This window comes from Silurus aristotelis (genome assembly GCF_946808225.1).
Source record: "Silurus aristotelis genome assembly, chromosome: 10".
NCBI lineage: Eukaryota > Metazoa > Chordata > Actinopteri > Siluriformes > Siluridae > Silurus > Silurus aristotelis.
The window spans coordinates 27,042,082-27,292,866 of record NC_139583.1 but is presented as its reverse complement, the minus strand read 5'-3'; the positions used below and the strand labels follow the sequence as shown (position 1 = coordinate 27,292,866).

At 35.7% G+C, this 250,785-nt stretch overlaps 10 protein-coding genes across 43 annotated transcripts; 8 read left to right on the top strand and 2 right to left on the bottom strand.

The window, feature by feature from the left end:
• Window positions 1–7,478: 7,478 nt before the first annotated feature.
• Window positions 7,479–9,628, top strand: LOC310732237 (guanylyl cyclase-activating protein 2-like; the record flags this gene model as incomplete). Its single annotated transcript, XM_083552546.1, has 4 exons — window positions 7,479–7,682; window positions 8,770–8,919; window positions 9,049–9,148; window positions 9,501–9,628. 4 exons carry the CDS (start codon window positions 7,479–7,481, stop codon window positions 9,626–9,628), a joined length of 582 nt encoding a protein of 193 aa, XP_083408672.1.
• Window positions 9,629–18,466: 8,838 nt separating this feature from the next.
• Window positions 18,467–106,833, top strand: LOC310732374 (ryanodine receptor 1-like). 24 transcript variants are annotated; one of them, XM_083552771.1, is made up of 109 exons: window positions 18,473–18,795; window positions 36,480–36,599; window positions 37,044–37,142; window positions 37,706–37,726; window positions 40,813–40,887; window positions 42,481–42,559; window positions 43,151–43,263; window positions 43,397–43,496; window positions 44,472–44,568; window positions 44,687–44,761; window positions 45,092–45,248; window positions 45,425–45,589; window positions 45,750–45,871; window positions 46,239–46,425; window positions 46,674–46,809; window positions 47,611–47,706; window positions 47,791–47,909; window positions 48,114–48,247; window positions 49,088–49,329; window positions 49,456–49,648; window positions 49,751–49,967; window positions 50,088–50,192; window positions 50,280–50,383; window positions 50,530–50,613; window positions 51,180–51,339; window positions 51,566–51,713; window positions 52,110–52,315; window positions 53,496–53,670; window positions 53,924–54,132; window positions 54,367–54,719; window positions 55,221–55,350; window positions 55,626–55,786; window positions 56,456–56,618; window positions 56,864–56,950; window positions 57,119–57,345; window positions 58,192–58,636; window positions 58,718–59,278; window positions 59,464–59,664; window positions 59,788–59,899; window positions 60,044–60,187; window positions 60,553–60,826; window positions 60,931–61,048; window positions 61,143–61,275; window positions 61,521–61,615; window positions 61,703–61,838; window positions 62,036–62,219; window positions 62,318–62,429; window positions 62,541–62,661; window positions 62,793–62,962; window positions 63,730–63,950; window positions 64,410–64,500; window positions 64,592–64,732; window positions 64,821–64,981; window positions 66,105–66,183; window positions 66,277–66,366; window positions 66,448–66,585; window positions 66,668–66,745; window positions 66,853–66,928; window positions 68,116–68,239; window positions 68,351–68,466; window positions 68,622–68,689; window positions 68,788–68,909; window positions 69,256–69,305; window positions 70,176–70,236; window positions 70,760–70,886; window positions 71,007–71,115; window positions 71,218–71,299; window positions 71,379–71,509; window positions 72,302–72,622; window positions 72,892–73,132; window positions 73,977–74,064; window positions 74,160–74,252; window positions 75,445–75,459; window positions 80,819–80,989; window positions 82,168–82,227; window positions 82,394–82,528; window positions 83,213–83,325; window positions 83,418–83,514; window positions 83,592–83,698; window positions 83,792–83,843; window positions 84,566–84,658; window positions 87,468–87,567; window positions 87,657–87,736; window positions 87,997–88,073; window positions 88,426–88,499; window positions 88,761–88,778; window positions 91,724–91,804; window positions 91,884–91,972; window positions 92,827–92,955; window positions 93,041–93,145; window positions 94,350–94,379; window positions 95,073–95,102; window positions 95,660–95,741; window positions 96,298–97,601; window positions 97,694–97,776; window positions 97,900–98,068; window positions 98,164–98,250; window positions 98,365–98,616; window positions 100,172–100,302; window positions 100,524–100,566; window positions 100,663–100,796; window positions 100,882–100,942; window positions 101,021–101,167; window positions 101,806–101,940; window positions 102,020–102,176; window positions 103,765–103,829; window positions 103,929–104,029; window positions 105,070–105,121; window positions 105,204–106,833. In XM_083552771.1, exons 1-109 carry the CDS (start codon window positions 18,748–18,750, stop codon window positions 105,297–105,299), a joined length of 15,276 nt encoding a protein of 5,091 aa, XP_083408897.1. In that variant the 5' UTR covers window positions 18,473–18,747; the 3' UTR covers window positions 105,300–106,833. The 24 variants fall into 24 exon arrangements, with proteins under 24 accessions (XP_083408901.1, XP_083408894.1, XP_083408909.1 ...); XM_083552767.1 differs by having other exon boundaries at window positions 18,472–18,795; window positions 98,164–98,616; XM_083552772.1 differs by lacking the exon at window positions 95,073–95,102.
• A 2,067-nt stretch (window positions 106,834–108,900) lies between these two features.
• LOC310731782 (galectin-4-like) lies at window positions 108,901–115,558 on the top strand. 4 transcript variants are annotated; one of them, XM_083551638.1, is made up of 15 exons: window positions 108,901–109,078; window positions 109,174–109,262; window positions 109,666–109,870; window positions 109,991–110,104; window positions 110,196–110,213; window positions 112,067–112,102; window positions 112,221–112,247; window positions 112,935–112,961; window positions 113,074–113,109; window positions 113,391–113,417; window positions 113,562–113,597; window positions 114,042–114,071; window positions 114,472–114,560; window positions 115,025–115,190; window positions 115,293–115,558. In XM_083551638.1, exons 1-15 carry the CDS (start codon window positions 109,034–109,036, stop codon window positions 115,437–115,439), a joined length of 1,092 nt encoding a protein of 363 aa, XP_083407764.1. In that variant the 5' UTR covers window positions 108,901–109,033; the 3' UTR covers window positions 115,440–115,558. The 4 variants fall into 4 exon arrangements, with proteins under 4 accessions (XP_083407764.1, XP_083407762.1, XP_083407763.1 ...); XM_083551636.1 differs by having other exon boundaries at window positions 113,071–113,109; XM_083551637.1 differs by having other exon boundaries at window positions 112,218–112,247.
• A 1,801-nt stretch (window positions 115,559–117,359) lies between these two features.
• On the top strand, window positions 117,360–139,844 carry LOC310732706 (uncharacterized protein). Of its 6 annotated transcripts, none has more exons than XM_083553320.1 (61): window positions 117,360–117,668; window positions 119,330–119,384; window positions 119,583–119,674; window positions 119,797–119,995; window positions 120,068–120,181; window positions 120,302–120,409; window positions 122,519–122,607; window positions 122,700–122,889; window positions 123,101–123,214; window positions 123,309–123,422; window positions 123,515–123,603; window positions 123,867–124,065; window positions 124,152–124,265; window positions 124,368–124,481; window positions 124,558–124,646; window positions 124,757–124,955; window positions 125,038–125,151; window positions 125,719–125,832; window positions 126,027–126,115; window positions 126,254–126,290; window positions 126,403–126,516; window positions 126,702–126,790; window positions 126,915–127,113; window positions 127,202–127,315; window positions 127,419–127,520; window positions 127,726–127,814; window positions 127,963–127,999; window positions 128,113–128,226; window positions 128,411–128,499; window positions 128,711–128,909; window positions 128,991–129,104; window positions 129,205–129,306; window positions 129,507–129,595; window positions 129,736–129,772; window positions 129,884–129,997; window positions 130,141–130,229; window positions 130,441–130,639; window positions 130,721–130,834; window positions 130,927–131,040; window positions 131,235–131,323; window positions 131,463–131,499; window positions 131,611–131,724; window positions 131,868–131,956; window positions 132,168–132,366; window positions 132,448–132,561; window positions 132,662–132,763; window positions 132,910–132,998; window positions 133,139–133,175; window positions 133,287–133,400; window positions 133,544–133,632; window positions 133,844–134,042; window positions 134,125–134,238; window positions 136,152–136,241; window positions 137,282–137,370; window positions 137,463–137,646; window positions 137,781–137,894; window positions 138,014–138,127; window positions 138,296–138,384; window positions 138,545–138,743; window positions 139,194–139,307; window positions 139,443–139,844. In XM_083553320.1, the coding sequence occupies exons 1-61, from the start codon at window positions 117,631–117,633 to the stop codon at window positions 139,551–139,553; spliced, it is 6,879 nt and encodes a 2,292-aa protein (XP_083409446.1). In that variant the 5' UTR covers window positions 117,360–117,630; the 3' UTR covers window positions 139,554–139,844. The 6 variants fall into 6 exon arrangements, with proteins under 6 accessions (XP_083409446.1, XP_083409445.1, XP_083409447.1 ...); XM_083553319.1 differs by having other exon boundaries at window positions 119,327–119,384; XM_083553321.1 differs by lacking the exons at window positions 133,287–133,400; window positions 133,544–133,632; window positions 133,844–134,042; window positions 134,125–134,238 and adding exons at window positions 134,917–135,030; window positions 135,217–135,305; window positions 135,520–135,712; window positions 135,801–135,914 and having other exon boundaries at window positions 117,361–117,668; window positions 119,327–119,384.
• A 5,991-nt stretch (window positions 139,845–145,835) lies between these two features.
• Window positions 145,836–159,061, top strand: LOC310731736 (uncharacterized protein). The gene is made up of 46 exons (XM_083551564.1): window positions 145,836–145,928; window positions 146,125–146,238; window positions 146,423–146,511; window positions 146,686–146,887; window positions 146,976–147,089; window positions 147,200–147,313; window positions 147,455–147,543; window positions 148,231–148,429; window positions 148,507–148,620; window positions 148,715–148,831; window positions 149,021–149,109; window positions 149,273–149,474; window positions 149,555–149,668; window positions 149,760–149,840; window positions 149,996–150,084; window positions 150,287–150,485; window positions 150,566–150,679; window positions 150,753–150,866; window positions 151,417–151,505; window positions 151,678–151,876; window positions 151,959–152,072; window positions 152,190–152,297; window positions 152,402–152,490; window positions 152,589–152,787; window positions 152,868–152,981; window positions 153,072–153,185; window positions 153,288–153,376; window positions 153,460–153,658; window positions 153,765–153,878; window positions 154,006–154,113; window positions 154,251–154,339; window positions 154,484–154,682; window positions 154,773–154,886; window positions 154,984–155,058; window positions 155,199–155,287; window positions 155,784–155,982; window positions 156,118–156,231; window positions 156,336–156,425; window positions 156,543–156,631; window positions 156,914–157,112; window positions 157,188–157,301; window positions 157,395–157,517; window positions 157,690–157,778; window positions 157,873–158,071; window positions 158,152–158,265; window positions 158,366–159,061. Exons 1-46 carry the CDS (start codon window positions 145,917–145,919, stop codon window positions 158,393–158,395), a joined length of 5,628 nt encoding a protein of 1,875 aa, XP_083407690.1. The 5' UTR covers window positions 145,836–145,916; the 3' UTR covers window positions 158,396–159,061.
• A 9,429-nt stretch (window positions 159,062–168,490) lies between these two features.
• On the top strand, window positions 168,491–179,359 carry LOC310731767 (uncharacterized protein; the record flags this gene model as incomplete). The annotated part of the gene is made up of 40 exons (XM_083551614.1): window positions 168,491–168,771; window positions 169,152–169,232; window positions 169,385–169,473; window positions 169,610–169,808; window positions 169,884–169,994; window positions 170,563–170,631; window positions 170,767–170,855; window positions 170,986–171,184; window positions 171,266–171,376; window positions 171,480–171,584; window positions 171,718–171,806; window positions 171,927–172,125; window positions 172,209–172,322; window positions 172,423–172,536; window positions 172,718–172,806; window positions 172,961–173,159; window positions 173,241–173,354; window positions 173,475–173,582; window positions 173,732–173,820; window positions 173,974–174,172; window positions 174,261–174,374; window positions 174,485–174,598; window positions 174,780–174,868; window positions 175,023–175,221; window positions 175,303–175,416; window positions 175,537–175,644; window positions 175,794–175,882; window positions 176,036–176,234; window positions 176,323–176,436; window positions 176,547–176,660; window positions 176,842–176,930; window positions 177,085–177,283; window positions 177,365–177,478; window positions 177,599–177,706; window positions 177,856–177,944; window positions 178,098–178,296; window positions 178,385–178,498; window positions 178,609–178,722; window positions 178,903–178,991; window positions 179,146–179,359. Exons 1-40 carry the CDS (start codon window positions 168,571–168,573, stop codon window positions 179,357–179,359), a joined length of 5,151 nt encoding a protein of 1,716 aa, XP_083407740.1. The 5' UTR covers window positions 168,491–168,570.
• Window positions 179,360–179,422: 63 nt separating this feature from the next.
• LOC310731766 (uncharacterized protein) lies at window positions 179,423–183,482 on the top strand (the record flags this gene model as incomplete). The annotated part of the gene is made up of 16 exons (XM_083551613.1): window positions 179,423–179,539; window positions 179,660–179,767; window positions 179,917–180,005; window positions 180,159–180,357; window positions 180,446–180,559; window positions 180,670–180,783; window positions 180,965–181,053; window positions 181,208–181,406; window positions 181,488–181,601; window positions 181,722–181,829; window positions 181,979–182,067; window positions 182,221–182,419; window positions 182,508–182,621; window positions 182,732–182,845; window positions 183,026–183,114; window positions 183,269–183,482. The coding sequence occupies exons 2-16, from the start codon at window positions 179,708–179,710 to the stop codon at window positions 183,480–183,482; spliced, it is 1,905 nt and encodes a 634-aa protein (XP_083407739.1). The 5' UTR covers window positions 179,423–179,539; window positions 179,660–179,707.
• A 63-nt stretch (window positions 183,483–183,545) lies between these two features.
• Window positions 183,546–198,897, top strand: LOC310732700 (uncharacterized protein). The gene is made up of 58 exons (XM_083553311.1): window positions 183,546–183,662; window positions 183,783–183,890; window positions 184,040–184,128; window positions 184,282–184,480; window positions 184,569–184,682; window positions 184,793–184,906; window positions 185,088–185,176; window positions 185,331–185,529; window positions 185,611–185,724; window positions 185,845–185,952; window positions 186,102–186,190; window positions 186,344–186,542; window positions 186,631–186,744; window positions 186,855–186,968; window positions 187,150–187,238; window positions 187,393–187,591; window positions 187,673–187,786; window positions 187,907–188,014; window positions 188,164–188,252; window positions 188,406–188,604; window positions 188,693–188,806; window positions 188,917–189,030; window positions 189,212–189,300; window positions 189,455–189,653; window positions 189,735–189,848; window positions 189,969–190,076; window positions 190,226–190,314; window positions 190,468–190,666; window positions 190,755–190,868; window positions 190,979–191,092; window positions 191,274–191,362; window positions 191,517–191,715; window positions 191,797–191,910; window positions 192,027–192,134; window positions 192,250–192,338; window positions 192,528–192,726; window positions 192,814–192,927; window positions 193,051–193,164; window positions 193,346–193,434; window positions 194,296–194,494; window positions 194,579–194,692; window positions 194,814–194,927; window positions 195,033–195,121; window positions 195,311–195,509; window positions 195,594–195,707; window positions 195,821–195,934; window positions 196,054–196,142; window positions 196,327–196,525; window positions 196,610–196,723; window positions 196,843–196,953; window positions 197,091–197,179; window positions 197,396–197,594; window positions 197,673–197,786; window positions 197,884–197,991; window positions 198,075–198,163; window positions 198,273–198,462; window positions 198,551–198,664; window positions 198,745–198,897. Exons 2-58 carry the CDS (start codon window positions 183,831–183,833, stop codon window positions 198,760–198,762), a joined length of 7,146 nt encoding a protein of 2,381 aa, XP_083409437.1. The 5' UTR covers window positions 183,546–183,662; window positions 183,783–183,830; the 3' UTR covers window positions 198,763–198,897.
• A 2,711-nt stretch (window positions 198,898–201,608) lies between these two features.
• Window positions 201,609–206,547, bottom strand: cox5ab (cytochrome c oxidase subunit 5Ab). 3 transcript variants are annotated; one of them, XM_083553343.1, is made up of 5 exons: window positions 206,377–206,547; window positions 203,111–203,227; window positions 202,542–202,663; window positions 202,185–202,302; window positions 201,609–201,739 (listed from the first exon to the last, which is right to left on the bottom strand). In XM_083553343.1, exons 1-4 carry the CDS (start codon window positions 206,447–206,449, stop codon window positions 202,189–202,191), a joined length of 426 nt encoding a protein of 141 aa, XP_083409469.1. In that variant the 5' UTR covers window positions 206,450–206,547; the 3' UTR covers window positions 201,609–201,739; window positions 202,185–202,188. The 3 variants fall into 3 exon arrangements, with proteins under 3 accessions (XP_083409469.1, XP_083409470.1, XP_083409471.1); XM_083553344.1 differs by having other exon boundaries at window positions 202,164–202,302; window positions 206,377–206,538; XM_083553345.1 differs by having other exon boundaries at window positions 203,111–204,185; window positions 204,846–206,515.
• A 23,457-nt stretch (window positions 206,548–230,004) lies between these two features.
• On the bottom strand, window positions 230,005–231,992 carry rpp25b (ribonuclease P/MRP subunit p25, b). Its single transcript, XM_083553310.1, has 2 exons — window positions 231,568–231,992; window positions 230,005–231,282 (listed from the first exon to the last, which is right to left on the bottom strand). The coding sequence occupies exon 2, from the start codon at window positions 231,227–231,229 to the stop codon at window positions 230,540–230,542; it is 690 nt and encodes a 229-aa protein (XP_083409436.1). The 5' UTR covers window positions 231,230–231,282; window positions 231,568–231,992; the 3' UTR covers window positions 230,005–230,539.
• Window positions 231,993–250,785: the final 18,793 nt, after the last annotated feature.

Below are 250,785 nucleotides of genomic sequence, written 5' to 3'. Positions count from 1 at the left end.
TTTCGGCTTCTCCCATTAGGGGTCGCCACAGTGGATCATCCGTCTCCATACCCCCTGTCCTCTACATCTGCCTCTTTTACACCAACTACCTGCATGTCTTCCCTCACCACATCTATAAACCTCCTCCTTGTTTTTCCTCTTTTCCTCCTTCCTGGTGGCTCCATCCTCAGCATTCTTCTACTAGTATACCTCATGTCTCCTGTGCACATGTCCAAACCATCTAACCATCTCACCTCCCTCACCTTGTCTCCAAAATATCCTACATGTGCTGTCCCTCTAATAAACATTTCTAATCCTGTCCATCGTCGCCACTCCCAATATATATATATATATCAGCTGTTTTGCCAAATATTGCATTGCTAGGAGGAAACAGCATGTAATTAGGAGTGAAGGGCAAAAAGGAAGGCGATGAAGGCGAATCCTGCAGCTCAACTCAACTCTAAGAGGATCCAAAATTGTTTGTCAAAGCAAAAATAACATTTTGTCTGTTGACATTTCATATTTGTTATGTTTCCAATGCTCTTCAAGCAGATGAGCTATACATTCTGATAAATTTTTTTGTGTGTGTGTAAAAATGCTGTGAAGTGAAAATCACCATGGGTTAAAAAAGAAGCATGATGTCACATTTTACGCATCTTGTTATTAGAAATGCAATCCTCTCGTAGTGTTACTTTATATTTTTATGCAGAATGTAATAAAAACACACCACACATCAGCCCACCCCCAACACATTTGTATATCTAGCTCGTCAGGTGTGTATATATGCTGCATATACACACACACATATCTCCTTAAATGTTTTGCTTAGCCATACACCTACACTCTTATAACCACACATAAAAGATGTTCCACTAGGTGGAGTCAATTGATTTTGGTGAGCAATTAAATGGAAGTAAAGCATATCTTTCCCTGTGGCCTCCAAAAGCTATTACGCCGGGCAATGTGAAAAGCTAATCTAATAGACTACAATGTTAAACATCTAACAAATGCTAATTATCCATTTAAATGCAAGACATTGATGTTTCAAAGACAAACAGAGCAAATAATGTGCCAATCAATAATCAATTTATCAATGTTTTGTGACACATAATAAATAACCAGGCAGCAAACAGTTCGAAACTTAGCCTAATGTCTCTGTAGAATTCATATATCTACCTTCTTCTTATGTCCATGTGGGGTTTCATCTGGGGTTGCTGGTATCCAATTTATCAAAGCCAAACCATGCCAGTAGATGGTTTGGCTTTAATAAATTGGCTCTAACCAATAATAAGTTAATTTGTGTTAAACATAATTCATGTTAAATAGCTTTAATTAAATATGTCCCTGCATGTGATATTTGCTGAAGCGTTCTTTTTGAGAGAAGAACAGCACCATGGCTTTTTCTGGAATGTCTAAGAAGTTGGAGATGTGCAGAATGATCTCTACTTCTCCTACTCTGATCATTTCTTTTTGTGTGCATGTACTCATGTCCTCCTCCTCCTCACTATTCTGAAGACTGGTTTATCTACACTATGTCCAAAGTTTAACTTTCTGGCAGAGGCAAACATGTTTTTAACACCCAATACAAACGACAAAGCTTTGAAACAGCACGTAGCTCCCAATTAACAGTTGATTAAATATAGTTCGAGCAAATCTGTGCTTTTTGGCGATTCGGTCAACATCCTCTCTTTCTGCCGTTCACATTTTTTTGTTCCAGGCTTGTGTCTAATACTGTATTTTCAATATCTTTTATATTGTTTTCTCACCTCAGAATTTTTTTCTTTCCAGTTTTGCATGTTGTCGTTCGAACTGTTCTAACACTTGTGCCCTCACCACCAACACAAAATCGCTACTGGCAGCTCATGCTACTTTGGACAAATGCCAGAGAAAAAAGTGCAAGAAAAACTCATTACAGTTTTGTAAGCACTGCAAGAAGTGCGTTTACAGAAGGGACAGTGTGTGTGTGTGTGTGTGTGTGTGTGTGTGTGTGTGTGTGTGTGTGTGTGTGTGTGTGTGTGTGTGTGTGTGTGTGTATACAGAAAGGTCTGTAGATTTGACTTCACCTGCAGCTGTATTTTTTTTTTTTTTTTTTTTTTTACGGTGTAAATGCTTATATAACAGATTTATACATGGACTCGCTTGTATCCAGTTTGATAAATAATTAATATTAGATCCTTGAGAATAGTTTATTTCTTTCAATACATTATATGAACTTCATTGTATATTATATAGTTTACTATTAATATGATAAACAACTGATTTTTTATTTATCTTTAAAATACAATTAAAAAAGCGACAATAATTGGCACTTAAATCAGTGTTGTCATGAATAACATAGTAACCTTATTATATTAAAAAGAACCTATCACTGTATTTAATATAGACTTTATAATAAGCATACTGGATACATTGCTTCTCAACCCACCATTCTGTTGCCATGTTATCTTCAAAAATGTGCATAACAACCCAAAACGGATTCTTTTTTAATACCAAATAGTGAATTAAGAGCCTGAATACACCAAATTATATACTGAAATTCTCTTCCTGGTCTCTATCCAGAGCTCCAGAGAAAACTGCTATGGGTGTGATTAAAATTATTAAGCAATAAAGGCACATCTCAATGGTTTTCTCTGCCTGTGTATACTGTATATCAGATTGTCTCTCTGACTTCCGGTTCCATCTTCTCGCACTTTCTCCTAATGAAGCAGATGCACATTCACACTCCATCTAAAGAGTCTCCGTTTCCTTTTTAGCACTCATGTAGTGAAGACAGGTAAGAGGTCATGTAGGATGCCTTCGCATTATAGAGAACTGGACACTGCACCGAGTTTAATATAGATAACAGTGTGAGGGCCATCTGTCTTAAAGATAATATGGACAGAGCTGGAGTTAATAAGGCTGGACCAGATGAATCTCGCTTTGTCTTTCTCTCTCTCTCTCTCTCTCTCTCTCTCTCTCTCTCTCTCTCTCTCTCTCTCTCTCTCTCTCTCTCTCTCTCTCTCTCTCTCTCTCTCTCTCTCTCTCTCTGTTTCTCTAGAGAACAGTCATCCATCTGGCCATCGCTGTCTGATTTAGCCAGTGCTTGCTATACACACCATTATGTGTATACACAAAGAACAAGGTCTAAAGGGGGAAGATATTTAGCAGTGACTCTGCTTATCTCGGTGCAAAGCCAAATATATGATGCATTACAGATTCATATGAAGCAGCAACTGATGCAATGCGATCCGATTCCCCTATGACGATGCAGTGCAATCCGATTTCCATGATGCTATGCAATTCAATGTATTACAGATAGCTGCTTTTATTTCTTTAGTTTAAACAGACAGCAAATCATCAATTTACTTGAACTGCTTTTTTCATGGTCCTATCACAAACAGGCCTTTGTAGTGCAAAAAAAAAAAAAAGAAATGTAAAAAAAAAAAAAAAAAGTTTTCTTTCCTATCTCCAAAAGGATACAGCTCTACCTCTGCCATGTTAATCTGCATTCTATGTGACTCTCAAGACACGCCTCTGTCTCCGTTGTGTTGTGATACGTCATATTCACGTAGCAACGGTGGGGCTGAGAGAACGTGCTCGAGTTTCACGAGGAGAAATCAGTCTACATATAAAATATTGGTTAGAAATTATTGGTTACTTTCTTAATAATTAAAGTACAGCGCATTTACTTATAATTATATATAAACGATCAGTTATTACCGATGCAAATATGTTTAAAACTATGCATCATGATACAAACGGCAACTTATATCCAACTTTCGCTATATAACAATGGCAGATGAAACCTTTTGTCAATTAGCAGCGTCCCTCTCCATTACCGAGTCTCTTTGAGTGGAATCATGATGAAATCCATTGCCAGAGGAACACACTCTCCAGAAAGCACATTCCCTGAGATTTCTGAAGCTTTTCATCAGCTTCATTTCCTCTTTTGACCTTCAGTGAGGTCTAGTGAATGTTCTGGAGAGTGGATCCACATGTAAGCATTGCTCCAGGGTGTCAAACATGTCAGCAGGTGAAAAAGAGCATTCAGATCTTCAAAGCCGAGAACGTTTATTTCTCTAACCTTGTGCAGAGTCGATTTTTGACACGTGCATTAATTAAACATGGGCGAGGGAACGCTTCCTTTCAAAAAAGTGTCACGATGATTGATACGCATGGTGACAACCCTGATTATTTTTAGTTTCATGAACATCTCTCGAAGGCGCATCAAGTTCCTCATCGTATCAACACTTACTGTACAGTTAATGCCATTTCGAAAGTTATTCATGTCTATTGTAATGATTTGGTTTTAATAATAATATCAATAGGACATCATTTTCCTTAACACCTTTTCCATTTTTATTTCTGAATTTCTGTGAAGACGCTTCGTGCCATTTTCCATTTCCATTTTAATACACTTTACAGAGGAAACAACTATCCTTCACTTCACATCTCATATGTGTATACATTATGTACGAGACACCTGACATTTCCATCCATACGTGATTCTTCCCTGAACTGTTTCCATAATTTTGGAAGTACACAATTAAACATGATGTCTTAGGATGCAGTAGCATTACATTTTCTCTTCACTTGAAATACGAGACCCAAACCTGTTTCAACTTGAAAATGCCCCTGTGCACAAAGCCAACTCCATGAAGACGTGCTTTACATGGGTTGGAGTGGAAGATCTCAACCCTATTGATCCCCTGTGGGATGAATTGGAACACACCCCAGGACACCTCACCTCACTTACATCAGTACCTGATTTTACTAACACCCTTGTGGCTGTCTGCTTAAAATCTCTTCAAAATCTAGTGGAACATCTTCCTAGAAGACTGGAGGTTATTATAACAGCAAATGGGCACTAAATATAAGAACGCAGTTGAACCCAACATCACTTCGCATCCACAGTTCACATTTTAACAGTTTACCAGAAATACACATTTTAAAGAGACTAACGAATTGAAGTTTATCTTTCGCTTCAACTTGAAATAGACGGTAAACATCCGTTGCATCGCCAATATATTTAATAACATAGTTGCATTAGTCGGGCTGAATAAAAAAGTAAAGAAGTACTTTTAATAAAGAACAATGATTCACAGAGAGGTTTTTGCAGTCTATGCTGAAGTAGATTTCTCTTTTCACATAGAGGTGAATATGTAAAACCACACAGACCACGTGAGTCGCAAAAATGCCTGGTGTGCTTTTATTAATTACGTTTTTTTTTTTTTTTTTTTTTTTTTTTGCAATAACCTATTTGTTGCATTATTTGCTACAATTAACATATACAAATGACACTATTATGTTATTGATTCATTTGAATAGATATTAGAAATGGTGGGTCTGTCAAGGTTAGGAATATGGCCCATATTTTCTCACACACACTTACATACTGCTGTACCTGTCCTAGATTTGGTATGATGGTCACATCGGGTGGGAGTTGTTGTGCCTAATGATGTGCGGTTGCACTATTGAGATGTGCTTATTGATGCATTTATATAGACTTTTGACCTCATTATTTAATTAAGTGCTCAATATGAAACAAAGAGTATATATATATATATATATATATTACATACATACATACAACATTACAACTAGTTTGTTTGCTAATAGAGATGTTAGTGTTTTTTTGTTTTTGTTTTTTTTCTCCCTCAGACGCTCTTGTGCGTGTATTAACGTCTAATTTGTTTTGCTTTGAACGAGTGTTGTAAGACAGCGCCCTCTCTTGGTGACGATTTACACCACGTGATAAGCAGATTTGACTCGGTTTTTGCATAGAAGTGCTAGCTCATTGGTTAAGTCTCTGGGTTACTGATTAGAGAGTTGGGGATTCAAGACCCAGAATAGCCGAGTTTGGGCCCTTAAGTAAGGCCCTTAACCCTCTGAGCTCCAGGGGTGCGGTAATGTACATGTGACAAGCAAAAAAAAAGCTCCAGAACAAATTTGATATCAGGAGCTTTAAATATATATCAGTCACTAAGATCCTCAATAATTTATCTAAGCAATAACTTTACCAAGTGTCTCTGAAACACTATAAAAGCACTAACAAAGAAATATTACCAATTTAACAATTTACTCTCAAGATTCAAGTGGTTAAGATCTTCTTCTGTTTGGAAGGTCATAAGTTTAAATCCAAGCACCACCAAACCACAGTTGGGCCATCAAGCAAAATGTTTAACCCTTAATTGCTCAGGTGTGTAAATAAGATAATTGTATTTTTCCCTGCATTTTTGTAAATGTATATTTGACCCCTTAGTTTTTTTTTTCACTTGGCTATTAAGCCCCCTGTAAATCCTCTTAGTCATTACATGGCAGATTTCTCTGTTCACTCTAAGCAGCTAGCCAGAAATACGCCAACAATCTGTCTAAGTGAAACAGCATAATCTATAGCTTTTAATCCAGTGATGTGTTCTATCAGAAATGCGTTTGCACGAATCTAACTTTACATAAATGCTGCAATCTATGTAAGACTATTAAAACTCTCATGCACACAGTGTAGAGTAAATCTCATTCGATTTTCAAGAAATTTCAACAGGTCCTTTTGGCCAAAAAATTATGTGTGCAGTTCTGTATTATTTATTTAGAACTAAAAGCTGAACCTTTTTTAAGCCGTACCTTGAATGTTTTACAGCTCGATGTTACGTAATTCTTAAAAAAATAGAGAGAGAGGCTTATAAAGGTGTTTTATATTTGACACGTGTACCTTATAGCATAGTAAAATTCTTTCCTCGTGTATTCCAACAATGTAAGGAAGCTAGGGTCAGAGCACAGTGATACAGCGCCCCTAGTGGACAGAGGATTAAGGGCATTGCTCAAGGGCTTTAAGAGTGGTAGCTTGATGATACTGTGGCCAAGATTTCCCAATGTCTCAAATGCTTCACACAATTAAATCTTATAAAGAGAGGATTCAATTTGATTGTGGTTTAACAAAGACAAATATATAATAGCTGAGGTATTTTCTGTTAGGAGTTGTTTATTTTATATTTATAAAAAAGAAGATTTAAAATCTTCACGACTGTGGACTTTGCATAATAGAGCTAAGCAAAGGTTTGGTGAAGGATTTGACTCGTTTTTATGATTCACTCACTTCTATAAAGGTGGTACAGTAATCCTTGGTAACTCCTCATTGTATAAGGGGAAAAATAGTAAAGTATTTCAGCTTCAGGCATATTTACACTATGCTGTTGTTGATTATTTTCATGTAACAGTACACACCCAAAGTGTTTTACAGTATGTTTTAAATGAGTTGTGCAGGTGAACTGAGTTTGGAGAACTTTCTTTTAATTTAAAACATAAAATAAAAAGACTAAAAACATGCAGAAAGCAATAAAGAAATGCTGAACACTGCTGTCCATGCTGTGTGGTTTTCACTTCCACAGACCACGTCCAGTGGGTCTCCTCCTCTCCTTTCAGTCTCACCGTCTCAGAGCTAATCTTCATTACATTTTCTAAGTGATCGGCGTGAGCAGGTTTTCAGGATGGGATTTTACAGCTGCACACTCTAAAGATTCAACATGGGACAAACTCACCACAATGAGAAAACCGAGCAAGTAGAGATCGACGTCATCACACTTCAGAACATGTACAAAAAGTTTGTGATTGAGTGCCCGAGCGGCCTTTTGTTTTTGCATGAATTTAAGAAGTTTTTTGGAGTAGGACCCTCGGGGGAAGCGTCGGATTACGCCGAGAGCATGTTTCGAGCCTTTGACAAAAACGGGGTGAGGAGCAGCACTTTCTGATCTTCTTAAAGACATTTATATGTTTAGTGCATCATAAACTAGGGTGCTTTTGTGACCCAGTATTCCTACTCAATAACACAGACCGGGGAAACTAAAATATGATGTGTAATATATAAAATTGAAATTTTATATTACGTATAAAATAAAAGTTAGGTTTATAAAATGAATAGATATTATAAAACTAGGATGTGCTTTTAGAAATGCTTTGCTAAGATGTTTTACATGCCCACAAGCTTTCTATTGTGGCAGTGGTTTCAGTGCAAAAACTATTAAAACCCCTGTTGTTAAGTTCATTATAATATTTTACTATAGTACATTAAAAGTTTATAAAATTTTTGGTACGTTCTTTTTCTGTTTCTTCCTTTTCCTAAAGTAAAACATGCACAATTAGTGGTTTTAACATACTCTATTATCCAGGAAGGTGAATGTGTTGTGCATTTATCTAACTTTTAATAGTGCTTAAGATTCTATTTTCTGAGCTTATAGACTCTGTAGAAGTTTTTAGAGGTTTTTCTACTTCTTCTGAAGATACATGTCAAAATTGTAAACCATCCACCTTTGATAGCATTAAGACAGCATGAAGGAGAAGTAGAGTTGGGTAATATTAATTCTGTAAGTATCAGGGACAAATCCTACCTACGGATGAACTTGCATTCATTTACGGCGGAATGGATCATAGTGCATCTGTGAGACATCTGCTAAAATTGTGAAAATCCATGTATAAAAAGTAGCAAATGCTTTTGCTTTAATTGCATTATTTAGTATCATATTAATATCAAGTGATGAGTTGAAGCAGATTTTTTAGATTTTTGAATAGTAACAAACTCATAAAGTGTGAATGAATGAATTTGATGTACTGATTGAGAATAAAGTGATTTTTACAGAGATGTATATGATAAATATAATATAACATAATATAATATAATATCTAAATTAATTGATTTAATTTTAATTTATCATATTTAAAATACAAATATTATTATTATTATTTATAATTATTATTTAAATGATTATAATTTAAATATAATGGAAAGCATGAAAGCCATGTTTGCTCTCTATGTTTCAGGACAACACAATAGATTTCTTGGAGTTCGTAGCTGCTCTGAACTTGGTGTTCAGAGGGGATTTAGAACACAAGCTGAGATGGTCATTCAAAGTGTATGACAAGGATGGCAATGGCTTCATAGACAAAGCTGAACTTAAAGCCATTGTTGAAGTAAGTCATTTCTATTTTATTCACTTATTTCTATTTATAGAGAAAATCACAGCTAATAGTTATTCATGTTTTATTAGTTGAACATTGCAGACTTTTTGCAGATACAAACTAATAACTGTCTCACTACAGATTATATTTCACATCAGGAAAGTAGGAAGGAAAGATCCAGAGGTGTCCCCTGAGGAAATCTGTGAAAGAATCTTTAAAGTGATAGATGTAGATGGAGATGGTGAGTAAATCTACGTTGACTTGTATGACAATTATTGAGATCTTGCTGCATTAAAATAATAGGAAAATGGATGATTTAACGGTATGTCATAATTACCATGAATATCTCAAATCCCAAGATATTATTTCTATACTTTGAAGGGACACCTGACAGACATCGACTTTTTTTAGCCATATGGTTCTTCCCGAAACAGTTACCACGAATTTAGAGTCCAAACTTTTTGACAATCCACCACTAACTTTACTCTTTGACTTCTCTTTTTCAATTTATTGAGTATTTCAAACAATCTCTCTCTCTCTCTCTCTCTCTCTCTCTCTCTCTCTCTCTCTCTCTCTCTCTCTCTCTCTCTCAGGTCAGATAACACTGGAGGAGTTCTTAGCAGGAGCTCAGAAAGATCCATGGATTCTCAACCTGTTGCGTTTAGACATGAATCCCTATAGCTGGGTGGTGGAACAGAGAAGGAAAAGTGCTCATTTCTGAGATGAAACTCTCAACAGGAAATCCTGAATATTCCAGATTCATTGTGCTAGAATACATTTTCTCCTACATTAATATGTATAATACATTATTTTTATATATTGCCTTAATGAAGCACTTACTATATATTCAGTATGTGTTAAGTATAGCTTTAATGCCTAAATAAAAACAATAAAACACAGAGTAAATCTGATCATCTTACTTGTCACATGGACATTACAGCACAGTGATATTGTTTATTTGCATATACCAGCGATGGGAAGCTGGAGTCAGACATGACAAAGCACCACTGGAGCACAGAGGGTTAAGGGCCTTACTCAAGGGCCAAACAGCCCATAGCCTATAGAAATGTCTAGTACATTTTTTTTTACATTTGTCACAAATTCTTACTTCATTTCCGTGAAGTGTTTCCAATGCTCTAGCGCCACCATTGAGTCAAAATTAAATAACCATCCCTGGAGCATCTTCGTGGCTAGAGACAAGTTCAGCGATCTTGATCTTCTGCTATCTTGAATTTTGTTGAAAACTGTTTTTTTTGCTACTTCTCTATCAGATTTTGTTTATCACCAAATGTTGCATCCACACAATAGCCTTTAAAAGTTATGAGATACATTTTAATACTTCTAACAGTTCATGCATAATGCGACCAATGAGTCTTTGCCAAAATAGGAGCAATCACAACCACAGGTCATTTATGAGATTTATGTGTCTGAGTGGTTGTCAAAATTCTCAAAAGGATGTCACTGTAACACCAACCACCAAAACAGCGTTTTAGTAGAAAATAAAGACATGACTGTGCCAAATGATAGCAAAGGAGAAGACATTTTTTTAATGCATATTTACCCAAGTACCTGAACCAGTGAATTTGTGTCCTGAAGTCAGTGTTGCTTCCCTGAATGTACCACTTTGACCTCTAATACCCGTAGGACCCATTTAAAACTATGAATTCTACACTCTCAAGGCAATAAAGTCGTTAATGCAACGATAGCACCAAGAGTGAGTAAACCATGACCTCATTCTGAACTCTATGAATATATTTGGTTATTAATATTATTATTATTATTAGTAGTAGTAGTAGTAGTAGTAGTAGTAGTAGTAGTATTTTATCTCAACATACACATTTATGTGCTGCTCAATTATATTCAAATTATACACCATAAAGCTTGAACTTTTGTGACCCACTTCCCAATATCTATCTTTTGAGCATATCTTCATCATCATCATCATCATCATCATCATCAACATCATCAACATCATACTACCAGTCAGCACATCTGACCCTGTGTGTAAAGCACTTTGCAGGATTTGTCATAAATATGAGATCCACAGATAATCCTCTTTGTGTTAGCCCAGGAGCTAAGGGTGATGGGTCTCCAGGAGTGATGACAATTCCAGTTCATATGAATCGAATCACCCAAACGAGTTGACTCTTAGAGCATCCTTCTATTTTCATTTGTAAATTACAGTAGTACAGATTACTAGGGTTATTTTTAATAAAGTATGGTCATGAGATGTTAAGAGGTAATTTCTTCTTTTTCAAGGATGCAAAGCATTAAATTCTAAGGGTTATTTTTAACAGTGCAAAAGAGAAGTACACCATAAAAAGATGAGCTCAAGATACAAATCAGTAAAGAGTCTGTACAACAATCAACTAAAAACCTTGATTATTGATATGACAAAATAAAATTTTACTTCAATATCAGAATAAAAAAACATCCTGAAGCTCCAGGCATGAAGACGTGGATGCATCATGTAATATCTGTACATATTAGCATGTGTCACATGACCTCTCCTTTTCTATATACATGCTAAAAGCATAGAAATATAGAATATAGAAAACTCAAAATATTGACTGATTATTCCTCAGTGTTAAACATGTAACGTGATTTTTGAGGAATAAAAATTCATCTTGGAAGGAAGCAAAAGCCATCGTTGGTGCCAACGCATTCCATATGGGTGGATATTAAACAATATGAAAATGATTTTAGTGCCTGTATCCTGTTGTTTAGCTCCATGATTCACGCCAACATATTATCAAAATCACCACAGGCTTTATTATCACCAAATCACCACAGGCTCGTATTGACTCTTTGAACGAATCAGCTCATAGAATCGACTCACTCACGACCGACACGTCACTACTCAGCAAGCTGAAATGGCAAGTTGGCAAAAGTGTTTGCAGGAGCAGGATTACAAGACCCCTGGTGGAGTGGGATTCAGGGTAAGATGAGCTGGTTATGTAACAGATTTGTGTGACTAATAATGTCTTTTTGAATAAGGGATAATGAAAAGGCTGTTGTTTTCAACCTGATTGCCCCTGGACAGTGAGTGTAAGAAGCTGGTGTCAGATCTCTCTTAATAAACTCGGCAGGGTTTTAAATTCTAGACAAATCATTTCAACAGATGGAAGTCGAGAAATTTGGCTATGACCTTTTGCACACTTCAAAGCTTTTGAATGAGAGTGTACTTCTGTGTTACATTCATTGAAAAGTAAAAAAAAAAAAACAATATGTGTGTGTAATAGAATAAGACAAGAATATGTTATAAGACAAGAATAAGACAAGAATATGTCCCTTACGAGGGAAATATCAAGGTCCGTGACGTCGGAGTGACGTGGGGCCGCCTTCCCGTGGGCTCACCACCTGCAGGAGGGACCGTAAGGGACGGTGCTGTGAGGATTGGGCAGCAGTCGAAGGCGGGGGCCTGCTTAGACTGCTGCCCCCGCGACCCGAATTACAGATAAGCGGGAGAAAATGAATGAATGAATGAATGTTTTAGGTCTGAATGATTTTCCGCCAATTCCCTGGTTTCCTCCTACTTCCCTAACGCAAACTGATAGATATATTGTCTGCTAAACTGCTCTAAGGAGTGAATATGTGTGTGAAAGTGTGTGTGTATAAATCAGGAAAAGTAGAATAATTGTTATTAGTTTGATTTCTGATCTAGAAACAACTTAGTCTCATTCCACTTGTTTTTTTTCCAGTCTTTTTAATGCAGATCAGAAATAGTTCATTTACATTTACAGCAATCGGCAGAAGCCCTTATCCAGAGATACTTACATTTATTTCGTTTATACTGAGCTTTATTGACAGATATAATGCACATATAGACCTCTGTGATGTGTATGAGTCTATTGACTTACATATCAGAAGTTTATGAATGAAGACTCTGGTGAAGGCCTTACTTCTTGTTGAGCATCTATTATGCAAGGAAAGATAAAAATAAGAAATCACATAATCTGGTTAAATTGATTTTAAAATTACTTAAAAATAATTAGTATTATTATTATGAGAGAATATCAACATATGTATTGCGTTCATATTTCACGTCATGTGAAATAAATTCCAGAAGATGGCAGCGCATGCAGAACTACAAATATAGAAAAACATTTTCGAAACATCCACTTCGCATAATGTTCTTGATTAGAAAACAGATAACAATGTAGAAGATCCGAGGCCTGAATAACACACACAATACCATAAGTTTGAAGTTCAAGGTAAACTTTTCGTCTAAAAGAAGTGGTTTTTTTTTAACAATGATAGAGCTAATAGCACCAGTGTCTGATACAAAAAGAATTGATGTACAAGAAATGTGTGAGTACCCAAGTGGAGACCTACACGTTCATGAATTCAGTTTGAAGTTCAGGATTATGAGGTAATGAAGTTCAGGACTCATCTCATGGAGAATCTGCCTACATCGCGGTTTTGCTTGATCGCTTGATATTAATACTAAAATATTATGACAGCACAGGTAAATACGATATAAATCACAGAGTAAGACATTTAATCTGATGTCATGTGAGGTCATGCTTGTCAGACATGATTAATTATGGATTATTATGTCACAGCACCGTTAAATTCTTCTTCCTGATTAGTCCAAAAGTTAGAGCGCCAATTTAAAATAAGCAGCAGTAGAAGATTTTGAGATAAAACAAAAAGTTAACTTAAAAATTTGTTGACATAAAAAAGCAGGAAAGAGAAAATAAATGCTGGTCCCAAAAAAATAAAATAGAATAATTTCCATTGTTAGACTTTGCTATACCCTATGCTTAGACCATAAATTCCTGACAAGCTGGAATATGTGAATCCATCATCTAGCACTGCTTGACTGGTCACACTGTCTCTGTTCTGGCCCCAAGGTTCTGATTATCTTCAAATGATGGGTGAAAACCTCGTACTGAAACACTAGTGCTTATTTTTCTCTGTGTGCTTTATTAATGTATGTGTTATAAAATATATAAATTGAATAAAAATATTGTGCTACAATATACAATTCCACTTAACAGGGTAACTGACGGTATCCTAAATCTGTAACCTAGTGACCCAGTGTTAATGTATTTGTTGATACAGACTTTTGTAGGTTGCTCTGGATGAGGGGGTCTGCTAAATACAATAATGCTGAATTGAACATTGAACGTTGTGGTTGAGAAATCTTTGGGTTCTGCTCCTTTTAGCTAAAACCAAGAATCTCAGGTTATCATGTGCATCCAACCTGGGAAATGACCAGGTGATTTTTTTTTTTCAACAGTGTTGATTGGCAGCCATATTGCTAACAGGCTACCTGAACTTTCCAATGACTGTATATGACAGTAAATTAAAAAGAAATGCCCCTGTGGCTCCCAATATGCCTAATGCCTGTCCGTGTCTGTATACTACTCCTGAAATGATTTCTAATACTTGAGCCACTCACATTAGTGGGATTTTGGGCAAAGGAGCTTAAAGGCTAAGAGAATTAACACTGTGAGTTAGTAGTCGAAAGCGATTAATTTGTGTGAGATTCATCCCCAAATGCTAGTAAAGCATAGTAAAGTCAGGTACTGATGAAGGTGAACTGAGGGTGCAGTCAACATTCCAAATGAATACCAAAGTTGTATAATAGGGTTTTTGAGCTCAATAGCAGGAGATCTTTCACTCCAACTCATATAAAGCATATCTTCATATGGGCTTTATGCACAGGGGCATTGTCATGCTGGAACAGTTTTTGGGTCGTCTAGTTGAAGTGAGGGGAAAGTTTAATGCTGAGGCTTCCAAGTTTCATCAGAAGTCACATATAAACTGCCCATTCGACTCATTATCATTCAAAAGAGGTGAATTCGGATGAAAGCCACTCTAGAGCAGCTCATTTAATTCAGGACTACTGGTAACGCTTTACTTCCTGACAACTGACATTTCTTTCCAGCAGAGGGCAGTCTTGTGTTCTGCTAACTGTATATTCTGACAGATTTGTGTGAATGTTATAACACCTGACATGCTGTCAATAACAGGAAGTGTAACTGTTATGTAGCCTTATAATCAGTATGCTGAATTTAGTTATTAACCAATTTCACATGTCCAGAGCTCTAAAATTTTCATATGCACGTTGGGCCTTTATTTTCAATCAGCATCAAATTCTAAACCAGATTTTACATTTTTAAGTGGCTGAACTACTGACAGCTCTTTTTGCTCATTAAGTGTAAAAAACTGATTATCACAAAAGAAAGAGTGGCATTTTTTTAGTAGAATTATTTGGATTCACTTATGTAAATATTCCTATACTGATGGGCTACAGGACAGTGAAGGACATGAAATCTTTTTTAAAGATCTGATAAGATCAGTCAGTGCAAAGTAGATTTAAAAGGATTGGTCCCAAATAAGGATACAAATGTAATTTGCCATCGTTACATATTTATATGAAGCATTTTTCTTTTTTTAAATAATAAAAAAGATGCAAATTGTCAAAATTTTGGGTCCAGTCAGTATTTTGCTGGTTGTGTTGTCTATTGTCCACCAGATGTCGCCATTATTCACTAATTTTGTTCTTCTCTGGCTTGTTAACTATCATCTTCTGTATTCAGTTCCCCTGTGTATATTTAAGTATTCGTTTCTTTGCTTGGGTTTGATGTTGATTGAAAGCCCATTGTGTGTTGTTTTTCTGTGTCTTCAGCCTTGTCTGAAGCCAATCCAACTTTTGAGCCAGAGCCAACTTTTGACCATCTTTGTCATTCTCTGTCTTTGGTTCCTCTTCTCTCTGTGGTTTAACATGAGAAGGTCTGATTCTCCCGTCAGCCTTTGATTTAAATCCCTGCCCAGACACCCATATTTTTTATACATTTGTGTATAACAAATGATTCTATAAATCATTGAATCAGTCTTAGAGCTATGTGCTTCTCAAAGGCATTTTTTCCTCCCTCTTCTCTACTTTATAAAAGATTGTCAAACAAAACCAATGACAAGCATCTAACAGCCGAGCTGTTTTAATAAATACTCAAATAAAAGTATACATGTGCTGTTTTTACATCATTGCATATTTAAGGTTCTGGCACTGAGGAGTTGGTGTTTAATTTCTAATGAACTCAGATGTTGAGTTAATTTATGAGTTGCCCAGAAGCTCCTCGTATCACAACTCCAACTGACTGTATAAGACTAAAAAGGACATTAGTATGAGTGGATGGTTTTCCCTTAATTATGGGTTCTTCCTTATACGATCTAAAAAAAAATTCTGTCACAGTCGCCCCAGGCTTGCTCGTCAGGGATAAATACACATTTTAAATATAAGTAATCTTTGTTTTATAATTCTTGCATTCTGTAAAGCGGGTTTGAGACAATGTCCATTGTGAAAAGCACTATAGAAATAAACTTGACTTGAATTGAGCTGAATTGAGTTCTGGTGGCTCGTGCTGGAGCAACACTTTACTAAAATACCTTCCATTGTTTTTTCCACATTGATTATCCATTTATTTATTTATCTAAATATATTTGAATTCAAAACACTGCCCTCTTGTGACCATTTCTAGTCTTAACTCATGTAGAAAATTTCTGAAACTGAGTGTAAGAAATTCATTTCCCAGAATTCCTTTGAGTCTATCAGAGGTCTGATGTCATCATCGAGCATGCTCTCTTAAGCCAGTGTCTGAGCTGCCAAAAGAAGCTTTTGACAAGACCATAGGTGTTTCAGCTGCTCTTCAACCAGAACCAGTGATGGCTATGAGCGAGGATACGTAGATGGGGATTGTGCAGGTGGGCTGCATACAGACACTATTGTCTCTCTCTGTGTGTGTGTGTGTGTGTGTGTGTGTGTGTGTGTGTGTGTGCGTGCGTGCGTGCGTGTGTGTGTGTGTGTGTGTGTGTGTGTGTGTGTGTGCATGTTTTACTTACAGTGCATTTCTGTATACATATTATTTGTATGGAATGATAAATGCACAATTGGATGTATTGCTGAAATATGTTTATGGTCTCTCTTGCACAAACACACACACACACACACACACACACACACACACACACACACACACACACACACACACACACACACACACACACACACACATGATTTCATTCTCCAGATCAAGCCCTTGTTTGTCATAGTTTTTGCACAAATCCTCCTACACATTCTTTCAAACATGTGAATTGAGCACTTGGCCTAACGCCCAGCTGTTTTCTTCTCAGATTTCTGTGACGATCTCCTGATCTATTATTCCAAAAATAGTAAAGAGGGCACTGTAACACTCCGTTTGCAAAATGAGTAAGACACAACCAATGGATGGTCACTAAAAGAAGCCTGATTGGATATTTTGATCATCGTTCGAGATATTTTTAATGACTGGAATTCAGAATAGACTAAAAATAAGACTTGAAAATAAGAACGAAAACTGGTGCTGATATAAAAAATACAGCTTTAATCAGGTTAACTTGAGTTCTGCAAACAATCAAAATGAACATTGTGCTCTATGTGGTGTTAATTCATGGTACATAATCTTGAAGACTTGATTTTGCTTTATCTAATGAGTTATGCACTAGAATATTTCCAATTATGTACAATTAGGTATTTGTTAAATAAAATGAATTTATAACAAATAATAAAGAAATTAGTTTTGTGATTTCCCTTTCAACAGCGAAATAATGTAAATGTAATTATTATTATATTATTATAAATTTTACATACACAAATACATATGCCAGTATTTGAAATTTTTCTAAATCATCTTTACAGGTCATAGCAACAGTGCAGGGTGAAAAAAAAAAAAAAAAGTTGATTTGTATCTTTAATATCCTAAATATTCATTTCCTCTTCCTGAATTTGAGTTTTCTGATTGGTCAGAATAGTTTCTTCTGTTTTGATGTTATCATTGCTATAAGTAACATTGGGAGGTGGTAGCTCAGTGGTCAAGAAATTGGACTAGCACTATAAAGCGTTCACTGTTGGGCCCTTGAGCAAGGCCCCTTATCCTCAACTGCTCACTTATAAGTCGCTCTAGATAAGGGCATCTTTCAAATACGTGAATGTAATTATCTATAGTAACATGTCATTCACAGGGACTTTCTGCACATGTTGCACATAATCTTAATAAAACACAATAAAATAAATCTAAAAATGCTTTTCAGTGAGCAAAATTGTTGAATAAAATTCAACATTATTAGAATATTATTAGAAGGAGTCTCCAGTGTCAGTGCTTTGTCACAGTCAGTGTGTTTTCCACCAGTGGAAAGTCTTCAGGACAGGAGAGTTTGGACTTCCTGTCTCATGGACAAAGGATTGAATATAAAAAAAAAAATAAATAGTGAAACATCCTGTCAGTCAGATGTAAGTGCAAAATTCATTCAGCGCAAGAATCGAGGGACATCCTGATGTCTGGGTATTCGCTAGTACCAGAATCTTCTCTTATATTAATATTCAATACAACTCCACTGTAAGCACGGTTTGGGCCATAAGTCTATTATTTAATTTATGGCTCTTCTGATTATTAAAAAGAAATTACACACACACACACACACACACACGTGCCTTTTATAGGCCACTAGATCCTGAGGGAGGACCAGGTTTAGAGAAGGGGGTGGCTCACTTGTGCAAATATGGACAGGCTTCGAGCGAGAAAGAGAGCGAGCCTGAGAGAGACTGGAGGAGTTCACAAATCGACTGTCACTCTCTCCCACGCCACCGTGAGAGCCACAGGACACATGGTGTCCGCCAACACACCTCCACACAGTGCTGAGAGAGAGTGTGTGTGAGAGAGCTTGGAGAGAAAGGTAGACAACGAGATTCTGTAAAGAGAGAACGAGGAAGAGAGAAATAGAAATATATCCAAAACCACAACGGAAGAATTTTGTGATTTCTCTTGAGGAGCTGCTTCTAACGCTGGGAGTAGGATGGCCGAAGGAGAGGGAGGGGATGAGGAGATCCAGTTCCTACGAACGGTAAGTGTGCCTTAAATCTTCTGTCTGGTGTGTGTGTGTGTGTGCGCGTGCACGCATAAGTAAATGCTGGCTTCTTCCTTTAATAGTATTTGCATTTCAGCTATTTGTTAGTATTCTCTTTTCTATACTATTTCACACGGGGTCATCTGAGAAGATGTGTGTGTGTGTGTGTGTGTGTGTGTGTGTGTGTGTGTGTGTGTGTGTGTGTGTGTGTGTGTGTGTGTGTGTGTGTGTGTCCTTAATTGTGAAAGTTTGTGCTCCTCTAGTTGTGTTCCTTGAGCTCGTGCTGGTTCTGACACCTTGCTCCTGGCTGATATTTATAAGTGCCAGTCTCCCAATGCCCCAGTTTAGCCTGAAACCCAACTTTTCCATTTTCAAGACATCACTTTATAATGTATTTATTTTTTTGATTTGGGCATTTTGATGGAATCGTGTCTTCACTGTGCCTCGTCGAATCAGACTCGTTCTCTAGCAGCATCTTAAAAATGGTTTCCAGCCTCATGCCACACTTCGGCCATTCGTTCCAGAATCGTCTGTTCCATTTCAGTGCTTGTGAGGAAAGGCTGGTACATCTGTTAGCATCATTATCTATTTTTACCCGAGGAGAGGAAAGAGGAGACTTTCGGATTGAGGGTAGAAGATGGAGCAAGCAATGTGAAAGTGGGTGGAGAGGGGAGGGGGATGTGGAGGTAGAAGGGGGTTAGCTGGTCTATACCGCCTCATCTGTCAGCACTTGGAATACACTTGAGGAGGTCAACAATAACAAGACACTCAAAGACCTACACTATTTCAATCAGCTCAAATATGGATACTGAGACGCATCTGAGGACCTGGTAGTAAGTTTCAAAAGAAGCTCATGAGATTAAAGGCTTGAAGCTGTCATTATTTAGACTTATACGAGATCTTGGGAAACCTTTGAGTTTTGTGGTTCGTATGTGATTTTCTAAAATCTTATGCACACACTGAGCATGCACTTTATTGCAATTTCATAACCTTGATCAAAATGTGGATAAGACAAAAATAAAGCATCTTGAATAGAACATCAAGGAAGCAAGAGCTATCTTTCGAATAATTAAAATAACTTTTTTATTATTCAAGAATAAATATAGAAAGTGAACAAGCAGTATGTTTTTCCAGAATAAAAAAATGTTCATATTAAATATTTATATTTAACATTTTATTTTATAATATATTAAAGGGAGAAGTCAAACCAAAGCACCAAAAAGTGTTTTCAATATTAAAATACATATTAATACATACATTTCAATCCAATGTAAAATTACTATTAAAAATAAATGCAAAGCAAAAAGAAATATAAAGACGAGGCAGTGAGAAATATTTTATTCTAATTTGATGTTATTTAATTTTCTATTCTAACATTTTTTTATTTGTTATACTTTTTATAACAGGTCTACACACAGAATGAGACAAACTTTCTTCATTCAACAATAAAATTAAATAAATAAAATGAAAGCAAAAATTTAAATGTTTTGCACATTTAAATAATATGAAATAATAAAACAATAAAGCGATACATATTAAAGCATTAAACTTTAATACATAAATGCATAAATAAATTAATAAATAAATAAATAATGAAGGCTTAAAGACAAGAAATATTATTCAAGATGTGCTCGCCGACAACTCCAAAAACTAAAAGTAAGAGATATAAAACAAAACAAAATAAAAAATATTACAAGTAATTTCTGAAAATTAGATACATTTTGCAGAAAGATGAAATATTATGGTCCAGAAAAAATTCTAAGTATAAAATAAGTAAAGAAATACAGTACATAGCTAAAACATATCAAATTCAAGCATCCTGTGTGTGTGTGTGTGTGTGTGTGTGTGTGTGTGTGTGTGTGTGTGTGTGTGTAACTGCAGCAAAATCTTCATAATATCAGACTGTATGTTGTGGGTTAGTCTGCTCTGTGAAAGATGGCATTTGGATTTTGTAAGGCATCTGTTAGAATAACGATTTACACAAATGTGTGTCTGGATTTGTTGAGACAAAGATCAACCCCCAACAATATTCAAAGCCAATTTTATAAATGCCAGTGTTAGATGAAAAAGCCACTCCGAATTCGGAACAAAGCCATTTTTCTGATAAACCGGTGAACAGTAAGGTGGCGCTAATAATAGCTGAAGTGTCTTTTGTTTGAGTAGTTCACTGCAGACCTGAACACCAGCAACTCCTCTTTAATGCACCTTAGTGTGTCCATGCTATAAGAGATATTACATTATATAAACAAAAGTATTTGGACACCCGACTGACACAAACTTTTACCAAAGATTTTGGAGGCACACAAATGTATTTGATGCCTTTACCATTAAATTTACCCTCCACTTGATTTAGGAGACCCAAGCCTGTTCCAGCATGACACAAAGCCAGCTCCAGGAAGATATGCTTCAGTGGGGATTGAGTTGGAGCTCTTGAGTGGTCTGCTTAAGATCTGACCCCAACGCTGTTGAACAAATTTGGGATGAATGTAAAATTCTTGCTGCACCCCAGGTCTCCTCACCTCACCTCACCTCACCTTCATCAGTAAATCTCCAAAGTACACTCCAACATCTGGCAGAACACCTTCTCAGAAGATTACAAGAGCAAATTGGAACTAAATGTTGATGTCCAGAAAGCTGGTACGAATCTTATGGTTAAGTGTCAACAAACCTTTATACATATACTGTAGTATCGGATTCTTCTAGATTTTTTTAGGTCACTTTTGAATAGGTAGTGTAATGAATTAGGAAGATCGTATTACATTTTTAAGAGCTGTATGAATTAATTAGGGCTGTGATCTACGTCATACATGCCTGGATTTGTGATTTATAACAAGCAGATGTGTGTGAGTGAAAAGTGTTCGCTCTATGGTGGGAATTTGGGTGAAGTGAAAAATGTAAACAAGAGGTGCCAATGAAGAGCCAGAAATGAAGCCTGATTGAGGGCCGTGAGCTGAAAGTAAATGATACCAAACTGTATAATGTTATTCTTCCCTTCATGTATGATATGATGCAGCTTAAGATTGTTCAGAAATAAAGCCATTTTTTTCTAATTTCCTTTCTTCTTTTGATATAGTTTTTCTACCTCTGGCATATTATGCTAAAATACCTGCAGAACAAAAACAGCAGTATGCCATTGATAAATATTGTTGTATTGGAACTCTACAGAGGATCTCAATCATCTCCTATGTTTGTTCTTTGTAAAATAGACTGCCCTGTTTTAAAGATACTAGTTCAATTTCTTACGGTTTTCACGATTATCATTGATTCCGTAACTGGTGAACTGTTCCTGATTTCTAGGTCATGATGCTGTGATTTTCACCCCAATATAAATGTTGGAGAGCATTCAGGGGGTGTCCAGGCTCTGGGTTATAACCGACACTTCTTTTTATAGTTTTGCCACTATAAGCGCCTGACTCTTAGGGGGAGGAGGGTAAGAAAGTGCGTGTCCTACTTCTTCATTGCTTGAATCTTTCGGGAGGATTCTTTGTCTGTGTGTGTGTGTGATTTATGAAAGTTTGCCTATGTTTCTAAGCTACTGAATTACACTATATGGACAAAGTATTTGGGCACCTGATTTTCCAGCCATATTTGATTCTCCTGCAAAGTGTTACAACAAAGGCACACAATTTTATAGGACGTCTTTGGATGTGGCATAATTTTTTTCCTCCTTGTTAGGAGACCTAAAATTCCTAGAAAGGCAATGCCCCTGTGTACACAGTTAGAGTGAAAGGTCTTGAGTGGGATAAATTGAAACATCGAATACATCCCAGGACTCTTCGACCTACATCTGATTTTACTATTGTAGCTGATTGAGCACAAATCTCTGCAAAGTTAGCTCTATAAAGATTTGGTTTACATGGGTTGGAGTGGGAAATATAAAAAAATATTGAACACTCTTTGGTAGGAACCTATCTTTGGAACACTGACTGCACCCCAGGCGTCCTCACCAGACAGATCAGTGCTTGAAGTTATTAAAGGCCTTTGGTTGAATGAGCACAAATTTCCAGAGTGAAGGTTATTGTAATTGCAAAACAGGGACTTAAATGTGGAATGAGATGGTCAAAATACCAATGCCGCATACCAATCTCATGCTCAAGTGTCTATTTTGAGGAAAAAATGGAATGAAAAAGCAGTTCAGAGGTGAAAAGTCAAAGTTAAAATCTTAAAACTAAAACTTAGGGTGCTTTATTTTGTCTTGCAAACATGTTTTTAGCTCTTCAGCTTTATTTTACCTCAGTATTGTTCAGTGTGCATGTTTACACCTTTAAAAATGTTGTAAACTGAGATTTGTTGGACATAAAGATATGTAGAAAAAATATTGCATGATGCACCATATTTGCAGAGGGATAGCTAGCAGGGATAGCTAGCAGGGATAGCTAGCAGGCATTTATTTAAATGTTTGGTAGTTACATTGTGGTTAACATAACATCAGTACAGCACGGTCAATGATAACTAATATTGATTATATAATTTTCCTTTTAAAAATGTTCATTATAACTAATCTTTGTAATTGAATCACCCCTAAGATCAAACTATTTCCATAGTTAGTTTCAACCAATCAATTCTATTTGTTTGAAAGCTAATAAGCTAACAATTAGGATTGACCAATCAGGTTCTTCCATTTTTTCTATATCAAAGCTTTTAGCTTTAATGATGCAACGAAATAAGTTTGCTAGCGCTCAGAGACCAGAAGCAATAAGAAAATGAAATGGTCTTTTGCTCCTAGACATTCGATCCTGCCTCAAATGATTAAGTAACAAATTCTACCGACCCTCACCACTCCTCCTGCTGTGTGGCATGGCATCCACAGAAAAATATGAACAGTTTTTAGTGCACCCTGAAATTTGTTCCTGCCTACACAAATGGTTTCCAGTTAAAAATAAACGTGTGTTTTGAATGAATTTTCTTTAAGTGGCGATATAAAGCTAGTTATTTCTGGGTGTTAGGATCTGGTTTTGCTGAGCATACACATGATCAGGGTATAGTGAGGTGCTGAAAGAGAGAGAGAGGGAAATAGAGAGAAGGGAAGTACAAGCACCTGTTTCACTTGTGTTCATCCAGTCTGTCACGATCCGCTTTACCACAATAAACAGGTGCTCTCAGCTGCTGCTTTTAAAACGGGGACCTCCAACCTGCAGACATTAGTGTATAATTGAAACATGTATGTGTATGATGTACGACGTGACGGTCTGCTGCAGCCGATTACCGATCGTCTAATGCGACCTCGGAGCAAACATTCAAATATTCACCCTAGATATGTGGCTGGATACGTCAAGAAAACAATTAAAGCCACATTATTCCTTCCCATCTCATCGTTTACAAAGGCCTAGATTTCATAAAAGTGTCCACTTTGTAGGATTTATGATTTCATCCTTCTTTTCACAGAGTATTACTGCATTTTCAGAAATGATGCACTGTGTGTAGCATCAGATTATTCATTTCTGAGTCTTGGTCTCATCCCTTTTTTTTTTTTTTTACTGCAGACTTGCATTTTGCACTGATGAGGTTCTGCTGTCATATCCGCTTACATTTCTGAGAAATAGCTCTGTAGAGAGTATATTCACCTTCATTTGAAGATAAATTTGAAATCCTCTCTGGTAGGGTTTTTATTTTTTCTTCCAAAAAGGATATTAGCACACAAAACAGAACTCATTAATCAATCTGCTTAGTGACTGCATTAATTATTAAGTGTTTACAGAGAAGTTGGCATCTGGATATTGAAATTCAACTTTCCTGCCAGGGCATGGTCGAAGCAGAAAATTTAATATGATGGAATATCAAATATCAAAATCCATATCAAATTGCAAAGGTTTGTTTGATTTATATAATAATTACTGCTACTACTACTACTCCTGGTACTTACTGCTGTTACTACTGACAATACCATTGCTACTGTTATATTGGTACTCCTCCTACTATGGACACAACTGCTAATAATTCTATGACTTTAAAGGCCCTGGCATGGAGAAGCTGATGCTGGATCTATGATGATCACAAATTGTTCTGTATTGTTGAAAGATTTATGACCAAACTCTTGATGTCACCCATATGAGGATGGGTTCCCCTTTGAGTCTGGTTCCTCTCAAGGTTTCTTCCTCATATCATCTAAGGGAGTTTTTCCTTGCCACTGTCGCCACGGCTTGCTCATCAGGGACAAACGCACACCATTCACCTTCACTGTTGTTTTCTGTAAAGCTGCTTTGAGACAATGTCTGTTGTGAAAAGCGCTATACAAATAAACTTGACTTGACTTGACTAATAATGCTACTCCAACTCCAGATACTACAACTGATACTCCTACTATTACTTCTACTATTACAGATACTTCTACTTGTACTATTGATGCTGCTTACTGATATTCCTACTGCTACTATTGATAATACTATTTCTACTACTGTACTGATTCTTCTACTATTATACTAATACTGCTACTATTATACTAATACTGCTACTACTATTGATACTACTTCTACTGCTGGTTCTACTCCAGATTTTACTTCTGAACTTCTGATACTACCCCTGCTACTATACTGGTACTACTGATACTACTTCTACTAGCGATACATCTGTTCTTACTGATATTACTACTTATAATACAATTACAGGCACTCCTACTGATACTACTTCTACTAATACTGATACTACTACCACCACCGTTACTGCTTTTCCTAACACAGAAGTACTACTGCTACTACTTCTACCACTAATAATAATAATTAGTCCAAGGTGCATTATAAGGAAAAAATAATAGCATTTTTAGAAAATGTAAAATAAGTACATGATTTCCGAAGTTCTAATGAAACTTACAGCTTTAACAAGTAAAAATGTTGTGAAGTACCAATGGAAAAACATCAGCTAATACAAGCTAACAGCAGCTTCATTCCTAGTTTCAAAACCTGTAAAAACTTCTCATGTCTATACATATCAGCCACAAAATTCTAATAGCTTGTAGTCACCACAATTCAAACGGCTTTGATAAATATAAAGTGAACGGAGCAGCAGATAGTTTACAGTGATGGGTATTAGGTTTTATTCTCACTGTCACATCTGTTCATGTAGATCAACTCCTGGTGGACATTCGATGCTAAAAGTCACCTTATGACTTTACAAGTATATGATTGGGGAGAAATGTAGTGAGGTTTGGAAATCGACTGAGAAAAAAATCATAAAAAATGTTTGTAATTTATTACAAACATTTTTTATAAACATTCTTAAGTAAATGCTGCATAGATTTTACAAACGTATTGAGAAAGTTACATTTTAATAAAAGGGTTGTGTTCTTTTGGCATATTCCAAAAAAAATTATATTTGCTAGAGTCACATAATATTGTATTTCTTGGTATGTTCATATAAATTTTTTTTTGTGAATGAAAATATTTTTTTTTATTGAATTAGTGTTTATATCTACTAATGTTTTAATAGTATAATAACCAAATAAGTATGAATGTACTTATGTTTTTATTTAAGATATATTCTAGGGCTGCAGCTATCGATTATTTTACTAACCGAATATTCTACCGATTATCCCAACGATTAATCGAATAATCGGATAGGAAATTATTTTCTTTATTAAAGAGCAATACTAAATATACAATAGAAAATAACATAGTTTTTTTCAAATTAACAAGTTATTTGTTTCCTATTTAGAAAAATGAAAATTTTTATAGCTGTTTTCTGTGTTTACCTGCCCAGAGCTTTCCAGAGTTTAGCAGGTGGTGGGTCACTAATGATGGTCTGTGGGGAAACACAGTGCTCCGTTTGTATTTAAATAGACTAAACGAAGCATCAACCAAATGATTTGCCTTTATACATTTTTGTATTCAAATTACTCGAGTTACTCCAGGAATTGTCTCAGCTTTAATGTATTTCATTTAAAATTGGGCAAAATATTCATGTTTTCAAGTGGACTAGATATTAGTACATTAGGACAAACAAATAGTACAAATCGAACAAATACTGAAACAAACCATAATAGAAACAACTTTTGAGTTAAGAAGTTTTTTATAACCACATAATTTATTTACAATTTTAAATGTTTTAATGTTTTAGTTAAAATTTGGCTGCTAGTTTGTTTATATTGAAATATAAAACTACAATAAATACGTTCCTATGCACCAAGAAATGGGCTCACGAAATGCATGTAAGTTTAAGAGAAAAATTCACTCAAAACTTAATTTAAATTGAGTTTAAATCAAAATATTCATAAGGATATTTGGAGCACTAAACAAATACAGATATACAGAGTGTCATTGCATTACAACACTTACAAATACACATGGTTTTTGATATATATCATTCCATTTCTTTACACACATCAACATATATAAAAACATATATTTAAAAAAAAATTGATAGATAGATAGATAGATAGATAGATAGATAGATAGATAGATAGATAGATAGATAGATAGATAGATAGATAGATAGATAGATATGATGTATAGATATGATGTATAGGTATGTAAAGTTTACGTGTGCTATGCATCTGGGCTCTGTGCTCAATGTTGTGTAAAGTCAGTGGTTAGTAAGTGTGTACTTCTCGTGATTAGGAGTTTGAGCTGGTGTGAGCATGCCTTCTAACTATCTGCCAGTCAGCAGTGTAGGGGAATGCGAGAGTGACAGGTGCAGTCACCGAAATAGAGTTAAGGAGTGAGAGAGAGGAAGAGAGGGAGAGGAAGGAAAGAAGGAGGAGGTGGTGGCGATGTGAAGAAATGAGTTCAAAGTGAGAAATTTGGCAAACAATCGTGATTATTGTCGTCTGGAAGTGTGATGGAAGCCAGATTCATGTTTCATCAAGAAATGGAGTAAAGCAACACAACAAAAAGCTCTTTCATGTCAGATGGTGATTGAGAGCTCAAGCCATAAGACCAGAGTCAATTTTCTTCATTCCACTTTGCTCAGCACATACAGCAGAGTCTAAGCTAGCTATTACTGTGGGCCTTCTCTTCTATTTTCTTTTCACTCACAGACACATTCCAGATTATATCTGTATATGTAACTCTGGCTCATTATGGCAGTGTCTCATTGAAGCCTGCAGTTTGTTCCTGCTTTCGTTGTAATTTGCACTAATTTGATAATGACTTTAATGGAGGGTTAGGTAGGTAGACTAGATACAAGCACCGATGTGAGAACCTTCACCTTGGGTTCAACCATTGCTATTCAATGCTTTTGATCAGACAACTACAGCAAATATTCTTATTATAAATTAAACTACAATTCTCCTGTATTGTTTTACAATAACAATTTTATCTACTTATGATGCCACCATGGTTTTATAATTACACCTTAGAGTAGTTATATTTATACCACTGTTGAATACTTTATTCTGATCAGACTCGATATGTTAATTAATTTTCAAGAACATCACAAGGTAATATTAACTGTAATACATAATTTATGTTACAATAGTATCAGCTCTCCAGCATCGGTGCTTTGTGACAGTCAGAGGTAAAGCCAAAGGTTTTTAGGACAGATGGAGTTCCAGTTTCTTCCCCAAACTGTTCCTTTAAATTTAAAGGCACACAATTATATAGGATGTCTTCAGATATGGTAGCATTAAATTATCCCTTCAGTTGAATTAGAAGACCCAAACCTGTTCCAGCATGACAAACCCGCTGTGCACAAACCCAGTAAAGGTCTTAAGTGGCCTGCCATAAAGCTCTGACCCCAAACCTACTGAACACCTTTGGGATAAATTGGAATTCTGACTGCACCCCAGGCCTTCTCATCCTATTGTACATCAGTACTCTACCTATCTATACTATCACTACTTTTTTGATCGTTACCATATTGTAGATTTAAATGGAGAGCTATCCGGGTTAATGCAAGTAACTTATGGTGTGCCACAAGGTTCATTTCTAGGACCCCTGCTTTTCACAATATACATGCTTCCTTTGAGAAATATTATTAGAAGGCTTGGGATTAGCGTCCACTGTTATGCTGATGATACCCAGCTGATAATACCCAGACAAACTTTCTATTATTCAATTCTGATAAGACAGAGATTTTGCTAATTGGCCCAAAAACCAGTACACAGAAGCTCCTGCATTTCAACCTGCATTTAGAATGATGTTCTGTACTACTAGTTCAACAGTTAAAGACCTGGGAGTTATTTTAGACAGCAACTTGTCTTTTAAAAATCATATCGACCATATTACAAAAACAGCCTTCTTCCACCTTAGAAATATTGGTAAGCAACATGTTGTCTATATCTGATGCAGAGAAGCTTGTCCATGCGTTCATGACCTCCAGACTGGATTATGCATTTTAATGCATTTTTAGGTGGTTGTCCTGCATCATTAATAAACAAGCTACAGTTGGTCCAGAATGCAGCAGTCAGAGTTCTCACAAGGTCCAGAAATTATGACCATATATCCCCAATCTTATCATCCCTATACTGGCTACCTGTTAAGTTTCGAATCTACTACAAACTACTGCTACTTGCTTACAAAGCTCTAGATAGTTTAGCTCCCATGTATCTTTCCAGTCTTCTAATATGCTACAATCCGTCAAGCTCCTCGAGATCTCAAAACTCTGGACTTCTAGTAGTTTCTAGAATAGCAAAGTCCACTAAAGGTGGTAGATCATTCTCACATTTGGCTTCTAAACTTTGAAACAGTCTTCCTGACAAGATTAATAACTTATCTTTTTAGCGAGCCCTAAACACAACACATCACATATCATAACCTTGTGCTCAAGTACATCTAAACAAATGCACATTATCAACTTGTGCTGCTAATATCATGAACATCAGCTACGCTAATTCCTCTCCACCGCTTCTCTCTCTTTACCATCCCGAGGCATCCTGAGGTTGCTCCAGCCCCAGTCACGTCCCACCTTATGAAGATTGTGGACCTTCAAAGAAGTAGATGCCGACCCCGCAAACATCCCGAACCATCTAGAGACGTATCAGAGCCATTTGGATTTCACCTCATGTGGAGTTTGGACATTGGACCTCTTTGAGTGTTTAAAGGCTCTGGCATGAAGAAGCTGATGTTGGAGCTATGATGATCTTAAATGTTGAGCTATTTTATGAGTTGCTCAGTAGCTCCTGGTTCCATAATCTCAAATTACTGTATAAGACTTTAGAAAGAACATTACTCATAATCACACATTCCAGTGCTTATGTTAGTTCCCACTCTCCAGTGTTCTGTATTGTTTAAAGATCTATAATGACACTCTTGATGTCACCCAAATGACAATGGGTTCCCCTTTTGAGTCTGGTTCCTCTCAAGGTTTCTTCCTCATAACATCTAAGGCAGTGTTTCCTTGCCACAGTCACCATGGCTGCTCATCAGGCATAAATACACATAGTTTACCTTAACTGTTAAATTCTGTAAAGCTGCTTTGAGACAATGTCAATGCCTTTACCCATCTAGTATACTATGTGTTAGAATATCCCAAACAGAATACAGTAGTTAATTTGATTGAATACCATGGTTTGCCATTTCCTTGCTGTCTAATTATTCATGTCAGTGTGAGCATTTGGAATTTTGTTGTGCTCCAGAGGCAATAAACCTTCCTGACCTCATAAATACCACATAGACTGTTACTCTACTGCTCATCCATCCATATAGGAAGTATTATTTTGTTTAGGACACATGTCACAGGAAGTCCTGATTGCCTGTGGGCAGAGTGGTTGATCGAGTTGGAGGGATAGAAAAGCATTTTTGAAAAGTCATCCCTTCTAACTCACCCCTCATCCTGTATTGGTTCTTTCTGTCTTCCCACATACTGTGTAATGTCCTCTGCTCATCCACTAAACTCATCTATCATTCCAACAACCTTGGCAGGGTTGTAGTCAAGTTAGTGGGTGTGTAAGCTGGACATCTGGTAAAAGGGGGAATCCTTAAATTGTCTCTTAGTACAGACTGTAAGTCACTCCTGTTGGTCTGTCCATATAAGAGAGCCTTCAAAAGTATCTAGGAGACTGTGTAAAGCGGGTTGTATAGTCTTTTCCACAAAGGGCCGGTGTGGGTGCAGGTTAGATTCCATCCTATCAACCACCACACCTGATAGTCATTGAAATTCCTTGGTGTAAAGCATTGGTAAAGGATTATGTGGTAAAAGTGTATTTATTTATTTTTTTTGTTATTGTAGTATCATTATATATCATTATATCCTGATTGTGCAATATTATTATAGTTGTTTTATCATGCGATGAGAATGCATTTCCCTTTTGAGTCTGGTTCCTCTCAAGGTTTTTTCTCATGCTATCTCAGGAAGTTTTTCCTTGCCACAGTCTCCACCAGCTCGCTCGTTAGGGATAAGCCTTAAATTGTAAGGAACAAACTTATAGACACTTAAATTATACATTCTTTTATTCAACTTGTTTGGACTTTAGACTTTTAAAGCTGCTTTGAGACAATGTCCATTGTAAAAAGTGCTGTACAAATAAAAATGTTTTCAATAGTATTTAAATTATTAGTCTTACTGGGTCATTTAGCTTTCTGTTTGTACTTGTTAAAAGATTAGTCTGAATTGCTCAAATAAACAAACAGCCAACAAACAAATAATAGCTGACCTCTTTATTCTTGTCTTTTCAAAACATGATACTGTAGCTGGCTTTTGTTAGGTACCTTTGATGCCACCCACCTGTAGCTGACCCGGGGAGGTCTCTTCCTACAGTAGCCTTGTGGGCACATGCACCCACTGAGATCACAGCACCTTGGGTGACTCCTGTTGAGTCACACTGCAGAGTTCAGACTTTGTTGACACTCAGGTGAACCACTGTGGGTCGAATATCAAGACCACACGCTCTTAACCTGTGAAAGTCACTCACTATAAATAATGAGTGGGTGCAAATGAATTCGAAAGAACAACTATTTGTAGCTGTTCTTAGAAATGGTATTGAAAGGTGTACAGGCATTTTAACATGATTTATTTAAATGAGCTTCATCACCTTTATGAATATTGAACATATTATAATTTCATATATTACTTTTCTATAATGTCCAGAAATGTTTAGTTTCTCTCTTAATGCATCATTTTGGCATCAATTATGTTGCATTCATTTAGATACAACTTGAACCACACTTTCTTTCTACATGAAAAAAACAAAAATCATTCCTATGTAATTCTTTATAGCAACAAATACATTTTGCTTTGTTAATTAACAAACGATTTAAAGTCCTGTATTCACATCAATTATGCAATAAAATTCAAAACAAACCTATAAAATCTGTGCTTGTTTGTGTTTTCATTTGGGATATTTTTCTCTGCTTTCCTTAGATTTTGTGTTTTAAACCTTGTAAAAATGCTGTAAAGCCTTGCATTGACAAATTGCCTGGTTGTTTGTGGAAAATAATGTAAAGCATTGTTGATCCCTTAAATCCCCCCATGGCTCTGGGTTCACTAGTATGGCTAGAGGTTAAGCCTGGGAGATTGGGTGTTCAGGACTGCAGCTTTGCACATGGATGTATCAGCGGTGAAGCTTGCTTTGGTCAGCAGAAGTAACCTTTGACAAACTGTTTTTAGATGTCCAGAATTGTTTTATTATATGTCCAGAATACTTCTAATACTTTTTGCACATTGATACTTATATATATTTTGTATATGTTTTATTTGTCCAGTAGGTGTCCACTTAAATAGAGTTTCCATGTGTTTCAACATAAGAATATTAGTGGATTTATTTCAGTTTGCTCAGAATACTCTCAACATCTCTTTGAACACCAGCCAAAACAGTCATTTCAGTCAAATCAGTCAAAATGTCAAGTAAATGTACTTATAATGATTATGTAATGTTGCTGAAATAAAAAAGATTAACATTACTAGCATTGCCTACAAACAAAATAAAATAAAAAAAAACAATTAAACATATAAAATGATCAACAAATAAAAAATCCCAACTCGCATGAAGAGTGTTCATTGATGAAATTTTGGTAACTGTGCTCATTGTTAGTCACAGTTGAAGGCAACCAATCAAAACTGATTTTGGAAAAATTTGAGTTGACTGACATGCCAGTTTAGCCCAATTACTGCTGACAGGAAGTAAAAAAATATTTGTGAAGATTTTTTTACTTAAGAAATAGTCAAGAAGCAGCTCATGAGGGTGGAAAAATGTTTTATTAGAATAGATTTTTCCTTGTGCACCAGAGCTTATATTGCTTGCAAAGCAGACTTGTTGTGAGGGTTTTACACAAGCACATGAGTTCACCCCTTTCCATACACATATTTTCTTGCAGTTTATTGCAAGCTCCAATAACGTACATGTATTTTTCACAAACATTTTCCGACAATAAAAAACCCCAAAATAACGGGCGGGTGCCCAACCTACACTTTGCTACCTGTATTGCCACAAAAAAGAAAAAGAAAACAAAAACGTTTTGAAGTATTAAAATGTACATTTGAGACATTTTGGTTATTTCTGTGTAATCAACCTTTATGTGCCACTTTACAGAAGCTATTTCAAAAACAATTGTGATTTGAGACTTTATTTGTTGACCGGCATTTTAGAGCTAAGAGCTAAGCCATAGAAAAAAAGCTAGCTACGCCTCAGTACAATTTTCTCCTCAGAGAAAATAACCGATGGCTAGGAAAAGACTTGTCATTAGAGTTACTTTTCACCTGCCAGACTTGTCTCGCATCCTGTACTTATTTCTACCTAAATAAAAAACTACACAATCTAATATATAGTTTGTTACTCAAAGCTTGGTTAACTCTAGAATAGCTGCTAGTAGCTATGAGCTATCCTGCTGAAGTAAATTAACTTTAGCATTGTAGGGATGGCACAAATGTACCATCATTTATTTTATTAGTTTTTTATTAGTGACAATGGATGTTGTATATTTTGTTGAAAATATAAAGAGACATAATAGTGAAGCTGAGGTAACTGGGTTTCTTCAGGGTCCTCTGGTTTCTTCCCACTTCCCTTAAACATATTAATAGGAGAATTGACCAGAATAAATTGCCCTTAGGTGTGAATTTGTGTATGTTTATCTAATCTTTGCTTTTTAAAATATTTTTTTTTAACTCATTTATATCTTCTGATATAACCAGAGCAGTGAGTAAGTAGATTTTCTGTGCTGATTGTTTTTAATTAAATATTCTTATTATTAGCTAGCTTCCTGATGAAAGTTCTAGCTGCTGCTGAGTTCCTTGATTTAATTGTCATTCATGCTTGTTAATTAAGATGGCAAGTAAAAGATGCTCTATTCTCAGAATCTATTAATTTTTCCTCAGAAAATATCTGTGATGCAGAGGTCATGGGATTTGGAAACCTTCTATAGTTACAGCATCAGGATGCAGCAAAAACCTTCTATTGATTTTATTTAACTGGTAGCTACAGTATAATGAAAAACTCATTGCCTGAACCCAAAAGCTTTTTTGGGGAACATAGACTACTAGTTTGCCCACTGCTGTAATGAAAATGTACAGAAAGATATATGTTCATTACCGCATGTGTATGAGAGTAGAAACACAAGTAACTTTAAGTAGATAAAAAGTATTTTTCACTGTTTTCTTGTAACTTATATGTAATATATTTGACATTTTTCAATTTTCTTAAAAAACAATATCCTTCTCCATGTGTGGGTCCATTGTATTGCTAGTGTGTGTATCTTAGTCATATCATTCTTCATCAGTGGCTGAGCTGCTATATGATAGGTTCAAACTGCTGAAAAGTGTGAGTCACCAGAGCAGCTGGCTCGTCTTAGAAATTTAGAGCACTGCTTCATCTCCATATCAGGGCCAGGACTCACTCTCTCTCTCTCTCTCTCTCTCTCTCTCTCTCTGTGTGTGTGTGTTAATATACAGAAATAATTCAATTTATATATATATATATATATATATATATATATATATATATATATATATATATATATATATATATATATATATATATATATATACAAAAATAATGACATTTGTGTGTGTATATGTATGTGTATGTATATGTATGTATGTATGTATATATGTATATGTATATATATATATACTGTGTATGTATAGCTCTGAGGTGTATTTACAGACTGTAATTGAAGTACTCTGGACTACTTAGAACTCTCTGGTACAGCTAATTGGAATGCTTCAGAAATTAACTGCGTGTGTGTGTGTGTGTGTGTGTGTGTGTGTGTGTGTGTGTGTGTGTGTGTGTGTGTGTGTGTGTGTGTGTGCGTGGTTGAGGCTGTAGATAAGAATAAAGGGCACCCTGTCCCCATTTTCCTGTGTGGAATAGTTCAGGAGACAGATCTGGGCTGTCAGAAAATAAATGTTGGACCACCTCCAAAGGAAGAAAGCATTATAAGATTTGACAAACTTTATAGAATAGACCTGAGGAAGGCTTCAATATGTGTATCATGTTTAAGGATGTCACTGAAAATTTTAAATGGTGTTGTCTTCAAGAATCAAACAAGCCATTTTATAGAGAGTGGCAAAAACCAAGACAAAAACTCCCCAGTATCTAACAGAGAAATTCAGATTTGGATGATGATCTGATAAAATAATGGAAATAGGCTCGGAGCGTGTAGCAAGAATACATGATGATATCTCTTAAGGTGAAAGGTTTAAATTTGTGATACTGCCTTTGCCTCAAATCTTTCTTTGTTGCATTGCTTCTTCCCTTTTCCATGCTGCCATTTACAGATAAAGTTGTGTATGTTTTTGCTTAGAAAACAGAAGTTTTTAGAAAATGTTTTTATAAGAATAGTTTTTTTCTTTTTGATTTTTTTTTTTTTCAAAGCAACAAATCAGATTGAATGTACGGGTTGCACATTTAGGTTTTCCAATATACGGCAGACAGACAGACAGACAGACAGACAGACAGACAGACAGACAGACAGACAGACAGACAGACAGACAGACAGACAGATAGATAGATAGATAGATAGATAGATAGATAGATAGATAGATAGATAGATAGATAGATAGATAGAAAGAGAGATGAGGATATTCTATTTTTTCAGGCTGTGCATTATAACAAGTGAGGTTCTTTCATTTCAGTGATGTTGAGAAGCTGTGGTCCAGCGCCCCTGGAGCACCAAGGGTTAAGGGCCTTGTTTAAGGACCCAAGAGTGGCAAATTGGCGATACTAGGGCTTTAACCCCTGACCTTTGATTTGATAACGAAGTGTACACGCATGCTTATTATATGTATCAGTATTCACATATTTTAATGGCCATTCCTGACCTTGTTAATAAGTGATAAAGAAGCTAAATAAATATATATATAAATGATAGGTCTGATTAAATGTTAAATCTGTTAAATGTTAAATCTAACTGAATTATTTATCTGCCTTCAGCAACCCCCACCAACCCCCACCACCAGCATAGCTATAAACAATTCTATCATCAATCAAAGATAGTTAGGACACACAATAGGTGTTGGTCTCATAAGCCTAGATGGGAATGAAGCTATGTAGAGGAAACGAGTTAATTTGTATCAAGAGGGATATAAAAGGCTTACATAATGAGTGACAGGGGAACAGCTGAGAATGCCCTGTTTCAGGTTGTCCCCAAGAGTGATTATTGGAGTATTTACACCCTTCTAGACAGGCCTGTGTGTGTTTGTCTTTGTCCACAGTATGTGTATGTGAGTGTATTAATGCCCCACATGAGGAGAATTCATTTACCACAAGCCCATTGTCACTTGTGATATCTGGCCTTATTTTGTCCTATGTGACTTATTTATAATAATTTTTTTTCTACGACTGTCCATTTTTTCTCATTTGTGTTGTCTGATCTCAGGATGACACGGTGGTGCTCCAGTGTACAGCGACCGTCCTGAAGGAGCAGATCAAGCTGTGCCTGTCTTGTGAGGGCTTCGGGAACAGATTGTGCTTCCTTGAAACAACATCCAATGCCCAGGTAGCTTCTGGCTGAAGACTATTGAGTTATTACATAGATACTAAAGTATTTAAAGAAAATCTTTTGAAAGACACTAAGCATTTGCCCTTTTGTCTGGAGGTCCCAAGTTTGAATCCTGAAAATGCCACAGCTGTCTATGGTTTGGAGTCCAGGACAGCATACTTGTCTAGCTCTGGGGGTGTGAGGGATGGGCTTAATGTCTCCTCTGTCAGTCAGAGCAATGGTAGCCAAATTACAAAGCTACATCTGATTGAAACTCTAACCCAATTTCAGCAAGCATGGGACAGAATAAAACAATGGTCATCAACACGGCATTTCTAACCGATTTATTTCTAAATAAATCGGTTAAAAATGATTCTTTCCACACATAATGTTCCACAGCCTGACCAAATGCTCCTGCTAATGTGCATTTTTCATGTATATTTTTTCAATCCCCCTGTCCAGAATGTGCCTCCTGACTTGGCTATCTGCGCCTTCATTCTTGAGCAGTCGCTTTCGGTGCGAGCGCTGCAGGAGATGCTGGCCAACACCATGGAGATGGAGGTGAGAGCCAGAGAAAACAGGAAACAGGAGAATAATAGAGTGAAAGGTGGAGAGGATGAAAGGAGATGGTAGCTGAAGTTCTAGGTGATTTTTGTTAACATATCTGTGAGCTTCTAATAACATGGAGGTAAGATCCTGTAAAATGTGTAGGCTTGGATTGCTGTCATTGGGTGAATATGGTCATGTGATGAGCTCAGCTTAATCGTGCTGCAAAATGCTCAATAACCAATAGAACAGATTGTGAACTATATAAAGTTATAAAAAAAATATGTAAAAAAAAAAATATTTTAAAGCTACGCTTTACTAATAATCTAATCAGCTGGGTTTTTTTTATTTGTTTTTCTTTGATTATTGATTTATTTGTGTGAAATTTTGAGTTTAGTTTTTAATTAGAGTTGGTCTAAAGGCTGTGCTAGGTTAATGTGGAGGCGATGTAAGGCACATTCATGTCTTTGCCTTTTGGACAAACGATCTGTAGATCCTTCGTTAGCATAACTTAACTTCATCTGCCTTTTTTTTTCCCTTTTCCCCTGACACATCGTCCCTTTCTCTGCCATCCGTAGGCAGTCGATTTGGACCAGTGGGTATGTCCTTGCACATGTCTCTTGTTTATGTCTACCCCAATCTGATATAAGCACCTCTCCTCCACTCCTTCCTGTCCTTTTTTCCCAGTGTGTCTCGTTTAGATGAAATGAAATGGTGCTACAGTTACACCCCCCCCCCCCCAATTTCCCAGGACTTCTCTACTCCCTCAGCTTCGATCACACCACGTTTCTCACGTAGAGTCGGAATCTCATTTGGTTTCCAAATGACATTTCCAGCAAGAGTTAGTACCCGAGTAAAACTTAGAGAGACAGAGAGATAGATAGATAGATAGATAGATAGATAGATAGATAGATAGATAGATAGATAGATAGATAGATAGATAGATAGATAGAGAGAGAGAGAGAGAGAGAGAGAGAGAGAGAGAGAGAGAGAGAGAGAGAGAGAGAGAGACATACAGAAACTCAAATCCTGGTAGATAAGGCTAGAAAACATACTGTTTTTTTTTAACCTAAGTCACCTTCCCATCTGCCCATCACACATTAAGCGCTTACCATGGCTGTATTCTTTACGAGCTCTTCAAGAATTCAAAGAAAACCCTGAGTTTTCTTCCACAATTTGTTAACACTATCATCTCCCAAAGAATCCCAGGGTCTTCTTTGGATTTGTGCCTGCCACACCGCCATTTCATGCAGCATCTTCATCCTTTTACTAACCACCACTCCATCTTTTTTTTTTCCTCCCACTTATAACAAGCCATGTCATTGCTAATAAACGACTAAAAAAAACCCTTATCATCATGCTTAAGCTCAAACAACGCATGATATTTCTGTTTTTATTTCTTTCTCTTTTTTCCTTCACCTCTCGACAGTTCCATTGTTTCCTCATGACTTTGAGAAACCCTTCAGATTAACTCCATTTGCTGCTCACTAATCTCCAGTGGGTCATGAAAAGTTCATGAAAAAAAAAACATTAAGGCTGAAATATGTGCAGTAGTATAGCGTTATCTCATTCAGGGGTGGGCAGATTATAATTTCATTAGCTTTGAAACCTCACTGATCAGGTGATTAAAAATTATAATGCAAAACAAAAAGCTAGGTTAGGTAGGTAACAGTGGTGGACAGAAACAAAGTAAATTTAATTAATAAAAGCTTTTTAACGTATCTGTACTTTACTGAAGTATTTCTATTTGGGGAGACTTTCACTTTAACTTTACTGCATTCCACAGTCAAATATTGTACTTTTTCCCTACTACATTTAGCAAAATTTGGCATTGCTTTTTATAAGAGGATAAAAACGTAACTGGTCAATCGCACAGCAAGCCACCAATCAGGGTGGAGCACATGCTGATTTGAATTTGTTTTGATTTTGGCTCGGTGTATCTACTGATCACCAACATACAGTTCAGCATCAGTTCAACAGCACAAAGAACATTTTGGGCGGAATAAATAATAAAGGATGGAAGAAACTGACTTGCCACAACACCCGTGACCTTATTTGAGCAATTCTTTTGAAGTAGCTGAAAAGAAGGTTTGGGGCTCATAATAATTGTAAAAGAAATCAATCAGTGTTTGACTCATTTATATCATTCTATTAAAAGACTGGTGTGCTTAGATTAGATTATTCTTTTCACTTTAGACTCAGTTTTTGAAAAGAGTCTTGTCACAAAGATTATAATAGGAACATTATAGCCATAATAAATCATAGTACGTTTGATACTTAAGTGCATCTGAAGGCAAAAAATGTTGTACTTTAACTCAAGTGAAATCTTTAAGGGACACTTTAACTGAAATAATATTTATCCGGTGTATCTATGCTTTATATGAAGTACATGGTTTTTGTACTCTGCCCACCACTGGTAGGTAAGTAAACAATTACAATAATATTGTTCTTTCTGTTGCTTTATGAATAAAGAAATAGCCCAGGCATGAAGTCTGCTTGTTCTTGAGAACCAGATTATTAATTTGCCCACCCCAATCATTTACAACGTTTATACAGATACACATACAGAAGCCCTTGTTTCTATGGAATAAAAAAGTCAAAACCAGTAGTAATATCTGGGTATTAATCTGAGAAGTAGATAGAAAGAAAGAAAGAAAGAAAGAAAGAAAGAAAGAAAGAAAGAAAGAAAGAAAGAAAGAAAGAAAGAAAGAAAGAAAGGAAGAAAGGAAAGAATGAAAGCACATCTCTTTTAAAATGAGCAAGGCTTTTTCTGCTCTTAGAAACAAGCAATAATCCAAAATGGTAATGAGAATAGCCTGACATGAGAAAGTCCATGCAGGAGGGAGGGGTGGTGTCATTAAGGATTGAGGTGCTGAGAGAAAATCTGCTCGCTGTCACTGTCAACAGGAAGACAGATGGCGGTGTAACACACTGACCCACACAGGTGGATGAAGGTGTGCTTAACTCCAGAGACCTGCCGTGTGCATTCTCTCTCTCACCCGAGTCATGCTACTGACACCGATGACGATGTTTCATGGTGATAGTGCAGGTGATGATAATCACTAATAACAATAATCGTCTTTTGCCTTTCTCATTCCTAAACCTTACGGTAAACTGACCACATACCGTAACTTATGACCTCATAGAAGCCTTTTGTGAACCCTTTCGGTTTGGTGTGACCTTTGTTTGACCTCTGTTTGTACTCATGTGTGGACTTCCTGTGGTACCGTAACTCACTTCCTCCAAGTTTGATGGGAGGTGAAGAGATGCCTATTCCCCCTCGGTGTGGCTTCTCTTCCTTCTTTTCTTCCCATGAGCATCTATATGTGGTTTACTGTACATTCTTCTCTCATTTGTCCTGCTACTCATCTCTGTTTTATGTTTGAAGAATGAAGACGACATCCATTTTAAAAAGGAGGTTGCGGTGGCATATACACTCCTCATTCACTCATAACGAACACACACACACACACACACACACACACACACACACACATACATACATACATACATACATACATACATACATACATACATACATACACAGATACATGTTCACAGATATTTATAATTACCCACTCACAAAAAGCCATGCTTACACACTCCTTTCCCAAGAATGAAGAATAATGAATGTGTATCTGGGTTAAATAATTTTATCTTTTCTCCTCCGGCTCTCTGTTTCCAGTCCTCTCAGGGAGGAGGCCATCGAACACTGCTGTATGGCCATGCTATCTTGTTGAGACACAGCCACTCTGGCATGGTGAGCCACAAAACATTCGTTCAGCTGTTCCGCATTTTTTAAAGTATAGCTGCACCTCAGATCGACCAGCCATAATATTAAAACCACTGGCAGGTGAAGTGAATAATATTGATTATTAGTCTCAGAAGGTCTGTGATATATTACAGCAAGTAAACTGTCAGTTCTTAAAGATGTGTTGGCAGGTGAAACGATCTGAAGGATTTTGACAACGACTAAATCATTATGGCTAGACTACTGGGTCTCCAAAACAGAAAGCATTTCTGGTATACAGTGATTAGTACCAAAACATTCTGAGGAAGGATGACCTTATTGATGGGCTTATTGATGTACACAGGGAGCTAGCCCTCTTGTCCAATCTACAAAAGTTGTCCATGCTGATCCATATCCACCATCAAAATTCCTATAATAGGGATTGCAGCATTTTGGACACTGGACCAGTAGAAGAAGGTGGGTCTGGTCTGACTAATCATGTTTTCTTTCACATCATGAAGATGGCTGAGTGTGTGTTGCTTACCTGGGGAAGAGCTGGCATGAGGATGCACTCTGGGAAGATGGAAAATTGGCGTATTATGTGCGATGCTCTTGGAAACGAGTTTCATGTGTAATAATTCCTGGCATTCCTGTGGATGTTATTGACTTATGCTTCCTATGAAAACATTGTTCCAGACCAAGAAGCCCTTCATGATAATAGTATTCCCTAATAGTAGTTTTGTATTGTTCAGGAACGGATTGATGTACATGGGACAAAGGTATTGATTTGGCCTCCAAATTCTCTAGATCTCAATCTGATCAAGTATCTATAAGATGTGTTGGAAAAACTGTCTTATGCCAGGCTCATATTGTGCTATAGTCCTTTGCAATTTTTGCTCTTCAGACTGTAGGATCTCAGTTATCATAATGTCAGACTGTCAAAAACTGATGCAGACAAGAAAAATTCTTGGCTGAAGTTTTACGTCATTAATCAGTGACACGTTCAGACCCGCATTCTCTCGCTAATTGTATCTAGCAGCAATAAAAAAAAAACTGTGGTGTTAATTTGGGTCATGACATGCCTTGATAATAAAAACGTCATATAAACAATCCTTTTCTCATCATAACTCAGTAAGTTTCTCTTCTTGCTGTGCTGTCCACCTGATTCATTTCAATATTTTCCCTGAGGTGGTTTAACGTTGTCGCGCAAACTGTGTCGTCAGGTTCAGCGCTGCTATTGGTTCTTGGTTTTGACAGCCGTCATAGGAGAAGTCGCACTGTAGGAAAGAGTCTGAAATCTTCTGACACTGCCAGAATTTCATTAGAGAGAAAACATTAGTGCAACAGTCATTAATCTGCTGTCGGTGAACATGTCAAACCAGCGATCAAAAGCTATAGATGCTGTAAAGGGTCAGAGCTCCTTGGCACCTAATATACTATAAATATAATACTAGGCAGTTGGTTTTAATATTATGGCTGATCAGTGTGTTTTTATGATTAAAAAAAAAATTGCTTTGAGAAATAGTTTGTTTACACTGTCAAACTATATACAGTATATTCTAATCACGACATATGAAAAATAATTATTATTTATATATTAATTCATTCTAACTTGAATCGTAGTACCTCAGTTGCCTGACCACATCACGGTCGCTCACGGACAAGCTGGCCTTTGATGTGGGCTTGCAGGAGGACTCTACAGGTACACACAAAACGTTCACCCCCTTTTACATGGATGAAGCACAGTTTTTGATGGTCATATTTCTTATTTAGAGAAACTAAAGTTGCATTAGTATGATTTTGCAAGAGTCCATATTAACTTTTTTTTTTATGAGTGGCTACAATGGAAGACATAATGAATGAGAACCACAGAAGCATGATCGGGTAAAGAAATAATATAAAACTAATAAAGGGAAATGCATATATTCGGTCATATACTGTATTTAACTGTTAACTTAAACTGTATAAACTGTAACCCTGTAAGAATCCCTATACATTGTATTTGTATAGTGAGAATGGTTGTAAGCAAAATGCATACAAAATAATATACAACAGGGGTTTCCCCATGCATGCATAATACAAATTGTACTTATTGACTAGTTTATGTTACACAGAATAAAAATTTCCCATATATTACAACCCTCACTGATTCCAAAAAATGTCTTACATACTTTTTATGTATTTTTTAATATACAATTTAATGTAAACTTTGGCTACGTACTATACAAGTCGTAAGAAAGGCATTAAAATGTGTGGTATGTGATGTTTTTCCTTAAAATGTGGTGCATTGTAGGTGAAGCATGCTGGTGGACCATCCATCCTGCATCCAAGCAAAGGTCAGAAGGTGAGAAGGTCAGAGTGGGAGATGACCTGATCCTGGTTAGTGTGTCATCTGAAAGATACCTGGTAGGACTTTTTACCTTTTCTTGTATTGGATATTCACCCATGTCACAGTTCTGCATGTGCATATCAATTCTGCATGCCTCAGTTTGTCATTGACTCCTGTCCTTGAGCTCCTGTGATTTTTGTGTCCTTGCAGCATCTGTCCTACGCCAGTGGGGACTTAATGGTAGACGCCTCATTCATGCAAACCCTGTGGAACATGAATCCTGTGTGCTCAGGCTGTGAGCTTGCAGAGGGTGAGCTTCAGTGGAATAATTGGAAATCTACTTTTTCGCATCTCCTGACCCTCTGTTTAGGTTTTTATCTTTTGAAAGGGACACAATAAGATAAATGTTGAAGGTCAATTTAGATATAGGTTAGCTTTGTTAACCAAAACAATGAGTCAGTAGTACCCAATAAGAGTCAATAGTTTGCAATAGTACCAAATAAGGGTCAACAGTAACCAATAAGGGTTATTAGTTCCCAATAGTACCCTATAAGTGTCAGTAGTATAAACATAGGCATCAATAGTTCCCAACAGCACCCAACAATAGTCAATAGTTCCAAATTGTAAACAATAAGAGTCAACGGTTCCTAGTTGTACCCAGTGAAAGTCAATATTCAGCAATAGTCCCCAATAAGGGTTAGTAGTTTCTAGTAGAACCCTATAAGTGTCAATAGTTCCCAATAATACCCAGTAAGAGTCAAAAGTACCCAATAAGATGCAATCAATTATAGTGATTGAAGGGCAAAACCTCATACTGTAAAATAAAACAACAAAAGGAGAAAAATTATTGCTTCATTGTTTTTTTGCAAGGTCTGGAGATCTACCAGCTCCAGATGGAGCTGCTGATAGACTGTGATCATTTAGCTCTTTAGATTTCCTATAAAAAGAAAGGTATATACAAGCCAAGAAAGCCCAACACATTTTACATTTATATCATTTTTATGGATATAATGCATTAATCAGACACTTATAGTGAAAGTATGGCAGGAAATAAATCTGACATGAGGACATGTCAGGACATGACTATGATTGCCTGATTCATCCATGCCATCTGTATGATCAGTATAATTGTCAAATTTATACTGAAAAGCCAATATAGGAGAATACAGGAGAAGCTTTCACTATATGTATGGTACGTAATGCTCGATAAAAAGTACACTCCCCAAATTTGTAACGAATTTATTTTTTAAATATATTTGCAATACTGTATGCATTTAAACTATAGGTTTTTTGACTGGGGGCCATGTTCTCCGCTTGTTCCATGGCCATATGGACGAGTGTCTGGCCATACCCCCACCCGACCAAGGAGAAGATCAGCGCAAGTAAGCGAGGAAACACAAAGACAAAGCTGTGGCATAAAACTTGTCATGTGTTCTGCCCTCTCACTTTTCTCTTCTCACTTTTCTCTTCTCACTCTCGACTCGTTTTCTGCTTTCTCAGGATTGCACAGTACGAGTCAGGAGCAGTCTGTAGTCAAGCACGCTCTTTGTGGAGACTTGAGCCTCTGAGAATCAGGCAAGAAGAACGTTTATTACATGATCAGATATGGAGATGTGATCACTGAGCTTATAGAACGGTAGATAAAGATCCAAGGCTGTGTCAAGTATTAATTTTAATAAAAAAAAAAAAATAAATAAAATATTCGTTTATTGAGATTTTTTTTATGAGTTGTACTAGAAGTACATGGGAAATTCCACACAATAAGGTGCAGAGATGGGACTTTATGATTTGCAAAATGTGTAAAACGTGCCATAATTACTTCTACATTCAACAGATTTCAACGGTGTTTGAGTAGATTTTTACCTTGATGTAATTCCTATGGTTTCAAAACAATTTTCTTTATAGCTGGAGTGGTGGTCATATGAAGTGGGGTCAGCCATTCCGTATACGCCACATCACCACTGGACGCTATCTGTGCCTAGATGATGAAAAAGGTCTGATGGTTCTGGACCCAGAGAAGGCCAATACCAAGCAGTCAGCTTTCTGCTTTCGTGCCTCCAAGGTCTCCATTTGTTTGAAATTCTTGATAAACAAACAAAGCAGATTTCATCAATACTTTTTTACTTAATTAAATAGTTTTACGTTACATAGTATAAAATCATTTAATATTAATCAGCAGAATTATTTTTTAATTCACATCCTTTCACTCTACTGTGTTTCATTGTTGTCTGTGAGCAGGAGAAGGTGGAGGTGGTGAAAAAGCGTGATGTTGAGGGCATGGGGGTTCCCGAGATCAAGTATGGCGAGTCAATGTGCTTTGTACAGCATGTTTCTACAGGTCTGTGGCTCACCTACGCTGCCCTCGATGCCAAAGCAGCTCGTCTGGGTACCATGAAAAGAAGGGTAAGATACTGAAGAGAACCCAAGGCCACATGACCTGCCTTCTATGAATACCGATTGCATAACTGACAAATATATATATCTGTCTACTGTGAATCCGAATAAAAATCTTATTTCGGCTGGAAAAAAATAATTTCTATTCCTTTCTCTCTTTTCTTTTCAGGTTACTCTACATCAAGAAGGCCATATGGATGATACTTTGGTGATGTCACGTTCTCAGACGGAAGAGTCTCAGGCAGCTCGCATGATCTACAACACCTCAGGCCTTTTTAAACTGTTCATTAAGTATGAACTACACTACATCTTACTGCCTTTTAATAACTGAGATGTATAGATATGTATGTAAGATACAGTACTTACAATATATAAAGATGCAGTAGGACAGTAGAAGACATTATTGTGAACTGCAGGCAAATAATTAATATTATCAGTACAATGCTACGAGTAAATAATCTATATAGAAAATAATGGGATCTGGAAGAATGTAAAGTGAATTGTTAAACATTACTGATGTTCTTTTTATGGGAGTGTCAGAAGGATTAAAGCTATAAAGCTAATCTGTTCCTTTTGTTATTAGCGTGAGTTTCATTGCATTGTGGAAGCAAGAATATAAGAAATGATCAGGCTCAATTCGCTGTACGTTTATGTGTAGGGGGCTGGACTCTCTAAGTGGAAAGAATAGGGCTGCAGGTCCGGTCTCGCTCCCTCTGGATGGGGTGATTCTCTCCCTTCAGGATCTTATCCACTACTTTCAGCCACCTGAGGAAGAACTGGAGCACGAGGAGAAACAGACAAAACTGCGCTCACTGCGCAACCGTCAGAACCTCTTCCAAGAAGAGGTAGGTCATAAAGGACATCTGGGAGATTACCAGAGTGTCGGTGCAAATTTAGAGCAGTGTATTAAAATATGTGTGTGTTCATGTGTCAGTCATTATTCTATAAAGAGACAATTTAATAAGGTGATATTTAAATATTTTTTTTGATTTATATTTAGATCACCTGAGACATAGAAATACCTTGGTCTCAGTCGAACCAGTTGATGATTCAGTCAACTGCATGTTTCTGATTATTACTGATTGTGCTATAGGGAATGATTACCATCGTACTGGAGTGTGTCGACAGGCTTAATGTGTACAACACTGCCGCTCACTTCTCTGAGTTCGCCGGGGAAGAGGCAGCTGAGTCCTGGAAGGAAATAGTCAACCTGCTCTACGAACTGCTGGGTGAGACCCTGGATTCTGTTACTATAAATAGCTTGCCTAAGTTTGAAATTAGCGATCATTTAAATTCCACCCTCCCACCGGGTTACATTTTACAGTAAGAGAGCGGCCTCTAGAGGCAAATCACTGACACCATGTGTTGTTTGTTGAAGTGTCTTTTTTTATTATTATTATTATTAATTTAGAAGGTGTTTTAATTTACTTAGTGTGTTACTTTTTTTTCAGTTTGAATGTCTCTTAGTTTTTAATATATTTAAACTTTTTATTTTTATTAAATTTACCACATTTCCATGATTTCATACCTATTTTGTATTTTTGTATTTTTGTATTTTTTTTTGCACAAAGTTCAGTACAGACGCTCCCCACTTTACAGACTTTAACGAATACAAAGTCGGAAAAAATTCAAAACGGAGGAGAGCTGCCGCTAGTTAGTCGTCGACCGTAACGAGTCTACATGATGTGCACTGGACTAGGGCAAATTCATTTTTTATAAGTGCATTTTTCAAAATCAATTTTTATTATTTTTTTAATTACCTAATCCAAAATATTCTATACAGTATTTTGATTTGTTTTAGTATATTGACTGTTGGCAGGTTGCTGAAGTATAAGAGAAATATAACTCTTCAGGACATTGCATTGCTATTGCCAATTATTGTTCTGTACCATCAGGCAACAAATGCACCATTATTCTTTACCTAATGTATATTTCTTGTTCTATAATTTCCCTGACATAATACAGCATACCTAATATACTGCAATTAATACGTACCGCACATGTATAACGTATTTCTTTCTGTTATGCAGCTTCGCTTATCAGAGGAAACCGTGCTAACTGTGCTTTGTTCTGCGATAATCTGGACTGGTTGGTTAGTAAACTGGATCGTCTGGAGGCCTCGTCAGGTGCACAGCCCTCGCACATATCATATAGAAATGACCTGATATGGTCCGGTGCTTCATTTACATGTTTCTACTTCTTTCCTGCAGGAATTCTGGAGGTGTTGTACTGCATTTTGATTGAAAGCCCTGAAGTCCTGAACATCATCCAGGAGAACCACATCAAGTCTATTATCTCTCTTTTGGACAAGCACGGACGCAATCACAAGGTCTGCTAGTCAGGATTAGCTCAGTCATGCATACTGTCATTGCTAATAATGGGTCTGAGCTGACATGATTTATTTTGTACGGGAATATCTAAAAGATGTGAGTACATGTGAGGAAGAGGTACTGGGTTTTGTAGTTAGGTTGTTGCTAAGAGACACTTAGCAAACACTTAGCAAAGGGCTAAAGTCATCATTTTGTGTCAATAGGTATTGGACGTGCTCCGCTCCCTGTGTGTGTGCAACGGTGTGGCTGTGAGGTCCAACCAGAATCTCATCACAGAAAATCTGCTACCACGCCGTGAGCTTCTGCTCCAGACCAACATCGTAAATTATGTTACTAGGTAAAATGGCACCTTTTTGCAAATTGTTGGAGCTAAGCAGTACCAAAATTTTTCACAATTCTGACTTTATCTTTTACATTTCTTCTTGCAATTCCAACCTTTTCTCCTCACAATTCGGACTTTTTTAGGCAATTGGACAGTGTCACTCTACTTGTTGTGTCAGGGAGCTTCGAACATTGAAAACGAAAAAGACTGATTTGTAAAACAATGAATAAAATTATAAATGACCTATTTTTTTTTTTACAAACCATGAGATCTTCATGTAATTGGAAGAATCGAAAAAGTTAGAATTGCGAGAAATGAAGTCGGAATTGCAAAATGTCATGAAGTCGGAATTGTGAGAAATAAAGTAAGAATTTGCATGAAATAAAGGCGGAATTGCGAGATAGAAAAGCAGGATTGTGAGAACAAAGGTGGAATTGCGAAAAAAAAGTAATTTGGAAATTAGGGGGAAAAAAACTTTTATTTGGAGAAACTGGGCTTCCATATGATACAGCTTGTCAATTTAACTGGTTTTCTTGTTAACAGTGCTCTTCAGACTGTTTAATTGTTGTTATCCCATTATTTAATAAACAAAATTAATCTATTATTGTTCATTCATTCATTAATTACAGTTTTGTCTTTTATGCAGACTGCATTTAGCTAGTGCCAGACTTGGTTTGTATAACAAGCTGCAATAGCAATAAGTTGAACATTCATTTTAGACATGTTGTGACTGCATTTTGTGTAATGTTTTGTGTTTTCTGTCTGATGATAAAACATTTAAAGAATTCACTTTTTTTTGGTACATAATCTGTTTTTAAAATAATTTTTATTTTTTTTTTTTACTTTGTTCCACAGTGTAAGACCCAATATATTTCTCGGAACATGTGAGGGCTCAACACAGTATAAGAAATGGTACTTCGAGGTTATTGTGGACTATGTGGAGCCGTTTGTGACTGCTCAGGCTAGTCATTTACGTGTCGGCTGGGCGCTAACAGAAGGATATAGCCCCTACCCTGGAGGAGGAGAAGGCTGGGGAGGTAATGGTGTTGGCGATGACCTCTACTCCTATGGATTTGATGGATGTTACCTGTGGTCAGGTGAGTGTATAAGCTAGAAATAGTGAGTTTGGTTGTCTGAGGTTTTTCTGTAATTTCTTTAGATTATTCCTCACAGTTTGACTTGACAACTAGTTTCATGTGAAATTTCTAATTTGTCATTCATAGGTCATGTGGCTCGTCAGGTGGCATCACCCAGTCAGCACAGCCTGGCAGCTGATGACGTTGTAAGCTGCTGTCTGGATTTGAGCGTGCCCAGTATCTCTTTTCGCATCAACGGGCATCCTGTTCAGGGCATGTTCGAGAATTTTAATTTGGATGGCCTTTTCTTTCCTGTTATCAGCTTATCAGCTGGGGTCAAGTGAGAAATTTCTTCTAACAATTTGGTTAATTGTTTGACTTTGTTTCAATTGTGACAGATTTTCACTCTTAAACTGGGGCATGTTTTCCTGAACTTTCCTAGAGCTCGATTTCTATTGGGCGGACGTCACGGTGACTTTAAATTCTTCCCTCCACCTGGCTATGCTCCGTGCTACGAGGCTCTCCTGCCCAGAGAGAGGATGCGTATCGAGCCCATCAAAGAGTACAAGCATGACTTTAGTGAAGTCAGAAACCTCCTGGGCCCCACAAAGTCTCTCAAACACACCTCATTCACACCATGTCCTGTGGACACCGCTCAGGTGCCCAACCTACACTTTCCATTTGTGTGCTAAATGTTAATTATTCTTTCAATTGTGTTTTTGTAAAGCAATTTTAGGCAAAAAAAAAAACATTCTGCATGTTCATTTTTTTTTTCATAGATTGTGCTGCCACCTCACTTGGAACGCATCAGAGAAAAACTTGCTGAAAACATCCATGCGTTGTGGGCTGTCACTCGCATCGAGCAGGGTTGGACCTACGGTCCAGTAAGTGTCTTTCTTTTATACCTTGCCACAAATATTCACTAATACTGTATATGTTGAGTTTAAAACATCATCTCCTCTCTTCATCAGTTCCGTGATGATAATAAGAAACTGCACCCGTGCCTGGTTGACTTCCAGAACCTTCCAGAACCTGAGAGAAACTACAACTTGCAGATGTCTGGAGAAACTTTAAAGTAAATAATAATTGAATTTTACTCACATAATATATATTATTAAAATTCTCTTTTAAAGTTGTTTCCTGGCTAGAAACCTGTGTTTGTACTCAGTTTAAGTTACTTTTATACATTACATAAAACTTTTTGCTTTTGAAATTCTTCAGGACGCTCCTGGCTCTGGGCTGCCATGTGGGTATGGGAGATGAGAAAGCAGAAGAAAATCTGAAGAAGATCAAGCTGCCTAAGACGTATGCTGACAAATCCAACAAGAGCCTGATAACCACATACTGAACAAGATTTGAGATATCTTTAGGTCTTAGACTGAGGTTTTTACCACTGCGTTTTTAAACTGACCCCTCATTTAACATAGAAAAGTGGCAAACGTAGTGTTAAAATTGGAAGTAAAAGTGGTAGGTCAATGGTTTATTCTCTGGGCTACTGAGGTGCTGATCAGGGGTTTAAGCCCCAGTATTGCCAAGCTGCCACTCTTGTGCTCCTGAGCAAGGCCCTTAACACTAATTTCACTGCTCTGTAATTTGAGTTTAAAGTTAAAAAGCCTCTTTCTTGAAAAAAAAAATTCTATCCAGTAGTTACTTTACGTTGAGAGGAAGGTGTGTTTTTAGGTTAGATGTTTAATTATTTCCATATTTATTTTTAGCTGTTTGGTGTAATTCTGCAATACAAAATGATTTTCCCAAACCATCAAACATACAAATGATTTCCTTCACAACAGCTACATATCATGTTTATTTACACTAATGATTGTTTAACAGGAAGCATATTATTTTCTTTCCTGCCTCTTTCTATATCTCAGGTATGTGATGAGCAGTGGGTACAAGCCAGCTCCTCTAGATCTCAGTCATGTGAAACTGACTCCCAACCAGAACCAGCTGGTGGAGAAGCTGGCAGAGAACGGGCACAATGTGTGGGCACGAGACCGTGTGAGGCAGGGTTGGACTTACAGCATTGTGCAGGTATTATTAAGGGTTTTAGTGTTGGCAAGAACGATATGAGATATGAGCTTCTACTTACCAACATGCATCTACCTTCATGGCGCTTACTGCAATCTTTTTTCAAGATACCAAACTCAGATGAGATGATGAGAATGGTTAATAGAGATGATAAATTATTAATAACTGGATTTTGCTAAATTAAACTGAAGTGTTAAGCAGTTACATGTTTTTGTCTTTTTGTCTTTAGGATATTTTGAATAAACGTAACCCTCGTCTGGTACCGTACGTCTTACTGGATGAGAGAACCAAGAAAACCAACAGAGACAGTGTGAACAATGCTGTACGCACCCTTATTGGCTATGGATACAACATTGAGCCACCAGACCAAGAGAGCAGTAAGCGCTGATTATCTTACACATCAAAATCCATCCGTGAAAAGTTTTTTTTTAGACATCGCTTTTTACCATATTCACGTTTATTATTGTATTTGTCCATTACACGTCTCCAATTCCAATATAGTAACAATCTTGTAGTATATTATGGATCTACATTAATTAACAGTTTAAAAAGTGTTATTTTTAAAATTAATGTATGATATAAAATACAAATTCTATCTTATACCCTGTAAATATATATAAAATCTTTTAAACACAAATGAAAACAGCTCAAATATATATATTTTTTTAATATTGTACTTCTAAATAAGAACTGACTGTTGTTGCATTAAAAGTCAATACTTTTTTATTAAAACACACGCTGGAATATCAACTCGATGTTTCCAATTCTTCCAGGTGGTCACTCGTTGGAAGGTGGGCGAGGCGTTAAGGTGCGAATCTTCAGGGCAGAGAAGCAGTATGCGGTGACCTCAGGGAAATGGTACTTTGAGTTCGAGGCAGTGACGACTGGAGAAATGCGAGTGGGTTGGGCTCGGCCGAATGTGCGTGCTGGCACTGATCTCGGAGCTGATGAACTGGCTTATGTTTTCAACGGAAACAGGGTATGTGATGGTTTATTTCATCGTCGTTGCTCTATGGGGTTTCATGCCTTATTTAATGCCTTCATGACTGTTTCCTGAGAAATGCTATAGACACATGGAGTAGATGTTTACAGAAAGATAACAGGTATATTAATAGCTGTATGTTGAGTTATTTTCAGAAGACAGTTAATCTGTACTGCTATACAAGCTGCACATTGCTTTCTCTAAAATATATCCAAGATTAATTTCCATAGTATTTTTCATTTAGAAGAAGACTTTATTTTTATGAATATTTGTGATCATCAACATTTGAACAGTTTACATTTTAAAACAATTTTAAATAAAATGCATGTTTGGTTAAATAATATTTAAAATAACATTTAATAAAAATGGAATAAATCAAAATAATACAATACATGTTTTTCTATTATATTGATTAAATTGAGCAATCAATTAAATTGGCGCAAATTAAATTGATGAAATAAAATTCATTAAATGAAAATAAATTAATAAAATGAAATGAAATAGTTTTGTTAGTTATTTGTTAGTACCCATTTGGGTAATGCAGATGTGTATGTTTAACATTTAAATATTTAAATATTATATTTTTTAAAGATATGCTCTACTGTAGTGTGCTACTTATTTCAGCACACTTTAACAAATGACCTAATTCCTTCCATCCTTCATTTATTTCCTCGATATGCAAAATTGTCGGGATTTTCTCCTCGTATGAGACATTCTTAAAGCTGGACATAAAATGCTAAAAGGAATGTATAACCCTAGCATTGTTATGTATGTTTTGAACTTTAAAATAAGAAAATAATAATTTAACAAAAAATGCTTAAAATGCGAGGCGAGACTAAACACACTTGTGATCCACACTCAGATTTTAACTGAACTAAAAGTCCTGCACCGAACAATTTCAGTACGAATACGTGTACTGTTACACCCCTATTTTATAAATAGGGATATATTCCTTGTAGGATTTTTTTTTTAAAGATATGGCATATAAAATACAGTTTTACATACTTGGTGCATAAGTTGCACTTTACATAGGAAATGTAACTAATCCCACTTTTCTGTTTAGTTTAAACTGTGAACCTATGTGAACCTACGCTAAACCAAATTGTGATTTTGGATATTTCAGAGGTATCTTGGTGTTTATTTATTGAACATTTGGATGCTGTGCTTTCATTTCCAGGCTCAGCGTTGGCACATTGGAAACGAGCCTTTCGGGCGCCAGTGGCAGTCGGGAGATGTGGTGGGCTGCATGATTGACTTGGTGGAGATGAACATCATGTTTACTCTGAACGGGGAGATGCTGATCAGTGACTCTGGCTCTGAGATGGCCTTTAAAGACATAGAGATTGGAGATGGTGAGCTGCATAACCTATGCCAGATAACTGGGAATGTAAATCTTTTGCAGGATTGGATGCAGTAAACAATGATACCATGATGGTGTTTAGCATTATGTAGCTTTGATGTTGTGGCCCTTTGATTATTTTAATCACTTGGCAATGAATGCCCCATTTAAATCCACAAAACAACTATAGTGTTTATTTTTATATGCAATCTTTTTCTTTTGTCGAATCTCATATTTCCTTAAATGTCTTGTTCCTTGTCTGCTAGGTTTTATCCCTGTGTGTGCACTGGGCCTGTCTCAGGTGGGGCGTATCAACCTGGGCCAGAATGTTAGCAGCCTGCGATATTTCGCCATTTGTGGACTGCAGGAAGGATTCGAGCCCTTCGCCATCAACATGAAGAGGGACATCACCATGTGGTTCAGCAAAAGTCTACCCCAGTTCATCCCAGTGCCTACTAGCCACAATCACATTGAGGTCTTTACTTCATTTGTAATAGAATGTTATAAATATCAAATGGAATAGGAATGCCCAAAATATATGTGCAAATATGATCATTTCTTTGACAAATTTTTTGCTAAATGTCTAAATAGTTTAATGCAAAAATTCCTGGGCCATATTTGATTAGCCTTTTGCAATATTTTGTCGATTGCACCTTCTATTACACTATTTCAGAAGGGATTTTTTGACAGAATTTTTGTGACTGCACAGGTGTCTCGTGTGGATGGCACAGTTGACAGCGCCCCCTGTCTGAAACTCACCCACAAGACCTTTGGTTCCCAGAATGCCAACACAGACATGCTGTTCCTGAGGCTCAGCATGCCTATCGAGTTCCACGAGACTTTCAAAGTGCAGGCAGGCACCACACCTCTCACTCGAACCCTTACCATTCCAGAGGACGAAGTGTTGGAGGTGGATCCGGACTCTGATTATGAAGTTCTGAAGAAATCAGCCAACAAGAAGGAGCAGGAAGAGAAAGATAAAGAGCCGTCTATGCCCAGAGACACTCCAGGTGTAAAGGAGAATGACAAGGACACTGCATCTGAAAAAGGCAAAAAGAAAGGGTGAGGATAGCAGTGCTGAAGGCTTTTGTTATACAGCAACTCTATTAATTATTTGTAGTACCTGGAGTTATTTGTCACCTGGGTTGCTTTTTTTTCCAGGCATTTTCAGTTCCATTGGCATTATTTTGTCTTTAGACAGTTTTCAGTTTTATGAATGAAAGATACCACTGCTGTGATTTCTTTTGCATTCTGTCCATTTTTATCAATTATTCTACATGTTTTTTCATCACTCTTAATAGTTTTGTTGGCTCTATAAATTATTAATTCTCATTTGTCAACCTGATTGTGAGCTGATCTTATTGTCATAGACTCCCTTTAGTAAATCTTGAAAAATGGCAGCACCATAAAATAAAAAAAAGAATGAAATGTGATTGGTAATTAGATAAAAATTATTGTGTAAAGCCTTTTCTTCAAATCTAACTGTGCAGGTTTATCAAAAGTGCTTTGTTGAGCATTGTTTTGTTCATTTCGGATTGTGTTTCCTTTATTTCCTCATTTTAGGTTCCTGTTCAAAGCTAAGAAAGCAGCCATGATCACTCCTCCCCCTCCTCCACCTGTTATGCCACGCTTGATGGAGGATGTGGTGCCGGATGAACGGGATGACCCTGAGATCATTCTTAGTACCACCACTGTAAGCCATTTAAATACTTTGAATGCTATGAAAATATAAGTTTTGGGAATAATTTTGTACAATGTACAGGGAAATTAAAAACCAGTTAATAGAGTTCTTACACTATGAAACATGTATGAAAAGGTTTTGTTTGTTTCCATAGGTAATGTTGATATTACTATAGTATTTGACAGATATAATACATTTATATCAGACATTTTACGATTAAAATGTGACACTTTTATAACAAAAAATCTGTCGTTCTCCCTCTTTTGTCTCTCTTTCTTTGCTTCTAGTATTATTACTCAGTGCGAATCTTTGCTGGTCAAGAGCCTGGTGGTGTTTGGGTTGGCTGGGTCACCCCAGACTACCACCAGTACGATCCTAGCTTTGACCTCTTTAAAGTTCGCACTGTCACAGTGACTGTAGGAGATGACAAAGGCAACATTCATGACAGGTGAGGACTGACAGCATGGGTTTTGTGCCTCTAATAGGGAATTTTGGTATTAAAATTAGATCCAAATTAGGCAGATTAGGTGCTAAACAATAAAGATTAGGCAGATAAGGTTCTTCAAATAAGGTCCCCTGGTGGTCTAGTGGTTAAGATGCAGCGCTCCCACCGCTGCGACCCGGGTTCGATTCCCGGTCAGGGAACCATCCCCAGCCACTCTTAGTGCTGGTCCCAAGCCCGGATAAATTGGGGAGGGTTGCGTTAGGAAGGGCATCCAGCGTAAAACATGTGCCAAATCAAACGTGCGGAGGATCCGCTGTGGCGACCCCTAACGGGAGAAGATAAGAAGAAAAGATAAGGTTCTTCAAATCTCAATAAAGAGTTGCCAATCTAGAGTAAAGTAAAGAAATAGAGTTTTTTCCAATCATGATTCGAAGAGCAATAAGTCCATTGAGTGATTTTAATTGTAAAAAATAGTCATTTTGCAATAAATAGGGACTTATACCAGTACTGCAAATATCTTATTGATACAATCTTTCACAAAATGTGTGTGACAAACCTCATAAAGTTCAATGTTCAACTCAATAAATGACGTATTTATTTTTTATTCAAAACCTATGTTTAATAAGTATTGTGTATTTTTGCTGTTCTTGTCTATCTGTATTATTGTATCAGCATAAAAAGGAGCAACTGTTACATGGTTTGGGGAGGCGACTTAATCAGTGGCTCTCAGCAGCGCTTCAGCCAGGAGGATCTGGTGGTTGGATGTCTGGTTGACTTGGCTACTGGTCTTATGACTTTTATGGCCAATGGGAAGGAAATTAATACCTTTTACCAGGTGAGATCGGATTATAGCTGTTTTGGAGCCTGATAATGTAATGATTTAAGGATCTAATTGTGTAAGGGTTTAAGAGTGAGCTCTTAGTTTGGATTTTCCTGGGCTTTGCTAATATTACTGGAAAATATATATTTTTTTTCATTCAATAATTGTAAAACTTTATAAAAAAAATGGCCCATTTTACATAGAACAAGTGTTTGTTGATATTTTGTGTGCACACTGTAATTCATGCTTCTTTCTCTCAGGTGGAACCCAACACCAAGCTTTTCCCTGCTGTGTTCGTTCAGCCCTTCAGCCAGAACATGCTGCAGTTTGAGTTGGGAAAGCTAAAGGTTCGACTTTTTCCTCATTCCTTCCTCTTCAGTGAACAGATTAAACACATAATCATTACACAATTCAGTTTCCATGGCTCGGTTTTGAAAGATGTTTATTGAGTATCTGAACATTTTATGTTTCTTGTCTCTGTATAAACTTTTTCGAAATCTTCCTATCGTATTTAGAACATCATGCCTCTCTCAGCGGCGATGTTTCGTAGCGAACGGATGAACCCTGTGCCTCAGTGTCCTCCTCGCCTAGATGTCGAGATGCTCACACCGGTTATTTGGAGTCGAGTCCCAAATAACTTCTTGAAACCTGAATGGGGGAAAGTGAGTGAGAGACACGGCTGGATGGTAGAGTGCACTGAGCCGCTCACCATGATGGCACTGCACATCCCTGAGGAGAACAGGTCTGAGAAAGAGACATATATACGCCTGCCCATGATATTTGTGATCTGAACATATTTCTTAGTTGTCCAAATTGAATATTATGTAAAAATGTAAAGTGTGGCCAAATATTTTCTTCTTTATTACACAGATTAGTCTGTGAAGTGAACAGTGAAGGGTTGTAATGCATAGCTTTCTGCTAACTAGCTAAGTAGGTAGTTAAATACAGTTAAGAGAACAAAACTGTTATGTCCATTTGCTAAAAGACACAAATCAGTGCAAAGTTACACATAATATGGAAAGTTACACAAAATGCAACTAAATTTAACTAGTCAGACACAAAATATTATATTAGTTATTTCAGATTCTATCCTGATTGGGGCCTGGTATGTTGTTAGACTTTTCTATTGACTAAAGTCAGGGTAAGCTTATGTATATAATTACAAATTTCCTATGAATTGATATAGTTGATCTATGAATATTACAGGATGGTCAGGGTTAGTCAGAAACAGCTACTCAGAAACATCAAATTAGAGCTTTTTTTGTTCATTTAAAATAAAAACAAATTTTACCTCATTAGTAAAGGGGTAGCTCAGTGTTAAGATATTGGACTTTTGATCGTGAGTTTAAATCCCAGCATCAATAAATTGCCACTGCTGGGCGCTTGAGCAAGGCCCTTAACCCTCAAATACTCAATTGTATGAATAAGATCATTGTAATAAGATCATTGTTAAGATAAGGAAAAAGGCATCTTCCAAATATCATAAATATTGATGTCATTCATTACAATTTGTGACCAGTGTCTTTCTATTTGTGGAATTGTCCTACCTGTATTTGAAATAGTCTGTATGTTCTCCTTTATTTTTCAGATGTATTGACATCCTGGAGTTGTCAGAGCACCATGACCTGCTGAAATTCCACCACCACACTCTGATGCTGTATTGCGCTGTGTGCGCTCTGGGCAACAATCGCGTAGCCCATGCTCTCTGCAGCCACGTGGACGAGTCGCAGCTTTTCTACGCCATTGAGAACACGTACCTGCCTGGACCTCTGCGTATTGGCTACTACGACCTGCTCATCAGCATCCATTTAGAGTCGGCCAAGCGCAATCGTCTGGGCACCAATCGCGAGTTTATTGTGCCCATGTCGAAGGAGACGCTCAGTATCACTCTGTATCCAGATGCCGAAAAGGCTCATGATCTGCCTGGGGTGGGTCTGACGACCTGTCTCAGGCCCAAACTTCACTTCTCACCTGTTAGCTTTGTAGGCACCGATCCAGACGTCTACACTCTTAGCCCTATCTTTCCTCTGCAGGTACGTCTATGTGCATTAGGTTTAACACCATTGTAATGTTTGTATATAAATTGCTCATATTTGGAATATTATTCTCTATAGGAACTGAAGACTAAGTCTTTGAGCATGCTAACTGAGGCTGTAATGGATGGCAGTCAGGCTGTGCGTGATCCAGTAGGTGGCAGCGTCGAGTTCCACTTTGTGCCCATCCTCAAACTCATCAGCACTCTCCTCATCATGGGCATCTTCAACGACGAGGATGTCAAACACATCCTTAAAATGATCGACCCCAATGTTTTTGGGCCTCCCAAAAAGAAAGAGGAAGGAGAAGAGGAAGCGGAGGAAGAGACGTCTAAAGAGGAAGGAGAGGGAGCCAAAGAGAAAAAGGAGGCAGCCGAAGGAGAGGCCGAGCTCTTGGATGAAGGTGTAGGAGAAGAGGAAGAAGATGAAGAGCTCAAAGCTCTTCAGAAGGAGGAAGGGGAGGAGGGAGAGGAGACTAAGAAGGCAAAAGAAGTGCAGCAGGAAGGGCAAAAAGTGGATGGAGAAAAAGCAGAAGAGGAGAAGGAAGCAGAGGAAGGAGGAGAAGAAGAACATGTGGAAGAGGAGGAGGCACCAGAGGAGGGATTGCTGCAGATGAAGCTTCCGGAGTCAGTCAAACTGCAGGTGAGCTCTACAACTACTACTACTACCATTAGTACTACTATATTAATAAATCATTACTTCATTTGCAGTTAATGTATTTTCCTCAGGAACATCACATTCTCTTAGCATTAATTTTTTTGCCGTGCGTTTCCCTCTCTTTCTCGGTCTTTATCTTTCACGCTTTCTCTTTCCCTTTTTCTTCCCAGATGTGCACCCTGCTTCAGTATTTCTGCGACTGTGAGCTACGCCACCGTGTAGAAGCCATAGTTGCCTTCGCTGATACTTTTGTTTACTTCATCCAGACCAACCAACGAGAACGCTACAATCAGCTCATGAGAGCTTTCACCATGACCGCTGCCGAAACGGCGCGAAAGACCCGAGAGTTTCGGTCTCCTCCACAAGAGCAGGTACACACTCAGCATGAACATCACACTGCACCTGGTCTTCTTCATTATCAGGTACAACACATACTCACTCCCAATGTGTCTCTAGGTATAGTTTGTGCCTGATGTTTGTGTTTTATTTTTCAGGTCGTCATGTTGACTAACTTTAAGCACTGCCCTGAGGATGATGAGTGTCCAGTGCCTGAGGAAGTGCGTGAGACTCTCCAGAAATTCCACAGTGACATCCTTAATCACTGTGGTGAGTTTTTTTTATTTAACAACATATTGTTCTTCTCTAAATTTTTTTAATTTTTTTTAATTGTGAAACAGAAATCAATAATTTTGCTTCTTCAATATATTCTTAAAAAGCATTATTTTGGAAGTAAATACTCTTCGATTTCAGGTATCCACCTGGAGGAAGAGGAGGAGGAGGAAGAAGTGGACATTTCACTTAAAGGAAGACTGCTCAAGTTGGTGGAACGAGTGAAGAAATTGCGTAAGCAGCAAGAAGAAGAAGAGCCCGAACCTGAAGAAGAACCCAAACCGAGTAAGTAACAAATGGTTTGTGCTGATCTAATTAACCTTTTGTAAATTAAATGGATATATTTTTTTATTTTATATAAAAATGTCAATTGCAATATTTTATATATAAAATTATTTTATTATTTTTAAATGCAAGCATTTAAACTCTTCGAAAGTCGAAAATGTAATTAAATTTTATTAAATTGTATTTAATTTTAATAAATTATATTACATTTTATTAAATTTTATTAAATTGAATTAAATTTTGTTTAATTTTGTTTTGTTTTATTCTTAAATTATTATTTATTCTTTGACATGGTCATTAGGTGCTCCAACAGGGAAAATATTTCTTAATTATTTTTTTGCATTACATATTTATCTCCCTCTCAGGCACTTTGCAGGAGCTGACCTCTCACACAATGATCCACTGGGCTCAGGAGTCCTTCATTCAAAACCCAGAGCTAGTACGAATGATGTTTAGCTTGCTGCACCGACAGTATGACTCTCTTGGCGAGTTGTTTCGAGCTCTACCCAAAGCCTATGCCATCAACGCCGTGTCCGTGCAGGACACCATGGACCTGCTCGAGTGCCTGGGCCAGATCCGCTCACTTCTGATCGTTCAGATGGGTCCTGAAGAGGAGACACTTATGATTCAGAGCATTGGGTTAGTACTGCTACATAACATACAGTGAAATTCATGACCAATGCAAAAATCTCTCACTTCACAACGGAAGTAGTTCATGTCCGTGCTTGTATTTTGTTTTGCAGGAACATCATGAACAATAAGGTGTTCTACCAACATCCCAACTTAATGAGGGCTCTTGGCATGCACGAGACCGTTATGGAGGTCATGGTCAATGTGCTCGGAGGTGGAGGAGACTCAAAGGTGTCCTAAAGGCACAATTATGGAATTTGGCTTAATGTATTTGTTTTGTGAATAGAATAGATTTTTGACTGATGTATGACTCTTTCCAAAAAAGGAGATTCGATTTCCCCAGATGGTGACGAGCTGCTGCCGCTTCCTTTGTTATTTCTGCCGTATCAGTCGTCAGAACCAACGATCCATGTTCGACCACCTTTCATACCTGCTTCAGAACAGTGGCTTTGGCCTTGGTAAAAATATGAAAAATATATTTATTGTGTGTGTGTGTGTGTGTGTATGTGTGTGTATGTGTGTGTATGTGTGTGTATGTGTGTGTATGTGTGTGTATGTGTGTGTATGTGTGTATGTGTGTATGTGTGTATGTGTGTATATGTGTATATGTGTATATATATATATATATATATATATATATATATATATATATATATATATATATATATGTGTACAATATGTCTAAACGTTGCTTTTTGTTTAGGAATGCGTGGATCTACACCCCTGGATGTGGCTGCAGCTTCATGTATCGACAACAACGAGCTGGCTTTAGCACTGCAAGAGCAAGATCTGGAGATGGCAAGATATTTTTGCATGCGTTAAGGGAATCAAACAATCAATCAATCAATCAATAAAAAGGCTCAAGGTTTGAATCTCCTCCAATAGGTGGTGACATATTTGGCTGGGTGTGGCCTGCAGATGTGCCCAATGCTACTCTCTAAAGGCTACCCGGACATTGGGTGGAACCCCTGTGGCGGAGAGCGCTATCTGGACTTTTTACGCTTTGCTGTGTTTGTTAATGGTCCGTTGTTTAATTTTAGTGAATAAAATTCCAGATTCTGTAGCATTAAAATAATAGCATTTATTGTCAAATTTATTTAGCAAATTCCAAATAGCCATTAGGTCTACTACTTATACTTGAATGCTTTCTTCTGATTGGTCTGAAGGTGTTGATTAAATCTCATATGCCTGAGGATAACATTATGCCTTCCTTTGCAGGTGAGAGTGTTGAAGAAAACGCTAATGTGGTTGTGCGTCTGCTTATCCGTCGTCCCGAGTGCTTCGGTCCTGCCCTGAGAGGAGAGGGTGGAGCTGGGCTGCTGGCTGCAATGGAGGACGCCATTAAGATCTCCGAAGATCCAGCCAGAGATGGACCAACCCCGAAGAAAGACAGGCGCTTCATGTATTTGTTATTTATTCGCTTGTTTGTTTTTATTATTTAATACCGTTTATATAAAAAAAACTGCAATTTAAAATGAATCAATAATCTGATTGTTTTAGGTTTAGTGGAGAGGAGCAGCCTGAGGAGAATAGGGTGCATCTTGGGAATGCCATCATGTCATTCTACTCGGCACTGATTGACTTGCTGGGTCGCTGTGCCCCTGAGATGCATGTAAGTCGATTATAATGTGTAGGTTTTGCTGAATTTTGTGGACATTTGGTAATTTTTTTTAAGTCATTTTAAGGACAGAATTGTAAATATTGTTTTGGTCTCTGTCTACAGTTGATCCAAGCTGGCAAGGGTGAGGCACTTAGAATCAGAGCTATCTTGAGGTCTTTGGTTCCTATTGAAGACTTGGTGGGAGTCATCAGTCTTCCTGTGCAGATCCCAACCTATGGAAAAGGCATGTTATCAGTATGCAATATACAATTTTAAAAAAAATTACCGTTCACAAACTTACGATTTCTTTCCTTATGTTTTTTTTTTATATTTTTGAACTCATTGTACCTTTTGCAATCTTTATCCTTTTCATAGATGGTCAGATTGTTGAACCCAAGATGTCTGCAAGTTTTGTACCAGATCACAAGGCCTCCATGGTGCTGTTCCTTGACAGAGTGTATGGCATTGATAACCAGGACTTTCTGTTGCATGTACTAGAAGTTGGCTTCCTACCAGACATGAGGGCCGCAGCCTCTCTGGACACGGTGAGTCGAGTGACAGAGGGACACAAGTACATGAATAGCAATTACTGTCCCGGTTATAGTAATATAATGTATCTAAGTTATGGAGTTGTATCAAAAACAGTTCCACAGAATGTATGTTTTGTCTAGACCAGTGTTTCCTGATCCTGTACCACCATGCTGCACATTTTGTTTTGTTTTTTTCTGATTCATCTTATCAGCTGTTTGCCAAAAAACACTAATATCGAGGACCAAAACTGTGACTAATACAAATAAAGTCAATAGGTTTCTAACATTAAAATACAATTTGGTAAAAAGACACGATCATACAGTATCATATATTATTTTTGCACCAAATATATGGGAAAAAAAACATGTAATACTACCATAGAAAATTATTATTTTTTGAGCCTGGAGAAATTGTAATTTCCAAAACACTGTTCCTATATATAAGCCGCAATGAAATACGTGATGTTATTTTAAGGAACAAGTAATTGTGGTTCTGTTTCTAGGCATAGACAAACTCGCTTCCAACCAGATGTGGGGGCAAAATTATTTCGCAAAGATAATTAAATGTGTTTAATCTTTTTTTTAATGGGAGGTTGAGAATGATTTGTACATTGTGGTAGGAGAATGGAGGAATGGGGGGTGGCAATAGAAATATTGCCTAGGGTGCCAGTAAGGCTAGAAATGTCGCTGAGTACTTGAAATACTCATTCTTCAGCAGTGATTGTTTGGCTTATTTAATAAAAATCTTTTTTTTGTGTTTTTGTGGTCTGTTTATTCTTTAGGTGGCATTCAGTACCACAGAGATGGCGCTGGCACTCAACCGTTATCTATGTTCAGCCGTACTGCCACTTCTGACTAAGTGTGCTCCACTGTTTGCGGGTACGGACCATCGTGCCATCATGATCGACTCCATGCTGCACACCATCTACCGACTGTCTCGTGGCCGAGCACTCACCAAGGCACAGCGTGATGTCATCGAGGAATGCCTCATGTCCTTGGTCAAGTGAGTTAAGCTTCTGTTCTCAACATTACTCAGCATTTCACACAATCACCATTTTTAAGTGGAAGGCCATCAGGGTCAGAATCTATATTAGAATCTGGCTGTGGCTACAGTGAAACATTGTGAGACATTAGTTTTCTTGCTTTAGTAATGACATTCATTCTCTCTGTCTGAGATTCCTGTATGTGATGCAGCGCTCTGTTATACTTCGTTTCTCTATAATATTGATGTTTCTATAGCCGTGGCATCATAATTATGGTATTAAGAGGTGAATTGATTTAGGTAGGACACAATTGAAGGCCTAGGTTTAAAATGCATAGCCCACCACTGATATTTACTGTGTCTCAGCAAACAGTGGTCATGAAAATGTCAGGTATAACATTCAATACACTCAGAAAGGTTAAACCTTTCACACACGATTGCTGTACAGGCTTTTTTTCACTTGGGTGGCTTTGTTTTCAGGTATCTGCACCCATCAATGCTGCAGCATTTGTTGCGGAGACTGGTATTCGATGTGCCAATTCTCAACGAATATGCTAAGATGCCTCTGAAAGTATGGGCTCTCGTTTTATTGCTCATTCTTACACATTGGCACTTGTTTACTCTAATGATTATATATGAGGTGACTATTTTTCTTATTTCAGCTGCTGACTAATCACTATGAGCGATGCTGGAAGTACTACTGCCTACCAAATGGCTGGGCTAATTTTGGCACCACATCAGAGGAGGAGCTGCATCTCTCACGGAAACTTTTCTGGGGAATTTTTGAGTCTCTGGCACACAAGGTAAGACACGTAAGCATAAAAGTTTATAAAAGGTAATACACTGTGAGTTGCACAACTGCTAAGACAAGCATATTGATTGTTTGGACAGAAATTCGATGCAGAGTTGTTCAAGATCGCCATGCCATGCATCTGTGCCATTGCCGGTGCCATTCCTCCCGACTATGTAGATGCCAGTTATTCTGCCACAGAGAAAAAGGCTACAGTTGATGCTGAGGGCAACTTCGATCCCAGACCTGTAGAGACTACTAAGTGAGTATTTACATGAAAACAAACAGTAAAAAATGTTCTGAAATAAAAAATTTAAAAAAGGTGAAACTCTTCGTATGTTTCTTATGGGTGCAGATTTCTCCCCAGTCCAAAGACATGTTGTAGGCTGATTGGCATTTGCATATTGCCTGTGGTGTTTGAGTGTGTGTGCACCCTGTGAGGGGATGGTATCTTCTGTACAGTGTGCTCTGAGTTTCCTGAGATAGGCTCCAGGCTGCCCTGCAACCCTTTGAAGGATAACCCGTATAAAAGATGAATGTTGGCAATTAGAGGTTGACCGATTCATCGGAATGGCTGATTAAAAGAGATCGATAGTTGATTGATGTTAGGTTTATGGATGTGGTGATGGAAGACATGCAGGTAGTTGGGTTGAAAGAGGCAGATGTAGAGGACAGGTGGGTATGGAGACCGATGATCCACTGTGGTGAACCCTAATGGAAGACGCCGAAAGAAGAAGATAGTTGATTGCTGGTACTATTGGCAAAAATCCATACCAATAGTTTTTCCTGGTTGCGCTACACAGTATGAGAGCGGCTTCTAAAGCTGAATCACTTATACCATGTGCTGTTTATTTGAAATTTCTTTTTAGTTTATTTTCGATGTAACTGTTTATATTTAACCAGAGTGTTACTTTTGTTTCAGTTTGAATGCATGGCTTTTATTTTTCTTCATTGTTAATAAATATAATTATTATTAATTATATTAAATATTCATATAAAATAATAATTTTTATTTAATTAAGCACATTTTCACGATTCAGTACTGTTTTTTTTTTTTTGTAGTAAAGCTTAGTACTATTTTAAATGTAGTGTAATTTTTTTGGCCGATTATTCGGCAAGTAGCTAGCTATGAGTATCTGTAAAATCCACTTTTACCTCTATTGGCAATACAAAATCACATAAAACTTTCCACAATCTTAATACATTCTACAAATATAGGTGTTTAGCACACTGTTTTTATTGCTGGTCTCTGCAATACTTATTGTATGTTTATTATTAGTAAGTTTTGAAAAAATACGCTTTTCCCTCCCTTACATTCTTACCCCTAGAAAATATCAAATCATTTCATCTGCTGAAGTATATTTTGCCTGCTTGCTATTTTACAGCACCATCATACCAGAGAAACTAGATGCTTTCATTAACAAATTTGCAGAGAATACTCACGATAGGTGGGCCTTTGAAAAGGTTAGTAACCACAAATTTTACTTTAACTGATTTTAAAATACCTAATTATAAAAATTTATTGTATTACATATATAAACTGTTTTCTGTGTTTAGATCCAAAATAACTGGACCTATGGAGAGACGCTGGACGAGATTGCGAAAACCCATCCAATGCTCAGGCCTTATAAAACCTTTTCTGAAAAGGTCTGAAGTAATTCAGCTTGTGTATTATTTTCATACATATTTATCATCAAAAGAACATTTGATAAATTCTTTGATCATCAGGATAAGGAGATCTACCGCTGGCCCATCAAAGAATCTATTAAAGCCATGCTGGCCTGGGAGTGGACTTTAGAGAAAGCTCGAGATGAGGGTGAAAAGATTGAGAAGGCTGCCACTAGGAAGATTTCTCAAACTGCTCAGGTAACCTTCTAAAATAAAAACACACAAAAACAAAACAGTGATATATAAAGCCTAAATTTGGGTGTATTTGTGCATTTCACAGGCAACTTATGATCCTAGTCAGGGATACTCACCTCAACCTGTTGATTTGAGCACCATGGCTCTGTCCAGAGAGCTGCAGGTATGTGATGGGATCAAGAGATATTATTTATAGACAAACAGAGAGACAGACATTGTCTTTGGCTTGCAATTGCACAAAGAACTTTCTCTGTTTGGTTCCATCTCTAGTCTATGGCAGAGCAATTGGCTGAAAATTACCACAATACCTGGGGTAGAAAGAAGAAGATGGAGCTTCAGGCCAAAGGTGAGGTCTAGAAGAAACAATCATAGAATCATAACTAATCTCATGTAGAAGCACAGATAGTCCCTGAATTACGATGGTTTGACTTTTCGATGGTTCAGCTTTCATTTTTATATCTTACGATGACGATAGCGACGCGTCAAATTAGTAAAAATTGTTTTCATTTTGTGTGGGGGGGTAAACATATCGATATGATACGATGGGAAGCTGTCAGGATGTACGATCTCCCGCCTTGTATGATGGCTTCCTCTTACCAGCGACAGAATTCAGTTGTCTCGATGTTTCAGCACATAATTTTCTGTGTTTTTGGTGGATGCAATTTTAGCTCTTGACTTCTTTTTATCTGTGTCACCGGACACTAAAACAGAGAGTGCGTCTTACCACTGATTTCGTCATTGTGAACTGGAGCTTGTTCATTTGCTCGCTGCCACATACATATATACTGTACATTTTATACATTATGGTATGGTACATTTCCCTGTTTTGCTAAATTATGTACTGTAATAGATTATTAACAAATGACAGTGTACTATACCATACTAATCACCATTCTTTAGAACTCCTGGGTAGTTCATGTCTCAGCTAACGATATTTTCAAATCACAATAGGACCATCAAAACACATTTCCATCGTAAATCAGGGACTACCTGTATTCTTCAGATTTTCTACTTTCCAATTCTTACAAACATGCTGTATACTGTCAAGTCTATTCTAAAAAAAAGTATTTGTATTTCTATTGCTCCAAAATTTGTACTAGGAAATAAAGTATAACTTCAAACAAACTTTTGGTGCAAAATTGTGTTTCTTAGTTAGAATACAGTGTGACAAATATATTAAAAAGTTATTTCTTACTGTTCTGATCTTTACTGATCTGACATATACACTCTATCCCTATTTAATACTCATACTCTCTATATTGTTTTACATTGTATTGTTTTGCATAGTCTGTTTTGTCTTGTCTTGTCTGTTTTGTCTTCTGTAGTCCAAGCTAAATGTATAGTGTTACTAACAGCTGGAACCAAATTTCTTGTGGGTGATAACACACTTAGCTAATAAACCTGATTCTGATTCTGATTCTTTGTGATAACTGATTCACTGGTCCCAGTATTTAACATTTTGCCAAAAAAGATAATTGCAAATTATTTAAGAATAATATTCAAAATACTAATCTTAACTTTGTGTTCTTATAGGTGGTGGTACTCATCCTCTGCTTGTTCCGTATGACACTCTGACGGCCAAAGAGAAAGCCCGTGACAGGGAAAAAGCCCAAGATTTACTTAAATTCCTCCAGTTTGAAGGATATGCTGTTACTAGGTACAACAAAACAGTCAGTGTTGTGCGAGATAACGGGCATTTTTTTAACAATGTAATATGCGTTTAATTTAAGATGTGTTGCCTTATTTAATCTGTGTACCTTTTGTTCAGAGGCTTAAAGGATATGGAGCAGGAAATCTCCTCTATTGAGAAACGTTTTGCTTATGGCTTCCTTCAGAAGCTGCTGAAGTGGATGGAGATCTCTCAAGAGTTCATTGCACATCTGGGTTAGTCTCTGGTAACACTCGATTGTGATCACATACTAAACTTTGTTTAATATCTGTTGTGATATGTGTGTGTGTGTGTGTGTGTGTGTGTGTGTGTGTGTGTGTGTGTGTGTGTGTGTGTGTGTGTGTGTGTGTGTGTGTGTGTGCGAATCCAGAGGCTGTTGTGAGTAGCGGAAGAGTCGAGAAGTCCCCCCATGAGCAGGAGATCAAATTCTTTGCCAAGGTAACAAAGATTTTTAGTCTTATTCATATGAAAACACACTCAATCTTGATTGTGTCATTTTTAAAGATGTATTTCTTGTCATCTTTTTTCACTTTTAGATCCTGCTGCCTCTGATAAACCAGTACTTTAAAAACCACTGCCTCTACTTCCTGTCCACTCCTGCGAAGGTTCTGGGAAGTGGTGGTCATGCCTCCAACAAGGAAAAAGAGATGATCGCCAGGTAACCTTCAACTGACAAGATCCTAAAAACCAAAGTGCATAAAACCGCACAGTATAACGCATATTTCGGATTATAATGATCTCTAATGACTATGAATGTACTATAAAAACTATTACATGACAAAGATGCATCCGCTCCTTGGATTCTCTTTCCTGCCTCTGGTACTCCATGTCCCAATGGCCTCTCTTTTTTCTGTCTCCTCATTGTTTTACTGGACCATGTTAATTTCTTCCCCTTTGTTTTCATGCTCGAAAACTTCATCCTCTTTCTTCTCCTCCTCCTTTTTTTCTTTCATCTCTCCTTCCTTTTCCCTCTCCCTCTTTGTTTCTCTTTCTCCATGCCTTAGTATCTTCTGTAAGTTGGCTGCTCTAGTGAGGCACAGAGTTTCCCTCTTTGGTAAGAAAACCTGCGTAAGGGTTTGATGCCACCAGCCATCTCTCTTATCCTAATTCATACTAGCTTCCGTTTTTGCTTTTTCCTCCTCACCTGTTTCCGTTTCTCTCCTTTAAAAAACACCTCCTATCTCACACCCTCTCATTGTTGCTGTGGCCTTGCTGTGATTTGCTATGCTTTGCTTAACTCTTTGCAGCACAACGCTGAGTTGAAGATTAAGTGATGATAACATCACATTTTTATAACTAAAAAAATATATAATTATATATAATCTTACACAATGAACAACATACAGTCAGCTCCAGTTTTCTTTGCCGTATTCAGCATGTGCTTTTTCATTGCAACCATTGTGACTGTAGTCATTTGTTGAGTAGTTACTTTACACCAAAGTTTTATTCCACAATTATTTAATAGTAATAGTTAATAACACCCTTATCCCTGATTCTGATTTAGTACTAGTCAGAAACTGTACTTAATTATTCATACTCATACTCACAAAAAAGCGACGAGTAGTAAAAAAATTATATTAGTCAGTTCCAGGCATTTTCTGATCATTTGACTGTCTAAGTAAGGTACTTGTTTTAATAATAATTATAATATAATCATCATCATCATAATTTGTAATTATTCAGCATTTTTCGTACACCAAAGCTTAGTGACCTGGCATGAATCTACACATTGTACTGCCAGCTGTTTCCTACTAATCAACAATTTACTTTTGACACACTAATAGCTCCACTAATCCTTATTTGTAATGAGCAGTAGGAATAATGGTTCTATGAAATAATAACTCTGGATAAAATCTTCAATGTATAAGACCTAATAATAGACCCTGTATATTTGACTTCTCTTTATCGCATGTAATGTTTACAGGAACTGACGCTTCAGCTGTAGTAAACTGCTTACACATCCTCTCACGTTCACTGGATGCCAGGTAAAGTTGAGATTAGTTTTACCATTATTATTTCTGTCATTCACTGTTAATGGTTAAGTTAATTCATTAACTTAACCATGGACGTCCCATTGACCCATATTTTTCTATTTAAAATAAAACAAAACTGACTGTGTTTATGTAGATTGACAATTTAATACATCTCCACATTTGCTTATTTATGGCATCTTGTTATCCATTCAGCCAATCAAGAAGCAGAACAATACATACAGTCTTTCAGATACAGGTCAAGAGCTTCAGTTAATGGTTTCATCAAGCTTTAGAATGGGGAAAATGTGATCTCTGTGACTAATTATCTGCTAATCTTTGGGGATTTTTACAAAAGCAGGATATACAATTTTAACAGATTGGTCCAAAATAAAATAAATAAAAACCACAGAGCACAAGAAGTTCTCAAAACATTTCCATGCAAAACTAAAGAAAAAAAACATTTTCTGATGTGTAGAAAATTGTCAAACATCGAAATACAAACAAGAAGCTTTGAACTCATTTCCTCTCTCTGCAGAACGGTGATGAAATCTGGACCAGAGATTGTCAAAGCAGGACTTCGTTCATTTTTTGAGAGCGCTGCTGATGACATTGAGAAGATGGTTGAGAATCTTAAACTGGGCAAGGTGTCCACCAAAAATCAGGTCAGATACAGGAAGAGGATTCTTCTCTAATAAAAATTACTGTATGGAAATAAAAAGAATTGACATAATACATATCACAGATGATCTGTCTCACTAGCATATTCTTCTGCCATTCCAAAGGTTAAAGGTGTGTCCCAAAATATTAACTACACCACCGTTGCTTTACTGCCAGTACTGACGTCACTTTTCGACCACATCGCCCAGCACCAATTTGGTGATGATGTCATCTGTAAGTGTTCCCACATATACGTTCCAGGAATGTGTATTCTTAGTAATTAGCTGTATTAAAGGACATACTAACCTATTGTCTTTTTTCTTTCTTTCTTCTCAGTGGATGACTTGCAGATTTCTTGCTATCGTCTTATGTGCAGTATCTATTCAGTGGGTACAGTTAAGACCCCTCATGCTGAAAAGTGAGTAACATCAAGCATGAGGAGATGTTGGAAATGTGTGTGTGATACTGTATTAAGTATTGATGTGTGCGTTTTCTAGGCTAAGGCCCGCTCTTGGCGAGTGTTTGGCTCATTTGGCTGCTGCCATGCCAGTGGCATATCTGGAGCCCCAGCTCAATGAGTTCAACGCATACTCTGTCTACACGACGAAAACACCAAGAGAGAGAGCCAGTGAGTAGCTGTCTTCCTGTCTAATATCAATCAGCAAAACGTGTGCTTAGACTATTCTTTTTTTATTCTAAATAGGATTTTTTTGTTCTGTTGTATTGCGATTAGAATATGAATTTATGAGATTTGCCAATCATTGCTTATGATATATATATATATATATATATATATATATATATATATATATATATATATATATATATATATATATATATATATATATATATATATATATATATTCAATCTGTTATGGACAATCACAGTCAATCAGATCACTCAATACAGTATAGAATCAACATGGTATCTACCCACCAATATGTACATTCACCTGAATAATTTAGATGCATAGAAGAGTTGAAATTATTCTACAATAATATTAATTTTCCATCTCACTACACAAAAAATAACGGAGCATTGAGAGCAAACATTTTTTGTCAGCTTTTAAATAAAGACTCTAAAATCATTTTCACAAACATTTGATTATCTAATTAATTTTTTATTTTTTTTTATTGACCTGCAAATAATTAAAACAGTCAAATCATTTGAAAAATAAATGTGAAGGACCAACATGCTTGAGTTCCATGCAATTTAAAACGATGAACATTTATGAAAAAAAGCTGCAAAAACTAACCCTGTCTCTGATTCCTTGTTGTTCAATTAATGATCTGTGCAATTTTTTTAATTCATCCAAAATCCAGATGCAATAATACATAAATTGTTACATTTATTAATAAATTGTTTACATGGTGAACAGACAATCTTTACATTGAGATTTCTTGTATTCTTGTATTTTAGTTTTAGGTCTCCCGAACGAGGTGCAGGAGTTGTGCTTGGACATCCCACAGCTGGATGTGCTCATGAAAGAGATTAACGACCTGGCAGAGTCTGGAGCTCGTTACACGGAGATGCCGCATGTGATTGAGATCACACTGCCCATGCTATGTAACTACCTCCCACGTTGGTGGGAAAGAGGGCTTGAAAACTTCCCTGAGCAGGAGGGTCAAATCTGTACTGATGTCACTTCTGAGCACCTCAACCAGCTTCTGGGCAGCATCATGAAGATTGTGGTCAACAACCTGGGCATCGACGAGGCCTCCTGGATGAAAAGATTGGCTGGTTAGTATGGAATAGAGAGTTAATTATGGTTGGCTTGGAAATATTTGCATCACATAACCGTTAATATAACTGTCTTCTAAATTCCAGTGGCTCATGGGAGAGTTCTGGTATTAGAGTCTGGAGTTATACTTCATCTTCTGTCCTATTTTTGGCCTAAGGGGCCATATCAGATTATATATGATGTGTTCTCATGTACTAAAGCCAGTTACAGCACTATATTAACATGTTGTTGATGTCTATAAGCACATACGTTTTCTTTTTCTTCTCAGTATTTGCCCAGCCCATTGTTAGCAGGGCCAAGCCAGAGATGCTAAAGTCTCACTTCATCCCCACAATGGAAAAGCTGAAGAAGCGCTCAGGGAAGGTAGTTGCTGAGGAGGAGCAGTTGCGTATGGAGGGAAAGACAGAGGTGGACAGTGAGGAAGGAACGATCCGAGATGAGTTCGCTGTCCTCTGCAGGGATCTGTATGCCCTCTATCCACTGCTCATCCGCTATGTGGACAACAACAGGTACTGATCGAGGAGCCTGCTTACACTAAAAAAGTCGATGGCAACATGGCCTGATAAATTTTCTATTTATGGAAATATTCTCAAAAAGCCTGTATAAGAAAGGACATCTAAGGATTGGATTCCTTTTGTTTCCTTTGTATTTTGTTAAATAGACAATGATGTGCATTGACACATTTGTATTTGTGTTTTTTAAGTATTTTATGGAACCATGACCCTGTTGTTTGGGGAAGGTGGTAGCTCAGTGGTTAAGGCTTTTGGTTACTGATTGGAAGGTCGGTGGTTCAAGCCCTGGTATTGGCAAGCTGCCACCCAATGCGCTTAAAGCTCAGTGCTCCAGGGGCGCTGTATCCTGGGAGACTTTGGGCTCTGACCCCAATTTCCTAACATTGCTGCCATATGTGAAGGAAGAATTTCACTGTGCTTTAAAGTACATATGACAAGTATAAAACTTCTTTCTTTCTTTTCTTTAGATAAGATTTTCTTACTAACACCCTAGTACAGGTGTCATATTGTTTTCAATTGTATTTCTATAGCGCTTTTCACAATGGACATTGTCTCAATATTGTGGTAGGTGTAGCTCAGTAGTTAAGGCATTGGACTTTTGATCCATGATTGGACTTGTGGCTGGCCGCCACAACAACCTGAGACTTCTGGGCCCCTGAACAAGGCCCTTAACCCCATAGCTGCTCAGTTGCATGAATGAGATAAATGGAAGTTGCTCTAAATAAGGGCATCTGCCAAATTCTGTAATATTTACATATACATATTATACTGTAAATACAGGCAAGAAAACAGAGCACTGTATCAGCGAGTGACACAAACTTCTTATTGTGTGTATTTGAAGGGCGAGGTGGCTAACCTGCCCTGATCCTGATGCTGAAGACCTGTTCAGGATGGTTGGAGAAGTTTTCATCTTCTGGTCGAAATCTCATGTATGTCTTCATTCAGGCACATTTTTAAACTTACTTTAGTGTTACAAATATTCATCTGTCAAACTACTGTCCCGTTGTTTGTTTGTGCTTTGCAGAACTTCAAGCGTGAGGAGCAGAACTTCGTAGTGATGAACGAGATTAATAACATGTCTTTCCTCACCGCTGACAGCAAGAGTAAGATGAGCAAGGTGAGGTTTCATCTGAACATAATTAATTGCGTAACAATCCTTTACTTAATAGGACTAGACATGATGACAAAACTGTACTAAAATGCTGCATGTCACAGAAAAATTTAATATTTATGATATTTATTTTCTCATTTTGCTATTTTTTATTAAATTTTTGTAGATAAAAACAACAAAAAAAAAATTAACCATGCGGTTGCCTTGCATATATATTCACCCCTTTCTAAATATTGAAGTGTGGGTTAGGAGAGTCAATAAAGCAAACATTTTTACACATGAAATAATTAGACGTCGATTCATGGGGGTTTGTCGATTATTCGGCACCGATAGTTAATTGCTGGAACTGTCGGAAATCTATACAGCTATTTTTTGCATGTATTGCTATAGTGGCCCAGAAGTTCTGCTGTCATTATGAGAGCGGCCTTTAGAGACGAATCACTGAAGCCACCTGCTGTTTGTTTTTATACTTAAAACTGCGTGCTGCCCGGAGAGCGCACAGTGCACAGAAAGCATTATATTATATGTATTTATATCTTAGTGTTTGTACATAATATTCGCCTAATGCTGTGAAATTCATCCAAAAATGTATGTACTTCTGGTAAAATCTGTGATTAGAGAAAAAATAGTTGGATGGGTCAAAATTTATACAATTAAAATAAAAAATGTTCATAGAGCACCATTATATATTTTTATTCAAAATAATAAAATAATAGTGTACAAATATGAATCTGCATAGAGGAGGCCATCTAGGAAAAATCAGCAGATGAGGTAAAGTGTTCATTAGTCAAAAGATCAAAAGGGTAACAGGGGGTGCATATTCATGCAAGGACATATTTGCTAAATTTGCCATTTTGTTAGCAACATGAAATATTATCTAGTCTATGTATTGTGAATTACTTGTGACAATACGGTTTTTCTTTCCCTATATTACCTCTAATACAGTTCTTTTTGTCTCTGAAATTAAGCTAACCCACTATTCTATGTAAAAGTTACCTAAAAAGCAGCTTAACCAAAAGGGTTTGTTTTTTTTGTCATCATCTGTTTGCTTTATTTTGATTATTATTCAGCAGTGGTGTTTATTTTTGTCTGGAGTTGCCCCTTTGTTTTGTCTTTGAATACACACGGAGCCGGGATATTAACAGTGAATTCTGTGTGTGTGTGCGTTCTGTCCTGGTGTGGATGCCGGGTTCTCTAGGCTGGGGATGGAGAGGTCAGAATACACTTCTGCACGACAACAAGCTGTGCTGTTTCGCATGGCACCACATGGCCGAGGCTTTCTATCAAACTTGCACACACACACTAGCACGTCAGAAAACAAAACACCCATTCGCACGTACATACACACGCACACACACACACACACACACACACTCAAAAAAAATTTAATAGGTATTTCTGTTTGGCGAATCAGTTATCATTCTGTCTAAATTACAGTAATATAAATATTTTAGTGATTTTTAAAGTTGTTCGTTGCCAGTGTGTGTGTGTGAGCAGGCATTTGAAAACAGCATTTGATGAAAGTTCTCAGCTCTAGTTTACAGGTTCAGGATCATGGCACTCATGTCCAGCTGCTTGATAGCGGCTGGGTTTGAGTCCCATTGCCCTGCCAGTTGATGAGTTTGATGGGTTTGCCACCTGCTGGATCTTGTTTGCTGCAGATCGTTGCAGTTTACCTCTTTTCTCATTAAAAAAAAATTTTTTTTTTGCATTTTCTTTTTTTTTTTTTTTTTTTTTTTCTTACCGCCAACCTTGGCGGTAAAGCTTTTCTCCAGGGTTCTCTGTTAACCATCTGATGTTTTTTAGATATTCCTTATACAAATACCTCATTGCCCATCATTTCATCTGATCATAGATAAAAAAAATAAATAAAAATAAAAATAGATATACATTTTGCATATGGTGAGTGTGGCATCATGGAAAATGGGGGTATTTTGTGGAGGTGATGGGCATGACCTTATAATTTTGTCCCATTTTTTCATTTGATACTGACTCCTTATTCATTCTAATTCTCATGGAGCACTTTACTTTTTAATTAAATACAATAAACTAATAAAAGATATTTGTTATATTTTAGATTGTAGATTTAATTAACACTTACCTGGATTATGTACCATAAGAATTACACAACCTAATCAATATATCATGTGCTATACACCGTCATGACATGCTTGTGGGTTCATAAATATCTGGACACCAATACAGTGTTATTGGAGTTTTTTACTGTAAGGTATAGGAGCTGAAATTGAATAATGAAAATGATAATGTAGGAATTACAGCATTTTATTTCCCAAAAAAAGAAATTCCTTTCACAGTTGACCAGATTAGGAAGAACAATTAGTATTAGAGTAACAGGAGTAATACAGCGGGTTTCTTAAAGGTTTAAGCCATTGATAAGCTACTTTATCAGCTCAGGTTCGGCCAAAGATTTCCAGATGTACTGGACAGCCTTCACAGTGCAGATGGAAATTTTTGTATAAACTAAATTGGCAAATGAATGAAGTTGATCACCTGATCTAGAATTCAAATACAATTTTAAAACATTTTATTTGGTAAAATCAGCATCTAGTAATGTCTCCTTTTTTTTTTTTTTTTTTTTATTTACTTGAGACCGTCTTTTATTTGTACTTATAGGAGGTGTACGACTCACCTGATATTGATATAAATAGCTTTAAATTAAATCTCTGCCATTGAGCTTATATTGCTTATTTAACTCCTAAAGTAAATGTAGCTAACTTTGTCAGTGCCCTGACTGCATGTCCTGTTGTATAGCAATTAATGATATAAATAATACACAAGTTAAATTAATATAATAAGATACAATATGTGTTAATAAGCATTGACCACATTTTAATTACAAATATACATTTAATGTGTGTGAATCTACCGTGCCAATCAAAAGTGTGGACATTCCTTCGCTTTCAGTAGGTTTTCCTTTATTTTGATTATTTGAACATTGTACATTAATAGTGAAGACATCCAAACTATAAAAGAACATTATGCAATTGTTAAGTAAACAAAAATGTGTTAAATAACCCAGAATATTTTCATATTTTGCACATTCTTGGCATTTTCCTGTCAGTCTTATGAGCTAGTCACCTGGTACGGTTTTCCATAATTTTCAAAGTGTTCCTTGAGATGTTGGGTGTCTGTTGGCTGCTTTTCCTACAATCTGCAGTCCAAATCAACACAAACCATCTTAACTGGATTTAGATCGGGTGACGGTGGAAGCCAGGTTACTTGATGCAGCTCTCAATCACACTCGTTCTTGAACGAATAGCTCTTACATAACCTAGAGGTGTGTTTAGGGTCATTGTCCTGTTCGAAAACAAACAATGGTCCCTCTAAGTGGAATCCAGATGGCATGGCATGTCACTGTAAAATGCTGCGATAGCCATGCTGGTTATTTTATTACACATTTTAAGAACAGGGTCTTCAGCAAAGCAACGACTGACCTTCACTTCTTAAACTAAGGATAAACTGTCTTTTTCCTTTCCATATCTGAGTGTATCTTGCCATAATATGGATTTGTACAGTATTTGCAGTAGCATTAATAAGGATATTGACTCTCTACTCAAACTTCACAAGACAACAGATGGCTTAAAGCACTTTATGAGGGCAAGAAATGACACAAACAAACTCTTGACAAGGGACACCTGGGAACTGAAAACCAATCTGATGAGAGAAGGCCATGACTTTCCAAGCTGTCTTGGAGCTACATGGAGCTACTGGAAATGGAGCTACTTAAAACAATCTAAAATATAAAACACATTGTTGTGTCAAACGGGTAGTTTAACAAATCTTTGTGTAGAACATAATTCCATATGTCTTCTTTCATAGTTCGGATGTCTTCAATATTAATGTATAACGTTATAAAAAAAAAAAAGAAAGAAAGAAAGAACACTGAAAGAGAAGGTGTGTCCACACTTTTTTTGCTGGTACCATCTATAGCTATCGTGTATATATGTATCATGCTTGTCCATCAGACACAAATCTGATCATGACCATAATATAAAAATATGTTGTAAAGATTATAATGGTAATATAGTAAAAGAAAATTAATAAATAAAATGACAGCATGTGCCATTTTCCATGAAGCGTTTTACAGTTACTTACTACACAGTGCTAAAGTGTTCCCTCGATGTAGGTGATGTAGATGAGGATGTCACCCAATTCACTCACACAGTTTTCATTAAATGTTTCTGGGCTTGTACATTTAAAAATCACACATCATTTATGGAGCATCACATTGTGATCTCCGATGCCTTAATTAACACACATAAACACATGCACACACTCACATGGCAGCAAAGAAATAAATGGGGCCATGCACTGCAACGATGGATGCATGTGTGTTTGTGTGGAGGTGAGTGATTGGGTTTGGGGTGAGACCGAAGGTTCCTATAACCTGCTGCTTGTTTTTTTTTTTGAGTGTGCTGTGCCAAAGGATGAACAACTAACTCCAGTATTAACTTGTAAATGTAAAGGTCTAATTTTTTAACATTTGTCTGAAAAGCGTGGTGTTATGCAATAGAATAGTTCAGTAACACCAATTGTTTCCCCACATCCCAAATCACCTCCATTCCACTTGCATAATAAGCTATAATATGTTTCAAAAAAAGAAGGAAGCCACATCTTACTGAAATATAAAAATGGGCGATGCAGAAATAGTTTAACAATTCAGTTATATATATATATATATATATATATATATATATATATATATATATATATATATATATATATATATATATATATTAAGGCATTATGTTCAATTACATACAGTGAGGAAAATAAGTATTTGAACACCCTGCTATTTTGCAAGTTCTCCCACTTAGAAATCAAGGAGGGGTCTGAAATTGTCATCGTAGGTTCATGTCCACTGTGAGAGACATAATCTAAAAAAAAAAATCCAGAAAACACTATGTATGATTTTTTAACTATTTATTTGTATGATACAGCTGCAAATAAGTATTTGAACACCTGAGAAAGTCAATGTTAATATTTGGTACAGTAGACTTTGTTTGCAATTACAGAGGTCAAACGTTTCCTGTAGTTTTTCACCAGGTTTGCACACACTGCAGGAGGGATTTTGGCCCACTCCTCCACACAGATCTTCTCTAGATCAGTCAGGTTTCTGGCCTGTCGCTGAGAAACACAGACTTTGAGCTCCCTCAAAGATTCTCTATTGGGTTTAGGTCTGGAGACTGGCTAGGCCATGCCAGAACCTTGATATGCTTCTTACAGAGCCACTCCTTGGTTATCCTGGCTGTGTGCTTCGGGTCATTGTCATGTTGGAAGACCCAGCCTCGACCCATCTTTAATGCTCTAACTGAGGGAAGGAGGTTGTTCCCCAAAATCTCGAAATACATGGCCCCGGTCATCCTCTCCTTAATACAGTGCAGTCGCCCTGTCCCATTTGCAGAAAAACACCCCCAAAGCATGATGCTACCACCCCCATGCTTCACAGTAAGGATGGTGTTCTTGGGTTGGTACTCATCATTCTTCTTCCTCCAAACACGTTTAGTGGAATTATGACCCAAAAGTTTTATTTTGGTCTCATCTGACCACATGACTTTCTCCCATGACTCCTCTGGATCATCCAAATGGTCATTGGCAAACTTAAGATGTGCCTGGACATGTGTTGGTTTAAGCAGGGGAACTTTCCGTGCCATGCATGATTTCAAACCATGATGTCTTAGTGTATTACCAACAGTAACCTTGGAAACGGTGGTCCCAGCTCTTTTCAGGTCATTGACCAGCTCCTCCTGTGTAGTTCTGGGCTGATTTCTCACCTTCCTTAGGATCATTGAGACCCCACGAGGTGAGATCTTGCATGGAGCCCCAGTCCGAGGGAGATTGACAGTCATGTTTAGCTTCTTCCATTTTCTAATGATTGCTCCAACAGTGGACCTTTTTTCACCAAGCTGCTTGGCAATTTCCCTGTAGCCCTTTCCAGCCTTGTGGAGGTGTACAATTTTGTCTCTAGTGTCTTTGGACAGTTCTTTGGTCTTGGCCATGTTAGTAATTGGATTTTTACTGATTGTATGGGGTGGACAGGTGTCTTTATGCAGCTAACGACCTCAAACAGGTGCCTCTAATTTAGGATAATAAATGTAGTGGAGGTGGACATTTTAAAGGCAGACTAACAGGTCTTTGAGGGTCAGAATTCTAGCTGATAGACAGGTGTTCAAATACTTATTTGCAGCTGTATCATACAAATAAATAGTTTAAAAATCATATATTGTGATTTCTGGATTTTTTTTTTTTAGATTATGTCTCTCACAGTGGACATGCACCTACGATGACAATTTCAGACCCCTCCATGATTTCTAAGTGCGAGAACTTGCAAAATAGCAGGGTGTTCAAATACTTATTTTCCTCACTGTACATACGTGCAATTAAATAAAAATAAAAATATTGCTGATGCACTAAAACGTTTTAGATTTTTTTTTTTTTTGGAATTGATAACACTTTCTTTGCACACCAATACCAGGTTACAAGAATAGAGTCTGAAATAGGAATCCTCAAGAATGCCATAGTTGCCGTCTAACTACATAAGATCTTTACAGGGTGGTGGCGCTGATGCGGAACGTACAAAGAAGAAGCGACGTGGGGATCGCTACTCGGTGCAGACCTCGTTGATTGTAGCTGCTCTGAAGAAACTCCTGCCCATTGGTCTGAATATGTGTTCTCCTGCAGATCAGGAGCTCATCAACTTGGCAAAGATCCGCTATTCTTTGGTAAACAAGGAGTAACTGCAACCAGTATATAAGGAGTAAAACGGGAATGGTATTGCTGGAAAACCTTACAGAAAACTTTAGCATATCAACAATTGTTATGCAGCCGTAAGACCTTCAATCTGTTTTTAATTAATTTCAGATCAAGGTATTGCAAATATTGTCTAGCACAGTGGGCCCAAATCTTTTATTTACCACAGACCAGTTTCATGCAAATTATTCCATGCATAACTGCACACAATAAGGTGCATATTATTTGTGTACGTATTATATGATTTGATTACTAATTATTTCACACATAATTATATATATATATATATATATATATATATATATATATATATATATATATATATATATATATATATATATATATGTGTGTGTATATATATATATATATATATATATATATATATATATATATATATATATATATATATATATATACATATATACACATATATACACATATATACACATATATATATATATACATATATATATATATATATATATATATATATATATATATATATATATATATATATATATATATATATATATCAATAATTAGTGGAGCTTTAATTCAATTCAAGTAGTTGTTATTTGTAGACTGTGTTTAAAACTGGACATTGTCTCAAAGCTTTACAGAGATTAAGCAGTTATAAAGTTGTATAAAATAATTTATACGTTTGCTTCTCATAATTTTAAGTTTATTCCTAATGAGGCTCGATTGTGGCAATGAAATACTCCTAGAGATGGCATGAGGAAAAAACCTTAAGAGGAACCAGACTCAAAAGGGAACCCATCCTTATCTGAGTGTCCATTCATAGCAGTTTCATTATAGTTGAGGAGTACTCTTCATTTTATGGATGCATAGACAAAAAAACTGAAACAAGTGCGGGAAATTAGCAAAAAAACCTCTGCAGCCGGGTTATTGTTGACTGGTCTTGCAAGTCCATGTAAATAGGCACAGAAAATTTAATATAAAACTTAGATTAAAACTAGTGCCAGAGTTTCTGAATCAACAATTATGGTAAAAAATTCAACAGTACTGTCGGTTAATAATTACTATTCCTTTTATTTATAAAGATCTGAGGTCACCTTATAATTCAGATCAAATAAAGCCTGATGAAAACCTGAAGGGCAGATACAAGTCTTCATTTTTCTACTCATTACAGAAAGACACAGATGAGGAAGTGAGGGAGTTCCTGAACAATAACCTTCATCTGCAGGGCAAGGTGAGGGTAGAGTGTGTGTGCGTGTGTGTGCGTGTGTGTGCGTGTGTGCGTGTGTGCGCGTGTGTGCGTGTGTGTGTGTGTGTGTGTGTGTGTGCGCGTGTGTGTGTGTGCGTGTGTGTGTGTGCGTGTGTGTGGTGTATCTCATTCTCTGTGTGGTCGTGTGTAGGTGGAGGACCCCTCCATGCGCTGGCAGATGGCTCTGTATAAGGAAACCTCAGGCAAGGCGGAGGATGCTGAAAATCCAGAGAAAGTTGTGAAGAGGGTACAGGAAGTCTCTGCTGTGCTTTACAACATTGAAGTGGTAAGCAGTAAACACAAACAAACTGACAGATTCAACGCAACCAACACGTGCACAAATATTCCCACAAACAGCTTATAATTTTCACTGAAATGTGACACTATTTGGAAAGATGTTTGTGGACAGCAGACTCTGATACAAACACTATGTGCTTTTTCAACATCCCGTTCCACATTTAGTGCCCGTGTGCTATTATAATAAACTCCACTCTTCTGGGAAGATTGTGGACATTTGTGTTTATTCAGACATTCAGGTGTTAGTAAAGTACTGATGTAGATGAGGTGAGGAGGACTGAGGTCCAGTCAGTGCTCCAAATCCAGTGCCCCAATACCATATAGGCTCGATATTTTTCTTGAATGTCCATACATGCATACTTGAGTGTTTGAGTGCAATAATTCACATGCAATAGAGTAATTAAATTTAAGTGCATCAGAAAGTAGCGTTCAAAAAAGCCAATTACCTTAGAATATAATATAATAAAAGGGTAATACAGACACAATAAAATGCAATGTTTCATTAAAATTAATAATAATATTCACAAAAATCAATTGAGATATTTGATGTACAGTTCTATAGCTAAATGATGAGGCTTATTACTGATACAGCAATAAAGTACCCGTTAATTGTTGTGATGCGCCCACTGGGGTGTGTATATATTTAGGATTGTATTGTGTTTTCCTTCATCAGATTGAACATCCATATAAATCCAAGAAGATGGTTTGGCACAAGCTGTTGTCTAAGCAGCGCCGCCGGGCTGTGGTGGCATGCTTCAGAATGACTCCGCTGTATAACATCCCAAGGTTTTCATCATAAAATTCCTCCTATTTGCTATTTTAACAGTAAGGCATTACAGTAATATTTAACACTCACTCTATTACTCATGTCTTTCAAGGCACCGGGCGTCCAACATGTTCCTAGACGGTTACAAACGCAACTGGTTGGACAATGAGGGCTACTCATTTGAGGATAAGATGATCGATGATTTATCTGTGAGTCTTAATGTGCATTTTAATCAGTATTTGATTATACAATGTTGACTGCAGTCAACGTTTTTCTTTTGTTGCAGAAAACATTAGAGGCAGAGGAGGAGGAAGAAGAAGAGACAGAGGCCAAGCCAGATCCTCTGCATCAGCTGATTCTTCATTTTAGCCGCACAGCTCTCACTGAAAAAACGTAAAGCATTTATTTGATTATCAGGCAGTTTGTTACTGCTGTAACCAATGTAGATAGATTTGTCACTTGTACCTGACTTTCTCTGACTTACAGAAAACTTGATGTAGATCACCTGTACATGGCGTATGCTGACATTATGGCAAAGGTATGTGTGGTATTTTATCCCCTCGTGTTCTAGTAACTATTAAATATAAAAATACAAATGATAAAAACAGCATCAAGTTTTGGTTGAGGTGAACTGTAGTTTCACTTATATTCTTATAATCACTTTTAATCTATCTATCTATCTATCTATCTATCTATCTATCTATCTATCTATCTATCTATCTATCTATCTATCTATCTATCTATCTATCTATCTGTCTGTCTGTCTGTCTGTCTGTCTGTCTGTCTGTCTGTCTGTCTGTCTGTCTGTCTGTCTGTCTGTCTGTCTGTTTCTGTCTGTCAGTCTGTCCCTCTCTGTCTGTCTGTCTGTCTGTCTGTCTGTCTGTCTGTCTGTCTGTCTGTCTGTCTGTCTGTCTGTCTGTCTATTTCTGTCTGTCAGTCTGTCCCTCTCTGTCTGTCTGTCTGTCTGTCTGTCTGTCTGTCTGTCTGTCTGTCTGTCTGTCTGTCTGTCTATTTCTGTCTGTCAGTCTGCCCCTCTCTATCTATCTATCTATCTATCTATCTATCTATCTATCTATCTATCTATCTATCTATCTATCTATCTATCTATCTATCTATCTATCTATCTATCTATCTATCTATCTATCTATCTATCTATCCATACATACATACCTTTTTACTCACATACTTAATTACTGTACGTAATTATGAACAAAAGGCATTTCCTGGTTGTGTAATCACTGCACAGTTTTCTCCTCACAGAGCTGCCACATTGGTGAGGAGGCGAAAGGGGGAGAGGAGGAGGAGGAGGAGGGGGGCGAGGAACCATCGTTTGAGGTGCGGCAGAATGAGATGGTATGGGGGGTCCAAGGGGGTCTCGCGCCACCGGAGAAAGCCGTCAAACCACGCATTGAGTGAACACAGCGAGAAAACAACACTGCACCTAAAACCCCTCCTAAAAACACTTCCTTTTTCTCTTTTATTCTTTATTCCCTTGCACTTACTCTCTTTATGCTGTAAACTGACTTGTGCACACTTTGCTGGAATGTTCTCTTTTGAGTTTTTTTGTTTCATGGTTTCCGTGTCACACGTCTGCTGTGTCTGACCAGAGCGAGTGCAGAACACAGACCACATCATGTGATATAGTGATGAGCTTGTGTTCAGCTTTGCTTTTAGGACACTAATGCACATACATATACAGTATGTATATATATGTATATAAACATATTTCAGGACTCTGTAATATTGTTCCAAAAAAACGTGTACCTCTTCTGATCATTTACAGACTCCTGCATTTTTGTCCTCTAAAATCATGTAGTATTAGATGCTAGAAACTGGACGTGTGTATGTGCTATAGTTTGGTGTGTGAGTATGTGTATCTCTGTGTGAGACACAGACCACACTCTCATACACACAAGCTGCAACTCACAAAACATTCCATAACTTTCCCCTAATACAGTAGTATGAAGTCTTATCCCACCTCTCCAGACTCAGCTTTCTGTGTGTGTGTGTGTCTATGTGGCTGCCTTCATCTTTCCTTAGTTTCCTTGTAACACCTTTACTTACCTACTAAGCAAAACAACAAAAAAATGCTTAAAGCCTGATTTAAATCCAGGAAATCAGGCACCTTGATTGATAGATTCTGTATTTTAGTAGTGAGGAATTAACACCCAGTGATTCAATCTTCCAATTCTGGTAACATTTGATTGATTTGTCTGGATTGCAACCAGGTTTTTGTGACCAAATCTTGCTCATGCTGCATGCTGCAAATCATTCTGCATCTTTATTGATTTGTAATCACTTTGATTTCTACTGTATTTTCCGGACTATAAGCTGCTACTTTTTTCCCACGCTTTGAACCCCGCGGCTAAAACAATTAAGCGGCTAATTTATGGATTTTCCCTGGGTTTTTCCCGGTTTCACAAACTTCAAGACAAAAAACTGAGCCCCATAACATTAGACCGATGAAATTGCCGAACGGGTTCAGGTGAACCAATGAAACTCTTTATATTAAATCAGATGCGCTCCCACTGAATCGGGCCGCACCACATCATAAATATGGATGATGTTCCTCTGACGTTTGACCTGCCGCTCACTCGGACTGTCTACAGGAAATGCGAATCATTCGTCACCCTGAAAACAACCGGGCATGAAAACACACTTCACCTGTGTTCTGAGCTGCACGGCATCGGGAGAAAAGATTCACCGATGGTGATTTTTAAACGCACGACGATGCCAAAACTCTCGAGAGAAATAGTTGTGAAAGGAAGGAGGAAGAACGTGAACAATGACTTTCTTGGTAGGCTACTGTTTAGATACAAGCCGTGTAACAGACACTGTCTTTCATTAAAGCCTGTGTAAAGTTCATTAGTTTCAGTGTAGACACCTGCGGCTTATAGACAGGTGCGGCGTATTTATGTTCAAAGTAAAAATCTTTGTAAAATTCAGTGGGTGCGTCTTATATGTGGGTGCGTTTAATAGTCCGGAAATTACGGTAATTCGATTCTCCAATCTCCCTCTCTGTACTCACTGAGAACTGCAGTAAAAGCCTGCACAGTCAGTCAGACACCCTGTATCATCACACATATCCTCTCTCTTCTTTTTTGTTGTTTTTTTTACACAAACACTCAGGTGCTCACACTGCATATGGAGTAAATGCAGGCCGCCTCATTTTATTAGACCAATATCAGATTAAAATCCACTAGGATTACTATGGGATGGGGTGGGCTGGTGGGGCTTTATTAGAAGGGGTTTATTTCCCAGCAGCTTTTATTTTACAGGTAAGGCATGTTAGGCGAGACCAGGGCTGTTTGCTGTAGTCAAACGTTTGTGCATCATCAAACGGCATCAGATTTCGGGTGCTCGAATAACATTGTTCACTAACACCACTCGGTTTTATGGTGGTGGTGTGTGTGTGTGTGTGTGTGTGTGTGTGTGTGTGTGTGTGTGTGTGTGTGTGTGCGTATGTGTATTTGTTGATTTTTGTAGATAGGACCCAAAAAAACAAAAAAAATTAAACATTTATTTTACCTTTTTTTTTTTTTTTTAAGTTAAATGCACTTCTGGATAGGCTGGAGATTAATTCTGGGCCTTAAGGAGTGCAAAAAACAAAGTGCCTTTTTTAAATGTGATTTATTAATTTCTTATTAGAATTTCATTACACACTGGAGACTTATACAGTTTGTAGCTATGGACCATGAGTACAAGAAATATCTGATTATGCAAATATTTATTTTTTATAACGATAAGAACAAGCATGGTACATAAGCACTATTCATGCAATACATTACGATGCAATTTACTTCAATTACAAAGTGTTTCAGCAAGCAAAAGGTGAATCATCAAACGCACAAGGGAAGTGTAGTAGAAAATGTAGAAATTGTAATTTAATTAATAGAATAGAATAATTAAATAATCGAGTAATTATTTAAAACAAGTACTAAAATTGCATATTTCATGTCAGAGTTACAATGAAAAAAAAAAAGTTATTTAAACAAAATCAGACGAGACAAATATTATCTGTAGCTATATCACGCAGGTTTGCCCCCAGACTGTGAATGAAATGAGTTGTGTGTGTATTTGTGTGTTGGTGTGTGGGTGTAAATGGGGTTTTGTAGATATGAATCAAGGCACCTACCTCACTTTGCTATTCTCTGATGAACAGGAGAAGGAGATGGAGAAGCAGAGGCTCCTGTACCAGCAGTCTCGACTCCATGATCGTGGAGCAGCTGAAATGGTACTGCAGATGATAAGCGCCTGCAAAGGTACGCAAATGCAAACACGAATAATGGAGTACCAAATGGTATGCGATTGCTTAGATGTAAAAGGTTTAAAAGATCATTTTTGGTACCAGGTGAGCCTGGAGCCATGGTGTCTTCCACGCTTAAGCTGGGTATCTCCATCCTTAACGGAGGCAACTGTGATGTTCAGCAGGTCAGTTTCATTTATTAAGGGAAATCGTAAACATGCTCTTTTCACGCGCTAACACAGATGATGTGACAGTTGGGTCTTTTCTTTGTTTTTTTTATTTGCTAAACTGATGTTTGAAAGTGTGCAAAGGCAAAAAAAAAAATTATTCTTAGATATCATCAAAAATAAAACATTAAATTTATGATGAAATGTAAAATCCTAATCCTGGTTACTGAAGCACAAAACAGATTTTTCACATTATTGTTTGTACTCTTGTGTCACAGAGAATGCTGGATTACCTGAAGGATAAGAAGGATGTTGGTTTCTTCCTGAGCTTGCAGGCTCTGATGCAGACCTGCAGGTCAGTGACTTCTCCTCTGAACCTTCTTTGACCCTTATTTCTGCTTCGTAGCAGTCATCAATGTATCTTCTGCCAACATTAAAGTGTTTTTCTGATTTTGAACATATTATTATTGTTGTTGTTGTTGTTTTAAATCATTTGTCCATGACAGGTACACAACCATTATATAATTCTATTTGTGTCATTGAAAATGATATTCATTATGTTTAAATATATTTATTTATTGCATATTTATTATTCTAAAATAATAATGAATAAATAGCCATAAACAATCGTTAATAATGTAAATAGCCTGTTTAATTTCCACACAAGGCTGTTACATGATTTGGATAAATGATTGTGTGTTTTGCAGCGTTCTGGACTTGAATGCATTTGAGAGGCAAAATAAAGCAGAAGGACTTGGAATGGTTTCAGAGGAGGGCACAAGTGAGTCGTATTAAAGCAAAGAAAAGTGTATATTAAATAAATTAATGCATCTTTTTATATTATTCCTAAATTGAAATATATACTTCAACATGTATATTTTGATCACCTTCTCTTTCTCTTTTATTATTTTTACTTATATAAAAAAAAAAAAACTTTGTATATAGCTTTTCTTTTCCCTTACAGATCCACTGAAGTGTACCTTTTTTTAAATATTGATATCTCTCCTCTCCTTTTTTTTTGCCCCCCTTTTTCGGTTCTCAGATATGAAGCTAGAACGGGGTAAATCATTCTTGTAAATGTATTTTTTTTTTACCTTCTTTCTAAATATCTGTCTCCTCTCTTTCTGTCTATACTTCCCACACTTTTAATTTGTGGCGTGTAGTTTTGACTGCATTTCATTTCGCACTCAAGGGAAGATAGTAAAGAACTCTTTGGTCATTGTCACGCCATCTGATTTAACACTATTGGCTGAAATCATACACCTTTAACCCAATCATTTCATTCATATATCATTAACAAAAAATATTCGTGTAGGCATTTGGCAGAAAACGAATTTTACTACTGAAACTACTGAATTAGCGTTGCGTCCACTTAACATGCTAGCGATGACTAAAATATTTCTTTACTCATTTTGTACCTTGAGTGTTCTATCACAGATCTGCTGTAACTCCCATGCTCTTTAAAAGGCTGTGAGGAAAAAAAGACTCTTGTCCTCTCTTTTCTGATAAGTTTTCTCTCAGGAGATCACAGAGAGCTAGGGTGACCATGTCACCTAAAATTATGAAATGAATTGCAGATTTAAAGAAATTTTCTCTCACTGTCGATGGTGATTAGGAGCCACGTTACATAAATACTTCATCAAGCACTATTTTTTAATTTTACGGGTGGTTAGGTGTCAAAAGGATTTCCGGAGAATCAGAAATATGCATTTTGACACAATGTTTTTATTTCCTCATCGTATTTGGAGTTGTGAAAAAGTTGCATTTCCAGGTATACTTTCAGTTTCAGATTTTTTGCAGGACAAGAGTTTAAGAACAAGGTTTTAATGACGTCTAGATCCCCACCTTCAAACACAAGCCACGCTTTCAAGTCTGGTGAAAAAAACAGGATGGAAATGCAGACTGAGGAGTAATAACAAGCCTGTAGATACATCGTAGCTCTTAATACCGATCAACATAACGTTTTTAAATGTGCACGTAGCTTAAACTAAGAGATTCATTCTACATTGATTTTTAGTAACATGGATCATCTTTAGCAAAATGGAATAATCTGATAGAAATGTTTAAGTTGTTTAAAAACACTATAAGATTTAGAAAATATAGAATACTTCAGATTTTATATGAAATCCACACATTTGTCAAATTTTCTAAATAAATTAAAAGTACATTTAAGAGAAATCAGACACTGCTAATGAATGAATGTTTCCCCTTTTAATCATTTAATTTATAATCATCATGGATTAACACAGGTACACTGTATATCCAAAAGTATCCAGACACACTTTAAGCTATTTATCTTGATGACAAAAGGTGGATCATTTTTACAGAAGTAAAACTATGAATGTTTTATGGTAAATTTAGGTTGATTTTAAAAGTTTCAACCTATCGCAATGTTTATCAACTTTTTTTTTCATTTCATCTTCTCCCGCTTATCCGTAATTCGGGTCGCAGAGGCAGCAGTCTAAGCAGATTCCCCAGACACTTCTCCGTGTCCAGGGATCGGGCTGTCAAGGCCCCCGCCTTCGACTGCTGCCCAATCCTCTCAGCACTGGTCCCTTACGGTCCCTCCTGCAGGTGGTGAGCCCACGGGAAGGCGGCCCCACGTCGCTCCGACGTCACGGTCCTTGGTTTATTTTTCTCGTAAGGGTCCCCCGGAGCATAGAGGGTTAAGGGCCTTGCTCAAGGGCCCAAGAGTGGCAGCTTGGCGATACCGGGGCTTGAACCCCCGACCTTCCGATCGGTAACCCAGCGCCTTAACCGCTGGAGCCACCACTCCCCCTGTTTATCAACTTGTGTGATCTTAATGCATCTTTGATTTCCTTGTCCTTCTTAATAAAAACAGGTAAATCCATGTGTGCAGAAATATTCTTTCCACTTTATCGACAGGTGATGCTACGTATCTATTAGGACTTTATTTTGAGGAAAAACTTGTTAAGGTGTGCAATTACCTGGAACCTTTTGGATATATAATGTGCATATCTACTGTTCACGTCTATATATAATTTGTGTTCAACAAGTTCTAAACTGTAACACGGATCTGGCCGTATTTTTAAACGACCGTTTGTTATTGACTTACATTTTTCCATTGCTTTGAGTATTTGTGCAGTGGATTTTGTATTACTCAGACGTCCTCCACATTTGGTATTGTTTCATTATGTGTTATGTGTTTTAAATCTTGTTTTTATTCTGTTCTGTTAACAACATCATTCCACGCTGTATTTATTTTACACACAACGGTCATAAAACAGAACTTTGGCCATGAGATTAGATCCAAATCCAACAGTAACAGCATGAGACTGTTCAATCTTTTAGTAAGACCATTAATTGCTCAATGTATTCTGATAAAATCTCAAATGAGAAAGAAATCAAGCTATTGGATGAGATTGAGATGAGATTCTCATTCTCTCAGAGACTCTCCTTCAATCTTTCTCTCTTTTTTTTCCCCCTCAGTTTTACTCCATTGTTGCTGAGTTGCAGTAGATCTGTATCTTGCATGACTGTGTTTCTTTTTATATGCCACCATAACACCTCTCTGATTTCTCCATTCTCATGTTGGACCATGTTGGGCCACTGTGGACCAAAATATATTTACTGTTCATATTTATGTTTCTATAAATGTTCAGAGCCTGTCCTTGTATTTGTGCAATATATATATATATATATGTGTTTGTCAGTGTGCTGTCTGGGATTATCAGGTTATTACGGGGTCTGTCATGTTATGTTTTTGTGTGTGTGTGTGTGTGTGTGTGTGTGTGTGTGTGTGTGTGTGTGTGTAATCATACTTAAATCTCAAAAAACCATTTGTAGATATTTTAAGACAAGATACGTTCCTTTTTTTTCCCCTTAATTGATTATTATTTTGTTCTTTGGTTCAAGATCATTAACAAATTTAATCGCATGGAAAATCCTCGCTCTTCTCGCCTCTACTGCTTAATCCACTTTTCGGGTTTAGTTGTTTCCACACACAAGCCACAGTCTAAAGCTTTTCACTGTGTGCACGTGCAGATGAGAAAGTGATGGCCGACGATGAGTTCACATGCGACCTCTTCCGTTTCCTGCAGCTGCTTTGCGAAGGCCACAATAACGGCAAGTTAAAAGAATAATTAATTACAGGGTTAATAGAACATTGATGTGTCATTTATATGCAGTACTTTTGTAAACTCAGATTTCCAGAACTACCTGCGCACACAGACTGGCAGCACCACCACCATTAACGTTATCATCTGTACTGTGGACTACCTGCTGAGGCTGCAGGTACAATTCCTTCAATTCTTTCTTTCTTTCTTTCTTTCTTTCTTTCTTTCTTTCTTTCTTTCTTTCTTTCTTTCTTTCTTTCTTTCTTTCTTTCTTTCTTTCTTTCTTTCTTTCTTTCTTTCTTTCTTTCTTTCTTTCTTTCTTAGACCATATATTTCATTGAAATGATCTTTCTTTCTTTCTTTCTTTTTTTTTCTGAGACCATATATTTCATTAAAATAATAACATAGTTAAAAAAAAAAAATTTATAGTTTTTCATTGTAAATGCTGCTCTATTGTTATTATTGGTAGTAAATGACTATACATGTTAAATAAAAATAAAAAAACAGTACAGTACACTAGTGTAACACCTCACATATAATTACATAACATACAGTATGACAGTAAGTTTGTTTTATGGCTGAGACTTATTAAATATAAAAAAACAGATGTTGATGCATGGCATGGGGATTTGAACACAACCTTCTGATCTGCAACACAAAGTTCCTCCGCCACATCTATCCAACATTTTTTGACTATTGGAATAACTAATAAATAAAACGATGAATGTCAGTGGTTTTCTAAGTGAACATCTATACAAGCAAGAAGGCCATGAAAACGAGCCACTAATTTGCAAATATAATTGATAGTTCTTACCCTTTTTCACAAATGTTAGAAATCCCACAATACACTGTGTTTTCTGCTATATTACTAAAAGTCATTGTACCGCTTTAATTGGCTAATTGTTTATAGTGTAACCCTGTAAATTAATAAGGACAGGTTTTTTTTGGTTTGTATAATAAATGTTTTGTGACATTAAGCTTCTTTGTGTGCTTGCTCTCTCCTTTTTTTTTTTTTTTTTTTTTTTTTTAAAGGAATCTATCAGTGACTTCTACTGGTATTATTCTGGGAAAGACATCATCGATGACCCAGGCAAGAGGAACTTCTCCAAAGCAATGACAGTAGCCAAGCAGGTCTTTAACAGTCTGACAGAATACATACAGGTAGGATTTCTTATCTGTGTTAATTGTCATTGTTCACCACGTAAGCTTCAGATGCTCTTGACCCGTGATATTTTGCCGCCCTTAGGGTCCGTGCACTGGGAACCAGCAGTCTCTGGCTCACAGCAGGTTGTGGGATGCCGTGGTGGGATTCCTCCATGTATTTGCACACATGATGATGAAACTGGCGCAGGTATTCTGCTATACATGCAACTCCAAACACACATGTAGACAGAAACACAAACATCCATATTCACACATTAAGAGTTTAGTGCTTGAGTGCGGTGTATTTATAATATCTTGAAAATATAATGTTGAATTTGTCTTGCACGGATGTATTTCTAATGCAAGTTTATGCAATTGTTTATGCAACACACATTATATCATGCGACGCTGTGCATGATATCCAGTGAGACTTGCATATTACCTTGTGCGGGTTACGCCAAGCTCGGTATTGCAAGCTAATGTTTTTGGCTTCTTTTTTATTGCTTTTTTTTTTTTTTTTTTTTGGCTTTTTTAATGATTATTATGACAATTCTTTTCACATGGTGACTCCAGAGTAAAGTATGTATTGTTTTACTTCTTAAACCCTTCTTAAATTATTCTCCTTTTTTTTTTCTTTCTTTCTTTTTTCTTTCTTTCTTCTTTCTTTCTTTCTTTCTTTCTTTCTTTCTTTCTTTCTTTCTTTCTTTCTTTCTTTCTTTCTTTCTTTCTTTCTTTCTTTCTTTCTTTCTTTCTTTTTTCTTTAATATTTTAGTATTTCCTTTAGTAATTCAGTTGCTTCCTGCTTTGAATTAGTGTAGAGACTAATACTAGTTTGCTGCTTTTTTTTGTGTATGGCTAATAAATACAATTAGTGATTAGATTTTTCACCCTGATGCAGTTTAAATTAAATATTAAACATAACCTGCATTATATTTAATCAATATCTTGTTTTATCCCCTCTAACCTGTAACTGCACTAATTCCTTTACTCCCTTGTTTTCTAAGTGTGCTACACATCTTTCTTTATCCAATGCATTTTTGTATTACATTCTCTCCTATATTTTATTCTAGACATCAATGTTGATCCATTCAAAATATTTGTATTATGTACAAAACCTGCATTTATAACAAATTTTCAAACAGCATAAAAACTTGTGATGGTGTTAAATAGTATCTGGTCAATGTACTGGACTTCAGATTCAAGCCAAGCCCAATTATGTTTTGATGCCCCCTTGGATTATTCATCAGTCCTGCATCTTGACGGCAGAGATTTTGAATCCAAGCTTATTATCTTTGTAACTATATCGTTTGTTGATGCCTTCAAGTGTATCATTAAAGGAGTGAATACGTGAATACAAAAATGAATGAAAAATGTTGGGTAACATTTTTTATTCTGATGTGTAACCTTGCCAGATGCACCCTGACCCAGGACTACGAAATGGCGTAAGGATTCGTATTTCGCCTTCGCTTTTATATTATGTCTAAATGATCTGCTGCTTCTCAGACACACACCACACACCCCCACTCAGCTTCCAGCAGTTTTGTGGGATGTCCTAGCTGCACATTTTCTGAAGTGTACTGTCATTGCGTTTGTGTTTCTTTTTAACTGAGCACTGAAACCAGTCGGGTTTTTCTGTAGTCAGGTTCTGCTCAAAGATTAAATGAGGCAGTGCCCTTCAGTTTATGTGGCTTGCATTTGTAGATTTTGTCCTACATTCCTTGTCCAGTAGTGACTCCATATTGTGGTCTCCCTCATGAAGGAATGAGGGACATGTTACATACCGATCCTTCAGCCCTGTTCCTTACATTTTATGTATAAAAATTTATTTGTTCATGAATTCTTTAACCATATAGTTGATTTATGTTAACCCATTGATTTGTGTGTGCCTGGTACTTGTTTTAATCCACATGCTGTCCTGTGCATATAACCTAAAATGCTAGACACCATTAAGGCTGACTGGAATACATCCACACACATTATCAGCTTAATTAGAAGTTCTACTTTTTTCCAGCTGCATTTTTTTTTTCCATTCTGCCTGAGTGTTTTTCTCCATCCCCAATCATCTCTTGATTCATAATAAAAATCATACTTTCAATGTGTAATGCTCTATTTGTTGTTGATAAATGCAAACCCAGGATCATTTCTGGAGTAAAACACACCCAGAGGTAAGGTTGTAATCATATAGCTTTTGTCTTAGAGGTGATAATTCCTATAACATTATGAGTAAAGTTAATAAAATGGTGTTCAGGGTTGCACTTATATTGATTGGTTATCTTCAGAATTTTAATGGGGAAAGAGAAGTAGAGTGGTAGCTTGGATGTCTGTAAACCCTTTACAGTTTTGTATATTTTTGACATACAATAAAACATTATCGGATTTTTACACAATTCCTGAAAATAGACAAAGTTATTTATTTATTTGTTTGGTTGTTTTTTGTCACATTTGTTTAATGGTATTCACTTTGTCTACTTGTAGGGAAACGTGTGTGAAAGTATGATGACGTTTTAGGTCATATTCATGCGAAAATATAGAAAATCCCAAAGGGTTCACAAACATCCAAACACCACTATAGGTATTAAAACTCCTGTTTGTGAGGTCTAATAAAAACGAATGAAGTGCATATAACAGAATGCTGCCTTTGTCCTCAGAAAAGTGAATCAAAATTGCTAAATACTGGTTAATTTCTTCTGATGTGTGTGTATGTATGTTTGTCTTCTTCTAGGATTCCAGTCAGATTGGTCTCCTAAAAGAACTTTTAGATCTTCAGAAGGATATGGTGGTGATGCTGCTTTCTCTTCTGGAGGGTATGATACATTTCTACACCCTATAATAGACCAATGTTTAATGCTGAAAGCTGTCATAAATTTATAATAATATAAATCTGATTATATAAGATACATTTGTTGGAACCTGCATAGCAGATGATAATCTAAGCTAAGATTGATGATCAATGTTATTTATCAAAGAAAGTTGTATAGTTGTTGAAATTGTGTCTGGAGTTTCCGGGGTCACTCGGTCCTCCACCATTTTAAAGTTTTCAGGACAAGAGACTTCGTACTTTTTGGTTTTCATCACATTAAATTGAACTATAAAAGGTTAAAAGTATGATGTTTATTAATGAATTATAAATAATGTATAAAAGGGACAAAACAACCTAGGACATGCTGTTATAGGAAGAATAATAATCTGTGAAGTGGCTCGCTACAGGTCATACTGTATCACAACACCCCATAGTGGATTATATAACAGCACATTGTGTTTAATATAGACTTGTTTGATGAAATAGCTTGTCTTTTTGATGAGAGTCTGAGTCAGGCTGTACTGCTCCCACATTTATGGATTGAATGTTATTTTTATCAGGTAACATCGTGAATGGCACCATTGCTCGCCAGATGGTGGACATGTTGGTGGAGTCATCTAGCAACGTAGAAATGATTCTCAAATTTTTCGACATGTTCCTTAAGCTGAAAGACATTGTGGCTTCGGATGCATTCCGGGATTATGTGACGGACCCACGTGGCCTGATCTCGAAAAAGGACTTTTCCAAAGCCATGGACAGTCAAAAGCAATACTCCCCATCTGAGATCCAATTCCTTCTGTCCTGCTCTGAGGCTGATGAAAACGAGATGATCAACTTTGAAGAGTTTGCTAATCGATTCCAAGAGCCAGCCAAGGACATTGGCTTCAACATTGCTGTGTTACTCACCAACCTTTCAGAGCACGTGCCCCATGACACACGCTTGCAGAACTTCTTGGAGCAAGCTGAAAGTGTCCTGAACTATTTCCGCCCTTTCCTGGGCCGCATCGAAATTATGGGTGCCAGTCGGAGGATCGAGCGTATCTACTTTGAGATCAGTGAGGCCAATAGGAACCAGTGGGAAATGCCTCAGGTCCGAGAGTCTAAGAGGCAGTTTATATTTGATGTGGTCAATGAAGGTGGTGAATCTGAGAAAATGGAGCTATTTGTCAACTTCTGCGAGGACACCATTTTTGAGATGAACATTGCTTCCCAGATCTCCGAGCAAGAGGAAGAAGGATTCGGAGATGAGGACGATGAAGAAGAAGAGGACACCGGTGGAGGAGGCAATGGAGAAGTAGAGGAAGGGAATGGAGATGAGACCATGGCCGAGTCCAGTTCGGCATTCTCTGACTTCCTCAAGAGCATTGTGAACTTCTTTAATATGTTTACCTTCCGCAATCTCAGGCGACGCTATCGCAAACTTCGGAGGATGACTATAAAGGAAATGATCATAGGCCTGGTCACCTTCTTCTACACCATCATACTGGGAATCCTTCACTTTATCTACAGCATATGCAAAGGCTTTTTCATGCTTATATGGAAAACGCTGTTTGGAGGTGGCCTCGTGGAAGGAGCTAAAAAGATAACAATAACAGAAATTCTTACTAACATGCCCGATCCAACTCAGGATGAGGTACACGGTGACCACCCACCTGAGCCTGGAGCTAGAAGTGTCCAGGATGCAGGTGGATCGGGAGATGGAGAAGAAGCAGGTGGTGGAGAGGCAGAAGACGAAGATGGGCAAGAAGCAGAAGGAGGAGGTAGACCTGGATTTGACACACCTGGTGGTCTAGGAGATATGGGAGAGACAGAGCCTGAGGAACCCCCAACTCCTGAGGGTACCCCACTGCTGAAGAGGAAACTGGTCAGCTACATCAAGACAAGTTTCGCATTTAACTGTATTGACAACAGCTGTGATCTAATTACTTCTTCTTCTCTATTATGTCTTCTTTTCAGGCGGCGGAAGGAGCAGAAGGAGAAGAAGCGGTAGCAGAAGAGCCAGCAAAGGAAGAGCCAGCCCCTGAACCAGAGAAAGCAGAGTAAGGATAAAAACCAACAAAACACCATTTAAACACAATATATTTATTTCAGATCTAGTTGATGTTTTTCTGAAATATTGTGCTGAAAAATTGAAGTAACATTGTTTTAAAAAATCTATCAAGTACCGAAAATGGAGAGAAAGCTGAGAAAGAAGCTGAGGCGGTGCCAGAGGAGAAAGAGCCTGAACAGGAAGAGATCAAAGTAAAAGCCAAAGCTAAGAAAGAAAAACCAACTTCTGGAGATGGCTTCGAGCTCTGGAATGAATTGGAGGTGCAGAGGATCAAGTTCATGGTAAGGATTATTATAATTTTTTTTATGTTTGAGATTTTAAAAATGAAACAGTTCAGCAAAGAGTTTTATTACTATAATTGCTATCTCAATTTTAGAACTACCTGTCTCGCAACTTCTACAACCTGCGTTTCCTGGCTCTGTTTATCGCCTTTGCTCTGAACTTCATCCTGCTTTTTTACAAGGTCAGCACAAACAGATTAGTATTGTTTCTGAATTTGAATGTGCTGTGCCTCGATATATCTGTTTTTGCGCTTTCTCTTGCTCTTGCTATGGGTCTCTCTCTTTTACACTCTCAGGTGTCCAGCAGTCCTCCAGGTGAGGAATTTGAAGGCTCTGGCATGTTCGAGGGTTCTGGAATTGATGACGGCTCTGGTGGTGAACCTGAGGGTTCTGGAATGGAAGAGAATGGTGAGGAAGATGATGAAGAAGGGCCTCTTTATTACTTCTTGGAAGAGAGCACCGGTTACATGGAGCCTGCAATGGCCTTCTTTGGCATTTTGCATACCATCATATCTTTTCTCTGCATTATCGGCTACAACTGTCTCAAGGTCAGTGAGTCACAATATGTTTGTACACTTATATCTGTGCAGTAGAGCTACAGTATGGGTCTTACTACAGAACAGTTATTTTGTATTTACACAATGTAATCAAGCTCACAACCTTGTTTGCAAATATGTTTGTATACGTGGATTTTGAGAAGTGTATGTAATACTAGCCTGCTACGTTTAGCTATTTCTTTTTTATATTAAATTTGATATGCAGTAGGAGTGTGGTATATCAAGCTGCTTTTTTCTGAACATGCAGCAATTTACATATATCTCAGACATCCGCTTTATGTTTTGCATGTGCCATTTACTATTAAATTGTCACTGAATTGAGAAAAAAGGATCAAGACCCATGGATTAAGATCTGAAAACAATCAGAAGTCAAAATTAATAGCAACTGCTACTCATTGATTCAATTTGCATTTAATTAAAATACACATCAGGTCTGAGGTAAATGCACAGCTTTTGTTGAACAGGACCTTAACCCTCGACTTGGCTTGATTTACCTGTTCTTACATTAGTTCTGAAATAATTACATACTAATCCGATGAGTTCTGCTGGCTAAACCCACATCATATAAGTAGGATTCGTAATTTAGAACTTTGAACTTAACAAATCTAAAGTGTGAGTTGTGCCACTTATCAGAAATACTGAAGACCAGCAAACTCCAAATATGGCAAGGCAAGGCTGATGACAAAACAGGCATTTGGGGAGGTGGTATCTTAGTGGTTAGAATCAGAAGATCAGGGGTTCAAGCCCTGGTATTGCCAAGCTGCCACTCTTGGGGCCCTTAACTCTTTTTTTCTTCGGGGACTTTGTAATAAAAAAATCCTTAAAACAGAATAGATAAATGGATCAAGATAAATAAATGTATGAATAATAAACTAGACTATCATTTACGGCATTTGGCAAACACCCTTATTTAGAGCGACTTACATTTTTTTTATTCATACAACTGAGTGGCTATAGGGTTAGGGGCCTTGCACAGGGGCCCAGTATTTGCAGGTTAGCCTGGCTGGGATTTGATCTAATGACCTATGGATGCAAAATTCATTGCGTTAACCACTAAGCTACAGCAGTTGAGGTTTAAAAGCATTGGTGGTGCTGGGATTTGAACCCGTGAACTTCCAATTCGTCTTATCCGCTGAGCCACCACTACTTTCTTAAGACTTGAGGCACATCAGGTGGCAAATAAGAATGAGTAATATCTGTGAAATGTTTGTGTTAATCCCTTTGATCAGTAGAAATCCCACCACCACTAATCTGGCACTTAACCAATTTACTGATCAGTGAATGAGATATGAATAAGATAATTGTAAGTCATTCTGGATAAGAGCATCTGCCAAATGCTGCAAATGTACAGAGGAGTGTGTTCTTGAGGATAAGTGTCAGTAATCAGATGGATTGGAAAATGTTGTAGTTTGTGGTTTGCAAATCCTAATTCAACTATTTAGACACTATTTATACTGGTATTTGAACCGTTTGTTTGAGACAGCGTTTTTCTTGACTGTCCACTATGCAAATTATCTTTCTTCTGTGTGTGTTGTGTGTGGTGTAGGTTCCCTTGGTTATTTTTAAAAGGGAGAAGGAGCTGGCCCGTAAGCTGGAATTTGATGGCGTCTATGTAACCGAACAACCAGAAGATGATGACATCAAGGGCCAGTGGGATAGACTAGTGCTAAATACACCGTAAGAAATGGGGTTTTAATTTAATGTATATATTCAGATGTGCTAAAAAAACATTCTAGAAATGAATGATGGATTATAGAACTCTTGGAAACTTTTTTTATTTGATATTAGTATTATAATAATAATTTTTAAAACCAGTAAAAACCCTTAGAATAAACTGGACCGAACGTATTAACCGAGTATTGAGAGCTGTAATTACATTTCATATTTTCCACACACAGAACCTTCCCGAACAACTACTGGGACAAGTTTGTAAAGAGAAAGGTGAGTGTTAAAGATGTACTCACTGGATAATAAACTATTCGCAACCTCACACATTCATTTACATACCTCTGTAAATGCATTTGTGTATGATGATAGGTGCTGGAGAAGTACGGAGATATCTATGGCAGAGAGAGGATTGCTGAGCTGTTGGGAATGGACTTGGCGTCTCTCGATGTCAGTGCAATGACGCATGAGAAAAAGCCTGAACCTGATAACTCCATGTTCACCTGGTACAGCATCGCTTCCCTCACTCACACACTCACATACATACACTTAAACATAATTCACTAAATATATATAGTTCTGTGACTCCAGGCTGACCTCCTTCGACATCAAGTACCAGATCTGGAAATTTGGAGTTGTGTTTACTGATAACGTAAGTTTGTCTAACTATTTTCATGTGTTACTTATTTTCTGACCGAATGCATTCTAATCTCCTCACTTTGTATTTCAGACTTTCCTTTACCTGGTGTGGTACATGGTCATGTCCTTGCTTGGACACTACAACAACTTTTTCTTTGCTTGTCATCTGCTGGACATCGCCATGGGAGTCAAAACGCTGCGTACCATCCTTTCGTCTGTCACACACAATGGCAAGCAGGTGCAGACGAATTTTTTATTTGAGTGGATATTAAAAAATAAATAAGTGCAATAAAAAGCACTTCAATGATGATAGATGATAGAATTTTTATTAAATGAATTTATTATGTTATTTAATGCTGGATTAGTTGTTTTGTTATGCACTGTACAAACAAATGAGAATTACTTTGTAAGAGATTTATAGCCTATAAAAAAGCTATAAATTATTACTATTATCATAATGACATTTTTTTCATATTAATTGCTTTAGAAATCAAAACATTTATTGACTTTTGGATATGGTTGAATCTAACAAATATTTAGACTATGTTAATAACTAAAGGTCGACCGATAGGGGATTTTACTGATATCGAGGTTGAATCGTACTTGCCGATAACCGATTAATCAAATGATACTTTTTAAAATGGATACTGAATAAAAACCAAACACTTTATGTTAAATAGTACTGAACCTAAATACATATTACATAAAGTATATATAAACATTTTCAAAATAGGCTATGTTCAGGAGGTCGTTCTAAATGTTGGGGTGGGCAATATTCAGCCCTGTTGGCCATAGTTTGGAAACCCCAATTCATGTTCTTTAGGTATCTGATGTTGCTTTTGCTGATCTTATTATCTATATTTGTTCTTGATGCAGCTGGTGATGACGGTGGGCTTGCTAGCTGTAGTCGTGTACCTCTACACTGTCGTGGCCTTCAACTTCTTCCGCAAGTTCTACAACATGAGCGAGGACGAGGATGAGCCGGACATGAAGTGCGATGACATGATGACTGTAAGTGAAATTTCAGCTTTTACATTAAGATTATACAGTATGTAGGTGACACTTACTGTTTCCTCCCTTTCCTTCTCAGTGCTATCTGTTCCACATGTATGTGGGTGTGAGAGCCGGAGGTGGTATAGGGGACGAGATCGAGGATCCTGCTGGAGATGAATATGAGCTGTATCGTGTGGTCTTTGACATCACTTTCTTCTTCTTCGTCATTGTCATTCTTCTGGCCATCATTCAGGGTAAGGACAAAGTTCTATTTGCAGACAGAGAAGCAAGATCTATGATTTACATTAAATCTGTAGTATGAAATCTTTTAAAGCAGATGCTCTCAAATGTTTGAGATGTTGCAGTAATAAGCTCCACTTTTCTGCAAAAGATCTCCACTAGTTTTTGCAGCATGGCAGTGAGGATTTGTACTTTTTTAGTTACAATAACATTATTGAGGTCAGACATTGTTGTGTGAGGAGGCCTGGGGTTCAGTTCATCTCAAAGGTGTTCAGTAGCTCTGTGAAGGACACTTAAGTTTTTCCAGTCCAGCCTTAACACACCATGTCTTCGTGGAGCTCACTTTGTACACAGTTGCATTGTCATGCTGGAACATGTTTGGACCTTTTAAAAGGAATAAATAATAAAAGGAAGTTTTAATGCTACAGCATACAAAGATTTTCTACAATTGTGTCAAATGTATTGAATATGTTGTAGGGAAGAATATGGGTGTGAAAGGAAGGTGTGCACATACTATTTGTTATATAATGTACATTTCGTTGACATTCTCCGAAAATAGTTTAAATAAATGAATATATAAATAGGTAATGATATAGGCCTACTTGTTATTTATTTGAGTTAAAAGCATTCAAGTGACAATTCAAAGTTATTATTATAACTGTTAACTCTAAACCACTGGTTTAAAGTGTCTGTGAAGATTCCTCCTTTCTCTGGATTGCCTTGTTATTAGGAACAAAAGGAGGTGAGAGTGGTGAGAGAGGCATCAGGAGTTCCCCAGAAAAGGAGAAAAAGAAGAACGTGTATTAGAGGGGTAATGATCAGTGAATGTGAGAATGGATTAGGTCCTTGGGTGTGGCTTTCCTGGGGGACGTGTGAAAAGCTCTTGATCTACTTGAAGATAGATGAAAGAGCAGCATGAAAAATAGGAGACAGGTTGTGTCTGAGACCTCCACTTTTGTTGAGGGAAGGATTGTCCACCAGGACATACATGGCCTCCTTTACTTCTGTCTCAAACCATTTGTCTTCTCTGTCCCTAATGTGGATCTTTTCATTCTTACTGGTCTTTTTTTATCCCATTTATCTTTGTTCTTCCAAATAATTAAAAACCTTTCCTTTTGTTGTTTCTTTTAAATTTTTTTTTTACATCAAAAATGTAGATGTAAACTCAAATGCATTGTTGCACACTGAAAAAAAATGTTCTGCATTATTGCCACATCATACAGTACATAATCTTTAGGTTCCCTGGTGATCTAGTGGTTAGGATGCGGCGCTCTCACCGCTGCGGCTCGGGTTCGATCCCCGGTCAGGGAACCAACCCCAGCCGTTAGGGTTGCACAAGCCTTAGTGCCAGTCCCAAGCCCGGATAAATGGGGAGGGTTGCGTTAGTAAGGGCATTCAGCGTAAAAACATGTGCCAATCAAACATGCGGATGATCCACTGTGGCGCCCCCTAATGGGAGAAGCCGAAAGAAAGTTATACAGTACATAATCTTTACAAAGAACTAGTTGGAAATGGAAATTGAAAGTTAGGTGATAATTGTTACATGTATTCTAATAGTGTATCAGTGAATTATCATCACAACTGCTGTATTGCGTTGTACAGGTCTGATCATTGATGCGTTTGGTGAGCTGAGAGATCAGCAGGAACAGGTCAGAGAGGACATGGAGGTAAGTTACAGAAATTGTTATTTTGCATGCTGTAACGGTTAAGTTCATTGTTTAAGTGATTATAATTTGTGGTACACTGACCTCTCTTCTCCTCCTCAGACTAAGTGTTTCATTTGCGGAATTGGAAGTGACTACTTTGACACGACTCCACATGGGTTCGAGACGCATACGATGGAGGAGCACAACTTAGCCAACTATATGTGAGTAGGACAGTTCCTAGGCTTATACAGTAGATTGTCCTCTTGTACACCAACCAGGGAAGGAAAGAGCTGGTGCTGGAGGTGGTGTTGGTGTTGGTTCAAGAAGTCAGTAAGCCTTTTTAGGAACCTGCCTCACCGTTTAGAGCTTTAAGTTTACGATGTATACTTTTGGGTTTGAGAAGATATACATTATTTTTGATCAAATGCAGATGTCTCAACTGCTATACAAAGAGGCTCATGATTTTACTGGTTCTTAGTTGCTGTTTAATTTAATAATATTGCAGTAAAAATGTACCTGATGTCAACAGTGCAAAGTAATGGAGAGTGTGTTGGAGAAGTGAAGAAAAGAGTGCAGGCAGGGTGGAGTGGGTGGAGAAGAGTGATAGCAGGAGTGATTTGTGATAGAAGAGTATCTGTGAGAGTGAAAGTGAAAGATTATAGGACTGTGGTGAGACCTGTGATGTTGTATGGTTTAGAGACGGTGGCATTAAGTAAAAAACAGGAGGTGGCAGAGTTGAATTTGCTGGAGGATGGACAGGATTTGAAATGAGATTATTAGAGTGACCATGCATGTAGACATTTTAGAGACAAGGTGGGGGAGACACGATTGAGATGGTTTGCTCATGCACAGAGGAGGAACATGGGGTATATCAGTAGAACAATGCTAAGAATGGAGCTGTCGGGCAGAAGGAAAAGAGGAAGGCAAAGGAGGAGGTTTATGGATGTGGTGAGGGAAGACATGCAGGCAGTAGGTTTGAAAGATGCAGATGGAGAGGACAGAGCGGTATGGAGACGGATGATCTGCCGTGGCGACCCCTAATGGGAGCCGAAAGAAAAGGTTGATGCAGCAGCATTTTTTGCACCAAAAACCAAACTAAACTATTTCTTTTAATGGTGTAAATATGTTCTGGATCAAGAACTGCCATCTTGCTGTTTAAAGGGGTATCACTGATACATTGAGTTCTTAGGATTTTTATACATATAATATACTGTCTATTGGTTGCATCACCTCATCTGCTCTTTTGTTCTGCCCCAAACAGGTTCTTCCTGATGTATCTAATTAATAAAGATGAAACAGAACATACTGGACAGGTTGGTGTCACCATGCATAGATATTTCTCTGTTTTACTTTCTCCTTTCTTATTCCCTTCATCCTCATTTTCTGTCTCTGTAGGAATCCTACGTGTGGAAAATGTATCAGGAGCGATGCTGGGACTTCTTTCCAGCTGGCGACTGTTTCAGAAAGCAATACGAAGATCAGCTCGGCTAGTTTTCCGATGCCGGTTCACTAGTGCGCGTGTCGATGTGTGTGCCTGGAAATACAGCTGGAAAGGAAATGGAATTGTTCCAGTGTTGCCAATTGAGAACAAACTTGAGCACACATTTACACCCCAAGCCTTTTATTTACTCACATCACTTTCAGAATAAGAGGAAGATGAATATGCAATGTGTGTATATTATTGTTGCGTTTGTGTGTGTGTGTGTGAGAAAGAGAGAGAGAGAGAGAGAGAGAGAGAGAGAGAGAGATCAATAGACAGAGCGAAGCAAAAATGTCTGGATTTGAAACCACGTATATATTTTATTGTGGTAAAATTTAAAAAGACAAACAAAAATCTGAACGCTCGAGCCTGCCATCTCTCAGTCTTGTCTGGATGTTTTGATGGACCTTAAAAAATTACAAGGTGCCTAATACTGAATAAACTACAATAATGGGCAGGTATGGTGATACTGCTTAATTAGGATGTCATATATTTTTATTAGAAATCATAGTTCGATTGGAAGAATATTTCCGACTGAAATTTTGATGTTTTTCTCTGTCTATGTTTGTTATAGATGAAGTTTCATGTTTGTTTACACATGTACATACTAGAGCAACAGATTCAGAGCCATATCACTGCTAAAGTCGTGCTCTACGCAATAGAAAACATTAACACGTGATCCTTTGAGAGGAACCTAACCAAAGGCCTTTTTTCTCACTATTTATTTCTTGAGAATTTTATATAGCCTACAGAACTGAATCAAACTTTGTATGAATGTAAATTAACTGTTCTGCACTGCAAAGTCTTAGGATGAGATGTCGTTTCTGCAACTCGGCTCTACAATGCCATCTTTACAGGAGAGGACATTTTCTTTTTTGAACTTGCATAGAAACACTAATAAGGAACAAAAATACTACCTTGTGAAGGAAATTACGCTGCATAACCTGAAGGCAGGTTTTTTATTTTGGATGTATAGAGATCAACCGCCGTTCCAATCCTGTCATGTACGTCTCTGACAAGAAGAACTTTACATACTGTAGATTTAATAAACTTATTTTAATAAAAAAATATTATATATGTATATACATATACATATATAATCTTTTTTTTGTTGGAGCATTATGGAAAATAACAGACGTTCTCTACCGTTCTGTTTTAAGTAAACACGAATTGAGGTACTTTTTTTTTAGATAAGTACTGATAAACCTAGTGATGAAAAAGAGGATGAAATTTGCATCTAGTTTGCAAACAGATGTGATTTGTGAATTCGCCAGCAGACTTTTGGTATTATTTTTAAGCCAATATCATATTCTTTTTTTTTTTTTTTCATATTAGCCAAATAAATGATATTAGATATCTATTATTGGTAAGCAACAGAAAACACAGAGCCACACACACACACACACACACACACACACACACATGCAAACGTACTTACTTTCCATGTCTGCAGGAAGTGTGGAAAAGCGTGTCGAATGTGTGAAAGATAGAGGTTGTTTTTCTTCAAATCTCACTGTGTTTCAATAAAATAATATTTTAGGAGCACCTCTGATTCCCTCTGTGTATTTTCTTCGGCATGAAAACTGTTGTTTCACAGATTCTTGTTTCACAGATTCTTGTTTTTTAACACAAATAACACGGTTGTTAAGGAATTAAAAATATTAAGCACATCCGGACAGAGAAATGAGTCAGAGCCATTGAAATAGTCATTAAAACTATTATGCAAGACAATAAGAATGCATATCAGTTAAAAGGTTGTTAATGTTTGATAAGCTTTCAAAGCAGACTCTCTGGCACTTAGAAGTAATAATGATAGAAGTCTGGAGGGTGAGTTTGGAGTTAATAACTGATGTTTCATATGTACATGCATTGAAGGATGTAAATATAGTCATTAGTTACATCATTCTTTAATAAGGGCTGTTCTGTATATTTACATCAGATTTGTAGTATATACTGTGTGTGTGTGTGTGTGTGTGTGTGTGTGTGTGTGTGTGTGTGTGTGTGTATATATATATATTCACCTGGCTTGTGGTATTAATAGGTTTTTATTCTTTTTTTTTTTTTTTTTTTCTATGATTTTTGTTTTTTTTTGCCAGCAATGACACTTTCAATGCTACAAAATTGTTTTACCTTGTTACATACATCCTGCAGATAACATTTTCAACATTAAAAAGTTACTGAGAACAAGTAAATCAGGCATAACAAGCACTGTCATGCAGTAAAGGTATAAAAAGAAGTCATTTTAATTGTCGATTCCTTGCTTTTTAATCAAAACCAAAAAGCCCATATACAGTACATACATACATACATACATACTAAACTATGCTTGTATAACCACATGTATTGAAAATAGGAGTTGAGGTGGTGACGTTAAAGAAGGGAAAATTATTCAAATTTGCAGAACACTGTGTATTCAATGACCTTGACTGAGATTTGCAAAACATCCAACATCCCTTAACCTGCAGACAAAAAGACTGTTTCTGCAAGGAAACTGGGGATGTGGCAACCCTACAGAATGATAAAAGTAGATACGTTTATAAAGGACAATATAATGAATAACTACAAATATGGTATTTGGTTCATTTTTTTTAAATGCACCAGCTATCATGCTTAGCTACACTGCAATACATTGATATAGTGTTTTATTTTTTTATTTAATTTTTTTATTTTTTGCTTAGTTATTTATGTAAAATAGCTAGTTAGCAGGGTTATGCTAAATTTAGCGCTGGGCTACATTTTCTATCAGCCACTGTGCTTCACAGAATCATGTCAGATGACTGTTTTTTGTGCTACATTTTCCGTAAATATTCACTAGTATTAAAGTCGCACTTTGCAATCTATTATTGTCTAGTGGTGTCTTTAGTTGTTGCACAGGTTATGTTTATCTCATTTCCTTGCCTCACTTTCTGTCACCTTAATCGCTGTATGTTATCATTCTTATTAAGCAGTCTGCACTTGCATTACAGTCTTGGCCCTCATTAAGTGACACTAGTGTACATAATTCTTTCTCTGCCATGTTTAAACCTATCCCACGTTCTTTATACACAATCATTAATAAGAATTGAGTAACGAAACCTCTCCAGTTTAGCTGGTCACATTGCTTCAACTACTATGCATGAATGAGCTGGCATGTTATCAGGTATGTTCATATTTACCCAGGGAGTGCATACCTTTCACCTGGACAAAACTGACTTAACTACCACTAATACTGCTAGTAATAATAGATAAAAAAAAAAAATAATCCAAATATATTCACATATAAAACATTCTACAAGGTATTTGAATAGACACTGGAAACCTTAAAATATCTATATTAGACATTCTGGGTGCCCAGTCAAGTGCGATTAATTAATTAATTGCTCATAATTTCCGCTAACCTTTTGAACCGCACTTGATTTATGTGCCGTAAAGAAATAGGCAAGTACCCAACATGGCTACATGACGCATTAAGCGATAGCTCTTTAATGCCTCAGACACGCCCTTGCAAAACACATGGGCACACATTAAGCGAGTTGGCCAGGTGCCATAGCTGCTTGTCTTTTGTTGGTCTGTCAAGTTTAGCATGTTGATAACAGTGTGAGTACAAACAAAGCAGTGAGTATATGAACACAGGTCATTTCACCCCTCCTATTAATGAATGAATATAAAAGCAGACTACAATTTTGCTGCTGTTTCTGTCTTGTGCCAGCCGAAACGCTTTTTCTTTTCTTCTGTGGATCTGAAGAATATTTAGCATCCAGAAATCATGGCCTTCGTAGCACCACCGGGCTACCAGCCAATCTTTAATCCAGTGAGTATTTTATTTAATTTATAATTGATCAATATAGCTTACTCTGGGATAATTTACCCAAAATGTCATTCTTGGTCTGTGTGTGTTTCATTTAGAGCATCCCATATGTTGGCCCTATCTGTGGTGGTCTTAGAGCAGGAATGTCGCTCTATATCCAGGGAAAGATTCCACATCATATTAGCAGGTGGACATTTTTGTTGTTGTTGTTGTTGTTGTTAAGAGGGCACAAGCACATTCTGTTTTACTTCGCAGTGTTTCATGGCACAAATTAGTTTGCATTAAATACAAGACATTTTACTGATTTATATCTATACAAATACCACAAAATGACATTTTACACAAATATTTCACTCCTCGCTCTGTGTTATTAAAGGTGTTTCAGTTTGTTTTTCATATCACACAGAGAACATGACGTTGGTAACCGAGCTCACATTCATACCAAGCTGATAAGCTTCAGTTTTTATCTTGGTTTCTACACACACAATGACTGCATGGCCTATTACATAATGATGGAATATTAATTACTTTATCTATATTAATGCTTGATGGGAGTAAATAATTCTGGCCCTCTATTTTACTCCCAACAGTTTTAATTTAAATCTGCAGTGTGGTGAATTTAATGGATGCGATATTGCGTTCCACTTCAACCCTCGATTCGACTTCTGGGACAAAGTGGTCTTCAACACTTTCCAGAATGGCGTATGGGAAGGGGAAGAGAAAGTCAGGCACATGCCTTTCCACAAGGGCCAGCATTTTGAGATGATCATAATCATCACCACGGAGGGCTATCAGGTTGTTTTGTCTATTTTATTTATGTTTAATAAAGTAGATGCTACCATTTACCCAGAAATGATGTATTTATTCAGCAGTATGCATAAAAAAGCTAATACATATGCTGTCATTATTATACAGGTCAATGTGAATGGGAAAGATCTCTACCTCTTCCAGCACAGAATGCCCCTGGAACGGGTCTGTGCCTTAGAGATTGGGGGAGATGTGGCCATTGATAGCATCAACATCATTGGGGTAAATATGAGCTGCGTTTACTTACTGATGAACTGATTTGTTGACTGATTGACTGATTGATCCACTGTTTGTATGCTTCATTTTTGTTCAGGGCATGCAGGGCATGGGGGTAAGTGCTTCATATTTTTTTGCTAATTTCACTTTCGTGTCAATTCTATTACACAATAGTTCTTTGACAAAAGAATAAACCTTTTTTTTATTCATAATGTGGAATTTTTACAGTACAAAAGTGTAATACTCGCGAAATTGCTAAAACAATTTACTTGCTCTTGTTCCCAAACTCACTCTTAGAAAACAAATACAGTACAAGGTTGACTGGATGGTCACGCAACATGATAAATGAGGGTAAAAACCAACGTAGCATGACCATAGTTGATGTGCCGGTTTGACGGGTCTCAGAACAAACATTTTTTTGCTTTAGATTTGCATACGCCTAAAAAATATCTCTAGCAGACTATTCCAATGGTTTTCTTCTGTTTAAAGTAAATTTACTCACAAAGGAATTTCAAGGTGTAAACTTAAGATATTCAGTAAGTAATGTAAATAAAAAAGTGAGAAACTTTTTGAAAAGGTTTTAAATATAGCCGAAAGCTATGTCACACCACTTTACCTTTAACATTCATATGCAGGTTAGACAACTCACGTCCATTTTGCACAACCACAGTGGCTCTGTTGCAAAGAGAATGCACAAAAAGCAAAAAGTTTCACTTTTGTCCAATAGACAGTTATGACATTTTGTATCTATTCATATGTATTCAATAAACAGTATACATTTCATTATATAATTTGAACAAAAAAGTCTTAATATTTAGCAATAGTTACATCATTATTATTATTATTATTAATTTCCAAAGGGTTTTCTATCAATTATAAAGCTGAGTAAATCTTCACCATGTATGCTTACACCTTATTTTGCTTTAAAATGATTATTAAGTGTGTTTTTTTTAGAACTTGATCACACGACATCTGGGGTTATGTACCATGTATAAAGGCTATGTCTGTGCTATGAACTGCAGAATGCATTCCTTTAATGAACATTTTGCTTTATTGTGCCAATTCTGAATTTTGTAAGACGATACCTTTTTTTCCAATATATTATATATGCTGGAACAGGTTTGGGTCTCCTCTTTTCAAGTAAAAAGTAAATCTCATGCAACGTCCTTGTTTTAGATGTTTGGAAAAGAAACTACATATGGCTGGAAAGTCAGGTGTCCCAATACTCTTGTCCATATAATGTATGATGTCAATTAACCCTCATAAGGTCTTCGTTTCCTGTTTACAAATCTGGTCTTTGGGGTCTATATGACCCCAACAATTGATAGAGAAATTATACAAAAAATATAAATTTTTAATTATACAAATAATATTTTTTTTTGTTTGTTTACTTCTCATCTATTCATTAATGCTGTGTTTTGGGAGATATGAAGTACTTTTGTACCTATTTACCACACAATTCCTCAACTACACCATAAGCTTGCATATGAAATATTTATTTTTTTATGAAAAAATCACTTAAATGATGATCTAAATTTCTGATTTATGCTGGATTTATAGATTTTTTTTTGACAAATAAAGAAAAAATATTGAGTTTTTTTCACATTTCCCATTCATTTCAATGTGGGGTCATATTGACCCAGAAGACCAGAAGTGTAAAAAAATTTTTTACATACCTTCAGAACAACCGAATCAAGCCCAGTTTTTTTGTGTGTGTATAGATAGATTATGTAGGAAAAGTCACAAAATATAATTCCACTCAGATGAAGGGAACCCTTTTTTTTAATCAAGGAAATGTCGATTGGGGTCATATAGACCCCAAGGACCGATTAAAGGTTAAGATCGTCAATGGATCGTTGTATGAGCTTATTATTGTTTTTAGATTAAATGGAAGATATCATGACTGTGAATCTGTAACAAGCGACATAAATAGATATCAAATGATCTGCGTCTTTTTATCCCACACAGGGAGGATGGCAAGGCGGAATGGGTGGTAATATGGGGGTGAGTGTGTGAACTGAATACCATAAATGTTTATTTGTCTGTGTCATCATGTAAACCAGAGCGTAAAGATAATGCGGTAAATGTGATAGATATGTATTAATCTGCTTAACTATAGCAGGGAGGATTTCCTGGAGGTGGAGCTGGGGTAAATATTTCTCTCATACCTACTTTAAAATGAATTACATTTCCATATGTTTACATATTCATAAATTCATATTCATAAAAAACTGGCATGAACTCATTAATGATCTTATTTATTATATGAAGCAGTGGATCTATTGATAATAATAAAAAAAAATCCTGTACCTTTATATAATAATTAAATAGTAGTGAATACAGTATATGTGTCTTAGTCTAATCCCTGTTCATTTCAGGTTAATGTGGTTATACAGTAGTTAGTTGTAGGTAGTTTTGTTAAAACTTGACAGCTTGAGCTTTTAATTTAGATACTTTTCAGCTTCAATCGAAAGTAATGTTTGAAGTATTGTAACTCTTACATATACTGTAGTCTAGTCATAGTCTAATCCAATAATCCAATAATGCAACATTTTCCCCATTAGATCTAGTTCCAAACATATGCCCTTTCCAACAATTTACAGCTGTATTTTATATTCTTTAAGATGCTTTATGTATATATTGTAACAGATATCATGTCCACGAAGTGTGTAGAGTAATATGAAAATTAAACCTACATTCTTTATAATCTGTAGAAAGTTTTAAAATAGTTGATTTGGTCCAGATATTTTTAAAGAACCCCTTTTGTACATGACTGTTCATGTAATACTGTGACTTTTTCCTAGTCTATATTTTAATCACTGCATATTTTCAACAGGACCGTTATCCTGCTGGTGGAATGGGGGTGAGTGTATCAACAAAAAAATCTATTTTGTATATATTTAAGCATGACAATATTTCACTAAAATATTGAATAAATAATTCAATTAAATATTTTTCATGTTGTACTATAGCAGGGAGGCTATCCAGGAGGTGGAATGGGTGGCATGGGGGTGAGTGTGTACATGGAAATAACAATCACGATTATGAAGACATATCACACCATCCCATTACTGATTATTTTCTGTAACAGCTCATTGTGTTGATTTGTTATTACTTGCTTAAAATGTACTAAAAAAGATATATCTATATCATGACTGGGAATCTGTAACAATATACTGTATATATATATATATATATATATATATATATATATATATATATATATATATATATATATATATATATATATATATATATATATATATAAAACTAAACAAGTTTTCTGTTTTAGGGAGGTTATCCAGGACCTGGGCTTGGGGTATGCTGATATTTCCTGGATATGGATATTTATGTACAATTTGAAAGCATTGTGTATAGTTTCATGAGAGTGTGAGCATTTTTGGTGATTTGGTCTTCTTGTCACATTTTTTTTACGATAATTATTAATGTCTGTTTCTTGAAGGGAGGATGCATGGGGTTACCAGGAGGAAATCTGCCAGTAAGTGTACAGGAGATGTTTTTCAACATTCATTTGTTCATATTTGCATCTTGAATTGTGTTATGTTTTATATTATTATAAAAGCTCAAAAATGTTCCTTAAAGAACTTTGCAATCACCTTGAATATAAACATGATCTTATCATTTTTTCCTGATACCCTACAAGCCGATTCATTACTACATTTATCCCAAACAACTTATATCTGAGTTGAGCACATGAAGGTTATGAGTCAGACTTGATTATAATAATGCAAGAAATGTACAGACTGATTTTAGTCATTAAAGCCACTGCAAGCAGATTCAATTCTTTTTACTCAGTCTAGTCTGTGTATTCCCATATACTTTACAGTACTCAGAAAGCACCATGAAACCATTGCAGTAATACTGCAATATGATTTATTTTAAACCAGTGGCAAACATGTTTCTTTTGTTCTTTCGTCATCAGGTAATGGGAATGCAGCCTATCTTCAACCCTGTAAGTAGAAGGAAGGTTTGATTTATTACTTGGACAATTTTAAAGCTTGCTGCAGACTTTGATATGGGAATTCATTACACCATTATAAACTATTACTTCTCACGGTAAAAATGTTTTATTAAAAACACAGTAGATTTATAGAAAATAGGAAATTAGACATGGCATTATAATACTGACTGACATGGTCACTTTGATAGAACAGCACAGGTACCCAAATGATACTTAATGCCAAATACCAAATGAGAATGATACGTGAGATCTGTTAATATGGATGTTAAATGGTTAAAATAATGTTTTCATAGATTTTTAAAAAAATAATAAACTTTCTATTTTTCAAGTTGTATGAGCTAAATGATACTTGTATGTTTAATGTTAGTTGTGCTATATTTTGCTTGCTTAGGGCATTCCCTATTTAGATATGATTCCTGGTGGGATGGTATCCAATAGGACCATTATCATCAGAGGCATGGTGCCATATGGAGCTGAAAGGTATGATTATTAAATGGTTTTAATGGTATATTTTTAGTTTGCTGCCTCCAAAGGTGCCTAAATAATTTTGTACACTTGTGGTGGAAAGAAGTTTTCAATAAAACATCACAGAGCACCAGCGTAAACACATGGTCCTGGTGAGAGTAAGGATGGTGTACTTTATCCACTAATGGTGTAGCGGTACATTGCATATGGCTAATAGAAAGAACCATATTATCCAAAAAAATAATAACCATAATCTACTTAAATATTTAATAAAATTGTTTCAGCATTGAACCCATATGGATGTGACTTCTTGGGAAATTGCACACACATATTTTTCTGGCCTAAAAAAACCCAGAGGTCTGAGCAAAAATAATTTACAGTCTAGAAGTGACTATTATTACAGGTAATTAAACAATAGAAAATAATATTCAAATATTTTAGGTATGATGAGTAAGGAATATTTTCCTATTCTTTTGTAGGTTTCATATTAACTTCATAGCTGGAGCCTCACGAGACATAGCCTTTCACCTCAACCCTCGGATTAGAGAGGGATTGGTAATCCGTAACAGCCAGATCAATGGTTGCTGGGGTGAAGAAGAAATAGATCTCAACGTCAACCCCTTCATGGAGGGACAGTACTTTGAGGTATGGATCTATTGATTTAGATGTGAACTCATTTGCTTTCCTCATTGTTATAGTCCATCTATCAACATCCAGCTTTATTTACTGTCTCTGTCTCATTTCCAGATCTCCATTCGTTGTGGTGAAAAAAAGATAAAGGTGTTTGCAAATGGGCAGCACATGTGTACTTTCCACCACCGTTTCCAGCCTTACAATCAGATTGACACATTGGAGGTGGACGGAGACGTCCAGGTCTCATACATCCACTACTGATTCCGGTGTTCCACTGCATCTGACATTGTTCCTGCTTTAACTTTTAGGAATGCCTGTATAAAAAAAAACATTATTGATACTTGCTTTATTACGCACAGATCAATAAATAATGTACCTCTTACATGTGCAGTGTTTAAATCAGCTGAAATACCCAATATAAACTATTCCTAGTCTGTGATCTAATGACTCAATATCAGAATGCAGGAAAACAGTATCAGGATAAACTATATTTATATACCACAAAGAAAAAAGAAACCCATCTAACTATAGACATTTAGACTACTGTACATTTTGTACTCTGCCCATTCCCGCCAATTAAAAGTGAATGGAAAACAAAACATACATTGTAAGTTACATTATAAGTAATCACATTTGTTCTGTGAATACTGTTTTTATTGAATTGTTCAGCTGAGCAGTATGTGTTTATCTCATGATAAATGTGTTTTAAATGAGTCATAAGATAATAAGATAAAGATAATTTAAAGGGTGTAGCTGAATCATTGAAATGATTGGTTTGGTTGGATAACTAAAAATGACAATCTTGACTCATGAATGTGCACATACACTTCCCCAGAAATACACCAACATTTTTAACACCAGAAATGTGTGTGCAACCTTCAACCTTTTATCGGATTTCTTTCCAGCAATGAACCAAATATTGCAGCTACTCAGTAAAGTAAAAAAAAACAATTACATATATATACAGGAGAGCACGAGGTTCAGGAGAAGGAACAATGTTTTCACCCTTCTCTCGCTCCTTTTATGTGCTCCCTCCTCATTAGCAAAAACTCCCTCAGGAGTGTCATTTTTACCGCTTTTCTGCCACCCGCCTTGTCCTCCATTCACAACCCGGCGCTCGGCCACGCCCCCGCTAACTCATATAAATATATATATACACACACACACACCCGTAGTTTATTAACACAATTTATTTACAGCTACCCTCTATTTTCACATGTTTCTCTGCTACTACCTAGAGTACACATTAAATGTTAGGTACTTAGACTATTTTCACTTGCATTATCTGTTTACAATAAGAACACACATTTCAGTACCAAAACAGCAGTGCTGTACTCATAATGCCTCTTATACAACATCAAGTAATACATAGAAGCTTCCTGTTAACTACTTGTGTGTACAACAGAAATTCATGCAGATATTAAACATTATATATTTTCCTATACACAACTTTAAAGATACCAGATACCAGAAAATCCCCTCCTCCTCCAGAGGCAAAGAAGAAAACATTTATAAATATATGTGTACTTATTATGAGCATGTCTAGTGAACAAAAAATCAATGGACTATAGACATGAAACATAAAGGAATGTCAAAAGACAAAAATATACTTTTTATTCTTTCTGGCATAATTGAACACCACATTAAATCAACCCTGCTATGTTGCTTCAAGATGAAGAAGCAGTATGGATCAAAACTCTTTATTAGTGTGCAGTTGCTTGTAAATTGACCTTTACTGAAAGCAAATCCTTTTTTTGCCACACCTGGCTCTCTTCCATTCAAGTGACTTTTTAGTCATGCATATTTTATTCACATTTGCTTTTAGTACAACTTGATAAGAATAAAATGACAAAAAAACTCTGAAGTGTTTATTAGTCAATTCTGGTAAGTGGTTTTAGCTATAAGCTAAACATAAGCAAAACAGTAGCCTTTTAGAACCTTCCGAAAGCCAGCCCTTATTAATGATTTTATATGAGCTGTACTGTTTTCCCAAGCATGGAGATAATAAGTAGCTTTTACAGATGTAAATATAAATGTAAATTGACAACTTGTTACTTTTTAGTCACCTTGAAATGTAAATTAAAGTGCTGGTGTATTGCTTTGATCTTTTCTCCCTCCCTCTACCTTTTGATGACATCGAGTCTTTTGCATACAAGAGCTAGCATTCTTCTCATCTTCATGTCATTGGATACTGACATTTATTCAGTGGAAATCATTTTCCAAACAAAAATCGAAAAACCAAACTGGCATTTCTATAAACGTGGCATCTTTACATTTGCATCACAAAGATTCAGCTATTATATAATTTCAAAGAAAAGATAATAAAAAAGAAAACAGCCTTTTTTTTGTCATCATGTGTCTTAAATATGAATGCATGCACATGTTTTGGATTTTGCACATTTGATAGTCCTACAGTCTGGAACTGAAAAGGATTTGATTGGGATTGCATGCCATGGACTTGCAGAGAATCCACAATTTAAGGGACTTTCGGTAAGTTTCTGAGGTCCTATCACAAGTATAATCTACAGACATATTATAATCATGTGAGCTACTAATGATCAAGCACATTCTATATATTAGCATCGTTTTTATTTTTATTTCTAACTAAAGCTTTATCTGCATGGACTATTAATAGGTTATATCTGCATTTTTTAAAGATATGCTGCAGGTACCTTCTGAGTTTTAATTGTAGACATTGCATTATAATATATCAATGTTAATGTAGCATTTGAAAAAAAAAAAAAGAAAGAAATATTATGAATAAACAAATAGGTTACCAGACACAAACCTTTACAATGCAAAAAGTGCAAATAAACAGGAGTTTTAATAGTAAGCTGATTGTTATAGCACAGAGTATTATGCTACATAATTATTCACCAAATATATAAAATTCCATCTACAAAAAGAGATATAAAGTGCATGGATGAAGTTATAGCAAGAGCAATAACAAATGTAGCATGGATCTTGCAGTATGTTTTTGCCTCTGGCTGCCATAAAGATTCATTTTCTTGTTTAAGTAGTTTTCTGAGAAACTGGATGAAAGAAGCATTTGAATATCAAAGCTTTATATTAATTCATATTAAATAAAACATTTCACTGGGGTTTTGGATATTACAGTTTCTTAAGGAGGTTTGATAGTAAATTACATAAAACATACCATACATAAATTAAAATTTATTTATTTAGAAAAGGTTAGAAACTCAGTTTACACATTATAGTAAAATGACTAAATATGTTGGTCATCCATGAGCAAAGTGATGAAGGGCATCGTCTCATTAAACTCTTACAGTATGTGCAGCAGGCAGCTAATATAAAATATATTTTTGATGAATAAATAACCATTTTTTTAAGGTAACGATGAAAAGGACAGTTGCAAGCAGACATCCTATTGATTACACATACAATACCTACTCATACAAGCGTGATCTGCATTATCATACCTGAAATTCAACAGTAAACACAATAATTAAATAATCACTTTTTTCAGATTTATATAAAAGTGTTTACTTTTAAATAGGCTAACCCTAATTCTTGTGATTTTTTTTAAAACATAAAGATATGGTAGATGTGCTTCTATAGTTCTAATGATTCTACACTATAATACTTTTCCTTTTGTGGTTTGGATGGAAAGCTGTGGCATCAGGTTCAATTAAAGTCTACACAGCAGATGAAGTAATTCTTGACAAATTAGCTCTGACCTACTCTAAAAAAATGTTTGGCTATGTGAGTGACCAACTTTCTCATGATCCCAAATCTTCTACAAATAAAATTGCTTACATGGTTAAAAATGAGTGCTGCTTGGGTGACAACACTGATGGTTGATTGATGATTGTCCAGTATGAGCTTGAATACTTCTAAGAACTGTATTCCCATACATATTGCATAACATTATTTTTTTTTTTCAAGTTTGTGTGAAATATATACCAATTTCTTAATTCTGTTTTGTCAGTTTAGTGCCAGAGGGCAAAACTATTCTCTAACGGTTGGAAAATTCCTTGAGGACAAGAGCAGTCCCACCCCATCCTTATAAAGCTTCCACTATATTATAGTGTACATTAGAAAACCTTACCTACACACTGGAGCATTTCTGTTTGTGTATACTGCATTTTTGCAATCATGAGTTTTATGAGATCTGTTGTTTCTCCAAGCAGCTGGTTCTGTTCCAACACCTGCTTCCACTCTGGACACCAGCAAATCTCCAATCCAGTAAGTTTATTTAGGTGAATTTGCAATGTTTGATTGAATGTGGATGTCATATTAGTGTTTCAACCTTTTTTTGTGTCCATCTTACAATGATTATAAATGTGCTTTTGTTTCTATTAGACTATTCTAAAGTATATGTACTGTATGTGAAATCGATTGCATTATTTTATCGTAAACAAATAATGTATTTTTGTGCTACAGATAATTCCTTATGTTGGACCAATTATATCTGAGGGATTAAAACCAGGAATGGCTCTTTATGTTCAAGGGGCTGTTCCTGATAATGGCAAACAGTATGATTTTTATTTCTCTTTTACATACCACTAATAATACATGTTTTAATGTTAATTTTAGGTGTTATTTTTGTTTGACTTTTTTCATGGGTTTTTTTTTTCTGTTTTTTTATTTCCAACAGGTTTTCAATCAATTTCCAAACAGGCCAGAATAAATTTGATGACATCGCATTTCACTTCAATCCCCTGATCGGTGAATATGTATATTTGAACAGCTTCCAAAATGGAAACTGGGAGGTGAAGGAAAGTGTCCCTGATGAGTCCTTTACCAGAGGAGCAGCCTTCAATATGTTCATTGCCATTAAGGCAGATGGTTATGAGGTGTGTTCAATGACTGAATTCTCTAATATTTGTTATACATGTTGCATAAACTCATAGAGTTTTCCTTTCCAGGTTTATGTGAATGACTTAAAACAGTCCACGTTCCAGCATCGCATTCCTTTAGAGAAAGTTACTACACTCGCCATTTGTGGAGATGTTAACATTGAGTTTTTTGGTTTATGCGAAGTAAGTATAAAAAAATTGCTACTTCTTTATATATTTATCTTTTAATGTGGCTCTGGATGTGGATTTTAGGGTCAAGCTGATGTACTGAGAATGTTTATAATATTTTTATTTTGCTGTTAGAACTGGAGAAGATCTTTCTTTACAGAGCAAGCAATTACAAGCACAGTGAGCTCATTGTCGAACATGTTACCAATCCCTTCAGAGGTGTCTCATCAAGTCATTCAGCCTGTGAGTAAAACAGCACATAATGGACATGAATCTTTATGAATTTGCCCATAGCACATAAGTAACATAAGACAAATGAAGTCATAAGGTGTTTAATATGCAATCTTACATACATACAGTACATACAAAGATGTTACAGTGCTTGTCAAAATTTTGGAAACACCTAGACTTTTATCATTTTTGTTTCATTTTGCTTATATGTAACAATCTAGTTAATTTAATGGTATGAAGATTTACTTTTACCAAACAAATGTAGAAATGAACAAAGGTTCAACAGCTTAATAACACATCCAAGCAGTTTGTTTCTTTAAACATTTAACATTTAACATTTAAACACTTGTAAAACTTGAAGAAAGTTTTCTTTGCTGGTTGGAAATTTTTTCCTGACCTTGTAATCATCTCATCATCTCATCTGTAAGACGGTGGTTTATCTCAGAGCAGTTAAAATATGCAAGATGCAATAAGATTTAGTGACTGGGCAGGCCATTCTGTGATAGATAACATTCCAGCTGACTGTTTGCTCTCTAAATAAGGCTTACAAACGTATACATTGTCAGTGTCTTTTTGCCTGGTAAAGTTGGTTTCGATTAGCCGCAGTCCAGACGGAATTGCATGTTTTTGAGATTTTGAATGATAGCCATGTTGGTTCAGGATTTCTTTTACCCAGCATACGTTTCTAACTTCCCTGCTTTAAAACAACCCCAAACCATTGCACTTTCACCTCCATCTTTGTCTGTAAGTGTGAGGCAGGTCTGCTAACATCTTCTCCTGTTCTCCATCGTACATAATGTCCATTTTGGATGTTTCTGTCCACAGACCATTCTTCCATTCATTCAATATCTAATTCTTGAATGTTTTTGCCTTTTACCAAGTTTCTAAACTTTTATCTAGGCGTTTCCAAACTTTTGACAGGCAGTTTATCTAAGCGAAAAACTTATATTTTCTTAAAAAATAGATTTTTGAAACAGCTGAAATTTGGGAGAAAATTCATGCCTACAACTCTACATACTTCTAGGTTACTTGCTAAAAATTCCCACCTCTCTCTCCCTTTCTACACCTACAGTGACACTTTCTGCACATAACACCTTTCTGGCACCTTGTTACTGATCAATTACTCCTGCTCACTAGGTTTGAGATCTCCAGGATTTTTAAGTCCCTCAGTCACTCATTATGTAATTTCGTTAAGGATGTGGTCTGCACCAATAATGTGTGTTGTGTGCACTAATGGCCTTTAGCTCAGTGACATTTTTGTATTTATTTTAGTTAAATGACAGAATATCTGTTTGTAGTAACTATACATGTATTAGTGCTAATAATAATACTACATACTTTAGTAGAAAGAACCGTATGAGTAACAATATTCAGTACATTTTAGCAAATTCCTTGAAAAATTTATTTGTCATTTTGTAGTGAAAGATTTTGTCATGTAGCTTAAATACAGTGAAATTGGATGACATATAGTAAATTGCATGGATTCATAAATCATGAAACATAAGCATTTGCTTGAAGAAAAGTACTGTTTTAGTCATATTACTAGAATTTACTGAACTAAGAAGGGCTCTGGTGAGGTTTAGTAGGGGTGTTAATATACATCTGGACCACATAGAGTTTGAAGTGGTCTGAGATTTCAAGTTTTAATGTGTGGCATAAGTCAAAGCAGGATATCACTTAATACACTATGTTGCATTGGTGAAATGTTTTAAAAGAGGTGTGATTTTTTTAACTTGTTCCCACTGATGCATATATAAACTTATTTTAAAACCTGCTGACATTTGAAGCTTATGCACAATAACACATTGAATTCCATGTACAAAATAAAATATTGGATTGTATGTAAATCTTAAGATATAAATGTTTAGAGCCACAGTTCCACAGTTTGGTAGGAAAAAGAGCAGAAACTGTACTTATGTGAAAATAAAGAGAGACTTAAATCATTTGGTCTATATTGAGAAAAGTCCCTAAATATTTTCTCTTTTATGGCATTTAGATTAGCATTAGTCTTTATATTCACTTACATATTTGTTCACTCACATCTTTAATCACGTTCATGTTTAATGATTTTTGGATTTTGGGTAAAACCTAGAATGTCCATGTTGTATGTGCTCTCTGTAGGTACTTCCACATGTGGGTAAAATCAGGGACAAGCTAAAACCTGAGATGGCGATATTTTTCCAAGGAGTTCTTCCTGCACATCCAAAAGAGTATGTTATCACGTTACTGTTAAAGAAAGCCCAAATACCAGTTACATTTATGTATAAAAAGTATACACGTTTGTATTATTTATTTTTCACAGGTTTGAGATAAATTTACAGACTGATAGTGATGACATCGCATTTCACTTCAACCCTCACATTGGGCAAAATGTCCACCTGAACAGCTTCAGAAATGGGCTTTGGGAGAAGGAGGAATGTGTCCCGGATGAAATCTTTACCAAAGGAGCAGCTTTCTATATGTTTGTTTTCATTACTTCAGAAGGTTATGAGGTATGTGGGTTCTTTTTTTTTTTACATAATTTGCAAAATTTTGCTTTGAAATTGTCTAATTATATAAATAAGAATAATAATTGTATTATTACTACCTCTACTACTAATACTTCTACTACCACTAATACTACTAATAATAATAATAATAAGTAGAAGAAGACAATATATAAAATCCTAACAATAATTGAAATGATTGTACTGTGAATTCCAGGTGTATGTGAATGGCTTGCAGCAGTGTATGTTTAGACATCGCATTCCTCTAGAGAATGTTTCAACAATTAGCATTTATGGAGATGTTACAATCCCCGTCTATGGTTTCATTAATGTAAGTAACAGCATTTCTTGTTAATATTTTAAAAATAATTTCTTGTTAATTAGTTTGTTAAAGATCTATTTTAATATACTGATTGTTTTTTCAGAACTGGAGCAAATCCTTTACCTTTATGGACCTTTTAAAAATCACAGGCATGGACATCTCATTTTCGAGCATGCTACCCATCCTATCAGAGGTTTCACATCCAGTCATCCTTCCTGTGAGTTGTAAAGCACATGGCAGCTCTCTATGGATATTTTTTTCTTTGCAACATTATTAAAAACTGATCAGTCATATTGTTCTGCTTCATAGACACTTCCCTATGTGGGTACAATTAAAGGGGGCATCAAATCAGATATGGCTGTATTCTTTCAAGGCACTCTTCCTGCACATGCCAAAAGGTATACTCTCTCTCTCTCTCTCTCTCTCTCTCTCTCTCTCTCTCTCTCTCTCTCTCTCTCTCTCTCTCTCTCTCTCCACCTTGCACCTGGAGTGCATTTTTTAAACAATTATTATTAATAAACATGAAGAAAAAAGACTTAAAAACCGAGGTACGTACTGAAATTTTGAATTTTGTGCACCGTTACACCCCATATATATGTGTATCAACCACAGATAATATAAATACATTACATTTTTCTTATGTTCCTCTGTCCCTTTGTAGGTTTGCAATAAATTTCCAAACTGGGCAGTCTGATAGCGATGACATCGCTTTCCACTTCAGCCCTCGTATTGGTCAATATGTCCACCTGAATAGCTTCAGAAATGGCAGCTGGGAAAAGAAGGAAACTGTACCTGATAAACCCTTCACCAAAGGAGCAGCTTTCAACATGTTTGTCACCATCAATTCTGAGGACTATGAGGTGTGTTTCTTAAACTAATATGTAGATGAATATTAAAAATACAAATCATATAAATAAATGAAAACAAATTTACCATGCTTTTGCAGGTCCATGTGAATGGTGTGCATCTTTGTACATTTAAGCACCGCGTTCCTTTAGAGAACATTTCTACCCTTGCCATTTTTGGAGATATTTCGATTGCCATTTATGGTTTCATTGACGTAAGTCTTCGTTGATATTATTCATTTTATTCTGTTGGATTAAAACATTTCCAAGGAAACTGTTTCACTGATGATCATGTATTATATGCTCATTTTAATCAGAACTGGAGTAGATCACCTTTATGTATGGACCAATCAAAAGTCACAGAACGTAGGAGCTTGTTGTCAAAACAGCTGTCCATTCTGTCAGAGGTTTCACATCCAGTCATTCAGCCAGTGAGTAAAATTCCAAGAACCATTTAAATAGTAAGGCCATCTGAACAAAAACACACCATTATATTGCTCTCCTTAGGCACTGCCTTATATGGGTACCATTAAAGAAGATATAAAATCAGATATGGCTGTTCTGTTCCATGGGGCTGTATCCAAATATGGCAAAAGGTATTGTAAAAAAAATATATTTTGCTATTGAATGCCTTATTGATGGTTTGAGTTCGTATAGTGTTTTTTTCCCCAAATATTTCTATGACCATTTCTAATTCTATTCGCAGCTTTGAGATAAATCTTCTGACAGGAGACTCTGGTAACGATGACATTGCTTTTCACATCAGTTCCCGAATTGGTAAATCTTTGGCCCTAAACAGCTTCATAAATGGCAGCTGGGAGACTGAGGAATATGCAACTGACAATCCCTTCACTAAAGGAGCATCCTTTGATTTGGTTGTTGTTATCACCTCGTTTGGCTACGAGGTAGGATACTTAAATTCCAAGCAGAAAATAAAACATTTACAATCTGAACTCATACATCACAAATTTCACCCTGCTCTTACAGGTATATGTCAACAACTTGCAATATTGTACATTCAAACATCGAATTCCTGTAAAGAAAGTTTCTACATTTGGTATTCGTGGAGATGTTACCATTAACTATTTTGGTTTGATTGAAGTGAGTAAAACTTTTCTCTTTAACAAATGGGTTTTATGCAAAATAATTTCTAAATAGCATAAAACGTCCGCCTCATAAGGCACATTTGGTAAAAAAAAATACTCTTTGGTCCATATTTACAATTGTTTGCTATTACAATTATTTCTCATTCATAAGTCTCCTGATCTGTAGATCATTCCACTCAGGTTGCTAGCTTATTTAATTAGAAGTGGTGTCCAAGTTGTGTTAAAGGCTTTTCAATAGTAGATCTTTAAGCACAATCACCTGACTGTTAGAACACTCAGTATACTACATAACACAACTTCTGAGGAGCATCTAATTTATGGCCCTTAGTAAATAAAACGCTAGAACCAAGGAATTGAACAGTTTTATAGTCAGCAATCTCAACCTAGAAAGCTTTTTCTTCTTAAGTCTTGATTGTTTGCAAACTAGGTGGGAAATTAGTAGAAAAAGCTTAAAAATCCCAACCAATCATAAAATGGCAACCACATATCAAAGCTCATGACATTTTAATTATCATCATTTATTAGGTTTAATGATTTAAAAATCATTCTTTCGATCTTTAAGAACTGGAGTGAATCCTCAATGTTTGTGAAACTGAATGAAATCCAAGACGTGTCTATTAATTTCAAGAGTGTAAAAGATGTCCCATGTGAGATTTCACAGACAATCAGCAAACCTGTGAGTTACATTAGAAATTCCTTATGCATGACTGTCACAATCTATTGTAGCTATTGTTCTATTGTAAAACATTTGGAATACAATGTTATACCTCTAAAAGTTAATAAAAAATAATGCTGTAAATTTTAAATATCAGTTTGTACCACTTTAGCTGACAGCAGAAGATTTATTGTGCAAACTTTTTCTCTTCACAGGAACTTCCAGATGATGGTGTAATCTCAAAAGAAAGAAAGACAGACATTGATGTAAATTTTGAAGTGGTTCATCTAGAAGATTCCACTGAGTATGATTTAAAAATTTCTAATAACTTTAACCTGAAAAAAATCTCATGAATGTTACATGTTACATGATGTTAGTATAAAAAAAAATAAAAAAAATATATATATATTTTATTACAAACATGAAATCTTTTGTTTAACAGTGCAATGGACATCAAAGTTACTGAACATGAAACTGAAGTAAGTGAAACTGTTTTTATTTGGTTGTAATACTGAGACATGAAGACATTTATTTTTGCACAACTTTGATCTACTTAATTGTTGACACTTAATATCTTTATTTTTTTGTCAGATCTCGAGTGAATCCTCCATAGTAACAGAAAGTAAAGGAATTGTAGACGTGTCATTTACTATTGAGAGCCTGATAGACATCCCGTCAGAAATTTCACATCCAGTCAGCAAACCTGTGAGTTACACTGGAAATGCAGTACACATGGTTGTCACTAAATACTAAAATTAAAAGGTTTATCTGTTTAATAATGATATGCTATAAGATGATTAACCAGAGATTTAAAAAGTATATAATCATGATCTTAGTTAGTAACTCTTTGCCTATAAAAAGACCAATTATGTAATAATTTTTCCTCACAGGAACTTCCATATGTAGGTGTAATCCAAGAAGGATTAAAGACAGATATGGCTGTAGTCTTTCAAGGGGATCTTGCAGCAAATGCCAAAGAGTATGTTTACATGTTTCTATCAGTTGCTTAACTTGAGTATGACATTTTTGTGCTGCACTGAATTTGTAAACCATTGAACCATAAAGCGCATATCTTTGTTTGTTTGCTCGGCTTTTCATTTCAGGTTCACAATAAATTTCAAGAGGGGTGAGAGTGAGGGGGATGACATCGCTTTCCACATCAACCCTCGAATTGGTGATGTAGTCGTGCTAAACAGCTTTAGAAATGGTAGTTGGGAGGAAGAGGAACATGCTTCTATCACAGCCTTTTCTAAAGAAGCAGCCTTGAATATGTTCATAATCATCAGTTCAGAGGGATATGAGGTATGTTTCCTAAATCAGCAAGCAGACATGAACACAAAAATCTAATTCTTATGTTGGTCAAACACCAAAATATGCTTTGATCCTGCAGGTCTTTGTGAACGGTTTGCGACAGTTTACATTTAATCACCGCTTTCCTGTAGAGGACGTTTCTACACTTGATATTTCTGGTGATGTTACAATCAACTACTTTGGATTTGTTGAAGTAAGTGTGACTACTGATTTCATAGCAAAAGGATTAATGAGGCATTGAGAAATTACCTTTTGATAAGTTTGTCATAATAAAAATTATTCATTATATCTTTAAGAACTGGAGTGAATCCTCAATGTTTGTTAAACTGAATGAAATTCAAGACATGTCTATTACTTCCGAGAGTGGAACAGACGTCCCATCAGAGATTTCACTTCCAGTAAGTACCCATTAAAGCGTTTAGTTTTTAATTTTACACCACTAAATTGTATATATATATATATATATATATATATATATATATATATATATATATATATATATATATATATATATATATATATTTTTTTTTTTTTTTTTTTTTTTGTTCTTATTTAAAAGCAGAAGACCTGTTGTACACTTTGTTCAACTTTTGCTCTTCACAGGAACTTCCAGATGATGGTGTAATCTCAAAAGAAATAAAGACAGACGTTGATGTAAATTTTGAAGTGGTTCATCTAGAAGATTCCACTGAGTATGATTTAAAAATTTCTATTAACTTCAACCTGAAAAAATTTAATGAATGTTACATGTAACATGATGTTAGTAAAAATAATAATAAAAAAATAATATATATATATATATGACATTTTATCACAAACATGATATTTGTTGTTTAACAGTGCAATGGACATCAAACTTACTGAACATGGAACTGAAGTAAGTGAAACTGTTTTTATTTGATTGTAACACTGAGACATGGAGAGATTTATTTCTGCACAACTTTGATCTACTTAACTGTTGATATACAATATTTTTTATTTCTTTGTCAGATCTCAAATGAATCCTCCATTGTAACAGAAAGTAAAGAAATCGTAGACGTGTCATTTACCATTGAGAGCCTGATAGACATCCCGTCAGAAATTTCACATCCAGTCAGCAAACCTGTGAGTTACACTGGAACTGCAGTACACATGACTGACACTAAATACTGAAATCTAAAGGTTTATCTGTATAATAATGATATGCTATAAGATGATAAACCGAGATTTAAAAAGTATATAATCATGAACTTAGTTAGTAACTCTTTGCCTATAAAAAGACCAAATGTGTAATTATTGTTCTTTACAGGAACTTCCATATGTAGGTGTAATCCAAGAAGGGTTAAAGACAGATATGGCTGTAGTCTTTCAAGGAGATCTTCCAGCAGATGCCAAAGAGTACGTTTACATGTTTCTATCAATTGCTTAACTTTAAACAAATCAGACAGGAAAATTACATCTGAGAGTAATATTTGAAGAAAGAAAATCAGTGGTGATGATCACGACTTTTTTGTGCTGCACTGAATTTGAAAACTATTCATCATTGAGCACATATTTTGAACTAAAAGTATTTTCTCTTGTATATTGTTTTAAATTTTGTTTTTCTTAGATTCACAATAAATTTCAAGAGGGGTGAGAGTGAAGGGGATGACATCGCTTTTCACATCAACCCTCGAATTGGTGATGTAGTCGTGCTAAACAGCTTTAGAAATGGTAGTTGGGAGGAAGAGGAACATGCTTCTATCACAGCCTTTTCTAAAGAAGCAGCCTTGAATATGTTCATAATCATCAGTTCAGAGGGATATGAGGTATGTTTCCTAAATCAGCAAGCAGACATGAACACAAAAAAACCTTTAACAATATAACCAAAATTTGCTTTAATCCTGCAGGTCTTTGTGAACGGTTTGCGACAGTTTACATTCAAGCACCGCTTAACTGTAGAGGACGTTTCTACACTTGATATTTCTGGAGATGTTACAATCAACTACTTTGGATTTGTTGAAGTAAGTGTGACTACTGTTTTCATAGCAATAGGATTAATGAGGCATTGAGAAATTAACTTTTGATAAGTTTGTCATGAAAATCATTAATTCTATTTTTAAGAACTGGAGTGAATCCTCAATGTTTGTGAAACTGAATGAAATTCAAGACGTGTCTATTACTTCCGAGAGTGTAACAGACGTCTCATCAGAGATTTCACTTCCAGTAAGTACCCATTAAAGCATTTAGTTTTTAATATTACACCACAAAATTATATATATATATATATATATATATATATATATATATATATATATATATATATATATATATATATATATATATATTTTTTTTTTTTTTTTGTTCTTATTTAAAAGCAGAAGACCTGTTGTGCACATTTTTTTCTCAACTTTTGCTCTTCACAGGAACTTCCAGATGATGGTGTAATCTCAAAAGAAATAAAAACAGACATTGATGTCAATTTTGAAGTGGTTCATCTAGAAGATTCCACTGAGTATGATTTAAAAATTTCTATTAACTTTAACCTGTAAAAATCTCATGAATGTTTCATGAAACATGATGTTAGTAAAACAAATAAACAAAAAATATAAAAAAGATATTTTATCACAAACATGATATTTTTTTGTTTAACAGTGCAATGGACATCAAACTTACTGAACATGGAACTGAAGTAGGTGAAACTGTTTTTATTTGGTTGTAATACTGAGACATGGAGAAATTAATTTCTGCACAACTTTGATCTACTTAACTGTTGATATTAAATATCTTTACTTTTTATCAGAACTCAACTGAATCCTGCATAGTAATAGAAAATAAAGAAATCGTAGACATGTCATTTACCATTGAGAGCCTGATAGACATCTCATCAGAAATTTCACATCCAGTCAGCAAACCTGTGAGTTACACTGGAAATGCAGTACAAATTACTGTCACAACGTACTGAAATTAAAAGTGTTTTCTTTTCCAAAAACTATTTGCTATAGGAGATGTAACTTTTTGCCCATAAGATGAACAAATGTGTATGTTTTTTCTTCACAGGAACTTCCATATGTAGGTGTAATCCTGGAAGGATTAAAGACAGATATGGCTGTAGTCTTTCAAGGAGATCTTCCAGCAGATGCCAAAGAGTACGTTTACATGTTTCTATCAATTGCTTAACTTTAAACAAATCAGACAGGAAAATTACATCTGAGAGTAATATTTGAAGAAAGAAAATCAGTGGTGATGATCATGACTTTTTTGTGCTGCACTGAATTTGAAAACTATTCATCATTGAGCACATATTTTGAACTAAAAGTATTTTCTCTTGTATATTGTTTTAAATTTTGTTTTTCTTAGATTCACAATAAATTTCAAGAGGGGTGAGAGTGAAGGAGATGACATCGCTTTTCACATCAACCCTCGAATTGGTGATGTAGTCGTGCTAAACAGCTTTAGAAATGGTAGTTGGGAGGAAGAGGAACATGCTTCTATCACAGCCTTTTCTAAAGAAGCAGCCTTGAATATGTTCATTGTCATCAGCTCAGAGGGATATGAGGTATGTTTCCTAAATCAGCAAGCAGACATGAACACAAAAAAAACTATAACATTGACACCAAAATTTGCTTTAATCCTGCAGGTCTTTGTGAACGGTTTGCGACAGTTTACATTCAAGCACCGCTTAACTGTAGAGGACGTTTCTACACTTGATATTTCTGGAGATGTTACAATCAACTACTTTGGATTTGTTGAAGTAATTTTGACTACTGTTTTCTTAGCAATTGGGTTAATGAAGCATTGAGAAATCAACTTTTGATAATAAAAATCATTAATTTTATCTTTAAGAACTGGAGTGAATCCTCAATGTTTGTGAAACTGAATGAAATTCAAGACGTGTCTATTACTTCCGAGAGTGTAATCGATGTCCCATGTGAGATTTCACAGACAATCAGCAAACCTGTGAGTTACATTGAAAAGTCCTTGCACATGACTGTCACAATCTATTGTAGCTATTGTTCTACAGTAAAACATTTGAAATATAATGTCATACTTCTAAAAGTTAATGAAAAATAATGCTGTATATTTTAAATACCAGTTTGTACCACTTTAGCTGACAGCAGAAGATTTATTGTGCAAACTTTTACTCTTCACAGGAACTTCCAGATGAAGGTGTAATCTCAAAAGAAAGAAAAACAGACATTGATGTCAATTTTGAAGTGGTTCATCTAGAAGATTCCACTGAGTATGATTTAAAAATTTCTATTAACTTCAACCTGAAAAAATCTCATAAATGTTACATGAAACATGATGTTAGTAAAACAAATAAACAAAAAATATAAAAAAGATATTTTATCACAAACATGATATTTTTTGTTTAACAGTGCAATGGACATCAAACTTACTGAACATGGAACTGAAGTAGGTGAAACTGTTTTTATTTGGTTGTAATACTGAGACATGGAAAAATTAATTTCTGCACAACTTTGATCTACTTAACTGTTGATATTAAATATCTTTACTTTTTATCAGAACTCAACTGAATCCTGCATAGTAATAGAAAATAAAGAAATCGTAGACATGTCATTTACCATTGAGAGCCTGATAGACATCTCATCAGAAATTTCACATCCAGTCAGCAAACCTGTGAGTTACACTGGAAATGCAGTACAAATTACTGTCACAACGTACTGAAATTAAAAGTGTTTTCTTTTCCAAAAACTATTTGCTATAGGAGATGTAACTTTTTGCCCATAAGATGAACAAATGTGTATGTTTTTTCTTCACAGGAACTTCCATATGTAGGTGTAATCCTGGAAGGATTAAAGACAGATATGGCTGTAGTCTTTCAAGGAGATCTTCCAGCAGATGCCAAAGAGTACGTTTACATGTTTCTATCAATTGCTTAACTTTAAACAAATCAGACAGGAAAATTACATCTGAGAGTAATATTTGAAGAAAGAAAATCAGTGGTGATGATCACGACTTTTTTGTGCTGCACTGAATTTGAAAACTATTCATCATTGAGCACATATTTTGAACTAAAAGTATTTTCTCTTGTATATTGTTTTAAATTTTGTTTTTCTTAGATTCACAATAAATTTCAAGAGGGGTGAGAGTGAGGGGGATGACATCGCTTTTCACATCAACCCTCGAATTGGTGATGTAGTCGTGCTAAACAGCTTTAGAAATGGTAGTTGGGAGGAAGAGGAACATGCTTCTATCACAGCCTTTTCTAAAGAAGCAGCCTTGAATATGTTCATAATCATCAGTTCAGAGGGATATGAGGTATGTTTCCTAAATCAGCAAGCAGACATGAACACAAAAAAACCTTTAACAATATAACCAAAATTTGCTTTAATCCTGCAGGTCTTTGTGAACGGTTTGCGACAGTTTACATTCAAGCACCGCTTAACTGTAGAGGACGTTTCTACACTTGATATTTCTGGAGATGTTACAATCAACTACTTTGGATTTGTTGAAGTAAGTGTGACTACTGTTTTCATAGCAATAGGATTAATGAGGCATTGAGAAATTAACTTTTGATAAGTTTGTCATGAAAATCATTAATTCTATTTTTAAGAACTGGAGTGAATCCTCAATGTTTGTGAAACTGAATGAAATTCAAGACGTGTTTATTACTTCCGAGAGTGTAACAGACGTCTCATCAGAGATTTCACTTCCAGTAAGTACCCATTAAAGCATTTAGTTTTTAATATTACACCACAAAATTATATATATATATATATTTATTTATTTTTTTTTTTTTTTCTTATTTAAAAGCAGAAGACCTGTTGTGCACATTTTTTTCTCAACTTTTGCTCTTCACAGGAACTTCCAGATGAAGGTGTAATCTCAAAAGAAATAAAAACAGACATTGATGTCAATTTTGAAGTGGTTCATCTAGAAGATTCCACTGAGTATGATTTAAAAATTTCTATTAACTTTAACCTGTAAAAATCTCATGAATGTTTCATGAAACATGATGTTAGTAAAACAAATAAACAAAAAATATAAAAAAGATATTTTATCACAAACATGATATTTTTTTGTTTAACAGTGCAATGGACATCAAACTTACTGAACATGGAACTGAAGTAGGTGAAACTGTTTTTATTTGGTTGTAATACTGAGACATGGAGAAATTAATTTCTGCACAACTTTGATCTACTTAACTGTTGATATTAAATATCTTTACTTTTTATCAGAACTCAACTGAATCCTGCATAGTAATAGAAAATAAAGAAATCGTAGACATGTCATTTACCATTGAGAGCCTGATAGACATCTCATCAGAAATTTCACATCCAGTCAGCAAACCTGTGAGTTACACTGGAAATGCAGTACAAATTACTGTCACAACGTACTGAAATTAAAAGTGTTTTCTTTTCCAAAAACTATTTGCTATAGGAGATGTAACTTTTTGCCCATAAGATGAACAAATGTGTATGTTTTTTCTTCACAGGAACTTCCATATGTAGGTGTAATCCTGGAAGGATTAAAGACAGATATGGCTGTAGTCTTTCAAGGAGATCTTCCAGCAGATGCCAAAGAGTACGTTTACATGTTTCTATCAATTGCTTAACTTTAAACAAATCAGACAGGAAAAGTACATCTGAGAGTAATATTTGAAGAAAGAAAATCAGTGGTGATGATCACGACTTTTTTGTGCTGCACTGAATTTGAAAACTATTCATCATTGAGCACATATTTTGAACTAAAAGTATTTTCTCTTGTATATTGTTTTAAATTTTGTTTATCTTAGATTTACAATAGATTTCAAGGGGGGTGAGAGTGAGGGGGATGACATCGCTTTTCACATCAACCCTCGAATTGGTGATGTAGTCGTGCTAAACAGCTTAAGAAATGGTAGTTGGGAGGAAGAGGAACATGCTTCTATCACAGCCTTTTCTAAAGAAGCAGCCTTTAATATGTTCATTGTCATCAGCTCAGAGGGATATGAGGTATGTTTCCTAAATCAGCAAGCAGACATGAACACAAAAAAAACCTATAACAATATAACCAAAATTTGCTTTAATCCTGCAGGTCTTTGTGAACGGTTTGCGACAGTTTACATTTAAGCACCGCTTTCCTGTAGAGGACGTTTCTACACTTGATATTTCTGGAGATGTTACAATCAAATACTTTGGATTTGTTGAAGTAAGTGTGACTACCGTTTTGTTAAGAATTGGATTAATGAGGCTTTGAGAAATTAACTTTTGATAATAAAAATCATTCATTCTATCTTTAAGACCTGGAGTGAATCCTCAATGTTTGTAAAACTGAATGAAATTCAAGACGTGTCTATTACTTCCGAGAGTGTAATCAATGTCCCATATGAGATTTCACAGCCAGTAAGTAGCCATGAAAACATTTAGATATTAATATTACCTCACTAAATGGTATTTTATATCTGTTATTATTTTAAAGCAAAAGACTTGTTGTGCACATTTTTGCTCTTCACAGGATCTTCCAGATGAAGCTGTCACGTCAGAAGAAATAAAGAAAGACATTGATGTAAACTTTGAAGTGGTTCATCCTGAAGATGCCACTGAGTATGATTTACATTTTCTATTTCCTTCATGCTAAAAAACTCATGAATTTAAAATGTAAGTTGATATTACTTTGAACAAACAATCAAAAAAGTAGTTCATCACAAACATTAAATTTTTTCTTTAACAGTGCTGTAAATTTCGAAACTACCATTCGTGGATGTGAAGTAGGTGAAACTGTTTCATAATTTGGTTTTAACACTGAGACATGCAGAATTGAATTTCTGAACACAATTGGGATACTTAACTTAACTGTTGACATTTAATATCTTTATTTCTTTGTCAGATCTCGAGTGAATCCTCCATAGTAACAGAAAGTAAAGAAATCGTAGACGTGTCATTTACCATTGAGAGCCTGATAGACATCCCATCAGAAATTTCACATCCAGTCAGCAAACCTGTGAGTTACACTGGAAATGCAGTACACATGACTGTCACAACGTACTGAAATTAAAAGTGTTTTCTGTTCCAAAAACTATTTGCTGTAGGGTGATTAATTCTTTGTCTTTAAACAATTTGCCTAGGGGATGAATAAAATATTTTAATTCCCATTAGAAGAGCTATTGTGTTTGTCTTTTCCTCACAGGAACTTCCATATGTAGGTGTAATCCAAGAAGGGTTAAAGACAGATATGGCTGTAGTCTTCCAAGGAGATCTTCCAGCAGATGCCAAAGAGTACGTTTACATGTTTCTATCAATTGCTTAACTTTAAACAAATCAGACAGGAAAAGTACATCTGAGAGTAATATTTGAAGAAAGAAAATCAGTGGTCATGATCACGACTTTTTTGTGCTGCACTGAATTTGAAAACTATTCATCATGGAGCACATATTTTGAGCAAAATGTTGAGCAAAAAATTTTATATTGTTTTTAATTTTGTTTTGTTTAGATTCACAATAAATTTTAAGACGGGTGAAAGTGATGACATCGCTTTCCACATCAACCCTCGAATTGGTGATGTAGTCGTGCTAAACAGCTTTAGAAATGGTAGTTGGGAGGAAGAGGAACATGCTTCTATCACAGCCTTTTCTAAAGAAGCAGCCTTGAATATGTTCATCGTCATCAGTTCAGAGGGATATGAGGTATGTTTCCTAAATCAGCAAGCAGACATGAACACAAGAATCTAATTCTTATGTTGGTCAAACACCAAAATTTGCTTTGATCCTGCAGGTCTTTGTGAACGGTTTGCGACAGTTTACATTTAATCACCGCTTTCCTGTAGAGGACGTTTCTACACTTGATATTTCTGGTGATGTTACAATCAACTATATTGGATTTGTTGAAGTAAGTACAATTCTTTTTTTTCTTCTTCTTCTTCTTCTTCTCCTCTTATTATTATTATTATTATTATTATTATTATTATTATTATTATTATTATTATTATTATTATTATTATTATTATTATTATTAAACCTATTGGAAGTCCAAAATTCCCGTTCTCATTATTAGAAGGACTTTTTCAATACATTTGTAATTTAATCAATTATTTAAATATGTTAAATTATTATATTTCACTGACAGAAATGGAGCATATCTTCCTTGGCACTGAAAAATAAGGAAATCACTGCAAGCCCTTCTATGACACTCGTTCCCATTACATCAGACAAGCTTGTAAGCAAAATTTTAGTTGAATTGGTTAATCTTTTTTTTTTTTCAGAAGCATATTTACTTAAGCTACTTAGGACATGTACTGTATAAGGACAGTGTGACAGCAGTGAAGTGTTCAGTAGGAACGACAAACTTGTTTTTTTGGTGGAGGTGGGACTGCATTAAGGATCGTCTCTAAGCCCTTTCCTGTTTGCAGTGTTGATGGACAGGTTGACGGACGAGGTTAGACAGGAGTCTCTATTGACTATAGTGTTTGCGGATAATATTGTGATTTGTGGTGAGAGTAGGGAGCAGGTTGAGAAGAGCCTGGAGAGGTGGAGGTACATGCCGGAGAGAAGGTAAATCAAAGTCAGTAGGAGTAAAACAGAGTACATGTGTGTGAATAAGAGGGAGGGCAGTGGAGTGGTGCGGTTGCAGGGAGAAGAGGTGGTGAAGGTGGATAAGTTTAGGTACCTGGGGTCAACAGTGCAAAATAATGGAGAGTGTGTTAGAGAAGTGAGAAAAAGAGTGCAGGCTGGGTGGAGTGGGTGGAGATAAGATCTGGACTGTGGTGAGACCTGCTATGTTGTATGACAAAAAGGCTTGACAAAAAGGCAGGAGGCAGAGTTAAAAATGCTGAGATTTTCATTGGGAGCGACGAGAATAGACAGGATTAGAAATTAGTGTTTTAGAGGGACAGCGCATGTAGGACATTTTGGAGACAAGGTGAGGGAGAGTGATTGAGATAGTTTGGACATGTGCAAAGGATGGACATGGGGTATATAAGTAGACGAATGCTGAGGATGGGGCTGCCAGGAAGGCCAGGGAGGAGGTTTTTGGATGTGATGAGGGAAGACATGCAGGTAGTTGGTTTGAAAGAAGCAGATGTAGAGGACAAAGTAGTATGGAGACGAATGGTCTGGAGAGGTGACCCCTAATGGTAGCATTAATTTTTAATTTTTAGCAAACATGCTGTACATCAACATACATCTTATCAAATGTCTAAACTTACATCTCTGCATACAAATTTGCATACATTTCGTTTTTATATTAAATTTTTCCAGGCACTTCCATTTGTGGGCACCATCCCAGGTGGAATAAAAGCAGATATGGCTGTACTCATTTATGGGAAAATTTTTGCAGAATCTAATGAGTAAGGCTTCATCCGAGTAAGGAATAAATAAATGTGTGGGCATAGAACTGTTTGTAGAAAAAAATCACTTTTCACTGTTCTTTTCTTCTCAGGTTTGAAATTAACTTCCGAACACACCAGTCTTCTGATGATTTTGCTTTTAACATCAATCCACAAATTGTTCGTTTTCTGGTGCTAAGCAGTCTTAGAAATGATAGTTGGGAGAGGGAAGATTTTGCTTCAGACAAGGGAGCAACCTTCAATTTGTTTGTTGTTATTAAAGTAGAAGGTTATGAGGTATGTATCCATTATATGAATTTATGGATGTATGGATGTATGGATGGATGGATGGATGGATGGATGGATGGATGGATGGATGGATGGATGGATGGATGAATGACAAAATAACAAAATAATGTCTATTTTTTTAGGTCTATGTAAATGGCCTGCAGTATTGTATGTTCAAGCATCGCATGCCTTTAGAAACCATCTCTTCACTTGGCATTCGTGGGGATGTTTTTGTCAACTTCATTGGTTTTATTGATGTAAGCCATACACATTCCTTTATAAACTGTTAAATTCTTATTTAAGAAATTATTTTATTGAAGTGTCATCCAACTGGAGACTTTAACTGGAACTGTTAATGTCCTAATTATTCTATTAGAACTGGAGCAGTTCTTCTATGGTTTTGGAAAATATTAAAATCACAAGCTTGGAAAAACCATACTGGAAACCAATATCAATCCCACCAGAGGTTTCACATCCAGTCAGCAACCCTGTAAGTCAAACAGCATTTGACTGATGATAAGATGTAAAATTTGAGAGGACGTCAAAGCCACAAAACTTTCATTTGAATTAAAAGAAAATAATTGGAATTGTAATATTTTTTGCTTACTCTGTGATTATTCTTTTACATCACCCGAATCTTCACTTTTCTCTGCACTAGACCCTTCCTTATGTAGGAATGATCCCAGGAAAGGCAAGACCGAATATGGCTGTCTTGTTTCAAGGGGCTCTTCCTGCAGATGCCAATACGTATGCCCGCATTTTACTATAATATAATAGTTAAAAAATGTATCCTCTATATCGTACTGAAGCTACGGATAAAAGAAGCACTGATCAAGAATGTATGCTCTTTGATTCCTGAAGTAAAAACATTTTATTTACATTTTCTTTTTTACTTTATATTTTACAGGTTTACAATAAATTTCCAAACTGGTGAATCTGATGGTGATGACATCGCTTTTCACATTAACCCCAAATTTGGCCATTATGTGGCACTTAACAGTTTCAGAGACAGTAGCTGGGAGACTGAGGAATTAGTTTCTGACAAACTTTTCACCAAAGGAGCTTCCTTTAATATGTTTGTTGTCATTAAATCAGAAGGTTATGAGGTATTTACCCTAAATGAATGTATCATAAATTTAATATATAGCAGTCTGGGGAAACTAATCGGATATTGCTGTGGATGAGTCCAAAAAAATAAAAAATTCACATGATTAAGATACTTTAACAATGCAATGATAAACGCATTGAGATCATTAATAGATCACTTAAGACACTGGATTTATTAAAACTGAACTAATGATATAGTTATTAAATATTAACTGATTTACAAATTATCTGAACTACTTAGAACTTGAAAGTACCCTTTAGCCTTTAAGTAAGAGTATATATTTACTCATTGTTAAGATATGTGTGAAAAAAAGCAATTTCAAATTCAAGACAAGCTACTGTAAATATTGGATAAATGATTTGAATCGTTTTCCCAGGTTGTCACACAGATACAGTTACAATATTTTTAATAAACAAAAATAAAACACCAGGTTCTTATATCTATGCAGGTCTATGTGAATGGTTTGGAACTTTGCACATTTAAACATCGGATTCCATTAGAGAACATTTCTACGCTCAGCATTTTTGGAGATGTTTCCATCAATTTCATTGGCTTTATTGAGGCAAGTTATAGTTGTTGTTGTTTTTTTTAATAATGTGCTTCATGCAAGTTTGTATAACTATTTTCTGCCAAAATGATTTAACTGTTTCATATACAGTATATATGCTTATTTATTTGAGTATTTATTTCTAACCAGGCCTGGAGCACATTTTCCTTCATCATAGAAAATAATGAAATCACAGGCATGCGGAGCTCGTCCTGGAGATACTCATCCCATCAGATGATCAAGGCACTTGGAGATTCTTAATTCAAAAATTATAATGAAATCTATGAAAGTTTTCATAACTGTGCTGAATTTTTGTTTTGTATTAGTCCAATCATTATATGGTCTAGCATTTAATTTTGTCTTTATTTTTCTTAATTGTACCTTAAAATTTTTTGAAGAATTTAAATAGTGGTGTTCTGCATATATTCATTTAATTATGTATTAGGAACAATCTGAAGTAATTTTTACCTTAATCATTGCATTAAATAACATTAGAAAACCATTAGATTAAGCATGATTAATGTATAAAATGTATTTAAAAAATTAAGTTTGCATGTGTCTGCATTGCATAATATTTCTTCCACTGATGAATAAAACCAAGTCCACATACATTATAAGTTTTAATTACAGTACCAAATGTTAAGAGCTAATTTAACTTTTCTCCATAAATAAATCATTTAACTACATCTCAGGTACTGCCAGTTAAAGTAAAAGTTAATACATATAGTTACTCAGTTATAATTACAGCAGGGAAAAATAAGTATTTGACACATCAGCATTTTTATCAGTAAGGGGATTTCTAAGTGGGCTATTGACACAAAATTTCCACCAGATGTAGCCATCAAGCCAAATATTGAATTCATATAAAGAAATCAGAACATTTAAGTATACAAGTTGAGTCATAATAAATAAAGTGAAATGGCACAGGGAATAAGTATTGAACACATGAAGATGACAAGGTGTAAAATGGCATAGAAAGCCAGGAGATCACCTGAAATCTGTCAGTATTGAGAGAGAAGCCCTGCCCCCTATCAGTACTAATTGATATCAGCTGCTTTAGCCTAATTGATGGCCTTTAAATTGATGGCCTTCTCATTACCCAGGAGGCACACTGGAAAGACTTCATGATGGGTAAAAGCAAAGAACTCTCTCAGGATCTTTGTAATCTTATCGTTAAAAAGCATTTTGATGGAATGGTTATAGGCGCATTTCCAGAATGCTGAATGTTCCTGTGAGCACTGTGTGGGCCATTATCTAGAAATGAAAAGAGCATCAGTTCACCATAAACCGGCCACGATCAGGTGCTTCACGTAAGATCCCTGTCCGAGGAGTCCAAAGAATAATCAGGAGAGTTCGCCAAGAGCCAAGAACCACTCAGGCAGAACGTCAGGAAGACCTTGCATCAGCAGGTACTGTTGTTTCAAAGAAAACTATAAGCAATGCACTGAACCGCCATGGCATCCATGCACGTTTACCACGCAAGACTCCATTGCTGAACAAAAAGCATGTTGAGGCTCGGTTAAAGTTTGCGAAAGAGCATTTGGAGAAGCCTTTGTTTTATTGGGAGACTATAGAATGGTCAGATAAAAGCAAAATTGAACTTTTTGGCAGTCATTCTACACACCATGTTTGGAGAAGAAATGACACTGCCCACCACCCCAAGAACACCATACCAACAGTTAAGTTTAGGGGTGGAAGCATCATGGTTTGGGGCTGCTTTTCAGCAAGGGGTACTGGCAGACTTCATATTATTGAAGGCAGGATGAATGGAGAAATGTACAGGAACATTCTGGATAAAGATCTGCTGCCATCTACCAGAAAGCTGAAAATGAAAAGAGGGTGGACATTTCAGCAAGACAATGATCCCAAACACAAGGCCAAGGAAACAATGAAGTGGTTTCAAAGAAAGAAAATCAAGTTGCTTGAATGGCCCAGTCAATCACCTGACCTAAATCCCATAGAAAATCTATGGAGAGAACTGAAGATCCAAGTTCATAAAAGAGGCCCAAGGAACCTTCAAAATTTAAAGATCATTTGTGTGGAAGAATGGGCCAGAATCACTCCTGAGCAATGCAGACAACTGGTCTCTCCATACAAGAGGTGTCTAGAAGCTGTAATCACCAACAAAGGCTTTTCTACAAAGTATTAAATAAAGTGTACTTATACCCTGTGTCATTTCACTTTATTTATTATGACTCAACTTGTATACTTAAATGTTCTGATTTCTTTGTATGAATTCAATATTTGGCTTGATTGCTACATCTTGTAGAAATTTTGTGTCAATAGCCCATTTAGAAAATACTGATAAAAATGCTGATGTATCAAATACTTATTTTCCCCACTGTAAGTCTTGAGACTGCGGTCCATCTTTAATTCAGCATAGCATTTAGACAACTATAGTTAAAATGGTATTATTAGTAAAAGTTCACATTTGAACTGTTAAAACTATAGGGTTGAGAACGATCTCTCTTGGTATATTCATATTGTTTCACATATGGACAAATCTGTATAAATAATGTAGTCTTTTTTTTTTTTACTAGAAATTTATAAGCTAATGTTGAAGCAAATGGGTAAAAAGGGATTGGCCATTTTTTTGCATCTGGCTTTGATTTATTTTTTATGATTTCCTTGTCACCAACAATAGCAGACTCTGTGTGCAAACTTTACCGGTACATTTACTGAAAAGGAACTGTTCAAAAAGTGCTGCATGGATTATGTTTATGTAATATTAGTGACAAATTTTATGCAAAATGTTATATGTTAAAATATATGTTTATATATTTTGTAAAACTTACTATACCGAATAAGGCATGATATATAATGCAATGACTGTCAGGAAGATTTCTGCTACTTGATCCACTCTGAGCAACCCCCTGGAAAAGAAATATATTTGAATAGCAGAGTAATAAATCTCCCAAAATATTTACATATTACATAATCCACAGTTCTTGCATATCTTCTCATGAGAAAGTGGTTTAGGATAAACTTCAGCAGCAATCTCTTCATTTGCACCTGCCATGACATGAGTACAGTACAGGAAAGATGTGAATGTAAAGGTGCTTTATACTTATCACATATACATTACAGCACGGTGAAATCTTTTTTTGGAGTAAGAGCAAAGGATCAGCTTCACTGGAGCACAGAGGGTTAAGGGCCTTGGTTAAGGGTCTTGCTTAAAGGCCCCAAGAGTGGCAGCCTGGCAACCACTTTCATTCAGGTGTTCTTTAAATGACAAGATTAATTCAGTTAAAATGTTTGTCACTGACATTGTCAGCTATTATTCTACCAAATACACAATATTCCACTTCTCTCTGATGGCAAAGTTTAGCATACAATGTATACTATACAATATATACGAATTTAAATATGCTGTATTCAGCAATGTTACTAAACTAAACTGTCACTTCAGCTTAATAGGGTGAAGTCAATAACTGGTGACTTTCTATTTAAATAAGTAAGAAAAGAGAAACTTAGCAAAGAAAAAAAAACTTTATTGCCACTGCATATAAGGATTTCATGTGATTGTTATGATTCTCAATATTATGCTTTGATTAAATTATTGACAATTATAATACACTATAATATTTTGTATTAATATTATTATACTATAATTTTATATTATTATTTAACTGTATAAGTTACTAAACAAGTGTCTTCAGGCCAGATGTGAGTTTATTTATACAGATCCATATATTGAGTAGAAAGCCAACAGTCTTCCTGCCACCCTTAATTACTGAGCTACAAAATTATTACTCCACTGTAATAAAATTAAGAATTAATTCATTTCTATTTCTGAGTTGTTATACCTTAACAAAACAACTGCTGTTTAGAAGCTTTCTGGCAGGCAAACACATATAAGCCAAATGTTCCCAAAATCCAAATACTTCAAATGCAAACTTCAGATGCAAATCAGGCTTAGATCCAAATACACTGTGCGTCTTTTATCTCTCTTCTCTCTTCAATTCTTAAACATGTGAGTTTACATTATTCTTATCATCTGTCTTGAAATACAATATTTTGAATATACATTTAATTTTATCAGACTGCAAAATAAGGCAACTTAATGATGATGAATTAATAAAAATAAGCAACTTTGAATATACACATGATGAAACTGTAGATTCTGTGATTAAAAGCATTGCTTCAAAGTGACTCTCTTGCTGATGCGAAATTAGGTGAATATTTAGGTGCTTTATACTTGTCACATATATTTTACAGCAGAGTGAAACTATTTCTTTGCATATTCCAGCAATGTTAGGAAACTGGGCCCAAAGTGCAGGGTCAGACAGAGCAGAGTGGGACAAGGGCCTTGCTCAAGGGCCCCAAGAGTGGAAGCTTGGTGATAACTGGGCTTGAGCCTTAACCACTAAGCTACAACTTTTCTATAATGAGTTTATTATATAAAATATAATAACCCTGAATGTGGAATACGAAAACAAATGCCGTAATTTCCGGACTATTAAGCGCACCCAAATATAAGCTGCACCCACTGAAATTTACAAAGATTTTTATTTTGAACATAAATAAGCTGCACCTGTAATAAGCCGCAGGTGTCTACACGGAAACTAATGAACTTTACACAGGCTTTAACGAAAGACAGTGTCTGTAACATGGTGTAACGGGTGAAATATGTTGTGGCTCCTTTAAGAGCAGAGCGGTATTTTGAGAATAGCCTGCCGCTGCATTTTTCCGCTATTACTGCATGTGTGCAAGACCGAGGAATATGTCCTTATTATTTTCTGATGCTCATTTCTAAGTTTCTTTGACTAACCCGTAACGCTGTTGCCAAGAAACATAAAAAAACCACGAGTTTTGGAAACCTGTCTGTGCTTATATGATTTCTGATGCAACTGGAGTTAGCGAGCTCTCCCTTCACCCAGACTCAACGCGTTACAACGACTTGTATCTAAACAGTAGCCTACCAAGAAAGTCATAGTTCACTGTCTTCCTCCTTCCTTTCACTACTATTTCTCTTGAGAGTTTTTCTTTTGGCATCGTCACGCGTTTATAAATCACCATCGGTAAAGCTTTTCTCCCGATGCTGTGCAGCTAGGAACACAGGTGAAGTGCGTTTTTTCGTTTCCGTTCGGAAATTTCATTGATTTAATGTTATGTCGCTCAGTTTTTTGGCTTGGAGTTTGTGAAACCAGAAAAAAAAAACCAGGAAAAATCCATAAATTAGCCGCTTTGTTGTTTAGGCAGCAAAAAGTAGCGAAAAAAAATAGGTCCAGAAAATACGGTAGGTAAGAGAATAATTTGATAAGTTTATATCAGTTTCATTTTGGGAAATGTTCTCATTTATTAAAAACAAATGAAGGATTCTTGAGGGAAAAACTATTCCCCCTTTGGGCAGTTAGTGCATGTAAACCTCAATAGGAAACATGCCCAAAGTGTATGGTGATAGCTTTGTGATATTGACAACTGACATATAATATGCAAACCTATACGTACTAAGGCGATGTAACTGACAAATGCCAAAAATACACATAAAGAGACATAATATTTAATGCAACAGATTATTTTAATAGTAGTCTGCTGTCACGTATGTGTTTACACGCACCAGTTGCATGCCTCTGGCTGTCAAGGAGATTCATAATTTATTCAACAGGGACCATACATTTGCAAGAAACATGTTTAAAAGAGATAATCAAAGTGGGTTTAGCATTAGCCTAGCTCTTGCACTGCCTTAGTTCCACTGACTTTTGCTATTGGTTTTAGCACCGACACTTGGAGAGCTGAATAGAATGTTCAAGTCGTGATAGGCTTTTCAAAGTGTATGTGTGTATCAAGTTAACCCATTTAGTGAATTCCAATATGGCCTACAAACATGGAACTTACATACATCAACATGTTCTCAATCATTTGTTTTCTGATTGAGCACACCTGTTTTGAACCACACACAGACACTTTAAAAGAGACTTTCAATAGTTAGAATTCTGTATACACTCAGTTTTTCTTGTGCACATGATGTTACCAACCAAGTTTTACTGATCTGGTTAGACCTTTTAAATGTTCTGATTTTTGTGTTTAGTCCTTACCTATTCTGGATTGTTGTCCTATAAAAATCTGCATTTAGATTTTGAACTTGTCTTCATTGGAATTCCAGTGCTCTTTTCTCATTAAAGTCAAGATAACTGCACTTCCATCCTTCTCAGTTTTCTCTTTCCCGACAGTGTATATATTTTTGTTCACACAAACACACCTATGCTGTATTTAAAAGAAACAATCCTTTAAAAAAACTGTTTTACATTTCTGTTGCTTAATTTAATATTTAATATCCAAATGCATTCTATTAACATGAAAAATAAAATATATTTTTTGGTAAATTTTATACTTTCATCAATGAATATGAATATATCTGTAAAAATAGAATTCTAATGGGCAATATGTATATTTACGATAGATTTTTTTATTATTTGAGTTTGTACCTAGAGGGCTAACGGGTTGAAACTTGTCTGTAAGATTTATAAAAACACCTGGAGACTTTTCATTAACCGGGGGTTAAAAGAAGATCCACCCAAACAGTGTTACACTATAAAAATTCATGGACACACTGAGACACTTATTCTGTTCTGACAGAATTTTGCCTGGTGTGATCGTCTTATTCTGCATACTGTTGCCAACATGAGCTGCTCTGTAAGTACATCAATGCAAAGTAATACATTGTTTGAATTAATCATCAATTGTCTTTTCCTTACTTCTTACTTAGTTTATACTTTACTCAGCAGATATGTATTTGACTTTTGTTTGTAATATATTACATTATTGTCATTCTATAGTTTTTATTTTGTCTTAACATACCGTAAATGTTTTTATTTTTTTTTCTCATCAGGTGGGGAGCCAATCCTTTTCCATTATGGAGCAATCAAAAATCACCCTCAGTGGAAGCACATACACAAACACCTTATCCATTCCTTCTGAGGTTTCAAATCCAATCATCCAGCCTGTAAGTCCAAACAAATGTGTACAACTTATTTGATTACATTTATCTAGGCAATTGTATACTTGATTGCTTGCTTGCTTGATTTATTTATTTATTTATTTATTTATTTATTTATTTATTTATTTATTTATTTATTTATTTATTAATTGATTGATTGATTAATTCATATTGTTTGTACTTTGCCCAGACACTTCCGTTTATGGGTACAATTCCTGGAGGCTTAAAACCAGATATGGCAGTGCTCTTCCAAGGAGCTGTTCCTTTAAATGCCAAGTTGTAAGATCTCAATTAACTTTTAAAGCAAAAACAGGAAGAACATGTAGCACAAATTAGCCATCCATTGATCAGAAATATCATTTAGGGATTTTAAATATGTTTACACTATATCATATAAATTACATTTGCGATTCAAAATCATCATGATTTTTTTGTTTGTGTTTGACTTTACAGCTTTGATATCAATTTCCACACAGGGCAGTCTTATAATGATGGAATCGCTTTTCATTTCAACCCTTGCATTACAGCTAAATATGTATGCATGACCAACCTCAGAAATGGGAAATGGGAAAATAATGAATGTGTTTATGACAAGCCCTTCCCCAAAGGAACATCTTTCTGTTTACTGATTGTCATCAAGTCAGAGGGATATGAGGTATGGTTCAATACTAAACTTGATTTAATTACTTGAAAGGCAAGAATTATAGAGAATGATAAATGCAAATTTTTTATTTTTTTTGAAGGTTTATGTAAATGGTCTGCTATTCTACTTATTCAAACATCGCCAATCTCTAGAGCAAGTTACAACACTTGGCATTCGAGGAGATGTTTTTATTTCTGTCTGTGGTTTTATTAATGTGAGTAGAACAGCTTCCTGTTCATTTTGTTTTGTCCATATTCATAAATTATTACTAATTATAATTGAGGATGGTGTTTGGACTGTCTACCCCCCCCCCCCCTTCCCAAGGATTGGAGCAAGTCATCTTTATGTGCAGAACAATCAAAGATCCAAGGTTTGGGGAGCTCATTTATGAAAATGCTACCAATCCCTACGGAGCTTTTAAATCCAGTCATCCATCCTGTAAGTAAAAAAATATATATATATATAAAAAAAAAAAATATATATATATATATATATATATATATACATTATTATATATATATTAATGTACTTTTATTCTGCATTATATGTAAAATATATATTTTGTTTTTTGTGTTACAGAAAATGCCATATATTGGATCAATTCCTAATTGGACTGTACCTGGAATGGCTCTGTTAATCCAGGGGACAGTTAATCCATCTGCAAACCAGTATGTTCATTTATTTATTTATTAAGAGAATCACAAAGTTTAAGATGTATTATTATTATTATTTACAGGGTATACATTGAGGCATGACTCATTGAGATGATAAAAAAAAAAAATCCACAACAAATTAAATTCATTGTGTATATTAGCATTTGAATAATTGTGTAGCTAAAGCAATAACTGTGCATCTCCGGTTTAAATACCAATTTTCACAATCTGTGTAACCTATAAAATATATAGAAGGCATTCTGACTGATAACACCAGATCACAGACTGACACTTATTACATTTTATATGGTTACACAACCATGTTATAGGCACAAAAAATATCTCATCAGAAGCTTTCAACAACAATGCCAGGCCTGTAGTACTGTGATCTTCTAACTTTTTTTATTCAATAAATTTATTCATTAATTTACTTATTTAGAAAATATGGTAACTCTGTGGAAGAGAATTGTTTTGCACTGTTTATTGCACAGAAAAAAAAGGGTCATTTAAGTCAGATCAAAATAACCTTGAGATCCATCCATCCATCTTCTCCCGCTTATCCGAACCTTGAGATTTGAAATCATTTAATACATTGAATAAAATGTGAATCATGAATCAATTGTATTGTTACACCCTTAATCACTTGTCATCATGCTCACTTATCCTACTGACATTAATGTTTTGTACTATTATTTATTACAGGCTTTCAATAGATTTCAAATCGGGACCGACTGCTGATCATGAGATCCAATTCACATTCAATCCCCGTTTTGGCCAATATGTGTACATGAATACCTCTGCAAATGGTTTCTGGCAAAAGGAGGAATTAGTGGTTGATAAGCCCTTAGCCAGAGGTGCAACTTTCAGTATACTGTTTGTATTGAAATCAGACGCTTATCAGGTATGTCCTTTTATGAATATATTATTGTTTTGAATGTAAATTTGTCATGTCATCAAAAATGTGCACCTGTTCTCCAGATCTATGTGAATGGGACATTACACTGGACATTCACATATCGTGGCTATTTAGGGAAAATTAATACGCTTCACATTTGGGGAGAAGCTTGCATCCACTACCTTGGCTTTACTTATGTAAGTAAACTATTTTTATAGTAATCTGTTTTGCGGAAGGTATTAAAATGTTCTGGTTGACTGTTTCGTTTTATATTATGTTTAATTTAATCAGAACTGGAGCAGATCACCTTTCTTTAAGGACCAATTGAAAATCAAGGACAAAGATACCCCAGTCACAAGTCCACTACCCCCTATTCCATCAGAGATTACAAATGCAGTCATCCAGCCGGTAAGAATAATTAAGGGAAATAGTAAAAAAAATAAAAAAATAAATAAAAACTTAAATGGCAAACAGACTGAACTGAAATATATATATATATATATATATATATATATATATATATATATATATATATATATATATATATATATATATATATATATATATATATATATTTATGTCTACTCTGCACTACAGAAAATCCCCTATTTAGGACCAATAACTGGACAACTAAAACCAGAAATGGCTCTGTATGTCCGTGGAGCTGTTCTTGCAGATGACAGCCAGTATGTTCTTATTTGTCTATAAGTACTATATTATAAGTACAATTGCTAGATTACAAACAAACATAAGAATATACTGTACATATAGTCTAAACATGTTAGTTTTAATTTCTTCAATATTAAACATCTTGAAATATATGACTTTTTTTTTTTTTTTTTTTAACAGGTTTGGAATCGGTTTTCAAACTGGACAAAACTATCACAGTGATATCGCATTTTTTTTCAACCCACAGTTTAATAATCATTTCCTATACCTAAACACTTACAGAAATAGTGTTTGGGAGAGAGAGGAGTTGGTCTATGATAGACCCTTTGTCGGAGGGGAAAATTTCATTTTGGTGATTGTCATCAAGGCAGAAGGTTATGAGGTGTGTTTCTAGATAATCAACTATGTATTCTAGGAAATAGTCACATACCATCATGAAATAAATGTATCACCTTTTTGCAGGTCATTGTAAATGGAAAATCTCACTGCATGTTCAGACACCGCATTGCATTAGAGAAAGTATCTGCAGTTGGCTTTTGGGGAGGTCTTTCAGTCCTTTATTATGGATTTATTCAGGTGCATAAAAAAAGATTCCATTTTAGCACAAACAAATGAAAAGTGTTTCATCAAGTTCTCTTACAAAATAATGCCTTTATGTTTCCATCAGAACTGGAGCGCATCAAAGTTAAGCTCACCATCGAGCATGATAGTCATCCCTTCTGAAATTTCAAATCCTATCATCCAGCCTGTGAGTAAAACAGCACATGTATTGTTTCAAAACTTAGACCAAATATTATTGCTAGAATTTTGTATTTCTTCTTTAGCCACTTCTAATGATAACTGATATGGCATATATCATGTCATACAAATTATATGATTAAGGAAATGCTATTTGTGCTACAGAAAATTCCCTACATCGCACCAGTAGGTTTAGAGATAAAACCAGGACTAGCTTTTTACGTCGAAGGAACTATTCCTGCAAATGGCAACCAGTAAGCTGTCATCTCTCTCTCTCTCTCTCTCTCTCTCTCTCTCTCTCTCTCTCTCTCTCTCTCTCTCTCTTTCAATATAAAAAAATGTTTAAAGTTTCAGTATTAAAAAAATCTGAATTCAATATTTTAAAAAATCCATTTAACCCGTGTTATTTAATTAATGCTTTACATTTTACTTTTTGTCTTATTTTTTTTATTACAGGTTCTCAATCAATTTCCAAACAGGGCCAAACAAAGAAGATGACATTCCTCTTACTTTTAACCCTCAACTTGGTCTTTACTTATACCTGAATAGCTACAGAAATGGTGTCTGGGAAAAAGAGCAATTGGTCACTGATAAACCCTTCATGAGGGCGACAGCTTTTAATATACTGATTTCCATCAGTTCCGAAGGCTTTGAGGTGCATCATTTGAATTCATTGATTGACATTTGGATGGCATGAAATGAAACACAAAATGAAAATATTCAAATGTTTCACAGATGTATGTGAATGGATGCAGACACTGGATGTTTCCACATCGCATTCCTTATGACAAAATTACCACAATTCGCATTTTGGGAGATATTTCCGTCAACTTCTGTGGTTTCACTGATGTGAGTAAATTTATTCTTAGATGTTGCATTGGTTAGCAAAATGTTTGTTAAAAATCATGCTGTATCTTTTCAGAATTGGAGAAGGTCATACACCCTTAGGGAGCAAGCCAAACTTACTGATGTAGGAAGTTCTTTCACAAGCCTGTTACCAGTTCCATCAGAAATGTCATACCCAGTCATCCAGCCTGTGAGTCAAAGCACATACTGTAATGCAAAACCAATACACATTTTTTTTTAACACAGGTGTGCCTATGAGTAATGAAATACATTATACAGTGGTACCTCGACATAAGAGTGCCCTAAGATACGAGTTTTTTGAGATACAAGCGGTCACTCGGTCGATTTTTTGCTTTGATACGCGAGCAAAAACTTGAGATACGAGCTGGAGACGCCGCTGCTAGATGGCGAATCGAAGCCAGAAAGCGAAGATTGTGACGAAAATTAAGATAAGCAAAAAAGAAAAAGTAAAAATTTTAAAGTTTAGGGATACGTAGTGTGCAGGAGTGATAGAAAAAAACGAGTTTTCCCTCCGCTTATCGCCTCAAACCAGCTGTTTTAACTATAATAATTATTTACAACATAAGTAATATATAGACTGCATTTCCAATTAATTAAATATAATTTAAATTAAAAAAATGAATCAAAGTTGTTTGCATCTGATCTTTTGGTCAGTATTGTTTGTGTATGTATTTCTTTCTTTATTTTTTTTATTTTAAAATTTTACGCATTCATCATAGGTACTTCCTTACGTAAGCACGATCAAAGGAGGAATTAAACCAGATATGGCTGTGATAGTGCAAGGCACGCTTCCTGCACATGCCCAAAGGTATACGCTCATTTCTAAGTTTAGTAGAATACTAGTATCCTCTGTAAAACCCTAACAGAATATTTAAAAATACCCATCACCAGCTTTTTTTTTTTTTTTTAAATATAGATTAATAAAAAAACTAGAATATAAAATATTGTTTTGGTTTTTAACCCCCAATTTCTTTTCACAGCTTTGAAATTAATTTTAAAACTGGGCCTGGTGATAATGATGATGTCGCTTATCACTTCAACCCTCGCATTGGTAAATATGTCTACATGAACAGCTACGTAAGAAAGGGCTGGGAGGAGGAGGAATGTGTCTCTGACAAACCCTTTATCAAGGGAGCAGCTTTCCAAATTTTGATCATCATCAAAACGGAAGGCTATGAGGTGTGTATTTGTGAACAAATGTTTTAAATAAATCAAGTATAACATAAATAATAAATAATTCATTGGCAATTCATGTCCGCAGGTCTACATTAATGGCATTAAACACTGCATGTTCAACCACCGCATTCCTCTAAACAAAGTGTCAACATTTGCCATTTCTGGAGATGTTTCCATCCCCATCTTTGGATTTATTGATGTAAGTAAAGCAATGAATTTGAAACTGATGTCTTTTTGGAAATTTAATGTAGGATATACATTTCACATCTAGTGAAGCTAGTTATATATTATTAATGATTGGTATGCCTGTTTTCAGAACTGGAACACACTAAATTTGAGCAAATCAAATACCAAAGTCATGGGGAGTTTAATTTCAAGGCCGTTATCACTACCAGCAGCAGTGACAAATCCACACATCCAACCTGTGAGTTATACGATGTCAAGAAATGTCAAAACATTATCTACAGCCATACATCCTGAAGATAATACTCCAAATATCTTATTCATTTGCAAATTACTATCTACCAGGGACTTTCCTATATGAGTAAAATCAAATGTGGACTAAGGACAGGCATGGCTGTGTTCTTCCAAGGCACCATTCCTACAAATTGCAAAGGGTGTGTTTTTACTCTATGTATAAAATAAAGCATTTATTATTATCAATTATTATATCAGTTGACTATTAATTTGTTAATCATTTATTTTTTTGTCACAGCTTTGAAATAAATTTCAAAACAGGGGAATCTGACAGCGATGACATCGCTTTCCACTTCAACCCACGCATTGGTCAATATGTCTACCTGAACAGCTTCAGAGATGGCAGCTGGGAAAAGGAGGAATGTGTCTCTGACAAATCATTCAACAAAGGAGCAGGCTTCTACATGTTTTTTGTCATCAATTCAGACAATTATGAGGTGTGATTTTGTTGCTCTTCACAAATTCGTATAAAGAATCACATGCACATTTATAAAAATTTTTTATAATTCTCCTGCAGGTGTATGTGAATGGCCTGAGACTCTGTACATTCAAGCACCGCATTCCTGTGGAGAAAGTATCAACACTTGACATTCGCGGTGATGCCTTCAAACCCATCTATGGTTTTATTGATGTAGGTACAATCATTTCTTATGTAAGTAGCTGTAATCTTCTTTGAGGTCAAAATCATATATGGGTCATATCTCTCCAATTTTATCATCAGAACTGGAGCAGTTTGTATCTTTGCATGGACCAATCAAGAATCACAGGCATGGGGACCACATTCTCAAGCCTGTTGGCAGACCCTTCAGATCTTTCACATCTAGTCATTCAGCCTGTGAGTTGACAGAAAAGACACCAAGAAATTAAAACTCTAATGTACCAGTGCAATGCACATAAGATTTTTTTTTATTTATTCTCTTCTTCATTCTCTTTACAGACACTTCCCTATTTCGCTAAAATACCAGGAGGATTACGAACAGACATGGCAGTCTACTTTCAAGGGGTTGTTCCTGCACATGCCGTAATGTAGGGTCTAATTTTAATTACATTGCATTTCGAAATACTCCAATGGAGGTTTTGACTTATATTTTGCATGATTTTCTTCACAGCTTTGAGATAAACTTCCAAACAGGCTGGACTCCAGAGAGTGACATTGCGTTTCAATTTAAACCTCGCATTAACGAGTCTGTATACTTGAACAGCTTCAGAAACGGTGCTTGGGAGTGTAAAGAATCTGCCTCAATTAAACCCTTCCAAAAGGAAACATCCTTTACTATGTTTGTTGTCATCAAATCTGATGGCTATGAGGTGTGTTTCTTTGTGTGTTTTTGCTTCAGGTGTATTTTATTGCTTATAGACAGTTAAAATAGTAAATATCTAAATATGAAATGCAATATTTTCTTCTCTCCTTTAGGTCTATGTCAATGGATTGTTCTTCTGTATGTTTAAGCATCGCTTACCTCTAGGGAACATTTGTACACTTAGTATACATGGAGATGTTTCAGTCCCATTCTACGGATTTATTGATGTAAGTTGACATGTTTTTACTACTTTAATGAGTAGTAAAAATAAAAACTAAGTAAAATTAATAAATATGTAAAAAAAAAAAAAAATGTCTAATTAAAATTATTATTATTTTTTTTTTTTTTTATTAGAACTGGAGCAAATCTGCTTTCATTGCGGACCAAACTAAAATCACAAGAAAGGAGAGTCAAAATCTGTTACCACTACCAACAGAGGTTTCACAGCCATACATCCAGCCTGTAAGTCAAACCATGTAATTTAATATCACAATATTTTCATATTGAAACTTGAAATGCTTCATGATCATATATTTAAGTATGGATTCTATCCCTCGTAGTAGACGCATAATAATGAACATTCGCTGTGTTTTGTCCAGGCACTTCCCTATGTGGGTTCAATCACAGGAGGGTTAAAACCAGGCATGTCTCTGTTCTTGCGAGGGACTGTACCCACACATGCTAAAGGGTACAAACTAATTTTTAAACTGGTGAAACTGTAGAAGTTATATGAAAAAAAGGTCTAAGGAAACAATACATTTGATTGATTAGAAACATTTTCACTTTGGTTTAAATTTTCACATTGTAGTTTTATTCTTGATTTTTGTTTCAGCTTTGAAATCAATTTCAAAACAGGACCATCTGATGTTGATGACATTGCATTTCATTTCAATCCTATTATTGGACAATATGTCAACCTAAACAGCTTCAGAAATGGTAGCTGGGATGAAAAGGAACCTACACCAGCCATCCCCTTCACTGAGGGAACAGCCTTGAATATGTTTGTTGTCATCACATCAGTGGGCTATAATGTATGTTTTCATTTAGTTTTATTTGTGATAGAAATGGTGATTAAAATAACTATTCAAAACCATTAATCAAATATATACCATTACTTTTAGGTGTATGTGAATGGTCTAATGTATTGCACATTCAAGCATCGCATTATTCTTGAGAAAGTTTCAACACTGGCAATTCGTGGAGATATTTTCCTTCCCATATGTGGTTTAATTGATGTAAGTGTAAAGTTGATTGTTCTTGTTCGTTTTTTTTTTTTCTTGAGCAAAGCTGTTTCTTTGAAGAACATGCTTGGTATTTTTCTTTGCTCTCCAGGACTGGAAGACCTCTTCTTTCTGTTCAACTTCTGCACCTGTCAATAAAGATGTTTCGTATCAGATTAGCAACCCTGTAAGTAATCCATCACATAACAAGAATATGGCATAATTACAATAACATGCCAAACGAAACATTTTACAATCGACAGCATTGCTTGATGACAGATACCTGATTTTTATTATTATTATTATTATTATTTTTTTTTTTTACAGATACTTCCCTATCAAACTAAAATCCAAGGAGGATTAAAACCAGACATGGCTATTCTTTTCAATGGGACTCTTCCTGCAGATTCCAGACGGTATGCACGTCAACTGAAATAATAACATTTGCTGTAGACGTACTGCAAAACCACTGCAAGATGATTACTCTAAAGTACTATTAAAACATTTAAATAAACCGAAACTCTGAAATTAATAGTTGAATATTTAATTATTCTCAGGTACTCATTCATAAATAAAAAAATATGAATATTATGTAAATATTCTATAATATTCTATAAATGTTAATACATTTAAATTTAGAGATGTCCAGAAATAGGTTTAGGCTTATTTTAATCCTAAAATGATTATTCAAGATAAATTATATATTATATTCAATATATTTTTACCTGCTAAGTGGTCTTTTCCCGCAATGTAAACCCCATTCAGTCTGTTTCTGCGTTTATTTTTAAGATGTTTGCTCATGTCACCTCTGTGTGTTGTTAGAAGGGCTAAGAAAATAATTAAACTGTATAGTTAAATTACTTAAATAATACTTTGAACAAATATTTGTAATACTTTTGCTTTTATTCACAGCTTTGAAATAAATCTCAAGACGGGATTCTCCGATGATGATGACATCGCTTTTCATTTCAACCCTCGCATTGGCCAAAATGTCTACCTGAACAGCTTCCGAAAAGGTAGCTGGGAGAAGGAGCAAACTGCACCTGACAAACCCTTCACCAAAGGAGCAGCCTTTAAACTTCTTCTAGTCATCAAAACTGACAGATATGAGGTGTGTATTCTTTAATATTGATTTGCGATAACTATATACACTCGGGATAAAGGCATCTGTTAAATATATAAACACGTGTTTAAACTACATTAAATAAATACGTTACATGATGTTTAAAATGACACATTTCTGCAGGTCTACGTCAATGACGTATTGCACTGCGTGTTCAAGCACCGCATTCCTCTAGAGGAAGTTACAACACTTGCAATTTTAGGAGATGTTTCTCTTCTCTTCTGTGGTTTTATTAACGTAAGTATGCAAATTGATGTAAGTATGTAAATGTAAATGTCTTGCTATAAATGCTATAAGTAAATGCTGTTCTTTCTGGATAATCTGCTTCTTTTTTTCATCAGAACTGGAAGACCTCTTCTTTTTCTTCACTTATATTGGACTCAAGTCCAGCACCCATTGTTACAGAGCTTTCATTTCCAGTCTCCAACCCTGTGAGTAAACCAGCACATAGCACAGACATGAATATAACCACAGTCACACAGGACTTTCTGTAGTCACTGCTCTGTGATGGCTAATAGCTGATTGTTCACATGCTTTTCTCCATACAGACAATACCCTTTGTGGGTAAATTCAAGGAAGGGATAAAACAAGATACAGCCTTAATGTTCCAAGCGGTTGTTCCAAAAGACGGCAAAAAGTATGTTCTAACAAATGTGGTTAAATGGACAAATATGGAGAAAATAGCTTCGATGTGCTGTGCTTACACTATAAATGCTTGCTGAATACAACTTTTATTTAATTAGTTAAATATATGTTTTATTTGCTACAGTAGAGAGTTCACTTCCAGAAGAGGTGTAAAATAAATTTTCAGATTCACTGTGCATGTTATGGCAAAATAATGTAATAGTTTATAATATTTGCTGTCCCCCAAAAAGAAAGTTTGTTTTATTAAAGATACATATTTTATTTCTCTTTACAGCTTTGCAATTAGTCTTAAAACCGGGCCATCTGATGCTGACAACATCGCTTTTCATTTCAACCCTTGCATTGGTCAAGATGTCTACATGAACAGCTTCCGAAATGGAAAATGGGAAACACAGGAAACTGCACCTAAAAACCCGTTTGAAAAGGGAATCACCTTCAAATTGTTTCTAGTCATCACTGTTGAGGCCTATGAGGTATGTTTTGTGATTGTTTGCATGCATATTTAGCATGAAAGAACAACAGTAACCACGTGTCCCTCTTTTTTGCAGATCTACGTGAATGACTTCAAACTTTGCAAATTCAAGCATCGCATTCCATTGGAGAAAGTTTCAACACTTAACATTCTTGGAGATATTGCCTCCCTGGTGTGCGGTTGTATTGAGGTAAGTCGACAGAATATTTCTGCTTTTTCTATAATGTTATTTATTTATTTATTTATTTATTTATTTTTGAAAACCATTTTTTTTCTTTACCAGAATTGGAGTAGCTCTTCAATCTATAAGGAACTAAAGAACGTCACAACCACAACCACAACCACTACAACAACCAAAACGGCAACCACAATCACTCTACAGATTTCAAAAGCAATCAAAGACCCTGTAAGTAATTCAGCATTATGGGACACTGATGAATGTTACATATTTTGCATTAAATCTAACATACTTAAATAAATATCAGTTTCATTATTGGGTCACAAAAAACATTTGTTCCTATACGTTATTTGTTGTATATCTAATCATTTACACTGTATATACTGTATACTCTATCCAGGCAATTCCTTATGTGGATACAATCCCGATAGCCGTAAAACAAAACATGGCTGTTCTGTTTCAAGGAATCGTCTCTAAAAATGCAACCAGGTATGCTTTTTCATCACTTTCAAATGCCAAGATAGAAATATATGGATTTATAAATGCTTTAAAAACATTACTTGTTTCTTTGTTTTTTGTATAGATTTGAAATTAATTTCCAAACAGGGAAAGATGCCAATGATGAAATTGCATTTCACTTTAACCCCCGGCTCGGTTATTATACCGCATTGAACACCTTCAGAAAAGGTGGCTGGGAGAAGGAGGAATCTGTGCCGGACAAACCGTTCACTAAGGAAGCAGCCTTCCAAATTATTGTTGGCTTTAAATCAGATGAATATGAGGTTTGTTTTATAATGTATTTCACACTTAAAATCTATGGTGATAACTAAATACATGAAATGAATGTCCCATGTTTCTACAGGTTTATGTGAATGGCATGCAACATTGCACATACAAACATCGCATTCCTCTGGAGAAAGTTTCAACGATTTCCATCCGTGGCCAAGTTTCCATTCAGATGATTGGTTTTATTGAAGTAAGTAAAGCGTTCTGGTTCTGTTTTTGTTTTGTTCTGTTTTTAAGAGGTTCAATAAGAGGTACATTAATAACATGGTTGATATATTGTGTTTCCCCAGAACTGGAAAAGTCCATCCATGAGTAAATAATAACGTACAAAGATTAAAGCATGCACATGGAGAAGACGACACACACACACACCTACTAACATGCTTAAAATTCAATATTCCTTTTCACTAACTTATCATTGTGTTTTACAGCCTACAAACTGATACCCCCTTTGCTGTTTTAGTCACTATAATGATGGAACAGAAAATCCAACACAGTCCACACTGCCTAAACATCACTTTTTAGCATGTGGTTATTTCCAGACATGTTCATAACTACGTACATCCACAAACATTATTGTTTATCTTTAATTCACATACATTGTTATTTTTCTCTTCATTGCATCATCTAATGTTTTGCTGTGAGGCTTACTTTAATACTAGAAGAAATCCAAGACTTGTGTCTATGCAAAAAATGCGGAATAAAGTGAAAGACCGTCCAGAAGATTCAAAAGAACGTCTGGTCTGATTTATTGTTGAAGGGTAGATGAACCACAGTCTACACTGGAAAGGCTTTAATATGTCTAAGCTTGCATCAAGATTCTCTATAAGAGAGACTCAAATGGGAGGTTTAAGAAACATACTGTACCTTTAGTATTATTTTCTTTTCTTTTTATTGGTATTATTATTGGGCAATGCAGATTTCTGCCAGTTCTTGAAAAATTGAGTACTATGACTAAAAAAATAAATAAATAAAAATGTATTAAATGTGCTTTGTTGGATTTTCTTGTTTTTATGAAATTTGTCAGATTTTTATCTTTGTTTGTTGTCTTTAAACAACACATTTTATTCTTTTTCAGTCTTCACTCTCATCCTCTTCTTCTTCACCTCCAAAACCATCCTACAGACCACCATCCGATGCTGTCTAGTTACACTGCCAACATCTCCAATCTCTTTTAGGTTGCATCTCCTGCATAGAACATAGTCCACCTGTGTGCACCTTCCTCCACTCTTATACGTCACCCTATGCTCCTCCTTCTTCTTAATAAAGAAGGCCTTACTGGTCTTACTCCCTTTCACTTAGTCTCCTGTACACACAACATATCTACCTTATTTTGCTTCATTATATCAACTACCTCTCCCCCTTCACCAGTCATAGTACCAACATTTAAAGTGCCAACCCGAACCTTTACTCTCCAACACTTCTCCTTTTCCTTCTGTCTCTGTAGAGGTCTTCCCCCTCTCCTTCATCTCCTTCGGCCAAAAGTAGCCCAATTTCCACCGGGACCCTGTTGGCTAACAATACCTGTGGCGGTCGTTGGTAATCCGGGCCTCTACCAATCCACATATTTGATTTGGCATGTTTTAAGACGAATGCCCTTCCTAACGCAACCCTCTCCATTTTTCCGGGTTTGGGACCCGGAAAGAGTGCACTGGCTTACACAACCCTAATAGCTGGGTTTCAGTACACATAGGGTATGAGCGTTAGTATGTCTCATGAATTGCTGAGTTAAATGCAAAAGAGCTTTACATTCGCTTAAGTTTTTGGTTACTTGGAGAGGTTGCGAGGACACCTAGTGGCAGCTTTCAGACATTGCAAAATAGAATTTAAATGACAAAATCAACTTAGATACACAAAAGTTGTTGTTCATTTTGAAAACAAGATTTTGGACAAATAATGTAAAGAATTTATTGATTGATATTCGTGAATATAAAATGTAGGCACATTTTTTGTGTATTATTTCCAAAATGAGATTAAATATCTAACCATGATCTATAAAGCTACATGTCTGCGCGTTGTATTTCAACTAAGTCATAATTGCTGTGCAGAAATTAACCCTAAAAGTAAAAAAAAAAAAAAAAACACTAAACTCAGGGACAAATAAATGACGAGTTTCAAATCAACAGAATTCTGCGTACTTTAGGGTCGCCATTTTGACACAACCCTCTCGTGTGGGCGGGGCTTTACCGCGCTTTACACTATTTGGCTATTGAGATTTGACGCGACAGCGTCCTAACCCGGAAGTGAAAACTTTACTTAGCAGTCCCCGTGTTAATTTAATGTAATTATATTTTCTGTTTTTATTTGTTCTTTTTTTATTTTTGTGTGTATTTGAAACAACGCTGTATTAGAACTGCAGTTAATACAATCGCATTTGAAAATAGCATGTTAATTTAAGAGCCGCGTCTTTCATACACTCAACGGTAATGGCAGGAAACGCAGAACTTTGAAGCCCCGCCCACAACTATGGAACGGGCGATACCATTTATTTCAGAGATGAGAAATCCGAATCCGTTTACTGATTCAAATCCTACTGAATCACTCAGTGAACCGAATCTCATGAGTCCCTTGAGTCAGTTGGGATTCTGTCTGCTTTTGCCATGGAATTCCACTAGAGGGCACTTACCGAATATTTTGAATTCACCGAATCCGGGGAGTGAATCCTATGCAGGAAGTTTCCTGAAAAAATGGAAGGGACGTTAAAACTATGTGAAAGTTTATTAAAAGTTTGATTATTACTGTTTTTAAATAGATATCTTTTTTGATGTAACAAAGTTTTTTAATCTTTTTGTTTTTTAAGACAGGAATTGGAATAAAAGATTCTGGTCTTGAATGTACTTGGTGTCAGATAGAAAAGAAAAGACACTAGAGATGAGGGAATCCGGATTCATCCCGGTTAAATAACCCAATACTTAATATAACTCTGGATTCATAAATCTTTCTCTTCTTTTACTCGGATCACTTGAGTCCTTGAGAACTTGAGGTTATCTTTCTACTAAAGCAAACTTATGAAATAAATTGTAAATTACACCATTTAGTTGTTCAATTCTGTTGTTAGCAAGTAACTGTAGCAACAAGTCGTTTTTAATGAAGGAACAAAAGGATGAGGTATTTTTTTTTTCTTAACCATGATTCCGACCTCGACGGAGCTACAGACTTGTTTGTAAATAGATCCCAAAACCAGTCATATTGATTTTAAATATTACACTTGTTTTTTTGTTGTTGTTGTTTTTTTAATACAAAAAAATTTACCCTTTTCCTTAGAAAAAAGAACTGAACTCTGAAAATGAAAACCCAGTGTCAAAAAGGGCTTTTTTTTAAGAACTTTACTAAACAAAATTAACAACAGCAATAGTTACTGGTCCCCATTGTTATGTTCCACATTCTGGGTGTGGGCAGGGGTTTGGGCATGTGCAGAGGAGAAACGTGAGGATGGAGCTGCCAGGCAGGAAGGATTTGGATTTAGCTCTCCTTACTGAGGTGGCATCACTCCAGGTCTTGTCAGTTCCCCCACTGGAAATCTTGAAGTCTAAGGTGATGTCAACCAACCCTCCTGTCTCGACCAGGTTAATTGAGGGTGACATGATATCATTGACGTGACCATGCAAATGAGCAGTAAAAATACCTGATCGCTTTTCTTTCTTTTTTATTTTTTTATTTTACATGGAGACCCCATGCTGCCCCTGGGGGGATGCCATGTCACCCTTGCCTAAATCCACCACTGATCTGATGATTATTTGTGATTTGGAAAAATGAGAAAACACTGATGATTTGAGATATGGGTGGGGCTTAACAGTGCCTTAATCTCATTAGTTAGTGAATATAATAGATAAAGTTGATGAATGAAAAATATTTTTTAAGGTTTTATATATAAGAAAGGTAATGTTTACCTCACACTGCACAGAAAGAGGCATTTGATGAGTAAAGGTTGGTCCCAGTGAGCTTTACATATTTATTAATGACCTGATAACTATGATATATAGATTGATTACGTCCTAAATTTACATCCAAATCTGTGCATAGGTTTTATGACACAGTCTATGTTCGGGCACAGTGTGATTGAAAACACAGGGTGGTGGATGGAAGATGGATACAGTGTGTGAGGTATTTGGTATCCTGATAGTTATAGAAATAAAGCATAAAACGGGAGGTTCAGGTGGGACTCAGGCCAAAATAACAAACAAAACACTCAGGATAAGAAATATAAATTACCTACAAAAAGAAAAGGCAAAAAGAGATACAAATTCCTTTAAGTCCCTCAACGAAAACAGAAAAGAAACCCACACCCAACACAAAAAGCAGCCATACCTCTGCTACCTGTAAACACAAATAAATATGTGCATAGATTTACATATATTACAATAGCATTGAGTATTTACAACTAGTCAAAATTATCACAATGGACAGAGCAAACTCAGAGTCAAAAACATTTATCCAGTCAACAAAGTGGGGCTCAAAAAATAGTTTTAGTGCATACACACCCATGTCACTGTATACCTGTGGAGAAAGTGTATGTTTTAATTTTATTTTTAATCTGATACTGAATACATTCAAGACCAAAATTTTCAATACCAATACCTGTCTCAATCAATAATATAATCTGATATACATGTTACATTAAAAATATCTGCTCAAAACATTAATAAACAAACCTTTAATAGAAAAAAACTTTTTACATCATGTTTAAACACCCCTTCCATTTTATATATATATATTTTTTAAAAAGGAACAACAGAAAATAACTCTCACGTGTTTCACACAGTGGATGATGTCAAAGATTTTACCTATTAAAAATGAACTAATTGCAACTGCTGGCCGGTTGTTCAGTCACACCATGAAATTATGAAAGAGTAGTGGAAGCCAGGCTGAGAGAAGAGGAGACCATCTGTGAGAAACAGTATGGTTTCATGCCAAGGAAAAGCACCACAGATACAATATTTGCTTTGAGAATGTTGATGAAAAAGTATAAAGGTCAGAAAGAATAACATTGTGTGTTTGTAGATTTAGAGAAAGCGTACGACAGAGTGCCAAGAGAGAAGTTGTGGTATTGTATAAGGAAGTCAGGTGTGTCAGAGAAGTATGTGAGGGTGGTGCAGGACATGTATGAGGACAGTGTGACAGCAGTAAAGTGTGCAGTAGGAATGACATACTGGTTCAATGTGGAAGTTGGATTGCAACAAGGATCGGCTCTGAGCCCTTTTCTGTTTGCAGTGGTGATGGACAGGATGATGGACGAGGACAGACAGGAGTCTCCCTGGACTATGATGTTTGCGGATGATATTATGATTTGTGGTGAGAGTAGAAAGCAGGTTGAGAAGAGCCTGGAGAGGTGGAGATATGCGCTGAAGAGAAGGGGAATGAAAGTCAGTAGGAGTAAGACAGAGTACATGTGTGTGAATGAGAGGGAGGGCAGTGGAGGGGTGCGGTTGCAGGGAGAAGAGGTGGAGAAGGTGGAGGAGTTCAGGTACCTGGGGTCAACAGTGCAAAGTAATGGAGAGTGCGTTAGAGAAGTGAAGAAAAGTGTGCAGGCAGGGTGGAGTGGGTGAAGAAGAGTGATAGGAGTGATAGAGTGATTTGTGATAGAAGAGTATCTGCAAGACTGAAAGGGAAAGGACTGTTATAGGACTGTGGTGAGACCTGCGATGTTGTATGGTTTAAAAACAGTGACATTAAGTAAAAGACAGCAGGCGGATCTGGATGTAGCAGAGCTGAAGATGTTGATATTTTCATTGGGAGTGACGAGGATGGACAAGATTTGAAATGAGTTTATTAGAGGGACAGCGCATGTAGGACATTTTGGGGACAAAATGAGAGAGGCCTGATTAAGATTGGACATGTGCAGAGGAGGGACATGGGGTATATCAGTAGAAGAATACTCAGGATAGAGCCACCAGGAAGGAGGAGAAGAGAAAGGCCAAGGAGGAGGTTTATGGATGTGGTGAGAGAAGAGATGCAGGTAGTTGGTCTGAAAGAGACAGATGTAGAGGACAGAGTGGTATGGAGATGAATGATCTGCTGTGGTGACCCCTAATGGGAGCAGTGGAAAGAAGTAGAAGAAGAAGGGAAGAAGAAAAAGAAGAGGGCTACGTTGTAGAAGTTCGAGGACACCTAGTGGCAGCTTTTAAACATTGCAAAATAGAATTTAAAGAGATGATGATTAGATAGATAGATAGATAGATAGATAGATAGATAGATAGATAGATAGATAGATAGATAGATAGATAGATAGATAGATAGATAGATAGATAGATAGATAGATAGATAGATCTCTGCTGGATGTGGGCCTCATAGACAAAGGACAATTTGCGGGGCAATAAAAGTGTGTGTTAATGGCCCTGTACCATGAATGCAGGGAGGACAAAGTATCTCTAAAAAGAACAGAGTGTGCCAAATGTATTCTAAGTATATTTATAATTTTCATACAATCCTTGTTTGCAGGCTTAACAAACTTGTATAAATGGAAGTAAGTACGAGGTAGTATTAAAAAGGTTTGAGACTAATGGTGCTAACTGGTGCTATTCTATTCACGTGTGTTACCACGTCTGCGATTTCATCATAAACAGCAAGTTAAAACAAAGAGCAAACACCAAATTCTCTGTGAACCTGGGCAAATCTGACATGACATATGAACGACATACGGTGATGCTACATTTAAGTTGTTAAGTTAAGGTGTTTTGAGTGGCACACATGCTTCAAGTGTGGAAGAACATCACTGGAAGATGACAAGAGTTCAGGAACACCTTCAAAGAGCTCATCCCTCCAAAATGTCAAAACCAACTTGTGCATGATGATCATCTGAGAACAACCCACATGATCCCACTTCTGCACCCAGCCTAATAGCCAGATTTGGTTCTTATGGACCTTTGTTTTTTTCCCAAAGATTAAACCTTCAGTTTGGCATTTTAACAACACTGCTGAGATCCAGCGTAAATAGCAGAAGGTGTATGACACACTTTAAAAATAGAAGACTTCCAGGACATATTCCAAAATTGTTAGGAACGCAGGGAGCATTGCATTGCTGTGCAAGGGGACTATTTTGAAGGTGATAGTGAGTAAACATAGATAAATAAAGTACTTTCTTGTAAACAGAGCTAATCTCAAAACTTTTTGATACCACCTCATGACAGCCAGATACTACTATACATACAAATAAAAAATGTCTGCAACTTGATTTCCTGATTGTCCCGATGACAATAGAGACTGTTGCTATGATTACAATTGATATTGGTTTTGATTATTGTAAACTGTAAATGAAACATTTTAAAGTTGGTAAATTTTAATAAAAGAATAAACTAAACATTTGCGCATACTTGTTCTCATATTTGACTGTATGAAGCATGTAAGATGTATGGGAGAAGAAAGATGTCTGAAGGTCTCATTGGAAAGGTGAACAGCATTCTTTCTGAGCTAAAAAAGAAAAAAAGAAAAATTTCTATTTTAAGTTAATTCTTTTTAATCTAAGCAAAAAGGTTGCCATTTAGAAGTGTGCCGACATCCAGTCATATTTGGAGTTGATGTCATTTCTCACAGTTGAAGAAAATATTTTTTTTAGATGCAAATTGACATTGCAAATCAGATATTGCAAAATAAATTAGAATATTCTGCTTTGATCTTCCTGCATTACAACATTGGATGTTTTGCATGTGTCTATAGTCATTTTATTTTCTTTTGACTGATTTAACCTCACCATTGATCTTTTTTCTGTTTTTAAGTCTAAAGTTCACATTTAATTTAACGCATTTACCATTATAAACTAAAAGTTTAATTTTAACTCCGTGCTATAATCTACATTGAGTTAATAATACAACAATGTTTATTTAGTTGCACCTCTACATATATACTGCTATGTCTATCAGCCTAAGTTCAACACACCTTCTCATTACTCAAGTATAAAACTAACTATATGCCATAAATATAAATGTGGCACAGCTGTGTATGTGTGTGTATAAGCACAAATACACAATTGATTGTGGACACCTAACCATAAGATTCAAATATGCATTTTGAAGACTATTCCACATTTAGTGTCCATTTGCTGTTTCATTTTATAGGTAAATGTTCCATTAGATTTTTGCTTTTGCTTATGGAGATTTGTGCTCATTCAGTCACACAGGTGTTAGAAAACTCAGGTACTAATGTCGTTGAGGTGAGGATGCCTGGGGTGCACTTTAAATTCATCCCAAACGTGTTCAATTGAGTTGAGATCAGAGCTCTATTGCAGGCAATGCAACAAAACTATTAACCTATAGGATCAGTAAAGTATTCTGATTATGATTCACATTCTGATTAAATAAATATCCATAATTCCAGTTAGAATTCAAATGTTAAAATTTCAACTACTTTCCTCAAGATACAATGCCAGTTGCTTTCTATTCTGTTAAGTCTTATTGTGCAGATTAAGCCTTGATAGAGTGAACTACCCACAATTTACAGTTCCAAAATATAAAACTGATGTCTAGATGCATAGAATGAACAGATGACAGTATTTTAGAAACAGTACATTTTGTTTAGTACATTTAGTTTAGTTTAACTGAACTTTAGTTTTATACAAATTTTTTTATTAGATTATGATGTCCTATCTAGTTGATTTGGCCCTTTATACTTATGAAATTGTTTCCCAAAATGTCTGTAGAGGTAAAGAATAGGAAAGCAAATGGGTAATTAAATTTAAGGTGTAGTAAAAATAGCTGCTTCAACTGACATTATATAACCTATTAATTAACAGTAAAAGCACGCAATGGTTGCCTGATGTCTATTGTGCCTTTTTTGGTATTTATCCCCCTGGCTTTATGCCCTTGGCTCACAAGAAGACCTCTCCGAGAAATAATCATTTGAATAGCAAATTAAAAACTTTACCTCAGCTACTGTACCTCAGGTATGATTCAGATTATACACAGATAAGAGGTTATTTGAAATTAAATATTATATTTTTTTATTTGCTAATTTGCCTTAAACTGCTATTTAGAGCTAAGACTTATGTGACATGATCTTATAATCTTTATTATAACACACTTTGTAGATTCAGAAGTACTAAATGTATATTCGAGTACTACATGCTTATTGAGACTGCAGAAAACACTAGTATGCCTATGAACCATTCATATTAGATACATACATTACATACATACAGCATATTTGATAAACAGTGCATCCAGAAATTATTTAGCCTTCTGTGGTTATTTCTCTTTTCTGGATTACCACATTAGAATGAAGTACAATACAATCAGATGTTTGTCTGCTCAGTTCGACATGACCTAACATAATAATAAAGTATAATAGATAACTTTTCTTTTAGCATTAGCACTATTATTATTTATATAATGATTTATATAACACGAAATGTAAAACAGAGTTCTAACACAGTGTGTTTTAGAAAAAAAAAAATCCACTACATTTAAAAAAATCCAGACTACATATAAATGATTTTAAGAAATCTCAAAGCCCACAAATATGCCACTGCTGAGACAGTGTATTTCATTATGCTTTTGTTTCTGACAAATGTAAAGTTTACTCGTTTGGTCTAAAGCCAAAGTATAATTTGGCTCAAACTAAATAAATAATAGAAATACTAATTACATACTTACATATATATATATATATATATATATATATATATATATATATATATATATATATATATATATATATATATATATATATATATATATATATGTGTGTGTGTGTTTGTGTAGCCTAGTATAAGCAAATTGTTCCAGACAGACAGCATTTGGGGAAAAAACGCTATATGTTTCAACAGGGCAAAAATGTTTTGAGACTGGCTCTGTTTACAAGAAAGCCAAGTCAACATTGAATTGAGAATTTTTTTTCAGTTTTTAAATAATTATTATTATTATTTTTTTTTTGCAATAATTGTGAGGACACCTAAATATGAGTTAATTTGAGTTCTTTAAGGTGTCTCTTCTAAATGAGCCCCCAAAATTCTGATATGTTAATTTGGATATTGCAATACATGCTCTCCGACATTACCTGGCCTTACATATTATTGTTTGCCTTTATAAATAATAAAAAAGAAAAAAAGAAAAAATGTTTTGCAAAATGTTTTGCAAGTGTGTTGCAAAAATATCAATTCTCCAGTTGTCTTGCATGAACTTGCATGAACTTATATACATATGCATTACAATATTTACCTTTATGTAAATCATATACCCACAAATAAATTTACATTCAACATTATGTTATTGAATTACTATGGGTTTATTGAGTAACACGCTACTTCACTGTACATTACATCAAGTTTTTTTGAGTTTCGTGTGAAAGTTTGGGTTCATTGCCAAAGGGCTAACGAGTTTAAACTAGTTCATAACATTTATTAAAACATCTTAGAGACTTTCATTGCCCCTGGACAAAAAGAAGTTCCACCCCATTAATGGTACACTATAAAGCTCTGTGCACACGTTCAGACATTCATCCTGTTCTCACAGGAGTTTGCCTGTTGTGTGCATCTTCACGTCTTCTGATCCGGTTGTTCACCATCATGAGCTGTAGAGGCAGAGGACAAGGAAGGGGAAGGGGTCATCATGAGCATCCTGGTCACCCTGGTCATCATGAACAACATGAACATCATGAGCATCATGGACATCGTGGACATCATGAGCATCATGGACATCGGGGAATTCCTGGTCATCGTGGCCATCTTGGTCATCATGAATTCGGCCCTCACATGGGGCAGGTGTTTGTAAGTACTGTTCTTTGCTGTTATAGGCAAAATCCATTGGGGAAAACCCTATCCACCCATTCCAGATTAGTTCTTGTGTGTGTGTGTGTGTGTGTGTGTGTGTGTGTGTGTGTGTGTGTGTGTGTGTGTGTGTGTGTGTGTGTGTGTGTGTAGCGCAATATAATTAATATACAGTATATGCTATTTAATTAATAATTATACCATAATAAATTTGCAACATTTACTATTATTATCATCACAAACCCAGTTTATATATTTATCTATTTTATATGATTATACAATATCATGATGATTTTTGAGCAAGTTCTGTTTGTCAATTTCAGCTATGAAAGCTTGAAAACATTTGAATTAATTCTGATAACGATTTTGTTATCCATCAGCAGGAAAGCAAAACATTTCCATTTATGGAGCATGTGGAAATTACAATCCCAGCTGAAGTTTCAAAACCACTCATTCAGCCTGTGAGTAAAAGAATTCACAGCCTAAAGTATATTGAAATAATTGAGGAATACAATTCTTTAGATTTTTTTCCTATAATTCTCAGGAAATAGAACCTAAAAATAATTGTATAATTTTATATCTGGGAAATTGTAATTTATTAAATGTATTACAGCCAATTCCCTATGTTGGACCAATAACTGGAGGTATAAAACCAGGGATGCGACTGCATGTTGTAGGAACTGTTCCTGCTAATGCCCAACAGTATGTAATTTTTTCTCCATAATTTTATATTTCTTTATATTTCATTATAATTATACATTATAAAGTTCAGTTGAAATAACTTTCAAAACCGTTTATTTCTATTTTGCAATTGAAAATTTTTTTATTTTTTATGCAGGTTTCAAATAAACTTCAAAACTGGGGTAAAAGATTCGGATGATGTCGCTTTCCATTTCAACCCCCGGTTTGGTCAGTACGTATACATGAACATCTTCAGGAAAGGGGCATGGCAGAAGGAAGAATTGGGTCCTGATAAGCCCTTTGTGAAGGGCTCACCCTTTAAATTGTTGTTTATCATCAATAAGGATAACTATGAGGTGAGCAGCTAAATAAATTACTAAAAATAGATGAATAAATTATATGATTAAAGTCTTAATACAGCTCTTCTTTAGGTCCATGTGAACGGATCACACATCTACACATTCAGTCACCGAATTCCTCTAGAAAGCGTCACTACCCTGGCAATATTAGGAGACGTTTTAATATTTTGGTTGGGTTTTGAAGTAAGTAAATCAGTTATAATATTTATAATAGTCATAATGATTTTTGTTTTATGCTTTGAGAAATAGTGGCCTACGTTGTCACTTGTGGTCATTTTCCTCCAAGCCTTCATGATAGTTTCCCCCTAACTGACATGTATGCTAATGCTAGCTATAGGTCAGTGCTAGTTTAACATTGACTCCATTTAAAGTATTTTTAATCAGTATACAATTCAATTTTAAACATTTATAATTGACAATGTGTTATGACTTTAAATGTGAATCGGAATTTATATATTTATTTATTTACTTTTTAAACATGTATAAGGAGTAAAAATGACTGTCCAGTATATTTATATAATGTTTATTAAGTGTATCCTTAATTTAAAATTTATGTTGTGGTCAGGTGTCATTATTAGTAAATCAGTAAAATGCTAAATTTAAATTTTGGGTTTAGAATGTTTTTTTTAAATGTACAGATATGAGATTGCTCAATTAAAAAAACTTAAATATATAATCTTTTCAATGCTAAACATACAATAATCATTGCAGTAGTAATGTAAATCTTTTTGCTAACTATGTTTTTGTTCAGAATTTGACCCAAACAGTCACGAGCACCTTTACCATCTCATCTGAAGTTTCAAATCCAATTCTCCAGCCTGTGAGTTTGATAGCAAATTTAAAAGAAAACATTGATTTTTTTTTTATATTGCTAATGATCACAATGATAATAAAAGATAATAATCGTTTTATAATTCTATGTCTTCGTAATTATAATGTGTTCTTTGTGCCACAGAAAATTCCCTATGCTGGACCAATAACTGAAGGTATAAAATCAGGAATGCGACTGCATGTTGAAGGAGCTGTTCCTGCTAATGCCCAACAGTATACTATAATTTTTTCCACTTATTTTTTATTTCTTTATATATAATTATAATTTTACATTATAACATTATAAAGTTCAGTGGGAATAACTTTTAAAACCATTTCCTTTTATTGTGTAATTAAAATGCAGGTTTCAAATAAACTTCAAAACTGGGTTAAAAGATTCGGATGATGTCGCTTTCCATTTCAACCCCCGGTTTGGTCAGTACGTATACATGAACATCTTCAGGAAAGGGGCATGGCAGAAGGAAGAATTGGGTCCTGTTACGCCCTTTGTGAAGGGGTCAAACTTCAAATTGCTGTTTATCATCAATAAGGATAACTATGAGGTGGGCAGCAAAATAAATCTTTAAAAATAGATGAACAAAGTTTATGAGTAATGTCTAAATAAATTTGCAACTCTACTACAGGTCCATGTGAATGGAACACCTCTCTACAGGTTCAATCACCGAATTCCTATAGAAAGTGTTACTACTTTGGCAGTATTGGGAGATGTTTTAATCTACTGGATGGGATTTGAAGTAAATAAATAGTTTTATTTATTTATTTATTTATTTATTTATTTATTTATTTATTTATTTATTTATTTAAAGATCTATCTTGATTTGTACATTTTTGATCTAGAAATGGGCAGCTGCTTCTTTGTTCAAAGAAAGCAAAGTTATACTGATGGGGATCGGACTCCAGGCATTCATCCCATTAGAGGTTTATTATCCAATCACCAACCCAGTGAGTGAAGGAGCCTTCAAGACAGACACAATCAGAAAATGCTTTAAAAGGCAGAAAACAGGAATTTAATCATAGTTGCTCTTGTTTTTCAAGATGGAGACCTGATTGTGCACATTGTTTTTTGTCATACCAGGCAATTCCCTATGTTGGTCAAATCCCAGGAGGGATAAAAAAGGATTTTGCTGTAGTTTTTCAAGGGACTGTTCCTGCAGATTCAAAAGGGTATGATATAAAAGCACTTAAAAGTATAAAGTAGAAAAATATAATTCAGCTACTGCATTTAATGAAACAAAAATTCATGAAATTATTTCTATTTTTGCAATACATTTCTTATTTTCGCAGTTTTGCCATAAATTTCAAAACGGGGCCAGCAGACAGTAATGACATCGCTTTTCACTACAACCCTCACATTGGTAATTATACTGCTATGAACACCCTCCAAAGTGGATGCTGGTTAAAGCAGGAAAATGCACCTGACAAACCCTTCACCAGGGGAGGTGGATTCATTATTCTTTTCATCATTAATGCTGAGGGCTATGAGGTTTGTCTGTTATTTTATCATTTAATTATTCTAGTAATTAAAATAATATTTTAATCAATAATCAAATGCATCTTTTTCTGTAGGTCTATGTGAATGGCTTTAAGCATTGCACATTCAAGCACCGCATTCCTCTAGAGAAGATTTCTACATTGAACATTCATGGAAATGTTTCCATCCAAGTCTGTGGTTTTATTGATGTATGTTTGCATATGTATTATTCTTAATGAAAAACAAAAATTACTTATTTACTCTATTTTTAAGCTGAATTTTAGTAACATATCTTAATTTACTCCACAGGGCTGGAGCACTACTTCAACCTTTACAGAACTAAAGAAAATCACAGCCACACAGACGTCAACCTCGTGTGCAACATCCATGCCTTTTGAGATTTCACATTCAATCAGTAACCCTGTAAGTAAACCAGTACATGATATGGAAAGGGAACCAGAACATATTTAAGAGAATGTTTAAAACCAACTTAACTTGCTCTATAATAATGTATAAATCGTGAGTTTTTACATTAGGCCTTATAATATTTGTGCTAACTTGACATGGCACCCTAATTATGCAATTTACATTGTTCTGTCTCCAGAAACTTCCCTATGTTGGAAAAATCCCAGGAGGGTTTAAACAAGACATGGCTGTATTCTTACAAGGGACTCTTCCTGCTGAGGCGAAGAGGTACGCTCCTAAACCCTCCTGAATACAATAGTAGAAAAACAACATATAAATTCTACAGTTGTCAAAACTTCAGCTTCAGATTTTTTTTATTGATTAAATAAGAGTTAATCTATTAAAAGACGAACATTTGTAATGCTTTTGATTGTCTTCACAGCTTTGTAATGAATTTTAAAACTGGAACATCTGATGCTGATGACACCGCTTTTCACTACAAACCTTGCATTGGTGATCGTACCGTCCTGAACTCCTGCAGAAGTGGAAGCTGGGAAACAGAGGAATATGCTACTGATGAACCCTTCACCAAGGGAGGAGTCTTCCAGATCTTTGTTGCCATTAAATCAAACGGCTATGAGGTATGTTTTTTATAATGTGCAGCAGGATTCGGGAAATCAGAGAATCATGTAATTCAATACATTTGACCAATTATTTTTCAGGTCTACACAAACGGTGTAAAACACTGTACATTCAAACATCGTATTCCTCTGGAGAAAGTTTCTGCGATTACCTTTAATGGTGATATTTCCTCCCTCCTCTGTGGGTTTATTCAAGTAAGTAATAAAGTAGTTGTCATTAATGTTCCTAATGTAGTTTGATTATTTGAATTGCTTTGTTTTCTGGGCACAGCACAGATTTAAACATCATGCTCGATATTTTTCATTTATCACCAGAAATGGACGTGTCCTTCATTGTTCATTAAAGAGAAGAGATCTGTACTGATGGGAAGTGGAAGCTCAACATTTATCCCATTAGAGATTTCTAATGCAGTCAGCAACCCAGTAAGTGAAATATCAGCCAGAAAGCCATGACAGACATTAGTCAAAAACACAACTTAAATTCACACAAGTTATTTTCTCATCACATGGATCTGTTCTTCTATTTGACATGGTGTATATTTAATTGTGCACATGGACTGTTCTCTTCACAGGCAGTTCCCTATGTGGGTGAAATTGCAGGAGGAATAAGACAAGATGTAGCTGTAGTTTTCCAAGGAACTGTTCCTGTCGATGCAAAGAGGTACGCTCTAAAAATACTTTGAAAAATAAGAAATTAAGAAAAAGACACTTACAATTTTTGGCATTCTTTTCTTTTTTGTACCTTTAATTCTAATCCATAAAACTTCCCCATAATGGTGGCAAATAATTTGCAAAATTTTGTTTTTCTTCAAAGCTTTGAAATAAATTTCAAAACGGGGCCAGCCGATGGTGATGACATCGCTTTTCACTACAAGCCTGTTTTCGGGGCAAATACCAACCTGAACAGCTTCAGAAATGGAAACTGGGAGAAGATGGAAACTGCACCTGTTAAAAACTTCACGCAGGGAGGAGCCTTTATCATTCTTTTCGTCATCAACGCTGAGGGCTATGAGGTGTGTTCTAATATTTTATAATAATTTTAATACTTTTGTAATTAAAGGAATAATGGAATCAATAATCGAAGGTATCTTCTGTCTCCAGGTCTATGTGAATGGCTTTAAGCATTGCACATTCAAGCATCGCATTCCTCTAGATAAACTTTCTACATTTAACGTTCGTGGAGACGTTTCCCTGCAAGTCTGTGGTTTAATTGATGTATGTTTGCAAGTTTCTCTTTGTTAATATTGTAAATGTTTATTTCCTTACAGATTTTCTTGTCAAGCTGAAACTTAGTAACATGCTGAATATTTAAATTTTTACCACAGGGCTGGAGCACTACTCCATCCTTTACAGAACTAAAGAAAATCACAGCCACACAGACCTCAACCTCGTGTGCAACATCCATGCCTTTAGAGATTTCACATCCAATCAGTAACCCAGTAAGTAATCCAGTATGTGACATGGACAGAGAACCAGAAAATATCAGTGGGAATGTTTAAAACTCACTTAACTTGCTCTATAATAATGTACAAATCGTGAGTTTTTACATTAGGCCTTATAATATTTGTGCTTACTTGACATGGTACCCTAATTATGCAATTTACATTGTTCTGTCTCCAGAAACTTCCCTATGTTGGAAAAATCCCAGGAGGGTTTAAACAAGACATGGCTGTATTCTTACAAGGGACTCTTCCTGCTGAGGCGAAGAGGTACGCTCCTAAACCCTCCTGAATACAATAGTAGAAAAACAACATATAAATTCTACAGTTGTCAAAACTTCAGCTTCAGATTTTTTTTATTGATTAAATAAGAGTTAATCTATTAAAAGACGAACATTTGTAATGCTTTTGATTGTCTTCACAGCTTTGTAATGAATTTTAAAACTGGAACATCTGATGCTGATGACACCGCTTTTCACTACAAACCTTGCATTGGTGATCGTACCGTCCTGAACTCCTGCAGAAGTGGAAGCTGGGAAACAGAGGAATCTGCTACTGATAAACCCTTCACCAAGGGAGGAGTCTTCCAGATCTTTGTTGCCATTAAATCAAACGGCTATGAGGTATGTTTTTTATAATGTGCAGCAGGATTCGGGAAATCAGAGAATCATGTAATTCAATACATTTGACCAATTATTTTTCAGGTCTACACAAACGGTGTAAAACACTGTACATTCAAACATCGTATTCCTCTGGAGAAAGTTTCTGCGATTACCTTTAATGGTGATATTTCCTCCCTCCTCTGTGGGTTTATTCAAGTAAGTAATAAAGTTGTTGTCATTAATGTTCCTAATGTAGTTTGATTATTTGAATTGCTTTGTTTTCTGGGCACAGCACAGATTTAAACATCATGCTCGATATTTTTCATTTATCACCAGAAATGGACGTGTCCTTCATTGTTCATTAAAGAGAAGAGATCTGTACTGATGGGAAGTGGAAGCTCAACATTTATCCCATTAGAGATTTCTAATGCAGTCAGCAACCCAGTAAGTAAAATATCAGCCAGAAAGCCATGACAGACATTAGTCAAAAACACAACTTAAATTCACACAAGTTATTTTCTCATCACATGGATCTGTTCTTCTACTTGACATGGTGTATATTTAATTGTGCACATGGACTGTTCTCTTCACAGGCAGTTCCCTATGTGGGTGAAATTGCAGGAGGAATAAGACAAGATGTAGCTGTAGTTTTCCAAGGAACTGTTCCTGTCGATGCAAAGAGGTACGCTCTAAAAATACTTTGAAAAATAAGAAATTAAGAAAAAGACACTTACAATTTTTGACAGTCTTTTCTTTTTTGTTCCTTTAATTCTAATCCATAAAACTTCCCCATAATGGTGGCAAATAATTTGCAAAATTTTGTTTTTCTTCAAAGCTTTGAAATAAATTTCAAAACGGGGCCAGCCGATGGTGATGACATCGCTTTTCACTACAAGCCTGTTTTTGGGGCAAATACCAACCTGAACAGCTTCAGAAATGGAAACTGGGAGAAGATGGAAACTGCACCTGTTAAAAACTTCACCCAGGGAGGAGCCTTTATCATTCTTTTCGTCATCAACGCTGAGGGCTATGAGGTGTGTTCTAATATTTTATAATAATTTTTATATTTTTGTAATTAAAGGAATAATGGAATCAATAATCAAATGTATCTTCTGTCTCCAGGTCTATGTGAATGGCTTTAAGCATTGCACATTCAAGCATCGCATTCCTCTAGATAAACTTTCTACATTTAACGTTCGTGGAGACGTTTCCCTGCAAGTCTGTGGTTTAATTGATGTATGTTTGCAAGTTTCTCTTTGTTAATATTGTAAATGTTTATTTCCTTACAGATTTTCTTGTCAAGCTGAAACTTAGTAACATGCTGAATATTTTAATTTTTACCACAGGGCTGGAGCACTACTCCATCCTTTACAGAACTAAAGAAAATCACAGCCACACAGACCTCAACCTCGTGTGCAACATCCATGCCTTTAGAGATTTCACATCCAATCAGTAACCCAGTAAGTAATCCAGTATGTGACATGGACAGAGAACCAGAAAATATCAGTGGGAATGTTTAAAACTCACTTAACTTGCTCTATAATAATGTACAAATCGTGAGTTTTTAAATTAGGCCTTATAATATTTGTGCTAACTTGACATGGTACCCTAATTATGCAATTTACATTGTTCTGTCTCCAGAAACTTCCCTATGTTGGAAAAATCCCAGGAGGGTTTAAACAAGACATGGCTGTATTCTTACAAGGGACTCTTCCTGCTGAGGCGAAGAGGTACGCTCCTAAACCCTCCTGAATACAATAGTAGAAAAACAACATATAAATTCTACAGTTGTCAAAACTTCAGCTTCAGATTTTTTTTATTGATTAAATAAGAGTTAATCTATTAAAAGACGAACATTTGTAATGCTTTTGATTGTCTTCACAGCTTTGTAATGAATTTTAAAACTGGAACATCTGATGCTGATGACACCGCTTTTCACTACAACCCTCGCATTGGTGATCGTACCGCCCTGAACACCTGCAGAAGTGGAAGCTGGGAAACAGAGGAATATGCTACTGATAAACCCTTCACCAAGGGAGGAGTCTTCCAGATTTTTGTTGCCATTAAATCAGACGGCTATGAGGTATGTTTTTTATAATGTGCAGCAGGATTCTGAAAATCAGAGAATCATGTAACTTAATAGATTTTACCAATTATTTTTCAGGTCTACACAAACGGTGTAAAACACTGTACATTCAAACATCGTATTCCTCTGGAGAAAGTTTCAGCGATTACCTTTAATGGTGATATTTCCTCCCTCCTCTGTGGGTTTATTCAAGTAAGTAATAAAGTGGTTGTCATCAATGTTCCTAATGTAGTTTGATTATTTGAATTGCTTTGTTTTCTGGGCACAGCACAGATTTAAACATCATGCTCGATATTTTTCATTTATCACCAGAAATGGACGTGTCCTTCATTGTTCATTAAAGAGAAGAGATCTGTACTGATGGGGAGTGGAAGCTCAACATTTATCCCATTAGAGATTTCTAATGCAGTCAGCAACCCAGTAAGTAAAATATCAGCCAGAAAGCCATGACAGACATTAGTCAAAAACACAACTTAAATTCACACAAGTTATTTTCTCATCACATGGATCTGTTCTTCTACTTGACATGGTGTATATTTAATTGTGCACATGGACTGTTCTCTTCACAGGCAGTTCCCTATGTGGGTGACATTGCAGGAGGAATAAGACAAGATGTAGCTGTAGTTTTCCAAGGAACTGTTCCTGTCGATGCAAAGAGGTACGCTCTAAAAATACTTTGAAAAATAAGAAATTAAGCAAAATACACTTACAATTTTTGGCATTCTTTTCTTTTTTGTAGCTTTAATTCTAATCCATAAAACTTCACCATAATGGTGGCAAATAATTTGCAAAATTTTGTTTTTCTTCAAAGCTTTGAAATAAATTTCAAAACGGGGCCAGCCGATGGTGATGACATCGCTTTTCACTACAAGCCTGTTTTCGGGGCAAATACCAACCTGAACAGCTTCAGAAATGGAAACTGGGAGAAGATGGAAACTGCACCTGTTAAAAACTTCACGCAGGGAGGAGCCTTTATCATTCTTTTCGTCATCAACGCTGAGGGCTATGAGGTGTGTTCTAATATTTTATAATAATTTTAATACTTTTGTAATTAAAGGAATAATGGAATCAATAATCAAATGTATCTTCTGTCTCCAGGTCTATGTGAATGGCTTTAAGCATTGCACATTCAAGCATCGCATTCCTCTAGATAAACTTTCTACATTTAACGTTCGTGGAGACGTTTCCCTGCAAGTCTGTGGTTTAATTGATGTATGTTTGCAAGTTTCTCTTTGTTAATATTGTAAATGTTTATTTCCTTACAGATTTTCTTGTCAAGCTGAAACTTAGTAACATGCTGAATATTTAAATTTTTACCACAGGGCTGGAGCACTACTCCATCCTTTACAGAACTAAAGAAAATCACAGCCACACAGACCTCAACCTCGTGTGCAACATCCATGCCTTTAGAGATTTCACATCCAATCAGTAACCCAGTAAGTAATCCAGTATGTGACATGGACAGAGAACCAGAAAATATCAGTGGGAATGTTTAAAACTCACTTAACTTGCTCTATAATAATGTACAAATCGTGAGTTTTTACATTAGCCTTATAATATTTGTGCTTACTTGACATGGTACCCTAATTATGCAATTTACATTGTTCTGTCTCCAGAAACTTCCCTATGTTGGTAAAATCCCAGGAGGGTTTAAACAAGACATGGCTGTATTCTTACAAGGGACTCTTCCTGCTGAGGCGAAGAGGTACGCTCCTAAACCCTCCTGAATACAATAGTAGAAAAACAACATATAAATTCTACAGTTGTCAAAACTTCAGCTTCAGATTTTTTTTATTGATTAAATAAGAGTTAATCTATTAAAAGACGAACATTTGTAATGCTTTTGATTGTCTTCACAGCTTTGTAATGAATTTTAAAACTGGAACATCTGATGCTGATGACACCGCTTTTCACTACAAACCTTGCATTGGTGATCGTACCGTCCTGAACTCCTGCAGAAGTGGAAGCTGGGAAACAGAGGAATCTGCTACTGATAAACCCTTCACCAAGGGAGGAGACTTCCAGATCTTTGTTGCCATTAAATCAAACGGCTATGAGGTATGTTTTTTATAATGTGCAGCAGGATTCGGGAAATCAGAGAATCATGTAATTCAATACATTTGACCAATTATTTTTCAGGTCTACACAAACGGTGTAAAACACTGTACATTCAAACATCGTATTCCTCTGGAGAAAGTTTCTGCGATTACCTTTAATGGTGATATTTCCTCCCTCCTCTGTGGGTTTATTCAAGTAAGTAATAAAGTTGTTGTCATTAATGTTCCTAATGTAGTTTGATTATTTGAATTGCTTTGTTTTCTGGGCACAGCACAGATTTAAACATCATGCTCGATATTTTTCATTTATCACCAGAAATGGACGTGTCCTTCATTGTTCATTAAAGAGAAGAGATCTGTACTGATGGGAAGTGGAAGCTCAACATTTATCCCATTAGAGATTTCTAATGCAGTCAGCAACCCAGTAAGTAAAATATCAGCCAGAAAGCCATGACAGACATTAGTCAAAAACACAACTTAAATTCACACAAGTTATTTTCTCATCACATGGATCTGTTCTTCTACTTGACATGGTGTATATTTAATTGTGCACATGGACTGTTCTCTTCACAGGCAGTTCCCTATGTGGGTGAAATTGCAGGAGGAATAAGACAAGATGTAGCTGTAGTTTTCCAAGGAACTGTTCCTGTCGATGCAAAGAGGTACGCTCTAAAAATACTTTGAAAAATAAGAAATTAAGAAAAAGACACTTACAATTTTTGACAGTCTTTTCTTTTTTGTTCCTTTAATTCTAATCCATAAAACTTCCCCATAATGGTGGCAAATAATTTGCAAAATTTTGTTTTTCTTCAAAGCTTTGAAATAAATTTCAAAACGGGGCCAGCCGATGGTGATGACATCGCTTTTCACTACAAGCCTGTTTTTGGGGCAAATACCAACCTGAACAGCTTCAGAAATGGAAACTGGGAGAAGATGGAAACTGCACCTGTTAAAAACTTCACCCAGGGAGGAGCCTTTATCATTCTTTTCGTCATCAACGCTGAGGGCTATGAGGTGTGTTCTAATATTTTATAATAATTTTTATATTTTTGTAATTAAAGGAATAATGGAATCAATAATCAAATGTATCTTCTGTCTCCAGGTCTATGTGAATGGCTTTAAGCATTGCACATTCAAGCATCGCATTCCTCTAGATAAACTTTCTACATTTAACGTTCGTGGAGACGTTTCCCTGCAAGTCTGTGGTTTAATTGATGTATGTTTGCAAGTTTCTCTTTGTTAATATTGTAAATGTTTATTTCCTTACAGATTTTCTTGTCAAGCTGAAACTTAGTAACATGCTGAATATTTTAATTTTTACCACAGGGCTGGAGCACTACTCCATCCTTTACAGAACTAAAGAAAATCACAGCCACACAGACCTCAACCTCGTGTGCAACATCCATGCCTTTAGAGATTTCACATCCAATCAGTAACCCAGTAAGTAATCCAGTATGTGACATGGACAGAGAACCAGAAAATATCAGTGGGAATGTTTAAAACTCACTTAACTTGCTCTATAATAATGTACAAATCGTGAGTTTTTAAATTAGGCCTTATAATATTTGTGCTAACTTGACATGGTACCCTAATTATGCAATTTACATTGTTCTGTCTCCAGAAACTTCCCTATGTTGGAAAAATCCCAGGAGGGTTTAAACAAGACATGGCTGTATTCTTACAAGGGACTCTTCCTGCTGAGGCGAAGAGGTACGCTCCTAAACCCTCCTGAATACAATAGTAGAAAAACAACATATAAATTCTACAGTTGTCAAAACTTCAGCTTCAGATTTTTTTTATTGATTAAATAAGAGTTAATCTATTAAAAGACGAACATTTGTAATGCTTTTGATTGTCTTCACAGCTTTGTAATGAATTTTAAAACTGGAACATCTGATGCTGATGACACCGCTTTTCACTACAACCCTCGCATTGGTGATCGTACCGCCCTGAACACCTGCAGAAGTGGAAGCTGGGAAACAGAGGAATATGCTACTGATAAACCCTTCACCAAGGGAGGAGTCTTCCAGATTTTTGTTGCCATTAAATCAGACGGCTATGAGGTATGTTTTTTATAATGTGCAGCAGGATTCTGAAAATCAGAGAATCATGTAACTTAATAGATTTTACCAATTATTTTTCAGGTCTACACAAACGGTGTAAAACACTGTACATTCAAACATCGTATTCCTCTGGAGAAAGTTTCAGCGATTACCTTTAATGGTGATATTTCCTCCCTCCTCTGTGGGTTTATTCAAGTAAGTAATAAAGTGGTTGTCATCAATGTTCCTAATGTAGTTTGATTATTTGAATTGCTTTGTTTTCTGGGCACAGCACAGATTTAAACATCATGCTCGATATTTTTCATTTATCACCAGAAATGGACGTGTCCTTCATTGTTCATTAAAGAGAAGAGATCTGTACTGATGGGAAGTGGAAGCTCAACATTTATCCCATTAGAGATTTCTAATGCAGTCAGCAACCCAGTAAGTAAAATATCAGCCAGAAAGCCATGACAGACATTAGTCAAAAACACAACTTAAATTCACACAAGTTATTTTCTCATCACATGGATCTGTTCTTCTACTTGACATGGTGTATATTTAATTGTGCACATGGACTGTTCTCTTCACAGGCAGTTCCCTATGTGGGTGACATTGCAGGAGGAATAAGACAAGATGTAGCTGTAGTTTTCCAAGGAACTGTTCCTGTCGATGCAAAGAGGTACGCTCTAAAAATACTTTGAAAAATAAGAAATTAAGCAAAATACACTTACAATTTTTGGCATTCTTTTCTTTTTTGTAGCTTTAATTCTAATCCATAAAACTTCACCATAATGGTGGCAAATAATTTGCAAAATTTTGTTTTTCTTCAAAGCTTTGAAATAAATTTCAAAACGGGGCCAGCCGATGGTGATGACATCGCTTTTCACTACAAGCCTGTTTTCGGGGCAAATACCAACCTGAACAGCTTCAGAAATGGAAACTGGGAGAAGATGGAAACTGCACCTGTTAAAAACTTCACGCAGGGAGGAGCCTTTATCATTCTTTTCGTCATCAACGCTGAGGGCTATGAGGTGTGTTCTAATATTTTATAATAATTTTAATACTTTTGTAATTAAAGGAATAATGGAATCAATAATCAAATGTATCTTCTGTCTCCAGGTCTATGTGAATGGCTTTAAGCATTGCACATTCAAGCATCGCATTCCTCTAGATAAACTTTCTACATTTAACGTTCGTGGAGACGTTTCCCTGCAAGTCTGTGGTTTAATTGATGTATGTTTGCAAGTTTCTCTTTGTTAATATTGTAAATGTTTATTTCCTTACAGATTTTCTTGTCAAGCTGAAACTTAGTAACATGCTGAATATTTAAATTTTTACCACAGGGCTGGAGCACTACTCCATCCTTTACAGAACTAAAGAAAATCACAGCCACACAGACCTCAACCTCGTGTGCAACATCCATGCCTTTAGAGATTTCACATCCAATCAGTAACCCAGTAAGTAATCCAGTATGTGACATGGACAGAGAACCAGAAAATATCAGTGGGAATGTTTAAAACTCACTTAACTTGCTCTATAATAATGTACAAATCGTGAGTTTTTACATTAGCCTTATAATATTTGTGCTTACTTGACATGGTACCCTAATTATGCAATTTACATTGTTCTGTCTCCAGAAACTTCCCTATGTTGGTAAAATCCCAGGAGGGTTTAAACAAGACATGGCTGTATTCTTACAAGGGACGCTTCCTGCTGAGGCGAAGAGGTACGCTCCTAAACCCTCCTGAATACAATAGTAGAAAAACAACATATAAATTCTACAGTTGTCAAAACTTCAGCTTCAGATTTTTTTTATTGATTAAATAAGAGTTAATCTATTAAAAGACGAACATTTGTAATGCTTTTGATTGTCTTCACAGCTTTGTAATGAATTTTAAAACTGGAACATCTGATGCTGATGACACCGCTTTTCACTACAAACCTTGCATTGGTGATCGTACCGTCCTGAACTCCTGCAGAAGTGGAAGCTGGGAAACAGAGGAATCTGCTACTGATAAACCCTTCACCAAGGGAGGAGTCTTCCAGATCTTTGTTGCCATTAAATCAAACGGCTATGAGGTATGTTTTTTATAATGTGCAGCAGGATTCGGGAAATCAGAGAATCATGTAATTCAATACATTTGACCAATTATTTTTCAGGTCTACACAAACGGTGTAAAACACTGTACATTCAAACATCGTATTCCTCTGGAGAAAGTTTCTGCGATTACCTTTAATGGTGATATTTCCTCCCTCCTCTGTGGGTTTATTCAAGTAAGTAATAAAGTTGTTGTCATTAATGTTCCTAATGTAGTTTGATTATTTGAATTGCTTTGTTTTCTGGGCACAGCACAGATTTAAACATCATGCTCGATATTTTTCATTTATCACCAGAAATGGACGTGTCCTTCATTGTTCATTAAAGAGAAGAGATCTGTACTGATGGGAAGTGGAAGCTCAACATTTATCCCATTAGAGATTTCTAATGCAGTCAGCAACCCAGTAAGTAAAATATCAGCCAGAAAGCCATGACAGACATTAGTCAAAAACACAACTTAAATTCACACAAGTTATTTTCTCATCACATGGATCTGTTCTTCTACTTGACATGGTGTATATTTAATTGTGCACATGGACTGTTCTCTTCACAGGCAGTTCCCTATGTGGGTGACATTGCAGGAGGAATGAGACAAGATGTAGCTGTAGTTTTCCAAGGAACTGTTCCTGTCGATGCAAAGAGGTACGCTCTAAAAATACTTTGAAAAATAAGAAATTAAGCAAAATACACTTAAAATTTTTGGCATTCTTTTCTTTTTTGTACCTTTAATTCTAATCCATAAAACTTCACCATAATGGTGGCAAATAATTTGCAAAATTTTGTTTTTCTTCAAAGCTTTGAAATAAATTTCAAAACGGGGCCAGCCGATGGTGATGACATCGCTTTTCACTACAAGCCTGTTTTCGGGGCAAATACCAACCTGAACAGCTTCAGAAATGGAAACTGGGAGAAGATGGAAACTGCACCTGTTAAAAACTTCACGCAGGGAGGAGCCTTTATCATTCTTTTCGTCATCAACGCTGAGGGCTATGAGGTGTGTTCTAATATTTTATAATAATTTTAATACTTTTGTAATTAAAGGAATAATGGAATCAATAATCAAATGTATCTTCTGTCTCCAGGTCTATGTGAATGGCTTTAAGCATTGCACATTCAAGCATCGCATTCCTCTAGATAAACTTTCTACATTTAACGTTCGTGGAGACGTTTCCCTGCAAGTCTGTGGTTTAATTGATGTATGTTTGCAAGTTTCTCTTTGTTAATATTGTAAATGTTTATTTCCTTACAGATTTTCTTGTCAAGCTGAAACTTAGTAACATGCTGAATATTTAAATTTTTACCACAGGGCTGGAGCACTACTCCATCCTTTACAGAACTAAAGAAAATCACAGCCACACAGACCTCAACCTCGTGTGCAACATCCATGCCTTTAGAGATTTCACATCCAATCAGTAACCCAGTAAGTAATCCAGTATGTGACATGGACAGAGAACCAGAAAATATCAGTGGGAATGTTTAAAACTCACTTAACTTGCTCTATAATAATGTACAAATCGTGAGTTTTTACATTAGGCCTTATAATATTTGTGCTTACTTGACATGGTACCCTAATTATGCAATTTACATTGTTCTGTCTCCAGAAACTTCCCTATGTTGGTAAAATCCCAGGAGGGTTTAAACAAGACATGGCTGTATTCTTACAAGGGACTCTTCCTGCTGAGGCGAAGAGGTACGCTCCTAAACCCTCCTGAATACAATAGTAGAAAAACAACATATAAATTCTACAGTTGTCAAAACTTCAGCTTCAGATTTTTTTTATTGATTAAATAAGAGTTAATCTATTAAAAGACGAACATTTGTAATGCTTTTGATTGTCTTCACAGCTTTGTAATGAATTTTAAAACTGGAACATCTGATGCTGATGACACCGCTTTTCACTACAAACCTTGCATTGGTGATCGTACCGTCCTGAACTCCTGCAGAAGTGGAAGCTGGGAAACAGAGGAATCTGCTACTGATAAACCCTTCACCAAGGGAGGAGTCTTCCAGATCTTTGTTGCCATTAAATCAAACGGCTATGAGGTATGTTTTTTATAATGTGCAGCAGGATTCGGGAAATCAGAGAATCATGTAATTCAATACATTTGACCAATTATTTTTCAGGTCTACACAAACGGTGTAAAACACTGTACATTCAAACATCGTATTCCTCTGGAGAAAGTTTCTGCGATTACCTTTAATGGTGATATTTCCTCCCTCCTCTGTGGGTTTATTCAAGTAAGTAATAAAGTTGTTGTCATTAATGTTCCTAATGTAGTTTGATTATTTGAATTGCTTTGTTTTCTGGGCACAGCACAGATTTAAACATCATGCTCGATATTTTTCATTTATCACCAGAAATGGACGTGTCCTTCATTGTTCATTAAAGAGAAGAGATCTGTACTGATGGGAAGTGGAAGCTCAACATTTATCCCATTAGAGATTTCTAATGCAGTCAGCAACCCAGTAAGTAAAATATCAGCCAGAAAGCCATGACAGACATTAGTCAAAAACACAACTTAAATTCACACAAGTTATTTTCTCATCACATGGATCTGTTCTTCTACTTGACATGGTGTATATTTAATTGTGCACATGGACTGTTCTCTTCACAGGCAGTTCCCTATGTGGGTGAAATTGCAGGAGGAATAAGACAAGATGTAGCTGTAGTTTTCCAAGGAACTGTTCCTGTCGATGCAAAGAGGTACGCTCTAAAAATACTTTGAAAAATAAGAAATTAAGCAAAATACACTTAAAATTTTTGGCATTCTTTTCTTTTTTGTACCTTTAATTCTAATCCATAAAACTTCACCATAATGGTGGCAAATAATTTGCAAAATTTTGTTTTTCTTCAAAGCTTTGAAATAAATTTCAAAACGGGGCCAGCCGATGGTGATGACATCGCTTTTCACTACAAGCCTGTTTTCGGGGCAAATACCAACCTGAACAGCTTCAGAAATGGAAACTGGGAGAAGATGGAAACTGCACCTGTTAAAAACTTCACGCAGGGAGGAGCCTTTATCATTCTTTTCGTCATCAACGCTGAGGGCTATGAGGTGTGTTCTAATATTTTATAATAATTTTTATATTTTTGTAATTAAAGGAATAATGGAATCAATAATCAAATGTATCTTCTGTCTCCAGGTCTATGTGAATGGCTTTAAGCATTGCACATTCAAGCATCGCATTCCTCTAGATAAACTTTCTACATTTAACGTTCGTGGAGACGTTTCCCTGCAAGTCTGTGGTTTAATTGATGTATGTTTGCAAGTTTCTCTTTGTTAATATTGTAAATGTTTATTTCCTTACAGATTTTCTTGTCAAGCTGAAACTTAGTAACATGCTGAATATTTTAATTTTTACCACAGGGCTGGAGCACTACTCCATCCTTTACAGAACTAAAGAAAATCACAGCCACACAGACCTCAACCTCGTGTGCAACATCCATGCCTTTAGAGATTTCACATCCAATCAGTAACCCAGTAAGTAATCCAGTATGTGACATGGACAGAGAACCAGAAAATATCAGTGGGAATGTTTAAAACTCACTTAACTTGCTCTATAATAATGTACAAATCGTGAGTTTTTACATTAGGCCTTATAATATTTGTGCTTACTTGACATGGTACCCTAATTATGCAATTTACATTGTTCTGTCTCCAGAAACTTCCCTATGTTGGAAAAATCCCAGGAGGGTTTAAACAAGACATGGCTGTATTCTTACAAGGGACTCTTCCTGCTGAGGCGAAGAGGTACGCTCCTAAACCCTCCTGAATACAATAGTAGAAAAACAACATATAAATTCTACAGTTGTCAAAACTTCAGCTTCAGATTTTTTTTATTGATTAAATAAGAGTTAATCTATTAAAAGACGAACATTTGTAATGCTTTTGATTGTCTTCACAGCTTTGTAATGAATTTTAAAACTGGAACATCTGATGCTGATGACACCGCTTTTCACTACAACCCTCGCATTGGTGATCGTACCGTCCTGAACTCCTGCAGAAGTGGAAGCTGGGAAACAGAGGAATATGCTACTGATAAACCCTTCACCAAGGGAGGAGTCTTCCAGATTTTTGTTGCCATTAAATCAGACGGCTATGAGGTATGTTTTTTATAATGTGCAGCAGGATTCTGAAAATCAGAGAATCATGTAACTTAATAGATTTTACCAATTATTTTTCAGGTCTACACAAACGGTGTAAAACACTGTACATTCAAACATCGTATTCCTCTGGAGAAAGTTTCAGCGATTACCTTTAATGGTGATATTTCCTCCCTCCTCTGTGGGTTTATTCAAGTAAGTAATAAAGTAGTTGTCATTTATGTTCCTAATGTAGTTTGATTATTTGAATTGCTTTGTTTTCTGGGCACAGCACAGATTTAAACATCATGCTCGATATTTTTCATTTATCACCAGAAATGGACGTGTCCTTCATTGTTCATTAAAGAGAAGAGATCTGTACTGATGGGAAGTGGAAGCTCAACATTTATCCCATTAGAGATTTCTAATGCAGTCAGCAACCCAGTAAGTAAAATATCAGCCAGAAAGCCATGACAGACATTAGTCAAAAACACAACTTAAATTCACACAAGTTATTTTCTCATCACATGGATCTGTTCTTCTACTTGACATGGTGTATATTTAATTGTGCACATGGACTGTTCTCTTCACAGGCAGTTCCCTATGTGGGTGACATTGCAGGAGGAATGAGACAAGATGTAGCTGTAGTTTTCCAAGGAACTGTTCCTGTCGATGCAAAGAGGTACGCTCTAAAAATACTTTGAAAAATAAGAAATTAAGCAAAATACACTTACAATTTTTGGCATTCTTTTCTTTTTTGTACCTTTAATTCTAATCCATAAAACTTCACCATAATGGTGGCAAATAATTTGCAAAATTTTGTTTTTCTTCAAAGCTTTGAAATAAATTTCAAAACGGGGCCAGCCGATGGTGATGACATCGCTTTTCACTACAAGCCTGTTTTCGGGGCAAATACCAACCTGAACAGCTTCAGAAATGGAAACTGGGAGAAGATGGAAACTGCACCTGTTAAAAACTTCACGCAGGGAGGAGCCTTTATCATTCTTTTCGTCATCAACGCTGAGGGCTATGAGGTGTGTTCTAATATTTTATTATAATTTTAATACTTTCGTAATTAAAGGAATAATGGAATCAATAATCAAATGTATCTTCTGTCTCCAGGTCTATGTGAATGGCTTTAAGCATTGCACATTCAAGCATCGCATTCCTCTAGATAAACTTTCTACATTTAACGTTCGTGGAGACGTTTCCCTGCAAGTCTGTGGTTTAATTGATGTATGTTTGCAAGTTTCTCTTTGTTAATATTGTAAATGTTTATTTCCTTACAGATTTTCTTGTCAAGCTGAAACTTAGTAACATGCTGAATATTTTAATTTTTACCACAGGGCTGGAGCACTACTCCATCCTTTACAGAACTAAAGAAAATCACAGCCACACAGACCTCAACCTCGTGTGCAACATCCATGCCTTTAGAGATTTCACATCCAATCAGTAACCCAGTAAGTAATCCAGTATGTGACATGGACAGAGAACCAGAAAATATCAGTGGGAATGTTTAAAACTCACTTAACTTGCTCTATAATAATGTACAAATCGTGAGTTTTTACATTAGGCCTTATAATATTTGTGCTTACTTGACATGGTACCCTAATTATGCAATTTACATTGTTCTGTCTCCAGAAACTTCCCTATGTTGGTAAAATCCCAGGAGGGTTTAAACAAGACATGGCTGTATTCTTACAAGGGACTCTTCCTGCTGAGGCGAAGAGGTACGCTCCTAAACCCTCCTGAATACAATAGTAGAAAAACAACATATAAATTCTACAGTTGTCAAAACTTCAGCTTCAGATTTTTTTTATTAATTAAATAAGAGTTAATCTATTAAAAGACGAACATTTGTAATGCTTTTGATTGTCTTCACAGCTTTGTAATGAATTTTAAAACTGGAACATCTGATGCTGATGACACCGCTTTTCACTACAACCCTCGCATTGGTGATCGTACCGCCCTGAACACCTGCAGAAGTGGAAGCTGGGAAACAGAGGAATCTGCTACTGATAAACCCTTCACCAAGGGAGGAGTCTTCCAGATCTTTGTTGCCATTAAATCAAACGGCTATGAGGTATGTTTTTTATAATGTGCAGCAGGATTCGGGAAATCAGAGAATCATGTAATTCAATACATTTGACCAATTATTTTTCAGGTCTACACAAACGGTGTAAAACACTGTACATTCAAACATCGTATTCCTCTGGAGAAAGTTTCTGCGATTACCTTTAATGGTGATATTTCCTCCCTCCTCTGTGGGTTTATTCAAGTAAGTAATAAAGTTGTTGTCATTAATGTTCCTAATGTAGTTTGATTATTTGAATTGCTTTGTTTTCTGGGCACAGCACAGATTTAAACATCATGCTCGATATTTTTCATTTATCACCAGAAATGGACGTGTCCTTCATTGTTCATTAAAGAGAAGAGATCTGTACTGATGGGAAGTGGAAGCTCAACATTTATCCCATTAGAGATTTCTAATGCAGTCAGCAACCCAGTAAGTAAAATATCAGCCAGAAAGCCATGACAGACATTAGTCAAAAACACAACTTAAATTCACACAAGTTATTTTCTCATCACATGGATCTGTTCTTCTACTTGACATGGTGTATATTTAATTGTGCACATGGACTGTTCTCTTCACAGGCAGTTCCCTATGTGGGTGAAATTGCAGGAGGAATAAGACAAGATGTAGCTGTAGTTTTCCAAGGAACTGTTCCTGTCGATGCAAAGAGGTACGCTCTAAAAATACTTTGAAAAATAAGAAATTAAGCAAAATACACTTAAAATTTTTGGCATTCTTTTCTTTTTTGTACCTTTAATTCTAATCCATAAAACTTCACCATAATGGTGGCAAATAATTTGCAAAATTTTGTTTTTCTTCAAAGCTTTGAAATAAATTTCAAAACGGGGCCAGCCGATGGTGATGACATCGCTTTTCACTACAAGCCTGTTTTCGGGGCAAATACCAACCTGAACAGCTTCAGAAATGGAAACTGGGAGAAGATGGAAACTGCACCTGTTAAAAACTTCACACAGGGAGGAGCCTTTATCATTCTTTTCGTCATCAACGCTGAGGGCTATGAGGTGTGTTCTAATATTTTATAATAATTTTTATATTTTTGTAATTAAAGGAATAATGGAATCAATAATCAAATGTATCTTCTGTCTCCAGGTCTATGTGAATGGCTTTAAGCATTGCACATTCAAGCATCGCATTCCTCTAGATAAACTTTCTACATTTAACGTTCGTGGAGACGTTTCCCTGCAAGTCTGTGGTTTAATTGATGTATGTTTGCAAGTTTCTCTTTGTTAATATTGTAAATGTTTATTTCCTTACAGATTTTCTTGTCAAGCTGAAACTTAGTAACATGCTGAATATTTTAATTTTTACCACAGGGCTGGAGCACTACTCCATCCTTTACAGAACTAAAGAAAATCACAGCCACACAGACCTCAACCTCGTGTGCAACATCCATGCCTTTAGAGATTTCACATCCAATCAGTAACCCAGTAAGTAATCCAGTATGTGACATGGACAGAGAACCAGAAAATATCAGTGGGAATGTTTAAAACTCACTTAACTTGCTCTATAATAATGTACAAATCGTGAGTTTTTACATTAGGCCTTATAATATTTGTGCTAACTTGACATGGTACCCTAATTATGCAATTTACATTGTTCTGTCTCCAGAAACTTCCCTATGTTGGAAAAATCCCAGGAGGGTTTAAACAAGACATGGCTGTATTCTTACAAGGGACTCTTCCTGCTGAGGCGAAGAGGTACGCTCCTAAACCCTCCTGAATACAATAGTAGAAAAACAACATATAAATTCTACAGTTGTCAAAACTTCAGCTTCAGATTTTTTTTATTGATTAAATAAGAGTTAATCTATTAAAAGACGAACATTTGTAATGCTTTTGATTGTCTTCACAGCTTTGTAATGAATTTTAAAACTGGAACATCTGATGCTGATGACACCGCTTTTCACTACAACCCTCGCATTGGTGATCGTACCGTCCTGAACTCCTGCAGAAGTGGAAGCTGGGAAACAGAGGAATCTGCTACTGATAAACCCTTCACCAAGGGAGGAGTCTTCCAGATTTTTGTTGCCATTAAATCAGACGGCTATGAGGTATGTTTTTTATAATGTGCAGCAGGATTCTGAAAATCAGAGAATCATGTAACTTAATAGATTTTACCAATTATTTTTCAGGTCTACACAAACGGTGTAAAACACTGTACATTCAAACATCGTATTCCTCTGGAGAAAGTTTCAGCGATTACCTTTAATGGTGATATTTCCTCCCTCCTCTGTGGGTTTATTCAAGTAAGGAAAAGAGTTGTTGTCATTAATGTTCCTAATGTAGTTTGATCATATGTATTGCTTTGTTGGGTACACCACTGACTTAAACATCATGCCTGATATTTTTCATTTATCTCCAGAAATGGACGTGTCCTTCTTTGTTCATTAAAGAGAAGAAATCTGTACTGATGGGTAGCGGAAGCGGAAAGGGTATCCCATTAGAGATTTCTGATCCAGTCAGCAACCCAGTAAGTAAAACATCAGACAGAGAGCCATGACAGACAATAATCAAAAACACAATTTAATTTCTTCTTCTTGAAATGGTGAATATTTGATGGTGCACAATGACTTTTCTCTTTTTAGGCAGTTCCATATGTAAGTGAAATCCCAGGAGGAATAAAACAAGATTTGGCTGTTGTTTTCCAAGGAACTGTTCCTGCAGATGCAAAGAGGTACGCTCTAAAAAGCACTTTGCATGAAAAAGTAGAAAACACCAAATATAGCTACTATAGTTATGGCACGTAGACATTCTAAAATTGCCATTATTCATTATTTAGCCAAATTCATTAACTGTCAATAAGACTCAATGATCATGCTTAATGTATGGAAATATAATAGTTATAGAAAATTTCTCTTTACAGCTTTGAAATAAATTTCAAAACCAGCCCAGCTGATGGTCATGACATCGCTTTTCACTACAAGCCTGTTATTGGTGAGCATACCGCCCTGAACAGCTTCAGAAATGGAAGCTGGGAGACGGTGGAAACTGCAACTGATGAACCATTCAGGTTTGGAGGCAACTTCATCATTCTTTTCATCATCACCGCTAATGGCTATGAGGTATGACTTTTTCCTAATAATCAAGAAAGGAGTGTTGTAATTAGTGGAATTTTCTGATTAATAATCAAATGTATATTCTTTCTCCAGGTCTATGTGAATGGCTTAAAGCATTGCACATTCAAGCACCGCATTCCTCTAGATAAAGTCTCTACATTTAACGTTCGTGGAAATGTTTCCCTCCAAGTCTGTGGCTTAATTAATGTATGTTTACAAGTTATTTTTATTCATATTGTACCTAATATCAGATTTTCATTTTATTAATTTATAACTTAGTTTACAATCTTCATTTCAATGACCTGCTCGATGTCTTAATTTCCCCATCAGAACTGGAGTACTACTTCATCATTTTCAGAACTAAAGAAATCCACAGGCACCTGGAGCTCTGCCTCGAGTTTCAAATCATTGCCTTTAGAGATTTCACAGCCAGTTGTTAACCCTGTAAGAACAAAAGTATTTACGATACCAAAGTATATTCATTAGGCATGAATGGCCACAACATAAATGTAACCAAATGTGCTCCTTGATAGAATTATTGCCTTTTACCTTTACCTTCTACCTCTCAATATTTGTTCTTCCATTTATGATTATCTGATCATCACTGCACCTATTTTGTCACCAGGCACTTCCCTATGTGGGTAAAATTCCAGGAGGGATAAATAAAGACATGGCTTTATTCTTCCAAGGCAGCGTTCCTACAGATGCAAAAGGGTATGCTGCCAAGCCCCACAAAAACATGGATATCATTATGTATAGTCTTTTGCTTGAGTATTCTCTACCATTAAACATTTTCATATAAAACATTTTAATGGAATTTTTTTACAATTAGGTTTACATATAATGTCTATCAGATTTGATCCTCTGTAACATTTCACAGTCCATGGTGATAGAAAGCATCACCATAATATGATCATTTCATGACCAAGCTTTAAAGTGGGAGTGTTGTTCTCACTTTACTGGATTTCTGTCAAACATAATGCTTGGTGCTAAGGCTATACAGTAATTAAACTCATGTTTTTGGGAACTAATTGCTTTGTAACATGTATTTTAGCAAACGTATATGGCTTTACTCTTTTATTTTATTCATAAAAAAAAGCCTGCCTTGTTACATGTCAAGATTTGTAATAGACAGCCTCCTTTTGTCTAAAGTCACCATTTTTTATATATGGATTTATATTTTGGGACAATTTTCAGGTGATTTATTTTTTCTTAAACAAATCTTTATTGTTACTTTTGAAGAAGATTGTCCTGTGCATTTTTAACCCAATGGCCTTTGATAATACTGTTTAATTTGCATATGTTCCTGACATACAGGAACAGCCATATTTAATGCATGTTGAGATTACCTGAAAATCTGATAGGTGGACTTCATCTAATTATGACAATTTTGATTATTGCATCATTTTTAAATGAGAGATTTCCCAGTAACTGAGTGAACAGCTTAGATAACAGCTCACAATTAAATTATATTTAGATTTTAGAGTTAATTTATCCTTAGCAATTCTATGTCAGTTTCAGGTTGTAAGATTACAAGGTATAGGGGAGTAATTATCAAGTTGTTTTTCTTCACAGATTTGATATCAATTTCAAAACGGGTCCAGGTGACAGTGATGACATCGCTTTTCAGTACAACCCTCGCTTTGGTGATCATACTTCCCTGAACAGCTTCAGAGCTGGAAAGTGGGATCAGGAGGAAAATGCACCTGATAAACCCTTCACCAAAGGAGAAGCCTTCCAAATGATTATAGTCATCAACTCTGATGGTTATGAGGTAGGATTTTAATAATAATTTAAAGAAGGCTTTTGTAATTGACAGAAAACAGTTTAGATAATCAACCATGTTTTCTTTCCACAGGTCTACGTGAACGGTGTAAGACATTGCATGTTCAAGCACCGTATTCCTCTAGAGAAAGTTTCAACACTTCGCATTAATGGTCATGTGTCCCCACTCATATGCGGATTTATTCATGTATGTTTAATGGTTTTGTACAATTAATAGCATAGATTTGTAAAAGTTTTTATTTTCATTTATTCACTAAATTGCTTGTCTGTTGACGCTAAAAAGCATTGAAAAATATTTGAATTTTCAGAGCTGGAGTACTTCTTCATTCTTTACAAAACTTCAGAAAATTGTAATAACAGAGAGTTCACCAACAAGAGTGGAATCTGGACCTTTACAGATTTCACATCCAATCAGCAACCCAGTAAGATAAGCAAATCTTAAGATGAACATAAAAGGAAGAACTCTTTAAAGATGTCTGACTTAATCTATAATAACATGTGAAATTGTGTTTTTTTTTTCGTTTTAGGCACTTCCCTATGTTGGAGAAATACCAGGAGGTTTAAAACAAGACATGGCTGTATTCTTCCAAGGGTCTGTTCTACCAGATGCCGGGAGGTATGCTTTAAACCTGATAAAAAAAATAAATAAAAAAAATCAGCAAGTAAAAGTACAACAATCATTAAGTATTCAAGAGTAAAAGTTAGAGTAGTAAACATGTGTGTTTGGTTTTGCTTAACACACTGTGTTTTAGATCACATAAATACACCATTTGGATATTTGAAGTTTGTTTGTTTTTCTTCACAGTTTTTGTATAAATTTCCAAACGGGCAAAGGAGAAGGTGATGACATCGCTTTCCACTTTAACCCTCGCATGGGTTCTACTACCGCCCTGAACAGCTTTAGAAGTGGAAGCTGGGGAACACAAGAAGATGCACCCGATAAAACCTTCGCTAAGGGAGAAGCCTTCCAAATGATTATAGTCATCAACTCTGAGGGTTATGAGGTAAAATTATAATGATAATTTGCAGAAGATTGTTGTAATTGACAGAAAATTCTTCAGAAAATCAACCATGTTCCCTTTCTGCAGGTCTATGTAAACGGTTTAAGATATTGTACGTTCAAACACCGCATTCCTCTAGAGAAAGTTTCAACACTTCGCATTAATGGACAAGTTTCCCTACTCGTTTGCGGATTTATACATGTATGTTTAGCAGTTTTGTACTATTAATAGCATTAAAGCATAGTACTTTTATACTTTTTATTGCTGTATTTAAAGAACATGCTACATGTTCGAAACCCGAATTTTCTCTTCAGAGCTGGAGTACTTCTTCATTCTTTACAAAAATTCAGGAAGTCGTAATGACAACGAGCTCACAGACAAAAGTGGAATCTGGACCTTTAGAGATTTCACATCCAATCAGCAACCCAGTAAGTTGAACAGTACATAAGATGAAAATAAAAGCTGCAGATTGTCAGGAAAATCTCTTCAGAGTCGACTGATTTACTGTATAATAACATGCAAAACTGTTGTGTTTTTTTCTATTCAGGCACTTCCCTATGTGGGTGAAATACCAGGAGGTTTGAAACAAGACATGGCTGTATTCTTCCAAGGGTCTGTTCTACCAGATGCCGGGAGGTATGCTTTAAACCTGATAAAAAGAAATAAAAAATCAGCAAGTAAATGTACAACAGCCTTTTAGTATTCAAGAGTAAAAGTTAAAGTAGTAAACATGTGTGTTTGGTTTTGCTTAACACACTGTGGTTTAGATCACATAAATACACCATTTGGATATTTGAAGTTTGTTTGTTTTTCTTCACAGTTTTTGCATAAATTTCCAAACGGGCAAAGGAGAAGGTGATGACATCGCTTTCCACTTTAACCCTCGCATGGGTTGTACTACCGCCCTGAACAGCTTTAGAAGTGGAAGCTGGGGGACACAAGAAGATGCACCCGATAAAACCTTCGCTAAGGGAGAAGCCTTCCAAATGATTATAGTCATCAACTCTGAGGGTTATGAGGTAAAATTATAATGATAATTTGCAGAAGATTGTTGTAATTGACAGAAAATTCTTCAGAAAATCAACCATGTTCCCTTTTTGCAGGTTTATGTAAACGGTTTAAGATATTGTACGTTCAAACACCGCATTCCTCTAGAGAAAGTTTCAACACTTCGCATTAATGGACAAGTTTCCCTACTCGTTTGCGGATTTATACATGTATGTATTATTTCATTAAAAATGTTTTCTTTGATATTATTAATGGCATAAAGGCACACTAATGATTTTATCAAATTATTTTTGCTGTATTTAAAGAACGTTTACTTTTTCTTTTTCAGAGCTGGAATACTTCTTCATTCTTTACACAACTTCAGGAAGTTGTAATGACAGAGAGTTCACAGATAATGGAATCTGGAGCTTTGGAGATTTCACATGCAATCAGCAACCCAGTAGGTTGAACAATACATAAGATAACCATAAAAACTGCAGATTGTCAGGAAAATCTCTTTAGAGTAGACTGACTTACTTTATAATAACATGATTATGGTTGAATCATGATGAATTATTATTTTTTTGTACTCTTCAGGCACTTCCCTATGCGGGTGAAATACCAGGAGGTTTGAAACAAGACATGGCTGTATTCTTCCAAGGGTCTGTTCCTCCAGATGGCGAGAGGTATGCTTTAAACCTGAATAAAAAAATTTAAAAAAAAAAACCATAAATTTGAAAAAGTGAGAAAATCAGCAAGTAAATGTATGACAACTTTGGAAGCTTCAAGTGCAAAATTTAGAGTAGTGAACACAAGCGTTTTGTTTGCTTAACACACTGTAGTTTAGAGCAGCTTAGTACAGTGGACACAGATAATTAAAGTGTGTTTGTTTTTCTTTACAGTTTTTATATCAATTTCAAAACGGGCCGAGGAGAAGGTGATGACATCGCTTTTCACTTTAACCCTCGCATGGGTTATACTACCGCCCTGAACAGCTTCAGAAATGGAGGCTGGGATAAGCAGGAAGATGCACCCGATAATCCCTTCACAAAGGGAGGAGCCTTCCAAATGATTATAGTCATCAACTCTGAGGGATACGAGGTGGATTGTTTATGATAATATGCAGACATACGTTTCAATTAACGAACAACTTTAACCACATTTTTCCTCATTTTGCAGGTCTACGTGAACGGCTTACGGCATTGTGTGTTTATGCACCGTCTACCTTTAGAGAAAGTTTTAGCACTTGCCATTGATGGACACATTTTGCTTTCCATATGTGGCTTTGTTTATGTACGTAAACAGTATCTTGATGCCACCTTTGCTATAATGTTTTGTGTTCTGCTGCTTCTTAGAAAAAATATAAATATTCTTATTCTGTCCCTACCAGAACTGGAGTAGTTCCTCCATGTGTACAGAAATAATGAAATTCCAAAGCACACAGAGTTCAACCACAACAACTGTCACACTACAGGTTTCACAACCAATCAGCAACCCGGTAAATAAAACATTAACAAATGGTTAGGGATAACACTTTTGCATTTAAATATGTGGATAACACTTTGTCTTTTACATTTTCAGGTGATTCCTTTTGAAGGAAAAATACCGGTCAAGGTAAAGCAAGACATGGCTGTGCTTTTTCAAGGGAATGTTCTTGAAAATGGCAATAGGTACTGGTTGCTCTCAGTTACTCTGTACATTTTTGAACAATAAATACCACATATTCCGCAATATTCAAACATTTTAAAACTGAAAAAATATACTTTTTTCCCCTCACAGCTTTGTTATAAATTTTACAACCGAGAGTAAGGACATCGCTTTTTACTACAACCCTCGCATTGGTAACTTTACTGCCCTGAACAACCAAAGAAACGGAAACTGGGATACCCAAGAAAATGCACCTGATAAACCCTTCGCCAAGGGACAAGCCTTCCAGATTATTGTTGTCTTTAAATCAGAGGGCTATGAGGTCTGTTTTTAAAATAATTTTACAATAATAATAAAAAAAATTTAAGATATGTACGATGCCTTTTAAAATATTTTCTATGCCCTTACAGGTTTATGCGAACAACATGCGCCACTGCACATATAAACATCGCATTCCACTAGAGAACGTTTCAGCGATTGGTGTTAATGGAGATGTTGCGCTTCAGCTCATTGGCTTTATTGAAGTAAGTAACATATTTTTCTGCTTTTTGAAAATGATTAGTTTCATTATTTAACATATTTTCTTGGTTTTGTTTTTCACAAGAACTGGAAGAGTGAATAAATGAACATGAGTAAGCACGTACATGGAGAAGAAGTTCCAGAGGCTGAAAAAAATACATCTAAGTTTTTGCAGCAGTCATTTATTTTTTTGGTATTATTTTCAAGTAGGTATTAATAAAAAAAAAAAAACAATCGAACCGACAGAGCAGCTAACATTTAAATCCATAGTCTCATCTTTCTTGTGTTAGCTTTGCTCTCTTAAATGGAAAAATGTCTTTCAGACTTTCATCACATTCCAGAGTTTCGCAATTCATATTTTCATTTTTCATTCATTCATTTTCTCCCGCTTATCCGTAATTCGGGTTGCGGGGTCATATTTTCATATTAAATTGAAATACTTGTTTGATACTATACCATCTAAAGATCAAATATTAACTTAAAAATTCAAGTTTGCTGTGAAGCCTGCTTGGAAACTTAACAATATCAGCCAATGGGAACAGAAAAAAAAAATCTTTATCTATGCAAAACTACGGAATGAAGTGATAAGGCCGTCCAGAATCTACTTTTTAAAGTCTGGGCTGATTTTTGTGAATGGTAGCTTGTTTGGGCAACAATCTACATTAGAAAAGTTTTGGTTTGTTTAAGCTTGCATTATGATTCTCCATTAGAGAGACTAAAAAATGGGAATTCAGGAAACATAAGGTGTCTTGCTTTACTTTTCATGTGTGCTAAAGGGCAAAAATTGGCTAATTTATAGTCCTGTTTTAGGTAACTTGTGGGGTAGTTTGGTGAAAACAACCTCCATATATGTCAGACCTTTTTCTTCCTTCAGGTTCACTGGTAAATCTGTTCTGAAATCTTTAATTGTTTAACTGATTTGCTGTTGAATTTCTGTTTATTCTCAATAAACAATAAGAATCTAAAAGCTGAGTCTCTTGAAATTTCTCTCAAAGATTTTGGAAAGTGCATTTGTGCAGTATGAAAAGCTAGAATTTAATATAAAAACATACAATGTATTCTTAAATGAAAATGTAAACTTCTCAAATTCATGTGCTCCCACATAGACACTCAAAAAAAGGTTGCACATGGTCCTCCATAGACTCCCAAAAAAGGCTGTAGATGGTCTTAGTTGGATACCCTTAAGAATATTGTACTTGGGCCCCTAGATATCCTAAATGCTGATGATTCGTCCATAGATACCCTAAAGATTGTTGTTGAGCGTCCCCCACTGTAACCTTAGCTCAGTTTGGAGGGTCCTATATGGAAAGTTCAAAGAGTGATTATGGATGTTTCCCAGTAGAGATACCCTAAAGATTGTTGTGGATGGTCCCCAATTTATATCCTAAGAGTGTTATTGATAGTACCTCCTGGACAACCTGTGGTATGGTTGACATCAGCTCTGGAAAGAGGCAGGTCAGAGATTGATAAGATTAGAGTTCGACCGATTCATCGGTTTTGCTGATTAATTGGCACCAGTAGTTGATTGCTGAACTATCGGCAAAAATCAATACCTATAGTTTTCCCTGGGTTGCATCTGCTGAGGTCCACTTTCATTATACAGTACAAAAGTGGCCTCTAGATGCAAATCACTGAACGCCACGTGCTGTTTGTGCTTAACTGGGTACCCTAAAGATTGTTGTAATTGGGCCCCTAGATATCCTAAATGACCATAAATGATGCTGTATGATGCCAAGAGGAGACAACTTTCTAAACCATGCACATCAGCGCTGCCTTCTCCAGTATAATTTGAGGCTTCTCAACGTTGAATATTAAAATAGAACTAGAAATCGACTATGTTATACTTGAAAAGCATGCAGTTCTTTAACAGGACTAGTTAAAATTCCCGTTTCACGTCATCTTTTTTTAATTATTATTCATCTTGGATGCAACTGGTTTTATTTCAAATTGAATGCGTCTTTTTCCCCTCAATATTCAGTAATATAATTAATATATTCATAATTATTTTAAGCACATTTTATGATTCAGTAGTTTGTTTGTTTTTGTAGTCAAGTTTAGTACTATTCTTCATGGAGTGTTTGGTTTTTGGTTATCCAGTATCTTTTTTTTATTATTATACATAAATATCAGTTGATTACAAGGTTATTAGCAAGTACAATCCAACCTAGCTATTATTCAACCTCTAGATGAGATGGTCTCCCATGTATATCCTTCATTGTTGTAGATAGTCCCAGACACATAATCTGGATTGATCACACCAGATTTGGTTTACATCCTCAGAACAATCAAAGCAATAATAGCAAAAGAATATTTATATTCTAAGGGGTTTATCCATAATCAAACAAATCTCATATTAGGCATCTTCAGGACCATGCAAGAGCAGCAGCAGTGAAGATCACAGGCCACAGCAGTAAGGGCAGCTGCAACAGCAATGCCACCATGCAGCCTATTGTCTTACGATGTTTAGTTTGATAATTTTTGCACTGAACAGTCACTTTGGTATACAAGCAAGGTGGACAATGTTTACACAAAACACTATGCAGCACTAACAATCACACCCTCACTCTCTTTACACATATTATCTGTTCTTATATACTGTAAATATATTTTTCTCATTCTCCTTCATCTAAAATGTAGATTGTTTTTACTATACTTTTTATTCTCTGTGTTGCTGTAATATATGAATTTCCATCCAGGTTGAATAGTGATTGATCGATACACATACACGTAATGAAACTAGACATAACGTTTAAATTTAATTCTGGCAGCATGGCCCTCAATATAATGCTGCTTGCAGCTTTAATTATCACTACCAGTACAACTACCACTAAAGAGCATGTCAAATTGTCACCATAGCATATGTAACTGGTACACAGTATATTATGCAATTTGCATGCCATTTTGTGTAAATACAAGAACATAGAGAAAACCACTTAAACACAAACCACCTATTAGATATTGCTCTGTTTATTAAGTCAAAACGTTTAGGCATGACACTACAGAACTTTATGAACACTGGCCAATAAAAACAAGGCGGGATTGAAGTGCAGTGAACAACCTTCCTGGACGTGTCTCAAGACCTATAGAGAATAAAATTAAGATGTTAACAATTGCAAAAAACTAAACAAACAGCTAAACAGTGAACATAGAACACTTTTTCTAGTCCCCAGGCATTCCTAACATTAAACAGTATAGAGTTCGTTGCTTAACATGTATATTAATAATTGTACTTGTCACATATGCATTAAAGCACTGTAAAATTCTTTACATATCCTAGCTTGTAAGAAAACTGGGTTCAGAGCACAGGGTCACCCATGATACAGCACCCGCTAGTGTAGAGAGGGTAAATGGCCTTGCTCAAGGGCCAAACAGTGTCAGTGCTGTGGCTTGAGTGCCAGAACTTCAGTAAGCAGAGCCTTAACCACTGAGCTGCCAATTTTTAAAATGTAGTTAAATGCAAGTAGATTCCTTGAATTATTCAGAAAACAAGAAAGTACAACACACTTCAATCCTCCTTGAAGGCACCTGTTTAAACTTTATCGATGCCCAGTTCCTCTGGGGTTGAGATGCCCAGCTCCATAAGAGTGGGGCGAAGTTCTTGAATCAGATATGGATAGATCTCTTTATGTGGTCCAGACTTATCCTGAGAAGATGATTAATATCACAAGTTTTTAGTAACAGAAGCAGAATAAAACATCCAAAGTGTGTACACTATAATACTTAGATCTTAATCTCAATTTGCACTCAAAGTTATACCAAGGTACTACATTTTTTATTTTTATTTTTCATATATAATATATAACTATACTTTATTATAAAGAACCTAAGAGCTACCGTAGTTATTTATGGCTTGTATCATGCATACAAGATGCACAAACCCACCTTTACTGCCTCTAAAATGCGAACTGCGCTGGCTAAGTCATTCAGCCTTCTGCAGGCTCTTAGTGCAGAGTCGAGGATCTTAGGTTCCGGGACAAGGTCATAGCCTATCAGAGTGTTCACACCTGATGATGAATAGTTTTAAAGAAAGAGGGAAAAAAATTAAATCAGCACATGCTTTAAAAAAATGCACCATTTTATTTATTACTGTGAATACATTTATAAAGTGAGGGTATGAGTAAAGAACAGTGGATAGTCTTCCTGAATTGTTATTAAGCACATATATGCCTTTACAAAATAATAGTTTTTTTTTTTTTTACTCCTCTAATAGCAATAATTTAAAAAATCATGCATTTACAAGCAATAAGCTTTAATTAATGTTGATATTAAACCTAAGAATACAGGGAAAGTGTGATCTCTGTTACTTGGCATGGCTTGTTAGTACCAAATGGGTTGGATTGAATATTTTATAAACTGTTGATTTTCTGTGATTTTTATTCTCTCTATAGTTTAAACAAAATGGCATGAATATAGTTGTGTGCAAAGCGTTTGGCATGCACACTACATTTTACCTTTTCTAAGTTCCCAGTCATCAAGGCTGGGCTTGCTAAAGTAAGTGACCCATCGAGCATCAAACTCCTCATCGGTCTCTGCTTTGGCATGAGAGTAGCAACGGGAAACCAGTGGAGCTGAGATAGAAAAAAGAAAAAAAAAAAACATTAATTCACCTCTTAGGATACAGTGCATCCGGAAAGTATTAACAGCGCTTCACTTTATGCACATTTTGTTTTGTTACAGCTTTATTCCAAAATGAATTAAATTCCTTATTTCCCTCAAAATTCTACAAATAATTCCCCATTATGACAATGTGAAAAAGTTTGTTTGAAATCTTTGCAAATTTATTAATAATAAAAAATAAATAAAATCACATTTACATAAGAATTCACAGCCTTTGCCATCACACTCAATTGAGCTCAGGTGCATCCTGTTTCCACTGATCATTGTTGAAACGTTTCTACAACTTGATAAGAGTCCACATGTGGTAAATTCAGTTGACTGGACATGATTTGGGACACGCCTGTCTATATGAGATCCCACAGTTAACAGTGCGTGTCAAAATTGTCTGTAGACTTTAGACAGGGGACAAAAACATTTCTGCAGCATTGAAGGACCCAATGAGCACAGTGGCCTCGATCATCAATAAATGGAAGAAGTTTGGACCCACCAGGACTCTTTCCAGAGCGGAACTGCCTGGCCAATCTGAGCAATCAGGGGGAGAAGGGCTTTAGTCAGGGAGGTGACCATAAAACAAAGATTGAACTCTTTGGCCTGAATGCCAAGCGTCTTGTCTTGTGGAAATCAGGCCCCACTCATTACCTGGCTAATACCATCCCTACAGTGAAGCATGGTGGTGGCAGCATCATGTTGTGTGGATGATTTTCAGCAGCAGGAACTGGGAGACTAAAGTTTGAATCACGTTATTAAATGCCAATAAAATAACGCATTAAACACTAAATGGACAAAAGTATTGGGACACCTGACATTTCCACCCCTATGTGCTTCTTTTCAAAGTTAAAGCAACCCAATTGTGTAGGATGTCTGGATGCGACATTCAGTTTTCCCTTCACTTAACTAGGAGACCCAAACCTGTTCATTTCATTTCATTTATATATATGATTACATGCACATTATCAACTTGTGCTGTTAATATCATGAACAGCAGCTACGCTAATTCCTCTCCACTGCTTCTCTTTCTCTCCCCATCCCGAGGCATCCTGAGGTTTGGCCAGCTACAGTCACGTCCCACCTCGTGAAGATTATGGACCTATGGATGATCATGGAGAAGTAGATGCCGAGTGTTTAAAGGCCCTGGCATGGAGAAGCTGATGCTGGATCTATGATGATCACAAATTGTTGTGTATTGTTGAAAGAATTATGACCAAACTCTTGATGTCACCCATATGAGGATGGGTTCCCCTTTGAGTCTGGTTCCTCTCAAGGTTTCTTCCTCATATCATCTAAGGGAGTTTTTCCTTGCCACTGTCGCCACGGCTTGCTCATCAGGGACAAACGCACACCATTCACCTTCACTGTTGTTTTCTGTAAAGCTGCTTTGAGACAATGTCTGTTGTGAAAAGCGCTATACAAATAAACTTGACTTGACTTGACTTGACATTTCCTCCCGCTTATCCGTAATTCGGGTCGCGGGGGCAGCAGTCTAAGCAGATTCCCCAGACACTTCTTCGTGTCCAGGGATCGGCTGTCAAGGCCCCCGCCTTCGACTGCTGCCCACTCCCTGACCCAAACCTGTTCCATCATGAAAATGCCGCTGCCAGCACCATGGAGATATGGTTTTCATGCAGTGGATTGGAAGATGGTTGGGGTTTGGCCTGCTATATAGCTTTGACCTCAAACATACTAAACACCTTTGGAATAAATGGAAGCGCTGACTGCACCCCAGGCCTCCTCACCCTACAACAGTACTAGACATAGATGTCTATCGAGCTGGACATGCGAATGTATTCAAACCCAGCTCGATAGACAAGACCCGTATAGAAGATAAAAAAAAGTGTACGGGTTTTTATATTTTTCAGATATTTAAATAGTTTTTTTTTAATGAATGGGACTTTCATTTTCATCACCATCATTACGATTATTATACACACTCTGATACAACCCTATAAACTACAATGATACGCAATTATGATCAGATCTATTTCAATCCAGTTTTATATGTATAGCGCTTTTAACAATAGAAATTGGACCAAAGCAGCTTTCCAGAAATAACATCATTAAGTCATACAAATTGAATTTGAAATTTTTAGTCTCTAAAAGAATGAGAAGTAAGTACACATCAAGGCTCTAATCTGTTCCAGCACCGGGGTGGTGGCATGAACTTCCCCTAGATGTCTGAACAGCGGAGTCCCTGGCTATCTTTAAGCGACGGTTGAAGAACAACCTCTTCCTGAAACACTTAAATTAGCACTTTCCAAGTTTGCTTCCTAAAAATCCAGTTTTAGTCCGTTTGTAATCTAGTGTACCAGGTGACTGCTAACTGCCGCAAATGTAAAAGGTATCCCTACTGAGCAAGCCAGTGGTGTCTATGATATGGAAAAACTTCCCAAGATGGTATGAAGACAAAATCGTGAGAGGAACCAGGCTCAAGAGAGAACCCACCTGGGGGATGCTGAATGTCCATTCATTATAAAACAATGTTTTATCATTGTTAAGGTGTACTATTGGCACTTAAATTCAAAACTCTCCATTCAGTCCTAGGCTATTGTAACACGCTGTTTGTATTAATTACAGTCCAAATCCATGGTTCTTGAGATTCTAGATAACTTAACGGATCTTTAGATGTTCATGTAGAATCACTGGTGCACTAAGGTATAACCATTTAGAAGGAAATTGGACCAGTTGGAACCCATTAAATGAATATAATACTAATAAGGAAGTAAACATGGCTAAAGTAGTTATATTATATAGTGTGTGTGTATATATTTATATAATTATGTGCAAATATCAATTAACTGGACCTGACACGTTTATGTACTGGGTTCGGTCATCACAAGGGCATGAACTCTGTTAGCTAGCATGCTAACCACTGAATGTTAAGTGACATTTACATTATAACTACACACACCAAAGTCAAAGCACCTTGTCAGTTTTATATTGTTATGTTATATGCACAAATACAATTCATAAAACCATTTCGGAACCATTTTACTTCAAGTCGGAAATGAAGCTTCTATGGAATCTAAGCAACACTGGAGAGCAGCAATATTCGTACAAAGATATAAATAAAATATGGCTATTACTATTAACAAAATTCACTTACCTGTACATTGAGGACCTGTTCGTGCTAAATTTCTGATTCCGGCCGCAGAAACACGAATGAGGGCAGAAAACATGATGTTCTCCTACCGACAGCTTGACTACACGGATATATACAGAGTAAAGGAGAGAAAAGGTAGTGCGATGTGCGCATGCGTGTAACAAATGTGGTGCGTGCGTAAAGCCAACTCCGGAATGGGAGGCACGTGGAAGCAGACGGAGAAAACCACATTGATGAAGCCGAGGTTGCCAAGTTTGCCGTTTTAACGTCACACTTTTAATAGCTTCCAAAAAAATAAAGCCAATGGTATCTAAACTAGGTTACAAACAAATAACCACATACACAGAGCAAATCTGTTTGATATGTTTTTTAATGTATAGTTAGTTTTAATAACAATGGTTATAACCTTTCTCAAAAATTTTTAAGCATTTTCTATTCATCCAGAGCTTATGCTGAGAAGCACAGGGTGAGATGAACTGACTGTTGTAGAAAGTAGCTTGAATAACATTTCCACATATTTTTGGATAAATATACTGAATATATATTTTCTTGAAATCATTTTATAGGTTTTGTACTTTATTTTTTTTTTATTGATCTTTAATAACTTCTTTGTCCTGGTCATGAAGGGTCCTTGCAGGAACAACTCTGAATAGGACACCAAGTTAATCCCAGAGCAGCACACTTGATTGATTGATTAATTAATTAATTTAAACAACCCTTCATCAATACAAACAAAACATTTCAAGACAAATAACTGTTTTATAATTAATGTTTAACTTATTTTTAATGCGTAACGAACAAAGCCAAAATGCAAAGTCAATACATAAGATATTGTCTTACATGTGAAAAATAAAGCAGTAAACTAGTCCCAGTTAATTATTACTAAACAATTTTATAAAGCCAAAAACTGTATTTCTATCAGTGAAAAAATGTGGTTTACAAATTATAACAGAAATGAAGCAAATCAAGCAGGAGCACATCGAGCGCTGAATAAACAGTATCTTCATTCACTCATGGAAAGCCACCTGTTCAGAAAATTATACATATGATTATATGAAATACGGTACACCAACAAATAGTGAAATTAATATTTAGGCTAAAATTTAGAACCTGGATTTACTGATCTGAATATCTATTACTTTACCTCAGTAGCAGTAGAAATAAAGCTTTTCGTAGCAATTTCTGCTCTCCCAGACATTAGTATTGACTTTGTAAGCTCCACAGCTGTAGAGTTGAGGTGTACAAGCCAGTGATTCTGGTATCCCCAGCAGATCCTTACTCATCCAAGTCCAGTTTCCATTAAGGAAATGCAAACCGGTCCACACGCTGTCAGTTGCAATCAGTATGGCCTCATTTTCAGGCATGTGTACTTGTGACATAGAGGCCAAGCCAGTGTAATGTGTTCTACAAAACTCACGTGCCTCCTCCCATGTCTTTTTCTCCTGAATCAAGATATCCAAGCCATAATTACAAATGAAAGCTCGAGGTTTCTCACACTCTAAATCGTTCCAGCCATTTGGGAGCAAAAGCACACAGTTTTGGCCATTGTTGTAATTATTTGGCTGTGTATTATTCCACTTAAAATAAATTAATGGTTGTCTATTATACCAGAGAAAGGTTTTAGCATTTTCTGGGCTCCTAATTAGTCCAATCCAGGCTGCAGATAAGTTTGTTATACCCATTAAAAGCTGGGTATCGTAGTCAGTAGTGATGGTAGCCAGGCCTCCATAATTTTGTGTGCAGTATGTTTGAGCTTCATACCAGGACGCTGATGCAGTAACATACATAAATCCTTTTCTCAGTGCTCCAGCTATCCCACAAAGGTACAGCAGAAAAAAAACAGATGCTTTCATTTTAGCAGTAATGTCTCTCAGTGATGTAAATTTTTTTACAGGTGTCCCACTTATATAGCTTACTTTTTTACATTTACATAGCATTTACATTCAGGTGCGTTGAAGAAAAAAATGATTTTTTTTCTCAAACCTATTTACAAACATTATATTACACAATAAACAATAGAGTTCCATTAAGGTTAGGTTATGGTTTGGTTTACTTACTGTATAACCCTCTTAATAATAGATGAATGAAAATGGCTTGTTCATGGTCACCAGTTACATCCAGAGGTGGCAAAAGTACACACATCCTTCACTTGAGTAGAAGTACAGATACTCATGTTTTAAAATACACGGGTAAAAGTTGAAGTACTGACTATGCTCTTTTACTCAAGTTTAAGAAGTTTGGGCTCTGACATGTACTTGAGTAAAAAGCAGCCATTACTACTACCTGTTTTAGTGGGACGCTGGTAACTGGATGTCACGTCTCATATATATATATATATATAATGATAGGGTTGTCAATTAATCAAAATATTCAATCGCAACTTAAATGCACATTTCTATCTGTTCTAAATGTACTATATATCAATACTTTATATTTTTAATACTCTAAGCAACATGGATATGGAGAAATATGGATGCTTTATGCAAATGTATGTTTATTATTAGTGAACCCAAACTCAACATCGATCATGAAAACAAAATATTCTTGTAAATGTTTTAAAATAATCATGGTGGTTTAAATTACGTAAATCTTCAAGACACCAAACAGAACCTTTGCTATGTTTCCACACGGACAGTTAATGAGGTGATACTGGAGCAATTGTACCTCTACTAACTTTCATACCGATTACACAATTAGAGAATATTTGTATTCAATGTAAACTGTAAAAGACATTGCGAGCTTTCTATAAATATATTTATTGTCTGTGAGTCAAATATTCACTGAGATTCAGGTTGTTGTATTTATGTGTTTTTGAAGGGAGATGAAATGGCAGAGAGCGCACCCTGTTTGTTTACTTTATTAAATTTTTTTTACATTATTTGCTGATTAAAAATATTTTTTGGTAGAGTTTATTTATTTATTTTATATCTGAGTAAAGAAGGGACATCGTGAATAAATGTATGTTGCGCTAAAGGTTTTAATTTTAACTCTTTTATATTTAGGTATATATTTATGTATATATATTTTAAATAAAAATTGTCAAACAGAAATGGGTGCTGCATTGATAGCATAAATAAAATTTAGTGCCCTTAAAAAGGAATTTGCGTTTAAATTTTGACAGCCCTAATATATATATTAATACAAAATTAATAAAAAAAAATGTTATCTAATAAATGTGTTCAGGCTGAACATCTACTATATAGAACACAACCAAAGAAAAGATGATGATGATCAGGAACGTCTCTGTTCTTAATCATGTTTACATCACTGACTTCCTCAGTCTGATCCACGTTAGCTTTACTTTTTGTTGCCTTCTGCCTGCTCATTGTTTGCTTCGTAAACTAGTCTACGTCTGTGGCGTGTGAGAGCCAGGAATTGATACACAGTGGTAGATTGAAAAAGCTACGCAATGGCAGGAAAGAGATGATGGGCTGAAATCAGCACACAGTGAAAATAAAAAAAAAAAAATTCACATTTCACCAAATTAATAGATTAAAACTAAAGCAACGAGTCTGTTTTGAAAATGTAAGAAGTAGAAAGTACAGACCTTTGTGTAAAACTGTAATGAGTAAAAATAAAAAGTTGTCCCTACAAATAAATAGTGTAGTAAAGTACTGATACCAGAAAAATCTACTTAAGTACAGTAAAGAAGTATTTGTACTTTGTTAAGTAGAGGGAAACAACAATTACTGTTTTGGACTATGTACTATTTCCAGTCTCAAGAATGATCATTTAATAGTCTAATGTAATAACTGCATGTCATTTTCTCCTCTGACTCTTATTATGTTATCTGTCTTTTTAACAGCATCAGGATTAACTGTTAATCTGGACCAGAAAGGTTTAAGACTGAAAGATTTTAGAAGAATGGCCTCTTACCAAACAAAATCCAGAGAAATAATGCAAAATAATGCAAATCTTTCTCTCAAGGCTTCTTGAAGTATGTTGGTGTATGTACTTGAATTGGTTCGGGGTACTTTGCAAGTTGAATCAAATATATAAAACCTGTTAATCGAATTGTGATGTTCGAAGACATACTGAAAAACGTCTGCAAGTTTTACTAGGTACTGTTAACATCCCAATATTTTGTGCAATAGCTACTACAGAACCACTGGTTTTCTACCAATAAGTTTTATAAAGCCTATTATGATAGTGCTGTACATGCAAATTAAAAAAAAGAAGCTTTTAATAAATGTTTTAAATGTGTATGAACAAATCCAACCACCCCTGTGACAGATTTAAGTTTCACTTTTCATGATCCCTGAACTACAGAGGAGCATCCCAGCAGCAGTGATTTCTATTGAACAATATCTGGTAGATTCTGTGAAGATTTAATATGGTCTTTTATTGTGTTTCAGTGCATTGATGTTACATTGTGTTAAACTGAAAATCCTCCCTGCAGTTTGGCCTTTATGTAATTTATTTTTTTACATTTCTTGATCCAAAATGTTTGGGTACAGTACATTTTCTGTTCTGTACATCATAGATTAAAAATGTTATGAGGAATTGTTTACGGTGACCTGGTTTCCCCATTTTTATACATATATATGTATAATATGTAATGCCATGGTAAAAGAGTTTACACTTTTCCCCTTTTCTTTTTTTTAACATTAACAGAGTGTACATGTGTCCCTATTAAAGTGGACATTAGTGCATATTATCAACACACAGTAACCCCATTTTTGTTTCGGTGCTTTCTTTGTTAAGGTTAAAAAAACATTCTATTACAAAATCATTCTCTTACCCTACAAACTGAACTCACAACCTACATTTACATGGTATTTGCATTGATTGACTTGGAAAATGGCTTTTATTCAAAGTTGTTTTCCAAAGTAACACCTAACCTAAATGTACTAGTACAAACTAGTTTTAGTGCTCTGCTCAATGAAATAGATCAATCTTGATTTTTTAGACAAGATCAAGCCCCACACGCATGACACAAACCAACTAAACTATAGACATCTTAAATAGACTTAATCAATCAAACATGTGTCAACAAATAAAAACATGTTTATCATCACCTTTGTTAGATTTTGGTAAAGAATTAGCAGCCTGTCATATCAGACATTTGTGGCAGGACAAGAAATTTTGTTTTTTTACAAAGGAAAAAGGTTTAAAATCAAATCCATGTTACTTAATGTTAGTATTAAGATGGGCCTCACACTAGTTCTCTAAAAATATTCCTATGTTGTGTGTTCAGTGTCTATTGGATCTTTACGATGTGAGTTTGTAAGTTATACAGAAAGTCTTTGTCTGGGCTCACACATCTCTGGTTACTATGTTTTCTTACCCAATCAGGAACACTTTTAGCTCAGGTTTATTTTCAGTGTGTATCTATACTTGTCTGTTATCTGCATTAAACTAAATAACATGCGCCATTCTGTGCCCTGTGTGATCTTATGGAAAACTTCTCCAAGAATTGTTTTTGTTTGGGCATGACAAAAATCTAACACTTAACAAAGATTGAATTTTACAATAGAACCATTCGAATAAAAAAAGTACTTTCTTTTTTTTTTATCTGATTTTTATCCAATAATTGTATTTGGTACATGTATACTGAAGTATTATCATAATTTCTGTACCCTTGTAACCCACTTTTATTACATTATAATTAGCTTTATATCTATCTGTGTGCATCTGAATTTGGAAACAACCATACAGTTATGCTGAACAAAAAGTTGAAAGCCCTTGCCCATATTTCTGTTCAAATTAGCAAAGACATAAATGGAAAGGGAAATGTCCTCTTTGCCTTCCTGGAAGGCATGAACTCCTAATTTGAGAAACTCCAATGCCTTTGTTTCCCACTTCTAGAAGAAAATTTACATTGAGATTTCTTTGGTTTTTACATACAGGCCTGTGACTTTTTTATTGTGGCCTGACTAATGCAAAAAGGTATTTTTGGCCAGTGTTTGAGAGGTTATATAGTTTAAAACCTCTTTTGCACTAAGCTGTAAGAGCTAAGATGTAAGAGCATCTTAGTATATACATATGTTGTCTATGAAATAGTTCTAATAAATATTTATGCAAAAGAATTAGAAAATCTTGTATATAACCTTACAAAAAATTACTGCAGTATTTCAGTATACACAGTAATATGTCAGTTGAAGGTACAAGTGTTACTAAAATAGAACTGCAGTATTACAACAATACAACTAAAGTACTAATATAATACAGCTGCTGTAAAACTACAGTATTACTGCAGTACAGCTGCAATACTACAATACATAATAAAACTAAAGTGCAATTTCAGTACTACTGAAGTGCAATAAAGTCATATATATTATCATAAAATTTTAACCAGAATATTGACAATATCAAGTTTTTTTGTCACACAAGACTATATATAATGACAGCACAATGAACATCATAAAACACAACACAACAATGAATGTGATTTTTTTTAAATTTTATTTTACTTCAAAAAGCAGCTGAATGTTAGATTACATGTATTTGACATTTGCAAACCATTCATGTATTCACTTTCTTTATTATTTGGAGGTTTCATTTTTGAAGACCTTGTACTCATTTTTTTAGCTTGGTTCTAATGACTGCCTTGATCTCAAATGTGGAAACACTGAATTTCTTTTGGATATCATTTAAAAGAAAGAAAAAACATGCTTTTTAATAAAATCATCTGCCGAATGCTCAAATGCATACATGTAAATATAAACGAAATTTATTAAAAAAATAAATATAAATATTTCTAACAGTTTCTGAGCACATCCCTTAGATACAATGGACCAGGTCGCCCGCAAGGACCACATGAGTCACCCGCGGGCCTTTTCTAAAATTAGCTCACCATAGCGCCATTTACCAGTGAGCTGCATCACATTTTTTTTGTTGCAATGCTTTTTAAATCTGTCAAGGATATAGAAAGAGTCGGAAACCGGAGTATGGGTATGAAAAAGTACGAACTGGAGAGGGGGTATAATCCGTAATGCGGGTAGAAACCTTAACATAGATAGTCCAGGGATGATCGACAATGTAAACCGTTAAAAGCAAACCTATCTTGAGCGCTTCCTCCGAAGTGGAGTCAGGAGCATGGAAGTACAAAAAATACTAGTGGTAGGAAGTCCGGTAGATCTCTCATGGCAACGAGTAGATCGGACTGTGAGTGAGGTGGAATCGGGACCTTCCAGTAAAGGGGAAAGGTAATGGGGAACAGGTGTAGGTGATAAGAGCAGGGAGAGGCTGAGTTAGAGTTAGAGCCTTGGAGGAAGGCGTGGCTGGTGGTTCCCTGACAAAATCACACTTGCATTGGTGTGAATTAAAAAATGACAATATAAATATATAGATGACTAGATATAGATGAATATCATTATAATATCATCACAATAATAACATATAATTAAAGATAAATTGAGCAAATTTGTTATTTTAGAAGTGTGTATCAAATTGATAGCCCTTCACATTAATCTGTACGCAAGAAGTAGCTCTCAGTTTCTAAAAGGTTGGTGACCCCTGCAATGGACAATAGTATAGAAATGAACCTTGGATATATTTCAGAGGAGTCAATGTGCAGCTTGTATAGCAGTACAGATTTACTGTTCTTTAAACATAACTGCCAAAAAAATTGGATTTGTTGTTTTGTTTTTGTATTTGTTAATTTGTTTTTGTATTTGTTAATTTGTTTTCGGATTTGTTAATTTGTTTTCGGATTTGTTAATTTGTTTTTCGATTTGTTAATTTGTTTTCGGATTTGTTAATTTGTTTTTGGATTTGTTAATTTGTTTTTGGATTTGTTCATTTGTTTTCGGATTTGTTAATTTGTTTTTCGATTTGTTAATTTGTTTTCGGATTTGTTAATTTGTTTTTTGATTTGTTTATTTGTTTTCGGATTTGTTCATTTGTTTTCGGATTTTTTAATTTGTTTTCGGATTTGTTAATTTGTTTTTCGATTTGTTAATTTGCTTTCGGATATGTTAATTTGTTTTTAGATTTGTTAATTTGTTTTCGGATTTGTTAATTTGTTTTCAGATTTGTTAATTTGTTTTCGGATATGTTAATTTGTTTTTAGATTTGTTAATTTGTTTTCGGATTTGTTAATTTGTTTTTAGATTTGTTAATTTGTTTTCGGATTTGTTAATTTGTTTTCGGATATGTTAATTTGTTTTTAGATTTGTTAATTTGTTTTCGGATTTGTTAATTTGTTTTTAGATTTGTTAATTTGTTTTCGGATATGTTAATTTGTTTTTAGATTTGTTAATTTGTTTTCGGATTTGTTAATTTGTTTTTCGATTTGTTAATTTGTTTTCGGATTTGTTAATTTGTTTTCGGATTTGTTAATTTGTTTTTCGATTTGTTAATTTGTTTTCGGATTTGTTAATTTGTTTTTTGATTTGTTAATTTGTTTTCGGATTTGTTAATTTGTTTTCGGATTTGTTATTTTGTTTTCGGATTTGTTAATTTGTTTTTCGATTTGTTAATTTGTTTTCGGATATGTTAATTTGTTTTTCGATTTGTTAATTTGTTTTCGGATTTGTTAATTTGTTTTTCGATTTGTTAATTTGTTTTCGGATTTGTTAATTTGTTTTCGGATTTGTTAATGTGTTTTGCACTTCTCGGCCACCGTAGTTTTCCCATAAAGGATTCTAGTCCAAACCAAGCTACGAGGTGAATCACATTACAATTTTTGACTTAAAGCAAATAAGTATATCGAAATTAAACAAAAAGACAAAGGTACAAGACTGTGTAGTTAACAAAGGGAAAGAAATATAAACCCCACACCACTGAGAATGACAGTGGCGGAGCTGAAGATTTCTTTTGGTGCATGTTGTCCGATATCACTCGCTGATCGTTGGAATTGTCTGCACAGCATCATTGTTAATGTAGTTTTTCCAAATCTGTTGAAAACAATTTTATTAATAGATTTAATTAATTGATCAAATTTGAACAAATTGAATTAAAGCGAAAAAATGGGTTCAACATAAGTTCATACAAGTGACTCAACCTGGACTCACAACAGGTCTGTCTTCAAAGGTTCAGTTATTGTTAATTCCATTAAGGAGAAAATCAGTTTTTTACATAAATATTTATGTCAGTCAGGGCTGTCACTGTAAATTGGACTACTTTGTAGCATTTCATGAGTTGAATATGCTCATAAGGCAAACTTTAATTGATTTTTCTTGCACTTCACCCTTAAAATGTCCCAACTGTGAAATGGCACTACTATGAATTGCAAATTACCACTTAGAATGACTTTGACACACAAATGCAGTGGGTTTGACTGCATTTGAAATCATCAAAAAGTTATAAACAATGATAATGAATGTATGATGTGTAAAGTTTACAATAATTACCTTTTTTGGCCTTTATTTTAGATTACATTGAGTACACTGCGTACACTGCGTACATTTCAATAAAAACTGAAAAAAGGAGGGGTTTTAAATTTGTTTTACTGTAATGTATATTATTTCAAAAGGGCATACATATTTAGATATTTGATTGGTTTGGTAAAACCCTTTTTTTCATTGTCTTATTTCTGTAGATACACTTTGCTGAATAAAATCTCTGAAACTGCTTTGGGACATATAAAAAAGAACAGATGTGTGCTTTCTCATTTATTATTCCTACATTGAGTGTTTTAAACAGTAGTAAGTGAAACGTTTACTCATTCCTATGAATACTCAAGTTCATTGTTTTCACCACTAGATGGCAGCAGTGAAAGGCATTCTATGATGTATTTACACTGACCCTAATTTATTACAATATGCCTAAATATGGTCCATACTAGCTTATTAGTTCATTATTATTTAGAGATTACACTGCTATTTTTCAATTTACTTTCCTAATTTTAAAGTTTAATTCTACATGCCAGAATGTCTGTAAGGATTTTGGCTAGAAAGTGGCCAAAAAGTCACCAGACATAAAGTCAAGCACAGTGGGACCATAGTGGGATCATTAAAAAAGGGATTTCATCTAAACATTCTCTATTAAAGCCATGTCTATGATAATCTAATGATATGATAGTCTACATTTATAATATGTTATAACTGTCACTATGTATAGTGTTATTTTGGATCTATCTACTTGTCTTTATTCAGCTCCCCTGGAGAAGATAACCTTCTGATCAGCAATGTATGGGTTGTTACTATAATGCATTATAAATAGTGTACATAGCACTTTGTCATTACAAAGAAAACAATTTTAGAATTATGTTTACTTAAAAGCAGACTCACCTATTTCTTATTGTTTATATTTCAGCTCACCATCATATTATTTTTTTTAATGCATTAACATTAGTTTCAACCATAATTTATCAACATTTCTATACATCTTTAACAAGCAGACATGTAATTTTGACATAGAGGCCAAACCAATGTAATGTGTCCAACAAAACGTGCCTCCTCCCATGTCTTTTTCTCCTGAACCAATATAGCAGAGACCTTATTACAAATAAAAGCTCAAGAGATAACACACTCTAAATCATTCCAGGCACATTTGGTCATAGCCACACAGTTTTGGGCATTGTTGTATTTATTTGGCTGATTGACACACCACTTAAAATAAATACTTAGTTGTCAATTATACCAAAGTCAAATGTTTGTATACACTGGGCTTCTAATGAGCCCAATCCAGGCATTAGTTTTCTATACCCAGTAAAATTCTGGTTTTGCTTATCTATATTGATGGTAGCCAGGCCTCCATAATTTTCTAGAATAATCTAGAAATCAAGTCTCACCTACATTGGATATATGTTAATGCCAGTGTAGAATTTATAATTGGATAAATTATAGCTTTTTAATTTTTCTTTTTTTTTTTTTTCGTTCCTCATTTTAATTCCCTTGAGTTGATTAATGAAAACAACATGCTTAAGGGCATCAATTAGTTCACAAGGGGGCAATATGTGCATCGATTCATAATTAGCTTTTTTAGAAAACATTTTAGAACAGTTTTTCCAGTTTCATTCGAAAATGATCATTAAATACTACAATATTGTAAGTACATATCATATATATATATATATATATATATATATATATATATATATATATATATATATATATATATATATATATATATATACATACTGTAAAGTTACTTGGTGACGCAGGCCTTGTCTTTTTTAAGGCATCAGAAAAAATTGATGATCTGGTCCAAAAAAGATTGGGGTTAAAAGAAGAAAAGCAAATTATTGTGGCCTTTCCAAAAAAGCCAGACACATAATGCAAAGCTTTGTCTCAGAACTTCTTTAAATATGTTTGACTATGTACTTAAACTCTTGAAGTCGAATTATTTACATAAACCCTGTAGTTTAGAATGTGATGTTTGAAGACATATTGCTGAACTTTTACAGAAGGCATATTGACATATTACTGAAGTTTGACTAGGTATTTTTAACATCTGAGATTTTGTGTAATCCCTGCTATAATATATATATTAGGGGTCTTACGGTACAAGTATTTTTACCAAAATTTCGGATTCAATACTTAGTCTATTGTTTTTGATTGAAGTCATTGTCTTGTTACTGAATTAGTTTGTTCTTGTCTCAATTAGCCACGACATATTTTTTGAGAAATTGTTTTAAATGCCTCATTCAGTTCTGCATGTCTCTGTGTATATAGGTAAAGGATGGGACGCAAAAGATCCTGGTCCCATGATGAAATCTGTACAAAATATTTCATGGGAAGTCTACACAACATTCTTTAATTTCTTAATCAAGAGATAAGATGTATATTAAAATTTTACTCCAATGATGGGTACTCCGAGAAAAGTAATGCTTGTAGATGGTAAGCAGATGCAAACTACAAGTGTATCCAGATATGATGAGTTATTCTCTGAAATGAAGAATAAAGTTCCAGCTGAACTATGGTCTCAGCATGACACAGATGAAGGGTTAGTACAGTCAGCCAGCCCCATTAGCATTGAAGTTAGGCCAGGTGCTTGTTTGCCTCAAAGGCAACAGCATCCATTACGCCCTGAAGCAGAACAGGGTATTCATAAGACTATAGAAGGTTTCCTAAAGGCTGGAGTTTTAATTGAGACACCAAAATTCTGTAATACACTAATATTGATAGTTGCTAAAGCTGGCAAGGAGATCCTGGAACTGAACAGTTGTAGGTATAATATTACTCGTTCTAGGTTTGCTGTTTTATTGCATTATTCCTGTTATCAGATCTCTTTTTATAAGGGCAACCATGAAACAGATGGCAGTGATGTGGGGACCTCCAGGCACAGATGAGCAGCTTGTGGACTCTCCAGAGTCAGCTGGAAATCTAAAACATGCTTTCGAATGGCTCCCAGAGGTCTGGAGTGAGTGATGAGTTTCTGGACAGGAATGGAATCCATGAATAGCCAGCAACTCTAGTTGAAGATGAGCTAGAAGGCGTAGCAGCCACGGCACCTCTGCTGAATAAATTACAGCAGAGCACATTGATTGTCAGTCAAGAAGGTCAAAATATTGTCACAGGAAGTGTAAGATTTACAGAGCCTCTAGAGGTTATACTTTTGTTGAGAGAGGACTTCACTGATTTTTCTTTAGGTATTATATTGCAAGGTAAGGACATGGACTGGGATACATTGGATTAGAAAACACAGAGGCCTCGAAAAGACTCAAGAAATCTAACAACCATAAATAACAAGACACTCACCAAAGAGACAACAAACAAACCCACACAGATCCAGATTCAAATACAAATATAAAGACAGACAATTACCAAGACAAATATAATGAATAGACAAAACAAAAAAGGAGCAGGTGGGAGACATTTAACATTTAGGAGTTAGGGAGTAGGGGATAAGGGCCCAGTGGCGGCATCTGGTGGCCAAAGCAAAAACAAACAACCTAAAATGTCCAGATCCTGACACATATTCATTCATAAATTACTCACACATACTCACATACACATATATACTATACATGTTTTTACACATCTACACTTATATCCTGGAACATACACAAGTATTGTTTGAATGTATTATTCTTTTATGTTGAAGGTACTGGTAGAAGGATTTTTTTAAGTTTGATTGTACTCACGTTACTGTGAATTTATATGCACTTATTTCCTTTTTTACTCCATTAATATGACTTTATGATAGGTTTACTCAAGATATACTGGATAATTTTATGCTGGCTTAATGACACAAGTATTAACTATTTTGCCTAAAGTGTATTGAATTAGTTTATAGTTATTTGTATGTCTATTGTACTGATCAATCTGCTGGATAATAATGCAACATGTTCACATGAGTTTCATTTATGGTCAGTAGTTCCGTTGCCAACCTTATAGGGAGTTCTGTTTCCTGCATGATGAGTTTTGGTTCTGACCAGTACAGGCCTGATTATAAAAAACAAAAAAACAAAGATGAAAGTGCTTTGCCATTATTAGATCATTAAAAAAAGAAAGTATTGTATATATTAGATATATGTGTGTGTGTGTGTGTTTATATTATAAATAATAATGACAATAATAATATGTATCCCAGCTTGTTAATAAGATTTAGATGTGGTGAAAGCGCAAGTCTTAAAGCAGCTCCCCTGCTAGGAATTTAACGTTTGATTAGCAGTGTATAGATTGTTAATACAATGTGTTATAAGTGTTTGACATAGCACTTTGTCATTGTTAAAGACACACAAGTTCAGAATTATGTTTACTTAAAAAATTAGATTTTTTATTGTGTACATTTCAGCTCACCAGCTTATTACCTTTATAATGCATCGTCTATTGTTTGCAACCATGATTGAGCATGCATACATAATTAATATACATATTCTAACATGCATAATAATATACTGGCATAGAAGAAGCAAAAAAAGAGACATTTTGGAAGAAACAATGATAATTAAACATACAGCAATATAAACGTACATTGTCTTAAGCTGAAAATTACACCATAGATATGAGATTAAACATGAACATAAAACTATTGGCTATACCATAGTCATTACTAGACAATAAGCAATATTTAAATGCATAATAAATATTTTTATAATTTAAAATGCATATTCATAAATAATTATTACAACGTGTTTAATGATATGAATCCATTAAATTGTTATATATGTTTGTATACTGTAGTTATATAATATACATGTATATTGCCTTCACAAAGCAATTAAACAAATTGTGTGCACAATACTGTGGAAAAGTCCCAGGCCTCCTCTAGATTTATTGTTAAGTGGCTTTGCTGATGCAAAAGTATAATTTTTCGTCTGTCAAATTCTGTGATCTTTGGCATTTTTAATTGAATAATGTGATGTAATGTTGGTCTTATTAGCAAGCTATTAATGAATTTAACTCATACAATATGTGCATGTAATGTAATGCTCAAGCGTGTGTTGCACAAGTCTGGTGTAATAGACTTTTTCACAGCAGCCATTTTTACATGGACAAATACAGGTGTTAGCAATGACATTAATTAGGCCTCCTTTTCATTTAGGTTTACAAGAGCCAGGTTCCTGCTATTGCTCAAGTATAAGGGGAGGTCACACTAAATAGGCAATAGATATTTTTCTTTTTGTTTCAATTGTCAGTACAATTTTTCTATATTGTCTGGTTGCATTTTACTAAATAAATAAATGGGAAACTAAAAAATTATTTATGGTCAGTAGACCAATGCTGAAACAACAAATCTAATGATGGCCTAAGACTTTTGCACAGTAATATTCCTCTATACAAACTGAATGCTCTCTTATACAGTTGACTGACTGATTGACTGATTTAATAATTTTTTATCATTCTTCACTATACTGTCCTTCAGCAAAAAGGCAAAAAGGTTCTAACATTTTTGTTTTTTGATTATTAATATATAATATGTAATAAAGCAAATCCAGCAATGAGACAATGTACATATTCTTCTTTAAGGACTCTGTTCTCACTCATGAAAGGAGATCTGTTCAGAAAGATGACAGATATGATTAAATAAAATACATGTTACACCAACAAATTGTGTCATTAATATTTTGACATCTATTTAGAGATCTATTTATTACTTTACCTCAGTAGCAGTAGAAATTAAGCTTCTCGTAGCAATTTCTGCTCTCCCAGACATTATTACTGACGTTGTAAGCTCCACAGCTGTTGAGTTGAGGTGTACATGTCAGTGATTCTGGTATCCCCAGCATCTCCTCACTCATCCAAGTCCAATTTCCATTAAGGAAACGTAGGCCTGTCCAAACGCTGTTATCTGGGATCTGTTTGGGATCATTGTCCGGCAGGTGTAATTCTGACATAGAGGCTAAGCCAGTGTAATGTGTCCTACAAAACTCACGTGCCTCCTCCCATGTCTTTTCTTCTTTAACCAATATAGCAGAGACAATATTACAAAAAAAAGATTGAGAGTTCAGACACTCTAAATCATTCCAGCCACTTGAGGTCAAAACCACACAGTTCTGGGCATTGTTGTAATTATTTGGCTGATTAGGACACCACTTAAAATAAACACTTGGTTGTCTATTATACCAGAGCCAAATGTTTGTATTAACTGGGCTTCTAATTAGCCCAATCCAGGCATCAGTGAAGTTTTCAATACCCAGAGCAATCCAGTTTTGCTCATCAGCAGTGATGGTAGCCAGGCCTCCATAATTTTGTGTGCAGTACCTTTGAGCTTCAGTCCAAGTCACTCTTTTAGGAACATAAACATAATCTCTCATAATCAGTGCTCCAGCCATCCCACCAAGGAACAGCAAAAGAAAAACAGAAACTTTCATTTCAGCAGTGAGGATTCTAAGAAATGTACATTTTTGCAGGTGTCCTATTTATATAGCTCAGATTTTCCACATTTGCATTGCATTTACATTCACGTCTTTCAGAGAAAAAAGGATTCTCTGCAACCTTATTAACAGACAAGATAATTGTACTAGTTAGACGCTGTACTAATTATGAAAAATGGCATGTTAATGGCCATCAATCATATCACATGTTGGTAGAATGTGCATGGATGCAGTATTATCATTTTTTTAACATGTACAGTAGTATTTCCCGTTTTAAGAATGATTATTAAATAGTACAACATAGTAACTACATATCCTTTTCTCCAATAGCTTTTCTCCAACTATTGATCTGGCCCAAAAAGATTAAAGGTGAATATCAGACAAATAGGCCAAAAAAAAAAAAAAAAGAATCACAAGAAATAATGCAAAACTTTGTCTTATAGAGCTTCTTTAAATATGTTTGACTATGTTCTTGAACTGAAGTTGAATTATTTGCATAAATCCTGTGGTTCAGACTGTGATGTTTGACGACATATTGCCAAACATGTATAAAGGTGTTGACTAGGTACTTTTAATAGAAATAATTTAGTTCAATCACTACTTGTACTTTATATATATATATATATATATACACACACACACACACACACACACACACACACACACACACAGTCAGTATAGACACACTATATTGCCAAAGGATTGCAGACACCTGGTAATAAGTATAGAATAGTGTATATGTAAGTATAGTATACTGATTTTTGAGCATTGCATTTCACATTTTTTTTGTTTGCTTACTTTGCATTTTGTAAATCTATCTATCTATCTATCTATCTATCTATCTATCTGTCTGTCTGTCTGTCTGTCTGTCTGTCTGTCTGTCTGTCTGTCTGTCTGTCTGTCTGTCTGTCTGTCTGTCTGTCTGTCTATCTATCTATCTATCTATCTATCTATCTATCTATCTATCTATCTATCTATCTATCTATCTATCTATCTATCTATCTATCTATCTATCTATCTATCTATCTATCTATCTATCTATCATCAGTGGCAGGCTATAATGGCCAGAAGGACCTTTTTTAGAATTAGTTACTTACGTTTTTATATATTTTGCTTCATGTTCTGCATATATAATAAATGAATCCCAACTGTCCATTCTCTTTATTTCAAGGCTTTTCTCCTGAGTGCGCTGCTACCAAGAGTGAAAGTGAAAGTTTTTGCCGTTTCTATTCAATCAGATCTCAGCCGTCACATCAAGTATTGCCATAAGAGCAGCAGTGTGAGGACTGTGGGCTTTTTTTTAACTATAAACTCTATGTTGCTTGAAGCTGTTGCTTTAACCAATCAGACTGCGATTTGACCATTTTAAAGCCCCCTCGCAGACATAAGAACACGTCTGCATTTTCACATCCTTTAATTGGATAGTCAAAGCGCGCCAGTCAAAGCAACCTGCATCTGCTGCAAACTGCACAAGCTCAAACATACTGCATTTGGGTGGATTTAATTTCATGATTTAATAGCAAAAGAAATTGATTTGGTAGCAGATACACTTACAAGGACATTTACACGACCGACTTTTCAAAAAAAGTTTGACGTTGTGTGGAAAGGTAAGCCAAAAGAGTTCAAAATAGTTGTTTAACTTTTTCATGAACCATTTATACTTGTGTTTTCTGTAGAATTTGCACAGAGACACACAAATTGCCTTCATTTCAAATCACCCGAAAAACTGTAATGCACGGAAAATCGCACTTAGGTTCACATTGAACGTTCTGCTAGAGATGATGTATGCGGGTGGTGCAGCTGTGGCTACAGTGAAAGGAGACTTGTGTTGCATTGGGTTCATTGGGTTTCTTGCTTTAGTAATGGCTTTTATTCTCACTGCATCAGATACCTGTTACTTGTCTGTGTTTCTCTGTAGTATTGGTGGTTTCTCAAACCGTGGAATCAAAATGATGGGATGAGAACACTATACACAGTATATATATATATATATATATATATATATATATATATATATATATATATATATATATATATATATATATATATATATATATATATATATATATATATATATATATATTTCACACTTAGGCTTTTAGTTGTGTCCTACCTGAAACAATCCACATCTTAATACATTAGCTGTTATAACCACTAGATTTTGGAGTGTGGTTGTGGTGATTTGATCTCATTCGCCAACATGGGTTCATTGTTCAATATATTATTAATCATGTCTCCTATCTGCTATGTGAAAGTTCATTTAATATCAACAAAACTCTCTTAATGTCTTTTTGTTTTTCACACAATTTTGTGTCTGTAAAAATCTTAACAGCTCAGCAGTTTCTGAAATACTCAAACAAACCTATTTGGCACAAACACCTATGCCATGGTTAAAGGCAGAGATCATTTCTATTTCAGTTTTGGTGCTTTCTTTGTAAGGTCAAAAAACCTACACATCAAAATCTTATTCTATAACTTATGCATTGCATACATTTAATTTACATGCTATTTGCATACAGTGAAAAAAGGTGGAAAAGGGCATTAAAACTTATTGACCAAAGTCACAGCTCATCTTAAAAGTTGAAATAGAAGCACGCACCAGTTAAAAAGCCGGTGATCCAACGTAATAAAGAATAAATATTTTTTTGTAGATAAAAAGATATTGAGGTAAAATTATATGTTTGTTCTCACTTGATTTAAATAGATTGAGCTAGACTTTTTAGACTAAATCAAGCATGTGGGCATGTTACAAACAGACCAAAATAAACATTAGATAGACTTAAATACTAAATAAAAAATAACTCAACATAAAAGAATAGCAAAGAAAATATTAAAAGGTGTTTTATATAAGCTTTGTTAGATTTTGGTAAAGAATTCCAAAATATGAAAAACTGTCATATGAAAAACTTTTGGACAGGACGGGAAATTGTGTTTTTCACAAATTAAAAAGCTTTAAAAACATATCTTTGTTACTTAAAAAAGATTAAACTATTTCAATGAAGATTGAAGAAGGTTAGAATTATTTATATAAAGAAATACATATAGGGGAGGAGCTTTTTTTTGTTGTTTTTTTGTTTTTTATTATCCAGTTTTCTAACAATAATCTACAATTCATCTACACTTTCCTGAACACATTGAAATCTTCATAGTGACCCTCTCTTACAACAGTGTAATTAGCTGTATATCTCAGTGTCTGCATCTGGAAACCACCATACAATAATACTGAACTTTAATTTAATTAAATACATATTTAAAATGAGACATCCTTCTTGCCTCACTTCTTTATTTGAAAAAACATATTGGAGTAAGTGCTAGAAATCGACTTTGTTTTCTTCTTCTGAGAGAAAATTTACATTGAGATTTTCTTGGTTTTACATACAGGTCTGTGACTTGTTTATTGTGGCCTGACTAATGGCTAAAAAATTTAGGGTTTTTTTTGTCCATGTTTTCGTGAAACATGTCCATGTTTTAGTGAAACCTTTCCACTAAGATGTAACAAACTTTTCCACTAAGGTGTAAGGAATTTCTACTAGGATTTAAGGAACTTTTCCCTGGTGGTCTAGTGGTTAGGATGCGGCGCCCTCACCGCTGCAGCCCGGGTCGATCCCCGGTCAGGGAACCAACCATTAGGGTTGCATAAACCTTAGTGCCGGTCCCAAGCCCGAATAAATGGGGAGGGTTGCGTTAGGAAGGGCATCCAGCGTAAAAACGTGCCAAATCAAGCATGTGGATGATCCGCTGTAGCGACCCCTAATGGGAGAAGCCGAAAGTAAGTTTTATTTAAGGAACTTTTCCACTAGAATGTAAAAGAATCTTAGTATATGTATATTTTGTCTATGAAATGTGTATATGCAATATGTAATGTACCTCAGTAAAAGGCAAAACTTTGTATAATAACCTGGAAAAAACTTTTATATACCAAATAGAATTATTATAATTTTTTTTTTTTTGGGCACAATAACAAACAATCTCTTGGGACATTTGGATCAGCTATTTATCCTTGTGCATATTTGCAACAATTATTACAGGTGTGTATTTGTGCCAGTAAACAATCAACAGAAACCTTCACCCGATTAATAATTGTCACGTAAAGCGTGCATAGGTAAGTCAATGGAAAGCATTGCCTGGGCTCAGAAAAGTTAAAGCTTTTAAGTTTTTATTTTTCTTTTTTCCAATCGTCCCCAAGTGTGAAACAGCACTACTATTACTTGCAAATTACAACTTTTAAGTCAACATGAATGCAGCAAAAATACAGTGGGTCTGATTGAAGGAAGATTGTAAGCATCAGGATGCACCAAAAAGACAGTTAAAATTCCATGAACATTAATGATGCTCATGTTTAATGGTTTTGTATTGGTCAGATGGGCCTTTGTCATCTTTTATAAGAAATAAGAGCGTTTTGATAAAAAAAAAAAAAAATATCAAGTTTTATTTACTTTTTTTTTTGTAGTATAATTTTATAATTTTATAATTTTGTTAATATATAATATTTTATGTGAATACATATTTAGATATTAGAATGAGTTTTTTTTATTAATTATTATTATTATTATTATTATTGTTGTTGTTGTTGTTGTCTTATTGTACATTTTCTTTGCTAAATAAAATCTCAGGAATGTTATAAAAACTGCTTTGGGACACTTACCATTGTTTAAAATAATATACAAATAAATAATAGAAAAGAAACAAATGTGTGTTGTTTTTTTTTTTTTTTTTTTTTCAACATTTAGTATTCTATATAGGTAGTAAGTAAAATGTGTACTCAAACCAATTATCTTCACACTGAAGTTCAGCCTCTTCACCACTAGATGGCGGCAGTGAAAAGGCATATTTGAAGCATTTTGTTCCCCCCACTGTTCATACAGCCTTTTCAAAATAATAACACTGGCCGTAATTTATTGTAATATGCCTAAATATGTTCCATGCTAGTTTATAAGTCAATCATTATTCATGATTATTATTACACCCATAACTGTTAATTGCAATTCCAAATAATTTCAGTAAGGCTCTCAGCTTGGATGTGGACAGACATAAAGTCAAGCACAAAAACATCTCCATCACATTTTATTTATATATATATATATTTTTATATATATTCAGTGTCATCTTTAATAAAGAAATTTGATCTGAATACTTTCTCTGAAGACCATGTCAATAATGATCTCTGAATGCATTCATAACATGTCAAACAGTACTGTATGGTGTTATATTTAAATGTTTAATCTTTTGCATATGTTTTAATGCATTAATTATAATTATATATATTATGTATCCCTGCATGTTAGAATGATGAAGTCAGAGTGTAGGTTCAGTCTTGATTCAGCTTCCCTAAAGCAGATTGGGTTGGCATTGGTGCTGGGAATGTAACTTTTTACCCTATAATAAAACATTTATGAATTGTTGAAATAATCCATTATAAGTAGTGCATCCATGTTTATCCATGTTAAAGTAAAATACATTTTAGAATTAATTTACATTTCAGCTCACGAGCAAAATACTGGTTTTAATGCAGCCATTTGTTTGCAACCAAGATATCCGAATTGATATGCCTGTCTGTAACAAGCATACATATTCTAACATTCTGTAATATCTTACAAGCTACATGTAAAATTAGAGAGATTTTAAAGATTATTATTAAACATAAAGCAATACACATTATTACAGGTCTTACAATTGTCTCAACCTCAACATGAACTATAATCTACTAACTATAACACAGTCACTACCAGACGCTGAATAATATTCAAATCCATAGTAAACATTGCTATAAAGTGTAGTGTGTATTCATCAATAATTATAACAAAATGTATAATGAAGTATGATTGCATTATAAATGCATTAGCCTGAGCACGTCACAGAACGCGTCAACAAATTGGTAGTATGGCGTATCTAAACATTCATTTACAACTATTCATACTGAATGTTTGTTTTCTCCAGTGTAGTGAATAGTCAATTAGTCTTATTCTGTAAAAGGAGAAAGTCTTATTCTCATAGAGAGAGAAAGGAAGAATTGGGGATAGGAAAATAAAAGCGAGAGAGAAAATGAGAGTGAAAAATGGCCCCCTTGGCCTGTCCTAGTGAGAGAGTGAGAAAACAGCGCCTTGAGCAGTCAAACACTGGCTGTAAACATCAGCCCAGTAAATATTCAATTTAAAGGATTTTCAGATAAGACAGTCTGAAAAATTGAGGCAGTGGCCATTCTTCTAGATAAGAAAAGACTGCACCATCTGGAAGGAGGAAGATAGCAAACTACCACGCCATCCCAGAGCCCTTAGTGCTATCCTCTAAAGAAAGAGAGGGAGAGATGGAGAGCACAGAGAGAGAGAGAGAACAAAAAAGTGTGCTTACTGTTATCAGAGGGTCACCTGAATTTATTTTTGAAGCGTGGAAAGGCCATAGAAAGTGTGCCTCCGCAAACATTAAATACAAAAGTCGTTTATAGGTATGACTCCTTCTTTTTCTTCATCGTTCAGACTTTCATCAAAGCTTCATTAGAAAGATTTATAATTTCTCAGTCCTTTTAGAGTAGCCTCAATGCCAGCTCACAGATATCCATCGCATCACATGAGTAATTAATTCAGTATTTTATCTACCTCTGTCAATACATGAACTATTTAATGATGTTTCCTCTCTCTCTCTCTCTCTCTCTCTCTCTCTCTCTCTCTCTCTCTCTCTCTCTCTTTCTCTCAAAAGTGCGTCATGGTTGTATAGTAAAATATTTTTTAAAGTACAAAATGAAGAGACACTGCTTTTAACCAACAAAACATTTTGATTATATTTATCAAAAATGGTCAGGGTATGATTATAAAAATGTTCTAAATGTATTCGGTTTTGCAAATGGACAATGGATTTACCAGAGCATTCTGGGAGGTTCTGATTGTTTAATGGATTTTGGGTATTGGATTAGATTGTTGACTTTGAATGTGTGCTGGAGACACCCACATTTCAGAATTTTTTGTAATCACATGCAAGATTAGTGCAAATTTATTACAAGTAGTATTACTGAAAATGGTTATGCACATTTAAGCACACTTACATGCATTATCCTTCTGGATTTATTCGAATGGATTATTCTAGAGTCTAGTATGTGTCATTTCTAATTACTTTTCTCCCAAGCTGTTCAATGCTGCTGTCCAATCTGTATCCTAAAACTATCAGCTGATGTAAGGAATGCATCCGATAGAAACTGAGGACTTTATAGATGGCGCTGTGTGCAGAGTGAAAGCTGTTAAGTCAGCGATAAACACTCGCAGATAACCTTTAGCCCGTCCTCAGTACTCTAAAGTTTATTCTATTTGAGTTCTTAAGCAACTTCAGTCACTTCACACTCCTAACCCTTGATTCAAAAAAGCACTTTCTTTCATTTCCTGGACTGAACACAAAGGTTAATTATGTGTCTACTGAAGACAATAGGATCTCAGGAAACCAATAAAGACCACTCGAATACCACTCGATGTTCCCAGGAATTCCTATTGTATTTCATCCAGGGGTCAAGGCAAGCCAATAATGAGCACGCAAGTACACTGGCAAAATTGGATCTCATTGCGATGTATTGTACAAATCCATTACATGGGGGAAAGCGATAAATTAAATGCATTAAGTGATCGTCAAGCCTCAGAGATTTTCATTACGATCGTAGGGAATATCCTCAGATTACATTTAAAACATTTATTATAAAGTCACTCATGGTTCAAAAACTTCAATCGAAAGAGATGCTCCATAGACACGCTGTCATCTTTGTCCTACAATGATGAATGTCCTTAACACTCGGTATCTATAACCACTGGAGCAAAGTCGGTTTTAAGATCACATGGGCTTTGAGACTTTATATTTAATACTGATTAGGAAATATAATTGTATTTATTTGGTATTAAGGTTTGGAAGGATAGGATTAAAACTAAAATGCAAGCATGGATTTACATCACATTATTTTGTCATTCAGTTGGTCATGAAAATAATAAAACTTGTTCTTGTGCAAATCATTTATTTGCATATGTTCATAATGTATTGTTTTAATGCAAACCACAAATTGTAATTATACAGTATATTCATATAACAATATTATTTTCTGTCTGTCTTCATGTCATTGTATTTACAGTGTTACAATATTGTTTTCTTTTTTTTTCCTGATAACAAAACTCATTCACAATGTGTTGACTCTTGCAAAAGGGTATGCATCAATAAAATGAGGGTATACAGATGTTAAGTATGGGAGAGACTACTTAACTACTTAACACTAATCAAATCCATAGAAACATTAAGGAAATACCCGGGGCAGTGAGTAGAAAGAAATAGCGGCACCAATGAGGTGATTTGCAAGTGCACATACACTGTATTAGAAATGATCAGATGAACTATTCAACTCGAGCTCAAGGCTTGATACAATTACAATTAGCTAAAAGCACAATCTGTGTTTTTATAATAAAATGTACTAAAAAAAATTCCTTTTAAATTCCTTTTTTAGATTTCATCTGCAATAGTTTTTCAGTAAATAGTTTTGCCCTTTAGTAAAAATTCTTAATTTACAGAGATTCCACCTTGAGGACAGAATCGTTTTGTCTGTATTTCACTCTGCATGACAGTGTAGTCAAACTGCCTTTTTCCTGCTTCACTACACACTGCATTACTATCTTGTGTCTCCTCCCAGAGAGAGCTCTGCATCTCAGGAGGCTGATATCCTGGCTCAAGGGGATTCAAAGGGTCCTTGGAGAGAAGGATACTGATAGATGGCACAGTCCTGTGAACGGTCATTTTGGCTCCGCCTCCTTCCTGACTCTCCCATACCTCCCGGACACCTTTATAGCGCAGTTTAGTCAGCTGGTGGAGCCCACCAACTTTCCTCTTCATTATCTCGACACAGGTAATGGTTTTGGTGACTGCTCGGCCCGAACCTGTAAACACCACCTGCCTCAGGCCGACCTGTTTGCTGTTTATCTCTTCACACTGCATCCGTGCCATTGCAAAACCCATCAGGTTGCGAATCTTGCTGCCTTCTTTCACTCGCATCTCCAAGACACCTGGGAGAAGCCCTGGAAAAGGGCATGGGCTCTCCTCTTCTGTCCGACAAACCCTTTTAAAGCCAGCTGCAAGACCCTGCTTCAGGAGTGGACTTTGGGAGGGCAGGGTAGGAGGTGCTGAGGTGTGTTGAGCAGTGGCTGTTTCTCCCAGGAAGGGCAGATGCTCATCATGCACGATGCTTAGATCCATAAGCACACTTTTTTTCTGTATCCTTGGCAGCTTTAACTAGTCAAGATGAGTCTCTGAAACAATTGCAGCCATAAAAACGCTTGGAGCATGTGCTTTTTATTTAATTCACACAAGATCTAACTAGCTCATTAATACTTGTATACCAATTTCTCTCTAAAAATAACCAATCTACCATTCTTTAGTTCAGCACAAGCAGTAGTGTTTACATTAAAATATTCTAATGGCTGTATACACTGCCAATGAGTTAGTTGCAAAAAAAGGAAACTATTTGTCAAACAGTTATAAGAAACATGGTCAAATAAAACAGCAATTTATGCAAATTGAAGGAAAGACATTACCTTTTCTTTAGAGTCCCAAAGATTTGCTATTCAAAAAACAAATCTCATTATGTGGTCTTCTGATGAACTTCAGATCCATTCTTCTTGCATGCTTCCTCCTCTTTTCTCAAAACTGAAGGCTGAATATTAAATATTAGCTACTGTTTAGGAAGATAACTTTCATCTTATCCTTATAAAAATTTTGGTCAAGACACAACTTTACTCTTTTGTAGTGCCTTTAACTCCCCTTGCTTGCTCTTCTGTCGTCTCTCTGCTCAAAACCATGAGGCAGAATCTCTGGTGGAAAAATTGCCTCCTTTTTTTGCAGGTTCAGGCTTGGTTGGGACATGCACTGCATTCTCTTAAGGTTTTTCATGTGACAAAGTCAGCACTCCAATCCCTTTTAGTGATGCAGAGAGAAGCAGCACTGGTTCATAAATGCAACCAGGGGGAGAGTCTGTACCAGTTAGTGGGGGATAGGCAGGGGGTGGCTCAAGACTGAGATATTTCATCCTTCTTAAAGGTACAGAAGCCTCCTTTGAAAGACAAAATATCTCCCCTCAGTAGCTAATTCACATTGGTGAAAAGTAGGAGCCTTTTTTCTTTAAGACCAAAGGCACAGGTTTAAGCAACTTGTGTCAGTCTGTTTAGAGGACGTTCCAGTGCATGTGCTCAATGTACATGACTCATTAACTTGCAGCTCTGAAATAGGAAGTTAGTCAAGCTTGTAAAAGTGCAATTTCAGCGGGTGTAACAATGAATGAAATTATCTCACTTCTAATTGAAATCATCCTTCACGGACCTGCTGAAAGTCAGGCGCATTAAATTGCACTGTACTTTGCATTGCACCCTTTTTTTCTCCTCCTTGTAACTATTTGCATAATGCAAAGTTCATGTTTTTTTTTGCAAAGGGACGACATTTATTGGAACGTTACCATTGAAGAACACAGATACTGACATAAAGAAGGCATGTGGAGATAAGCAACAATGTGCCTTATCAATTATTTTTTGGGTATTCATACTTGGTATATAATAATATATACCATGAGGATATAATAAGACTATAACTAAGCATATACTGTAATAATAATAATAATAATAATAATAATAATAATAAAAAGAAGAAGAAGAAGAAGAAGAAGAAGAAGAAGAAGAAGAAGAAATTATATTATATTATATTATATTATAATTATATTATATTTATATCATATCATATTATATTATATATTTTGCAAGAAAAAGCAGCTCTCTTGATGTGCATTTTATTTACATTGCTAGAAAACCATGTGAGCATGGTCCTCAATGCTAAATCCTTCTTTATTTTTCTCAGGTAATTTGATATTGCCAAACAGCATGCCATCCTGCTGTGTGAAATGTTATTTTGTCTTTTTTTTGTTGCAATTTTTATTCTGACTTTATTCTTATTTTGTTGTTTTAATCTGGTTTAATGCCCATTCCTGAACCAATTCCATTTGCATTATTGCTGTCCACAATTTGCTGTAAACGATGCTCAGAGGACTGTTAACTTTTAAAAAAACTCTAAACGGTGAAAGAAAAAAGCAGAAAGTAAGAATCAGAAGTTAGAAAGCAATATATTAGCAGCCGAAAAGGTCGAAATCTAAATATAAGTTACAGATAAGGTGAATTAGATGAGAATTAAGTGAGGTGAAAAGAAAATGGCATGACAGGAAAATAGAGAAAAGAAAAAGGCGTACACTGTACTTCACCAAATAATGTTGTGAAACTGAATGTAGTGAAATATTTGCACCATGCACAGGTGATCCTTGACACAAACACATCACACAGGGAAACTGCTATTTTAAAATTATAAAACGTTAAAAAGCCGTGAAAGAAGAAAAGCCATGGCAAATAGAATCCATTTCTAAGTTCCTATAAACCTTCCAAAAATACTTGTTCATTAGTCATCAGTAATTGCTTTATCTTGGTCAGGGATTTGGTGGATTCCAAACCAATCATTGGAAGAATGGGAAAAAAAGCAGGTCTCCACACTGGATGGAATGTCACTCCAGAGAGAACAGGTATAAATACAGACTGTGGTGCTGTGAAGCCATAATGCTTATCTCATATGTTTGAAATATTTTTATTAGCTGATATTTACATCTCTCTCACTTTTTCTCTCTCACTCTTTTACTATCTTTATCACTCTCTTCCTATCTCTCTTTGGTGTCTGGTTTCGTTGCCTTGTCAAAAGCTGATTGGTGCAATTCCACAGTTCTGTCTTGAGTTTTGTCAGGTTGTATTGGCATTTTTTACAGTTTAAATAGACTGATTATCCAGTCATGCATGATAACACTATATTTAGTATGTACATTTGTTTTCTCTGTTTTGGTACTGTCACTTAGTGGCTGTACCTGCATAGGCGGATATAGTCTCAGGCCACTCTCCAGGGAACAGCTGGCTTAGTCAGCCCAGGTGATGGACAGGTGGGTAAATGGGTAAAGGCAGGCCAATCAGTCTGGAACAATGAGCTGTCTCAGATAGTGTGTGTGTGTGTGTGTGTGTGTGTGTGTGTGTGTGTGTGTGTGTCTGTGTGTGTGTGTGTGTGTGTGAGAGAGAGAGAGAGAGAGAGAGAGAGAGAGAGAGAGAGAGAGAGAAAGTGAGAAGAGAGAAAGACTTGTATTTACTACATTTGCTATTTTCGCATGTTCTATTTATAGTTCAATGGGTAATTGAATGAAGATACACAGCCAGAAAGTAGTAATTCACTTTCCTAGTTAAATACTGTCTATGTGTTATTATTGTAGTTACAGTGTTGTAGTCATGTTTTGCATGAGTTTTTATTGTTATAATGTATAAAGGATTAAAAGATAAGGCCTAACAATAAAGTATTTGTGTAAATGATATATATTTTTTGTTATTTACACGATAGGAGAAAGACATAAATATTTTTAACATAAATAAGCCGCACCTATCTACACTGAAACTAATTAACTTTACACAGGCTTTACCGAAAGACACTAGATGCAATATGTTGCGCTTCTATTGTGAGCATAGTGGTATTTTGGGAATAGCTTTTCACTGCATTCTTCCGGTATTACTGCGTGTGTGTGCGTGTGAGAATGAGGAATATGTCCTTATTATTTTCTGATGCTCATTTCTAAGTTTCTTTGACTAACCCATAACACTGTTGCCAAGAAAAATAAAAAAGCACGAGTTTTGGAAACCTGTCTGTGCTTATATGATTTCTGTTGCAACTGGAGATTTAGTGAGCTCTTCCTTCACCCAGACTCAACACGTCACAACGCCTGGTATCTAAACAGTAGCCGACCAAGAAAGTAATTGTTCACTGTCTTCCTCCTTTCTTTCACAACTACAGTGGTAACTTGACCAACGAGTGCATTAATGTACGAGTTTTCCGAGGTACGAGTGGTCACTCAGTCGATTTTTTTGCTTTGTTACACGAGCAAAAAATTGAGGTACGAGCTCGAGACGCCGCTGCTAGATGGCGAAGCGAAGCCAGAAAGCGAAGATTGTGACGAAAATTAAGATAAGCAAAGAAGAAAAAATAAAAATGTTAAAGTTTTGGAATACGTAGTGTACAGGAGTGATAGTAAAAAAACGAGTTTTCCCTCCGCCTCCCCTTATCGCCTCTACCCCCCCTCCACACACACACACACACACACACACACACACACACACACACACACACACACACCCCACCGGCGTTTTCGTTAGCTCAAGTCATCTCATCTCCAAAGAAAATACACTGAATAAAACCTTATTATATCTTTACATACTCGTTCTATTATGTTTTTATACAAGATTTGTTATTTAGAAATGTATTTTTCAATTTAATAACATGAAACATAAAAACGAGGTGTCATTTTGAGGGTTGGAACGGATTAATGCTATTTTAAGTATTTTCAATATGGAAAACTGATTTGATGTGCAAGCAAATTGAGATACGAGCTCGTCCACTGAACGAATTAAACTCGTAGGTCAAGGTACCACTGTATTTCTCTCGGTAGTTTATCTTTTGTCATCGTCGTGCGCCACCGGTGAAAGTTTTTCTCCCAAAGCCGTGCAGCTCAGAACACAGGTGAGGTGCGTTTTTTCGTTTCCGTTTGGAAATTTCATTGGTCTAATGTTATGTTGCTCAGTATTTTGGCTTGAAGTTTGTGAAACCGGGAAAAAACCAGGAAAAATACATAAATAAGCCACTTCGTTGTGTAAACCGCAGGGTTCAAAACGTGGGAAAAAAGTAGCGGCTTATAGTCTGAAAAATACGGTAGGTACGTAAAAAAAAAACTCAGGCCCTCTATGTAAAGATAAATGGATGACATGTCTCATTCTTATAACCACAGGTTCCTGTGAAAAATCTACATGTAAAAAAAGGAGTAAAACAGCGGTGGAGTGTAAAAAAAAACACGTTCTTATTCCCATGAGCAGGCTTTGTAAGGGCTGAGGGACAGGATATATATATATGTGTGTGTGTGTGTGTGTGTGTGTGTGTGTGTGTGTGTGTGTGTGTGTGTGGAGGCTTGTCTCTATAATGGCAGTAGGTTTACAGTGGTTTACAGTTCAATTCATTTTATTGCCTCTCATAAACATTTCACTATTTGTTAAAGATAAAGTATATTTTTGTATTTAGTTTAAATTTGTAGTTGTATTTATAGGTTAAAGTGGGATTATATGGATGAGTGACAAATCTAAATATTAATAAAAAAGCAACCTAAAAATAACACCTTGCCACAGATCTTCCCTGAGTTGGTATTTTGATAGCTCTGTCTCATCTGTCACTCCAAAATCTCCCATAGGTGCTCAATATGTTTGAGATCTGTTGATTGTGAAGGTTAGAGGAAATGATTGCCATCGTTGTCAACCCCAACAAACCGAGAGCCAGAACACTGTGAATAGAGGCAGAGACATCCTGGAAGAGACCAATCTGATCTGAATATATAAGAAATCTTTCACCTTAGGTTAAAGGTGATCAGTCAGAATTTTTTTAGATTTGCAATAACAAGTAGAACTAAACTGTATCAGCAAAATAAACACATTCCATAACAGAGCCACCAGATTTTCTATGTGACTATTCATACACAGTGACTTTTTAAACCTTTTTTCTTGAAGTCAGAATTTTGCCCTTGCTTTTGAGTTAAGATGAGTTCCCAGTAGACGTACTTTTAACATCAGTTTGGATGAAATGATTTTGAAAATCCCACTGCGCCAACAGATTTCTAGTGGCAGACCCCCTGTTGCGTTAGCTATTTTTGTATTAGAGGCACCACTAAATTAGTGGGGTGCCAACATTTATATTGCTGGTGCCTGCATTTAAATAGCTTGAATCACCTCAATTATTTCCGTTGCTTCAATTGTGTGTGTTTGTGTGAGTGCAGTATCAGATTTTTATATCTGATTCTTTTTTACTTGCACACACTTTGTCTGGAGAGGTATACATGTCAACAAGCTTTCTCATTAATTCCCAAACAGAGCAGGATGGTGGGGGGGCGATGTGTAGTAGAGTGATCATTCGGCTGTTTGGGAGAAATTACCCTCATCATTCATAAAGAGATGCACAGCTGCCTGAGGGGAACCAGCTCTCTCGCTTTCTTCTTTTTGACAAGTAAATGGATAATGCCACATAACTTTTACAGCAAGTTCCTACACCATGACAGAATTAATTTGTACAAAAAAAGCATTAGAATGATGAGTGGTGGTGTTGGTGGTGGTGGTGGTGGTGAGGGGGGGGGGGGGTTCAATACATATGCACTAAGACTGGTTTAAATGTGTGAATCACATCAACTGCTACCATCTGTGATCCAAAAGAATTAACAAATAATACCTATACAAAGCAATGGGGAAAAACGTGAGGCAAAAGGAAAAACACGTTGAAAGCCTGTGCTATGTTGAGGTTGATGTTTTATTAATGTTGTTTGAATTATAAAAGCTTGTTTGCAAAGAAAAAGCACCTAAAAATGCAACTCAATCTGTTCCTTAGTTCAGTATTCAGGGCTCTGATCATTGAGTCAACCATTTTAAGTGCTGTCTCAATCACAAAGGCTTTTCACTGCAACTGAACTTTGAAGTGACCTAAAAAAATCGCGCAATTCACCACCAAACCAGGAATCATTGTTGGAAATGACAGCAAATTTTCTGTAAAAAAAAAAAAAAAAATGCAATGACAAAATTAGTTGATGGGCTGAAAACGGCACACATTGAGAAGAAAAAATATTAACCATGTCACCAAACTAAAGTAACGAGCCTGGTTTGAGAATGTAAGAAGTAGAAAGTACACATATTTGAGTAAAAATTTAATGAGTAAAAGTAAAAAGTTAAGTTGTGAAGTTAAGCACTGATACCAGAAAAATCTACTTAAGTACCGTAATTAAGTATTTGTACTGCGCTACTTGCACCTCTGGAATGCAAATATGTAAAAGTACTGAAAATTGAGTACCCAATATATGTGAGCCAGGGTCCTTACTAGTGCCCCAACTACTGTATATAATATAATGTTTTATTATATAGGGAACTGATTGGGTAGCACCCAAAATCAGTCACTAAGGGTAAAAATTGGAAGAAATACATTTCTGAATATTCTGATATTGGTAGTTTTGTTACCAAGCTTTGTTAGTCCATGTTACAAACAAAGCTACATTACATTAGCCACATGCAACATGTGCTTATTTACTTTATTGGTTAGAGAGCTACCACTAGCCAGCTAGCAGCAACTAGGATTAGCTAGTTACGTGGTAAAACTGTGATTCAGTAACGTTATTTTAAACCAGTTCAGTAAACTCCCAGAAGGTTTTCGTGAGAGAGTATCACTCTATCACACACAGACAGAAACATGGACTTAGGAAACACAGCCAGAGTCTTTTTTTTGCTGGAAATTTAATGAAAAGTTTTTCCACTGACGAGTAATACCTTCAGCCACAACCAGACAATGTGCATTTATCATCCACATGACAGCTTCACAAACTCCAAAACAAAAACATAGACTGTGTGTGTGTGTGTGTGTGTGTGTGTGTGTGTGTGTGTGTGGGTGTGTGTTCATATGTCACCCGATGCTTTGTCTTCAATTCAGAAAACATACCAGGCAGCAAATATCAATAATCCCTCTTCCATCTAGTGCTGTAACCATTTAGCCCTTTATGAACCACTTTGATGCATCTACTGAAGTAAAGAAAGGAGTGAGGCAGTAAGAAGAGTGGAGGAATGATAAAAGAGAAAATGGAAAAAGAAAAAGGGCTTGCCTGGAGCAGAAGGGGTGTAATTATCATGCCATAACTCCAGAAACACCTCTGTCTCATTAACTTTCCCTCAGTGACTCTCTTTTTTTCAATTTTCTCCAGTTTAACACTGCAATGCAGATGTGAGCATTGTACCAAGAAAAAGGTGTTTATTATGCAGTAGTGTTGTCAGATACCTTCAAATTTGACAAAACTCTGACAGCAAAGATTATTCCGAAATATATTAGGAATTCATGATATTTTGCAGTCTTTTTTTTTTTTTTTTTTTGCACCCCAGACTTTAATCTAAGTGAATTTGATCAAATTTGATAAAGTGAGTCATCTCCAGCAACATCCGCACCGAAAGCGTTCTAAAAAAACATAACCTGGTAAGCAAATGAATACATTTAAACAAAGCGTGATTTGCATTCTCATTTTCTAAATGAGTTTGCACACTGTTGTTACCTCTAAATTCACTTAAACACTTCTCTATAATTGTTGTCGTTATCTGTTAATGGCAGCTGCACCGAGAGCCTCTCTTCCATATGAGCTCTGCTATCTGTAATGGGGTTTATTGATAATTTCTGATAAAAACCAGACTGTTAACACAGAAGGCAAAAAAGGCTTACATGCAGATGTGAAGAGGGGCTGTAGACTGACTAATCAGTGTTTTCTATTTATTTATTTATTTGTGTAAAATTGATTGAATATGGCTAAAATACAGGCTCTAAAAGAGTCATTTCGCTTTATGTTGGTTGTTTAAACGATACAAAATCTGCTAAATAAATCTTGTATTCATAATGCATGACAAATGTTTTTTAAGTTACAATGCATTGGTCGGTAATTTCATAGCATGTAAAAAAATTAAGTTCCCGAAGAACGAAAATTGTCATTCTAATAAAAAAAAGAAACTCTTTCTTTCTTTCTTTCTTTCTTTCTTTCTTTCTTTCTTTCTTTCTTTCTTTCTTTCTTTCTTTCTTTCTTTCTTTCTTTCTTTCTTTCTTTCTTTCTTTCTTTCTTTCTTTCATGCTGACTAACTGGAGTAGTTTGTTTGGGATTCTGGCTTTAGACTGGGTTAGGTTTTTCTCCCAGCTCCTACCATGCCCTTTTGCACCAGCTGTGCGCAAGACATTAATGTCGTCATTTCAGTGAAGCCAAACATACTAATGGCAACTCATTTCTCCTCTGATGTTACTAAGACAACCGAACGATGTTGTTTACAAAGAACAGGCGCAGGCCATTGGACCACTTAGCAATCTGTTCACTTGAAATGAACACGTTATTATGCAAGAGTGGTTCTCAATGTGATTGTTTATCGGCCCCAAGACCCCCATGTAAAGACTTTCTATTCAGCATGTTACCAGATGGATAAAGGACCTTCAGAGAGCCGGAGAAAGACTGTGCGTGTGTGTGTGTGTGGCTTTCTCCTGCAGTGCCTGTTCTTACTGGGTCACTGCTTTCTTCGTCATACTGCATCGAGGAGCTGGGTCATCTAACTCGGTCGGAAGCGTAGGAAATGTCAAGTGTAAGTGTGTGCTTGTATGTGTATGTGTATGTGTGTGTGGAATTGGGACCAAATATCCCCTCAAGGATAAGATAGTGTTTCAGTAATTCTATTATGAATAAATCATACTAAATGATACCACTGATGTTCAAAAAGTGGTTTTATAGGTACAATTCAAGATGTGCACTTTTTGAACATGCACAGCAAGATAAAAGTATTTTTACCAACTATGTTCACAAAAAGCTTTTGTACAGGACAGATATGTGAAAAACATGACACATTTTTACAGGACTGAACCAGATTTGTCCCATTTTTAATTGCATTGGAGCGCCAACCGTGCATAAATCCCTCTTAAATCCCTGCTTTACAATAGAACTATAATTGCAGGAGTGTAATTGCATGCCAATGCTCTGCAACTCTGTGTGTGTGTGTGTGTGTGTGTGTGTGTGTGTGTGTGTGTGTGTGTGTGTGTGTGTGTGTGTGTGTGTGTGTGTGTTTGTGTGTGAGCATGTGTGTATAAGTTCATCACTGCTCGCTGTGTCTACTTAGAGTGAAGACCTCACTAATTACAGCCACAGAAAATATGAGGTGGCAATTATCATAATACAAAAATGGGGCAGAAAGAGGGTCAACTGATATTCCATTTATCACACCCTTTGCTGGTTGCAACGTTGTGTTTTCTTAAATCTCTGGGTCCCTACTAATCAAAACTAAGGTTACAATTTGCAATCAGCTTCATGCACTATTGGATAACATTAATGCTTTAATTTATTAATATATTCTTGTTTAGTAACACCTCAAATGGCACATTTTTTCAGAGACGTTAAACACAACTGACTTAATTAATACAATAAAGCTTTCATGTTTTTTATAAAATGGTTAGAGCGTAAGAATAAAGACTCATGCTGTTATATATTCTCAGTATTATTGAACACATGGGATACATGTGAATGGGATGAGAGTGTGTGGGAATGCATCATAGAAGGCATCAGGCTAGCTAAAAAATAAATTTTAATAAAATTATTAGATTTTTATTACATATTTATATTGAAAATGAGAATTGTTCAGTCTATTAACACTGTAATGTATTAATACTGTTCAGAATTAAGGATAAAAATTAATCATTTATATATCTGTACTGTACTGATCATGAAAATCACTCAACTGTACTGTACCTCATTGTGGATGTGAATCACTTATTCTATTAGTACGGTACTTTATTGAAGATGGGAATCACTCATTTCATTAGTTCTGTAATTTATTAAAGATGTGAATCATTCATTCTATTAATACTGTACTTTATTGCGGATGGAATCACTCATTTTATGAGTTTGGTACTTTATTGAGAATGGAAATCAATCATTCTATTAGTACAGTACTTTATTGAGGATGGGATTCACTAATTTTATTGGTACAGTACTTCATTAAAGAGGTGGTTCACTGATTCTGGTAATTTATTTTGGATGGGACTTATTCAGTATATTACCTATTTATTAATACTGTAAATAACTGTAGATAAGAATTACCTAAGTGCTGATATTTACCATAGTTGAGAACAAGAACAAACTAAAGATTTAATCTGTAGAATCTAATCAAGCTCAAGGGTGGACACCAGTTTCTCCGGCTAAGACATATATAAACTGCATTAAATGCCATTTCATGGAAAAGAGTACTTTTACCTACACCATTATTCCTTATAATTCCTTATTCCTATTTTGTCTTCGGAGTGCGGCCTGTTTAGGCCAATTCACAGAGCACACAATCAGATAATCAATCCATCAGCAAGTTATTCTTTCACTTGGGCATGCTGTGCATGATCCGAGCATGCCTTTTATAGTCTAGTCACGTTAGTTTGAGGTTGTGAGTTGTTGACTTTGTTTGAAACTTCCTCAGCATTTTTCCCCTTTACTTTCTTCCTTTTGACTTTTTTGTACTTTGTACTTTTTTAGTTAGCTGTACATCCAAAAAATTAATTCAATGTTCAATTATTACGCGCCTTATATATATATATATATATATAATATACAGATAAGCCTAAAATGAATTTTATATATATATATATATATATATATATATATATATATATATATATATATATATATATATATATATATATAATTCAGGGTTAATATAAATGATACATTAAACAGTCACATACTGAATATAGAAAAAATCAATGCAGTTATTTTCTTAAATTTGGACCTGCCAAACACAATACTGCTTTTAAATGACATAAACCTAAAATGAACTAAATGTCGTGCAATAACAGTATATGCTAAGCTAACAGATGACCTGCTTGACCTGAAAATGTTTCATCTTACATTTACATTCTTATGCCTTGAATAAAGTGTGAAATCCCTCTCCCCTCTTTCTTGTGCACTAGATTGTTGAATGGTATTCGCTTCGCGTGAAGGAACTTTCTGCTGATGGACTCAAAGCGCCTTTCACTGATCCAAAGAAGTGCGCTCGGCTGTGATTGGTATTGGAAAAGCATTTGTCATACCAAAGCCACACAAAAGGGCTTTAAATATAAGGCAATCGTCTTGCCTAGACTTGAATGCTACGTGTATGTGTTTGGACTCATAAGTGGTGCGGCTGCTGGATTATAATGGCAATCAGAGATGAGGCCAAAACAAAGTCAGCCCTGAAAGTGTGGCTTTCTCGCACGGATATTGACAAGGCTTTCTCACACTGGATAAAAGCTATAATTTAAAACTCATCTGAGGTTCAGCCCTCATTATTTGATCCATATGCTCATTTCCCAGCTTGTCAGTGAGGCGCCGGGTACAGAATGAAATCATCTGTATGTGTGTTCACAAAGAAAGCTGTCCGCTAAGAACTGAATATCTGGACTCTTCTTATTATCGGTCATCATGCTCTGGGGGGAAAGAAAAAAAAGAATGCCTTTAGTTTTCCATCATGGGCTGTGATAAAGCTGTTGATTTTCTTTGCCTTAGCACAGCACTATTTAGGCTTCCCAGCTTCTGCAGCAAATTTTCAAAATACAGTAGGACACAGAAGGTATGAGTGGGCGTGTTCTTTCATTTTGAACCTCCACTATAATAAGACCTTGTCATGGCGAAAGCTTCTGCTGCCAGAGTGCCTCCTCAAATAAGCACCTATTGTGAAGTTGCGGCAAAAAAGAGTGCTGAGACAGCCATCATTGGTGGCAGAGAAAAAAATAGGGGTAGTGGGAGTGAAAGAGAGAGAGAGCAAGAGAGAGAGAGAGAGAGAGAGAGAGAGAGAGAGAGAGAGAAGGAGGATAACAGAAGTGCAAGGAAAATTGCAGAGTGATTTGCTGTGTTAGACACTCAAGCATCGCCTCCACAGCACACTGTTCTTTCTATTGTCCTCCACCACAGTAAGGAACCTTTCTTTCTTTTTCAAACTGTCTCCTGTACTCACATTCCCCTCCTCTCTCTGTCTCTTTCTCTGCCTGCCAGTTCATCAAAGCAGCAGGCCCTGTGATTCAGAACATGCTAAGCTTGAGCGAATAATTGATCAAAGTGAAAATGAAAACAATTGGCTTTGCGATGCAGCAAAAGTCTATTGAGCCTCAGGGCAGTCAATCTGAGCATGTGGAGTTATGTACCATGACCAACTCATTCCAGTATTGGTGAAAATAGTATACTTGAAGCTGCATTAAAAGTAAATATTTACCGTAAAATAAATAGGTTTTGTCAGAGAAAAGAACTGAGAATGAAAGTGAATCAGACAAATATAATGAATATAAATAAAAACCTTTCTACAGAACTTAAATCCTGCTTTTGCATCAGTATTGTTTTAACGTGCTTCATTACACCAGATATGACTTTTATATAATTACATTTCAACTGATGTTCATACTTGCATTTTTAACTACCCAGACAGTATTTCAATTCTTCTTCACATCATGAAACACTACATTTATACTACATTTACCATCAACCCTTGAAACACCATACTCTCCCGAATACTACCTGATAACGGCTAATGAATAAACATCTTTTGGCTTCTCCCATCAGGGGTCGCCACAGCAGATCATCCGCATGTTTTGATTTGGCACATGTTTTAACGCTGGATGCCCTTCCTAACACAACCCTCTCCATTTATCCGGGCTTGGGACCAGCACTAAGAGTGGCTGGGGTTGGTTCCCTGAACGGGGATCGAACCCAGGCCGCAGCGGTGAGTGCGCCACATCCTAACCACTAGACCACCAGGGAACCTCTAACGGCTAATGAACGAATAATGATTATATGAAAGAAATCACAAATACTGTGTTGCAAAATGTACACTTCACATGACAGTAATTAGTTAGAGAGAGAGATTTTTGCCTAAAATTTGCCAAATATTTTGGCCCTGTATCGTGTCTCCACCCCTGTTCACTGACACACACACACACACACACACACACACACACACACACACACACACACATATATATATATATATATATATATATATATATATGCACAGTATATATAAAATATCCTTCATTGAGCACTTTATTTACAACATTTTACACAAGTAAGAATACAAATGGAATATTGCATGTCTGATATTCAACATTTTTCCCTTTTAGTTTTTTTACATGACTGCACTCATGTTTAAACAATGAGTATACAGCCTGCCTCTGTTCTTATTCATGTTTAATAGACATGTATTGACAAGTCTGATAACAGAAACTGATCCAACACCATGCTCCTCATGTTCCCCATGTGCTTATCCTCGATACTATGCCAAGTAAGCTAAGTGTACATTTTTGCACTATTGAACAAATGTCACAGCAATCTGGATGTGTTTTATGATTAATGATCAAAGCGGAGCAGACTGCAAAAATGTGTTATGGAGAATTACAAGGAGAACGAACGACAGCGTCTTCAAGTACAATTTAAAGTAACCCGATGAACAATTTTTCGTATGGTTACTTTAATAAAGAACCCAAGGACAGCTGGCCTGAGAGTACAACCAAAAAAATTAAATTGCTGTGTATGAGAGCAATTCAGTTGTGAGAGCACTGAGACGTGTACACTTCTTTTCTCCTCAAAATAACCTTGCGTTCCTTTTAAATGGCCACACTCACTGACAATTCTCTGTTTAATAATGCCGGCTGCCGAAGTTCTTGTTATTAAAAATACTGTGATAAAACTAACTTTAAAACTCAGTGCGAAGAGTTTTAATGCTAACAGCATTGTGGTAAAAACAGAGCTAAATAACATGCCTCAAGACACTGATTTTGGGGGATATTTGCATCTGTATTGTTGAACACCAAAACTTGGTCTGAAAAAATATATCCTTGCATCCATAGAGTTTGTATTCGTTTGTTGGCTCTTGTTTTCATCTTCACGCACTGATGCCACTTTTCCATGCTATGTGCGGCAACATTAGTGCTTAATAACCTCATTCATTAACATGCAAGGCTGGTTTCAAACCAAGCACAGGAACAAACACACAGACAGGCCTGAATGCCACACCCTTTATTCTTCATCTTGTCGGTCTGTTGGCTACGGATGGGTGATTCTATCTTTTTCTCTGTTTCTCTCTCTCTGTTTCTCTCTCTCTGTTTCTCTCTCGCTGTCTCTCTCTCTCTCTCTCTCTCTCTCGCTCTCTCGCTCTCTCTCTCTCTCTCTCTCTCTCTATCTGTCTTTCTACTGGCCATGCTTTAATTACTTCATATTCTCTCGCACTAATGGAAACCATGATGAAACTGATTAGACTGCGGCCAGGCCTGAATAGAGTCTCAAATAAAGAGGGGGTTGAGAAAAAAAAGATGAGGAGAGATAAAGAGAACAAGGGTGGTGAAAATCCATGAGCTCTTCTGAAATTTGTTTAAGCTTTAGTAGGTCCTCCTTCTGTTCAACTTTCATACCTCTAGTATGAAATGTAGACGTGCCTCTGCAAATTCATTGTTATATAAAAGCTGTGACAAAACAGGCCGAGAAGGTGAAATAAAAGATGAAATGGAGAAGGGCAGCGAGAAGGATGGCTGAGGTTCTTTAATTCTCTCAGCACGTTGCTGCCGTTGGGGCAAAGGGAGACGATTAGCTGTGATGCAGCCAGCAGTGTGACGGGAGGGCGAGGGGCCGACAGGGCGAGGGGCAGCAAAAGAGAGATGAGAGAAGAGAGAAACATTATCTTCTGTGTTGCTTGGAGGGACATCCATGGTGACGCCAGACACATATAAAAACACGCCGAGATAACGCTATACATTATCTGCAGCTGACACTTTAAATACACATACTGAACAGCACACAATTAATTTGTCAAATCATTCTGTCCCTTTTAGCTTATTTTTTGGATAGATATGGGTTTACTATTTAAACAAACACCACCACCATTATCATCATCGTCAGGGCCTTAATTATTCTGCCACACTCTGAATACGGAAATGTCAAAAAACCTTAATGAAAATTAGTCATATATAAACATACATTTAGACACCACATGTATTAATCTGGCCTATGCATTCAGATTAAGTTATAAAGAATGCATAAGATACATAATATAAAATTGTGGCATTTGGCAGGATCTCTTATCCATATTGAATGAATTCAAACAATTAAGCAGCTATGGAGTTAGACGTATAACTTGAATCTATCTATCTATCTATCTATCTATCTATCTATCTATCTATCTATCTATCTATCTATCTATCTATCTATCTATCTATCTATCTATCTATCTATCTATCTATCTATCTATTTATCTATCTATCTATAAATGATTTGCAGATTTGAGATGCTCTGCAGTGTCTCCTGAATTTAGCACTTAATGAAAACATTGACATATGGACCTGTTGTATTAAACCTTTACATGAAAATCATTACAGTGTATAAGCTCCAATTACAAGTATAAGCTCCTAAAGAGAAATAAAAGTTTTAGTTTAGTTTAGTAAAATGTTCATTGACGATCCATATGAGACTCTGAAGACAAGAAATTATGTGCATTATATCTGACTTTTAAATAAATAAATAAATAAATAAATAAATAAATAAATAAATAAATAAATAAATAAATAAAAATAAATTTCACGGTTTATATAATTGCATGGAGGTCATGAAAATTATATGCTGAAAAGTACCCGAGAAGCATCAATAAAGGTAAACCAATAAGTAAAAAGCATGTTTGTTTGTTTTTTTATCAAAAATATAGTGATGAAGCAGCTTTATAAATACTGCCAAAAACATGTGCATGAAAAACAAGTCACCCAGCAATGGCAAATTAATCTATTTGAGATCTAATGTATGATTAAAACTACCTTTATATACTATATGTTTGTAGAGATTTATGACAGGTGACCTGTAACTTCATAAAACTACAATACCTGTTGTTAATATAAATTATCAGAGCTTATGTAGTTATCATGTATTTTTACCTTCAATGTTTTAGAAAGGGGGAAAAAACAAGAAATTGTTTTCAATAAGCTATAACGTATATATTTTATACTCAAATATGTGATCCATGTACCTCATTCACAATTAGTTATTTATTTTCACACTTGAAAGTCTACTATAATCTGCTATAATCAAAAACTTACAATAACGAATATGAATAATGCCCTAAAGTGCACAATAATTTTACCCTAGCATCCAAACTAGCATTCAATCCCAACTTGGAGGTAGGAGGGAATTTCAATGGCGTTTTTTTTATCTCAGAAAGAAATGTCCACACTGGGGCCCATTGTGTAAATGTTAATTAATATTATACAAACTAAAGCAACAAATACAGAGCTCGCAGACAATCTGGTAGGACATGAGGTGGTGTGGGGTGCGATGGGTAGGTACAGGGCAGGATGAGGGTGCAGGATGCAATGAGTGCTTAAATATTTTGTCAACAGCATAACACTGTAAAAAAGAAGACATGAATAGGACTACCATTTCCTGTTACGTAGGCATATAGTAATCTATATGAACTTCTCTGAATGAACTTCTCTTGGATGAAGCCACAGATGGGATCCGGGATGCTCCGGAGTACCACAAAACCAAATAACTCTTTTCTTTTCTTTTCTTTTCTTTTCTTTTCTTTTCTTTTCTTTTCTTTTCTTTTCTTTTCTTTTCTTTTCTTTTCTTTTCTTTTCTTTTCTTTTCAACAGCTTGCGCTTCAGAGTGTGTGCGCACAACCATTTCCTTTACGACAGAAAGAGACAAAGCCACAATGAAGCAAATGTCATAAACCCATAATGGCTGTTCTAGCACATTGGCTCCATGTTGCACCCTCACTGAGCATGTGGAAGAGATTAATTGATGGTAGTGCAAAGTGTTCTAATAACCATAATAAATAACAGTTAAGGGACACGTCAGCACATGCAAGCACTTTCACCGCTCGGTCTGACATCTCAATTAGTGTCCAAATGGCAAACTGGATCACTCAAATCCATCAACTGCCATATTGCGAAGACTCTTAGGCACACAGTGATGCTTCCAGCACATGTTCAATCACCTTTTAATGAATAACAATCACTATTATATACATTTCCCACAGCGCACATACTTGTAGCCATCTCCATCTCTGAACTGTTTTAAATCATTTGGATAATTGCACAATATTAGTAACTACCTTATCCTAATGATTAAGTATTAATCTTATCAATACTCACACACGTCCTGCCGATCAGGCATAACATTATGACCACCTGCTTAATATTGTTTTGGGTTGGGCCCCCTTTTGTTGCCAAAACAGTCCTGATCCAGTAGTCCCACCACTGTTTGTCCCTTGAACCACTTTTGATAGATACTGACCACTGCAGACCAGGAACACCCTTCAAGAGTTGCTGTTTTGGAGATGCTTTCCCAGTCATCTAGCCATCACAGTTTGCCAAACTCGCACAAATCCTTACGTTTGCCCATTCTTCTTGCTTCTAACACGTCAGCTTTGAGGACAAAGTGTTTACTTGCTGCCTAATATATCCCACCCACTAACAGGTGCCATGATGAAAAGATAATGTGTTATTTACCGGTCATAATGTTATTATGTCATAATGTTATGTCTGATCGGTGTATGTAGAAACACATAGTTCATGCTGTATTGACATTGTAAAACTAAAGAAAGCTTTTTGGCCACATTGTGCACGCCTCAGAGCTCAAAACTGCATGGCTAGCTTTAGACATTTATAGCATTACACAGCATCCAGTATTTCACTAATCTTTCTGGTATGACATGTTTGGTGCATTAATGGCAGCTATGTTATTTTTTTCCCCCCTCCATAGCATGTGCATTGCCAGACCACATCCAAATGAGCAGGTAATCAATGCAAATTAGCCTGTGTGTAGAAAAAGCTGAAACATGCCTGTCCAATCCTTCAAGTCTGTTTAACCGAATAACTGACTCGCATATACAGGGATATGTAAATTTTCAGAAATACACAAAACGCTCAATGAACCCACAGTAAATTGGAACAGGTGCACGGGTTTTGGCAAAGGTATCAGTCTCACACTTGTCATTTCTTTGGACTGTAAAAACATGTATATGCTAGATGTAAGCATTGGAATGCAAATTAATATAATTCATTTAGTTATTTAAAATAAACAGTTAAAATGTTTTAAACAAATACAAATATAGAGGCAGAGTATTATTTTTTGCTTGCCCAAACACTTAAAAGCTTGTTGTTTGAGATCAGAAATGTGCATTCTGACGAGGACACTGTGGAAGGCAATAACATGGACTTAAGAATATGATTTTTTTTTTACTTCCTTATGGGTGCGAGCGAGGAATCAAATATGAAGCTCAAGTGAGAAACAAAGGCAAAGCTTATTACAAAGGATGTGCAGTGCTGCATGAAGCATTGACACCACTGATGCATCTATTCATTCATTCATTCATTCATTCATTTATTCATTCATTCCTTTATTCATTTATCTTTAATTCAAATTATATGTTTGTTTATTCATTTATATCTTGGAAACAATTTTTGGAAGATTGATTTGCATAGAGATGACAGGTACAAAAATAATACTGTAGCTGAATAAGCAAACAACAACAACAAACACCCAGGCCACCACACATCCCCAGTTTAGTTTAATTATGAGTTTGTGTGATGAGACGGAGTGATGTAATGAGGACAGGTCAATGCAAGGGCAAGATATTTAGCATAAACGTATAATGCAAACTAACCAGAAACATGAACAAAATAAACTGAGCATGGGCAAAAACAACGGTAAGTAGACTCATATCCAACGGAGTTCTGTGAAAAGTGAGTCTTTATACAAATACTAAATGAATGTGAATCAGGTGTGAAAATCATGTGACAGTGCATACTGGGATGAGGTTATGTGCAATGACCAATGGTACTGTAGTTCCTGTCCATAGTCCTGACAACAAACCACAAAAGCAACAATATTATTAATAAATAAATTAATCAATTACCTAAATCACCAACTAATCAACCAATCAATAAACAGAATTATGTTTTGTTAGTGCAAACCCTACAAACGGTACAACAACTACTACCACCAAAAACTACTCATTTTAAAAAAGGAAGTTGGTAGAGATTCAGAAATTGGCATTAAATTACATACGTCAAAATGTCCATCCATCCATCCATCCATCCATCCATCCATCCATCCATCC

Coding starts and splice junctions, on each gene's coding strand:
- LOC310732374 (XM_083552767.1), top strand. CDS start 18,748: ATGGCCGAAGGAGAGGGAGGGGATGAGGAGATCCAGTTCCTACGAACG. Junction 48,248..49,087: donor ATCGTAAATTATGTTACTAG/GTAAAATGGCAC, acceptor TTTGTTCCACAG/TGTAAGACCCAATATATTTC. Junction 59,900..60,043: donor TGACATCCTTAATCACTGTG/GTGAGTTTTTTT, acceptor CTTCGATTTCAG/GTATCCACCTGGAGGAAGAG.
- LOC310731782 (XM_083551635.1), top strand. CDS start 109,034: ATGGCCTTCGTAGCACCACCGGGCTACCAGCCAATCTTTAATCCA. Junction 109,871..109,990: donor TCACCACGGAGGGCTATCAG/GTTGTTTTGTCT, acceptor ATTATTATACAG/GTCAATGTGAATGGGAAAGA. Junction 113,598..114,041: donor TACCAGGAGGAAATCTGCCA/GTAAGTGTACAG, acceptor TTTCGTCATCAG/GTAATGGGAATGCAGCCTAT.
- LOC310732706 (XM_083553319.1), top strand. CDS start 117,631: ATGGACTTGCAGAGAATCCACAATTTAAGGGACTTTCG. Junction 120,410..122,518: donor CTCATCAAGTCATTCAGCCT/GTGAGTAAAACA, acceptor TGCTCTCTGTAG/GTACTTCCACATGTGGGTAA. Junction 138,744..139,193: donor TTAAATCAGAAGGTTATGAG/GTATTTACCCTA, acceptor ATATCTATGCAG/GTCTATGTGAATGGTTTGGA.
- LOC310731736 (XM_083551564.1), top strand. Junction 155,288..155,783: donor CTTCCTGCAGATTCCAGACG/GTATGCACGTCA, acceptor TTTTATTCACAG/CTTTGAAATAAATCTCAAGA. Junction 157,302..157,394: donor TGGTGTGCGGTTGTATTGAG/GTAAGTCGACAG, acceptor TTTCTTTACCAG/AATTGGAGTAGCTCTTCAAT.
- LOC310732700 (XM_083553311.1), top strand. CDS start 183,831: ATGGGAAGTGGAAGCTCAACATTTATCCCATTAGAGATTTCTAATGCA. Junction 192,135..192,249: donor CTGATCCAGTCAGCAACCCA/GTAAGTAAAACA, acceptor TTCTCTTTTTAG/GCAGTTCCATATGTAAGTGA. Junction 198,164..198,272: donor GTTCTTGAAAATGGCAATAG/GTACTGGTTGCT, acceptor TTCCCCTCACAG/CTTTGTTATAAATTTTACAA.
- cox5ab (XM_083553343.1), bottom strand. CDS start 206,449: ATGTTTTCTGCCCTCATTCGTGTTTCTGCGGCCGGAATCAGAAATTTA. Junction 202,664..203,110: donor TGACTGGGAACTTAGAAAAG/GTAAAATGTAGT, acceptor ATTCATCATCAG/GTGTGAACACTCTGATAGGC. Junction 202,303..202,541: donor GCATTTTAGAGGCAGTAAAG/GTGGGTTTGTGC, acceptor TCATCTTCTCAG/GATAAGTCTGGACCACATAA.
- rpp25b (XM_083553310.1), bottom strand. CDS start 231,229: ATGGATCTAAGCATCGTGCATGATGAGCATCTGCCCTTCCTGGGAGAA.